Below are 288,358 nucleotides of genomic sequence, written 5' to 3' on the forward strand. Positions count from 1 at the left end.
CTACGGGAACCTCGGTATGGGACTCTATGGACTTTGTGGCCTTGGCTGCCCTTGCTCCGCTCGCACCTCGTGGGCCAGGCTTTCTCCGTGATCCTGTGTCATCTGTGGAATAATAGTAAATAATAATGGTAACAGAGGAATGCAGACCTTGCCAAGCACAGTGCAGGTTAAATACTGTGTCTGAACTGCCCGGGACACAGTGCCGGAGGTAAATGACAGTGGGGCAGCAAATTAGAATCTGTTTAGGATGGCCGCAGCAGGCAAGCAAGATTCTAGAAAGCTTGGGGGTGAGGACAGGAGGCTTGGAAAGTTTCTCCAGAGAGACAAGTTTCATCTGGGCATATTAGGTAACAGTTGGGTGGTTCTACACACATCGTCAGCGAAAAGGCCTGTTCTCAAAGAGCTTACAGTTTCATTTGGAAAAGGACAAGAATCCATGAGGCTGTTAGAAAGGAAAGTTTGTGAGAGAATCGGGGAGGGAGATGGGTCTGTGGATAAAGCTCTCGTATGGCAAGACTGAGTGAGGACTAGAGTTAACATACCCAGAACCTAGAACCCACATGAAAGCCAAGCCACCACAGACACACCGACACCCAGGTGTCCCTGCACGTGTGCCCACATGTTGGAATACACGGACACACAGCACACTCATACACGTGCAAAAAATTAACAAAGGAGGAAATTTCACGAGGCAAATGAACAAAGTAAACAAATAAATTGCATGGAGTTAGTTAATGGGCTCAGAATAAGTAGGGTTCAGCTTGCTGACATTACTCAGCATTGACCTGGGTAAGAGTTACACAAAAGAGTCTACAGAAGACTAGCTAGTCAGAAGAACAGTGAGAAAGCAGGCCTCGAGGAGGCATGAGCGGCTTTCGAGGAATCATACTTACATTGAAATGTTTTAATTATGCCTCTACCAGAGTTGTGGTTTCTTAAGACAAAAACTTCTTTTTATCATACCTGTATCCCCCGCCCCAGCACAGGGCAGGCAACACTCAAAGATCCTTTCTTAACTGAACAGAAATGTATGGAAAGGGATAAAAGATACAAAGGGAAACAATGGTTTCATTCAAGACAGGTAGACAATGCTTGGAAGCCTGGGGCTGAGGAAAGGTCTTCACTCTCGGAAGCCTGGGGCTGAGGAGAGCGTGTGTGCAACTTTACTCCTGCCGGCTGAAAGAAAGGGGTGGCTTGCAGTCCTCCAGGGAAGGCCCCTCTTGGTGTCAAAGGAGGGGAATCTGCTGTCCACAGCTCCTAACCCCAATTACATAAGGACTAGTGACAGAAGCCAGATATCCACCCACTAACCCAGTGCTGGTGGCTCCGAGGGCAGCTCTGAACATGGAAGCTGAGTCATTTTCCAGGCGTGAGAAATGTCGCCTGCGATGGTAGAGCATTGGAGGTCAAACTGCCACCCTTGGTTGACACCATGGACCCATCACCAAGAAGGAAAGAGCGTTTGTTTGGTCTCATCTCCAAAGTGTCACCTCACCCCTACCATAGCGGTGCCCCAGGCACTTTTTGAACCACAGGCACTACCAAAGGATGACTAAAGAGGGTTTTGGAGACAAGAGTCGCCCTGAAATGTGATCACCAGACTGTCACACCCTAGGAGCTCATTTCTGGCTTCTTGCCCCTGTTTCTGTAGCTCTTTTCCTTCAGGCCAGCCAAGCAGCCTGTGGATCTTGACAACAGCTGTACCCGTCTGACTTCTGCCCTCACACGGCTCTCTGGTCTCGCTCCTCTGGCTGCCCAGCACAGCTCACCCAGGACCATCTGCTGACTCATTCTCAGTGACCTGTTCCTTAGCACTGTGATTTCTCTCCCTCTGGTCCACACTGTCCTCTCTCACTGCAGTTCCCTCACCAAGGCTGGGACAGTGATGTCTACAAAGCCACCCGCTCGCTGTGGGCTGGCACGGCAGGCCTTTGCTGCAATCATCTGCGCATAGCAAATCCAGTTAGGGAATACTTTAAGGTAGCTTTATTAAAACCTGACCCCAGGACTAACTGCCCCAGCATTATCTGATAACTTCTCAGAAATGCAAATTCCCAGGCCTTATCCTGGGCACCAATGAAACAGAAGCTCTAGAGCCAGGGCCAGTAATCCGTTTTAGCAAGTCCTCCAGATGGTGCTAATGCGTACTGACACCTGTGAACCAATGGCGAGAGAGGAAGGACAGTGCTCTGTAAAGGGGGGAGGGGCGGGAGACGCTGGAGAGACGGCTCAGCTGTTCTACCAAAGGACCTCGGTTCAGTTCCCAACACCCACAGGGGCAGCTCACAACTGTTGGTACTCCAGTTCTAGGAGATCTGATGCCCAAGGGCGCCAGGCACTGATGTACCCGTGCATACAAGCAGGCAAAAGACACATATAAAATAGTAATAGAAAGTGTTAGAAGTAAAACGGCTGGTACGATAGCTTAACTGGTAAAACGCTTGCCACCCAAGCATGAGGGAAGAGCAGGGAGTGGTGGCATGTCGGTAATCCCAGCTCTGGGGAGGTAGAGATAAGAGGGTACCAGGGACCAGCCAGCCAGGCAGCCAGCCTAGCTTAATCAGCGAGCTGCAGAGTCGGGAACCGAAGGGCAACTGAGCAACCTGATATCAACCTTTGATGTCCGCATGCATGTGTACGCAAACGCCCATTTTCCTGTACATGCATGTTGCGCATGAACATGACACGCACACATAAAAAAGGTATAGCAATATAGATTGTGTTGGGGGATATTATTTTAAGGTGCGTGACTTTCATTTATGCTGCATTTGCGTAACTCTGTGAAGCTGTGTTACTGTGCCCGTCTAAAACACCTGGTGGTCTTCCTAATAAAGAGCTGAACGGCCAATAGTGAGGCAGGAGCCAGGATAGGTGGGGCTAGCAGGCAGGGAGGATAAATAGAAGGAAAACCAAGGAAGAGGAGCAATAAGAGAACAGAGAGAGGAGGACTTCAGGGGCCAGCCACCCAGCCACGGATTAAGAAGGAGAGTATGATATGCAGAAGTAAGAAAGACACAAGCCCAGAGGGGAAAAGCGAACGGGTTAATTTAAGAAACAAGCCAAGCTAGTGCCGGGCACTCCAAAGAAGAATAAGCCTCAATGTATAATTTATTTGGGAGCTGGGTGGTGGGCCCCCCAAAAAGCCAAGAGAGTAAAACATCAGAGCAAAAAAATATTGTCTCCAAACTTGAGTTTGTGGTGCTGACAGATGCTGATCTGTCTAGTCGTGGTTATTTGATTGACGTTTCTGGCCTTTGCTGACCTGCTTGCTTTTTGATGAAACCCCAAGTCAGGATCACCTCAGGGTTGACATTGTAATGTCTAGCAAAACTGTCCCACTCCAAACTAGGGTCTCTGTCCGCTCCATGAGATGCTAGGCATCCCCGTAGACCCGAGCTTCCTCATGAGTTCTGGGGGAGAAAATGCCTTTATTCCCTTGGCTCTAATTTCTCCTCATTTCCGTGGCTCATCCCTTTGGGGATCCGTCTAGCTGCCACAGGGAATGGCTGATAGCCCGGCTTTCTGTCCACAGTATCTTGCTACCCTCTTAAGGCCTGTGCTAAAGTCAAAGGGTTCAACAATATACGCTTATATGGATGATTTCATTTTGGGACACCGGGATCCAGCATATCAGCTTTGTAACACAGGTGCTCCAATTGCTTAAAAAAGGGGGCTCTACTATTGCCCCAGAAAAGGAAATGAGGCGCATCCCTTCAGAGTACTTGGGTTGCACCTCATGCTGACACAGGCAAGCCCACTTAAGCCTGTCCTGGAGGTGCCTGGGTCTATGACCCTGACCCAGCCTCAGAGCGCTTACTGGGGAAGATTAATTGACTGAGACCCTGGGTGTCAATCCCTCAGGGACAAGCAATTGTATAGAGAAACCATCAATGTCCTAAAGAACAACTTTTAAAACAAAAGGGGGAATCAGCCCCCATTTACAACTATGAATGGATTTATTTACTATTAATATTTTGAAGCTTTCTAAGGGAGCAACCCAATCTAATTTTCAAAAGCATTGGGGTCACTAAACCCCAAGCCCCACATTAAGGTCAAATGGAAAGACCCTCTAACATCCCAATGGAGGGCCCAGACCCGTTAATTACAATGGGAAGAGGATTTGGATGTGTCTTCACCACAGGGGAGGAAGCAGCTATCTGGCTTCCAGCCAGAAATCTAAAATTCCTGCCTGTTCCCACAATGCATGAAGATGACCAAGAACGAACAGGTTGATAACAAGGAGAGGAAGCAGCAATGGTGGTCAAGACTTGTCTCCCAAAATAAGAGGGCCAACACAATGATACCTAACCATGTCCAAAGGCGCCAGACCCTTGAGAAGCTCTTGTCTTCTCTAAAAATTACAGATGACGTCCTGCTTCCTGACTGCTCTGATGCTCCCGCTGCGGATGCAGACTTCTCCAGTGACCACCCCGCAGAACCCTCAAAAGTCTCCAAAAGTTGACATGGATGGTGATCAATGCTGCTGATGGAGATGTCCTCAACAGCGCCACAAATGAGGCAGTCCCCCAGACCTGGTGGCCCAGGCTCTTTCTTCAACCTCTGTGACCTGGCCCGAGGATCTTGGGACGTGGGAGACTGGACTCCTCTTCATCAAGGATGATGTGAATGTGGAGGGCTGTAGGATGCCACCTGTCCCACGTATCAGACCCCCAATCCCCGGGCTGCTCAATAGGGCAGCTTTATGGGACACTGACTTTTACATATGCCCGGGGAGCAATCAAACAGCAGCAGACATATCCAAATGTGGTGGGGTGGACGCCTTCTACTGTGTACAATGGGGTGTGAGAAAAACGGGGAAGGACTCCTGGATAAGGCAGAACAGGCCCAGCAAGGTTGAGAGGGTGAACCTTCCCAAGCTCTCCCGGAATCCTCTGTATGGGAAACGTACATCATATAATAACCCTAATTTGTGTCTTTGGGCCTTGTCTTTTCAATAGGCTGGTCAGACTAATCAGAACAAAGACTCAAGAGACCCAACTGATGATTCCTCGCATATATAGGCTCAGCCTCAGGTTCCCTTTTGAGTGAACCTTGACAAAAGGTGCTATTAGAGGTGAACCTCTGCAGAGGTGCCAAGAGGCCTGTACTTCAAAATGAGGTGGGCCATAGCCTAAAACAAAAAGCGAGAATCTGCAGGGCACACAAGCCAGTCAAAGATGGCACGGAGGGGGAGTCAGATGGGCAAGTCCTGAGGTGTTTACAAAAAGCGATGATTGGTTGCCTAGATCGAACCAGATGAGGTCACTGCATGAACGGATCGTGTTCACTAGGAAAAGCATAGGGCACCTTGGGCGCCATAGGCTGACTTTTAAAACCACTAGCTGGCTGTTCCCCCCTCCCCCACTCTGTGGTTTTTTTTTTTTTTTTTTTTGCTTTAAAAGATGCTTGCTGTGGAACAATAAATGAGTTCCTGCTTGACTAGACTCCCTGCTGTGTCTGATTGTCTTCTGGATTCTGGGAGGCTGGGGAACAGGTGAGCAGCACACTTACTCTTCCTGGGATCCAGCTCAGCCTTCTGTGGTTGGGCTAAGACCCTGTATAAAAGCTGGAGGGTGTTGTCTTCTGGATGCAACATGGCCGCTGCCCTCATGACCTCACAGCACTAGCTATCTGCACAGACCAAGCCAGTCAATGACTGCAGCGTGAAACGAGGCTCCACTCCTAGCTGAGGGGCTTCTGCGAGCTGGGTATGGGGAGAGGAGGAGCCACGTATTTTTAGGGGAGTGGCCTCTAGTAGGAGGGGCCACGTTTCTTCAGGGGAGTGGCTTCTGGTAGGAGGGGCCACATTCTTCAGGGGGAGTGGCCTCTAGTAGGAGGGGCCACGTTTCTTCAGGGGTGTGGCCTCTGGCAGGAGGGGCCACGTTTTTTCAGGGGAGTGGCTTCTGGTAGGTTGTCTTGTGCATGCAGACATTAATAACTGGACTTGGGGATTATTTTTAAACACACACACACACACGTACACACACACACACACACACAAGAAGATGGGAAAGGTAAGTGTGGAGGGTTCCTAGAAAAATAGGAAGGGGATTTGGAGAGCAGATACTCAATATATTTTATAAATGTATAAAATTATAAAATAAAATAAATAAAAGAATCACAGAAATCTGGTATAGACTGTTTGGTACGGACATTCTCACCAGTAGCCAGGCAGTGGTGGCACAAGTCTTTAGTCCCAGCATTTGGGAGGCAGAGGTAGGTGAATTTCTGTGAGTTCGAGACCAGCCTGGTCTACAAAGCAAGTTCCAGGACAGCCTCCAAAGCTACGCAGAGAAACCCTGTCTTAAAAAACAAAACAAAACAAAAAAACCCAAAACACAGAGTCCCAACAGTGCCAATATCCAGGCAGATGCTTGGTCTTTGCTGAGCAGAGCTCTCATGGGGGAATCTGGGTGCTGAAATTTGCCTGGTAGAGATAGCATTGCTGAGAACTCTGAGTCCTATCATTCTGCAAAACTACATGTCAGTAACAATTAATTCATCCCCTCTCTGACTCAATTCTGTAATTGTACTTATCTCTAAAAAGTTCTCTGGATTTCTTCTCCTTAGCCCACCCCACGCCCATGTAGTCCACTGCAAGAGACCCTGCTACCTCCTTGAAGAGAGATTGCTTGCTTAAAGACTCCTTGTGCACTGGTCTGTTTTACACTAGGCCCTGGGGATGAATCTTGGAAAGTACATGTGTTTTCTGTGCACCCTGGCCTGGCCCTGGACACATTTCTGGACTCCTGCTCAGGGAATGACTATGACCAAAGTCAATTATCTCCCCACCCATCACTTCTTGAAAGGAAATTTCTTCGGGTTGCTGGCGCCCAGCCAGTTCTCTCCAGCACCAAGGGAAGGCTCATTGCTGTCAGTAACAGCATTGCTCAGCTCCCCCTCCCTCTGAAGATATTCTGAAATGGCATGAGCCAGGTAGAGCCTAGGGACATGAAATCCACCATGCATTGCTGATTGTACTTATTGGTTAAACACAATGCCCCACTATCTGAAACAAAACCCACCTTGCAAGCACTAACTGTGTGGCCAGGACAGTTTTGTATCCTCTGTGTACCCCCACTTTCTCATTTGTAGGGTGAATGTATTAACAGCATCTCCTTGATAGGTAAGGCATTAAGACTGATGCTTAACACATAGAAAATACATAATTCAGGTCACCTACATAGTATTATTTCCTAAAAGAAACCATTTTCCTAAGTACCACCCCAGAGAATGGTGTCTGAGTCCTTTGGTACTGCAGGGTTATGGTTGTCAGGTTAGGAAGATACTGGGTCACCCCTTCCTGGGAAAATACCCTCTTGCGATGCCTTCCTCATTCTGAAAGTCAATATGCACTTTTCCATGGCAGAATGAATAAATGAATCAGGAAGAAAGAGAGCTTGAAAGGTGGGACGTGCGGCAGGGAGGAATAATCTCTGATTGGAAAATCAAGTGCATAGGGCGGTGGTGGCCCAAGCCTTTGATCCCAGCACTTGGGAGGAAGAGGCAGAGGCAGGTGGATCTTGATGAGTTCGAGGCCAACCTGGTCTACAAAGTGAGTTCCAGGACAGCCAGGGCTGTTACACAGAGAAACTTTGTCTCCAAAAACAAAAAAAGAGAGGAAAAGAAAGGAAGGAAGGAGGAAAGAAAGAAGGAAGGAAAGAAAGGAAAGGAAGAAAGAAAGAAAGAAAGAAAGAAAGAAAGAAAGAAAGAAAGAAAGAGAAGTCTAGTGGAATTTTCCATTGCATAGGCTACACTGTGACCTACCAGCAGGGAAGTCAGGATCCTGACTATGCTAGGGACACAGCCTGAGCACAGTAGGAAATGATGGAAAGAACAATTCCAAGAAAAAGCTGTAGGACACGAGAACCATGGACTGGGGAGAGGACCCTTTAATGCCCTAACACTGGGGAAAGGCTGGGAGAAATTAAGAACGTACAGGGGATGGAATACTCTGCAGCCACAAAAAGTTACCTCTGTGAAAACCACACGCCCATGTGAAAGAAAGCTTGTATGGTACAATTTTAAAGTAGACTGTTTTCCAAACCAACTGAGTAACATCTGTGAAAAAGTAATTAATACTATAAAAGCAAGCCTGTTAGGAAATGTAACACTGTCACAGGCTGGATACTTATATATCTGCCTCAGAGCCGTTTGCTACAAATTCTGCTCCCCACAGGGATGAGCGACGAGGGAGACGAGAGAGAGAGAGAGAGAGAGAGAGAGAGAGAGAGAGAGAGAGAGAGAGAGAGAGAGAGAGAGAGAGAGAGAGAGAGAAGCCCCAGAGAGTCTCTTTGTCCTTTATAATATGTGAGGACACATGGAAAGTTGGCTGTCTATGAACCAGAAAACAGTTCTCCACCAGACACTGAAGCTACTCTTGTATTTCCTAGTGTTACAAGCTGGGAAAACTGGTTCTCTTGCTTATAAGCTTCCCAGTCTGGTGTTTTGTTACAGTAGCCTGAACAGACATACCTACAAGTATTCTGCATTTCCTTTTCTGCTTCCGTGAACATGAATCAAAGACAAATAGATTAGCTTTGAAATATTCATTCAAATGTAGAAGGGTTTCCTCGTGGTTTAAAAACAAAAGGAGATGGGGAGAGAGATTGCCAGAGATGCGACAGTCTCGGTCTCTGAATTCCAAGTGAAGGTGCTGGGACTGGAGTGTGTTATATAGGGGGCACCACGTGCAAGGGGGGACCTCCGTTAGCAAGGATAGGAAGGTCAGGAGTGGGAGGGTTCTCCCCCTGCTTATCTTCGATAGCTGCATCTTGACAGCCCCACAATCCCTGCCCATCACTGCCTTACCTACCACACACCATCATTAGAACACGGTGATTTTACAGGCGTTATCTAGCCTGAATATTTCAGTTGAGGAAAAATACGATAATAAACCGGCCTTCATGAAAACTGTGGGCTTCCTTCCAAAGTCGTCTAAGCTAGGGGGTCACAAACTTTCCTGGGAGGACCATATTGTCAATATTTTGGGCACTGAGGATCATAGTGTCTTTGATGCAGTTATGTAACTCTGCCATTACAGAAAGAAAGGAGTCATAGACAACATAGAAAGGATGTGGTTGTGTTCCCATAAAATTTTATTTACAAAAATAGGTGGGGGCGGGCAGGTTTGACCCATAGGCCATAAAAGAACAGTGTTATTTTGCTTAGAAAATAAATCTGTGATGCTCCTGTGCTTCTAAAACTCTCCCCCAAGACACTTCCCATGCACATACACCATCATCCTCACCCCAATTCGAGACCAGGTATGATGCTTCATAAGTTATCTCCGTAGCAATAATGAGCAGAGCATAGTGTAATGGAGGGACTCCGGCGTTGGAATACTGATCTATCAACTGTGTGATCTTACACACACACAGCACATGATCTCTCTGTTATCTCATTTCCACATGATCAAAATGTCAACAATGCGTACAAACCTACAGGGCTTCGTGAGGATTCAGTATCACGTAGGCCACCCTCCTAACACTTGGCATGCAGCAGGCCCCCAGTAATAGCAGTTATTAGCCCACATCCACTCCATAAATAGCAGAGTCAGAGAGGACAAAGCCAGGACGAAGGCAGAGAATTCCCGTGTGAGTCCTGACTTCAGCACTCATTAGATGAGAAGCAAACATTACAAGGCCAGAAGGAAAAAGCAATATGAAGTTTGAAGATGTGGCTGCAAGGCAGATCACTATCAAATGCTTCTGATTAATCATTAATTAGCCACCCCCACTGTGGCAAATCCGTTCGGCTGTTCATGGATGGAGAACCTTCTTGATGGCTGCTGTTGAAGTAATGAGATCCTGTCTCCCTGGCAGGCTCAACAGCTGCTGAGTGGGAGATCCTCACACCGTCAACAGCCCCCTCTGAGTCCATGCTTCCAGTCTCCAGAGACGCGTCACCTTTTCCTCAGCTGAAAAGTCAACACATCAGGAGAATGAGTGTCTCTCTACTCGGAGAAGGAAACACAAGCAGAAGTAATCAATAGCCAGGGCTAAATAATGTGGGATAATCCTTAGGTGCTACGAAACATTAATTAATGAGGCTGAAAAACACAGGAGACAATAAATAAAAAACGTCTGCAGCAGCCTGGATTCAAATTCTAATCGTACCCCTTCATCAGCTGCGATTTAGGAGCGAGCTCCTTAACTTCTGTGCCTACATTTTCCTAAGGAAAATAAGGCAACAGTGAGGCCTTGGGTTAGCTGTCCGCTTGACAGGTTCGGAGGTCACCAGGGAGACAAGTCTCCAGGTACACCTGTGAGGGATTATTTAGCTCCTGGTCATGCCTCACAATGTGAGGAAGTATGCAGGTTAGATTAGAATAAGTTAATTGAGGAGGAAAGACCCACACTAAAGGTGGGTGGTATTGTTCCTTCCACGAGGGGCCTGCCCCTGTTTAAAAAAAAGGAGAACGCTAACTGGGCATGAGCATTCATTACTCTTTCCTTCCTGACTGTATGACTAATGTGACCAACCACGATGGCCTAGACCCTGTACTGTGAGCCCCCCTCCTCCCCCAAAAGCTTTCTTCTTCCTTAAGTCATTTTTTGGGTATTGTATCACAGCAACAGAAATGTCACTGACACTGATGCTGCTGGTGTGAGGGTTAACCGCATGAATATACACATGCTGAGACCAGCCCCTGATACATAGTGGGGGTGCTGGACTCATCTTTCCCGTTGCTGAAATGACCACTATTCTTTGACAAGGAGGTTTTCGAAGCCCAACTGAGACGAAACCCATGAGTCAAATTCAAAGCTAAACCGACAAACCTGGTTTTATGGCGCCCTCAAAGACCCAGACCCGAAACTCAAATAAAAATGTGGCTAGTTCAAGCCTGTAATTCAGCTGCGGGAGGGACAGACCAGATAACGAGTGCTGCCACCGCTCAGGGAATGCTTGAGACAGTGAACGAGTAAATGAGCTGAAAGGAACATCATCGTGGTGCTGAAAAGGGTGACCTCATCCTTAGGAGACACACTTGGAAGGAGGGAGGATGGGAGGGCCTGGAGCGGTTGTTCTCAGCCCGAGGGGCTCGATTCCTTTTATAGGGGTCGCCTATGGCAATGAGAAAGCGCAGATATTTACAATTCATCAAAGTAGGAGAAAAAAAACTGGATTACTACAACTCGAGGAACTGTATTGAAGGGTCGCAGCATCAGGAAGGTTGAGGACCACTGACCTAGAGGTATGCACAAGTTGTGAAGAAAACGGAGGCTTGAAGTGGTGTCTGTGTGTGTCTGTGTGTGTATGGTGGTGTGTTTGTGTTGTGGTGTGTGTGAAGTGTGGGTGTGTGTAAAGGAGTATATTGCTGTGGTGTGTGTTGTCTGTGCGATGTGTGTGAATGTGGTGTGTGTATGTGTGTGTGTGAGAGAGAGAGAGAGAGAGAGAGAGAGAGAGAGAGAGAGAGAGAGAGAGAGAGAGAGAGACAGTATACACAAAAAAGGATGGACAGTGACCCTGCAGGTGGAGTAACTGTTCACAGCAGGCACGGAAGTTTAACGATGTGGAACCTGATATATTGTGTAAACAGCATTCTCATTCTTACAGTCTCCCTGTAAATTTGAAATCATTTCCTGGGGAATTTAGGGTTCTGCATGTAACTCTGGTAGAGTGCTTGCCTAGAATATTCGAGAAATGGGGTTCTATCCACAGTGCTGGGAAAAGTCTTAAAAATCCATTAGGATAAATCAATGAAAGAGAGCTACTTGAGAACTGTGGACTCAGCTTGACTCTTAAGCAAACACAGAGCTAACTCAGGACAAGCAGAAATTAGAAGCTGACCACAAGATGTGTGTGTGTGGGGGGGGGGTGGCCGGGGCGCTGGAACAAGGAGACAGAAAGAGGCTGGGTAAGATGGCCTCTACCCTGGGCTCTGCTTCTCACCTGGTCCTAAATCAGGAGCGGGAGGCATGGAGAACAGCATCACTTTTACTTTAGAATTTCAGTCTTGAGATTTTTAGCTTCACATTCCAGTTACTGCCTCTTCGCTAATGTGCCTGTCTCAGATTTCTTCCCAATTTCAACGTACTTGGCAAGTGAAAAGTCGAGCGGTGCTGCTATAACCCCATTTCCTCTCTCAAGAAACAGCAAGGCTGCGTGGGTCCTCCAGCGAGCGCCTCCGCGCCTCCTCTAAGCTTCGCCATTCATCAGTCCCGCGCCTGTGGTCTTATATGTTGGGGCACGGATCCTTAACTCTCGTGGTCTTTCCCCTACTGCTGAAAGTAAGGCTTCCTATAATCAGACTGACACCCAATACTGCTGATGACCAGTTAAGGTCACACAGCACAGACTGTTAGGCTTCGCCAAACCTGTGATTTGTCTGAGATTGAGAGAAAACTATTTCACTGCTATTGTTAATTGAGACTTCTACTTTCAGAACAGTTTGAAATATTTTTGAAAAGCTACAGAAGTGACATGGAGAGTTTTCATTGCCCCTCACCTAGCTTCTCCCTTTGTCACATCTCAGAACTCTGGGGCACATTTGCCACAACTCCTGACCCAGCGTTGGTACATAGCTACTAACCGCACATCAGACTTTATTGAGATTCGTTCATTTTCATAATGTCCTATTCTGTCCCAAGTGTCTGTCCGGGAAACTGTATTACACGTAGCTTCTCTTCTTAAAATTTAAAATCCTTAAAAAGCCAAATGGCACCTCTAAAAATACTGCATAATCTAGTCATGATTATATGACACTTTTCCCACTACTCTTGAACGTGAAAAAATTCCTAATACAATATAGTTGATCCCAAGATGAATGAGAATAGCCTTCCTGAGGTACCAGTCCCACTGGACGGCAGAAAAACATTTTTAGACTCAAAGTTCAAGGCCCAATCTAATAGGCTGCCTATGAGAAAGTTTTGCTTCCTATATAGTTTAAAGAATGAGTCTATCTTATCCTATCTATCTATCTATCTATCTATCTATCTATCTATCTATCTATCCATCCATCCATCCATCCATCCATCCATCCATCCATCTATCGATCGCTCTATCTATCCATATTTTGAGATAGGGATTTGCTGGGTAGCTCAGGATGATCTTCAACTCACTATGTATCCCAGGGAGGTCTCTAACTCTTGCTCTTTCCTGGAATCGCTTTTAAAACTGGGAATTTGAAAGAGAACAAGGGGAGGAGGGTATATGGGAGACTTTAGATACAGGGAAATGGCATAATTTATAATCTCAAAATAATCTGGGCACAGTGGTGTTTGCCTTTAACTTCAACACTTGAGAAACATAAAGATCAAGAAAGGGGGTCCTGTGGACACTACAGGCTATTGACAAGGATGTTGGTTCCTCAGAAAAAAACAAAACCAACAGATGGCAAGGCCCTATGGCTGAAGACGACACTCACTTATGTCATCAAATATGGGAAGGCAAGCTGGTTCCCAACTAGAAACCTCACCCCTGCTGTACATGGTCATGGAAGGTTCTCTGCATGATACCTGTGAGACAGGTACTATTCAGTATCACTCAGCTACAAATGGTGCAGCCTACAAGAGTTTCCTGCCTAGAAGACATACTGGCATAATAGCGGCACAAGCGTTATAGAAGCAGCCAACCACCCTTTTAACCTTGGATTTAAGACCCACTCCATGAGCTCAAACCCACACCTGACACCGTTAAAGTGCCCAAGAACCTGAGACTAGATAGCCCATAGGCCCAGGGGAAAGACCCAAAACTGTCATTCAGCTCAAACAACGTAGGCACTAAGTGACTCCTCATGACACATGCTGTCCCTGTAGACCAGTGTTTCATTCAGCTCTCATCAGATAAGCTTCTTGAGGGGGAAGTTGGGAATTAACAGAAACCGACAGCTAGTGAGGTCTTCATCAAACCCTTCCCCTCAGGGCTCAGGGACCTATGCAGAAGAGGAAGGGGTAAGATTATAAAAACCAGAGGGGGATAAATGACTCCCAGGAAGTGGTGTCCTCCAGACACAGCTGAACTGACGCACATACGACGTCACAGAGACTGCAGCAGCGCACACAAGGTCTGCACGGGTTAAAGCCAGGTGTGGTCCCAGCACCGAGAGGGGGAAGAAGACGTGGGGTCCCCACCCCTAAGCAAGAAGCTGTTGGCAATGACACACGCTGGTAAGGGGAAAAACAGTCTTCCTCAAGGAGTGCCACCGGCTGTATCAATGACACCCCAGGACAAGCCCTATGCCCAGGAGTGGTTGGCCATCACAGAATGAACTCTGTGTGTGTGCGGGTGGGGGGGGCGCGTTCATTTGGCATTTTTTTGTCTTATTGGTTTCTTGTTTATTTTTATTTTCATTTTGTGTTTTTGTGAATTTTCTTTTAAGAAGGAAAACATAAAAGTTGGGTGGGAAGGGAGGTGGGGAAGATCTGGAGAAGGTGGGAAACATGATTAGAGTACATTGCATAAAACTGTTTAATTTAAAAACAGAGAGAGGAAAAAATAATTGGAGACTAAGTAAGGCTTGGCGCCACATGCAGAGAGGCTGATGTCTGTTGTGGAGGCTAGTCTGTGCTACATAGTGTGTTCCAAGCCAGCCAGAGACACATAGTGAGAGGGATTCTACAAACAAAAACAAAGAAAGAAAGAAAAAAAAAAGGAGGCCAACTTGGGCTATGTAATAGTAAGTTCAAGGTTAGTCTAGGCTACATAGAAATCACCAAAAATGCCGGGCAGTGGTGGCGCACACCTTTAATCCCAGCACTCGGGAGGCAGAGGCAGGCGGATGGATCTCTGTGAGTTCGAGGCTGGGCTGGACCGATAGCCTCCAAAACAATACAGAGAAACCCTGTCTCGTAAAAACCAGAAAAAAAAAAAAAAAGAAATCACCAAAAATGAATTTTCACCAACATACAGGAAAAAACTCTTCATCTGCTTTTAATTTATTTTTGGTTGATGTGCTTTCATATATTTTATTGTTGGCAATTTAAAATTTTTTTATTTCAGAAACACTCTTATTTTACATATCAATACCCCCATTCCCTCTCCCTCCCATCCTCCCATGGCCTCCACCGACCCCCCAAAGTCCCCCTTCCATGTATCTGGGCTGCAATAGTATCCCTCCATAGGGAATGGGCTCCCAAAGTCCATTTGTGCCCTAGGGATAAATACTGGCTCCACTTTTAGAGGTCCCCCCTTCTCTTTTAAAACCATGATGTCAATACATATGACTTTCATCTGGCCTAGTCATGGGCAGGTAGTCTATACCCTGCGTAGAGGCTCATCGGGGAACAGGCAAGGCTTATGGTGCATCATGCTAACTCGAGGTGTAACTGTCTGAAATGTGAGTTCCTGGCATTTCCGGATGAGCAGATCTGCATCTCTCCTCATCTCTCCCGACTGTCCGGAATGGAAGGAACAAGTCCCTCACCCAAAGACTGGTTTCTCTTTTTCTTTTAGGTCAGAAGTGGGTAATATTTTATTCTCTGTCTCTCTAAAAAAAATCAATATTGTCTGTTTATAAGAACTTGAGTTTATAACCAATGGACCAGGCTCCTGGAGTACAATCAAAGTGAGGGAGGAGCGATAATATGAACAAAGGAGTCAAGACCATGATGGGGAAACCCACAGAATCAGCTGACCCGAGCTAGTGAGAGATCACTGACTCCGGTCTGACAAATGGGGAGTCTGCATAAGACTGAACTAGACTCCCCTAATATAGGTGACAGTGGTGTGACTGGGACAATCTATGAGGCCACTGGTAGTGGGTCCAAGACCTAACTCTAATGCACAGACTGACTTAGTGGAGCCCATTACCCAGATTCTGAGGCTACAGGCCCGGGGCCGCTCTGGCTGCCTGGAGCATTAGTTCTTCCAACTCTTTTTGCCTCAGAGTGTATTACAGACTATGTCTACTGTTCAGCGGGGTTTTAACCATGATGTGTTGACGAAGCAGCCGTGGAACCCTTACTTAGGCATTTCTCTGACATGTTGCATGAAGGCAGAGACGCGTGTCTCTTTTGTTTACCACTGTACCTCCAGAGCTTGTAACAGCAGCAAAAGGCACACACTCCGAGTGCATTTGTTGGGTGAAAAACAAGTAATTTAAATGGATCCAAGTTCTCACTCTCCTTTATTGTTGTCGTTGTTTCTATTATTATATCCTAATTCTTTGTCTTAAGTTTTTTCAAAGTCCTCACTCTGTGGTTTAGGCTGGTCTTGAACTTGTGTCCCTCCTGCTTCCAAGTGCTAAGATTATAAGCTTGCATACTACATCACTCTTAGGTAGTTATATAAAGGTTCTTATGCAACCACCTTTATATAAAAGCCTTTATGATTACTTTTGAACAAACAGGAAATGGCGAGAAGATCTTTCTCTGATTCTGACCTTGGTGTGACTGGTGTGGTGGCATCAAAATCCCTTGCGTGTCTGAAATGGCTTTGTCTTTCCCAAAATAGAATATTCCATCCTAATTCTAAACTCACTCCCTCCCTTCCTCCCTCCCTCCCTCCCTCCCTCCCTCTCTCCCTCCCTGTCTCCTTTCTCCTCTCTCTCTCTCTCTCTCTCTCTCTCTCTCTCTCTCTCTCTCTCTCTCTCTCTCTCTCTCTCTCTCTCTCCCTCCCTCCCTTTCTCCCTCCCCCATCCACATGTCATCTCACCACCCACATTGTGTATTGTTTGGGTGTTGAAGGTCTTGGAAACACCTATTTTTTTTCTAGTCTGTCTCCTAGTTTCTGTCTTGCTTTCTGAAAGACATCCTTAAATTTGTCACAATGCACACCAATTTCTGGGCTTTGCATTCTTCTTCTATTTTTCCCATTTCTAAAGTTTGTCCTAGAGAATAACCACCCAGATTCCCATTTGGTGGGTGAAGACCTGCCTGCTCTAGAATCTTGTCTGAGGTCTGCTGTAGCTCACTCTGCCCTTACTTCTAACAGGCTACAATGAGACAACACAGCACGATTAACCCAACTGTTTCAGACACCTGAGTTGTTCCAACTGGAGGGTGCTCCTGTGACCATGGTGGGCAGGAGGCTCGTTTTATTTGTTTTACTTTTCAGTGTCTCACTATGTCCCCTCAGACCCACGATCCTTCTACGCCCGTCTCCACAGTGCTGGGATCACAAGGCTTTCAGCATCACTCCTGGACTCCAGGAGCTTTCCTGAACAAGTTATTTGGTGAACAGGTGCCTGTGCCATTCAGTTCCCAGAAGGGGTACTCTTGGATTTACATTTATTTTCGACTTTAATCAATGAAAATGAAACAGGTTTCCAGTATACTTCTGTTGGCTTACTTCCCCCATGAGCTATAGACGAGAGCTCTAGTTCCTTCAAAACCAAGCCAGCATTCTAATTTTCTTTTCAACGTTCTGATGAGTGGATAGCATACCTCACGTGGCGTTAGCAGGTGTGTCTCCTGTTGTCACCAGCAAGATGGCGGACGGTTCTGTCGGCTTGACTGGGTGGAAATCACGGGGAGACAGAGGTGTGCACTGCGGTCTCTAATGGTTCCTGTTTCCCTCCGTGTTCCGTGGTCCCAGCAGCCGGCAGGTGTACAGAGCCACCTTTGGCAATCTGTTTCACCCCAGCGAGGGCCTTAGACAAGGGGGCACTGGGCCCCTTGTCAGTAGCCTGTGTTCTGCCTCTCAGCCTGGAGCCAAGTCTCCTGGGCTGAGGCACAGCTCTGGAGATGGGGGAGGGACGGGGGACTGCAGGTTCTCTCCTCAGGCTCCTCACAACCTTTTATCAGCCTTCTTCCCTCTTGCCTCACTCCCTACCTCGGCTGCTCTCTGCTCCTCCTTCAGTTGTCAATGGCCCCTGCCAAACAGCTGGCCAAGGTCTCTGCCTTGTGGCCTCCTCCACAGTCAAGCAAGTGGTTGGAAGCTGGGAGCCGGACACTGGTCGCAAGCAGAGTCATTTAGGACCCTGTGTTGAGCGCTGGAAGCTGGGTGTGTCAGTTGCTGGGGTGGTCTGAGAGGCCAACGATCAAGTAGTTGTAGCCAACAGCACAACCCCACCGTCGGGGGGCAGTGCCAGGTTCCCTCAGCTCTCTGGGGACATTTGGCCGTCCAGCTGCTGCAGCTCGGTACACAGGGCACCCGTCTGATCGGGATGGGCAGCCTCCGGGTGCAGATTCATGATCCAGAAGGGAGCACACCGCCTCTGCGGGGTAGTGCCGCCACCTGAGCCGCGCACTTGGTCGTGTCAGGCGCTGCGCACAAGCACCCGTGGGGTTGGTTGGAGCCTGTGAGGTCAAGAAGCCGTACCCTCCAGCCCAGGGCCAGCCAGCCTGTACCGTGATGTCTTCAGTGCAGCCTGCACTTCTGAATGCAGGCAAGGGAAGACCATGGGAGAGCAGACGCCACCGCACCTCATGGCACGTTAGAAGAGGCATCGGAGTACCGGGTCCCCCAAGCCCCGCTTCCCGAGTGAACCTCAGCCGCCTGCTCGTGTAGCCACAGAAGGGAGGGTGGGCTGGGCGCCCATCACAGCCACTTTGTCCGATTACAGCTTCGCCGTTACCAACGACAGTCACTGAGGCTTGGGTTCTGGACCTCTGACAGCCTTGTCAGCAGTCATCGTGATTACTCTACGGGGAAATGCTTCCCCTCTGGCACTGAGGCACTGTCATCGCAGAGTGCACGGCACAAACTGTCAAACGGCCCTGGCTGGGGTGGGGTCTCCAGGAGCCAGGGTGGCCTGCTGCTGTTCTCTATGTGGGTATCTCCAGACTTGTGTGGAGGCTCAGCGTGGCCGGTGCAAGGGCGACAGAGGTCTGGTCGGTTGCTTTTGACTAAAGCATATCAGGCACGTGTGAGCAACAACAGATGACTATTATGGAGTCGAGTCGCCCTTTCAGTATCTTTGCTTATTTTTATATACAGAAACAAACACCTGAGTTGCATTCATTACAACTTGGAAGGTGCGTATCCCTTAGAGTGGCCTTGGCTTTTAACATATGTTAGCCATGCTGTAAGGTATTTTCTTTTTAGATAAGGATCATATTTACCAGGTCATCATGTGTCCTCACACCCAGTTCACTGAGGACAGACTCAGGGCTTTGTGCCTGGTAGACAAACACTCTCCTGACTGAGTCACATCTCCAGTGACCGATGTAAAGCTTCCTAACACTATCCAGTGCCCAGAGCAAAGCAGATCGCCCTGCCTGGTCTGGTTTGACTGAAGCAATTAAGATTACTTGATACACTTATTGGACATTGGTTTCCCTCTGTGAAATGCCTGTTCAAATCTTGTCATCAGTTTGGGTTCTCTGCCCTTTTCTTGTCCAACCCTACATTTTGTCTTTACACTTTCAATGAGTCTTTTTTTTTAACCAAAGATACACTTTTCTAAGTATTTTCCCCGTACCTTAAAAGTTTTTTTTAAATATCATTAGAGATTTTAGTTTTAATGGTATCATATGGAAGTCTCAACTTAGAGCAATTTCAAGAGAAATTGATCTAGAAGCCTACCTTTCTGCTCTGGCTGTGACTGACTGTATAGGTCAGTGAACATCTGCTGCAGAGTTCAGGGCTGGGCCTCAGGTGCCAGCTGTCCTCACTGAGCATTGGCAGACACAAAGGCACCAGGAAACAGGAAGAGATGAGAGAGAGATCAACCTTAGGTGTTGGGGCAGATCACATCACAACAAGCTTTAGTCTCAGAAGACTATAGGAGAGTTTCTCAGCCACACAATCACTGTTCTTATGCCCCCTCGTCAGAGCCTGTGTGTCAATAATCCAATGTCACTGGGGAGTGAGATCCTATCATCCTACAGATGTCACCCTTCAACAAAGCAGATCAGAAATGCAGAACATGTTGTTGTACTCAAAGGTTTATCTCCTGTAACGAGGAGTGGCCCAAAGAGGTAATTGATCTACAAACTAATTATTTACCAAGAACTGTTCAAAAACTAGAGCCACCATTCAACTGGTTTTTTTTTCACTAGCTAATAATTCTACATAGTTACCTTGCTGTAATTTTGCCATGATTTTGTTAGATGTGTACTAGGAAGTAAAAAACAAAATCATTTAATTCAAGCTGCTTACTGTGCGCACCAGAGCAGGGCTTGATAAACACAGTTCAGATGCATTTGGAGGTGCTGAGATGGATGTACAGGGTGACATCCACCTTGAAGTCACTGGGATTTACATTCTTTCAGCTGAGCTAAGCATTTGGGCCTTATTTGTCCCGCTGTCTCCTGGATCCTGTTGGAGGTGATCAAGACTCTACTCCTTGTCATGTGAACACCTTTCTTGTGACCCTCACATCTCAGCAGAGGGTGTGGGTCACCTACTCATGCCAGGATCAAGACACTGCTCTACTGCAGGTACTTGCTGGAGGACAAAACCTACTCACTCCACGGCATCGTACTGGAAGAGCAGCCCAGAGACAGAAAGCAGTGGAAGACAGTTGTGAGTCTAGAAATACAGCCATAAGGTTCATTCTCTCTGACTCTGAGAGCGTGCCAAGACCATTCACTGAAGAAAAGAAGAGTCTTTCAAGAGAGACTGACGGAACATCCGGATCTCTACATGGAAACGAAGGCCGCTGGGCACCTCCTCCTGTGCACCAGCAGAAGCTAACCCAGACAGATCAAAGACGTCGGGAAACCTGTGAGTAAAACTGAATTCTCAGATGAAAAAGAAGGGCTGACTCGGCATGGCTTGATTGGGCAAACTATTTATTTCTTTATATAGCAATAAAAGCATAAAAAAACCAAGGGAAGGATATGTTACTTGATTTAATCAAAATTAAAAATGTGTACTCTTCATAAGACATTATACAAAGGCAAAAATGTGACCCAGTGATTGAGAGGGTCATGTGTCTGAAAAGGGTCTCCGTGTTCAAAAATATCTAAATAGTAAACGAACAAACAACTGCCCCACAGTCAGCAGGGAGACAACAGTACTCGTGACTTTGTGCCAACTTAACCCAAACTCGGGCCACCTGGGAAGAGGGACGCTCAGCAGAGGAGGAGCTGCTTCCATCGGATTGGCCTGGGGCACGTGGTGTGGCAATTGTTGGTTAGTGACTGATGTGGCAAGGCCCAGGGTCTGGGATTAAACGCCATCCTCAAAAGGAGAACAAATGACCTAAAGAGTTTTCATCATTAAAGATACTCAGCATCCTTAGACACTGTGGCAATGAAAACTCAAACTGCTTTAAGGTTTTATGCTCCCGCAGTCAGAAGGACAGAGATACAAGTGCGGGCATGGATGTGGAGAAAGGGGAGCACTTATTTACTGTTGGTGAAACGCAAACAGGTGTAGCTACTACGGGAATCTGCATGGCATATTCCTAAAAAAGCTAAATCTAGATCTGCCATATGACCCGCCCACTCCCGGGCATATTCCTAAAGGGCTCCCCATTCTGCTTCAGAGACACCCGCTCATCTGTGTCTTTGCTGCCCCGTTCACAATAGCCAGGGAATGGGAACAGTGTAAGCGTCCATCCATCAGTGGATGCATGGTCATGGCTATGTGGTCCATACACACACTGGAATGGCATTCCGCTGTAAATGGAATTTTCAGATAAGTAGATGGAGCAGGAAACACTCATTGAGCGGCACTTTTTAACTATTGTTGTAATTGTTATGTTTAATATGTAAATGAACAAAAACGATTTCTTTAACCCATTCATCTACTTACGTATAGTTGTTTATTCGGACCCCAATTTACCCACTTAGTAATTCGTGGAGAGAGGGTGGATTTGAATGCGGGTCCGTTTGCCTTGTTTCTGTGTCCTCATTTATAAAGTGGGAAGAATGCCAGCCCCCCAAGAGTAAGCGGGTGACATATATGAAGATGCAGGAGTTTAACTGACCTGAAATGTGCTCAAGAAACAGCACTCAGTGTCATTTGATTGTGGTTATTTTGTTTTTAAGGTGGAAAATGACTTAGGAACAAGCACAGAACTGAAAATGTCCAGGCAGAAAACTTCCCGTTATCCCAGTCAGGGGAATTATTTAAATACAATATTCAAAAGAAGCTATTAAACACACCGCGTTCTTTGCAATTAGAGTGACTGTCGATGCCATTGTAGGTCAAAACAAAGCACGAATATGTAAATGTTGATTATGAATAACACACTGCAGCAAATGCAGGAATTGCACAATGCTGTTCAACAGCTCTGACACTGCCACCTTGAGGGATTAGTGGTGCATTGCACATGTCATGGAAGAGGACGTTTGGTTTTGAGTTTAAATTTCAAACCTGTGAGAAGATAGGTTCACTGGGCATGGGTGCCTGTGGCCAAGGCCGGAAACTTGAGCTCGATCCCCAGAACCTACATGGTAAGACAAAGTTAGAACTGACACCCACAAGTTATTCTCTGACCATCTGACCAGCATCTCTCTAGTGCCGGGGCACGCCCATAAATAAATGCAATCTTAAATTAAGAATATATTTGCGAGTAATGGAGTGAGATAAGAGGATTCGCTTTTCTATCATTCTTCCTCTTTCTTTCTTTTTTGAGACAGGCTTTCTGTGTGTAACAGCTCTAGCTGTCCTGGAACTTGCTCTGCGGGTCAGGCTGGCCCTGATCTCACAGAGATCCGCCTGCCTCTGCCTTCTGAGTGCCCGCATTAAAGGCGTGCACACCCCCGTCACTCACCCAACTATGTGTGGATTTCTTAATCATATGCCTATTTTTAAAATGGTCTGGGGTTTATTTATTTCACGTAAAACTGCGTGTCCATGTGTGCCTGGTGCCCACGGAGGACAAGAGCAGTCATGGGATCTCCTGAGACTGGAGTTATGGATGGCTGCAAACCAACACGTGGGTGCTGGGAACAGAACCCGGATCCTCTGCAAGAGCAGCCAGTGCTCTTGACCGCTGAGCTGTCTCTCTAGTTCCCACACACCGATTTTAAAATAAAGTATTTCAACATACACACAGTGACATCATTAAAAGCATAACCAAAAAAAAGAGAAAGAAAATGTCTATCATTCTGTCATCACTATTCGATGACACTGTTCTTAAGCGATTTTTTTTATTTCTCCCTGCTTCCTCTTTGTTGATACCACTACAGTGCTTCTCGTGCTGTCCCATCATTCACAACGGTTTTTAGTGGCTCCATGACATCACATTGAGTAGCTGTGCCCTAGCCCGACCCCACCACCTCTCAATGCTGAACAGCCAGGCTGCTTCCAGGAACGCTATCAACATGTGTGCCGAGAAACTTTCTGTTTAGGTGTGTACTTGTGTAGGTATCAGTTAATTAATGCACACGTGTGCTGGTCTCTCACACAGCGCTTAGCCTGTGTGTACAGTTTTGGACACAGTGCTTGCAACTGAGCAGCAGAGGAAACACACTAAGCAAACAGAATGGGATCACATGAGCATAACTTATGACGAGCTGCCAGGAAGGAGACCACGCCGGGGCAAAATGGCGGGGCCAACGACTTGCCTGCAGAGGCATGTCTGGGGTGGGGTTGAACACAAAGGCTGGGGGAGACGGCTCAGCCATTAAGAGCACTTGCTTGTCTTCCAGAGGACCCGGGTTCTTTTCCCTGCACCTGCACCTGGTGGCTCACAACTGTTTGGAACTCCAGCTCCTGGAGTATCCGACACGCCACCCCACCCCCAATTTCCACGGGTACCTACATTCACACGCACACCCCCCCAAACAGACTCAAACACCCACATGTAATTAAAACTAATAAAAAGAAACATTTTTTTAAAAAGTTTAAACAAGAAGACTGAGGGATTGGACTGGACATTTGGAAAGCCGAGGAAGAACATTCCAGCAAGAGGGTGCAGCGTGTTTGATAATCTTCAGACAGGGAATTCGTGAGTGCTGCACAGGAAACCACGCTTCTCGTTTGGCGATGAAGCACGCTTTCCCACGACATTCTAAGGTGCGTTGCATTCCCAGTCTGTGAGAGTAACGTAGCCGATACCTTAGTAAGCTCCTGTTGGGGCCGGAGAGATGGCTCAGTGGTTAAGAGCACCCCCTGCTCCTACAGAGGACCCCAGTTCAGTGGCCGGCATCCATGCTGGACGGCTCACAACTGCCTGTAATCTCAACTTCAGGGTATCCAACACCTTCTGCTGGCCTCTGTGAGCATCCCCACACATGCATTACACACATTCACACACACATTTACACACACACACACACTCACACAAAAATCTTAGAGAGCCCTCTTTGTGTTGGCGAATGGATTGGGAGCAAGCGTGTGAGGAACCAGTTGGAAAAGGATCTTCAACATTCTAAAGATGAGACGGAGGATGGGCAAGGCTAGGTCTAAGGGCTGGGTTTAGATGGAAAGCAGTCACCCTGTGTGGGAGCAAATCAGTGGTTAGTCCTGACGGCAAGAGCTGCTGACGTGTGAGGCCTGTAGCAGGATGGCAAACATAAGACCTTGTCCCCATCGTCTTCCCATCTGGGTTTCCAGCTTAAGCAGCTGTTTTGCACAGTCTGCCGAGGCAGGGAAGGCTGGAGAAAGAATAGGTGTTCACTGCACTATGACTCCTGGGCCGTATTCTCCGTCTAGACCTAGGTTAGCCCAGATTTAGTGAAGCCGCATGGCACTCAATAGCCTACCCATAAACTTGGCTAGCATCAGACACCAGGCCAGGTAACTTAGAATTCCTCCTTTATTTCAGTTGGTGATGCTACTTAGAATTCCTCCTTTATTTCAGTTGGTGATGCTACTCTTGAGAATGGACCAACAAATCAAAGAAGATGAAGAAGAAAAAACCTCTTAACTTTATGAAGCCAACAGGCAGGACAGGAGAGATCAAACATTGCCTCGGGCAAAGGGCAGCATTTCACAATGGAGTCCTCAAATAGTCCTCCTTTAGGCAATGGCCGTATTAACCCTCTGATCCATGAGAGAGAACTTTTTTTTTAATCTAGGGGGTTGTCCCAAAGGTTCTTGATTTTTAAAATAGTGTTGGAGCCTCACAACAACACCAGAGTCCCATCAGACTCAACAGGGACAGTTCCTACCTCTCGATTTGACAGTACATTTTACATGACTAAGTTGGCAGCGGTAACACTAACCTCCGGGAAACTAACTCTAACTCAGTCAAGTCCAACCTAACAGCAACCTGCTCTCAACGCCACCTACTGGAAGACTTGAGCCCGCAGGGGGATGGCAAGGCAGGAAAGTGGTGATCATGTGCCTCGGACCCGAAAGTATTGAGGCCAATTCCTGGGGTGTTGTGAACCCAAAGAAAGGCTTGATTATCCATGATGTTGCCTTCTTCTCTGAACACTGGCAAAGAATGTTCCACAAAGTCCTGGTAATCTAGAACTCGATGGCCAGGTCTCTAATGCTTTCTTAAGTAATTTCGTGGTCCTGGGGCACCACATATTCAGCTTTGCAAAGGAGCAAACTGCCTTGTGACTCATAAGGATCTAAAGACATAACACACATAAAGTACTCATCACAGCAGCTTTGGCCAAGAAGGCACGGCTCAGCGACTACTGGTAGATTCTAGAGGAATGTGCATCAGTCTCACAAAGCTAGTTCATAAAATATGCATAGGTCTCACTTAACAGAATGCCTGTTTGAAACACAGGGAACCATTTCTAGGTGGTGTTTCATAACGGTGAACAATAAGAGATTTAAGGTGAAATTACTTTTAAAGGCCCGACGTCTCTGACTCCGTATAAAGCACAGGATGAGCACCGACTCTGCAAAGCCAGACTATGAAATAGTCTAAAATCCGAAATTCTGGAGGTATCGACACAGTGCCACAAAGTGGGAAATTTCTCACTTGGTCTGATACGATGGGTCATAAACTCAAGGCACATTAAAAATGTTATATAAAACTTGGGGGTAGGTGGCACATCTTATAAGGAGTACATGGGACAGAAATGAATTCTGAGTTTAGATTTTGGCCTTCTTTCCAAGACATTTCATTACATATAGGCAAATATTACAGCATCAAATGGGCTGTAGAGCTGGCCCAGTGGTTAAGAGCGTGTATTGATTTTTGCAGAGGACCTGTGTTTGGATCCCAGGACAACTGCCAAAATACTCATGGTCCTGAACATTTCAGATAAGGGATACCCAACCCAGAGACCATGTGGTTAAACCTTTGACACTTCAGGGACCTGGTTTCTCTATGCCTATGTCCTTCCTAAGAGATGCTGGTCATGCTTTCCTCCTAATAGATGCTGGCCATGCTTTCCTCGGCAGCATATCCCTGTCATTGACCAGACCATTCCAGGGCGAGCACCTGTTGACTCCATTCACCCAGCTCCCTGACAGTTTGCAGACTTCCTTGGGAAAGGGAACGTGACGTGCGAGGAAGGGATGTGCGAACCCTAGTGAAAGAAAGACGCTTTTTTTTTTTAGCTCGCCTCACGCTCCACCACATCTCTGGGACCAAGCAGATGCAGGAGGCCAGCCTTTCACAAATAGCACAAGATACCGATGTTCTTGACTTTTATTTAATCAGTTGTTTCAACTTCCTTTCTCTTCCTGAAGTCTAATAAAAAGTAAAATAGAACATTTGATTCTTCTCCTTTCTTCTTACACGACCCCTGGCATCCCGCAGAACAAGAGGGTACATCTGGGGATCATGGATGGGGAGGGCTGGAGACCACGCATTTGTTCTCCATGATAGCAGACAGAAGAGTCCTCCAAACCAATGTGTGAAGGGCCGAGGGAGGGAATTCTAGGTTGGGGAGACAACAAGGTTCAAAGTATCAGCCTCCAGCAATACAAGAGGACCTCCAAGAAGGCAGGAACCACGGAATTAATCGTTATTAATAATTAACTCATCGCTATGTGCACAGCTAGACCTCTAAGAAAACAAGGAGCTTCCTGGAACACACAGGGTGTTCAAACTTTCTAAATCGCAACTGGGACAGGTGACTTATCCAAAAGCACCTTCTCCTTGATGTGTGTATTCCCTGGAAGGCTCTCTTTAGACGACAATGAGGAAGATACACCTCTCATTCCAAGCCTGTGAAGCTTATTAAACCCTGAACATACTTTAAAATCCTTCAAGCACAAACAAATCAGGGAGCTATCCCAGGCCCATCATCACCCACACATGCCAGGGCCTGTCTTGCTCCTCCCTTGGGCAGGAGCTTCTGCTGTGTTGTTCAGCGGTGTGAGCTTGGTGTGAGCTTTCCAGACCAGCACGCTGGCCATCCCGTGCCTTTAGGCTAATACGAGAGTTCCTCACCTGCCGTTCCCTTTTGTGTCTTTTGTTTCTCGGTTCTATTTTCATTGTCACATTCACTGCCGAAAAATGTGCTTAGTCACAATTTGCCAAGATCTTGGCATTTGCTAGAAAATAAGGGTAGATAAGCGTAACAGAAGAGGTACTATGTGGGATGTACACCCGAATGTGGTCCCATTAGTAAAAGATTAACTTTGAACCAAATATCTCCTAGTGATATACAGCTGGCGGTCGACTCGGCCAGTCTGTTAGGCAGTGTCGGCCAATAAGAAGGTCACGCTTGGGCGGGAGAGACTGAGACCCTCTCCTGGTTTGGGACTGGGCCAGACAGACACAAGCTGCTTATCAGTGTCGCTGGAACAGCCTGGACCATAGGCCGGACATGCTAGCTTTGGGGACTCCCATTAGAGCTGGGGCCCAGGTTGGGCTTGGAGTAAATAATGATAGACTGGAGTCCTCGTGGGTGTGCAGCAGGGCTGGTCAGTGACTGTCAGACTCCATTCCCGAAAGACCTCGACATCCTTACAGAGTGGTTAGGACAGAACGTCTGTCCCAAGCAGGCTGCTGTTACATAACGAATCTGTCCCAGAGGTGAACCCCGCAGAACAGCAGAGAGCAGCATGGACTATGGAGACAGTTGCTGCTCTTGTAGGTCCAAGGCTGTGCACTGAAGGCCTTTTGATGACTCATTGCGTCAGGGCAGGGGAGAAGAGGGGAGACGCACTACCTAAGCTTGGCTGGCAAGGACTTGCCAAAGCGATGGGGTTGCCAAGATCCAAATTCGCATTTGTCGGATTCCTGTGATGCTCTGCCCAGCCATGGCAGGTGAAAGACATGGATGACATTGCTGAAGACCAAGTGGGAAGGAGAGAAAAACGACAGCTTGTCCATCCCCCCAAAGGAGGATTGATCGATGTGAGCAACTCACCCTGTTGTGGAAACACACTCATAATCACCTACTATTCTTTTATTTATCTTTTTGTTTGTTTGTTTATGAGTGCTCTGCCTACATGTATATCTGTGCTCCATATATATGGCTGGTGACCAAAGAGGCCAAAAGAGGGACTTGGATCCTCTGAGACAGAAGTTATAGATGGTTATTAGCCAACATGTGGGTGCTGGAAATTGAACCTGGAGCCTCTAGATGAGCTTCCAGAGTTCTTAACCACTGAGCTATCTCTCCAGCCCCCTTATTGTCTGTAAAGGTATAAGATTAGGCACAAAAATCATGAGCTGAGTCATTCCATGCCTTGGATTCTGATGGGTCTCAGTGGGGACAGCTGTGAGGTTTCCTGGCATTTGATGGGGGCGTGCAATGCTAGGGATGGAGGCCTGCTGGGACAGGGAGAAGAGAAATGACAGAAACTCCACAAAGCAAAAGCTATGGACATCCATTTCTGTTAGACACTCACGTCAAAGAGCTCCCTGTCCCAGCACACAGGCTATATATCTAAATACCCAAAAGCAAGAGACTTGCTGAATGGCCTGGGGATTTTCACGTTGAATCTGCATGAAATTCTCAACTACCGACTCTCAGATACAATCTTAACAAGAGTTCATTTTAACCAGCTCTGCTGGATTCAATCACTGTGGAATGAGCAGGAGGGGCTGCGTTTCAAGCTGATATTCAAAAGGAATAAACATTGCAGTTAGAAAGCATGCCAGCTTTGCAAACTGACTGTGGTGGCCATCGGATGCCTACAGGGTGAAGCGTACGCGGAAGGTGTTGCCTGGCCTGACTTGGGGCTTTATCTCTCATGACTTTTCGGGAGGATGTTGTCCATAGGTTTCTTGTCTCGCACCGGCATCCCTCAGGGCACTCCTAATCTGGATGTCTGTGTGGAATCCGAAAGAACAAAACCTTCCCAGGCTACACCTCATCAGGTCCCTTTTGCCTTGGAGAGAGAGAGAGGTGACTTGAATTAATCCCACCTTCCCAGGCTACACCTCATCAGGTCCCTTTTGCCTTGGAAAGAGAGAGGTGACTTGAATTCATCCCATTGTTTCCCAAAGGGAGGCTGTCCGCACCCCCACTCATATTTCTATCTCTAAGAATTCAAAGGGCTCTTTTTCCCTTTTCTTTATCTCATTAGGAATCTTGAATGAGAGATAAAGACTGTCTTATTATTTCCCTAAAACAACCACTGTAGTAAATCCCCTAGTGAAAACCCCCAAACGTTGATAAGGAGCACAGAATACGAGTATGTAATGTAAGCAAACAAACAAACTAAAACAGGTAACTAACTGAAGGATAATACCCCTCCCAGGTATGTACTAATGAACTCTATTCACAAGTTAGCAAAGAGAAATCTGAAACCTAGCATTCTGGGACACACAGGGCTTCAGGGAAATTTAGCTGTCACTGTTAGCTAAAGAGGAAGGATGTGTAATTTCAGTCTGTTTGTCAATTTGTCACCCTCGACCAGCAGGTGTCGCCAGAGAAAAGCGCATTTGCTAAAGGAAGGACCAAAGATCCTGCTCTTGTTGCCACTCCAGCCTCATCTTAAGGTCATTGATGCCCATAGTTCCAGTTTACTATGCCCAGGCCTCTGGGCTGGAAGGGTTGTTAAGATGTAGATTTGATTCTGATTCAGCAGGTCAGAGATCTACAAGGATGACACCAACTGGCATTGAGGCTACCTTAAATGCCCTCCCTGATAATGATACTGATGACTACCTTATATGCCATCCTAGAGCCTTTATCCAGTGACTGATGGAAGCAGAGACAGACACCCACAGCTAAACCCTGAGCCGAACTCCTGGAAACCAGCTGCAGAGAGGGAGGAGTGATGAGCAAAGGGGTCAAGACTGTGCTGGTGAAACCCGCAGAGACAGCTGACCTAAACAAGGGGGAGCTCATGGACCCCAGACTGATAGCTGAGAGGCCAGCATGGGACTGATCCAGACCCCCTGAATGTGGGTGTCAGAGAGGAGGCCTCGGCTATCTATGGGGCCTTGGCACTAGATCAGTATTTATCCCTGGTGTACAAATGGACCTTGGGAGCCCATTCCACATGGAGGGAGGCTCTCTCGGCCTGGACACATGGGGGAGGACCTAGGCCTTGCCCGGCATGATATGACAGACTTTGAAGATCCCCCATGGAAGGCCTCACTCTCCCTGGGGAGCAGAGGGGGGATGGGGTGGGGGGTAGTCACACTTGTAACCCCAGCACCGGGGAAGCAGAGACAGGCAGTCTCCCACCAGCCTGTCTGCTTCAGTTGACAAGTTCCAAACCAGTGAAGTCTCTCTCAAAACACAAGATGGAAGGCATTCCTGAGAAAAACATCTGAAGTTGACTTCTGGCACACACACACACACACACACACACACACACACACACGGGATAAGTTACACTGCTACAAATGAAATACAAACAAAAATTCCATTGGGAACTTAAAATTTCCATTATATGGCTACCCGGGGAGGATAAAAGAGAATCCAGTGTTAGAAACTTTAATAAAAAGCATGCATCTGAATGCCAACCCTGGGTAAAAAACAAAACACTATACAGTGAACCAAACTCAGTATGCCCTGTGTCCACCTACTTTTTAAAAAAAATTCCTCACCATTAGAACAGTTCTTACACTAGAATGGAGTTTGCGGTCACTGAAGTAAACTTTCACTCTCTGCTCAATACTGCAACTTCCCAGCTGCAGCCAGAGCCACGGCTTGTGTAGCAAGAGCCACAGTTTGAGTAGCGCTCCCAGGGCCGTTGGAGGCCTCACTTCCTCGGCAGAGCTACGTCAGTCTGGGGACTGCTTCAGTTTTGAGCTTTCCTCATATCCTGTTTGATAAATGGGAATTGCCTGAGGCTCCAACAGAAAGCCCTTTGCCCCTCAGGACTGAGCAGTGTCTCGGTTAGGACACTGTGTCAGCAGCACTAAGCAGAGTCCTGTCATGGTCCCTCAAAGAGGAAAAGGGATCAACGCTCCTGGAGCTGGGATCTGGACAGTTCTATGCAGCTGGCTGTTATTGTCGGTGTCTGGCTTGTAAGATTTCTGCTGTCCCGACAGCCACACACACACACACACACACACACACACACACACACACACACACACACACACACACACAGGAAACAGGAAGCACCTATGTGAGGAAGGCAAAACTTGCCTCTTATTAGTCAGATGGCCACCTCAGGCCTCAGGGAACTATGATACAGTGTTGCTTCTGACCCACTGGCCTGACATCTGGGTTATATTCATGAGGACGAAGGGCATGACCTACATTGGGTAAGACAATTAGCTGTCGCCACCACAGCCAGATAGAAGCAGATGATCTACTCGTTAACTGACAGGTGAAACAGAAATATGTCTCTGCGATCACTAAACTCTTTGGGGTGAGATTACAGAAACTTCCTTTTGCCATATCGTCCCATCAGACCTATTTTCTCCTCTCTAGCACGTCTCCTCTTCAAGCAGATGTCTTTTGTGGGCATGCTCTGAAAGCATCTCACTTGTTTATGCCCAGGTACAGGCTGACCTACAAAAGCACTGCACAGTCACCTCCCTCCGATTGTTGTCCAATGCGCTGCTAACAGAGCCTCAAAATCACCCAAGCTCAAACACCCAGTGTCCGTGCCTACCAAGGACGCCTTGAATTCAGATGTGCGATGGAACACACAGGGAACACAGGGGACACATGGCCTAGAGTCTTCACCCTGTGATGGAACTCTGCCACCTCCTCAATAAAACTGCTGCCATTCGGGAGATCTCTGGGGCATACCAGCCTCATTTGCCCGTTGTAAGCTGGCGTCATGGACCCACGGAAGCACAAACCTTACCACCATCAGACTCCAGGCTGCTGGAGCTAGTCCACTGCACCTGTGCTCTGTTACTGAATGAACTATGTCATCAGCCTGTACACTGCTAAAACACCTTAAAATTAGGTTGTATTTGGGATGTCGGTGAGGGCTGTGTTCAGCTGCAATGGAAATCCCCCCAAATAATCATTGGTTCCCACAGACAGAGGTCAGCAGACCACAGCTGAAACTGCAAGCCGGCACCCAGGTCCTTTCTTCCCATTTCAGCCTGTGTCCTTTCTAGTTTCAGGTTGTCTTGTCATCCAGGGAGGCGGTGAAGCTTGTAGCCACCATGTCTGAATTCAAGCCATCTGGAAAGCAGAAGCCAGGCAAAGGGCAGGGGTCTTTACAAAGGCATTTCCTAGCAGTTACCTGTCACTGCCACTCACTTCTCACTAGAACTGAGTCGCACGGTCACAGTTTACCTGCAAAGCAGGCTGAGAAAGGCAGTCCTTGTTCGGAGTGACGGTGTTCTTCTAGAATGTTCCCCTCAAAGACCGGGGGAAAGGATACTCGGAGATTAAATGTAGCCTTGGCAGCTCCGATTCCTTATTCGCGCCAGCACTATAAATATTAAAGTCTCCAAAGCCAAGGTCAAGAGTCTGAGTCCACGCTGGCTGTGCATTATCACTGTTCGTGCTTACTATGCACCATCCTAGACCCTTACACACAACGATGCAGTTAACACAAAACTCTCTGAAGATGTTATCATCCCGTTACACACCTCAGAAAACAAAGCCCAGGGGCCAAGGTCATGAGAGACACAGCCACACCTGGAAGAGAAGTTCCTAGTTAACTGCGCCGTGATCTGCCTTTGGACAAAGTGGGGGACGTCTAGTCTTGTTTCGGCAGCTGTGACTCGGGAATCTCTATCACACGTATCCACTGAAGCTCCTTACGGCTGGGTCCTTGAACGGACAACCATCTCGCCCACATTTTCCCTCAAGTCTCTTTTGGAGTCTTGTCCTTTATAGTTAGGACGGAAGGGGTCAGGCCCCAGAACGAGGCTTACTTTGCAGAAGAATGGGAAATGTGTGCCAGTATGACAGCCCAGTCACAGCAACGTAGAGCACTGTAGCAGGGGACAGGTTCCAAAGCTCTGCAGGAAGGAAGAGGAGGGGAGTGGGAGTGGGAGGGGTGGGGAACGGGGAAAGGGACCTGGAGGGGAGGATGGGGGAGGCTTCAGCTAGGATGTAAAACAAATAGATGAATTTAAAAAAAAGAAAGAAAGGCAACAGGCTGGGTTCTAGATGCCACAGGACAACATCCTTTACCTCCTGTTTTGCTCAGCCAAGATTTTGTTTGTTTTTAGGATGCAAAGGTGAGATTGCATACACACACACACACACACACACACACACACACACACACACACACACACACACATACCACGCAGCACGGAGCCTGGCATCTGACAGGCAGATGTAGTTTTATTGTTTTGCTGATGGTCCATGGAATTTCAGTTCACTATTGGAGTTCCAGCTATCATCAGAGGAGAAAGAAATGTGAAGGCTTAGAAGTAGGAAAAATGGTGCGGGGGGGGGGGTCTAAAAATATATTATTTTCTCACTTTCTGGAACGTAGCTGAGTGAAGGAATTCAACTGAAAAGGTAACATTGATGCCAGTATTTTAGGGCTGTTCCAGCAGGTAAAGCCTTACGATCTGGCCGTGCCCATTAGTTTTAACTGTGAAATTCACACAATCTGGGATCACTAGGGAAAAAAGTTTAATGAGAAATTATCTAGAGCAGATTGGAATGTGGGTGTGTCTGTGGGGGACTGCCTAGCCTGTTGAGTGACATAAGAAGACAGACTCATCCCATTGCGGGTGGCACTATCCCCTAGTCCTGAACAATGTAAGAAGAGAAAAACAGCTAAAAGCAAACTATCACGCATTAGTTCTCTTTGCTCTTAGCTATAGACGTGATGTGACTAGCTGCTTGGGCTCCTGCCTTGATTTCTCCTCAGTGACGGACTATAACTTGAAACTGTAAGCGAAACCAAATAAACTTTTCCTTCCGTAAGTTGCTTTCGTCAGGAGTGAAACAATAAACACCCATCTCCTGCATGTATGGAGAAGGAAGTGGGACTTGGTGCATGGGGCTCAGAAGCTCGGGGAGATGCCAGTCAGTCCTGAGGAGGAGACAAGGGAGCTCTCACAACAGCATGAAGAAACAACCAGGATTTAGCACTGGTGTCAAAAGGAAGACGTAAGTGATACACTGTATGTTTGCAATTACTATACTTGTTTGTTCCTATGTAGGACTAGAAGAAGGTTTAATGTGCGCCCCAAAATGTGCTGGAAACTTAACGCTCACTGCAATAGTGATAAGAGGAGGGACTGCTAAGAGGTTATCAGGCCACAGATAGATCAATTGCATTATTGTGGGAGTGAGGTCATTTACTTTGAGAATAAAAAAAAAAGGATGAGTTTGTGGCTGACCGGTGGTGGCACACACCTTTAATTCCAGCACTCAGGAGACAGAGGCAATAAGATCTCTGAGTTCGAGGCCAGCCTGGTCTACGGAGCTAGTTCCAGTACAGTCAGGGCTACACAGAGAAACCCTCTCTTGGAAAATCAAACAAACAGAAAACAGATGAGTTCATTCTTGCTCTCTTGCCATCTCCCTCCAGCCATCAGACGAGACAGGGTGAAGGCCATCACCAGATGCTGAGTCCTGACATTGTACTGTTCCGCCTCTAGAACTATTAGGACTTTAGAAGCCTCAGGCATCTATTAAAGTGATGCAAAGCGGACTAGGATAAGAAGCGCAAAAGTATTCACACTGATTTGGCACAAGGAAACAGGAAGAGGCGTCCTTTCTCTCTAGTGTTTCTATGAAGTGTCTATCTAGTTAAAGGGGTGGGCGGTCCAACTCGACGGTAGAGCACTCACTTTTGTATGGAGGGGCCTGAGTCCCATCCATAGGACCAAACAAACAAACAAACAAGCAAAGAACAACAACAACAAAATAAGCAAAGGGTTCTAATGGGAGATCTCAAAGTTTCCGTAAGGCAGAAACTCAGCATTTCTGATCCCTCAATAAGAGCTACAACAGTAACCAGAAATTTGGGTCTCTAAATATTGGTTTCTGCTGAAGAGAACGTAGACTTGAAGACATGGGTGGTGACAGAGCTAAGACAGGGGATGCACAGCGGAGTGGGACATCTGGCAGTTAACCAACAACAGAAGAAGAACTTGAGTGACAGGAGAGGTCAAAAGGACAGGTGCCAGCACAAAGCAGCTCTTACTAGTCACATTTCAGGTGATCTGGGCATCGAGATAAATGACAGTAATGAAAGCAATCCAAGATTTTACATTTATTCATCCAGTCACAAAACTGTGCAATACCAACGCGCTTACTGCCTTTGTGTGACGAATAAACCGACCTCACAGGGAAGCAGGAGAAGCTCCTCCTTTCAGCAGGGCACCACAGAAACAGTGCAGGGAAAACAAGGGGACTGGAGAATTCCCGTCTGGCGAGAGCCACCGCAACCTATTTTTTTTTTCTTTAAGAACTACATGAATAGACGCTGATGGTCGTAGGCAACAGGATGACTAGTGTCATAGTGTTTGTCAGCTTGACGCGAACCTAGACCTAGCTGGGAAGAGGGGATCTCCATTGAGGAATTATCTCCAACAGATGTCTGTGGGGCATTTTCTCCATCGCTAACTTGATGTGGGAGGACCCGGTCCACCATGGGCAGCGCGGTCCCTAGGCAGGTGAGCCTGGGCTGCATCAGAAAGGTAGCTGAGCATGCCAGAGGAAGGGTGCCAGGAATCAGCATTCCTTTGTGGCTTCTGCGCGAGCTTCTTGGAATTCTTGCCTTGACTTCTCCGCATGATGGACTGTAACCTGAGATAAATCTAAGTACAACCTGAGAGCTGAATAAACCTAAGTTGTTTCTGATCATGGTGTCTGTCACAGCAACAGAGAGCCTAACTACGACCATGAAAAATGGGACTTGGGGGATGTGGAGAGAGAGGAACACTCCTCCACTGCTGGTGGGAATGCCAACTCATACAGCCTCTTTGGAAATCAGTATGGAGATTCCTCAGGAAAATGGGAATTAATCTACCACTAGACCCAGCAATTCCACTCTTAGGCATTTATCCAAATGAGGCAGGTTCATACAACAAGGGCATCTGCTCCACTATGTTCATAGCAGCATTGTTTGTAATAGCCAGAACCTGGAAGCAACCTAGATGTCCCTCAACTGAAGAGTGGATAGAAAAAATGTGGTACATTTACACAATGGAGTATTACTCAGCAGAAAAAAACAATGGAATCTTGAAATTCGCAGGGAAATGGATAGCACTGGAAGAAACCATCCTGAGTGAGGTAACCCAGTCGCAAAAAGACAAACATGGTATGTACTCACTCATATATGGATTTTAGATATGGATCAAGATAGGGCCAGTCTGCACTTCCACAGATAGAGAGTCTGGGAAACAGGAAAGAACCTAAAAGATATGCATATATACATAGTACCCAAGAGAAGAGGATGGAGACAAGATCCTCTGAATGGATGGGGAACAGGGCGAGGGGGGGGTATTGGGACCTGGGAAGAATAGAGGGGGTAAAGAGGAAGGGAGTTGGTCATGGGGGAACAGGAAGTTGAGGGGGTGGGGGTAGAATAGGGGGAAGAGGGAATCATAGGATCGAAGACAGATCAGGCACCAGAGTGACCTCGAGTGATCTAAAGGTATAACATCAATTGGCAAGCTAAGCAATAGTGGAAGGACCACCTCGAATGCCCATTCCTGATAATGAACTTGATGTCTATAACTATCCGGGAGCCTTCATCCTGGGACTGATGGAAGCAGAGGCAAACACACATCTAAGCACTGAACTGAACCCAAGGAACCCAGTGACAGAGAGAGAGGAATGATGAGCAAATTGGCAAAGAATGGGCTGGCAAAACCAGCAGAGACAGCTGATCTGAACAGGGGAGTGCTCTTGGACCCCAGACCGACAGTGGGGAGGCCAGAATGGGACTGATCTGGACCCCCCAAATGTGAGTGTCAGTGAGAAGGCCTGGACAACCTATGGGGCTCTGAGCTGTGGATCAGTGTCTATTCCTGGTATACAATCTGTCTTCATGTGCCTATAGCACAAAGAGAGATGCTCTCTCAGCCTGGACTCTTAGGGGAGTGCCTTGACCCTACCAAGAGTAAAATGATAGACTCTAGACATCCCCTATGTGGAAGTATGTGGCAATAGGGTGGGAGGGAGGGTGGAAGGGGAGTGCGGGAGGAGGGGAGGGAGAGGGAACTGGGATTGACATGTAAAACAAGCTATTTAAAATAAAAAAAAAACTAAAAAAAAAAAGAAAAAGAAAAATGGGACTTGGACACAGGTTCAAAACATCTCCCTCTAAGTTCCCCCTGAACTACAAAGGGTACAGTATATTTGGGGCACAGGGGCCAAGACCACCCACCTAGTAACACGGAGGCGGGACAGGCAAGCCTCCTGACTTGCAGCCCTGAGGACACAGGACATGACACAGCTGTCGGGGTTGCTTTGCCTCAGGATCTAACTACATGCAAACTTAAGGCAACTCAAATAAAGAACAATCTATAAAACGAATGGCCGGGTCCTTCAAGGAACGTCTCTGTGAGTGACAGAGACCAGTCCAAATGAAAGGACATGAACGGGATATCAAAGTTAAATTCCGTGTGTGTCATCCCAGACCGGAGCACTGACTAGAACATTCTTTTTTTTTCTCACCCTAAAAAGGCATCAGTGAGAAAATTATAAAAACTAAAAGAAGCCCAATGAACGAAGGGAGACAGGTAATGAGGGAAATAGGGGAAAGCAATAAAGCAAATGAAGTAAAACACAATTCAGGGAACCTGAAGAAGAGAAAATAACTTTTTATATTCCCATCCTAATTTTCGGCAACTCCAGTTATTTCAAAACAAGCTGAAAAATCACAGCTAGCAGTGCCATTGGCTTATGTTTTCTGGGAAAACGTATATGACATGAAATGTTGCCATTTTAAAGTGTGCCATTTGGTGACATTCAACACATTTATATAACTATGCAATGAACAGTACTATCTCATTCCAGAATATTTTATTCACCCCATAGGAAACCCTATACCTATCATGTAGTAGACCCCTAGTTCCTCCTTCAAAGATCATGGCAAGTGCTGACACCGTTTCTCACTCTATAAACTTTGTATGTTTTTGGACTCTTACTGTACATGGTATCATACAATGTAGCTCAAGTGGTGGCTGGTTTCTTTAGCGTGTCAATAATGAATTCCCTTTAAAACTTCACTGGTTGCTATTGTGTGTGTTTATAATGGATAGGGCTGCACACACATGTCACAGTGTTTGTGCAGAGGTTGGAGAAAGGACCACTCTCAGGAGACCAGTCTTCCCACCATGAATTCCTGGGACTGAATCCAGGCCATCAACATTGCACAGCTGGCGCTGCTACCTGCTGAGTCTACTCACTGCCCCGGTTCCTCTCTAAGGTTGAAGTTTTCACCGTGGTAACTTCATCTTGTCACTTGTCAGCTGGAGGCCAATGAGACGTTGCACTTTTTGGTGACTGTGAATGGTGTTGCCCTGAAGGCTTCTTTCTGTACAGCTTTTCAAAAAAAAAAAAAACCCCACATTTTCAATTACTCTGGGTATATATCTAGGTATAATTGCTGGGTCGTAAGTAATTCTGGGTTTAACTGGATGAGAACAGCCAAAGCATCAGTGTTGCAGGACGGTCCTCATTGCTCCTTGACCTTGCCAGCATTTGTCAGCATCTAGGAGATTGTTGCCATCAAATAAGAAGTTGTATCTCATTGCTGTTTTGATGGTAATGAAGGTCAGCACTTTTATTGTTCTTCATGACATTAAAAACAATCTTTGGGGCTGGGGAAATGGCTCAGAGGTTAAGAACACTGACTTCTCTTCCAGAGGACCCGAGTTCAATTCCCAGCAACCACATGGTGGCTCACAACCATCTGTAATGAGATCTGGTGCCCTCTTCTGGCCTGTGGACATACATGCAGGCAGAACACTGTATACATAATAAATAGATAAATCTTTTAAAAATCTTTGGAGAAATGTTTATTCAAGTCCTTTGCTCATCCTGGGTGGCCTTTCTGTCGTTAATTGTAGGAGTCTTTATATATGTGGCCTTTAGAGTCTGGTGATATATACGATGAGCTAACACCTTTCTACCATTTGGTGGGGTTGTGCTTTTATACTTTGCTCGTGTGTGTGTGTGTGTGTGTGTGTGTGTGTGTGTGTTGTATGTACTTGATAGTGTCGAAGCGTGCACACAAGTATATGGGTGCTTGTGCGCATGGAGACTACAGGGAAATTTTGGGTGTCACACTCCATAGTTTCACACACACACACACACACTTTGAGACAGGGTCTCTCTTTGGATCTGAAGCTAATCAATATAATCAATGCTGGCCAGCCAATGGGCTTCAGGCACCCATCTGTCTCAGAGCAGAAGGTACTGGCATGTGTCACTATGCCCAGCTTTTTACCTGGATTCTGGGGAATCTGAACTTAGGTCCGAATGGTTATACAGCAGGGAATTCAGTAACTGAGCCAAAGATCAGCCCCATTGGTTATCTTTTGAATCAGAAACTTTTTGGTTTTGATAAAGTCTTAATTGACCTGTTTTCATTTGTTACTTTGTTTCTGGTTTCATAGCCAAGAAACCAAGGTCAAACCAATGTCAGGAGGACTTAGGCTTATTTTTATTCTATAGTCATTAGTTTTAGCTCTTAGATTTGGGTATCTGTTCCATTTGTAGTTAATTTATGTATATCACTTAAGGTGGGGAGCCAACCTAAAGGTTTTATCTTTGGCTATATACTTGTAAAAGTGATAGTTATTGGCATCAGTGACAATTCTCTCATCCACTGTGCCTTACTAAAATCAGCTGACTACAAACACAATTTTAGTCCACGCTTTAACTCACTCCTTCAATCTCTAGCCCGTGTCAGTACCTCATTGTCTTATTTTAGCCTGCCAATGAGTTTCGACTTTAGAAAGCAATTCTTTTCCAAACTCACTACTGGGACTGAAGACGGTTCAAACTATTTGGGTTTCTTTGTAGTTCCCAATGAATTTTCAAATCAGCAACTTTCATTTCTGAAAGAGTAAGGGGAAACTGTAGTTTATTGTAGGTAGCACTGCCATGTTAATTTTTCTAAATGATAAGCACAGATATCTTGTTTACTAGAATCTTCTTTCAGTGGTAATCTGTTTCTGGACTTCTGTGTTAACGTCTTGCACTAACTTGGCTAAATTTATCTGTCACTGTTATTTCTTTTGATGTTATTGTGAGTGAAACTATTTTAATTTTATTTTCAGATTGGTCACTGCTAGTGTGTAGAAGCAAAGACAACTTATACATGTGCTGGCCCTGCGTCTTCCAGTAATGTTTAATCCATCAATTTTAAGTTGTGTATGAATTCTTTTTCTTTTTAAAGATCTATTTATTTATTTATTATGCACAGCATTCTGCCTGTGTGTATGTCTACAGTCTAGAAGAGGGCACCAGATCTCATTATAGATGGTTGTGAGTCACCATGTGGCTGCTGGGAATTGAACTCAGGACCTTTGGAAGGGCAGTCAGTGCTCTTAACCTCTGAGCTATCTCTCCAGCCCATGTATGAATTCTTTAGGACTTATTTTCCTTATCCAATTTTCCTGTAAAGAATCCTCAGTTGTACAATACTGAATAGAAATGGCATTCCTTTGTCTTCTTGATCTGGAGGGATCATTTAGACTTTCATCATTAGCTATGATGTTTTCTTTTATCTGTTTTTTTTTGTTTGTTTGTTTTCATAAATATCCTGCAACAGGCTGAGGAAGTCCCCTTCCATTCCCAGTTTGTTGAAGGTTTCTTTTTCAGTCATGGGAGAGGCTGTAAACTCCATCAATGGCCTTCTCTGCACCCACAGAGGTGGCCGTGGTGTGTAATCTTCTGCCTTACGAGTCTGCATTGCTCACCGATGCATTTTCCTGGATGAATCTTATTGGCTTACTTAGCCCAGAGGTCTTTGCGTCTGCCAGTGGACTTCATTTGCTTATTACTGGGAATGTCTCTGTCTACATTCGCAAGGGATAATGATCTATAGATTTTTTTTTCTTGCAGTGTCTTTGACTTTCTTATCAAAGCATGTGTTCCTCTTCTGTACTTTGAAAGAGTTGAAAAACTACCAATGTTAATTCTTCCTGGTCAATCCATTTAAAAGTCTGTTAGGCAACTTTGTTTTAGTCTTTTCAAGAGAGCTGCCATTTTGTTCTTTGGTTTGCTTAGTTCCTTTCATTGATTTCCACTCTAACCTTTATTTATTTTCTTTCTTTGTCTGCTTTGGATTTACTTTGTTCATAGAAGGTGGCAATTAAGATTGATGTTTCGACATCTTTTCTTCAATGTAGCTTTATGTTCCCTGCATGTACTGACTTAGGGGTCCTTTCATTAGTTTAAGCGCATTGTATCACTTTCTTTATCTCTGAACATTTTCTCATTTCCCTTGTGTTTTAAATGGACATTCAGGAGTGTGTGGTTCATTTGTAATCACTTATAATGATTTCAAATTTCATTCCTTTTGAGCATACGTTATATAATGAAATCTTTTGCAGTTTACTGTTACCTTTTATGACTATTTTATGGTTTTAGAGAGTGTGCCTGGTCCTGCTGAGAACAGCACGGTGCACTGGGACATGGTACAGACACACACGTTAGCTGGTTGTTTTATGCTACTAACGCCTCCATTTCCTTGCTGGTCTAGTGTTTGTCCACACTGAAAATGGAGGAATGAAGTCCCACCTGCTTGTGTTGACTCTCCGGCTTCTTCCTTTACCTCTGCCAGTTTCTGTTTCTTGAACTGTGTATGTGTATGTGTGCATGCGTGCATTTGCATACACACGCGTGCGCACAGTTATATATGTGCACATGTATGTGGAGACCAGATGTCAACCTTGAAAGTGTTCCTCTGGCACTTTCCACCTTGTTTCTTGAGACAGATTCTCTCACTGACTTGTAACTGCCTCTGCCTCCCCAGTACTGGTAGCATAAGTACATGCTATCACATCTGGCTTGTTGTGTGGAAATTGGGGATTGAACTCGGGTCCTTCTGTTTGTACAGCAAGTACTTTACTGAATGAGCTATCTCCCTAGTCTTGCTGCATGGATTTGGGGTTCTCTTATCAAGTGTATGCATTTATCACTGTTGCATGTTATCAAGAGCTCATACATTTTATCATTAAGTACTCTTCTCTAATAACATCTATTTTTGTCTTAATACTTGCTTGCCTAGTGTTGCTATACCCAGCTTGCCTTTGGTTGTAGTTTTTCAGCCTTCTGCTTTCAATCAAATTAACGCACCCTGGATATAAACTGAGCCCTTTGGAGATGTCATGTAGTGATGTCATGCTCTTTTTAACACATCTCTCTAACTCTGACTTTTAACTAGAAAGTTCTATCCATTCGCATTCAGAATAATCACTCATGAGTAAGGGCATTTTTCATACATACATACATACATACATATATACATACATATTTTTATGTGTCTCTCAATCCCCCAGTACTGCATTCTTTCATGTGTATTCAAAGAGAAAATTATTTTATCTGTGTGTTTGTTTGAACCCACGGATTAGTGCCGCTCTCAGCCTGGGTCAGACAAGCTTCCGTCTGCAGTGGTTAGTGGTTAATGCAGACTCATAACTAGTAAAAGGGATGAAAATAAGTGGCTGTTAAGTGTTTGGCTCTAAATGGGATCTCTATATCACAAACACACACACACACACACAGACAGAGAGAGACAGAGACAGAGATAGAGACAGAGACAGAGAGAGACAGAGACAGAGAGTGAGTGCAGGGAACATTGTGTGAGAGAAGATGGAAAGACTCTAAGTACCAGAGGATGAGGAAGTGCGTTGTGGTGAAATGTTTTCTGGGCGATATGACCATTGCACTCATGACTTCACAGGAACTATAGTGACCTGTGCAAAACCAGTACAAGACCGAGCTTGCCCACATTTCATCATGGACTGGGGAAGGGCTCATGAGACTCCAACGCTCCCTAGGAGGTGCTGGCAACTGATGGTTACTGGGGAGAGGGATAGCATCTCTTTAGTGGTATAACCACTGGTAAGTTGCCACTGGTCCAGGAAATAACCCCGTGCTAATGTTCAACTTTAACTAAGCTCAGTGGGTCATTAAAAAAGGGAGAGATATAGCAGTAGGAGTATTTTAATGAGGCGAGGGAGGAGAAAGAGAAGGTAAGGGGGAGTGAAAAATGATTCTCCAGATTTCATTCCCACCCCTTCCCTGAGTTCTGGTATTAATGGCCAGTATAACCAACCTGTTTTTATGCAGTATTGGATATCACCCCCAGGGTTTCTTCTAACTGAGCTGTGTTTCCAGTTCTCCACAGGTTTATTTACTACTATTTTTCAATTGTTGCTTGTTGCGGGGTGCAATTATTTATTTAATGACGTCTCTAAACTATTTTTTTGTTGGTAAAGGTGGTATTCAACCTAAAATTTGGTCTGTGGTTACTGAAATCCCTACTCGGCTGTCGTTGTGATAGATTCTTTCAATCCTCGACCTCTTACACCTCCTGAAACATTTCCTTGCCTGCAGACCCATTTCCTAAGGCTCAGCAGGGCTGTTTCCTGCTCGTTTTAGCGTCCACTTCCTGCTTGCACCCTGAAAGTCACCCAGAGGTAGCTACTCAAGGGCTTCTCAGGTTTTTCCTTCTCTTTCGTTCCCCCTCCCCTTGTGTTTTCTGTACCTATACCAGCGGTTCTCAAATTATGAGACATGACCCCTTTGGGGGCCAAATGACCCTTTCACAGGGGTCACCTAAGACCACCAGAAAACCCAAATGTTTATATTGCAACTCCTAACAGTGGCAACATTACAGCTGTGAAGTAGCAATGATAATAATTTTATGCTTCGGGGTTACCACAACATGAGGAACTGCATTAAAAAGTCCACCGCATCAGGAAGGCTGAGAACCATTGACCTAGACCAAGGCATCTGTGTAAAATTTTCTTCTCCAGTCCACGCCCAGCTCTAGACTCTTCTTTCCAGGTTTCCCAGCTGGCTCTTTCTTGCCCGTGTGTGTTACCAGACCCCCAAGTAGACTTTCACACACTTCTTTGGGAACATCCGCTCTACGTGCCTTTGGCAGAGATCACTGCAGCCGCGTTACCTCAGACTTGAGAAGTGTGTAAGGAAGGTGAAACAGAGGCCTTGGAGCTGCTCCCTCAGACAGCCTCCACACCACTCAAAGCAATGCTTTTGAGAACAAGAGCCACACTGGTCACTGTTACCCCGGCAGGCCACTCTGGGCACCCAGGCCACACCCTCAGCTGCCACCGAGCTAGTGAGTGGTAAGCTAGGCTGGTAAGCTAAAATGTCTCAGTGTGTTTTTATTAAAATTTAATTAAATTTATTTTATTGAAATTTCTTCACTTAGCATTCTCCTGCTTCTAAGTTATGATTTATTATTGCTACTATCGTTAAGTTTCCGGAATCTGGCAAAAGTTGATTTAAGAGTTCTTGCCAACCTATTCATTCCTTCGGAAGCAGGGAGGCTTTGAATTTCCTACTTTGCCATTTCAGTGACCTCGCACCATTAGCTTTTCTATACAGATTGTCTAGCTTGCTTTGTTCAGCTCTGTTTTCTGTTCATAATAGACAGTAGAGATGCTGAATATGTGTTAGGTAATGATCGAGAGAATGAAAAAAATGCCACCAAACTTTATAAAGATCCCTGTAAGACATTATTCTCATTTTACAAAGGAAGACACAGGACCTCTGAAAGACTTCCTAGCTTCCATAGATTACACAGCTTATATAAGCAGCAGAAAGAAATTCAATCCCACACCTATGACCCCCAAACCCTTTCTCTCTCCTTTATACCACACTGACTCTTCAGTATCAGGAGATACCAATTCTGTTGTAACTGGTTTTGAAGTGTATTCCTGTCCACAGCTACATTTGCTGTTAAAATAATCCTACCACCTGGGCTGAACATATTTCCTAGTATAGGCATAGAAACTAAGGCACAGGAAGAAAGAGTAACCTGTAATTGGATTGGAAGACTGAAGATGAATCCAGATGTTTCAATTGCAGTATTTCATCTTGTCTCTAACTAATGCAAACATCTTACCACGGCCCTTTCTCTTCCATGGAAATCAGGATCTAGAGATTCATTCCTGACTCCCACCATGGACCCTTTTTGAACACCCAGTTCCACTGACTTCACATTTCATTCATCCTAAACATATCCTGGTACCCTCCTTCTGTTGCTGGGATCCAAGCTAGAGATTTCATCTTTGCTCACTTGACATATTACAAAGAGGCTCTTCACTGGTTTTCCTAACTGGGAAGATCATCACACTCTATACTCCCTACAGAGAGAGATTCCCCCACACCCAAATTCAAGTGCCGGGCACCCCCTTGCTCACAGAGTCCCCACTTTCTTCATCATAAAATCAAGTCTCTTGGAACTGTCCACCAGACCTTTGACACCCGCCCTCTTTTGACTCCTCCAGTCTCATGACAAGAGAGCCCCAGACATATTACCTCTTACACACACACACACACACACACACACACACACACACCATATATGTATGCATGCATGTATGCATGTATGTATGTATGTACGTATGTATGTACATGAGGGATTGATACAGTACACATCTAATCAGTCACCATGTTACTCTTCTGCCACAAAACATTCTACAATAGTAGTGTGTTCCTTTTCTTTTTACATTGCTAGGAAGTTCAATGCATTTACCGTCTCAGTGTACTGTGACATATTCACTCCAGGGTTTGGGGTATTTGTTACTCCTGACTGCCTTTTGCTTTTATTTATTTATTTTATTTTAATAATCTTCCTTTAAGGATTCCTTCTTGGAAAAAAAGCATAAGTATGTAAATATGTATGCACTAAAAGTTAATTATTCCCAGTTAACCTAGAAATAATCAGACATTTAAGGGGACAAGCAGGAGAACAAAGCAGGCGTGTCTCTCTGCAGCCACCTAAATCAGGGTAGCTTGGGAACTCCCAGCTGAAAACCAGAGATTAAAGAGGTTCGTCCAAGGCCAGGCATTGGTGGCGCATGCCTTTAATCCCAGCACTCGGGAGGCAGAGGCAGGCGGATCTCTGTGAGTTCAAGACCAGCCTGGACTACCAAGTGAGTTCCAGGACAGCCTCCGAAGCCACAGAGAAACCCTGTCTCAAAAAAACAAAACAAAAAAACAAAAACAAACAAACAAACAAAAAAACGAGGTTCGGCCATCAGCCAATGGGAAAAACCCTTCCCAGCTTAAAGACCTGCAACTTTTCTCTAACTTGCTCTTTCTGTATGTTACAAAGGTTTTACAACAGGGCCTTGAGCAGAAGAGGCAGACATTTCCAATAGCCAGTGAATTAGAAAACCAGAGCTTGAATGAATTTAGTTATCTGTCACCAGCTCCCCCACAAAAGAAGTGGCACACATCACCCTGAGGGTAGGCCTCCATGTTAAGAGCCCCTGTCCCAAAAATATGGAGAGGAGGAATGTATGGTGTGGATTCTAGTCTACATATGCATACACCCATCATATGTATGTATGTATGTTTGTACGTATGTATGTAAATGAGGGATGGATAAAGTTCACATCAGCCACCATGCCTTCTGGATTTCCCAGTGTTGTCCTCTGCTTGCCCCAAGCTCCTGAGGACCTTGCTCTGGCTCCTTCAAATCCTTGTCTGCTCCTACATTTGTCCTCTTTCCAGGCTCCACACACATGGGCCATTCGAACCTGTCATAGGCTCCCTACAACTCAGCTCAGGCTGGAGCACACAAGTGATCTTAGTCACGTATCTGCAAATTCTTTGATCTGGACATCCCCAGAAAGACCTTTCCTCCTCCTGTTGCCATGGTTGTCTAGGTGACTGCTTTCTCCATCCCAGGTCATACTAGGCTAGTTTTATTGGTCCTTCCCTCCCATCATTTGGGTAATTCCTACTCACCCTGATGGCTCAGCACTTTTCCTGGTACTTCCTACCCCTACTTCTCATTGTAACTCCTTTGCTGGCTTCAGCCCCCACTGGGCTGAGACCCCTCTGCCTCTGCCTGGCCTCAGAAGTGGTTACCACACTGGACAAACTCAGGTAGACATGTTCCGGAGAGTATCTAGAATGGGCCTTACTACCATGTTTTCCACCAATGGGATATGAATCTCACAGCTTATCTTTTTTATAATTTTTCTAAGCCTTCTAACTTTATTAAATCCTCCCGACTAGTGTTCTTGACTCTGCCCTTGCCTAATTACCAAAAGGTCTATGAGTTGACTAAGATTTGTTTTCAAACTGAGAGCCAATGGTCCTTAATGTCATTTATTTAAAATCCCCTCCTCCATTTAAATAGTGTATATGTTTATCTTCTATTAAAGTCTTACCAGTCCTAGGATTTGTTTGGGAAAGTTCTCTTCTAGTCCACTAGATTAGTTACTATTATTCTATTAGCTTTACCTGGCCTTTTATTTTTTAATATAACATGATTTCTTCATATTAAAAAAACAGGAATATTTTATGTACACAGATAAACAAAGAAAACAAAAAGCAACCAAATGGAAATTACGCATAAGCTCCTAACACAGAGCTTAATTATCATTTTAACACAAGAATAATTATCATTTTAATGCAATGACTTCCATTTATCCATCTTGCCAGATCACCTGACATTATCTGGCCTTTTGTAGAATAGTCTGGCTAATAATTACAGGATGCTCCAAGTTCCTGGAGACAGAGTCAGGTTATAGCAGTAGTGGGCGGGGCTTGGCAGAAGTCAGGAATGTTTGTTGATTTATGTGATGCCAGGTGAGGAAGTTGCTCTATTGAGAACCAACAAAAGCATGGCAAAAGCTGTTTTATGACAACTGATGCTTTGAAAAACTAAATGCCTGGGAAAGAGTCAATAAAGGTAAATCGCTGAAAATAATATTCATGGATATGAGATATACGAACCCTGGAAGTAAACTATAAAAACATTTGCAACCATAGTTGGTAAACTCTTGATCCTTTTTAAAGCTCAGCATTTCACGTTTACTCTTTGGGGGTGACACTATCCACTACTGTTAATTAATCCCAAATCGGCCAGCAGACAACTTTAGAGGAATTCAAGAATCACAAAATTAATAGACCTTGGTCAAAGATTAGTCAATAACCATGTGTCACATCTGTAATTTCATCACTTAGGTTTGAGGCCAGTCGATACTACATAATGAGACCTTGTCTAAGAAAAAATAAAAAACACCAAACATTGGCTATGACTATTTATGTATCAAAAATTTTAAAAATCATTGGAACAATGTTTTATCTTAACAAGTTTCAATTAACCTATCAACTATCAATGTCAACACAATCAATAAAACATCTACTATACCTTTAAAATGCATAAATATTTATTTGAATCAAGTTGAGTGATACTGTAAAGATTCCTTCCCCTTTTGCTTTTTTCTGACTACACTGTGAATGTTATTCTAATCTACTATTTTTTCCATGACACTGACAGCCTGTTCTGCCCAGTCTTAACTATTCACCTTCTAGGTAACTGTAACTTTCACTTAACATTTAGAAATATATGTCCCTGTATTGACTTTTTCTATTTGCTGGGAATGAAAAAAAATAGCAAGAAAAGAAAAAAAATGAGTTTAGTCTTATGCCCAGCCCTAAGTTTCTTAACAATTTTCCTTTATGTTTCACTTGTCCCTGGTTGGTTTTTTTTTGGGGGGGGGAGGATTTTGGTTAAAATTACTTTGTTGTAAGCTGCAAGAATCTTTCATGGGCCATGGAGAAGGTAACAGACTGCATAGCCCGAGCATCCTGTCTCCCAGAGTGAGGTCACGGAACCAGAAGCCCCCATTTCTCTGAGCTGTCACTGCTCTGGGCTGACAGGCCTGGCTGAGGGTCTTGACAGGATCTCAAGAACTTTAAGATCTCTATTAAATATTTGGTGATGTAACATGATGCTTTGACAACCAGAACCTCTTTTTTCCAGGATCCTAAATTCAACGTAGTATGTGAAACCCTAAAATTATGTTTCTTAGAATCCGGACAACAAATGAAGCATGGCGTCAAATAAAAGGCCCTCACTGCCATGTGTGTCACCTCTAGAATAATAGCACGAAGAGGGGCAGTCCTGTGCAAGGGTTACTCCCACAGCACCCAACAAAAGGCACCTGCCAAGGAGTCGCATAGGACACTGGCTTCCTTTGAACTGCTCAGCCTCAGCGAGAGCTCAGAGCTGTACATGTAGCTCATCAGCTCAGAGTTCAATCACTACGTGTGCACGAAGCCGGGCTGTGTGAGTACAGTCATGATATTCTGGCCAGTGATTGGCTGCATTTATGAAGGCGGTCTCCTCTAAGACCATTTTACCCAGGGAGGCTGTATCCATCTAAGTTTGCACAGACACATTCTAAGATGTTTACACTACAATGACATTGCCTAAAGGTGCATTGTTTTTTCCAGAATGGATTCCTGTCATTAAGCGACATGTGCCAAAGAGCTTGAATTTCCCTGTGTTTTCTGAAGTTTGGGGTTCTATTACTGGGAGTACTTTCCATGACCATCAGTACAGAGAGCAGTAAAAGCTCCTTAATCATTAGGAGGATTATATAGGAGAAGGGATGTAATTCTGCATCAGAACCAGGCCAAAGCCCCTAGAGTCTAGACTGGTAAGTTCTTCAGCCTCTCAACCACCTGCAGTATCTGAAGACGCTTCACAAATGCTGTTAGCAGCTCCTTTTAGCAGCCTGGTACACTCAGCAGTGCTATCTAGGCATCACTCTGAATGAAACTCAGGCCTCAGGAAAAAAATCCCAACTTATGAAACAAGGAGAGACTTACTGGTCTTGCCACAGATCCTCCACTTAGGAAACCTATCCCTTCCTGAGTCCCTAGCATCACTAAAAATGGTTGGTTTGAACAAACTTGATCTTTTACCATTTATAAGGGGCACAGCTGCTTCTTCAAGGGGGGCCGGCCTCAATTGCTCACGCCTGCTAACTCTCTGCACATGGAGGCTCTGGGCACCTGCACCCCTGCCCCTGGGAAACCAATACTTTCCATGGTGAAGGTCCCACTCGGGGGCCTCTCTCTTCCACACGGACTGAACTCGGTTGTAACCATCAGTTTCGGAGCCACATGGCCACTCAGATGCCAGCAACGAAGCCTGGCTGGGCAGTAGATGAACTCTGAGCTCTAGAAACACATCTGAGTACGTTTAATACTTCACAGTCCAAGACCCTGGGATCGAGCCCAGACAGCGAGGAGCCGCAGGGAAGTTCTCTGCCACTCTCAAAGCCAGAACCTGACCTCAAGCGAGGACTACTCTTCCTATCAGCTACTACGCCATGGGAGTGGAGAAAGGGTTAGGACACAGTAGACAGTGACATTCTTTCCTATAAAACTTTATTTGTTACATAAAAAATTCTATACATTTGTTAGACTAAAATACAGTTTTCATTATAATTCTGGCAACTGAAACCATACAGAGAAAACAGCATTAGACCAGCACTTTTTTTTTCTAGTTCGTATTTCTGCACAAGTAAAACATTTCAAAGCTCCATTTCAAATAAGCTCATTAACTCTGAAGCCAGATGGAATGTCATCCCGTTCAGAGCTCTAGGCAGTTCCTCTGCCTACAAGAGTGGATTGCTCCAGAAAGTGAATTGCTTAATATACATAGTTCTTAAAAGAGACCTGGGAGAGCATGGCGCTCCCTCCGTGTGGAAAGTCTGCGCTGTGTGAGTCAGGACAGCCCAAAATACCAGGCCACGAGTGCATCTGTGGGACACATTTAAGCACCTACATGTTTGTTTCCTCACATGCATAGAGTAGCAATGCCATAGTAAGAACCCAGGGTAGCACAAAGGTGGGTGACCCCAAACTACAGAGTCCGTGGAAGGCTTGACTGTGTTCTTCTATTTTTAATGAAAAGACTCAAGATGTGACACAAAAACTGATTTCATCACTCTGAAAATAAATACAAATGGCAAAAAAAAAAGGACAAAAATGCATTAAGACTGTAGTTTTATGTTCTCACCACCCAGGACAATGGCTAGGCCTGACACTGGATGTAAGACTGCTTGAGGGGACAATAGCAGGACCCTATTGTACTGTCCGGACCTCAAAACCTGGTTGTCTTTTTATTCTAGGAGCTCTAGCCTAAACTCAAGCTCAGGAAGGCGGGGCCAGAGAGTGCAGATAGTCTGACCGTTAGGTCCGCAAAAGGCGGGCTTTGTCTTTGGTTGTTTCCTCCAGAGCCACAGTCATTTTGTTAAGACGCACGCCTTCATGGCCCCCTGCTCTTGCCCGCCAGTCAGCTGTGTTCTCCCCCATGCCCTGTAGTCTAGCCAGCTAACAGCCTACCCGAACGGACTTAATTAGACGGAAGATCTAGAGGAAGCACACCAAGTGCTCAGAAATACAGAGACCGTCACACTGATGCGTCTCCTCGTCGGGAGGTCAGTGCTCACACAGGGGCACTCCCCTCAGAAGGCATCCATCAAGGGCAGTGACAGGGCAACACAGAGAGAGCTGACTTTGTCCTGCGATCGTCCTCGGAGATTAAAACTTAGGAAATTCAAGAAGGAGTGCGGAGCGGAGTACCAGAACCCAGAGGCCAGGGAGACTGGTAGTTCATAGTCCCTGGCTCCAAACCTCCAGCCTCCACATTGCTATGTATTATATACTTCCAATACAATTTCTGGGGCAAGGAGGCCTGACCTGATAACCACATGGTAAACGAAGAGGGTCGTCACAATTTTTAGAGGCTGATGGAGTCGTCCGTGGAATGAACCCCTTCTAACTCTGCACGTGTTCCCCAAATCTTCCCTCAGTTTATTTCTATTTATAGATATAAAATCTATTTCTCCAGCAACAACTAGCACAGATGAGGTTCCTAACCAGCAGGACGCGTGGGTAAATTCAAAGAAAAAGGTCAGGAGGTTCCCTTTAAGTCAAATTCTTCTATGACAAATAAATGAACCGAGAAAGCTCCTAAAGTCGGGGCTTTCCCACTCACTATACAAATTTACAGCAGCGGAAGGTTCATGCCAGCCTTAAGGATTTGGGGGCAGAGCTGACGCTTGCTATTTCTTCACTGGACTGCCAGTTATGTCACTATTGTACATAGTGGCTTAACATCTGACTGGGGACTGGGATCCACGCGGGTCAAACCTCTAATAAACATCTGCCCGCTTTTTAAGGGCCTAACGTGCCCTCCTGGAGAGGAAGCAAAGGACTCCTCAGGCTTCCTGAAAGCATGAAGCAGTGGGCATGCAAAATGGAGGCAGGACCCAGCAGCAGAGTGGTCAAGACAGACAACACCTCCCTGGTGTGTGTGTGTGTGTGTGTGTGTGTGTGTGTGTGTGTGTGTGTGTGTGTGTGTGTGTTGGGTGGACTGAGGGTGGGGTTGAACTTCTACTCCCAGCATCATGGTTAAATCAATTTCAGTTAGCTCATTATCATCATCATGTTTTTCTTGCTGTTGGCAGATGTATTTTAATATATATATTCACACCAGGCGGCATGATGACCCATCTGAGTTACATCACAATAGGTAAGTGTTTAGGTAGAGGGGTAATTACAAGGATTCTCTTTTCATCTGTTTGAGGGTGCACCCTACCCCACTGGAAATTTGGTTCATTGCCAAAAATTCCCCCAGGACATACCCCACCTCATACTCCCAAGGTGGAAAATTTTGGTGGTGTGATGATTTAATGTTGCCCATTCAGACTTGTGTGGTTTCATTTTCCAAACTTGGAAGTAAAGCATATACTGTTTTCAGTTATAAAACTGATTCAGCTCAGAGGCTGTTAGCATCATTCCCATGGATAGGCAGTGGGAGCTCTAACCACTTGTAGGAACATTTTAGATGAGCAGTGGGGTATATCTGGGAGGCAGTTCATAGCTTCCACAAGTACAAAGGGACCCTATGGTCACTCAAATCTGCTTTTGAATTTCAAATACTAAATTTAGAGACCAGCAAATAAAATGAGAAACATCTGGAACATGCATAAATGAACCAGTGTCTTCATAATCAACTAGATCTCGATTAGATTATGAATAAATGCTTGATTTTTTTCTGAGCTTTCTGATCTGGAAAAGAAATCATTTAAGCTGTAAACTGAGTATAAAAACTGAAGAGCAGTGTAATATTTGGGTCACTAACCATTTTCTAACTTTTGAATAAATTCATGTCCCCCTAGAAAACATCAAACTTAAATCCTATATTTGCAATTTACAAAAGCAGCAATTGTTCATGCAATAAAGAAACTCAATGGTTGGTCTATTGTTACACATAAGGAATCAAAATGAGGAGGAAGAAAGAACACAGCAGTTCTATGGAAAAGAAAAGAAAGGGTTTCCACAGAAAGTCACACATTTCAAAGTTGCGCATTGAGGTTTTCTGTAAGAAAGATATTTTCAAAGTTTCAGATTTTGAATTGAAATTGTCCTCTTAAAATATGGAATGTAAGATTTGGCTAAGTTTATGAAATTCCAAAGGGAAAAGTGTGTTATCTCAACTTTTCACTATATATAAAATATAGTGAAGTTTCATTTTGTTTTTAAGTTGGCTAACTTTAGACTTTTCTTTTTCTTGACATACTCAAAGATCCTGTTTTTTTTTGTTTTGTTTTGTTTTTTTGCAAAAACTGGGCCATATGGCACTAAATGAAGCAAGTTAATTCTGCAAGCAGCCACTGTATATGAACAATGCCTACTTTTCAAAAGGGCTAACATGAATTCCAGAATATACACAGCTACATGAATATGCATTTAAAGCAAAAGGCATTCTATGCCATGAATATAGAACACACAACCCTCTGCTTCGTGCATTAACTTAGGATCCCATAATTCTCTGATATATATTCACAGAGCACATTCTAACTGTAGCAAGCACTCCTGTCTGTCAGACGGGATGCATGAAAGGAATTCAGATTAACTGCATTGGGGGCACTGATGAGCCTCCAGGTGTCTGTCTGCCTTCCAAGCAGCCGTAGCAAAGCAATATTGAGGTGACTTATTGATATTTTAGGGGAGAAGGGTGCAGCAGGGCCTCGTGAGTTCTAAACAACCGCTCTGGTCACTGAACCATACCCTGAACCTAGAACCTACTTATTAAAAGATGAAAGCTCCTAAGACCCTTTGGAAGGAAACCTCTCAGAAATTGCAACAAGGCTACCCGAAACCCCAGTTCAAACAAGAAGCCAAAAATAAACAGTAAAAGAAAATGTTCAAGTTGCCAGCAGCTCTGGGCTTGGAGCTGGTTTCACAGCGATGCCCTGAATGTCAAGGGAGTCCTGAAAGAGCACTGAGTAGCAGTGACTGTGCATGGTTGGGACATCTGAGGCCCGGAGGTGGCATGGGGTGGGGTGGTGGCACTTGCGGATACCTGGAGTACACATTGCCTGTACTGTTGTAAGAGCGAGAGGTTATTTACGATTCACACTTAGATTAGCCCAGGACTATGACCAGAGTGGAATCTTCAGAATGCATTCAGAAGGCAGATATCATGGTTCATGGGATTGGGCAGAGGTTATAATTAGAAGCTTAATGCCTTTCACTGAAAGAAGAAGAAGTAAAAAAAATAAAGGAAAGAAGGAAAAACTAAGAGTAAAATGGCATCTCTATTAAAGAAAAAAAACAATTTCAAGCGTAATTTTTAAATACACTCATTAAGTACCTCCACTAGGGAAGACTGAGAACCGATCCAGGTGAGCTACTTAAGTGGCATGGAGCTAGAACTTTATTATCTGAGGCTAGGATGAAAACTTGAATCCTAAACACTAACCACTGCATCAAATGGTTTCCAGGAACAGTGTGTGTTGAGCTCTGCTCATCCATGCAGGGATTATACAATCTCAGTGCCCTTGCTCAGTGTTAGTGACTTATTACTATTGCACTAGTAAGCCTCTTGTGGAAGATGGGGCTCGTGGATTCACACTGAAATAAACTCAACCCCTTTCCTCCCTCATTACGTGACAGACAACTCACTCTAAAGGCAGGAGTCCAGAAAGCTCTAAGCCATGCATCAGGTCCTTGAGTACCTGGTGGCAGAGATCATTTGGCACTGGGGACGCCGCTACCATTTTTAAAAGAAGACACCCCCCCCCAGTGTAACTCCAGAGACAGGACTCCAAGATGTGGCACTGAAAAACCATCACAGGAAAAGGAGGAAGTCACAACACAGAACAAAATGGTTTGTAAAGTTATCCAGGTGTCCACACTTCACCGGTCATTTTTGCTCTTGGTCTATTCTTCTCACTTGGGCAGAGCATGGAAGCGGTGAGGGAATGGTGATAAGGCAGCCCATAGCCGGGAGAATGGCTTGCAGGTGAATGAAAGAGGCAGCAGGGGTGGGGGGTGAGGGGTGGGGGTGGGGTGAGGGGTGGGGGGTGGGGTGAGGGGGGTGCACCCAAGCAGAACACTTCAGTATTGCTAAAAAGCCTCTGCCAGGCTTTCTAAAATTAATCAAAGGATGGGGCTCAAGGCAGAGTGATATTCCATACATCGAATATCTCTCTGTGTGCACCCGTGTAACAGATACGCATATTTGCACATAACTACATGGCACACAAATGTACTTGGGGGAAGCAGCCTGGAAATTAATTGAACTCAAAATGACATGGTTACACATAGATCATAATTTCTAAACACAATGTTAGTAAAACAAAATTTATTTGTAAAACAGGACCTGTTATATAAAATGGCACACGACCAAGTTATACAAAAATACAAATTTTCTTTCCGATTACAGTTCTAGTTGCAAATGACAATTAGAAAGCATTCTTGGTGGTTTCCAGTAGCTGGAATTGCGAGCGCATGGAACAGGGGCGGCAAGGGTCCATGATGCAGGGATGTCCAAGTGAGTAGAACCTGATTCCCAAGTTCAAGTCCATCATCATGTCACTCTGGAGGGACACCTCCTAAAACGGCTAGCTCCTGGCATGTCTTCCGGTGTGAGACCCATCTTCCAGGCTTCTGCCCATTCTAAGTTTAGTTCCCAATGTTTCTGAATGTTCCGAAATCTGGGTGGCTACAAGTCACATGGTATTCTTATTTTTCTCTCTCACCCAGTAGGACAGTTGTTAGTTACATAATTAAATTCCGTTTCAAATGCTATCAAAGTACAGCGACACTAGTTGGCAACACTAGATGTTAGATGGTAATTTCTGGCCAATTATTATTTCACAACGGCTATGCTCTCAACACTGGTTTCCCGGATCCTGCCTAGACATGAACTCTTGTGTGTATGTGTGGTTTGTTGTCATTTGAATCTAGACTCTTATTGCAAATACTCTGAAGGTTCAGAAATATTCATGAGCTTTGAAAAGAAACCAAGGCATGTAGCAAAATTTAGCCTAGTTAGATTAAAGAACACCAGTACTTTTAAAAAGAAAATGCAATTTACCTTTTGCAGCAATTTAAAGGTCCAACCCTTTAGAAGGAAGCACATTAGCAGGCAGCTGCTTATGGGGCCCTTGGGACACTGTATGCAATTCCTAATACCACTCTGACTCACTGTCTAGTTCCGACAGACAACGCCTTCTTTCAAAAGATTTTTCTTCCATGGAATGATAAATGCTGAGGCTTTTTTTTTTACAGAGCCTGTATTTAGTGCAATAAGTTTAAAAAATTTGCTCTGAAATATTTACTTTACATTAACAAAAATAGCTTTTTTTAAAAAAATTGTAACAAAAAGGAGTTATCGCATAAACAGATCATGAATTATTCTTAGCAAATTACACTTTTTTTCTTAAAGCATTCACCATTACAATAAGCAGAACAATGGAATATTAGCCATTCATATCTGGTAAGCTTTAGGAATGAAAAAAAAATCCAGCAAAACAAAAAACCCCAAACGTTCCCCCCAAACATAAAGAACATTCACACTTGAGGATGAACACGAACCAATTCTTCAGTTATACATTGTAGGACTCTGGACACTCACTGGATGGCCCAGGAGTGGAGCACCTCCCAGTGAGCCCAGATTTTACAGTGAGCATGTGGACAGACAGCCGTCGAACCCTAAGCTCCTCTGAAGCAAGAGCAAAGCACTGGGTTTCTCAGGGCTTCGTGCTTTGTGTTTCCCTCTTTTCTGCCTCCTAGAATTACCTATGCTGAAATCAATACACAGAAATGTAAAGGCTAAACTTGCTGGGTGCCCCAGCTCCCTTTAAAACCAGGCACATGGATGTGTGGTGGATGCTACTAAAAGTCAAACAGGAAAGAGACAAAAACACCAGAAGAAAGTTTGCATAATAAAGATTATCTACCCCTTCCTTTCCCTAGTTTCCTACGTTCTTCTATAGAAGCATTAGGGTAAACTACAAATACCTGAGGAGTTGGTTACTTTTGAATGTCGGCTGACAAATGTATGAGCTGTTATGAAATTTCCCATAAGTGGGCCCACTTGTATGCTTCTGAAAGTAAAATGACATGGCTTCTTTGATTGGGGGAAACAGATTGGAGAAATCTCTTATTTATCTGAACGCACACGCCTAGTCTGGCACACCAGGACCTATGCATCAGTAAAATAAGACACTGATTTTAAAACATACACCAGGGAAATCATCCCTGCAAAAACTTACACAAGAATTTGGTACAATAATTTTACCTAGATTAAGTAACTAAAGTTAAAATTTCCCCTAGTTATTAAAAATGTTAATCAGATATGAATCTAACATTTCCATTAAGACAATTACAATTGAAAACATTAAGTGACGGAAGTTGCCTTGTAAAAGCCACCCGTATGAAAGGAGTACATGTTTGACAAAAATAAGCATAAAAAAGGTATTAAATCCCTGTTCCTTTTCTCTGATTTTGGCTGATTATGTGTGTGTGTGTATATATACATATACATATATATACACACATACATATACATATATACACACACCCACACACACAAATACATAGTTATGTGTATATATTGTTTTGGAATGTCAGTGGGGTCCATAACCGTCGGCTACGTTCAAGCAGAACTTGTTCCCGAAGCCTAGAAAACAAAGCCATACAAAGTATAATCTTAGAAAATTACCAACGAAAGCAGATATGAATGATGTTAGCATACACACATGGTCACAACAGCAACAGGGAAAAAAGGTGGAGGCTCCTCTCTTGAACCTAAGGTGGAGGGATACTGCAGGTCATACTTCCTTAGGGTCACCAGTGAGACACACGTAGTCTACTGCTCTACTACCCCAGCCCACACCCCCAGAGAGCTCGGGTTTCCCCTCTGAAATCTTACCCTTGTACGAAAGTAAACAGCCAGCCAGATCTCCGAACACTTCGTTACATGCAGCTAATACTTCTAAGAATCGGAGAGAGACCTCATGAATCTTAAAAAGTTTTTAAAACTAGCGAGGCTCTCTTAAATAGTTCAAGAAGAAAAGTGGCAGTTTCTTATTTAGTCCTCTATCAAGCGGATAATCTGAAAACCTCATTTTCCTAAATATTTTTACAGGATTAAAAAAAAATCTAAATGAGGAAGGCCCACACGGAGGGAGCCAAGCAGCAGCGGTTGCTGCTATGCACATTACAAAACAGACGGGAGGGAGGCTACAGTAGAGTTTCACCTGAAGACTCACACAGCAAACCAGAACGGGGCGGTTCACTTTCTATGGTTCCCTTGCTTCAGTGGTGAAGGCGGCAGATAGTTCGTGATGACACGGGGACTGGGGGACAGCAGGAGCCAACCCTGACCATGTTTACTGGGCATGAGAAGAGTTGTTTAATGGCCTGCTTAAGAGGCAGGGCTAGCCTCTCACGTTCTCCGCTGCTTCGGGGCTGGAGGGACTTCCTAACCACGTGCAGTGGTACTCTGGGGGGAGGGGGCCAAATGCTGCAGTGACCAACATGCCAGAAGGACAATGCACACAAGGGATGTGTTTGGGACAGGGTTTGTAGGAAATGAACCAACGAACAGCATAAAGCAAAGGCGGAGCCTGAATGAGGGTCTTCGTACACTGCTTGGGGCACGGGCCACAGCTGAAAACTGGAGATACCGAGAAACAGAAAAGGGGCTTCTAACAGCATGCGATGTGACTCCGGCAGCTCTCTTAGGATGAGTGTCTATAAATTAGGGTTTCTGGTAGGGAAGGGATACTTGTATTCTGGTCTACCACAATTCATTTACTACTTACTAAGAATCGTAATGGAAAGACATGCCAAGTCCATGGCCAAATTGGCTGGTCTTCAACTTCAAATATTTCTACCTTTCTTAAAATGATTACTACTGAAGATTTATTTAATGGATATTTCAACTACCACAAAGGAGGGAGAAGCAAGCTAGCATCTTTACAGTTTTCTTATATGTATTCCTTTAAAGTTTTAGGTTTGGATTCTTTATTTCCTAAACAATGAGTACAACCAGGCAGTATAAGTGACATTTCTTCATGTCACTATTGGGTTGGTGGCATCATTCTAATCAGACTAGTGTAGCATAGGTTTGAGACATGCGCTACTACATTACAGGAGAACATCTACAAAGAAACAACTCAGGGGATGCTAAACTGATTTAGTCACCTTTCTCCCCCAAATAAAAGCCCATTTTTCTGTGTATTGATCTATCATCTCATCTATGTATCCATCCATTCATCCATACATCAATCTGCACCATTTGTCTGTCGTCTGTCTGTCTGTCTAGCTACCTAAGTATTAGTCATCTACCTAAATCTATCACCTGCGACTGACTGGAGCAACTGATTCCTTTTACAAAGAGAAGAGTAGTCTGTCTTACCAACATGAAATGTGGCTATTATTGATGGAAATCGTCTTGGTTGCGGGCAAAAATAACTCAAAACCAAACCAAATAAACAAACAAGTAGAAACAACAGCAAAGAAAGTACAATCTGAGCAACAGAAAAGTCGGCAAAGAGGTAAAGACAGCAATGTAAACAGAACAACGTTGTTTTTTTGTTTTTGTTTTTAAAGGAGGGGTATGAACTTTAGCAAGCTGAAAGGAACTGTCACGGTCACCTTGCAAAACGATAAACATGAGCTGCTCCTTCAGACACACCCCCAGTGTCCAGTGGGAAGAAAGCTGCCCTTGCACAGCAGGAAAACTAGAGAAGCCACTGTGACTTGGAGGCGGGGCGCTCCCCCAGCTCTCCGAGCCTGGCAGGGGGCGCTGTTCCTTTCAGCTCACTTTTCACAGATGGCAGTCTCAGCTGTGACAGGAGCTCTGCCATCCAAGTGATGGGTAAGCAGACAAAGAGAAAGAGCAGCACGTCCTGCGTGACACAGACAACAAACGCTTCTCCAGAGGACGTGCAGTCAGTGAGGACAGAGAGAGGGAAGAAGTGAAAGGGGAACTCGTGGAGGGCGGCTGCCTCCTCGTCTCCACCTACCATCGGCTTTAGCTCTCTGGCATCCGCGGCGCCTCCCTTACCGGCTTCTTTCATTGCTTTCCTACTGTTTTCCACAAACTCCTGCAAGATATGGACCACGCAGCGTTAACTTGGAGATCTTTTCGGTTTCAGTCAGTGGGTGACTTTTACTGACACAACCTTAGTGTGGTAAACAGTACGTTTGAGTTAACAAGCAAGTTGCTAGATTTGTCAGGACAGACTGCGACACCCAGATGTAAAAGTCCCATTCTGACATTCCCACTATGGCTCCAAGAGATAATGTTAGTTCTAACCAATGGTTTCAAGAGCTTGTCTCTCCACACTTAGAATATCTTTTCTTTTTCTCCTTTTTCCCAATATGAAGGTTAAATGAGCCAAAACCAGTTGGTCTCAAAAGCTTCTGGAGTGTGTGTATGTGTGTGATTTTTAGACAACGTTTCACACTATGTAGCCCTGGCAGGCCTGCCACTCACTATATTGGCCCAGGCTGGCTTTATAAACTCATGGTCAGTCTCCTGCAGCAGCCTGGGATTACAGACATGCACCAACCCACACCCTACTCATCAGCTTCTACAAGTAACAAAGTCCTAGAAGGTAGCTCTAGTAAGGATGAAATACTTTAAAAGGTAGCACCCCCCCCACACACACACCAAAGCACAGGAAAGCTCCTATCACAGGCATCCTGCTATTTCCGGCTCTGGATATTCCTCCATTAGGCAGAGAGATGGACATCATCAACCAGAACCGTGGTCAGAGTAGGAACATTCCCCGTGGGCTGCCCTATCAAAGCCTGGAGACCACTTTTCCTCTCGTACAGAGGAAAACAGAGGAAGAAAACTATTTCTGTGAGAGCATGGCCTCCACCTCCAGTCCCAACACCAGGGAGACTGGGGGGCGAGACAAAAAACTTCACCAGCAGAGGCCTCCCCCTGGACGGCTCTAGTCACAAGAGACTGAAATACAGACACAGTTCTGTTGGGGAAGTCCTGTGCATTTGTCAATAAAGCACTGTCTGGCCAATAGGGAATCTAGATAGGGGGGACTAGGAGTCCAGGAGGACTCTGGGAAGGAGAAACACAGAGAGTCAAGATGTGACGCCATGGGGTAGGAAGTCCGGAACTATTCTCCAGTAAGAGAAATACTTAGATTAACAATTATGGGGTAATTACTTAAGTCAGAGCTAGCCAGTAAGAAACAAGCAAGGCCAACAGCTTCATAATTAATATAGCCTCCTGTGTGTTTATTTGGGACTGATGCGGCTCTAGAACCAGGCTGGCAGGAAGGCTTCTCTCACAAGGAAAAAGCCTCTTTTTACACAGTTCTACATGGAAACAACCAGACAAAATTCACTCAGGACTCAGGAAAGCATTCAGGATTTAGTTGACAGTGCTGTCGGTCAGAGACAATCGGTATCAGCCAGGTCAGTTCAAGTTTTCACTACTGAAGGAAAGAAAGGTATCTCTTTCCATCAGTGGTTGCCTTACCCACAAAATGGCTCACTGCTACAGTGTGTCGCTGTATCTTCAGTTTGATATAATTTAACAATGATAAAACTGTATTTAAAGCAATGTTTAAGTTATTTGCATTTTGAAAAGTTGCATGTGTTTGGGTGAGTGCCAGTACACATGCGCACTGTATGTGTGCAGTGTCCAAGGAAGCCAGAAGGGGGTGTGGGATCCCCTGGAACACAAGTGACAGAAGGTCAGGTCATGCAGGTTGGGAACTGACCCCTGACCTGCCTGAGCAAGTGCTCAGAGCCACTCTCCAATCCCTTAAAGCCTTTTGAGAGCATTTTCAAACTGCTTCAAAGCTCAGTTGAATTTCTGATATGGAGGAACTTCAGGGGATGTATGGACGAATCTGGGCCCAACATGCTTATGAAAAGAGTCAGCACAAAACACTCTGACAGCTTTAGTATGAATGCCTTCAATCTGGCCTGTGGGATGTAGCATGACGGGCTTTAGCTAGGGCCAATGGTAACACCCCTGCATAAGTGCTTACTGGAGAAAGGCAAGCCGGATCTGAAAACGCTACTCCAGGAGAGGACACTCGGATTAAAAGTCCTTTCAAATCTGTAGCGCAGAGAGTGGCAGACAGGATGGGACTGTGGATGTCTAGAACTCTTAATGAGTTCTCTTCCAATAGCTGGATCTGAATGGCCTCTTCTGTACCAGGGAGACCCAACCCCAACTGTTCCAAGACAAACTCCACTTGTGACTGAGTTCTACAACTTTCATACTGAATTACTCTGCGGGAGTCAACCACACTGTGTTCCGCAAACACAGTTACCGCTTGTTTTTGTTTGATCCCCGAAGCCTCGGAGGGCATTGAAGTCCTTACCATCAGTACTTTATCCATATAGAACTCGCGGCCAGGGCTCCCGTCATTGTATTTCGTATCAATGGCAAAACACAAGAATAATACGTCCACTACCATTTCGTAAATGGACAGGAAGCAGTGAGCGACTAGGAAAGCGAAGAGGCAGACGATGATCAGAGGCAGCACCCACACTGTGTAATCCTGCTGGTAGTTGAGCAGCATGATCCCAGCCAAGCCCGTGCTGCAGACTATCAGCACCTGCGGCAGAGAGAGCAGAAACCACACTTAGTACCCACGGCCGGCCGGCGGCACGCGTCTTCATCGCTGCAGACTGAAAAATAAATCTTCACCAGTGATGGCTGTATCTCAGATTAAAGCCTACACCCTACGTGTACCCACACGGAAAGTCACCAATGGCATCATACACATCTGAGAGCACACGCTAGATGATTCGGGCTTACATTAAAGGTAACTTAGTTTTCCGAATGTCATGTGGTACCTGAAAAACCTCGCCCACTGAGAAGCTGGTAATAAATTTTAAGATAAGTAACAGTTCCTCTCAAGAGACAAATGTAATTATGCGAAAATATAACTAAAGAATGCCACATATTTCTTTTAAAAAGTTATTTTAATGGCAAACTTAAAGAAACGGCGCAGAAGACAGACAATTATTAAAAACATGGACTTCCAAGTGGGACCACTCAGAAAAGTACAGTGAAGAGATGATTTAGTGGCTCTCAAACTGTAGAGAGGTGTAGAGAGACAAGGAATGCAGGTTCCCGGGCTTTGGTCCCAAAGAGCCTACTGACTGAGTCAAAGGCAAATCCAGGAACGCACATCTCAATAATAGCCCAGGTACTGATGAATACCCAGCCTCCATCTCGGGAAGCACAGCCTGAGTACTGAATACTGAGTATCAGTCATCTCAGGCTTTAGAGAACATTCGACTTCTATTTATATGTCCCACACACTTACATTTTCTTTTTAAAACATTCCGCATAATACTTGCTAGTAAAATATGTACACATATCGTTAATAAATGAAGGTAAATGCAGGGCTTGGGATATATCAAGAGATTGTTTGTATAGCACATGCTAAAGGCTCTAGGTTCAATCCCCAGAAAAAATAAACAACAGAGTATGCTCGCTTACCTATGTATGTATGTATGTATGTATGTATGTATGTATGTATGTACGTATGCATGCTTGCATGTATTTTCTGATTGACTTCCACTCCAGAGGATAAGATATTTGAGCACAGAGAAAGATACTCAAGCACTGGGCAAGAGTGTAAGACAGCAGGAGTAAGGAATGCCAGTTTTAGAGTCAGATAAAGCTGGAAATGTGAATGACAGCTAGACCTTGGCTTTTGTGCCCTAAGTGAGTTCACTTAACCTTTGAAAGAATCCTAACAGTACACACAGTCCATGACAGCAAAACTCGCGATCTGAAAACATCAGATGCAAAGCCTGCCCAGTGTTCCTCCCTTGCCCACCGCTACCCCAAATCTAAATCCTGTACTCATCATACCCCTTTCCTGGGAAACTGTATTTTGAGAGACTTTTGTTTGCCAATAAGATAGCATTTCTAGTGAAGCATCTCCTTACCTGAACTGTCAGCTACAAGACACGACCAATGTGGGAAAGGGATTATACAATAAAGGGAAAATCATTTCATACAGGAGCAATCAAAACACTTTTTTTTTTTTTGGATAGGACATAGTGTTCTTGGGGGAAATACCTTTCTTTTACAGATAAAACTTTAGACTTGCGGCTTATTGTTAGGACATAATCTGCCAATGATCACGGGCTACAGTGTACTAGCTAGGAGAGCTGCAGCCTCTGCCAAATGTACCTCACCATCATGTACAGAACACTGGAGCTCTGTAGAAATGGGACCTGTTATGTTATACTTTTGCTTGTTTTAAAACTTTTCCATTGAATTTTAAACTTGGGGAAATGACGCACACACAAGTATGAGAAATTACTCAGAGTGCATCCATGTACCCCTTACCTAGCTCTGAGGGACCGTCTTATGCCACTATAGTCCGTTACCACAAGGGACACAGACGCTGACACAGAGCAGACAAAGAACACGCCCACCACCGCCAAGTCCCTCACGTGACCGTCCTATAGCTGTCCTCATTTCCCACTCTGCCGTCTTTTGCCAGATGCCCACAAACCCGTTGCTTTATGGAAATCTCCAATTCTGCAACGTTCCCTGTCAACAACTTTATGGAAATCTCCAATTCTGCAACGTTCCCTGTCAACAACTTTATGGAAATCTCCAATTCTACAACGTTCCCTGTCAACAACTTACCAGCAAAGGCATAGCATCTTTTGAGAGTAGATGTTCTCCCCACTCAGTAATTCCTTCAAGTTTTATTCAAATTACTGCGTCTATCAATCCTTGAGGTCATCTGTCATGATGCTTACCATGATCTACTTAAGCTACTCTCCTCAGAAACTATTTCTATACAACAGCAACCATTTAAAAGTTCTTTTCTGGCCGGGCGTTGGTGGCGCACGCCTTTAATCCCAGCACTCGGGAGGCAGAGGCAGGCGGATCTCTGTGAGTTCGAGGCCAGCCTGGTCTACAAAGTGAGTTCCAGGACAGCCTCCAAAAACACAGAGAAACCCTGTCTCGAAAAACCAAAAATAAATAAATAAATAAAAGTTCTTTTCTGATATATGCATCAGATATACATGAAATGAAAGGTATATTTGTGTATCTCTGTCTATCCACCTACCTATCGATAGTGCCGGTCAACTTCACGCATTAGAGAATAGCCAACTTCTTTGTCCCACACACTTAAAAATTTCTTTTTTAATATTCCTCATAATACTTGTTAGTAAAACAGGTACACATATTAATAAATGAAGATATCATTAATAAACGAAGATATGTAGTTTGCGCGTGTGTGTGTACATATGTGCGTGTGTGTGCGTGATATGTACAGGATTGAATTTTCTACTGCTGAGCTACTCTCCCAGCTCATAATTATATTTTCAAGAGATAAAAATAAGAATTTTATCTTGTGTTAGGAAGCCATATTTTTCTTCTTTTGTAAATCATTGGAGTTAATTTTTAAAATGTACATTTATAGTTTTTTGTTTGGTTGGTTTCTCTGTGTAGCTCTGACAGTCCTGGAGCTCACTCTGTAGACCAGGATAGGCTCGAACCCACCAAGAGCCACCTGTCTTTGCCTCCTGAGTGCTGGGATTAAAGGCGTGTGCCACCACTGACAGGCTTATCTCATAGTTTTAAAAATAACCCTCAATGTTATAATGTTATTACTAAAGATTTTGTTGATTTTATGGGTATGACTGCTTGCCAACAGAGTACTCTGTGCTGGTCCCCCCGGCACTGGAGTTTGTGAACCACTGGTGGATGCTGGGAACCAAACCTGGGTCCTGTGAAAGAGCAGTGAATGCTCTTAACCCCAAAGCTATCTCTCCAGTCTCCATAGATTTTATTATTAAAATTTTAATTTAGTAAATCACATTAAGAACTCTAATCGATCCTACTTCTAGGTGTCAAGGACTGAATTAAGCCAGCAATAATTAGCATAGGAGCATCTGAGCAAGAAATTTCATTGCAACATAACTTAATTAGAAAAAGAAACTTGAGAATAGTTTGACTGCTTGAAAAAAAGAACACACCAGGGGAAGAGTCAAAAATGCATAAAGTGCATAACCATATTTAAAAAAATGTTTTACCGAAACTAGGGATGCTTATACTATCAAGTGGAAAGAGGGATTCAGATTTATCCTTCCCCCACAGTCTAGGTTGTGTTAATCACAGACAGCATCCAGGACAGTCTGGAGTGCATCAGAGGTAAACAGTCTGTATTTGTGGAGTGAATAAAAGGATCTCATAAATCTAAAGAAAAACCTTTCGGTCAGATTACTAGCATGTTAAAAGCAAAGCCCACAGAGCCAGTTTAAATTCACCGCATTTCACTGCTTACGTGTCCTCCCTTACAGAAGGGCTGCACGCTGAACGGAGAGAGAACGGTCATCCCAGGGAAACTAGCGGGGAGGAGCACAGGGTACCCTGGAAGGGCTGCACGCTGAACGGAGAGAGAACGGTCTTCCCAGGGAAACTAGCGGGGAGGAGAGCACGGGGTGCCCACCGTGAGCACTCTGAGATGTTAGCTTTCTTTCTTCTAATGCATACTTTAGTTGACTTACTACTTTTCTGTTTGGTAGTGGTGCTGAGACTATGCCTACGGCCTCGAGCATGCTCAGTACATGTCTGTCACCAAGCTTCAGTCCTAGTCCTTGACACACATTGTGAAACACTATTGTGACAGCCCACTAGGTTTACTCAGCCTTTTTTTTTTTTTTTTTTACTGACTGCATTATGTACATTTCTTCATCATATTTGAAACTCACAGTAAGATCATGGCTTATTAGGCTGGCTTGCAAATCTAGCCATTTCACTAGTGCTTAGCATTGCATTGTTTACAAAGGGTCCCTATTATAACTAAAGCTACATTTATTGTGTATTTAGGACTGGTTTGGGGGGAGGGGATCTGTAATAATGACTGTACATGGTTGGATCTGACAGGTCTGGATGTGAATGCTAGCCTTGCCATGTCCTAGTCCTCACGATGTGGCCATTTAATGACCTCTCTGCTCTTTGGTTCCCTCTGCTGTGAAATTCAAAGGCAGCAGTAACGGGTCACCTTTCACGGCGTGATCAGGCACTGCACCCCCATATGTGTTCGTTCCATTTTAGCTCTAGGGATAATTTAATAAATTTGTAAACAAAAATAGCCCAGACGAAACAAAGAATCTAAGTCCTTGCTGAAACAACATGCATCATATTCAGCTAACGCGTTAAAATCCTGTTCTTGGCCCTTAAGGAACACTGAAGCATTTTACCTTTACTATAAAACTGTCCTCTCATATGAAAACATGACACAGGCCAATCTGTTACAATGTAAACCTAATTACAGATATTCAAAGTAACTATCCCTAACTGTTTTCAGATGACAGCTCCCCCATGAAGCTACACACTTCACACAGCACCAAGCTATGCTTCCCTGAGACCAAACAACTTTTTTTTTCCAAAGACACTCTGAAGGCATAGTGGCCGCCCCTCCCCCGTGTTTAAGAATGGGATATTGACCGTCGTGCCCGTGAGTAATTATGAAGGTCATCAAGACGAGACAGGAAGTCCATGAGTACAAGGCACAGAGACAACAGGAATGAATACTGCAGCTGCTCCGCTCTAGAGACACCAACCTATGAGATTTCACTGGAGGGACAAAGGCAGGATAGATACTCCAGTGATGCCACAACTACATAATCCTTTCCTCATTCTTCAGTTTCCTAAATATCTTCTGGCTTTAAATGCAGGCACAATGAAATCTAAGTATAATGCTATTTATGATTTAACAGATTTTGATAGCGTGGAACAAACTCTCTTTTCAGCTCTAAAGAAAGTAGGTCTTGTTCCCTAACAGCTCTATTTTAAAAGGGTTTTTATATAATAACATCTAACATTCACCTAAAACTGCTAACATTCACCAAAAACTAACACTGTGTCAAGCACTTGTCCTAGATACCCTGCATGTACTAAGCAGTTTAAGCCCCACGACACTAAAAATATGTCCCTATTATTATCTCAACTGTACAAACAGTCACACAACCAGTGGAAGACAGCAGCGAGATTTTAACCCAGGAAGCTAGACTCCAGGCTCCAGGGGCAATACTGCCCCGGCCTTAGTTACTTTTCTATCGCTAAGATGGCAGCAGCACGGAAAGGAGAGCATTTATTTCATCCTGCACTTCCATCACTGAAGGAAGTCAGGGCAGGGACTGACGGAACCTGGAAGCAGGACTTAAAGCCATGGAAGGTGATGTCTACTGGCTTGCTCAAGCTGCTTTTTTATACAGCGCAGAACCACCTGCCCGGCTGGGGTGGGCCTTCCCACATCAATCATTAGTGAAGAAGATGCTTGCGCACGGCTTACCTACAAGCCAATGCCACGGAGGCATTTTCTCAGTTAAGATTCCCTCCTCACAGACACGTCCAGGTTTGTGACAAGAACCAGTGAAGACAACCCTCATCAAGACACAGACTGTTTCCTGATTCTTTTATTGTGTGTGTAGTTGAGGATTGAGCTTGTAGCTCTGCATGTGGTAGCCGGTATTTTACTAAGCTAGAGCCCTCCCGATTTCTTAGTAAAACAAAAGCAAAACCAAAACCAAAAACCATATACCTTCAATCATCCTAGCAGACAGAGGTAGGTGGTTTTCCATGAGTTCAAGGTCAACCTAACCTACAAAGTGAGTTCCTGACTGCCAAGACTACGCAGTAGAGAGAACACACCCATCTCTCTCTCTATATGTATATAGATCTCTGTGTGTGTGTGTGGTGTGTGTATGTAGAGACAGACAGACAGACGGACAGATGCGATAGATGCAGTGAGACTGTGCACACGCATCATCGTGGGGAAGCAGTGGCCACCATGACACACACATGTGGAACTCTTTCTTAAATGAACTCAGCTCGCCAGACTTGTGCAGCAAGCAGGTGCCTTTACCCACAGAGGCATCTCATCATCTCTGCTAATCTGTTATAGCCCACAGTGTGTACAGAGAAACAGAACGGTAACTCAGTCCTGCTGTGCCAGTTCTCCTGTTGACTGAGAAGAACAGAGCTTAACTCATAATTCATCATGAAGATTCAATGAAAATAATACATATGAAGTAAGTTAAGAAGTATCTAATGCATATTTAAGGTGTTATGTTTGCCACGTAGTAAATGACTTCTACTTTGTGCGAGGCTAGGTAGCTTTTTAATTAAAGAGCAAAATTTCATACACTTACTCAGACATTACATGTGTCTCTGATAGCGTGGTTGGCCTTACCTTGCCTAGGAACAGCATGAAGTCCCCCACTGTGTTGATGGCAGCCACTCGCAAAGCATTCTCCACCAGAATGACAAAGGCATCCTTTGCTGAAGTGCAGAAGTTGGTGCTATTGATAGCTGTGGCTGTGTACGCATTCTAGACAAAGGGAAAGGTTTTTTTTAATCAGTCACCAGAAGTGTACTTTTGAAAGACATAAACCATGCATGCATATTTACAACGCAGCCTGTGAAAAGACTTCAGTCAAAACCACAGCTTTCATGACATGTAAAGTAAGACTGGGCACAGAACATATGAGGCATAAGTGGACAGGTGGGTGGATGATGGATGGATGGATGGATGATAGATGGATGATGGATGGATGGATGGATGGATGATGGATGGATGATGGATGAATGGATGATGGATGGATGGATGATGGATGATGGATGGATGATGGATGAATGGATGATGGATGGATGGATGATGGATGATGGATAGATGGATGATGGATGGATGGATGATGGATGGATGGATGATGGATGATGGATAGATGGAGATGGATGGATGATGGATGAATGGATGATGGATGAATGGATGATGGATGAATGGATGATGGATGGATGATGGATGATGGATGATGATGGATGATAGATGATGGATGGACGGTGGATGGAGAGGCAGATGACCAGACAAACGGACGGACGGAAACTGCTATGGTAAAAGGAGCCCCTTTCCAGTCCTCTTAGTTTAGCCCTGTAAAAACACTAACACACACGTTCTGACATCTGTTAGTTTCCTGTCTTTCAAAAATCACACAAAATTTAAACTTTCCTGGATGTCTCAGATTTGTGACTAGAAGGATCAGGGGTGTACTACGAACCATTTCTTTGTTGGGTAATAATGCAGACTATGCCACAGCTGAGGGAAAAGGACTGCAACTGAGTAGGCCGCTGCCTGTGGTGCCAGTTACGAGGTCATAGCCACTCTGAGCAACTCTGCATGACTCTGAGACAGAGATCCTCATCATAGAAACTAGGATAATTTACTTCCCGAATATGTTTATTTCAGAAGTTAAAAGATACAGTATTTATTTTAAATCACACCATTGCTTTTCTGTTAGCATTCATTCATTCATTCACTCACTCACTCATTCATTCATTCATTCATTTATTTCTTGCTTCCTCGAGCTGCCATCTGCCCACATGTTTTAGCAGTTAGAAGACAGCAGGAACCAAGGAATTAACTACTTAACTGCAGTGCTCCATTTTTTTTCTATACCCCACAAGAACTCCTTTGAAACATCCTGCAAAATGCGCCAGCGAAGTAAAAATAAACCACCCTTTGAACTCGTGTTACAGAAACCCTGCTGGAAAACCATGGAAAGCAACTGTTCGGCCAGACCTATTCTCAAAGAACACAGAATGGTCCCCAGTGCTCACTGGCTCCCCAAGCACTCATAAAATACCATGTAGACATCTATTCCAGTGCAGAGATGGTCAAGCCACCACCTAAGGGCTCTTGGCCATGCTTGGCCTGTTGGCTGCCTTTGTAAATAAGCTTTTACTGGGACAATGTCCTATTCAGTTTGGCAAAAAAAACCAAGCACTTATGACTAACATCACATGGCCCTCGAGGCCCAGATGCTTTCGGGTTCTCTCCAGAAAAGAAATGGCTGGTCTTTGTTCTTTAGTACTGCTGAAGATCCACATTAGGCTAGGCATAGTTCACGGGACCTCCTTCCTCACCCTTTTAGAAACACAAGCCTGAAATGCTCACTTCGAGCTTGAACAGCTTCCCACCTTTTGGCGTGTGTTATTATAATTTTTTTTAACTTCCCACCTAGGTGGGGAGAACCAGACCTAGGCTTCAAATGTGCCAAGAAGATGGTCTAATAAGCTACAGCCACAGTCCTTTGTAAATCTCTGATTGATTGATATACTTTACTGTGGAGACAAGAGTTGGTGTTGTCTAGACTGGTCTCAGACTTGCTATCCAGCCAAGAATGGTCCTGAACTCCTAATCCTCCTGCCTGTGCCTCCACAGTGCTTGGATTATAGGCATGCTCAACCATGCCTGGCCAATTCTTAAGCTCAAGAGGTCTTCAGCGACCTGGGATGTTACTTCCTTCAGTCATCTTATTATTTTCCCCTACAGGTCTTTCTAGGCACTAAGCACACATATATGCAGGCAAAACATTCAAGCACATAAAACCAAATAAAAAAATCTAACAAAAATGCATCCTGATTTAAAAATCATTATAATGTTCAAAATTAAGATTTTTAAGAGCTTAAAGCACGCAGTGTTAAATAACTGGTCCTACACGGTGCCAAAGGAGAACAAGACCATCGTGATCCCAGGCCCAAAGAAAAACACGACCCGCTGGTGGCAACCTCTGCACCACGTGTGAGCTCACACAGGCAAGGTGTGCAGTCACCTTTGTGTCACCCGGGCAGTGCTGAGGAACAGGCTTAGTTCACAGGTTGCTGCCTGCACAATCCTAGCGCCTCCTCCATAAATAACAAACGGTTGCTCAGTCAGTGCTCCTCTGCGGAGAGCTTCAGGACAAGCCACGCCCACGGAAAAGCGGCCCCGCAGCCCCGCAGCCCCGAGAATATGCCAATAGCCCCTGAGAAGACAGACAAGGTTTCAGCCCTCCAGTAGCTGTCAGTCCACAGGTGAGGACACAGCAGTGACGGAGTCACTCCCTTCGTGCTCTCAGAGGCATGGCTTGCTGCTATAAAGCTCAGCAGAGGGCTGCGCGATGAGAGATGTCTCAGCCGTGTGTGGGCAGAATCATGGAGGCTCAGGGAGGGCCAGCTGAGCGTTAGAAGGGAGGGAGTCATTGCAGGGACAACCTGGAAACGGAGCTGTCAAAGGATCCTGGAGCAGGTGCTGGGACCCGAGACTAGAGAGACAGTCCAGGCATATCTCCTTGAAGATACGCTACTTGTGTTAAGTATACAATTTAAGGACAATGACCTTTTGTATCAGCTGGTCCCAGGCCAAATTTTAAAGTAGGTTGTTTTGGGTGTTCTTATTTTTAAATGAGTTTCTAAACACATATACATCTATGGATAATAATGCGATCTGCAAAAAATATTTTGAATATTCTTATTGACTATAATGAACCATTATACCCACTCTCGCATATTAGCTACAGAGCTCAGTAAAACAAAGTCCAAGTATGCTCGATAGCATGGCCACGAACTACCACCGTCTGTCTGATATGCAGTCAATGGGAAGCACAGTGTTAGAGGTAAGTGAAGGAAAAGTCAATCACTTAGAGGTGAATGGTAGGAAAGTCAATATCGCTTTGGCCTGTTGGATGAGGGCATCGATACATTAAAATTGATTTTTAGGGAATGGAAACGTGGAGAGAGAGGGAAAAAGGATGATGAGAGGAGCTGGCAAGATGGGGGGGGGGTGGGGGGCAAACGTGCTTACTAAGCAGGAAAACAACCCGAGGAGTTTGATCCTGGGAGCCCAGGTACAGGTGGAAGGAGAGGGTCAACTCCACAAAATTGTCCTCTGCTTTCCACGTGTGCATGATGATGACATGGACACACACACACACCATACACACATGCACACCCACATACACACATATGCACAGACACACACACACACACAGCATACACATATGTGCACACACACACAAATAATAAACAACAACAAAAAACTAAATGATGAAAAGAGACCTCTACAGCAAGTCCTACTTGTTTAGATATAGAAAGAGATAGATATAGGCGACCTATCCTGTTTCCCTAAGTGTTAACTCCTTCGGTCAACCTTAGGAGTTATATCTCCTAGGGCTTGGGCGATGGCTCATCCCTAAAGAGCTTGCCACACCTGAGGACTTGAGTTCCATCCTTAGACTCATGTAAAAATCTGGGCACAGTGGCATGTACCTTTAATCCCACAACTGGGGAGACAGGAGACTCCCTGAGGCTTGCTGGCCAGCCAGGTCAACTGAATCAGCAAGCTGCAGGTTCAGTAAGAGACCCTGTTTCAAACAGCCCGTAGCCAGTGGTAGAGGAGATCAGGGACAGTGACCTCTGGGGTCCAAACATGCGAATGCACACAGAGATAGCACTTCCTCTGATAATATTCCTCAGGCCAATACTGTAGGCATCTAACAGTTTGGCCAAAAAAACAAAAACAAAAACCACAAACAAAAAAAATCCCAAAAGACCATCTCTATCAAGAGCAGTGATTTCAAAGAGGAGTCAAAGTCTGAAAAGGTAAGTACTCACAACAGATTTCCACTAAAGGAAAGCTTCAAACAGTATTTAAATAATGCAAGAACTAAAACTTAAAAAAAAAAGATGTGAATTAAGAGAACAGAGACTATCTTTGAAGAAAGATGAACCCAATGGCATGTTTATCCATGCACTGGAACTAAGATTAATATAATAATGATGTCACTGAGCACATACATTAGTTTAAAAACAGGAACAGGATTGAAGCAGACTCGGTCAAGGAACAAGGTAAAATACCAGAGGAAAAACACAATTTCTTTCAATTAGGCTCAATCATTTTACCTTGGAAGAATGACAAATCTCTATTTGAAAATGAGAGTCACGTAGAGTATCTTTTACCTGATTTAAGTAATTTAGGCACTTTTCAAGACACCAAAGGCAACAGATGCAAGATTTCAGCATACATCGTGCACAGGCATTTTCCTGGACAGAAGAAAAAAGCACAACAATTAACAAACACACAAGTAGAAATCCAATCAACTTCAAGTGCTAGAAAGAGAGAAATTTAAAAACCACAAATCTACGCTTCAAAGCCTCCATGCCCATTTCTTTCCTCTTTCAGGACAACGGCTGAATCATTTAAAAGCCAGTTCAAATAAATCAGTGTTATGTATTTACTAATGATTGCATATATGGTAGAGCAAGGTACATAGAACCAGCAAGGAATTTAAAAGCTAGAAAGACAAAATAATTGCTGAGCACCAAAAGGCTAGGATGAGAATTCGGCTGATGACAACGTGCTGTGGGAATGGGAAACAGAAAGAGGCCGCTGCTTGGGAAAGGGAATCAGGAGCGGTTTCCAGGGAGAGGTGGACTTTGAGCTGAACTCCACTGGAATCCATGCTACTTCCAAAGTCAGGCAGAGAACTCCTGTATTCTGGATAGGAACCCTTTGTGAGCCACAAGGACTATGTACATTTTCTTGACTCTCTGGTTGTTCAAATGTTTCCTTGGCCATAGAGAAACCTTTTGGTTTGGTGTCATCTCATTTACAGTTCTCACTTTTCTGTTAAAAAAAAATCCTTTCCTAGATCGACGTCAAAGGCTAGCACTGCCCTGTTTCTTTCGGTCAGCAGTCAGAGCCTTACTGTCACACTCTGGGGCACTGTCACATGGTGGGGACAGCTGGCTAACGGTACCGTCCTAGACATGAGGGCTTGAATGTTCTCACCACAGGGCTGTGATCATGGTGTGATGCCATGGGGTTCGGATGTCCTAAAGGGCCTGACTTGATCATCCGGCAGTTAACACGTGTATCAGAACATGCTATACCCCATATGCACGCGCAGTTATCATGGGTTCATTAAAAACAATCTCCAGAAAGGGGCAGAAACGAGTTTCTAACTCAATACACCTGGTGACCAGTGACTAGCCAGATCTCCCAGGGCGTGTGGAATGTACAGGTGGGAGACCAGGGGGAGACCAGGACCCCACTTTGTTCAGACTCCGAAGAAAACATTCGGAGGTTGATACCCTGCTATGTGCAGAAATGAAGTCTGGCGTTGGCTCCTATGAAAGCCAGGCTAAGCACCCCTCTGTCCCCCTTCCCCCCCCACCCTCTCCCCCACCCTCTCCCCCTCACCTTCCCTTTCAGCTGGCTGTGGATGTACATGAGGATCATCCTCGGTATTTTCACTAGGGTGATGATGAAGGATCCTTTTGCCACAGTACCAAGGTGGTAACGGATAAGGCGGTTCACGGACGCCAGAATAGGTGTGAATGGCAAATTCCTTTTATCCCTATTTTAAAAACGATCAGAAAGATTAACTAAAACAAAGCCTAGAACCTGGAGGAAACACGAATATATGTGATCTGGGCTCTATAGCAGTGGAAAACAAAATCACTGCGGTATTATCTAGGACAAACGACAAAGTAACCACTAAAAATGCTGGGTTTTTTGAAGTTCTTACTAATGAATATTTGAGGAATAAATCGTATCACCAGAAAACAGAATTTAAAAAACAATCTACAGATGGCCAGGTGTGGTGGTAGCACTCAGGATGCTGAGGCAGGAGGATCTCTGTGAGTTTGAGGCTGGCCTGGTCTACAGAGCGAGTTCCAGGACAGCCAGGACTACAGAGAAAAGACCCTGTTTCAAAAACAAACAACAAAATCTACCACTGCTAGCCCATTAAAACAGACCACCGTGGGCTTATTCTGTTAGGTCTCAGTCCTGAAGTCAGCCAGGGGTCTCACGACAGTTCGTATGAGGCTTGCCCTCCAAGGGCTTTTTACATCAGACGCTCAACAGGGCTTTCTTCCTTGCAGACGGCGGTTTAGGTGACACCACAGTCTGCTGCCCTGAAACGGGCTTTGAGGCAGTTACAGGAAGGCATGAGGGACTTGGACAACCCATCCCCGGAATTATCAACTGTACCATTTTGTCACATTCCTTCCCACCCTGCCCCCGCCACCCTCTTTTCTTTTTTCTTTTCTTTTCTCTTCTTTTCTTTTCCTTTCTTTTCTTTCCAGAAGTGAGATAGCTATAGCCCCGGCTCCACTTTGCTCCCCTGCAGACACGGTCCCTCAAATGAACCGGGGCTTTCTCACAGGTAAGGCGTCTCACCTGGTAAAATAGTACGTCACCACAGCTCCGGCCACCGTCATCTGCTGGCACGCCAGGATGAACTCACTGATCCAAATCAGGCCAACCACGTGGTACCACCACATGTACTGCAACGGTCCAGAAATCTTGTACTCCACAAAACCTTGCTCGTTCTGGACAGCACTGCCTAGGGAAATGTCAAGGAGGCATCACGTAACGTGGAAGCTAAGACACTCGGATACGGAATGTCAGACATCAGCAAGATTGCCCCGACAGACGCCTCTGCCAGGCACAGGTGCTACCACATAAGCCACCGTGGAACTAAACATTACACAATTACACACTAGGCACTGCAGAACGGGCTCTACTTAAACACACACAGCTCCACTATCAGGCATGGATTTTCAGGCACTTCAGTGCTTTCCCCTTATTGCAGGGTTTGGCTATCCGGTAATTATAGACCTAAACTGTTAAGGAAACATGGAAGCGTGGGGGGGGGGGGACCAACAGGCCCTCACTCACAGGTCAGCCCTTGACCACACCTCCCACCTTCTCTGAGGACTTCAAACACCTGAGTTCAGGTTAGATCCACGGGGAGGTGGACGAAGCCGCGTTTCGTCTTACCGGTAGTGCCGAGGAAAAGAAGTGTCATTATCCAGTATGCCCAGAATAAGACAAGAGCAAAGAAGGTCCAGAAGGGCTGGAAGACTAGCAGCGGCAGGTGTATGAAGACCTTGCCAGCCACGTGGAACAAGGCGATGGTGAGAGCGACGCGTTTGCGCATGACCAGCATTATCAGGAACAAAATGACCTGAGACCGGGGACGAAAGGAGACGGTCATTTCCCTGAGCGCCGAAAACAGAAGCTGCGAAGCAGGAGGAACCCTAACTCAACACTCTCACTGTAGCAAGACAGGAATTTTCAAACTTTTCCTTTCCCCACTAATTACCAGTCGAAACGTGTCGTCAGGATCGGGAGGGGGCGGGGCTTAGCTCAGTGGTAGAGCAGTTGCCTAGCAAGTGCATAGGCCCCTGGGATTGGTCCTCAGTTTGGGGTGGGGGTGGGGGGTGGGGTAACAAATGTTGTCAGTTGGGACAGGACTCTTCATTTCATAGCTACCTGCCTAATCCTTCTGAGAGTGGTGGGAGAGCCATGGGCCATCACCTCAAAGCAAGGGAAGTACCTATTTCGTACTTTGTCTCCTGTGTTGACTGAAACTCCTTAAGTGGGATCTGTGGCAGAATTACCATTTGTCTATTTGCAATCTCTACCCTTCCCTACAGGAGCTGGCATAGAGAACTTATAAAGAAGCATGATAACAAATATCTTGAAGCCAATAGTTTTAGTGGCCATTATTGTTATTACTAGTCTTATTGATGCTCAAAAATAAGATGCTTTCCATCACCTCTCATCTAACTATAGGCTAGACAGTTAAGATTTTTACCGTGTAACAAATGTCTAAGGAGAGTGCACCTAGCCTACATTTTCAGTACAAAATACATTGTTAAAACAGTAAGTTTTAAATAAATGAAATGGAAAATAATGAATGAACAAGTAAGAGAAACAATAATATTCTATTTCTTAATATACTATTCAAAAGTATGGGGAATTGTTTGATGGGAGAGTCCTGCGTATATGTCAATAAAGCACTGTTAGCCAATAGGGAAGCAAGATAGGTGGGACTAGGAGTCCAGGAGGACTCTGGGAAATGTAGTGAAGAAGCTGGTCACCACATAATTCCCGGGAAGAGGGGACACAAGTCTGCGTTCTCAGAAAGATAAGTCCTTATAAAAATATAGGGCCCAGGTGGGTGGCGGGGAAAACTACGAGTTACAATTGTTTTGTTTTTTAGGTTTATTTAGTTATGTATATAGTGTTCTGTCTGCATGTGTGTCTGCACTCCAGAAGAAGGCACTACATCTCATTACAGATGGTTGTGAGCCACCATGTGGTTGCTGGGAATTGAACTCAGGACCTCTGGAAGAACAGCCAGTGCTTTTAACCTCTGAGTCATCTTTCTGGTCCAGGAATTGTTTCTTACAATGTAGGCATATCATGACAATAACAAATATGTCATTACAAATGACAACATAAATATCCCAGGTGAAAATTATCTCAAAAAGCAGACAGGGTAGAATGAACTGTTTCATGAGAAGAACACTCATCAACTAGAGAAGACTCTGCCAGACTTAGAACAGGAAGGAAACGATGGGGCAGCGGTACAAAGGCCAGAGTGCGTCTGTGTTTCTTTCAGGAACACCCGCTAACATGCACGCAACACTGGGCGCTAACCCTTGCAACCCCCAACTCACAGTGAACACTGTAGCTGAAATGGCATAGATGAGGAGGGCCCGCAGATTGTCTTCAGCTATCTGAAGCTGCTCAGGGATAACGGTCTCTTTGGGAGACCGTCTTTGCTTTGCATACAGCCACCATAGTACACCTGTGCCACCTGGAGACAAATAACAATCGGTTTTGCAGAAATCAATACAAGGAAATATGTAAGATGTGTGCTCAGCTTTCCGGACCTATACTTTTTAGCGCCATGAATGGGACTCGGTGGCAGTCCACTTAATAGAAAGCATGCAGGTACAACTCTTTGGAAGCATGAGAAAGAAGGCAGCTTCCATATTAAGCACTGACAAATCCTGCAGACTTTCTTCCAATGCAATCATCACTGGCTATGAAGCTGAGGACACAGCCAGAAACAACAGGTAACCTCCAAAGGAAATTTGGAACTCCGATACTTAGTGCTCACAAGACATGCAAATGATTAAATATTTGTATGGTGATCAAACAAACAAGCAAGCAAACAAACAAATAAAGTGTACGAAAGAGTAGTTCTTGGGAACAAAGAGATGCATGGGCACGAAGGAACATATGTGCCTGTGCACAGTTCTCTTCAAAGGGTCCCGAGCATTCTGTGCCTTAAGTTCTAGCCAACAAGTCCAGCGGTAAAGGCAATACTTGATAACCAAGAACTAGGAAAACACAGAATCCATCAAGTCCCTCGTGAATCAACCCTCTGAATTCAGTTATTACAAAGGTTAATCAAATTATGAACTCAGGAAGGCTATAGATGCCGGATCAGTGGTTCCAACTAAGACTAACCCAAGACACCCAACCTGAAAAGCAACTGTAAGTCAGGGCCCTTTCAAGGCAAAAGCAAATAAATTCTTAAGGCACAATATGTAGAAATAGTATTTTAAATTTAATAGTACCTTGAATGTAAAAGCTGGGATTATTTAACAAGGTTTCAAGCACAGATGAGCAGAAAGTAGGTGGCCCAGCAAGTTAGGGAAATGTTATACTTAAGTCAAGGGAAAAGCAACACGTATCATTTCTGCCTTTAACATTCACAGGGTTAAGCAGCATTTTACAAATACACATAGGTTACCAACTGCGGAAGTAGAAATACATTAGATATGGAAGCAATGAGGAAGACTGTCAGAGAAAATGGTGTATAGAGAAAGGCTAGAGAAAAGGAAATACAAGAGCAGGTGTCAGCAGCAGAAACAAATGCAGCACTCAGATTATAGAGAGAAGCAGAGAGACACAGTCAGCTGAGCTCAAAATGTTAACTAAATGCAGTGTCTTCATACACACACACACACACACACACAGAGAGAGAGAAAGAGAGAGAGAGAGAGAGAGAGAGAGAGAGAGAGAGAAGGGTATGTGCTTCAAGTGCTAACCAGAGCAAATGAGGAAATGAGAATATAATTATGACACCCTCAAGGCAAAAATAAACACTCACTCTGGAGAAGAAATAGCACAGAAAAAGAAAAATTGCATTTTCTTCTTTTTATTTCTATTTACCACCATGGAATTAGCAAGGCACAATAAAAATGAAGGAGGGAAAAAAAATCACTTACCAAGTGAACCCAGTATGACCAGAATTGTTAAGATCCACACAAGCACTCTTGATATATACCTGATAATCACCATCAGAATCATGGACAGAACTACAGGGAAGACAGAGAACACAAAGAATGCCATTTAAAAAAACACAGGGGAATATAAAGAGAAAGACGACTATTGCTTTTTCCTACAGGGATAGTTTGATGCTATTAGTTCATGACCACGAAAGCAAAGGGAAAAGGCTGCTTTTGAAACTGTGACTCACACACTTAAGCAGCATCTCTGCAAGCCAATGGTCCTCACCGTGCGGGCTACAAACCACAGAAAACAACACACGCAGATGCACACGGTGACGCCACAATAACAGAGGCTTCCATGGAGTCCCCAGCGGGAAGACATCAGACATGCAAACAGTACAGGAGGTGTAGACAATGGCATGTCATGAGGTGAACAAAATGAAAGACAGTAACAAAAATTGTAACGTGCAGCTGGAAATCAGCTAAAGTAACCTGCATCGTCTCGGGACAAATGTCTCTGACTCAACAGACTAGATGGGATTTTAACATTGTCTAATATTTTACATTTGACTCTGTAACGCCAAGAGAGGGTCTGAGCCTATATGGTATAATATCCTTAAACCTGCTAAAGCCAAATGCTCTGACCTCATTCCTCAACCGAATGCAAAGCTTTTCCTTAGGAAAGAGCAAAGATTAGGATGAGTCACTTAGCCAACTCCCTTTTCTATCCCAAACTAAACTCTAATGTGCTGAAATTATAATTAAAATGCTTGATTAAGAGGGCGGTTAACTATTGTGTGAGAAAAATAATTCTGAAATAATACTTTATAAATATTTAATGATCTAAAGGCCCATTCTCCAAACAAATGAACAAAGATATCTTGAATTTATATCATATTCTTATGCCTTAAAAGAAAGATATTCTTTAAAAAAGTGGAATTCTAATGAATTCACATTAGTGTTATTAATCTTAAAGTTTGTATGTAGTTTTTGGTTAAAGCATTTAACTATTTCAGAAAACAGTGATTATTATAAAAATCATCATATTTTTTCAGGCCATTTGCAAAGCTAAATAAATGGTTAGGTCTTGGTCTAGGAATTTTAAGATACTACTTTAGAAATAAATGTATAAGAGTGAAAATAAAAAACAGATGGGAGCCCTTCCAACATCCCAGAGCTAGAATTTTATAAGGACATCATTACTAATTGAGTTAAGTACCAGCTATGTAAAAGAGGAAACACTCTCTCATGATAGGAAAGGTGGAAATACAGTCTGCAGCTTCCCAATGAATACAACTGCTATTAAGCATACATAAATATTAACTTTATTTATGCAATGAAATAGTTTGGTTGCTACTAACTTGTGTATCCCCATTAAGGTATGCAAACTCTGACATGCCCTTAAACAGTTTTAGAATAATACAGGTAGCTTTTTTTTTTCATCGTGAAAATAGAATTGATTTTATCATCTAATTATTGACTAAATTATTCTGTGGCTAACAAGTGGAGATTTCTTATTTTTCCCAGCAAGGCAGCAGTACTATGAACTATAGCAATCGAAATAAAATTACACACTTCAAAAGTAACCTGTGTTCTTAGAATATATAAGAAAGCATGTAGCCTCTTTTATACATAAATATACTTTTGGAATCACATCTAAATCATTAGAAGGAGCCTTATGCTAACGTTAAAGTTAATCAATGACTTATTTAGTAACCAAAGTTTGGGGAAACAAGTCTTTAATGAAAGGAAAAAAAGTGACATGAGTTTCAGATATATACATATACATACTTTTATGTATATATTTATAACTATATGTAATCTGAAACAGTTATCTTGGCCATGGGTAGTCAAACACTTTACACGTATCCCCAGATGTATGCATATTTTGGCTAAAGACAGCAGCCTTCTGCAGTACTATGAAACAGCTAGTAATGAGAGAAAACGATTACCTAGTGATAACAAGCAAAGTCCCAATATAATTTCTTTGCTGGTCATTACTCCACTAATCAGCCTGTGTAAGACACTATTGTCACTGACAAAGGTGATCAGGGCCTCTGCAAACTTGGCATAGCAGGAAATGTTCACAGGAGCACAGCGATGGAAGAATGGAATAGGTGCACTGGTGACACAGGAAAAAAAAATCAGAAAAAAAATTACTCCTACTCAGTATAAACGCCACATCAAACACACAGATGGAAGGTGAGCATGGCTGCCATACACTCCACCCTCCACGCCGCGGGAGCTACGTGCTGTGCGTGACGGAGACAGCTTCTGCATGTGCTGACGCCGTCTTACCAGGGCTTATCAAAGAGGGTGGAGTGCATGTTCCAACGGAAGACATTACCCCCCCTCCTGACAACACACACACACACACACTCACGCACTCACATGGAGAACTGACCAGAAGCAAAACCAAACACTCGAGACGTCTCGACTCTGCACATCTGCCAGAGGCCGATGGCAAAGCTTACATGCATGTGCTTCATTGAAATGGAAAACAAACTTCTGCCGGAAGCAACTTAAAAGTAAACACACACACACACACACACACACACATGCATGCTTTTACATGAAACGGGCCACCATTAATAGAACGTTTCCTCTTTCAAAACATCATAGGAAACCTCATATTAATAAAGGTGTTTAGGGCACAAGCTTATATACCCTCGTATAAACAAAAGCATGCCAAGACATTAACAAACAGCAAATTAAAACAGCCATGAGAACTAATCTATAGAAATGTTTATAATACAGAAATACATGGGGAAAGTATAAATAATGTAATGGCGACATCTCTGTATAAAAGATTACACACAAATACGGGAACAACAAAACACTCCATTAGAAGGTGAGAAGTACATGCCTTGTTAGGGTCATGGAATTCTGGACCCCTTTCTTTCCCTTTTCAGTGCTTGAAATTGAACCCAGGACCTCAGGCAGGCTAGATAATTGCTCTACTCCTTAACTATTATTCCAGCAAATTTCTCTACTCTGCACATGCTATGTGTATGATATAATATGTCTATATCATATGCAAATGATAGTGTGTGTCAGAAAAAAGGGAAAAGAGCCAACGAGTTCATCATTTAACCCAAGCTTCCATGTACCACAGCTGTGACTTGTGAGAGAACATAGGGGTGTGAGTATGTGACCCATAATTTTAATTAGCTTAATAACATGGGTCTGTTTTAATGTCTGAGAGGATAATATGTACACACACATCTAACCAGTGACAACACTGTGAACCAGAGAACTTCAAAATTTCAGGACAGCCCATACATATAAATACATATATATAAATACACATGGGTAAATTAAAATTAGGCCATCTTAACACAAACCTCACACCATTGAAGCTGAAGATCAGACAGGTGGCAGGTCTAATATAACGAGCCTGTTAGAGAGCTGTAAGTTTGTTCTCATTCTTAAATATTCATCTACCTAGTGGGTAAGATTATATGTAAAAGCTCAAATTGTAAAGCTCCTAGTCTTAGGAAAATGTACCTGACCTGAAGCAAAATACTGTCTTTGTTTCCTTCCTCAAAAATTTTTTCCTCTTGAAATCAGAATGAATAGGCTATTTTTTACTAATTGTTAAGACAATGAAAATAAATGGCAATAAGAAACATCATCCATACTACTTAACTTTTTGAAACAAAATAATTTTAAAGATGAAGCCTTACCTTAGTGACAGTTCAGTAACATATATTCAAAAATGATGTAACAATATAACAGGAATATTCATCTTTTTAAAAACCCACCTCAATGGACCTGTATTGTACTGGTATATACTTCTAAAATGGCATTAAATGAGCTCCCTAGAATGAATTCCAAAGACCTAATACTTTTTTTTTAATTGCAGGAGGCTAGGACATTTTGAACAATTGTTTCTTGAACAAACACTATGTCACTAAAGATGAGACAAGGTATCAAATTACAGAACACTTTTAAGTGAAATGGATCTAGTTAGAAACACTGTAAGAATTTAAATGGATTAGCTATAAATCTCAAAGTCAATGGAGGCTGATTGGGGACAGAAGTCTCTAAACTGGTAACTGTTATAAACTGACAGGCTTTCTTGTTCCCAATGTCTAGAGAGATGCTCTATCTAAGCAGACTTTCAACTATACATACATACATATATATATATATATATGATCTCAAGGCTGGCTCTGCGTCTTTTTCTTTTTTGGTTTTACGAGACAGGGTTTCTCTGTATTGTTTTGGAGGCTGTTGGTCCAGCCCAGCCTTGAACTCACAGAGATCCGCCTGCCTCTGCCTCCCAAGTGCTGGGATTAAAGGCGTGCACCACCACCGCCCGACTTGGCTCTGCATCTTTAAAACCCCAGTGCTCTCTGTTCTTAGCCATCTACATCTCTACCCTCCATGTGAACCGGCCCATCCCCTCTCACTCAGCCTTTGCCCCCACCCTTGCCCCGAAAGGGACCTACCTGTCAGGTCCTTTTCCTTGTTGACGCTATCCACTAGCTTCCTCGGCCCTGTGTACTTCTTTTTCCCCCTATCGGATATTAATTTAAGGCCCAGTTCTCCCGACACGGCAGGTGCAGACCGCCGTCTTTCTGGTTCTGTCCTGCTCCCTGAAAGGGTGGCCATGTTCTGCAAGTCACTCCAGGTCACCGCTGCCATCGCCACTGTCACCCGTGACACAGGACTCCAACTCTGAGGAGCAGCACTGCCAGCATGGTCTGTGCTGATTTCCTCGTGAGGTTAGGACTAAGAGAGCAGCTTGGAAAGGGAAGAGCTGGGCTTTTAAAACCTCGACCCTTCTCTTAAGGAAGGAATGTCAAGTGGGGTCTGCGCTGAGCTTTTCCTTTCAAGTCACCGGGCCAACAACTCCAAACAGTACTTTTGTAAGAAACCCTCATAGAACTGGGGCAAAATAACAGTGACCTTTTACCCTATAATTTACCGTACATTAATGAAAAACATACCTGGTAGCTTTAAATTTAAAACTATAAAAAAATACCAGAAACTGGCTAACCGCATTGTCTAGTTAATAGTAAATAACCTGCTTTTAATTAAAACAAATAAAAGATGAACAGGAAAGAATTTATGGATCCATTATTCAAAACTGAAGTTGAATACTTAGCTGTGAAGTAAAAAGCATGGGGATTGCTTGCCTGCCTTCCCTTCCTTCCTATGGAACTCTGGGCCACATGCTGCAGACTCTACCACTGAACTAGATTCCTGGCCTCTGGAATTATTTTGTTGCTGTTATTTGGTTTCTGATACAATCTCATTCTGCAGTCCAGGCTAGCCTCAAACTCATAGCAATCTTGCAGTCTCAACTTCTCCAGTGCCTGGAAATTATTTATAAGCCACTACATCAGTTTTGGATTCTTTTCTTTTTTTAAAAGCTTAGTTTATTTAAATTTTTTATTGATTAAATTTGTTCTTTGACAATTTCACCCTTGAATAAGCCTCCTTCATTTTACTCTCACAGAATCCTTTTGAGCATTCCTGACATCAAAATGCTTCTATTACATTTTGCCATTTTAACATAATGAACCCAAAATGCATGATCTCATTTCACATACCTCTGAGAAAACACTTCTGAGAACATGGCATATGAGATCATGTCTGTACTACTGCCTAACCTATACGACATAGTCTGCTTCTTAACGAAGAGGCCCACGCAAAGGATTTTGTCTTCAAGACTGATGCATCTTGAAGAGGTCAGTGTGCCTCCTATAGGTCCTAGCACTTCACATTACTGAAACATTAGTCAACGAGAACAAAATATATCTGTAAATTAGCTACTGATAGGTAAACACTGGCAAACCTACTGCGCATTTCCCTTGAGTCCTGACTCTCACAGCGAATGAGGTTCCTAAAGCATGACAAACAGGACCCAGTAACCTGGTCCCTGTCCTTCATGAGAGGAGGCAGGGATCAGCATCTCAGTAACTATTTTAGAACCCCAAGCTAAAAACAACCCCACATGATTTCTAGCTGTATGTTTTGAGAAAAGAATAGCATTAAAGGATTCTAGAAAGATCCCCGATAGCATATAAAGAGCAAGACATAAGTCAAGAATCTCGCAGTCATATAAAGTACTCTTTGTACATTCCATTTTATTTTATTTTCTTCTTCCACTTTTATATACTGTAGAAACAACAATGGTCATAGAGATCTGATGGGGAAGTCCTTCTGTGTATATGTTTGTCTTATTGGTTGATAAATAAAGCACTGTTGGGCCAATAGAGAAGCAAGAATCGAGGAGGATTCTGGGAAATGTAGTCAAGAGTAGAGAGTCGCCATGTGATCCTGGGAAGAGAGGATGCATGAGGCTGGTGTCCTCAGTAAGATACGACCTTATAGAAACATTTTATATATATAATATATATATATAGCCATAACCCACTAATATATATATTAGTGTTATGGGTTAATATTTAAGACAGAACTAGTCAATGAGAAGCCCTGGACATTGGCTGACAGCATTGTAATTTATAGAGTCTCTGTGTGATATTTGGGTTGATGCGGCTCTGGGATCAAGTTGGCGGGAAGAATGCTTGCTACAGAGATCCTGTAAGATCTAGACTCAACTTCTGACTCAGTAGTTACTGTGTGGCCTTGGGTAACTTATGTTCTCTCATCTTCCATTTTCCTCATTTACGAGTTAGGGGCAAAACCTGCACAGTTTTGTGAGGGTTTGATGATCCTGTCCAGCACCTAGCAACCTTTCTGGTATCAAAAGGTAACCAAAATAAGTGAACCAACTGAGAAAGTGTTTCCGGACTGTCGTTTTCCCTACACATATGTAATGCCACTGCAAGCAGACAGGGTGCCTCTCCCCATATCACCACTCCACTTTGCAATTCACCAACAGAGGTGTGAATCTAGATAAACTGTTGTCTTTTTTAGCTATTTGCTTTTAAAGCACCAAAGCTCTGGGGTCTTCTGACTTTTAATGTGCTCTTAGTGTTTTATTGCAAATTATTTTATGGTTGCTCTTGCTAAGGCAGGGCATCTCTGGGCATCCAGGAAGGTTTGGGCAAAGGGGAGGGATCGAGAAGTAGGGAGAGACAATACTTCCCAAGCTGGGTCCCAAGAACAAAAGTGGACATTTAACATCTATTATCTTAAGCCTTGAAACAATTTTGTGAATATTCCCACTTATTCACAGATAAACTGGATTTATACCTAGAGACTTACTCCAGCTGTTAAATAGAACAATGGGACAAAGTCGCCCACAGACCAATAAATCCTGGTCTTTCTTACTGAATATCTTTACTTTGAGGTCTACAGATGTTCAGTTTTGGTTTGCAATAGCAACTTGACAAGATGGAAAGAGCTGGAAATCCATTTGACTGATGTGTCCTCTTTCCCAACAGAATATTTCAAGTTCGAGTTCAGGAGTCATGACTTGTTTGAATCCAAGTTCATGCGGCTCTGCCCTGGAAGGATGCTACGTCCCCAGGAGGAGGGGGGAGGAGATGTAAAAGGAGACGGGAGAAGTATCAGCAACTAAGAGAATTTCCTGCCTTCCCATGAGTTCAGTCTCCCACACTCACATCAGCACTGGCTCCAGCACCAGGGGATCTGATGCGGTTTTCTGGCCTCCATAGGCACACACCCACACCTACGTGTGTATTTAGACGGGGCTACTGATTGTGGGGCACACTTTTAATCCAAGAACTTACAACGCAGAGGCAGGGGAATCTCTCTAAGATCCAGGCCAGCCTGGTCTACATAGTGAGTTTCAAGCTAGCCAGAGCTATATAGTGAGACTCTAGATAGATAGATAGATAGATAGATAGATAGATAGATAGATAGATAGGTAGATAGGCGGATGGATGGATGATGGATAGATTATTGACAGATAGGTAGATGGAAGGAAGGAAGGGAGGAAGGAAGGAAGGAAGGAAGGAAGGAAGGAAGGAAGGAAGGAAGGAAGGAAGGAAGAGACCAAGCCAGCCAGCCAACCAGAATAGATGTTGCCCAATATGGCAGGATTAGAGGTTGGGGGTAGGGTTGTGATATGAGCTACACCACCACCCACCCACAATTATGTAGGAGCAAAGTAACTTCATTCCAAGAACTTTCTAATTCATTTTTTAAAAAATAATACATCTTAACCTAGAAAGAAATGATTCTATACTCAAAATATATATTCAAAATGGATTTTAGCAGTTGGGTAGCTACCCATATTAAATTCTTTCTCTTCTCCACTGAATTATAGAGCTATCTCTCCAAGACAGGGTTGACTACACCATCCAGGTTAGCCTCAAACTTGCTACTTGGCTCAGGCCTTGAACTTGAGATTCTCCTGGCTTAGCCTCTCGTCTTGGATTACAGGCTATACCGGCAGGCCCAGCTCTGCTTGCTTTTACATTACTGAATTTTCTGCAATGACTGGATCCTAAGCACCTCCTTGGCTTCACTGCTGCGGCCTCCCTGACAGCCTTCACCTCCACCCTATGAATGGAATCTCCTGAGTGACCGGCTTAAGGCTGTAAGTTTTAAATCCTTCCCAAGTTTCTTCTAAAACAGTCCCTTTTTAGTTTTAGGCCTACAGGCTTTAAATTTTGATTTTTCAATTGCGACTTGACAAGGCTAAGAGAGCTAGAAATCAATCTGACTGCTGTGTCCTATTTGTACTTTGCAAAGACAATTTAAAATTCAAGTTAGTAAAGCACAGGTTACCGTATGAGTCATTCTTAAGTCAGCATGATCTGCTTTCATGTTCTTCAGTCTCTAATTTTTCACTTGCTAGTCCAGTATAATACACTGAGATGTAAAAGTGATTTCTAGTCAGTTTTCTAGAGGTTTCCTAGGTCACACTGTAAGATAAGTATCTTATCTTTCTAACATATGCAGGTCTAAACATATACACACACATTCATAATTTTGAGAATCTACTATACAATGCTTGAGTGTGTGTATCTTAAAAAAAAAACTATGCATCATGTTAATGATTGCTTTACTTGTAAATACTGTGAGCCACTGCCAAAGAACATTTCTTCATTTTTCATCTATTACATGCAGTTAGTATTTAGTAATAAATGTTTGCTAAATAAGATTTTAGATAAACCTGGAGAATGCCCTAACACTGAGGACGCTCCTGAAGAATAATCACTTGTGTAATTCTAAAATACAAAGCCGTAAGTAATTTCAGTGAGTATTATTAGGATCAACTTCAAAGTATCTACAGGGACAGTGACAATTGGTTTCTAAATTTGTTGCAGAATTAACAATGATTCGGCAGTTTTGCATACTTAAAAAAATCATGGACTGAAAATAAAAATATCAAAAAGCTCCTGAAAGAAATTCAAAATACCTGAGAACAAGAGAAGTGGTTTGTGAGTACTTTCTTTGAAGATTAAAATATAAAAGTTGTCAATGTTTATTCCTACTTTTAAAATCTTGTTATCATAGTAATGGCCCCAGGAACAGGCATCATCAAAATGACAGTTTTCTTAGAACAACACAGTGCTGAGCTTACCTATGAAAACAAAGGCTGTAAGTTAACAACTATGCAATTAATTTACCTTGCTGGGACTGGTAGTTTGGGGCAAAGCCCAGCAGATTTTGAAGACTGAGTGTATTCGGAAGGCTTTATGTTGTAGGTACACAGTGCTGAGCCTGTTGAAAGAAAGTGACATGTTAGCTAGTGGAATTGTCTGAATAAAGTCTTAGTTGTTTTCCCTTGGCTTTAAATGTTAATGCTAACATACACCACTTCAGCCATTATAAACACTGCAAAAACCACTTCATTTAAGATAGTTTTCTCTGAAATGACCGATAATTTAATGTATTTTAGGCACAAATTTTAATTACTAGCACCTTTACTGACTGTCATGTCATGTTCTCTGACAGATGACAAAGACACACACATCACTTGCTGCATGCCTATAAAATGGGCACGAGAACACTCACGAACCAGGAGATACAGAAGCTAGAATAAGAGGTCACTGCTAAAGGGGCTGGTCTGAATTAGGCCCCCAACTCTGACCACAAGGCATGCACTCCACTGTATGACTGCCTCCTATTCACATACTTCCCCTTACTTAAGACGGAAAACACTGCACATGGAACTGCACACAGGTGGGAATATCACTCTTTTCTTATTTAAAAGGCATGAACCGTTCCCAACTATACACCACTGAACAAACTGATCAACTGGTAAGTGATCTCCAGGTTCCAGGCAGTTTATAGTAGCTCAGAGTCAAATCTGATCGGCGACAGAAAGAGCTTTCTGATTATGTGACTAATACTTATCTAAATAACCGTGAAAGTTCAGAATGAACCCAATGAATTTTGTGTGTGCTATCTTAGTGAGCTGCAACTGTTTTTGATACATAAGTGACTTCAATACAGGAAGGCTCATTGTACACCGACAACAGATGCTAGTGTGTGTGTGTGTGTGTGTGTCTGTGAGGAGCAGGCTGCTGCTTTGCTTTTGCAGAGCACCTACTGCATTATACATAAACTATGTGATTAACTGAAATCCCTACCAGATTTCTACGTTAGCAAAATATCATTAATATGAACAGAAAAGCTTTCATTGGTATAATGAATGACAATGAGATCTTAAATTGTACTACTATGGGAAAAGAAGTTCAAAATATACTGTGAGGCCAGAGAGGCCAACTAAACACCGGGTTAATTTTGGAAAAGGCACTTGATCATATCTCAAGGAAATGGAGAGGATTATTGAAAAACACATCCTGGTTTGCTTGGAACAAAATTGAGAGTGAGTTTATTTAACTTTTATCTTGTTTGATCAATCAAACAAATTGCTGGAAATTTCCAGAAAGCAACAAATCAGAAGCAGTGCTGTCTGAAACCAGCAAACTATGTGGTAAATGTTTAAACATGATGGTCGCAATACCATGCTCACCAAAATATAAATAGTATAAAAGGTAAGCAATTGGGCAGTGCAAAACTACTTTTAAAGATACTTTAATGCTATGCATCTCTCTTCTCCCAAGGGTTTCCTACTTTTGGTTTTTAACTATTCTTTTTCTTTCTGATGAAATTTTCTTTAGAAGTTAAGCTCATTGACTGAAGATATGCTGGGTGGTAAAGTGTTCACCTTGCATGATTCTAGGTTTGATCCTGAATATTTGGGGTGGGGAGGAAAGTAAAAAACGAACATTAAGTATATAACTTCCCTGAAAGTATTGTCTGTCATGTCTCAAGTTAATGCCACCACGTTCTATTCATAGTAACTTTGGAGGAAACACAACAGCAACCAAATGCTTCAGACCCACCCTATAAGAACTAGAAGTTCCTCTACTGAGAAATTTTCATTAAAAAAAAAAAACAACTGTGCCAACAAGTGCCGGGCACCCAACATGACGGTGGACTTCTTGAGCTTACCCGCCAGCACTCCTTTCAGAGGTCAAGATGGAGTCAGCATGCAAAACCATCAAGGCACTCAGTAAAGTACTGTGTGCCTTGTCCCTGTTGCTAAACACACCACACCCTTGCATCTAAATTCAGTGTCTCCACCCATTCGGTGCCTTCCTCTTTAGAGGGGGAGGTCGCCAGGCCCTACAAGGCTCAATTTGATAAATACTTTCTCAGAATAATGTTCAGCGGAAGGCTAACAGCTTTATTTCCAATTGTCTACTGGGACTTAGGCCAACACTAAGTGGATCCTGTATGAACACACTAAAGGAAAAGAGACCTTCATAACAGAGAAGTGGAAACAATCAGTCCTAGGAAACTTTCCTCGGCCCCCTGCTCAAAGCTGGTAGACGGAGAAGGCTTGGTAAAACCTTGCGATGCAAACATTTTACAGTTGTTTTCCTGCTCACGTTATTCATGAATACACTTGCAGTGGACATTTTAAAAGTGGTACCTGACTTTATTTTCCTTACAGCAGAATTATAAACAATGCCCACCACAAGAGCTTTACACCTAAGGAGTCAAGCGTACAGGGCTTTATAAATGCAAGAACAGGTTTTTAAAAAAAACCCACACTTGAATAATGAAAAGTCAAAAACTAAAAACAAAAGCTAATCTAAAGCACACAGAGGCAATCCATTTAACTCAGCCAAGTGTTATTCAAAAGCAGCTTTCCAAATGAGCGATTTTAGGAGCCCAACTTGGTAATACAAACATTTATCATGGTAAATGCTTACTATCACCCGCCCGCAAGAATGTTTAACTACTATGATATCTCAAATGTCTTAAAATATTCAATTATTTATTCTTTGGTTCGCTTTTGGTTCTATCAACCCTATGAGGTCTGTTCTATGACTATACTCCAGAAGTTATAGATGAGAGAGAGGGAGAGGAAGATAGAGAATCGGTGAGCTGCTTATTAATACAATCCTCTTTTCTTAAGGCATTCTGTTTCTGTTATTTATGGCAATCATAACCAAACAAATATCCTCTAAGGTTCCATGCCAAAATATACCTCCACCCATCATCATCCATCATCCATCCATCCATCCATCATCCATTCAACCATCCATCCATCATCCATCTATCCAACCATCCATCTTCCACAGATATCTAAAAACCATTTGTTTGAAGAAAATTTATTTCCAATACCCATTCTTCTGTGTACTTTAATCCCGGTTAAATTCCACCAACCATGAAGACTCCAGAGTGAAATACATCTTTATCTGATTGTTTTCCTTTCAGAGAACTGCAGTTGGTGAAGACATGAAACACTGTCAGTAGGACCTTCCCATGGTATCTCCTATTTTCATGATCTTCTTGGGTAACTTTCAATTTCTTCTAAAAGGCTTTTCTCCATCTGCCACATGACCCCCAGGGGGGTCTTTGGAAAATGCAAGTTCCATGTTTTATACTCTCATCCTCAGGATAAACCCCACACTCCATGGACTCAAGGTCTTTCTAAATAAAGCAGGAATGTGCCTCTAAGTGCAGCCTCCTTTGAACCCTTGCTATTCAACAACTCCGGGTCTATTGTGTGCATACTCTTCTCCTGCCTGGGCTGTCCTTTGCAGACTAGTATCTGATTAAGGTTCTGCTTAAATTTGAGCAGAACTACTCAAACTACTCAAACACCAACTCCTGTCAACTCTTCTCTGACCCACCCAGGAAAGAGATATGTCACTTAGCTCCATTATAGAACACAGCATCTTATTTTTGTAATCTTTCAACCTATCATCTCCACTTTCAATATATGAGCTCTTTGAGAATTCTGACCTGTTTCCTAGTGGATAGATAAAACTGGAAACCATGTTCTAGTGCATCATATTACAATGTTCATATGCTTTTCACTACACACTGTAAAACTAGTTCTCAGGCTGTGTGGTGGTGGTGCATGCCTTTAATCCCAGCACTTGGGAGGCAGAGACAGGAGGATTTCTGTGAGTTGGTGGCCAATCTGGTATACAGAGTGAGTTCCAGGACAGCCAGCGCTGTTACACTGAGAAACCCTGAGAAACCAAAAATAAGTACATAAATAAATACCAGTTTCTCAGCCATGGCATCACAGCATGCTGTGGCAGACACCACTGGTTATGGAGGATGGTCCTACACAATGCGGGGGTTACCAGCACCCTCAGCCTCCCCCTACTAGATTCCAGCAGTTTCCTTCTAAGCCCTTACTCAAGCAACAACCAAAATGTGTCCAAATGCTACCAAACCTTGCCAGTCAGCACCATTATGGTGTGAACAATGGACCCAAACCCCAAATTACTTGAATTAAAGATAAAGGTAATACTTTTGAGCTGGTATTTTTTTAACCTTAAATTGTATTTAGCATCAAAGCAATCTTTATAAGCATTAAAATACAAAAAGTAGACCCCTCATAATGATTTAAAAATTTGTACTGAATAGAAAAAATTTATATGTGGATCTGTTTTCATTATAGAAATCAAATTCTATTGCCCCGTGAAGTTTCATGAATTTAACTTTCATTTTTCTAATTAGAAAAATATTGTGCATTTATACTCTGGCAAAATAGAAATTGCTTTTCAGATTTCAATCTCTAGTAATCCATGAAATGTGGGACATATTTACAGTTCTCAAGCAGCACCATCCACAGAAATGAGCCATTGGTACCACCCTGTCAACCATGTAAATACTTGCTAAGTGAATTTGTAACATCTATACGAGACTTCTAAGAGCTGCGAGGACAAGTCTGGCCCTGCTGGACTACAAGCTGGACTATAATGTGTATCTCTGGTACATACCTAATGGATATTCATTATTTGATTTAAGGAATTAGTTTAAATTTTATTATCAACTGTAAACATTTTTTCCCTTTCTAAATGATCAAGCATCCCACTCTCTGAGCAAGTAAGTCATTTGCTAGAGAAGATCACTGTGTTCATTCATATACATTATCAAGTCCAACCTTCTGCATCAGTCTGTGAAAAACAATCTATACTAACTGTGTGCTTTAAATTATGTTGTTACTGGCTGAAGGGAAAACACAACGATCTGATGCTAACTATAAACTTAACAGCCAATGACAATCAAAAGGCTTATTAGTATTCACGAGCAGTAAATTTTATCCAAATGTCATACAATTTGTTAAATCTTTTAATGGCAAAACAATAACCATTCTGAAAGCCACTCAACACTGCTGTAGTCAAAGACGTGTCTATGATCCAAACAGCAGGTCATAACATCCTCAGAATTATATGAAATACTGTACATCAGAGAAGCACTTTTAAATTGTAGTGCTCTTCATATAATATAAATGAGATGCAAACAAGGAAAAAGATCTCTGCCATAGTTTGCTATCATAACATCCTCAGAATTATATGAAATATTGTACATCAGGGAAGCACTTTTAGTAGATTTTAGTCCTTACTATAAGTGAGATGCAAATGGGGGGAGGGAAACCTCTGCCATAGCTTGCTATTATGTTAGGCAAAACAAGAATATGTATTATAAAGAGTAATAAGAATGATAATAAACATCCCACGTGAAATATTCCTAACAACTGAGGATGCGTGGTCCACCTGTCAGAGATGTTCATCTTGAAGCCACTTGCTAAAATTGAGCTAGAAAACTATGTAAAGCCTCTGGTACAGCACAGAGCATATAGCAGGGATAAATAATTGGTACGTTGAAGCAAACTGCATGGCTTCAATCACTCACTAAGACCCAGATGCTCGAACTGAGCAATGGGGCTAGAGGTGGCGGGCCAGAATTGGGGGAGGGGAGAGGAAGGAGAATTGCAGGGGCAAGCACTGAGGACTGACTTCCTTGTCCCCTGTCATAGTCTGCCTGTGCTCAGCTGGAAGTCTCTTAGGGAACCACAGCTGGCATCAGAAGGAGTGTAATTAATAATGATGTGTATGCTGTTTGTGCTTTCAAAAATCATAGCAAGGACGAGAAGAAGCCTGTCCATCAGAAACTAGAAGGGAAATGGGGGTAAGATGGGATTCACACGCTAGACATAAGGCCTAGATGGGAACTCCCACCAGGCAGTTTCAGTTTTCTCTGGAGAGCACAAGGTTGGGAAAGAGAAGGAACCCAGGGGGCTCAAGAGAAGAAAAGGGACGGGCAATCACTTGGAGAGGGTGTAGAAGAGAGATAAAATGAATGGAATGAATTATTTAGATGAATTTTTCTTTAAAAGCTGATTTCACAGCAATTCTGGTTAGACAGGAACTAAGCAATTTACCTGCTGTTGGCAATACACACGGATTCAGAATTGAGGATAAAGAAAGGGAGAGGATGAGAAATTATTAAGTGGCAATAGAGATGGGTAGGGAAACCGGGTCGTGTTCTTTGAGAAAACATTATGGGTATCTACTGTGTGAGCACAAGCAATGGGGCCTGGGTATTCAGAGATAAACACAGCATGATCCTGCTCCCAGGAGATTCACACAGAACCACAGGGACATGAGACAAACTGATAGACGTTTAATTCATAATTCTTACTGTTTCTGGTAACTGCAATTTTTATTTAAAAGGCCATTTTAAAATTGTTTTCTTTGCTAGCATCATGTATTTGTGATATGTTTGAAACCATAAGAAATTGACATTTATATATTTATCACCCAATTCACATATTAGAGTATACTTTACAGTTACCTAGCTGCCCCTGTATGCTTTGAAAGCTCATGATCAAACGGCAGCACCTCCACAGAACCTTTCTAGTTCCAGATATGTCTTCTAATCTCTCCACTCTAGTCGGGCGCATTTAACCAAAGCTTCCCACAAACATCCAGGAACCAACCCCTCTTTCTTATCTAAAAGAAACAAAGACTTGAGAGAACACCATTTCCCTAATAAATGTGTTTATTAGAAACACTGCTACAGGACCAAAGAGCTTCCTCTTTAAAAAATTTAATATCTAAAGATAATAAAGTTCTTGTGAATGAGTGCTTTTTAGTACTGAGTACTTTCAAATGTTGTCATGAAAACTTAGGTCTTTGAACAGGATTTATATTATGCTTTCCTTCAGGTCAGAACCATATTGTTGTACCCAGTGCATTTTAAAATGAGGCTTAGACTTAGTATCCTAAGAGTACCTCACATATGGTCTTTTTCTTTCAAGAACATTTTTCTAATTACGATAAAATACACACAGCATGAAAGTTAGCAATGCCAAAACTCTCTGTGGGTACACAGTCAGTGACATCAACATAGTCACAGTGTTTTCGACCAGCACCATGATCCATGCCTAGAACTCTCTTCTTGAAAAGCTGTAACTCTTCAGGTGTTAAATAGTAACTGCCTAATTTATCCCCATTACAGGCCCTGCCATCTGCCATTCTCTTTCCTGTCTTGACCAACTTGACTACCACAGGAACTTCAAATATGTGGATTTTCCAACAGTGTTTGTCCTGTGGAGGGCTTATTTCTCTTAGCATACCATCTTTACTCCAACCATGTACAACTGGATTTACTTCTTCCTTCAAGCTAAATAATTTCATCATATGTATATTAACACATTTCCTTTCTTCATTTGTCTCTTGAGATATGAGCGCCATGTTCAGTTTGAAAATTTTCTTAATTTATTAACCTATCTCCACGGACAATTCCATTGTCTCTGCCTCTTGACCATCAAGAATGTCGCAATAAACACGGGTGTGTGACTATTTCTTCAGACTTTGTTTTTCAATACTTCCAAGTAAATACCGAGAAGGGACACTGCTGATTTGGGGACACAGCGGCCAAACTACTTTGTGAACCCACCACTAGTGACAACGGTTCCGAGTTTTCTAGAACTCCATCATACGGTGATTTTCTTTTTAATGGTGCATCTTAAGGGCGCAAGCACTCACATCCAGTATGTCTGGGAGGACAGTTGAAAGGCAGTCCAACACGAGACTACAACTCTGAGTGCCTGACAGGACACACAGGGTTTCTGAGACCAGAAACGGCTGTGATATGGTCTGGATAGTAATCACTAACCAGGTATAAGGCTTACAAATATTTTCTCCTGTTTTACGAGCTGACTCAACTCTGCTGATTTTGTCCTTTCTTGCATAAAAGTTTATTCTTTTCTTATTTTTCCTGAGACAAGGTTTTCCCATGCAGCCAGTGCTACACCTGGGCTTGTGAAATATCCTCCTTCCTCAGCATCCTAAGTGACAAGGTGACAGGCACCAGGCCTGCTTGTAAGCATCTTTCACTTCCGATATAATCCAATTCTACTTCCTTCCTTTGTTTCTTAGGCTTCTGGCGTTATTCAGAGCCCTTCAAGAAAGCGCTGCCAACCTGAATGCCCTGAGGCCTCTGCCTATGCTTTGTTCTGATAGTGTTACCAGCTAAGCCTTTTCATGGACTTATAATAGTTCTCTCCTTGAGATTTGAAGACGCCTCACATACACCTGGCACCAGCTCTTGCAGAAAGCTCCCCTCTGAAAGAAATAACTGAGGCCTACAAATGTGAGCTCGAAGGGCCTTTATTTCCTAACAGAGACTCAACTGTGTACAGAGGCACAAACATCAACAGCAACAAAAGTTAACAAGGTTGGGAACTGCTTCTCTAGGGAACTGGTGGAGAGACTGGACACGGGAAGTGCAGAGAACAATGGTAAGCGCGGCGGCTAACACCAACTTTTTCTGCCAGCTACACTTCTAACTGTTTTTCGTGTACTGATTCGTCATAAAGACCCGAATGAGGCATGCTATGCCCTATAAGACAGCTGAGGCATAGACAGGTCAAACAACTTGCTCAGAGTCTCAAAGCTACTACGTTAAGGAAGCAACCATTGGATCCAAACGATTTACCTCAGAGCCTGTACTGTTAGCCAGTGAATGACACCACCGATTCCATACATGTGTCTGAGGAACCATACCCCACCCACCTAAGATGGAGTATGATAAGTTACAAGGCTGATGACTGCCACATAGGGCTTAGCAAGGCAAACACGGGGCAGTACTCAGGCACAGAAAATGAGCTCTTGAGAAGTACCTGGGTCTCTTTCATTCAGGGCCCATCACACACTTGGTATTCTTCACATATCCTCCCATTTGTTTGTACGAGGACATCTGGGCTCAAAAAGCTCCTCTATTTTGTTTGTTTTGTTTTTTTTCGAGACAGGGTTTCTCTGTATTGTCTTGGAGGCTGTCCTGGAACTCACTCTTATAGACCAGGCTGGCCTCGAACTCACAGAGATCCGCCTGCTTTTGCCTCCCGGGTGCTGGGATTAAAGGCGTGCACCACCATCGCCCAGCTCCTCTATCTCTTACTACAAAGCCAGTGACCAAGTCCGCATGAGAACCAGATCCCTGGCAGTCCATGTCTTTCCTACAAGAAGGTGTGAGGTCAGGGACGTCATCCCTTCCTCCCCTTGGAGGGCCAGCAGCCCATATGGAACAATCGGAAGGCATGCAGGAACAGGCATGGTTATGACTCCAGGCATTTTTATTCTAGCAAGCTACATGTTACTTGTGGTTACTTGGAATCAACAGATGTTCAAAGGACCTAGCACTGGCCGTGGATTCAGACAGGCAGGAAGACCTGAGCAGCCCTACACACATTACACAGACATGGAACCTCAGGGAAGATGAAAAACATGAACCGGAGGGGCCATTAGTACGCAGTTCTCCACAAAGAGCACTTTAAAAATACGCTCAGGAGAACCGCGGCGCCGGAAGTAGGGGTTCCCAAAGAGCAGAGACGACTGCAGTAAACTGGCCCTGCTGCCATTCTCTGCTAACCCCGAACTTTTAACCGCAAAGCTCCTCAAAGCTATTCTAGGAAAAGGCCATGATGCAACATTAAACTTAAGAGCAGAACATAAAACTATATGTACACTAGCACTCTAGAAAGGAACCGACAGCAGAGATTTGATTATAGTTCTCTGCATTCGTTCCTGTAACCTTCGCCATGTGCTGCTACACTGTTAACCACAGATTAAACACAGACTGAGGGAGAAGGAGGGAGGGGAGTCAGACTGAGAGATTTAAACAGGACTTGGAGAGAGAGGAAAACCTGAACCTTGCGTAGAGTATACTCATAATTCAAATGGTTGTCACCTCATGGTAGCAGCATTCGCCTGTGGTTCCAGCACGTGCTTGTAGGAGCCAAGGCAAGGGGATGATCAGTTCATGCAACCAGCTCGGGAAAGATCCGATTTCAAAACAGCAAAACAAAAATATCCAACAGGTTTGGGCACCCAAAATATTCAAAAGCACCAAAGCATTTATTTAAAAACTACAAACTTCCACATCAAAAGAACCTACCCAGAATTTCCCTGGAAAACACCCCCAAATTCTACTGTTTTCTTTTTTAGTGAAGGTGTGAGATGATCCATTTCTGTTTTGGTTTGAGAAAGGAGATCTTGCTGTACCATGTAAGCTGGTCTTGCACTTAGGATACGTAGCATTTCTCCCTCGACGTGCTGAGTGGCTGGGATCACAGTCACACAGCACTGCCCCCAGCAAATCTAGAGCTGTAACAATCTCCCCGAGTTGATTCTAGTATTTTTAACTAGGAAATCTAAAATCACTTCTGGGTTTTTCCTCTTTAAGATTTTTTAATGGCATTTATTTACTATGAGGACAAATGTATACTGAAATGCAAGCATATAGGGTTGAACAGTGAGACAGATGACCAGAGTGTCAACTTGGACAGCCTAACATCTCACCGTTGATCTCTGCAAACTTCTGGACATCACTCAAGGTTTTCAACTCTTCTCTTGGACATGCTGCTACACACAGTGCTATAGACTTGATCTTCCTGTTTATCAAGTCCAGATTGCATGGATCCAAAAAGAACACATACCTAAAACATGGAGAAAAGAACGGAGATATTATTTTGCAAAGCACATTTGGTTCATTGCATACTCAGCTAAGCCCCAAAGCAAAGGACAGACTCCACTGAGCGTCACAATCCCCATTCCTCCAAAACAGAACCATCAGTGAGAGCTTTAAAAACAATGACTTATAATGCTAACACAGAGAATGGAGTAATTGAAGGACTTAATAGTTTTCATGATTTCTTTTCCTAATATTTACATTTTATAATACACAGATTTTATTGCCAGAAATCATGTTTCTTGCTTTGTTAAACTTACACCAAACACAATTAGAATATCTCAATGTTGTGATTAACATATATTGCAGTTGCCATGGAAACTACAAACTTTGGTTAATGAATATTATTATGAAAATGGAAATATGTATATTAATGAAAATAAACCGACATGAATAGAAGGTTGAATGAAAACTGGAAAATTATACAGCAACATTACAGCCACCTATATATGGGGAGTTTTTAATTTTACTTTTTAGGGTTCTTACTTTCCAAAAACAATACAGATTACATTTTAATTGGAATACCACAGTAAGTACTTATTATTTTTTAAAAATTCATAGCAATTACATAAAAATAATACACATATCCTACATATGCCCTCTGTATTTCTGCCTCATTACCTCTTTTAAAGGGGTGGCTTAGTTGGAAATCACATACTTCAACAGACATTATCGTCTCTCCCCGAGAAAGCGACGCCCAAACAGCCTCCAACAATCGTGTGGTGTTGCAGACCCAGGATGAAGCTTAACAAGGAATGTCTTATTGAGTGTGAAGTAAAGACCACCAACCTGGTACAGTGTTTTCCTGAGTCCATGGCAGATTTTACAAAGTCAATGCCTTTCCCACAAACCATTCAAATCTACACTACAAATACAACTAAACATAAGAATTAGGTAATTACTTTTCTCAGCCTTTGGCTATAACCAAGTGAAGAAGTAGGATTGGGCACAAAATTTAAAAAGCAAAAAGAACAAAACCAAGGCACACATGACATGGGTACTATCAAACAATACCATAAAAAATGTGCAGAAGGCACCAGGGAAGCCTCCACAGCTCGGTGCAGCCAGGAGACCATCCCGGAACCCAGCAGGGAGGTGAAGGGTAAGCTACAGTACAAATCAGCAATGCTCTGAGAGACTCGAAAACCACTAATGTTCCAAAAAGACAAAAGGAACGCAAGGGAGCCAGATGTGATTGGAAGTAGGCTTTACGGACAGCTTCCAGGGTCGAGAACAAGGAGGTAGCCAGTACAGGCAGGCACCGAGGGAACAGTTTCCAGGAAACCCTGGTAGAAACAAGCAGGTCTCTCATGGCTTCTCCCACCATCTGGCCCATGCATCTGACCCAGTGTGTCTGTCCCTAGGACCCCAGATGAATGAACTACACAAAGCCAGATTCTGGGCAGGGAACCCTCGGGTCCTGGAAGAGGGTACAGCAACTAGCCCTGCCACCACCAATAACAAGTACTGTCTGTGACAGCGGTAATGAATGGGGTCAAGGCATAGCGAACACTCGCATGCCAGACGCTAGAAAACCCTGTGTGCGTATACATTAGTCGCACACAATAGTGTGGTGTGCTTCTGTGAAGGGGGGGGGAGTAACTGAGTACGTAGTTCTTCATGATAAAGATGCCTTGAAAAGTATCCAGAGAAATCACATGGCAGCTGAAAACGACCAGGAAAGAAAGCCAGAGGCTACCAGGCCTCACAGCCGGGACTGGGCTAGGTCAGGCACAACCTCCGAAGAATAGAAATTATGCCTGGTTGTGCTGCATCTGCCCCTTCCAATGCTAAAACTGCCCCGGCGATATTTAGTTTATACCCTGAAACACTGCAGTAGTTTGTACTTGTGGGCTCGGAGGTTTAAAGGTAGCTTAAAGCTCTATCTTGCTTTTACCATCTTCACCAAGGGCAGGAGAAGGTAAAGAAGATGAGATTTACCAAGAGGTTATCGCATGTCACAATGCCTCTGAGGTCGTGCCCCCATAATCCACAATTCAACAGCCAAGGGAAAGATCTAGAAGGCAAGTGACAACTGGGGGTCACATGGGCTTAAAGTCTGACCCACAAGTACCATTCTGGCGATGCCAATGGGAGAGAGGGGACAGGGACAGTCAGTGAGAGGCCAGTGACTGGCTGGTCAGATCAGGTCGGTAGCAGAAGGAAGCTTACCTCGTGGGGAGCAGCACTCCAAGGGTAAGCATCAAACAGGACTTAATTCACAGAAGGGCATCCCATTACTCCTGCAAACACTGCTAAGTATCTACTCCCAGGAGAGACTTCTCAATACAAAAGCCACAAAGCACAAATTTTTGATTGCAAATAACTTACAGACTGCAGAAAAAAGGAGGCAGGAATACAACTAGTCATTTCAAAACCACATGACGTGTGTGTGAGGTTGAAAGGGCAGTAGAAACCTTAGAGTTCTGCATGGAGGAAAGGGGGTGAGAGAAAGCACGGGAGGGGGGGCCGGGGGGAGCTAAGCCACGTACTGAAACGGAGTAGGAATTTTCCAGACAGATGGGGAAAGGAGCACTCCCCGGGCAGAGGAAACCGCACGCCTAAAGGCACAGAAGCATGAAAGTGCATATTTAAGGAACTGCGGATTGCCGGATTGGGCTGACTACAGGGTTGGGACATCAAAGCGGCGTGTGCCAAGGAGAAGCGGGGACAGAGGTGGCTGTCCTCAGAACCCCAGAAATCTGCACTCTGCTCAGTAAGGCTACGTGGAGCCACGTGGCCGCCTCGCGGTAAGGCCCTGGTGTGAGCAGCAATCAGGCTGCAGGCCACAGGGAAAGTCTGGGGCACAGCAGCGCGGTTCCAGAGATGAGCCCTCGCCATTAAACTGCCTCCTGCTGCCATGGCAACCCTGTGGCAAGGCTTTTTGGAGCACGAGGTGGCAAGCAGATCCCAGGTCTGCTGGCCGCCTCCTGCCGAATTTGGCTTCTCTCCTCTCTAATCAAGCATGGCGGCTCTAAAGCCCGGAAGCTGGCAGAGAAGCCCCTCAGATGCCTTCTGCTTTAGTGATTCCTGACACGTGTCTTCCCTAGAGGGGAATAAAAACGGAGTCTGATCATTTGTCCAATTATTACCTGCAACCAGTCTATAATTTATAGCCCCTTTCTGCGGACTGGATCTTTCTGAGCCACCAAAAGGAAAAACACATCGGCAATGCAGGCCTTCTGGTAAATGCTAAATAACAGCCGCGCAGGCCTCCTGCTAGCGCTAAATACAGGCTGCACAGAGCTTGGGGATCTACCCTCCACCCATGGTGGAGTTCTGCCCAGAGAGACCTCCTACTTCCTGTGCGGAAGGAGGAAGGGCAGCAGCAAGGCAAGACAGGGCATCTCGCCAGGCTAGGAACCAAGTGTCCCAAAGAGGGCCATCTCACATAGCTCACAGAACTATGGGAGCAGAGCCTCCAAAGTAAGCTAACCCAGCTTAACTACAACACATGTTTAACTGAAACATGCTCGCCCCCCCCAACAAAGGAATTAAGAGAGACATGTCAAGAACAGTGATGAACTACATTAGATAGTGACCCAGGAGGTTGTATGATGTTTGCAGCCCCGTAAGCACTTATAGTGCTTTAGTTTGAACACCTGTCCCTCGAAATTCCATGTCCAAAGGCACAAACGTAGCTCCGCAGTATAGCATTCGCTTAGCGCGTATGTGAAGGTCCAATCCCCCGCCCAGGCAAGAAACAATGTCACTGTGTTAGGAAGATGGAGTTTTAAGTGGGTGACCAGGATGACCATGCACTGCTGTCATAAATGGATTAGTGCCAGCGTCAGGAGATGAAGGATAGAGGCAGGAAGGTGCCAAACTGAGGTCAAGCTGAACCAGGCAGTGAGACCCTGCCCCCCATAAACACACCAGAAGGGGGAGCAGCTTTACTCACTCCTCAACACTTTCCTTCAGCCTTGCATGTCTTAGTCACTGGTCTGCTTTAATCTCTCTCTCTACTGCTAGAAATCAACTCTAGGAGAGCAGGGTTGGTTGACGACTGAATCCATTTCTATATCCTCGGTGCTTAGACAATGCCTGCAATGAGGAAGGAACTCCATAATCATGTACCGAATCACTAAATTGATGGTAATCGTATGAATTCTGCCAGGTAGAGATGAGGTGGAGAGGAAGTAGGGAAGAAGACATTTAAGGCTGAAACACTCGGGGGTATTAAGCATAGAAATTGTAAACACCTTCTCTACAAGATACAGGTTCAGGTTAAAAGACATAATTACAAATATGCCAACACTAGCCAGGCAGGCATGTGCTCACGCCTCTAATCCCAGTGCTTGGGAAGGCTGAGGCAGCAAGTTTCAAGTTCAAGGCCAGCCTAGGCTATCTACAGAATTCAAAGCCAGCCAGGACAAGATCTATCTCAGAAACCAACCGAAACAACAAAAGAGATTACAAAGTCTCCCTTCCCAGCCGTCCTGGTTCAGAGTTGCAAGCGGTGTAAAAGCTTCGCCTGGGTAAAGAGGCAGGAACAGGAGGGATCGAAGAGTCTCTTGAGAGGCGCAGGAGGTAGCTGGAGAACTAAAGGAACTAGGAAGGAGTTAGGGTCAGCCAGGAGGCGGGTGGGGCAGAGCAGGCCCAGCCACAGAGGAGACCACATGGAAGAGGCTGACAGGGAGGGTGCAGCGGCTCAGCAGGGAGACTGGACTGCAGTTAGGCCACGACCTTAGAGACAGTGGGACAGCGGCTCAGCAGGGAGACTGGACTGCAGTTAGGCCACGACCTTAGAGACAGTGGGACAGCGGAGAGTCCACCCTAAGGCTGGGAAACTGCAGGGAGCCCACCTGCTGCACTGTGGAAAATGAACAATGGTGACTTAGGTGGGAGGGAGGCTGTGGGATTTGCACCAAGAAACAATGGTTTTTGACGAGGGTGATAATTTCAAAAGAACTCAGGGACAAGTAAGAAAATGGGATGGCCTGATAAGGAAGGGAAGAGCATCCATTCTTACCAGGGTTGTAAACCCGTTCCAAAAAACAAACAAACAAACAAAAAAGCTGACAGCTGGGCACTGGCCAATGCCAGTGATCCTAGAACTCAGGAGAACAGGAGCACACCAAGACAGTCTCAAAACACACAGACAAGGGGGAAGCTCAGGAAGACACAGAGCACAGAAGGACAAATGCCGTGTCCACCTTTAGAAGCCCAGGCTGACGTCCTGGACTTATTTACATCACGAAGGCATGTACCTGGATAAGCCAGAGACAAGGATCAATTCCCCTAAGTAGCTAGACAGAGTGTCTGCCTCCTCCTTACACAGGTACCAGAAAGGGAGACAATGTGCTGGAGGGGTGGTTTAGTCCTCATGAGCTCCAGAGAACCGGGGTTCAGTTCCTAGCACCACACGGTGGTTCACCACAATCCTTAACTCCAGTCCAGGGCATCTAATGACCTCTTCTCGCCTCCACTGGCTATGCAGGCAACACACACACATGTACACACACACATACACACACTGCACACAAACACTCTTACACACACACATATACACATACACACACACACTCTTACACACACACACACACCCTAAGGAAATCTTTTTCAAAGGGAGGGGAAACAAACATTAGAATAAAGCCAAGAGCCACTGATTATATCTTGTGCAAAACTGAGATAAGAAAATAAACAGTTTACAAAAGCATTTCATGAGAGCTACCCAAAAAAGAAAATCAGTTTTCTACTTAGCAAAGGTTAACTATAACACTACAAAAGCCAAGTTCCTTTGTTGTGCCAGGTTGGAAGAACCCAGAGACTGACCCAAGGAGTCAACACTTTGATGCAAAAGCAAAAGGTTTCTTTTATTGTTCAAGCTGGCCAGCTTGGATCTCTTTCCATGGCAGAGGAAATGAGATGCCAACCAGCCAAAAAGAGAAGCTTTTAAAGGGGCAGACCATAAGGTTGAAGGCCACAAATTTCAGTTTCCATGGTTACTCAAGGTCATACAAAATACAGAGTCAAGCAGTAACTATATATTTTAAGCAAGATACATTTGAGTAGGATAAGACAGGGCATGAGGTTGCAGGGTTAGGGGTCACAGGGTCTGTCAGCTATCCAAATAGCAAAGGAATGTTAACAGAAGTGGTGGGCAGTTACCTCCCCTTCTTTGAGAGCAGGGGCTCAGGCGCCAGGCATGGCACTCCTGACTTAAGGAGTTAAAATTTCCTTTACAATTAGAAGTTCCCTTTCTCTGTATAGATTTAGTTTTTAAACTTTTATTAATTTTTGGTCCCTCACTCTGTCAATACCAAATCAGAAGAATTAGTCTCAAATTCAACTTTTCAAGCAATTACACAGAAAAATACCATATAGTATGAGGCAATGGCAAAAGATTTTGTTTTTTCTTGGTTTGAAAAGTTTATTGGGCAGGCTGAGCTCTGTGAGTTTGAGGCCAGCCTGGTCTACAATGCTAGTTCCAGGACTGCTAGGGCTCTTTCACAGAGAAAACTCGTCTTGGGAGGGGGAAGGAAGAACTCAAAATAAGAAGCTTTATTGAGACATAAATAACATGTCATGAAGTTCACCTCTGAAAACTGTGGTTCACTTCCCTTTAAGACAGGGTCTCACTAAGTTGCCCTGACTGGTCTCAAATTCCTTAACTCAAAGGATCCTCTGTGTCACTTAAGCTTTCTCAGGGACCGTGACTATAGGGAAGCCCAGGGACTATTACATGTACCACTGTGCCCAGCCAGTTCAACGTTTTAAAGAATATATTACTGAATTTTTATCATGAAAAGCTAATTCTGAAATTGTTTTCAATCCCCATATCTATTAGCAGTCATTGCTCAATTCTCTACATTCCCTACCCCTATTCAGCATGAGTTCAAAGTTCAGCATACTAGTGTGTGTATAATCCATTGTATGGATATACCACAATTTTGTTAACCATTCATCCGATTATGCAAACTTGTGTCATTTCTCCCCCTTTGGGAACTATTATCTATCATACCAATAACATTCATATGTATGTCTGTGTGTACGTGGGCTTTTATTTCTTTTGGGCAGGTTTTGAGTAGACTTACTATAGGTCATACAGTAACTGTGTTTGGCATTTTGAACAACAGTCAGTGTTGACCAAGGCAGCTGTTCCATTTCGAACACCTATTGCAAAATATGGGTCTCCAATTTCTGCAAACCCTGTCCACATTTAGAAATGTGTATCAACGGATGAATGCACAAACAAATGGTATAGCCATACAGTGGAATGATTTTAAATGATCACTCTTGTAGTGGATGAAAAAAAAGGAATCTTCTGGTTCCACTTTGTATTTCACTGGTAAGCTAATGGTGCTCAGCGTCTTTCACAAGCCCACGTATGCATATCATCTTTCAGTTCCTTTGGAGAAACGTCTCCTTGACACTTGCCCACCACAGATTTCTATCCACTTGTATGAAAGACAGAATGATGGGGCAGACCCAGGTACTAGATACTGTCGCGACATTAAGAAAAAAAAATATTACAAGAAAAAGTTGACTAACAAGGGTGAAAGCGGACAAAGGATCATTCAGGAGACAATATAGGAGAGAAGCTTGTAGGAGCTTAAGGACAGATGAAGTGATGACCAAACAAACCCCACCCCACCCCCTGCACACTGGGAAGACAAGCCTGCGGCCAGAACTTCTCAGCTCAGCCGGGTTGATTTTACAGGTAGAGTAACTACAGGCTGTGACAAAGACCAAGCTGTGGGCGTGGGCTCACGGAAGAGGGAACCCCGAAGGCATCCGCCGAGGGGAAATGCAAACATTTCCCAGGGCTAGAGTGAGAATCAGTGGGGCAGGCTAGGGCAAAGAACTCTGTAAGCCACATGCATGCAGCATGGGCTAAAGCAGCCATGCCTTCCCATCCGGATTAAAAGCAGAAGCACGGACGACTTCCAAACCTCTCTTGGAAGATGATGAGGATGGAGATCACAAATGGCGATTAGCATCTACAGTTCCAGATATTGTGCTAAGGCTCATATGTCACTACTACGCTTATTCATCCAAAAGACCACTGCGTGTCCTCACTACCAACAAAGCTCCCTGGGCCAAATGCTACTGCTGCTATTTCCTACCACACTGTTCCTTAGTTGCCTCACCAATGGATCAACCTGCAAAGATATCCCCAATTGCATAAACAATCCAATTCATCATATAAAAACTGAAAATGCTCTTTCCATTGTATTGCTTTTATCTTTTTATTAGAGAATCAAAATTTTCATAATCAAACATGTCAATCTTGATATTATTTAATTTCTTTATTGCTTCAACAATGTATAAATTATCCCCTCTTCAATGACGTACAATATTCACTTCAAGATGTTTAATTCATCTGGGATTTAGTTTGTATGATACGAGATTAAAATAGGTCCATCCTTAACTATCCAAGCCAGTATTTTCGTTTTGATTATTTTTTGTTAAATGCTGGCTGATTGCAGAAGCTCTACTTCTTGAATTCTCATGTATTACGTCCATCTGTTTCCATGACTACTGTACCTACATTTAGACAGTTCTTATACCTTGGAACATAATTTAGTCTAGAACAGCAAACCACCTCCCCTTGCTTCCCTAGAAAGAATATAACAATGGCAATTACAGATACATAATCTTAATCAGAAATCCTTAATCCCGGGTCTTGTCTGGCCAGCACATCAATTTCCAGCAGTTTGTTGTTTTGCAGGGTGGAGATGAACTTAGAGCCTTGGACCTGCTAGGTAAGTGTTCTACTACTGCGTCACACTCCCACCCATCCAAGTGCCAACATTTAAAAAATCAGAGCTGGAGAGATGGCTCAGAGGTTAAGAGCACTTGTTCTTGCTGAAGACCTGGGTTTAACTGACTGTATCCCCATGGCAATCCACAATCATTGTAACTCTAGCTCCAGGAGATCTAGCACCTTCCTCTGACTTCTGTGGGTACTAGACGCACATGTATTACACAGAGGTACATGCAGGCAAACATTTATACACATAAGATAAGATATATCTAAAAAAATATGAACTAAAAATCAGGAGACTGGCAAGTCTTATGTGCTCCCCTCATTCCTCCTTAACCTGTCAACAACAGGCTGGGAAGATGACTCAGCAGTTAGAGCCTTGCTGTCCAAGCAAGAGGACCAGAATTGAGTGTTCAGATGTCCAGAACCCATGTAAATGCCGGGTGGGCATGCTGGGCTGCTTGTAATTCCACCCTTGGATAGCACAAGGGTATTCCCAGAGTAAGATGGCTAATGTGAGTTTGAGTTCAATGGAGAACCTGTCTCAAAGAGTAAGATTGAAGAAGACTCCTAACAACAACCTTGGACCTCCATGTAAAATACATGTACACACACACACACACCTAATATCATAATCTCCTATACCTACATTCCAAATCTCAGCCAGAATCACATAAAACCGAAGTGTGTGGAGTTCAAAGTACCCAATATCTCTTATGGTCTTATACCTGGTCTATTTTGGTGACCTACAGTGTTTTCCTGGTGGTTTTTGGGTTTTCAACCTCTGAGGAAGCCTACAGGTTTCTCTTTCTGTTTCAAAGCCAGAAAGTTCATAACTCACTGGGTATTCAACTTCAGTAACTACACTTAGCCTAAACATCTGGTCTGACCTCTTAGACACATCCACTGTGTGGTTCAGTCTCTCCCTCTCATGGACCAGTCCACTGTCTTACAATATACAGGCTCCTTTTAATCCTCTGAAATTATTTTGTTAACAAGAATAATTTTTAAAAGCATTCCCCACTTGAGAAAAAATTTATATCTGCTTTTTATTTTATGATTCACACCAACCAGGATTAATTCACTATCCTGTTGGGGTCTTAACTGGTACTGTATTAAGCCTATAAATTAATGTTGGTTGTATTATTGTATTTACTGCATTAAGACTACCCACTAGAAGGAGATTTTGTCTTTATTACTGTTCTGCTTTCCTCCTATTAAAATATTATAATTCTCTGCACTTGGCAATTTATAAATATGCATGTGTCTATGCAGGTACAGAAAGATAGACTGAAAACACAAGTATTTTCTTTTTCATTATATTTTCAGCATAATAAAATAAATGACTGAATTCATTTAGGCATATGCTTTGTATATTTTGTAACCTGCAATTTAAGCATCTCCTTTATGCCATGCTTTGTTGCAGCTCCTCAACAGCCCATGCTGTAGCCCCTTGTCATTGGCAAACTATCATTTTTCTCTCTAATGGCATACAAACATTCAATTTATCTCTTGTATGATTTGCTACAACTAGTTATTTAAAACAATGGAAGGCAAAGACAGCATCCTTGTTTGAGGTAAATTATTTCTATCTTCACATAACCTTATAGCTGTCCCTACTAGACTCCTTTTATGACTTCAAGCTTAAAGTGAATTGTGAACAAAACGTGCCAAGGCAATGAATGGGAAAGACAGGTCTTTTTATAAGTGCTGCTAAGACACGCGCATCTTCCTTTAGGGCAGCGGATCAATCTTGACTATTTCTTCACACGATCTACATTGTTTAAAATTATACAGCTGGTGGTGGTGCACACCCTTAATCTCAGTACTGGGGAGGCAGAAGCAGGGAGACCTCTATGAGTTCAAGGCCACCCTGGCCTACTAAGCCAGGGTCAGTTTGAGGACAACCAAGGCTACACAGAGAAACTCTGTCTCAAAAAAACAAAAACCAAACTAACAAACAAAACGAACAATAACAACAAAATCCCACAGAAATAAGAACTTTAAATAAAAAAGCTCTTAAAAAAGCATATTAAAAAATCTTTGTGACTCTGAGGTAAAGTCATAAATTCTTAAAACAGAAAATAGCACAAGCCATGATGAAAAGAGCTTCAAAACTAAAAGGTTTCATCCTTGGGGTACCATTAGGAGAGCTGGGGAGACAGCAGAGGGGAAGTGCACGCCACACAAGCCTGAAGATCCTAGGTAAGCACCGCGCTAACAGCTCAGTGTGGTAAGACTCTCTAAATCTCAGCCCTGGAAGGAGACAGCAGGATCTCCGGAACACCGTAGCTTAATGGTCCTAGCAAAAGACCATGTCTACACATGCAAAAAAAAAAAAAAAAAAAAAGAAAAGAAAAGAAGAAGAAGCTGGAGGGCTTGTGAGAAACACTGCCTAAGACTGACCAGTACACACACACACACACACACACACACACACACACACACACACACACACTCTCTCTCTCTCTCTCTCTCTCTCTCTCTCTCTCTCTCTCTCTCTCTCACACACACACATGCACGGGCACAGATTCCGCTGAGAAAAAGACAGCACCGCAAAGAGATGGTCAGTGGTGAAGAGCACTCGCCACTCTTGCAGACGATCCCAGCGCCTATGCCTAGTGACTCACAGCTGCAGCTCCAGCTGTGAAAGACTCCATGCTTTCTTCTGGTCAACTCGGGCATGAGCACTGGATCTGCCTGTGCACGTACACACACTCACACATACACACACACACTCACACACACACACACACACACACACACACTCACATTAAAATTTTTTTCAAAATGCAGAAGGATGAAACATAGACTACAGAAAATATCACCAAAACATATGCCCAACAAAAGTCTTCTATCCAGATCATAAGGACTTGTATTAAGACCATAAACCATTCTTGAAATTCTTTTATAAAAACAAAATAGCTTTTTTAAAAAAACATGAAAGAGGGCTGGAGAGCTGGCTGACTCAACAGTTCAGAACACTGGCTGCTCTTGCAGGACCTGGCTCCATTTCCCAGCATCCACACAGCAGCTCACACCTGTCTGTAACGTTAGTTTCAGGGGACCCAACACACTCACAAGGACACACATGCAGGCAAAACACCAATGCTCATAAAAAAAATGTGAAAGGTGTAAGTACCTCACGAAAGATAAGTGAACAGCCTGTCACCACTTAAAGAGATGTCTGGTATCACTGGTCATTAGGAAGATGGGACTAAGAACAAGTAAAAAGATTGAAAAGTGAAATGTGAATATGTGAATTACAGCCATAAGACAATGAATGAGGCACCACTATATGCCCACTAAAACAGCTAAAAATAGACAATACAAAACGCCACGAGGAGACAGAGCAATTAGAACCCTCATACTTTTTCTAACAGAGATGCAAATGGTGCAACCACTTTGAAACAAAGTGTGAGAGCATCCAAATCCTAGTATCCACCCAAGAATACTGAAATACATGTCCTTACAAAAATCATGTCCACAAGCTTCTAAACCAGTGCTACTCATAAGAAAACATTTTTTATTAAAAATAAAAAATTGAATAAGTAAAATATAATACAGTCACACAATGAAATATTACTCAGCAATTCTAAAAAGAATGAAACTACTGGTATATTTATAAAATATTAATGTATACTACATTAATAACATTTTTATGCTGTTTAAAGAATATAGTAAAAAAACAATCCAGGCATGGTGATGCATGTATTTCAAAAAAACCTAAGAAGGAAAAAAATAGAAGATGCAGACAAAACACTACACATCACCTTTTCATAAGTAGGAATCCTAAGAAAAGGTAAAATTACATTGACTAAAAGCAGATTGGCGGCTGCCTGGGTTCCCCAGGATGGAGAGATGGCTTACTACAAAGGTGCGTAAGTTATTTTCTAGCAACAAAAGGTATGGATCCTTGTAGACAGTTCTTAACTGTACATATTTACCAAAACTCTAAATGGGTATATTATTTTATTACATGTATACCTCAATAAAATCATAATATAAACTATTTAAAGTTTCTTCTTGAAAATTTCCATTGCAAAATCCAACTTAAGCTAGACCACCAGTATGCAGATAAGAATTTAATTTTATTCAGAGAGAGCTCAACTTTGCTCTTGATTCCTGGGAGTTAGCATCTAAGAGGTATGTCTTTAACCGGGCCTTGGGTCATGGCACATGGCCTTACAACGTGACCTACAATGAGGGAAGATATTGTAGGGATAGTTTAGAGGCTGATTATTCTAGGAAGACCAATATCATCATGTTGACTAGGAGTTTGGGATCACGTGCTGTCCATGTGACTTGCGAGGCAGAGAGCTAAAGACTAAATCATCTATACAATGAAGACACAATGAAATGTGCCAGGGTTCAAGTGAGCTTCCTAGCTGCCCATCCCTGCTACGATGAGTTCAACTCTTCCTACAAATAAGAGCAACATGCTCCTTTTGTTGACTAACCCAACCCATATCCTTCATGTGGAACACACTAAATGAATTACAACTGTGAAAGCCTTCAGCGATTTTTGTTGAGTTCTTCTGGCAAATGCTAAGCCCAGGAGTAATTACTAAGTTCTGAAGCTACAACTGGCATCAAGTAAAGGTGGCCATAGGAAGCTGCAAGCCACTTAGCACCCCAGGTGTCCTCAGCACAGACCCAGATACACTCACAGCCATGGGACAGGCACAAAACCATGTCTATGAAACTCCTAATTGAAGTGGTTAATGATTATCTCAAGTGTGTTACAAAGGTCTCTAAAAAGCTTTTTAAAAACCTTTACGGTGCCAGGTTAGCATGGAACCAACGCACACAGAAAGGCTTTGGAACAGGCACGTGCACCAGCTGCCTAGCTCAGATATGGCAAGTGTGTCCCCTAGTCCTGCATTAATGGAAACCAATTGCCCTGCCTTGCTGAGCTGTACTCATGCGAGCTAATTCTGTTAAGTAGCTTTCCACTTCCCTATTTAGAATCTGGAAGCCACTCGACTTCCATTCCCTAAAGATGAAGTAGATAGCGGATGTCCTCTGCAGACTGCTAGCAGTATTAGTCACAGCAAGTACTATGCTACCGCAGAATCCCACTAGAAATTGCTTTCTTTAAAAATTCAAATTAAAGCTAAGAAGTAACGAGATCACAAAATATAACAAGAATTATTTCCCAATGATGCCTTTAGCAACTTGCTGCTTGAATATTTAAATTTTACAACTTTTAATGCTTTCTATGAGAGAAAACAAGTTTGGAAAAATTGCATACATGATACAGCAAGTTTCAATTTTATCATGAGTTGTTCCCTTTTCTGAATGCTGATGATGCTTGTGGGATACGAAGTCTACAAATGCAGGTTCATTTGAGGTCTTTATCTAGGGTATTGTTTCTCATTTTATGCTAAACTAGAAGAGGCAGCAATCTAATGTTGGCATCTGAAAGTATTTGATGGGTGTGTGGGGTTGGTGGTTTCTTTTAAAGCAAAGTAAAAATGCTACAGACTGAGAACACACCACAGACTGAGAACACACCACAGACTGAGAACACACCACAGACTGAGAACACACCACAGACTGAGAACACACCACAGACTGAGAACACACCACAGACTGAGAACACACCCACCTATTTAAACTAACTGTGGAAATAGGCAGGTGAGCTTCTGGTTGCTCTGAAGAGCACTGTAAAACTCAGGCTTTATACTACATCTCATCTGCAACCTGCTTCGATTCCATGGGACAGTTGGAAGTTCTTCTTGTGCATACCAGTTAGCTTGGCCTGCAAGAACCCCAAATCGACAGACTGAGAACATCACCTACCAATTTGGGGCTCTACATCTGACTAACTTACCTTGTTCCTAAGCCCTCCATTGCCTCCTAGAACTAAGAAGCGGGCCCTGGGGGAAGACTCATAACAGGAAGGCTGTCACCCAGTGTCACTGGAGGCATCATGAGCCACACACACAGGCATGGAATACTTAGGTTGATGTCAGGCATTGAAAACAACTCTTTGAATAATAAGCAAGGAAACGGGACCTCAGTCCCAAAGCCACAGGGAACACGAAGATAAGGTGAGAAGATGACTCATTGCCCGGATGGACAAGAGAGCACTGTAGCACTGCCAGTGCTCTGATGCCAGCCTTCGGAAGACCTGGGACAGAGAACCAGCTAAGGCCCTGTTCACCGCATTTGCTGCAGTAACAATAAACCCACTGACACACGGCGCTTCTAGCCCTTCCATCCAATCGCCCTACTTTTCTTCCTCTCTTTGCCAGGACAGCAGGGTCGCAAGGGGTCCGTGGACGGAGCCACTGCTGCTGCTTACCTCTGCATTTGTCTTCCTCGCCAGAACACGAGCTCCTCAAGGACCAGGACCATGAACGTCTCTATTTGTTAATTTAATGAACGCAATACACATCATGTGCACAAAGTAACTCAGAGAAAATAGAATCTATCCATTGACCAACAACAGTATCAATATTTATGCTTCAAATCTATAGCTGATTTTTGCATTCGTCATCTCCATAAAATTGGCCTCTACACGCTGTTCCGTAACTTATTTTCCCCTTACTGATGAACACAGCCATCCATGTCAACAGGCATGCTTCTACAACATCGCTCCTCTTGGATCTCCTGGGTCTCAGACCTGTTCTCCCATTTGCAAACTCCTGAGCCTGAAAACTGCTCGCTGGTAACACTTCCTCCAGCTACAGTAGCGGTGACTGTGATTTTTATGAAGTTCTACTTTTTCCACCAGATTATGATTTCCATGAGACAAAAAAATTATGTCTACGTAGCTCAAGAGTATATGTAAAGTTTAGACACCAGAATTAGACTTTAAACCAAAGAATGACCAAGAAAAAGAGTGCACCAGTAAAAAACTTTATCTAAGTCAAAAGGATTTCTTCAGACATTTAGGCTACTTTCTATTTTATTATCACTAGAAGTGGCCTATAACAATTGGTTTCCAGTGAATGCATGCTAAGGACCAAATAAAATAACTAGAATTTTCTTTTTAAAAAATTTTGTTAATGATTTATTTATTTACATATTTTATGTATATGAATGTTTTGTCTGTGTACATCTGCACATTAGAAGAAGGCACTGGATCCCAGGGGACTACAGATACAGACAGTTGTGAGCTGCCATGTGGGTGCCGGAAATTGAACTCAGGACCTCTGGGAAAGCAATCGGTGTGCTTAGCTGCTGAGCCATCTCTCTAGCCCCAAAGAAAAAGTTATACTTTTAGCGGGGGAGGTTAGGAGGTGAGAGCGATAGGGTCTCTCTACATTGCCATGACTGGCCTGGAAATCACCATGTAGACCAGGCTGGTCTGGAACTCACAAAGATCCTCCTGCCTCTGCCTCCCATGTGTGGGCATTAAGGGCATGCACAACCACTGCCCAGCCAGAATTTTCAAGAAAGGTGATTGATAGCCCTTGAGCACACAACAGTAAGAGAAGTTTGGTCACAGCATGAAGAGCTGCGCTTAGCCACAGGAGCCTCCAAGCAAGCATTTTAGCAAACTTTACCTGCATTTTTTTTTCTTTTTCAAACAGGGTCAAGGGTTTTTAGTCAAGAAGATTTGAAAACACTCTTCAATATTTCCCAAAGAGATGTGAAGTTACACCAGGCAAAACAGCACACAACTGCAATCCCAGCAATCAAGGGGCTGAGGCATTACCACCATATGAGGCCAACTGGCCTGTCGAGCAAGACTTGGTCTCAAAAACAAAACAATAGCAACAACCAAAACATTGACTTACTAAACAAAAACACTGTCTGGAAAACAGAAGGCTATATGACAAGGTATAGGCCCAGAAACCTTGGCAGACATTTAAAGAGTGAACATACTGTGCTCAACATACTAACTCTCTTTATGCGCCTTTATACAAGTTCATGCTTCGTCTGGGTAGGAATGTGGGTAGATGAGATCTAACCTTTAAGGACAACCAGTGGCCATTAAAGTCCTAAAAACGAGAAACTCAATGTTTTCTCCAAAATTAAGACCAGTTCTCATGAAAAGATGGTCTTACTTAAGAACTACATGGTAGGTGTGTTTCCATAAATATTTTTAAAAACATAACAAACAGCAAAACAAAAATCTAACTATGAAATGAGAACAACGTAGCTCATCGTCACAGTTCACATTCTGCCACTAACAGGAAAAGACATTTGTGATGGCTCTCAAATTCTTTAAAACCTCCTAGCTTTGGTCTCTTTCAAGGACTCTGTGGTAGATTTTATATAACCTGCTTCCTTCCATGTTCCCCAGCAACAGTTCTCAGTCTAAACGTTGAGAGAGATTTCCAGGATGAAAAAGGTACAAACCAGAATCACCGGATGGAACACAGGAGCCAGTGCACACGGAAGAGACGGGGCGGTGGGAGGGGGTAGGCTGAGGTTGAGCTAAGCATTAGCCTGCTGTTAGAGTCGGGACTCAGAGCCTCCGCATCTATCTGTTTAACAAAACACAGAACACAGACCAAAAAAAAAAAAAAAAAAAGAGGAAAAATGCACCTGTACTGTCATGTTAGAAGTATTTTTCTTAATATCCTTAAACAACATAGTGTAACAGCTCCATACTCAGTATTAGGTATTATAAACAATTTAGAGATGGTTAAGTATACAGAGGACAGACTTCCATAGGTTATAAACCAATACTCTGCCATTTATAAGAGAAATGTTAAGTCACAACTGATTTTGGTATTTGCAAGTTGTGTATTTACTGGATCAATTCCATGGGGATTTAGAGGAGTATTTTTACACGCCTCCATCAAGTCACTCAACATTTCTTAGATGCCTGGTTGTAAATAATAAAGGGACACAATGATCTCGAGGTCTCTTCTAGCACAGATGTGGCGAGATGTTAGCTTACAGTGAGAATAAGCACAATTAAGAGAAGGTAGATTCACTGCATTCTGGCTGCTTTCACTCCATTTCCTAGGAGATCATGCAGAAACTTCAAAGAAGACACCAAATAAGATGATCCCCATGGACTACTCACACACAGACACTAGCCTCTTCCTCAGACCTCTAATTCTGTGCACCCTATAAACACAGATAATCTCAAATCTGAGAGGCATTTTAAGACATGAGACTGTGACTTTAAACAGCTTCTTCAGAGGGACAGCTGAAAGATGAAGAAAATCAGATTTATGGGCAAACACATCTTCGGAACCTATAAAGGAAATCAATAAGACCTATAAGACACACTGGGGAAATTCTTCGCATGACAAAGAAAGTTGGCACGAGGCAAGATCACGGGCAGGAAGGAGGGCAAGATTCTCATGACAGACTACCTCAGTCAGAGCAACTAAAAACTTGCCCTCCCTGCCCTACACTGCGTCCTTGTCATACTCTCTCCTGTGGGCACCCAGGAAGTGAGGACATTTGTTGTGGAAACACCAGGACCTCCCCACTACCTCAAGCCTCCTCTCAGAGGTCAATAAAGTGAGCCCCCTTGTCTCAGCACATTTCCCTGAACTAATTCAGGCATCTGCACACAAAGCTGGTGCATTTCTGCTCTGCCCACACTAACAAACACAACAAGGGGTGCCCTCACACCAGCACTCCTGTTTCCAGATGTTACTGTTCCCAGCACTCATCCCTCCAACATGCAATGACACTGACCTCTTGGCCAACACCAGCCTAAGCAACAGAGCAGCCTGTGAGACTAATAAACCCTTTCCTTTATGATAATAACCATAGTAATACCTTTCCTATACATTCTAAGGATGCTCATACATTGTAGATCCAAAAATTATGGGCCAAAATCGAATGTCAGGAGAGAATGATTTTTGGAGCTGCCAATCAGCTTTTACCACCCACTCCTACAATCAAAAGTCTGGCTCTGAGCCCAACCCATGATATGTGGCTTCATCACCATAGCTCAGCGACAAGGTGAGTCACTCTCCCTTCACAAGTGTTTGGCAGGTTGTTGTTAGATAAATGATCTCACATATTTTAGAACTCTCTGACTCTGTAACAAATGAGCTTATCTGAGTGGGCCCAGACTTAGACCCTGATTTTGCTTCTATGCAGGAGAGTCTTACGTTTCTCCAGCAGTCAACTCAGAAATCAATTTAATTCTATCTAAAGTTCAGGCTTTCCTGTGCTGCATAAACACTGAGGGACAGTTGCCTGTGCAACATTGTTACTCCAACAAATACATTATCACACGCAAAGTGTTACTGGAAAGGAGAAAAAAATACACTACAATTTAGAAGGGTCAATAAACAAGATTTTTCTTTTCTAGTAAGAACATTCTCATAGCCATCGTGGCATCTTAAACATGTGGTTAAAATGACACAGAACTGATCCCTTCTCCCATCTCTCTCCCGACTTTCCACCTGTGATAAATACAATTAAATAAATTATAAATCATGAGGATCAAGGAACAGTAGTACTCAGATCTGAGAATTACAAAACAAACAAACAAAAAACACACACAAAAAATGTTGCTTTTGGGAAGACAGAGTATGGCAGTTCCAGATAGAGTTCCAGAGACCTCCCTCATCCCTGACTCATGTTCTTATACAATTCTTTCTTCTTGAGTTTGAGTGAGACCTGAAATTTGTGCCTCACCAGCAAAAGTATGGCAAAGATGACATACATCTCTTTCACAATCACAGCAGATACAGGTGTAATTTCCTGTATTTGGCTAGCAGACTTTCTTCTACAATATTACTTCCATGACTATACTACAGAAAGGTATAACTTCCATTGTTCTAGGAGATTCTCTAGATGCTTTTCTGTTATGACTAGTCTCCTGAACCAACAGACACTGACATGACAAATGTGTCTTGCTTTAGGCCACTAAGTTTACAATAATATTGTTACTAAGCAACCAATAATTAACAGACGCATGAGAAACACAATGTAATTAGGAAGCAAACTGAAGGCAACAGAATAACGAGTTATGAGACAGGGAAGTTCAGGCAATCACAGTAAAGGGACACTTACTACTTACTAGGGACAGGGTTATTTTGAAACACTTCATAAAAAAGGTCAGTTGTGGGACCTGGGATAAGTGTTTCAAAGATTCAGATAAGCAGACAGGCAGAAGAAACTGAACAAAAGTGGAATCAATCAAATGCCACAGACAGTATCACACCACATTGAGGAGCAGTGGGAGGGGACTGGGTGGGTGAAATGGGTCCAGATCTCAAAAGCCGGCAAGGGCAGGGGCTGAGTGGGCTCATCTTTGACACTGTAGACCACAGCAGGAGAGCAAAGGCTCTTGAGGAGGAAAATGGCAAAATAAAAGCCCTGTTTTCAAGAACTTAATCCTATCACAGCATAAAGGATGGAGCTGATTACAGATAAGAAGGCCAAGAATAGATATGCTAAGTGCAACAGTCTTCAGGAGAGGCCAACAAGCAGGGGGAGGGGCTTCGCTCACACTAATAGCCAAAGGATACAAATTAAAGCTATAAAGCACTATTCTGTCATTTATCAAATTAGTAAAGAAGAAAAACTAGTAATACTAACAAAGATAAAGCAATCTTAGACACTGTTGGTGGGAATGTAGAAGCAACAGTCTTTATGGAAAGCCATTCAGCAATATGCATTAATAATCTTAAAATATTCAGACTCTCAAACTCAGTAATTCACTCCTTAGAGTGAATTCATTCACTCATGCAGCAAGCATTGAATGGATTGCCTACTTCATTCCTAACACTGGGCTGGGATCTAAGGATTCAGTGCTGGAAAAGGAAGAGCAGGCCTTGCTGCCTTCGCCACATTTAGGAGAGGCACCCTTTAACAAATTACCAAAAACAAACAAACAAACAAACAAACAAAAACACGTGTAATTATTTAGATTACAGGCCACAAGAAGAGTGTGCTTTCAAGTGGTTATTTAAAATTGTGATGAGGCATTTTTCGTTCGGTAGGCAGAATGTCAGCCTCACAGTTTAACTTGTGAAGCCAACGACAACTTCTCTGGAAGTGACCTTTCTGCTGAGAGAGAGGAGGAGAAGGATTGGCTGCATGGAAAATGGGGAGGAAAAAAATCTGTAACAGAAGAGACGATACTCAGGAAAGGATTTTAGAGGATTTGTTGTTGCATTGGACAGATATGATGGAGGCTGGGAGGAAGCAGTCGTGGTGTCCGTGTACACGGCGGGTGTGAGGGTACCAGTAACGACGGAAGGACCGAGATGACGACAGATGTCGGCAGTCGATACAGGTGGCAGGAAGAGAGTGGACTATTACAAAGAATGCTGCCTGCTTGTCACAAGTTCAAATACATAGACTTACCTGAAAATAGAGTTCCAAGATTCTAGCAGCCGTGAAAGCCGTTACCATTTACAGACAGAGATATTTGGCTGGACCACACGGAAAAGGTGCAGAGGAGATGAAGCAGGGATTAAAAACGCGTTGAGTGGGCACATCTTCAAACCCCAGCATGGGGAGGGGAGGAGAGGGCTGGTGGTCTCTGTGATTTCAAGGCCAGCCTGGTCTACATAGAGAGTTTCAGGCCAGCCAGGGCTATGTGAGCCCCCGTCTCAGAAAAAAAAAAAAAAAAGAGGGCACAAAAAGCATGCTAAATATATGTAGATGACTCAAGAAGAAACTACTTGGAAAACCATTTTCCCTGCAGTCAAACATGAATGGCTTTTGACGACAGGCAAATACTCAGAGAAAAGTGACTCTTCTCAGAATAACATACGATTTCTATTGACAGAGGCTAAAGTATAAATAAAAAAGGGAGAAGGATTGGAACCTGCCCCACGCCCACACTCCCCAAGCCTGGTGAACACCACAGGGCTGGTGGTGGAGAGTGGCACCCGCATGTCTTAGAGTAGGAACATGGCCAGAGTCACTGGCATTCATGAGGGAGCCATGAGGACAGTGGACTTAAGTAAGAGACCCTCTGCTTTCAATGTCCCCAGTTTATAGCATCATATACTTTGTCCATTTTAACAGCACTGGGGATTTTAAGGACATCTTATGACCCGGGTGCCATCTTAGATACAAAACAAATTCATGCTTTTCAACTTCTACATGTCCAAGATTATTTCAAAATAAAAAGTCAACAAAAAAGATAAAGGTACGCTCAGTATAAAAACTGACCCAAGGCCTGAAATGTGTACTAATTTCATAAGGCAATTATAAAAAAAGCGCAAATGAAGCCGGTTTTCGCAACTGCTAAGACTCAGTTCCCACTCCTCTGAAGGGATGCAGGATGCAGGACGCAGCTGGACTTCAGGAAAGATGCTCTGGAGCCTCTGCGATCCACCAACCAGCCACTTGGCCTCACTGGAGCCTGTCTAAGCGTTTGTTACTCTGGCTTCACAGAGTAGTAGTTGCTAGTCAACTGTGAGATGGTATAAATATGTTCACTGTTTTTACTTAATATTTTGTTTATTTGACTTAAGTGATCTCTTCCTCATTAGAGGGAGGACTTCTCTCAGAAAAGATAACTATCCAAAGTTCTTCAAGACTGTGAAATCATCAAGTTGACCTTATACAGAGGGGGCAGGATTAAGCCAATTGATCCACATAATAATAATGAGTTACAAATTGTCTTCATGGAAGATGCTTGCTACAATCTCAATGTGTTTTGATCTGAGCGTTTCTATAAAGTATAATAGACTAATTAGCCTTGTTATCTTGCAATTAATTTTATTAATTCTGAAGACCTGGTTCATAACATAATGAAGTTTGATGGTATATATATATTCACAGCCTGAAAAAAAAAAAAAAAACACCACACAGCAATCATAGAATGTGCTTACTGGATGAAATGTATTTTCCTTGTTGACATTAGAAATGAAACAATAGCTGTTGAAGAAAAAGGACAATTAAAGTCAGGAGTTTCAGGAAATCCTAAAGATGCATAGTGAGAACCCAAAGCAAATTTTACAGTCTGTCAAAGAAGACGTAGCTTTTATGGAACCGGAAAGCCTTATGTACTTATAAATGATGCATCACAAAATGTTACTTTATAATTTTAAGGCTTTAATATCCATTATGATCCGCCTGTCTCCTTAATAAGGAAAACATTACCTTATTCTCTGGCTTTAGGGATAGAACATTATCTAAAGGCTAACAGGGAGACAGTACAACAGGGACACTTTCAAATTGAGGATTTCTTTATCCACTAAAACTTCAAAGTGGCCCATTAGCAAGGCATTTAATTTTGTTTCCTGGAGAATGTATTTGTTAAATGGTAGCAGAAGTGATTAAATACTCGTGAAAACAACAACAAAGAAACCTCTCACAGAAAGGTTACAAAACATCCCATAGATATCGCCCCTGAGGTAGGAAGAAAGTCAAGCCTTCCTTTGCTTCCCTCCACGCTTTCAGGCCATTCATCAGGCAAGGGTCTACTCACTTCCGGTTGGTGTGGTCCAGGCCACTGTTGGGTATTGCTTCCAGCTTTGCATTTCTCTGCCCACAGATATTTCCATAGCTGTCATACCCGGACACTAGTCTGGCTGCTGCACCTGTTGCTACTGAAAAGCCACAAATAAATCCCTAGGAGAGAAACAGAGAAAAAAAAACACACACACAAATAAACCATTTCAATAGCAACAGTCACCACTTGATATGATAATGAGTTTCTTTTGTCTGCTGAAGGGAACAAAGAGCTATATTTTCTTACAGAAAACACTATTACACTGTCTTCCCCGGTCTGCATAGGAACAGCATGAAGAAGTCCGCAGGGGAATTACCATTTGCTACTGGAACAAAGCAAACCCCAACCTTCCACATCTTAGCATCGCCTTTGCATTTTGTGACATTCACGGCAGGGCCTCCACAGTGAGCAGCACCTGCCCTGAGCCAGGCTGCACACAGGGTGCTTATCAAATATTCTCTTTCTCCTGAGGAGGAAACTGAGGCCTGGGGAGGTCAAGTAAGTTCCCCAAGGCCACAGACACTAGTAAAGATCAGAATGTAGAGTCAGAGCCAGCTGTCGTCAAATCCCGAGTTTTTCTCGGTCATAATGGAGCTCTGTTAAACGAACAGCAATGGACACAAAGGGGGTTAAAATCCAGACTACGTGAGCTCTGAATCACCACTTCATACAACCTTCCTGTGGCACAGCTGCACAAGAGCCAAGACTTACACCATGACGCTCCCTCTTGACACTGGACAGTGGAGGGAGGCAGTGGCTGTGTAAACTGCAAAGGCCCTGGAATACGCTGCCTCCTGGTCCCAAAAGCAAACGGGGGACACTGGGGCCCGCACCCCACCACAGCACAATAGGCGTAAGAACAGCAGGTAAGAACAGTGATGGCTGACGCCCTGCTGTACTCTGGGGGGCACGGTGAGGGCACAACGGGAGGGGGATGTGGCCTGGTCATTGGGAGGACTCGTTCTGCTATCTTTAGTCAGGCTGTGGAGGTAGAGACAGTCACCAGCCATTCTTATCTCAACGACTCTGCTGGATCCCAGGCTGCAGAGGTCCATACTCTAGTCTCAAGCAATTCCTCAGAGAAAAGCATTCTCTGTTTACACACACTTACCTAAAGGTCCCCAAAATCTAAAAACTCTCTAGATAGCTCTTCTGCCTCTCACTGTTCAGATAATGAGAGATGAGAGCATGGCTCTATTCAGTCGAAACTTCTAACAGCACACTCCAAGCGCACTGAACAGAAACCATGCCCGGTTTTCTAGTCTCTGACTCTGATCAACTTTCTACCTCAATTTACTCACCTGACAAATGGACACAGAATGTATTCAGTTCCTCAAGCTGGGTAAGGATTAAATGGCATGACAGTGAGAGCTTGATAATGAGTTTATGTGTGGATATTAGAAACTAGGGCATGCACGAGAGGAAGATTGTGAGCTTTGGGATTACATAAATGTGTATTATCAATAGGACACTGATGGCTCCATTTTCTGCTCGGATGACTTTGGTCAAACTTCCTCGCTCCTCCGAGCCTCAGTTTACCCATCTCCTAACTGGGATTAAAATCACTTTACCAAAGGCTGCCGGAAGCTACTGGAGACAACACATTGTAAGTGCACGTCTTGGTAACTGCTAGCACCTTACTCCCTCAAACCAACAGCTGAGCGGCCAGCAGCTGCTCACCTTCACTCCCCTGTTGCCCGGCTCCCTCTCCCCTCCTCCAACACGGAAGAGTGCTAAGTCGCCCACTGGACTTAACCAATCCTAAGACACGAAAGAACTACCCTTGTATACACATACACATGCTCAAATGACTGCAACCTCTTAATCCTTTGCTTCAATCCCAATAGGAAACCATGTGCTGAGCAAAACCCAGAAGAAAGGGTAAATACGGAGGCTACAATGGAGAACTTTTCTACCATTAGGATCCACACGGTCTCCCCGAAACAGTCGTGTTAAAAGCTTTGGACGTGACTGGGTGCTGATGGATCTGGGACAAGTGAGCCTGGCGTGCTTCAGGTCACACAACGCCTTTGCGGGAACTGGGGACCACGGCTGATGCCTCATAAGCTCTTTCACTGTCAGGGCGTGGAGCGAGTGACTTTGCTCTACTCCATGTTCCTGCCACAAAGGCTCCAACCGCAGGCCCCAAAGCAGCAGGACTGACCAATCATGGACTCTAAAGTTAAAATAAACCTTTACACTCTATAAAGGGACTGTCTCAAGTACTTGTTATAGCAACAGAAGGGTACCAAGACAGATCAGGGAGGAACAAGGGGAATAACTGAGCTTAGTAGCTGGACTCGCCCCTGCGTCGACTACCTGGGTGCCGCTGACCTAATTACCAGCCTACACCCTGCTCTCTTCATCTCTAACGCCGAGCGAGCGCTGTCTATCCCTCAGCATAATGATGAGATCCAAACGAGACAGCACAGACCCAACCCCGGGCTAAGTGTCTGCCACCCGGCAGGTGATCAATACACAGGAGCCCTAGCAGCAAATCTGAACGGTGAAGCCAGCCTGCAGAGCCTGGCATCGGCACCAAGAAGTGACAAAGCCCCCTGTGTTCCCTACGTCGGAACAAACAAAATTGTGTGGGGTGTGGGGCAATGAGAAATAATGCTGGTGATTTTTGCTATTAGGCAAAATGCTTTGGGATCACAGTTAAACTTCTTCACTAGTCCGGAGCAGCAAGATGGTTAGTTTGAAGGCTGTGTTCTTCTTTCTCTATTTCTAGGAGTCTTGTTGTTGTTGTTTTCTAGGAACGTTGTTACAGATTCCTTTCAATGTTTCTGATTTCCCTGGTGGTTTTCTAACAGTATGTTTGTTCCACAGGATGGGTTAGCTAGCTCCTCCTTTCACCGTACGCCGCCTCACATTCCTTGGAGACGTGGCAGGGCATAAATTACAAGTGTTACATACACATGCCAAAACGGGACACTGCCATGCTTTCACGTAGGCCACTCAAAGTTCTTAGAAGCTTCCAGAAGCACCAGAGCAGAGAGCATGAGAAGCTGCGTGGGTGGAGTTGGGTGGATAGCCAGTTACGAAGGGGTAAGAGACCAAGACTGTTATCCTAGGGACTTCCCCCTTGGTACAAGTCCTGGTGATGCAGAACAAGGCCACATGTAATTAAAATTCCAATCTCTTTAAAGAGAAAAACACTAAACTCCAAATGCAGGTGACAATATAATTTCAGAAAAGGAAAAACAAACCACAGTGCATGACACTAAAACAGGGTGGGAGAGACTTTCCAAGAGTACACTCAATGCCTCAACGGCTCTCCACAAAGAGGGCAAAGGCGCCTGGCAGAAGGAAATCACGCCACAGAAGTGAGCGTTTAGGCCAAGGAAAGCCTTGGTCGATGCGGAACAAGACACAAGCACTATTACTCATTATTACTAAGTAAGGGAACTAAAGGGAAAATATTAAAAGGGCGACTGAGCTGCTGAATGTTTTTGGGGATCCCTACTTAGTGAAAAGGAGCAGGCGCAGACAGACCACCCCCAAAACCAGGAGACGAAAAGCAGAAAAAGGTACAGAGCTGGGGGGGGGGTCACTGACAAGACCTGGCTACCAAATACCCATCACCGAAACCAGAGGGACGACTTGTAAATGAGACACTATGCTGCTCCCCCCAGTTATAAGGGGTGGGGGTGGGGACGCTAACGTTACTTAAGTAAGAATTTTGGCTCAGTCTCGGGCACCATCCGGCTGCGCTTTTCTGTCATGTGAGTGTGTGTGAGTTTTCACACCTAAATTTTAACTAGGCAACTGTGCAGAGCAGATGGTTCTCACTAGGTGTGGGGGAGGGGGCTCAGCAGGAACCCGAGGTGAGTGGGAGGAGGGCATGGATATGCCAAAAAATGCGGCAAAAACAGCAAGCAAGCAGGGGAAACGAGCGAGCGAGCCAGAGACCGAGCGGCTGCGTCTAGGCCGTTCATGACAACACACTGGTACAATCAACGCCCTGGTCAGTCTCCCCAGTAACACGTCTAAAGCAGCGGGGCAGTATTGGGGGCGGTATTGGCTCTGTTGCTCCTCTTCTGAGAACCCTAGACTTGGAAGGGATGCTTGGGATCTAGCAGGGAAATCAGAGAAGAAGGCCTCGCACAAGGGCACACTTCTGCAGACAAGGCTTTTGTCGGTGCACCAAATCTGCGGCTTCCTTAAAAGTTTAATAGGATGTACTGCTATAAAAGGAAGGAAAAAAATGTTTGACAAATCTAGGAATCTTCTACTCAATAAGCCTGGGGGGGGGGCGTGTGTGTGTGTGTGTGTGTGTGTGTGTGTGTGTGTGTGTGTAAAAGACAAAGCTTTGCATAAAAGAGCTAGATTATTCTTAAAGGAAAAAAACAAAAACAATGGGGCATTAGGGAGCAAAATCCAAATCCGAGACTCAGTTTCACAGACAATTAGAGACAGAAAGAAAGAAAAGAAAAGAAAAACAAACAGCAACAAAACCAGACATGGAATCCAGAGAACGGATCCTGGCTTTGGCACTAATAAGCCTTAGAACGGAACTCTCTGGCCTGGGTCCTTGTTAGTGTAAAGACTGAACTAAAAATAATCTCCAAACTCTCTCACATCCCAAACCCTACAGAGAAGCAGGGAGAGAGAACAGCAACTACCACGAAACAAACAAACCTCCAAACGGCAGGGAGAATATAATTTATTTAAATACAGTGATGGGGGCAAAGGAGATTTAAAAACAAATGTAGCCTTTAATCCCAGCACTTGGGAGACAGAGGCAGGCAGATCTCTGTAAGTTCCAGATCAGCCTGGTCTACAAAGCGAGTTCCAGGACAGCCAAGGATACACAGAGAAACTCTGTCTTGAAAAAACAAACCCAAACAAACCAAAAACAAAACTCAAATGTGCTTAACTTTGAAACTGCTAAGGTGGTATTGGGCATGGTAGCACAGGCCTGGAGTCTCAGGTCTCAGCACTCAGGAAGCTGAGGCAGGAGGATTGAAAGATCATGGTCAGCCTAAACTGGAAGTGAGGAGCACAAATATACATGGGAGCCAAACACTCATACAAACAAAGTAAAATAATAAATATTATAAAGCTAATGAACAACATGGCTGAAGAGTTTGCTGTTGTTTTTTGTGTTTTGTTTTGTGTTGTGTTGGTGGTTTTGTTGTTGTTGTTGTTGTTGTTTGTTTTTGTTGGTTTTGAGACAAGGTTTCTCTGCAGCTTTGGAGCCTGTCCTGGCTGGCCTCAAACACAGAGATCTGCCTGTCTCTGCCTCCCAAGTGCTGGGGTTAAAGAGTTTTTAAAGAATAAAACTGAATCCAGATTGCATGTTCCTAATCTGAAAACCCAAAGTCTAAAATGCCTCAAGATTTGGAGCTTTCTGAGGACCGGCATGAGCCACGAGCGGAAAATTCAATGTATGACCTCTTGTGATTAACTGTAGCCAAAAACTATATAAAATCACCTGCAGGGTATGGATATAAGGCACATGTGAAACATGAAGAGATTCTGTTCAGGCTTGGGTTCCATCCCCAAAATACTTCATCTCAGCATATATACGCACCAATATTCCTATTTTAAATGTTTATACTTGTGTGTGTGTGTGTGTGTGTGTGTGTGTGTGTGTGTGTGTGTACACGCGCACGGAGGTCACAGGACAGCTCGAGAGAATCGGTTCTCTCCTTCCACCATGCTGAGTCCCACAGTTCAAACTCAGACGTCAGGCTGGGCAGGAGGCCACTGAGCCACCTCAACTGCCATGCAAAATAGGTTTCTTAGATTTTGAAATGGGTAACACTTCGAACCCTGAGCATTTGGGATGCAGTTTACTACAGAATGAGATATTTAAAGGGAGTGAATGGAAAGCCATATAAAACAAAAACCTAGAAGCCAAAAGCAAAACGATGGACCTCGGCTATGCGTGCAAGACCAGCAGCAGAAGTTCTAGATTACTTCCATCTCCTCATGGCAAGATCTGACATCAGCTCAGTTCCATCGGAAAGCAAGCTATTTAAAGGCTCGCCCCAAAGCAAAGAACGCTGTGCCTGTATTTAAAAGCACACACAGTGGGTCTTAATTACAAGTGCGATGAAATCGACATTATATTAATTACCACCGCATTAAAACATTTCAGTAAACAACTCTTTACGATCAAGGCCCTCCCAAATCAGTCCATTAACATTAATGATTGCACTTTCCGGGGCTAGTTGAGCACAGAAAATCAAAAGCACCTTGGGTGGCATGGCACATGCTTCCACAAGCATAATTTTGAAGGTCGGTTGCTGTTTGTCATGGGGTTACAATGGGTGTGGAAAAGCTGTGGACTGACTTTATTAGGAAGTCTTTCCACGCTCTTCACAGACATTCACTCATGCTCAACTTCTGATGCCTTTCCACTAAGCTAAGCAAACTCCTGAACAGTATCTCAGAAGGCCTGAGTGAAGAAATTAGTATTTCGACTTTTCCCATGTGTCCTAAATTTGTACTTTTATCTTTAAAACAAATACCCCTTATTTTCCTAAGTGTATAATATCTCACTCAAACGTGCTGTTTTCTTTTCCTCTGCTGAGGGCCAGAACCGTAACTACAGCTGTGGCTACTGTGCCCTGTGGGTCTCAGATAATGCCTGTGGTGTGCAGGGAGACAAGGAATCCTGAAGGCTTTTATTACAGACAGACTAAAGGCAGCACTTCCCAAAAGAACCTCTAGAGAAAGCGTGGGAAGATGGAGCAAAAAAAATTAAAAAGTAAAAAAAACACAGATCCTGAAACCAGGGCTGCTCGGGCCAGCGGGGCTGAGAGACGGAGAACGGAGCTGCTGTGCAGAGTTCCCTTGATGAAGAGGGAAAGGTACTAGAAAACGCTGGCCCAGTGCAGAACTAGGCCAGCAACTCTTCCAGCAGTGTGGCCTGAGGGTCGTCCTCTTCCTCGTCAGGTTTGATGTTTAAGCTATACACTGAGGGTGACGGGCCAGATGAGGGTTCCTAAGGCCTCCCAGGTTCCCACCACCAGTTAGTGCTAAAGCAGCTGTCTATTCTTCTGGAGCTGAGCACGCCAGCTCTATGAATCCCTACATCCAGAACTCTGGCCAGCAGAGTGGGTGTGCACACACCCAGCACCTTGCACCAAGACTCTGCTCCTCGTGCTCTCCACCGACATCTTGATCTCCACTGGAGAGTTGGCATGCATTGCAGCGGATGGCAGGCTGGGGCCCAGGGCTGAGGGAAAAGCACTGGGGAGCATCTTCCCCTGCAGGAAGAACTCAAACTGTGAGGACTCCAAGCGTGGTGGATACTGGATACCTAAACACTTTCTCTCCAGAAATGCCGAGTCTCTGGGGAGAGAAGGAGCGGGCCCAAAGATAACCCTGAGGCCTGTGTGACTGGAGGAGTCGGCACTCAGGGTTCTCAACTAACCTTTCAAGATCAGATATCGGAGAAACTTGTGTGGTGAAATAGTCTTGTACACTGTGGGGATGTGTCACTCGGATTGGTTTAATAAAAGCTGAAGGGGGGGGGCCTGGAGAGATGTCTCAGTGGTTAAGAGCATGGGCTGCTCTTCCAGAGGTCCTGAGTTCAATTCTCAGCAACCACATGGTGGTTTACAATCATCCGCAATAAGACCTGGTGCCCTCCTCTGGCATTCAGGCAGACATGCAGGCAGAATACTGTATACATAACAAATAAATAAATCTTTAAAAAGAAAGTTGAATGGCTAATAGCTAGGCAGGGTTTTCAGGGCAGAGAGGACGCTGGGAAGAAGAAGAAGAAGGGCGGAGACTTGGAAAGCCCCAGGCAGACAGACAGGAGGCAGCATGGGCGATACAGAGTAAAGGTAATAAAGCTTCAGACAAAGATCAGATCGATAAGAGTGGGTTAATTTAAGTTGCGAGACCTAGTCAGCGACAGCCTAAGCTAACAGCCGAGCTCTCATAACTAATAATACGTCTCCACACCACGATGTGGGAGCTGGCAGGAGGCACAGGAAAAATCCGCCTACGAACTTGCATCGAATGAGCTGGCTTTCTCACGTGACTGGGTCGAAAGGGCTAAGACTCCCAAAGGCTCCTTCATTTTTATCTCCGTCCTCAAGCCACAAAACAAAACATAAAAACAAAAGAAAGCAAAACAGCAAGGGAGAACCCAACACTACTGAACTGTATTGAAGGGGGAAAGGATCCCCCTTGATGGCATCTTAGACCCTCCCGTTATCCCAGCTGTAACCGGTAGGGAAGATGGAAGTAAGATCCACACACACAGATAAGATGGAAGGCCCCACTCCCTCCCAACTCCCGCCGCCCGTCCCCTGGCTTCCAGAGCTGAAGCTGGTTGGCCCGAGTGTCCTTACCATCCCAACGCAGAAGAGGATGAAGAGAAGTAGCCATGGTATGTCTGTGCAGCTACGGTCCTCCAAGGGCTTCCATTCTCGCTTGGAGCTCTAATTCAAAACACAAAGTAAGAGATCATGGTAAGAGCCGATTTTACGTAAAACTAAAAAGGTATAAACACACTGTTTTTACCCACATCCTTTTTTTTTTTTTTTTGCTGGACAATATTTATAGAACCTTTGGAATGAAACTCGCAGACCTGTCGTGTCTTTGTAAAGCGGCCCCTGGCTTCCGTGGCCAGCACTGCAGTGGCTCTGGCCCCCTTTCTCTCCCGGGCCTCTGTGGTGCCCCACTGAGACATACAGCACGCTCAGCTGCTATTCTTTTCTATTCCTCTTTTGAGACAGCGTCTAATGTAGCCCAGATTGGTCTTGAACTCCTGATGTAGCCAAGGATGACCTTGGATGCCTGGTCCTCCTGCTTCTACCTCTTGAGTATTGGAATCAGAGGTGCAAGCCACCGCGCCTGACTTACGTGATGCTAGGGATCAAACCCAAGGCATTGTGTATACCTGGGCAAGCGCCAACCAAGGCACTGGACATACTGGACAAGCATCTACCAACAGAGCTGCATTCCCAACCCTGAACTGTTACTCCTAAAGCCTATATCTGCAGCAGACTGTGACCAGGCCAGTCCCATTTTCCATCATGAGAGATGATGCCTAAACCTTTATTACATGTTCTCAATAAAGGCTTCCTAAATGAACAACAAGCTCTTCCACTTGCCTGAGGGAAGATTTATCTAAGTTAATACAATTCAAGAAGGAAATACTCATTTTTTTTTCTAGACAGACCTGAGCATCTCCTAACCCACCATGCTTGGATTATCAGTGTGTTCCTAGGAAATCAATTTGCAAGGCACTGACTGGATTTCTAATTCAGTTATGGTTTTTTTTAGTGCAACAGTCTTGGGTTCTTTAGGTCAGCTCACACACCCTTTTCAATCACTCTTCTGAAATCTCTGACTCTCACATCCTGCCCTGAAAATGGTGCAGGGAAGGGAAAGAGACGGCAGCCTCAAAAGCGCCGGGAGACCTCAGCCCCACACAAGGAACTACAGGCAACTGTGAAAGCTGAGAGGGAGAAACGGCCTTCCCCACGGAACAGCACAGCCACTGGTCACCTGGCGTCAAAGAGTCTTCCCTGAAGACACACACAAGCAACATCATGTGGCCTAGGAAGGTTATACTTAGGAATATATGTATGGACACATGTATGTGTGGTAACAAAGAAAAAAAAGGCCTTGGACTTGAAGGAGGATAGGAAGGGGATATGGGAGGGCTTAGAGGGAGAAAAGGGAAATGGTGTGATAACATTATAACCTCAAAAATAAAGAAGGCAAGGAAAGTGTCCTGCGAGAGAAAGGCTGAGGCCTCCAGTGGTTCCGTTTGAGCAACCCAGAAGCCTCTGGAAGACTTGTCAGTCAGGAAGGGACCCGAGCAGAAGGCAATGGAGATAAGAGAGTCCTCAAGTATAATTAGTACTTAGAGTGTAACCAGGCTTAGTTCTCATTATAATCGAGGGTTTTAGACAATGTATATCCCTGGATGAAAGATACAGATTCTTCACTCAAAATATAAACACATACTCTCATTAAGAACCCAGACATCTATCCCTGGCATACAAATGGACTTTGGGTGCCCAGCCCACAATGAGAGATGCTCTCTCACCCTGGACTCTTAGGGGAGGGTCTAAGCCCTGCCCTGGGTGAAACGACAGACTATGGACACCCCCCCATGGAGGGCCTCACCCTCCCTGGGGAAATGAGGGGGTACTGGGGGATTGGTGGGAGGGAAAGGGAGGAGGGGAGGGAAAGGGAGAGGGACCTGGGATTGACATGTGAAGCAACCTTGCTTCTAATTTAAATTAAAATTTTTAAAAAATTTTAAAAAAGAAGAGTAGAGTATATGTACAGTATGTGAGAGGTTTTGGAGGGAGGAAAGGGAAAGGGGAAGTGATGTAATTATATTATAATATCAAAAAGTAAAATGCTGTATGATACACTGTAAAAAAAAAAAAAAAACAAAGAAGAAGAACCCAGACATCAAGGTTAAGAAACTCAACATTCAAATAGCTGCCTATGAGGGCTTGAGTTCAATCCAGGCACCTACACAATAGCTCACAACCATCAGTAATTCCAGTTCCAGGAGTCAACTTCTGACTTCCATGGGCACATGGTACATATACACACAAAATAAATAAATCTTAAAAAAAATGACTGCCACTGGGCGGTGGTGGCACATGCCTTTAATTCCAGCACTTGGGAGGCAGAGGCAGGTGGATTTCTGTGAGTTAGAGACCAACCTGGTCTACAAGAGCGAGTTCCAGGACAGCCTCCAAAGCCACAGAGAAACCCTGTCTCGAAAAATAAAACAAACAAACAAAAAGACTGCCTATGGATGGGGACATGGATCGGTTGGTAGGTGCCTGTGTGCAAACGTGAAAAGGCCAGGAGTCCCGGTGTGTGCCCGTAACCCTCGCACTGGGCAGACTGAGGCAGGAGGATCTGCGGAACTTGCTGTCAGCAAGTCTTGCTGGATTGGTGGACTCCAGATTCAATGGGAGACCATATCTCAAAAAAGAAAAAAGATGGAGGGCCCAGGGGACAGCCACTTGTCCCCAAGTGTGGTGAACTGAACTCAACCCCTAGGACCTACGCGGGAGAAGATTAGTGACTCCCTCGAGTTGTTCTCTGGCCTCTCCCTGCGTAACTGTGGCCCATGCACTCCCCTACACACATGCACAGTGGCATGAATAACAGGTATTTACAATTATATACAATGATGTCAAGAGTGGCTGAGGAAGACATCAGATGTTGACCTCTGGCGCTCACACGCACATGCATGTGTATGTACTTGTACCCATGTACACACACACACAAATGCCGCACACATTCTAACCCACAGACAACAAATAAACAAACAGCTGCCTATCAACGCAGAAGCCAGAGAACTTGAGCTAAGGCTGTTTCTTTCTCACTCCTAAAAGCGCTAAAGACAAATGCCCCATTATGCCTTACACTGTCCAATTGTTACGATGAAAACAACACCCCTCGCTTGTTCCCAGACACCCACACAAGAAAATAAGACTAGTTAGTCATGCAAAAAAACCAAAAAGCAAAAACCCCTCACCCCAAGACTGACTAGCACTGGAACCCAGGAATGAGTAGGCAGTTTCCTCCAGAGAAGAGCAGCACTGGGGCGTTAACAGATGAGCACCCCTCTCCCTGGCTCTGTGATTAGTTAGCAGACGTCACATATACTGCTTTGTCTCCCTGGGTGGCAGGAAATGAGAGAGAGTGGATCTCCCGGGTTTCTTCCAACTCTCCGAATCTATGACCAGGACTGTACTTTCTTGGAATGACAGGAAAAACAACTACAAAAGAAACAACATCATTCCCTGTGTTATTCAAATGCCTGTATTGTGGTCTGTACTTTGGAAGACAGCTGCCCATGATGTGAAGAATGTTTCTTTGTATTAAATAATTTCAGTCTCAAGTAATGCCCACTGTGGTAAAATTACTCATGGACACGGAATTTGAAGACATCTGAAATCCATTATTATATTTACTCTGTGGTTAATTTATAAAGTGATAGCTCTACTAGAAAACACTATTATTTGTTTGTCTTAAATCTGAATGCATAGGAGGGACAGGAGCCTCACTCTGGAGTAGTTCCTTTATCTGCAATCATTTTCAGACCAACACTGAGTTGGCTAATGCTTAAACTTCCTTCTATAACATAAAGCCAGAGGGATATCACTTTGACAAGACAAACATGAAGACCCAATGCTACAACAGCTCACATTGTTGTGAGCCACTGCTATGTCAAACGCATAGAGAATCTCTGTTGAGAACAGGAGTAAGGACGGGAGTCACAGAGACAAAAGTGGTGAGAGATCCCGGGGAGAGTGGAAAATTAAAGTGCAGGGTAACAGAGGAGACCTCTACAAGAGGACACCAGGCTTCCCAGTGCCGTTGTCACTCAGAAGCACTGGGCTCTTGGTCATTTTTATTACACATCAATATTCATTCTTTAGTTTAACTCCCTCCTGTTAAAAATCTCTCTTTACAGTGTGACCTTTTCCACAAAAGGTGTAAAAAATACTAAACTCTCTTTTCCCTTTAGTTATATTAAAATATTGATCTGATGGTAGTATATTTCATTCTGGCTGCCATTTTTCATGCAGTCAATGAGACTGATTTCTACTAGCCAGGAATTCTTATACCTAAAGCTTTACAAACACACTGTCTCCACTCTTCCATGCAGCTCACTGACGTTGGCATCACCCTTGCTCCAAAGATGAACAAACGCGGGATCTGAAATTAAACAGGCAGCCCGGGGGTTCGGAGTGAATTTAAATCCAAGTCCATGACTCCAAAGTCAACTCCAGTAAGACTGCTGAACCGTATTAGCAGTCAGTACGCTGCATTAGCAATTCTTCATATGTCAAACACTCAGAAACCAGGCTGATGGTGTAACATCCTCTAAGTGCAGAGAGACGGGGTGAGACACGTTATGAGCCATGCAATTCCTTAAGTAAGCCAAGAAGTCCAGCAGTTGAAATTTTTTAATGATTCTTTTTTTAACAGACGTAGCCGACTGACAACTGGATTTAATGCTGTTTCTTCCAATTAACATCCCATATAAACCCAGCAAAGGGAGAATGTGCTGCAGGAGCACTTTTAAAATGTGATTTGTATTCTTTCCCCAGATTCTGCGATTAACAGACTGTCAGTAAGCGTTAGGTCTTTCTCCTCTCACAAAACCTTACCTTCTAGGAACTAATAGAACCCAGTGACCGTGTAGCGCCACCCCCAGGAAGAGACAGGGCCTGGGAGGAAGAGGAAAGGTCTTAGTGAAGGTGCCCACTTCATCCATGAGTCCTCTACAGTTCTCCAAACTTCCTGGCGGGATTGTACGGTCTCCGCCTTTCCATTTGTTAGAAAAGGAAACCAAGGCTCAGGGGAACGCTCCGCTGAAACAGGAGTTCTCAAACTCCAGCAGAGTGATAAACACACAAAGAAATAATCCCGGAAATGCTGGACATTTAAGAAATCGAAAACAGGCACAGTCAGGCTTGTCAGGATTTAAATATAGTCACGAAAGCGATCAGCAACCTCAAGGTACCCAATATAAATAAAACAGAGTTTAAGCTTAGAAACCAGAATACTCTTCAAAGTGGAGGACAAAAAAGGCACGATTTGACAAACACACAAGAGGGACCAAAGAGGAAGATGTGATGGAAATAGTTGAAGACATAACAACTGAGAAGTTTCCAGAAAAAATAAGACAACCAAATAAGACAACAAAATAAAAACAACCAAAGATCTAAGGAATCAGAAGTTCATCCTAAACAAAACAAACACAGCATGTATGTGTGGACATACATGTCTGCACACGCACACATGTAAACCTGACTACAGGCACTCAAAAAAAAAAAAGACTTCTTGAAATGAGTAAAATAAAAGGAAGATTTGAAATTCCCCATAACAAAATGTTTCTGATTGTTTAAAGAGGTTGAATACGCATGTATAAAAGTACCTATACTGCCAGGCGGTGGTGACGCACATCTTTAATTCCAATACTCGGGAGGCAGAGGCAGGTGGGTCTCTGTGAGTTCGAGGACAGCCTGGTCTACAGAGCGAATTTCAGGACAGCCAGGGCTACACAGAGAAACCCTGCCTGCATAAAACAAACAAACAAAAAACCTGTATCTATGTTCTATGTCAGACCACAGGTGTCATTCATCATATTAGTCATGCTCTCATATCCTTATTGGCAGGCAAGGACAAGACTTGGCATTTTTACATTCCTATACTTTATATTGCACGGTATCAAACTTTGCAGCTTCTGCAATACCTCTTGCAATCATCAACGTTATTAACATCTGCGTGACTGACCCTACATTCACCCAGTCCCTAACAGCTGAACCAATAGCTTCCTAAGGAACCCAATGTGCTCTTTAAAGGGTAGAAATCTTCTTAGGAAATCAACTCGTACAAAGTTCTAACTCAACTTTCAATATTATTTCATAGAGAACTGTATTTAGTAAGCATATTTGTAGCTAACACCAACCTACAGAGCTTTTGGCAATGGCTGTGCTGTAACTGGTTAGCTCGAGTCAGAGGTGCCTGGAGAGCAACAGCTGCAACGGGAGGGGGGGCGGGGGGGGGCGCCCGCACAGCCAAGGGAGGGGGCTGGTGGATAAGAGTCTACTCCATTGAAGTACGAAGACATAAAAAGATCAGACTGGCAAAAGCAACAGACTGGATTCAAGATTAAAAGAGCCAGCTAGGTCTCAAATAAGGAGGAAGAAAAAGGGTAAACCCCTCCAAGTCGAAGAGGCCAGATAATAGCTGAAGGCAATGAGTGAATGTGCCTGCCCCCTTTTTGTATTGAGCCTCCTAGGTGCAAACTTCAATTAAGACAGATGTGACATTCCCACAAAGATCCCCTCAGCAATATAACAGCATCCTGTCAGGCTCTGAATCTTCCCTCTACAGGCCATGCTTCCATAAGCAAGGCTGCAAAAATGACAGAAAATAAAGGTCAGTTAAACTGGTGGTGTTTGACTGTGTGTGACAACGTGCCCGGCATCTCGATGGTTCTTCAGACAAGCCCTGAGCACCACACAAAGCGCTTGTGATCGGGAGAGGCAGGTGAGACAGCTCCTGCCCGGATACAAACCAAGTGCCGTGACACTTTACACAGGGCCTGCATGGGGGCCACCCACTAGAGGGACGGAAGGGACACAGACCGGAGCCGCAGGGAAGGGGATTTCTGAGGTCTGCTGGAGATCACCTTGTAAACACCTGTAGCTTACACCCTGATGCAAACCCTGAAATGACCCTCCACTGTCTACACCAGAGTGTGTCGTGTGCACATGGCAAACTCTTGGGAGCAGCGACAGAGAACCACCCACTGCCAAGTGTGAGTTTTATTTCCACTCAGACAGGTTTAGTAGAAAACAAACAGAAACACTAGGTTGGCCCTTCTCAGGTTTCTTTATATGCTTACAGATCTCGTCTTCATTTAGCAAGAGACACTGGAAAGGAGGGAACACAGCTTCCCTTGTTTCTGCAACCCTTAGCAAAGGGCTGTATTTGCCGCGCTCCTTGAACAGTATTTTCATGTACGTGTCATTGGTAAGATACCTACTAGCCCCAAGTCAAGAACTGGCTGGCCACATATAGCAAGGATGGCTACAAACTGGAACTAAGCCAGAGAGCTATTTTCTTCAGCTGGGAAGGCAACCAGCCCAGAGATGAGAAGAGGTGTGCTAGCAGAGATTAAGCCTGCAGACAAATACAAGACAAACCAGCCCTGATCTCAACCCCACCTGATCAGAACTATATTACCCACAATCCCGTGTTTTCATTTGCTGGGAGGTGTCCAAACATCCATCACCGATAACGAAGTACCAAAACTTTGGAGTTGAGCAGAATCTGAGTTATCCATGTGGTAGTCATCAACTTGGTCAGCAATAAGGAGCACAAAGCTGACAGGCTAGCATTGCACAGAACCTCAAGCCGGTACGTAATAGCACACATGTCATAGGTCCTGTCTGCGCCTGTACCTTTACAGCACAGATCCGTAGTTGCTGTCTTTCCTGGATTATGACGAAAAGCCAATAATGCCTGTAAAGGGCAAAGCCAGCTTTGGTACGGCCTTTCACCCAGGACCGATTCCCCTAAGTGTTCTGGGCTAGCGTTGAGTAATTTGCAACTCTTCTCCTCTCTGAAATGCCACCATGAGCATCAGCCCCTATTTCCTGGTTTAAATAGGAAACCATTTAAGCCATTTCCAAGATGGCCTGATAGTTCCACAGCTCTGCTCTGGTTCCCACTGTCCCAACTACCCACTGGCACATCCCCAAAACAGACGGAAAGCACCCGTCTCTAAGGTCACTGCTGCACGGGAACTTTGTGTGACTCAGTACCTATGATAGGCATCACACAGTCATACAAAATACTAGTCCACCAGTGAGGGCTTAGTTTGGTTCTTGTCAGTATGCTCCACACAAAAGCCTCCAGCACTAAAGACAGAATTGTGTACTCAGATTCCCCCAAGCTCCCTCCAAGGACGCACTGCTTCATTAAATCCCCAAGATGCTTTCATTTGCACAGGGTAGTAACAAAAGTATCAAAGAACTGATGTGTATCGTTTTGCCAGTTTTCAACAGAGTGAGCAGGCATGATGAAGTTGGGAGGCAATAAAACACGGAGGCTTTCAGCCTTGTGTTCACTGCACCTGCAAATAAAATCTTATAATAGGATTTTTCAAAGACGTAGCTTGTCCTCTGGGAAAGCTCGGTCAAGGACCTGGAGTGCATAACTACCTACATTTACCGTAAGTAAATCTGTTTCATTTGCTAAGCCTGGTGACGGCAATTTATATTGTGAAGGTGAAAAATCAAGGCATGGTTTTTTAACAGGCAGTTAAAGGTAATGAGAACGCTGAGTGGAAAGATACGGACATCTGTGTCTAACTGCCTTTCTTAGTTCATGAACTTTACGCTAAGTCAAAAGGCACTCAACTGTCTCAGGAAAAGGCAACTTAAAAGTTGCTCTTCGAGGTGTGTGTCATAATGGAAAGATCCCAGGGAGATATGTTACAAACGACTTAATTATAGCTCTAGCTCCTCCTAAAGAAGTAACTGTGGGTCTGTTACTCGGCTTGCTGGTGACCATCCTCCTCGCACGGAAATGTCAGTCGGGCAGACGCCAGGTTAACCCTTTTCTGCGACATTGCTAATCATACCTCCTCCCTCTGCCATCAACTGAGGACAGCTACAGTACCACCAACCTTCATTCTTTTGCATCGCTCTGAAGCAATCTTTCAAAAGTAAATTATTAATTTTCTAAAATTATATTATGGGAGCCATTTGATTCCTCATACCCTACAGACGTCAAGACTTTAAGAGCTGACGATGCGCAGGACAGACATACAGAACCGAATGTCTGTCTTACACCTCCTGCCTGCCACACGACAGTCCAGTGGCTCCCAGCCTTCCCAATGCCTTATAACACAGTTCCTCATGTTACTGTGACCCCCAAATGCAAAATTATTCTTGTTGCTGCTTCAAAACTGTAATTTGCTACTGTTGTAAATTGCAATGTATATATCTATGCTTCCTGATGTCTTAGGCAACGCCTATGAAACCAAAGGAGTTGTGGCCCACAGACTGAGAACTACTGCTGTAACCTGTCTCCAGGCTTCTCGTTGATTTCCTGGGTTTTCATGCCATCCTGATCATTTTTAAAAGTTTTCAAAGACATACAATAAGATTCTTTTTTTTCTTTTTTTCTGGTTTTACGAGACAGGGTTTCTCTGTATTGTTTTGGAGGCTGTCAATCCAGCCCAGCCTTGAACTCACAGAGATCCGCCTGCCTCTGCCTCCCGAGTGCTGGGATTAAAGGCACAATGAGATTCTTACTCCAACTGTGTTTCCCATCCACAAAAGAAGTGTTTTGTGAAGTTCCAGTACCTATGACAGGAATCACATAGTCATACAAAAGCATGTAGGTGACTATGAGTAAATTTGTGGTGTAAATTAAGATGAGGCATTTAATCCATGAAGACATTTTCATTCCACAATTTTCAATCCACAGTAGCCATGGTCAGCAATGTAATTCAGTTCCATAATGATAGCTTAAACATGCATGATATCCCCCAAATAAGGATTAGTAAGGATTAGGCTTCTTTCCTTTATCTCTCTTTGACAATACTCTGTGTGTGTGTGTGTGTGTGTGTGTGTGTGTGTGTGTGTGTGTGTGTGTGTGTCCATCACAGCAATTACCATTCTTTATAATTGTTTCCCCCTGTACATTACAATTTCCTTGAGGTTACGGACAAGGTATCAGTTTAAATCAGAAGTCCCCTGTTTAGACTCTAGCACATTCCCCCCAAAATGCAAGTCTAAACATCGTGAACAGAATCTTCCCTTAGAGGACAAATCTGTATTGATTTTTTTCCTGTCTCACAGTCTATTTGGGGGCCAGCATTTCTTGGTTTTGTTGACTGCTATGCGTTGAGAAAGCCTGGCATGTTGTAGGCTCTGGGTAATTACTTAATGAATGAATCAACGAGGCTAGGTCTCTTAACTACATGGATGAAGTGTTATGACGCAAGCATCGTCCCTGCCTCTCCAGCAGTAGATAATTTCCACTGTACCAAAGGTTGGCTCCCTTTCCTACTGATGCATTTCTCAAAGATGTTTGTTAATGGTTATATCAGAAAATAAATTCTGTACTTTTTAGAAATAGTGCTTAAATGAAGTCTATATTTTTTAGATTTGTTTTTTTTTTATTTGGTAAGCATGGGTGTTTTGCCTGCATTCATGTCTATACACCATGTATGTGCCTGGTACTCAGAGACCAGAAAAGGGTGATGGATCTCCTAGACTGGAGTTTCAGACAGTTACGAGACACCACGTAGGTGCTGGGGATCAATTCCATGTCCTTTGGTTGTGAGCCTAGTTTTTAATGGCTGCACCGCGTCTTCTGCCCCGAGCCCAGGTTCTTCGGAAGAGTGGCCAGCATTTTTCTTTTTTCTTAACTGCTGAGCCACCTCTTTAGTCCCCCAAAGTCTAGTTTTTGGGGACAACTTCTTTGAGCCTTTTTAGTGAGGCTCTCCAAAAATTATTGAGTCACACACTCTCTGGGAAATTGGGATGAAAACAACATAACCTCATCTACTATGTTTCTATTTTTAAAACAGATTTATTTACTATTATTTGTGTGCATGTATGTGTGTGTGTACCACAGGCCAAATGAGAGCATCAGATCCCCTGGTGCTGGAGTTACAGGTAGTTATAAGTGACCCAGTGTGGGTTCTGGGGACTAAACTTGGGCCCTGTCTCACTAAATTTCTAAAAACCATAGCTACAAAGGCTGTGGTTAGGTAGATACTCCTACTGAAAAACCTTCACACCAAAGGCTGGTACCATTGGTTAATGGTATATTGAAACAGTAATATCAATTGGTTAGTCACTTTCAGAAAGTAATTTGGCAATATACTTCAAGAACCCAAGGAAATAATGTGCATCAGTATTATGCCTGCACATAATATGCTCAATGCAGTGTTATTATGAGAAATAATTAGAAATTAGCTCGACAATAGAAACTGTTAAATATGAAAATGGTATATTAAGCAATCATAAAAATAACTAAGAAAACTGTATAGTAACATAAAGCTGATTATCATAAAGACTGTTAAAAAACACATGGGATGAAGTTCCATCTGTACTCTGGTTTGATAACTGAATAAAACAGTATATGCAAATATGACAGCTCTGGAAGGGGATGGAAATAAGCCTGACTTATTATGTATTTTACACTTTGATTTTCATTAATGCTATTAAATTATGGAAGAAATAAAAGAGAATATTGGCTCCCCCTTCTCTGGGTTAGTCTTCTCCTACCTTCTCAGTATAAAAGTCAACTACAAAGAGACACAGCATCAAACCCACTGGAAAGAAACATTTAAGTCAATCCACCTGACACTGAGGACAGATCAGAACACTTCAAAGTTCATTAGAAAGCCTCATGCTAAGAAGCAAAGCTTTCGCTGGGGAGTAAAGGGCAGGAGTGTTGGAGGAAAGCAGGAACCTCGAGACACAGGCAGGAGTGTTGGAGGAAAGCAGGGACCGTGAGACACAGGAGCCGGCCGCAGGGCTCGAACCCCAGCCCCTCTTCCCCAAGAGTGTGGTGAAGTAGCCTGGTCTCCCTATTCCTCAGATAAAGGAAGCCACCCTCCGGTGGCAACTTAAAGTTTCTAGCAAAACTAAGCTCCACATACCCCTGAAGCCCTTTCTCAGTGGAGTATGGGGAATCCCGCTAAGTCATCCAAGGAAGGGCACTTGTGGAAATTCTGTAAATGCAAACACCTGTGAGTCATTCCCTCGGGCAGCATCACGAAAAACACATGCTTGCAAACAGTAAGTGAATGAGTGTACAACTGTTCATACTACTGCGGTCAAGAGGCAAGAAAGCATTAACTCCCAAATGATATACAGTGCAGGGAACTGAACCCTTTCTTCATCCTAACCCCATCCCATCTTTACTGAGTGGTTAAGGAGCAATGAAGGAAACACATTTGACGGTATTTATGCGATGCTTTGATAGATGCATATGTTGGAAGACCTTAAATTCTTAGTGAAAGTCAAAGACAACTCCAGTTCTGAAACCTGCAATGAGCATAATGATTTTAAGAATCCATTCCTTTGGTCAATAGTCATCGCCACAGGAAAGGAACCATGTTGGAGCACATGAGAATCCACCACCCTACTCCCACCTTTGGCCATTCTCCTCTGGCTAAGTAACCATTTCTGGAGCCTACCTCTCCCTCTCTTGCCTTTTAGAGCACAATTCATTTGAGTTCACACGGGAGAGTTGCTGACAGACAAAAATGCACTACCGTTTTTTTGTGGTACTAAGGACTGAACGTACACAACTATTCAAGGTGAGAAAAGTCACACATCAAACATAATCAGACACAGTAGCAAAATAATCTGCTTTAATACATGTATTAGCATGCCTGTATATTCCCACGCGAACGGACACATCACAGCTAGTGCTGACGTACACACTCCATACGCCAAGGTACTTTGTTTATATTAACTTATGTAATCTTCACAACCAACCCTCAAAGTTGGTAATCCCCTATTTTACTGACGAGGACATGAGGAAGGACAGGCGTGTACAGGGACACGCCTATGTGACACGGTAAAGCTTCACAGAAGTGACTACCTGAGTGGGCTTCAGACTCACAGCCACTCTGTCCAGCTGGGTAAACAAGCCAGGGCCGGTCTATCCAAAACTGTGGAACAGCCTATGCGGCAATGAGCGGGAAAAACCAGAAAGTGCAAAAAAGTCACAGGGGAAACTATTTATATACAATTAACATTTTCTTTATAAGAAAACTATCTATTCTAACCAAGAATAGCATGCTAGAACATTTTGTGTTTTGATTTCATAGGTAATTCCCAAATGTCCAAATAATTACCCTAGCCATTTGAAGGAAACATTGCAGTGATGTTTACCAGGTGGAAACAAACTGTTGTTTCCTCCCGGCCACGTGGACCGTCTATCTGTAAAGTGTTTGTCTACACTTCAGAAAGCGCTTCTCTGGCATAAACCAGAGACATCCCAGTGGTTAAGAGCACTGCTCTTACAGAGGCCCTGGGTTCTATTCCCAGCATCTACGTGGTGGCTCACAGCCATCTCCAACTGCAGCGCTCAGGGATCCAACAGCTTCCACTGGCTTCTGCCCTCTTCTGGCTTCCATGGGCACCTGGCATGCATAGGGAACACAGACTTACATGCAGACCAGACACTAATACACAGGAGATAAATTAACTAGTTAAATTTCAAAAAAGCAATTCCATACGAACGTATGATGGAGGCTTACAAACAGGTGAGTCCACCCCAGCTGTGGAATAGTTTATCCAGTCGGAAGGAACGAAGTTGTTACACAGGGGCAAGTCTTGAAAACATCCTGTCGAGGAATCCAGACAGCTATGTGACGTGTGAACATCGTAAACCTCTAGATATAAAGCAGAACGGTGCTTGCCCAGGGCTAAGTGGGGTTTCGGGAAATGGGGACAAGAGCTAACTGGGGTTTTGTTAGTGGGAGAACGAGTTTGTGAAAGCGTTTTAAACTGATGAACGTGACGATTCACACAACTATCAGGAAGTAATAAAAATTACCGAGCAGTAGACTTTAAATGGAAAACTGTACAGCACGCGGATTATGTTTCAATAACGTGCTACCTGTATAAAAGAATGTCCCAAAGCCCAAATGTGAAGCCCTGGTTTCGTGCGAACCTCAGGGAGCATCATTCAAGTAGCTATCACATCAGCTAGATAAAAGCAAAAGTGGCTCACTGAAGAGCTAATGAAATCTGACAAATGGCCCTTTCCTTTAAAGGTTTATTTTCATCTTCGAGTTTGGGTCTTTGTGTGCGTGCGTGCACATGCTGGTGCCCACGGAGGCCCAGAGACATCAGAGTCTAACTCTGGAACTGTGGTGAGCCACTGGACACTGGGTGCTGCGAATTGAAGTTGGGTCCACTGCAAAAGCAATGCTTTTAACCACTGAGCAGTCCTTACAGCTCCTAAGTTGTTAGGCTAGTTGATTTAGTTTGGGTTTTTTTTTTTTAAATCCTAAATTACTAGAATGACTACATAGAGTGCTGATTTTCTTAGAATATCCAATCTCTTTGTAGGTAATACAAAGGGGAAAAATAAGGCTACAAAGAACTAACTTATAAGATAGATCCAAAATGCCGGGCGTTGGTGGCGCACGCCTTTAATCCCAGCACTCGGGAGGCAGAGGCAGGCGGATCTCTGTGAGTTTGAGGCCAGCCTGGTCTACAGAGTGAGTTCCAGGACAGCCTCTGAAACAATACAGAGAAACCCTGTCTCGAAAAACCAAAATAAATAAATAAATAAATAAAAGATAGATCCAAATAGAGTTAGGAAAGTCATCTTAGAATGGCAGAAAAAAAACAAACAAACACACTCAGTGTGCCACAGTAAGCCAGACTGCAGCATAAACAGCCATAGAAACCATGGACTGGTCAGAAGAGAAGGTCTGGGCAGGATGGAACATCACAATTTACAGAGAACCTAGGAGGCGCCAGACCTGCGTTTGCTCCGATATACCGAACAGTAAACCTTGGTGCTGCCCTTCCACACTGTCTCGGGCAGGGGTGCCAGGGCGGAGACTCTCTGCGGCCAGGGAACTGCCCCTGCACAGTGAGTCATCCAGCCTACTCCCTCTTACTGAATTCCTGCAGTCACACAGCTTTCCGCCTGCCCTCTGCCTTCCCCTAAACTGACAAGCAGTGTGCATGACAAAACCTGAAGGCCACCGAAAAACAAAAGCCAGGGGACAGTTACTGCTGAGTGCTGCAACCCTGGAGGAGAGAAAGGGTTAAGCTGTTAACCTCATTATCTCACGAGGTGGGATCCCAAAGGACTTCATTTGATCCGATTTTGTTTCAAACCATCATTTACCTATTAAAAGTAAACAATTCTTGTAGTAATTTGGCTTTGTCTTCACATCAGCCAAACAGACATGATTTTCCTAGTCTATAGTCAGTCAAGTCTCTAATAAATTAACATTCAGAATGGACGCACGGCTTTTATGACACTGTTGGCATATGTTGACAAACAGATGCATACTTAGCGTAGTAATAAAATCATGACTCTCCCAAAGCCCAGGGCTTGATGAATGGCAAAGTCAGTGATACTTGGTAAAGCCTATTGACTGCTTTGGTTGCTATCCATGGTAAAACCTGGGACCTCATCAAATATTCATGGTTCAAACTCTATGTGTGGCCCAGGAAGCTCATGTCTCAGGACAGCGATCAATGAAGCACAACACAAAACTGTAAACTTGCTTAAGACACTATGAGAACTCTATGTGTGTCGTTACTGTGTTGTAACTTGAGTGTGCAGTTCTCAAATGTGACCAGTGTGGTTGACAATGTGTTCAGTGTCAAAAGGCTGGACACACGTGCCTGAGAGCTGAAGTTATTATAGAACCCTAATGTGGGATGGCTAGGGAACGCGGCATCTGCACACAGGCAGCTTCTCCATCCACAGGCAGCTTCTCCATCCACAGACTGCCTCTCCATCCACAGGCAGCTTCTTGCCTCTCCATCCACAGGTAGCTTCTCCATCCACAGGCAGCTTCTCCATCTACAGGCTGCCTCTCCATCCACGGGTAGCTTCTCCATCCACTGGTAGCTTCTCCATTCAGAGGCAGTTTCTCTTTCAACAGGCAGCTTCTCCATCAACAGGCAGCCTTTCCATCCACAGGCAGCCTCTCCCTGTTACCAACACCCAACACACACCCTTGCCCTTAAAGACAGAAAGCTCCAAGAATGAAAGAGTGTGGAGTTCAGCCTGACCCTAAAATTTGAACCCCAAATCTAACTACACTGCTACCCTTTCCCCTGAGGTGCTCAAAGTCAGGGAGCCCTTAACAGATGTGCAATACTTCAGCACTAGACAAACAACTTCCCCAAAAGGTGACTAACTGGTCAAGTGACTGTGAGGGTGTCAAATTACTGCAAAACCTCCAAATCCCCTTCACTGCTAAAAATCCAACTATAAAAACTCAAGACCCAACAGATTATTTAACTCTAAAAAGGTGATGAAAATAATACAAGAAAACTCTAAGATCAAATGTCAAAGTATGAAAAGAAAACTTAATCCTTCCCAGACCTGAAAGTCAACGTTTCCAGAACCAGTGATGGTTTCCGGAAGAACATCACAAGCTCCATTAACACAAACCAGCTAAAGATCTATCAAGTGATTAAAACCATATACCCAGAAGAAAAATCTAGAAACTCCCAAGTAAGTAAGGGGGAACCCTGAATCATCAAATTAATAGCCCTGCAAATGATAGACACTAAGCTTGTTATTGGGGAGAGGTGGGCTGGGAGAAGTGAATGTTAGCAGATCAAACTAGGTAAATAAGTGCTTTAAACACACAAACACCTGTAAGTCTCCACACCCAATGAGTCACTAAAATGCCCCACTCCTAAGAAGCCATTTTGAACACTAACCAAAGCTAGTAAGTCTCAGGCCCTGACAGACCCAGACTGGCTCATACCCAATTCTGGAAACCCCTGCGCCTCCCCGCTGCCGTGCCCCACCCACATGGCATAACTCTGGGTAGTCACAGTGCTTTTCTGTTAAAGCACCGAGCTTCATTAGTCCCTTAGAAGGAACTGCTTTTCCTCTCCTTCCTCGCTACGTATCTATGCCACTACCCAAAGTAATAATACCCAGTGAAGCCAGCCAGCAACTACCTGGCTTCTAACAGTGCCATGCCCCACTTGCAAATAAATTCTCCAGAAACCCAGCTTCCCTCCAAACGGACATAAGGATACACTAATCTCATAGAATGGAAGACAAACTCAAGGGGGCGGCCAGAAACAGGATGGAGCCACCAAATAACAAGATTAAAATAAATTGTGGCGGCAAAATAATTTTTATCAGAGAAGACAGAAAACACTTTTTTTTAATTTTTTTTTTTTTTTTTAGAGCCAGGGTTTCGTGTAGTGTAGGCTGGCCTAACACTCAGTATGTACTTGAGTGGGATTTGAACTTCTGGTCTTCTTGCCTCCACAATCCAAGTGCTGGAGTAACAGGCATGGGATACCACTTAAATTTTTTTTTACTTCCTTTGGACGATTGGTTGACAAACCCCAACAGATCCTGTGACTCAGTTTACCATCCAAATTTGTGCCTTTTTCCTATGCAGAGATACAGTTCTGCAGTCAGAACTATAGGTTCCTTGGGTGCTTGGTCTCACTGCCCGTTTGCTTATTTCACAGGATGTATTCTGATACACAGTATGAGTTGTCCAAAGGCCTGTAACTAAACCTAGTAACTAATAAACGATTTACTGATACGGAATGGCTCCTTTAATGAATAGCAAGTTCTTACTTAACTACTCATATAGACTATCTTCCATGGAGCCTCTTAATAACTAGTTGATTTCGTTAGCTAATTCATCTCTTGCTGTCATCCCTTTAGGGTTTTTTTTTTCTTTATGGTTCACTACACTAATCCTCTAGAACACTGTTAATGGTGATAATAAACTCAGTTTAAATGTCTAATGTAAACTAAGACCTTATTGTCAAATACATTAACGTGCCTAACAAGTGGGTCTCCTTAGAGATGTAACAATCATTTTTCATTCAAATGTTTTTAAAATTGTTGGATGTTTTATTCAATGAGTGTCTGTGAGAATGTATGTCTGTACACTGAGTGTGTAAGTGCCTACAGAGACCAGTAGAGGGCACTGGATCCCTAGGGCTTGTCACAGACAGTCACGAGCTGTCCCGTGGGCGCTGGGAATCGACCCGCGCTCCTCTGACGGAACCGCGAGTGCTAACTGCTGAGCCATTTCCCCAGCCCCAACACAACACTGCTTTTTGTGTAAGTGATTTTAAAAACAGCTTTTTAAATAGATGTTGATTTTTTTCACGTTTATTTTATTTCGTTTCTTGAGATGTCAAGTCATTAAATGACCCAGAAAAACCCTTGAACTTGAAAAATAGCCCAGGCTGGGTTAGACTTAGAGTTCTTCTGCCTCAGCCCACCAAGCACTAGAATTATGGATGTACACAAATATCTGTCTTCACATTTTTGTTTGCCTGCTTGTTGTTTGACACAGGGCTTCTCTGCGTAACCGTAGCTGTCCTGGAACTTACTCTGTAGACCAGGCTGGCCTCGAACTCAGAGGTTCATCCACCTCTGCCTCCCGAGTGCTGGGATTAAAGGTGTGCACCACCACCATCCAGCCATCTTCACATTTGTAAAGCATGCTGTAATGTATGGTTTTTCCCCACCAGCCACTTGGGCTCTGCCACAGTTGCAGGCCCCAAATAACACACAGGAGGCTATATTAATTATGAAGCTGTTGGCCGTTTGCTTGTTTCTTACTGGCTAGCTCTGACTTAAGTATTTAATCTCATAATTGTTAATCAAAGTATTTCTCTTACCAGAGAAAGGGTCTAGACCTGTTACTTCTATGGCGGCTACATGATGTCTCTCTGTGTTTCTCTTTCCCAGAATCCTCCTCGACTACTAGTCCCACCTATCTTGCTTCCCTATTGGCCAACAGTGCTTTATTGACATATACACAGGACTTCCCCATCAGCATACTATTAGACCAATGTTACGGTATTTCTTTCTGAACATCCACATGTCTTCACGTGCAGTGTTAGGGATAAATCTAGGGGCTTCACATTTTCTAGACCTGCATCTTACAATTGGAGTATATCTGCAGTCTCTGCGTATCCACCTTAACAACAACAAAAGAGCAGCGAGAGGATCCTAGCTGCAAGCCACGTCCAAGAAATGGCAGGGGCAGCCGTGCAGCATGCTCTGCCCGTGTTCCCAGCCTCATTCATGGTTAGCATCAGCATGTTGTAAGGTCACACTGGCTCCCATGAGACCTTTCTCAGCATGCTAAGGTTTTCAAGCAGAGGTAAGTTCTTTCAATGTTTTCAAGCAGAGGTAAGTTCTTTAAGCAGGAAGCCTTGGCAACAGAAAACAACTTGGTGGGGTGTGAGGACGTGTCCTACAGAAGTGACTTATTGTAGCCTAAGTGGTGACCAACTTGGTGGCTTTAGACCATTGATTTCTTTTCATTATGGGACGCAGATGAAGATGCACAGATCTTCCTCCAACAGGTTGTGTACTAGATCAACCTCTCATGAAAATAGTATGCACTGGAAGCAAGACTTCCTTCTCAAAGAACACAGGACCCCAGTGTGTGAGATGACAGAGAACTCCCCAAGTGTGATCCTAAAGTTAGCACCAACAGGTGTAATTAATGGTGCAGGGCCATCTTGTCTTTTAGCATTTACTGAACTATTTGTTTAAGCTTTCTCAGTTTTTAGTGTTCTATCCTAACCCTATTTTCCAATCAACCCTACTGTTTCCAGTGTCTGATTCTGCCCATGTAGAGTTATTCCAGGTCTGTACACATAGTACAGCAGCAGAAACATTTGTATCCCTCATAGAACCAATCTGGACTAATACCAGTTCCTGCTTATTACAGGGTAGTCTGTTTGATATCAGAGAGGCAGGTAGGTAAGTAGATAGATAGAAAGAAGACAGATGACAGATGACAGGTAGAGATACATGATGGATGGATAGACAGATGATGGTTAGATGGTGGGGAATATATTTGTATTGATCTATGTATGTACATTTTTTATATTTTTTATTTTTGGTTTTACGAGACAGGGTTTCTCTGTATTGTTTTGGAGGCGGTCGGTCCAGCCTGGTCTCGAACTCACAGGGATCCGCCTGCCTCTGCCTCCCGAGTGCTGGGATTAAAGGTGTGCGCCACCACCGCCTGGCTTATTTTTTAAATATTATATAGGTTTTCTAATTCAGTTAGATGACAGATCCACCAACAAACACTTGACTCAAACACTGGGAAGGTTACGTCACCAAGCAGAGCAGCTGGAGTAAAGGGATGAGGAGTGTAAAAGACTGAAGTGCACTGGGCAGCTGAAGACAGCCTCGCCCAGCCTCTACGGTCTAGCCTGGGACGCCTCCTGCACAGTACACTCACAAGCTCCCCCACCAGGCAGACAGCAGTCCCCCCTCCTCAGGGGTCAGCTTCCCCACTGCATCATACATCCACCAGGAAGTGCTGGTGGTGCCGTCTTCTACCTGTGATGAGAGCCGACCATTCCCCTCAGCTGGCCACTGTGGCCACCCTGGTACAGCCAGCAACCCCTGGCCTGGATCTCTTAACACTTGATCCGGATACTTCCACCCTTGAGCCTTCGGTGCTAGTTTCCAGATCGAGAGCATGCTGTCCCTGTGGACACCCCCTGCCTTACGTGGAAGAAAGGACGACGCTGCTGTGGTCTTGAGATTCACTTGCACACGCACGTGTGCCAGGTGCACGCAGATGCCGGTGGAAACCAGAAGACAAACCCAGACTCCCTGGAGCTGGAGCTAAAGCGTGACTGTGAGATGCCCAGTGTGGGTGCTGGGAACCGAACCCGAGTCTTCTGAAAGGGCAGCCACAGCTCTCCACCAGCTGGGACATCGCTCCAGCAGTGAAAAGATGTTTTCATACCGATGTACAGCATCCTGGATCCTTGGCACTCGCTGCCTCTGACCGACTCCCTTCCCTCCAGCTGTCCAGCCTCTCTGGCTTTCTTGGTGCCCTCTCTCCCTCTCAAATGTAGTTCTACCGCCACACACACGCACACGCACGCACGCACGCACACACGCACACCTCTTCCCTACCTCACTTTTCTCCACACCGGCACAGATCTTCATCAACTAACCTAAACTTACCTAGTCAGAGATCTAGGCTAGTCTGGGAAATCAGCTTGGTATTCCGTGCTGCCTCCCAGCATGTGAAACTGTTTTGAGCACACAAACAGGCTCAGTTTCTCCCCACTGCACGAATGGTCAGACTCCTTGTAGATGATGACAGAGCCGACAGCCCAGGACTGCGACTCTTGAGTCTATCGCCTCCACCACCACAAACACAGCCAGAGTCTGGGAGAAGAGGGAGCGCAGACACTGCCTTTATTAGGTTGTGGAAACTTGTTCAAGAGATTTATGGGGTTGCTTCTGCAGATCAAGGACACTCGGAAGCAAAAGGCTTTGAGTGGCTCGACTTCTCAGTCAGACCCCCCTGGTGACTTCCACGATATGACAAGACATCTGAACACACCACGCTGAAGCCTGGGGGGGGGGGGGGGGAAGGGCCTCTCTGGACAGGGAGAGAGCAGAGCCCAGATTCACACTGGACGTGCGAACACGGAGCAGGACACTGTGCTTCCCACAGTTAACCGCCCCCAGTCTTAATGGATCCCCAGAACTGAGAACCCACAGCTTTCCCAGAAGTCAGTTTCTAAATGTCACTAATTCTTATAAGAACTGTCACACTTCTACTGTCTGTGTTGGCCTCTGAGGCACAGTCCTCAGGAACGGGCCTGAATTATCAAGCGCTTTTCACACTGGCATTGCTCACATTTCCATGAACAAAATGCTAGAGCTGACAGCAAACTGCCCAACACAAAGTCAATGCCCATGACACTCTGGAGATGAATCACAAGCTTAGCGCTACCCTAAAATGCCTGACATATACTCAACTCTGCAAAGTGTTTATAATCCCAGACACCACCCAACACTCCTTTCCCAACAGAGCTAAAACCAGAAGGCAACACCACCTCCGAGGTAAGGCCGGAGTTACAACAAAAGAAGGTATGCCCAGTAACCCACCTTCGGGTTGCAGACAATGGCATTCCTTCAAATGTCACTTTGTTTCCATTTAGTCAAATGTGCTATGACTAGACCGAGGTCTTTAACTCCGCATGGGGGTGTGGGCAGCTTAACTTTGTGCTTTAGAAGAAAACAAGCTTGTTAAATTTATTTTCTAAATTGATTTCTTGTTAATTTTGAGATTGTAATACCACAAGTCTGTTTGGGTCATTCTTGAGGAATCAGACATCTGCAGGGTGGCACACTCTTGTCATGCTAGCTTGCAGGAAGCCAGGACCATCAGGATCCTCAATAAGGTCCGCCCGGGCTCTACTGCAAATTCCAAGCCAGTCCTGTGAGCGCTGGTGTGCCAATGTCGATGTCTTAGTCTTGGTAAACACACTGCAGCCGTAGGAGATGCAATGATAGTAAGAAGCCGGCTGGAGGATGGAGCTTCTCTCTAGCCAGGTCCTGCTGCCACTCTGCCCAGTCCCAGATGAACACTCAGAGACTTGTAGTAATCATAATCCTGGTGGCCAATAGCTAGGGCTTCTTACTGGCTAGCTCTGTCTCAATTATTAACCCATTTCTGTGAATCTATGTATTTCCACGTGGTCTTATCTTACCAGAGAAGGGTCCTTCCTTGGCTACATGGTGTCCTCTTTGTGCTCTCACTCTGCCTACCTTTCCCAGAATTCTCCTTGTCTCCCAGTCCCTCCTATCTTCCTGCCTCCATTGGCCAAACAGTGTTTAATTCATCAACCCATAAGAGAAACATATATACACAAATAAAGGAAAATTGCCTTAAAATTACAACTATATATGCATGGCCCCTGAGTCAAAATGAGCCATATTTAAACTAAATACTGGGTGTGGAGGACATTCTAAATTTGGAAGACTCTTTTAAATTAGAACATTTTTAATGAATTATTACTATTGGAGGGGAGCACCTGCGCTTTGGTATGGAAGTCAGGAGACAGTGTTCAGAAGACACCGGGATCCTGGGATCCAACTCAGGAGCTGTGCCCAGCAAGTGACCTTACCTACAGAGTCACTTCACCGGCACTGCTTTGAATTATGTTTTGAGACAGGGACTCATTCTATCCAACTCACAGTGACTTGGAACTCACTATGTAGCCAAACCTGACCTCAAATTCTGGGTAATCCTCCTGCCTCAGCCTTTCAAGCACTAGAAGCCACCATACTGGGTTCTGAAAGGGAGTTAAAGTGTGTAGTAATTATCTCTCTCTGCTCAAACAATGAGTAACTATTTTGGTTTTCAAACTTAATAAAGAGGATGTAAAGGTTTTACGACCTGATGAAATAAATTCATTGGGGTATTGACGAGTATAGAGTTGAAACAATGGTAGGCTACTTCTGCTCCTGTCAGCTGTTACACTCTTGTTCAGAGCCCACCCCACCTCCTGCTCCTGTATGGACCCTGAATAGTTCTCCCCATCAAGTGCATCGCCAGCCAGAGCTCCTGGCCCCTTCCATTCATCTCTACTCCATTTTTCCCTGTTATTTAATTTTCCTGAGATTGGCCTAGAACACATCACTTCTGCTGAAATCAAATTAAACCTAGACAAGAAGACTAACGGCTTCCCCACTGCTTGAACAAAACAACACCTTGCGGATGAAGGGATGTACTGAAGGCACTAATTCTCGTCTATAAGGAAGAGCCCATTTTGGACAACACGGTTAGTGCCAAAAGCACTAAATCTCCCACAAATTCAACAACTACTCGCAAGCTTCCTCAGGCTTCTTCCTCATTAATGAAATTATTTTGGCTCACGCTCCCTGGGTGTTTAATGAACGCTAAAGGACTCACATGCAGCTGTTTTGTTTTGCTCTGTCTTGCTTTGAAGCCTTCTAACCAACCCTTAGGATTACGTGATCCTAATGAGGAGACTTCAGAAACATTACTAATTCCCAGGCTTTCTTGACTAGAGAGTAATCATAAGAACTTTTACCCCAATCTGCAAAGCCCAAACTCTGAATATAATCCTCCTTCCAACATCAATCCCTTTGTCACTTCCCAGGAAGACGGTGACTCCTCCTACCACCCCAGTTCCTCCCCCTGGAGATGATCGTCTCTTCCATGAACCACACGACTCTAATTTCCTTCTGTTGATCCTGTTTATCCTCCCTCGTATACAAATGACAAAGGTATACATCTGTGATGCTACTCTGTTCAAGCACTTTAAGAACAACTGAAGTTATTAGCATACACAGCCTGGACCTATCATGGCGTTGTGATGGGTAGGAAGTGGCCATCTCTCAGAAAGACCTCATGCTCAGAGGAAAGCAGACTGATTCTTTATTCTCCTGATTGTTAGAAAAAAGTTTGAGGTAGGCATGCAGGGAATTTTGTGCATGTGCTATGGCATGGTCCAAAGAGCACAGCTTGAAGCTTGGCGACCTGTTAGTCAATCCTAGCTCTATCACAGGACCTCAGGACAACTCGTTCAGCCTGTGTGTGCCTTGATGTCCTTAGCTGTAACACATGTGAGAGGAGCCACCACATACACAGAATGCACACAGGAAAGAGAAGTGTGTCCATACTGTCCATTACGGGAGCACCCAGAGTACACTGACTTGTGTCCTACAGAACCAAGCTGCCATTACTACATTCTAGGCATGAGAACCTGCTTTATGATCGGTGTGGACTACAGATGAAGGTTCCCTGAGAGGGAAGGATAGGAGCTGACTCATCAGAAGACTGTCTGGAGAGAATGAAGAAAACGTGCCAATAAGGACATCGTAATTGAAAGCAGTGAGGACAGAGGCAGATGCTTCTTCCAAAGAGGCCGCCATGCCCCCAGAACACTTCTTGCTTAGCAAAAAACGACCTGGTGAGTCAAATGAGAGCAAAGTCTAGAGGGGCTGTTAAATACAATGCTGAAAGGAAAGGTAAATGGGGAAACAAAATGGAAGGAGAAAGGGGGAGCTTGCACGGCTTAAGAGAGGGCCCAGCGAAATGGAAGTGGCTTCATCTAAGGAAGGCTGAAGAATTTGCCGAAGCTGAGGCCCAGCCTTGGCTGGCATTCCTCCTGCACTGCGGCTTTAAGCATAATGACACGCATCCAAATGGGAACCAGCCATTGTCACGCGTCTACACAGACATGGGCAGAAAGCTGGACACTAAGGACTGGGGTTTCCATACAACTTGGAAAAGCTGTCTGATCCCTAGGGAGCTTCCAAAGCCAAAAACGGGGAGGGGGTGGTATTACATTTCTCAGAACAACCACCACCAAATAGCCACACACGCCCGAAGAGAAAAACAAAAGCGGTAATACAGAGCAACCACCCAAAGCAGGAAGCAGACAACGGAGACCCACGGCTGTGAGGCTCTCCAGCTCTGTGGCGGCAGGTCAAGATCCTGCCGTCTGTTTGCTAATAGTAGATTCTGAGCCCCAAGACTCCTGTTCAAATGAATGTATCACCCAGACGCAGTCTTACACAAACCATCTTCCATGAAATGGCATATGAGCCCATTTTTCCAAACAACAAGGCACCTGTTCAATCAGAACCAGGAAAAGAGGAAAGGAAAAACACAGCACACACATTGGTAAGAGCAAAACAAAGCCCATCCACGCTCAGATTCCACATTAACTGTATTAAACAGCAAGCAGCGATACCCAGCCTCCACTAACATACATCCCAGGAAGGTGTTTCAGTAACTCTTACCTTACACGCAATCACCAGCCAACAGTAAGTTTATGCCAAACACGCGATCCCCTTTGAGAACAGTAATGTCACTGCTGGTTTGAAAGAAGCCCTATGCTTAAATCCCAGAACCTCAAAGCACAATATGAAGCAGGAACTTTGCCATACCACCGCTGAAAACATAAGAAACGTAAAGCGTCTTGAGCTCACTCTAATGCAGGAAAGCAGTATACAACTCAGTCTTACAGGTGTAGCCCACCAGGAACCCCAGAGGCTCTGCATTCGTTTTCCTCTCTGAGCAGATGCCAGCAGGCCACTCACCAGTCTTAAGTGGAATTCATGGCCTTTGAAAAATAATGAAATAACAAAAATTTGCACCATAATTCCAGCTCATTTGTTTACAAGGAATCTTGGTGTCATAACCGCTGAATAAATGAAAAAAAAAAACATAAAATACTGAGCAAAAGGCTGGCATGTAGATCAGCGTTATGGTTCCTGCCTTGCAGGTGTAAGGCCCTGGGTAGGAATTCCCCAAGCCACAATTTTTTTTTAAATATAAGAAAATAACTTCCAACCTAGAATTTTACATCCACTCAAATATTAGGGATACCTAAGAATAAAACAAGAGCTAGGAACCTAGTTGTGCAGTTAAGAGCAGTCATTGCTCCTTCAGAGGACCTGGGTTCAGTTCTCAGCACCAGTGTCAGACAGCTCAGTCACCCGTAACTCCAGCTCCAGAAAATCTAAAACCCTTAGGACAACTGCATGATGTAGTACAAATAAACACACAAACACACCCACACAGACAAACAGACAGACACACATACACATAGTTTTAAAAAGAGAGACCTTATATCAAAAAAGAAGAAAAAATGCAAGTTATTAAAATTTTTGCTTAATAAGAATAAATCTAAGTAAAAGAATGGATAAACAAATAATTAGGAAAGAATCCAATATTATCAACTCAGTAAACCAGTATTTAAGATAAATAAGGGACAAATTAGTATATGTCCTCCAATAATAGCTCTAAATGTAAATACGCATAACTTCCCGATTAAATGATACATGTGGGCTGAATGAATTAAGAAACTCATGTTACTGGAAAACACATACACACACACACACACACACACACACACACACACACACACACACACACTCCATCAGAGAAAGGCTATGAATGGGAAATGATATTCCATGCAAACATGTAGTAATTATCTGAGAAAACATGAAGTACAAATATCTTCCTATTCTGCAGACTTCAAGCCAGACTTAGGCAGAAGAGATAAGGGTCACACAGTGACACAGGGAATAGTCCATACAGGCATGGTGGCACATGCCTGTAACCCCAGCTACTCTGGAGGCTGGTTTGGACTGTGAGCGGTTCTAAACACATACACACCAAATGTTAACACTCACTGCACATAAACAGACAGAGGGGCGTGGAAGCAGTAGTGGGTGGCGTCAATAGTTTCAACGTGTCACTTTAAACGGAAACGCTGCAAAGGAACTCTTAACAGAAAGAGCCTCCAACCCGGAGCTTAGACAACGCAGGGTCAGCCAAGGAGGTGAACATTTAGAAACTGATCAATCCTAAGTGCAAAGAGAACCAAGCAAACAGCAGAGCAAGAGCAGAGCAAAACTTCACCCTCGAGGAAAGCAAGCCGTAAAGCACCCCGTGATTCATCTGAGCACCTTCACTTAGTCACGGTGTCCAAAGTCCCACGCTCTGTAGCAGAACCAGGGTGCCCACAGGAAGAGTGTGGGCAGGTAGAAGCTCGGATAGGGTTGGGAGAGCTCGACCCTCCTCTCCCTGAGCAGGAACGGATGCTGAAAACTGAAGGAAGAGGTGGCAGGCGTACATGTGTGCTAGAAGAGGAACACCGCCCAAAGGAGGCCTCAGGCCACCGAGCGGAACACGGGAGGGAGGCGGCACTTCTCGTTTAAATGGCAAGCACTTAGAGACTCAGCACTCGAGAGCACATACTGATCTTGCAGAGGACCCCAGGTCTGTTCCCAGCACCCGCGTTGGGCGGCTGACAAATGCCTGTGACTCCAGCTTCCAAAAACTTTTACCCATCTAGCCCCTGGGCACCGGGACCCACATGCGCATACCTACTCACAGAAACACACACACGCATACCTACTCACAGGAACACACACACGCATACCTACTCACAGGAACACACACACGCATACCTACTCACAGGAACACACACACGCATACCTACTCACAGGAACACACACATGCATACCTACTCACAGGAACACACACACGCATACCTACTCACAGGAACACACATATGCGCACATAATTAAAAACAATTAAAAATAAATGACAGGCACTAGAAATGTTTAGTGCTTTAAAACATATGCATATATAGCTTTTAAAAATACATATATATAACATACATATAAAATAATACATATCAATATACAATAATCTTTTAAACAGAGCATAAAGAAAAATGAGCCCCGAATAAAAAAGGCTCTAGAAGCATGACTTTTCTTTTTTTTTCTCTTTTAGTATGACAGCTTTTTACATTTAAGATGTAGACAGAGAAGCACACACATAAAATTTGGCAAACATTAAAGGCTGGTTTCAGCATTTCATTTTATGTGACTAGTGGGTACAAAGTCAGGGCCAACAATAAAGTTACAAGGACATAAGCTAAGCCATGAAACAAGAGTCTCTAATAGCCGGAAAGGGGCTGACTACTGAGACAAGAAACTGCCAGTTCTCAGTTGTTAGAAGAACTTACGAGAACATGACATGGGGCCACTCGGTGCTGACTTTGCCAGCCCCAGGCACTGTTTGATTTCTGTAGGAAAAAATCCATGCGTGGCCAGGTGTTTGGTTATACATTCCTTTAATTCCAGAACTCATAAGGCAGAGGCAGGAGGATCTCTGTGAGTTCCAGGGCAGCCAGGGCTACAAAGAGAAACCCTGTCTTGGAAGGGGAAAAAAAATCCATGGGATAACTTCCTTTGAGTTAGCACCATGTGCAGACAGAGGTAGACACTGTCAGAGACAGGAGACGCTTGACTACCAGGTATACTTCTATTTATGCCACGCCTATCAATGGCTGTGTCTTAAAAATGTTTACACTTGATTACCAATCATCTAACATATCCATGGGAATAGATGAGGTACAAACACAAGCAGAAGAGAGAATTCATGTTAGGGGGTGGGCAGCTGGAACATAAACAAGATGGTCTCGTACAGTGTAAGAAATTATATAAAAACCTGGGCCCCTGGATTCTGTGGTTGCATGGCTAGGGATCATCAAGCAGGTACCATACCCAGTAAGCATGAGACTTAGGGACCGTGACGTGAGCAGCTGAGCTCTTGGTAGTTGAGGAGTCAGAGATCTGTGATGTAGCCACGTGGGTAAAAGCAGCAAAGGTGACCAGACTGATCAACAAATTTTCCCTTCTCTTTTTGAGGCAAGGCCCCATGTACCCACCACCCACCCCTCCACAAACACTTGACTACATTAAGCAAGCCATTCAGCTCAGGCACATCGACAATGGCCCATGTCCCTCTACTGTGTCTCCTTTAATGACATTTGGGGATGGTTGCGTGCACGGAGATACACTAAGGGTTTTTAATTTCCAAACACCTGCACACACTTGCACCTTTGGCCCACCTGTAGGCTGATTATTTCTGCCTTCCACTCTATCTGGCTACTGGGTTCAGCAGAATCAGGGCCAGCAGCCAAGTCACACGGACACAGCACTGTCTACTTTGGGAGGGAAGTCATCCTTTAGTTGTACCTGCCAAGCAGACAAGTCAACACACGCTCAACAGAGCCTGCACAGGGACCAGCTCACACTCCCCTCTTAATTTTGCGGCATTTTCCGATGCTCTGGCTTTTTCTCTTCCGCACCATCTCTCTACTCTGGGAAATTTCTCACTCCTAACCACATCAGAGACATGCCATGTTTGCAACTCCACTGCTGTCCACCCTGCTGGTGGCACTCGGGACCAAAAAAAACCAAAAAAACAAAATTTAGGATCTGTAGCTGTCCTCCTGTTGTCCTGGACATCCAAGACAGGCACTGAAAGCATGGCTTCCCTCATGTTCTCCTGCATGGTGGGCCAGTGACAGGGATGTGTTGATGGAGACAGGAAAGGAAGGAGAGCCACGTTCTTATAAAGGCAGGACATGGGCCAATCTGCCTGCTGCCCTGCGGTCCTGATGTGGTCCACACGGTTCTACCACATGCTGGCCCTTCCCAAGATCTGCTGGCCGTAATTACTACCTTCATGAAGGCTTCCTTATAATGGAGGGACACATGCTTAGATTAGGTTCAAAAGCAAACCACAAGTAGCAGGAACCTTTTTTTAAAACAATTATTTATTTATTTATTTAATACGAATACAACACCCTGCCTCCATGTACACATCAGAAGAGGGCACCAGATCTCATTACAGATGGTTGTGAGCCACCATGTGGTTGCTGGGAATTGAACTCAGGACCTCTGGAAGAGCAGTCTGTGCTCTTAACATCTGAGCCATCTCTCCAGCCCAAAAGGAACCTTTTCAAACTCAGAACTGTTTTAATTTTCAGATCCCACTCCATTTTCCTCAGTTGACAAGGAATATTTAATATTAGTCTTGGTGAGTGTTGTAAAGTAAGGTTTTAGTCTTCTAACGCCCTCCACATGCGCTGGAATTCACTACCGGCTTGTGTCTACCTAACACCAAGTCCGCCCTCCACTCATTACTGCATGAAAAGCTTCCATCGTGAGGTCCCATCCAGATGGTATTGGCAGTTAAGCGATCCATTTAACTGCCACTAGTGTCTTGGTGGCAAACCTGAAGAAGAACCCCCCCCAAGACAGACAGCTGTTTCCCCTCTTGCTCTTGGCAGAGATGGTCCCACAGTGGTTCAAACTCTGGGGTTTTGCAACTAAAGTTTCCTTTGTAAGCCTCTTGCCCGTCCCTAATTTCCTCCTCCGTGTGATGGTTAATCTTCGTTGCAAACTTCAGAGCTCAGAATCACCGGGGACTTTGGTAAGGCACACCTCTGTGTACATTTGTGAGTTTGCGGAGGTCAGTTGAAGAGAAAGGGCCCGGTGTGAACATGGGCAGCACCTCCCATGTGGGGGGGGGGGCACATGCAATGCATGGGAGAGGCAGAAAGCTGGCTGACTGCTTGCATTCTCCTTCCTCCGCCTCCTGGCCTGCCATGATGAGGGCTGCCCGGCTCACTTTGCCCTGCCAGCTACGGTGACTGACCCTCTACCATAAGCTCTTGGTCGGTAGCTGCCACCCCTCCCTGGCTTACTTTTCCCATAAAAGATGTTTTGGTCATGAGGTACACTGAACTCAGTGTTGGAGACCTCAGACCACCCACTTAAGAAACATTGAGGGCACGGTCATGCTTTTCTGGACCTATCACTCCAACTCACAAGGGTGTGGTGAGTTCAAGGCCAGGGTGAGTGCACAGTGAGATACTGCATAAAAAGCAGAAGAGGCCAGTGAGCGCTAAAAACGCCCGCCACGCAAGCTTGACGACTCCTGTGAGCGGCCCTCTGCCCCCATGTTCAAAAATTTTAAAAAGGGAAATGAAGAAAGGAGAAAACGGAATGGAGGGACTTGAATGACTAAGTCTAATGTGTTCAGATTTAAAAATCTGTGTTAGGGGAGGGGACCCAATGAACTTCTGCTTTTGTTAAGGGTTTTTGTTTGTTTGTTTTTTATATATGCGGGGTTTTGCTTGCATGTATGTCTGTACACCACATGCAAACAGTGCTCTTGGCGTGAGAACCAGAGTTATTTTCAGATGGTTGTGAGCAGCCGTGTGAGTGGGGGGACTCAAAGCCCTGTCCTCTGAAAGACTAACCGGTGCCTTAGGCACTGAGCCATCACTCCAGTCCCTCCAACAACTCTCTTACTGTCTGTCACTCGGGATCATGGGACTGATCATGAAAGTAACACCTCAATCAGGTTTTCCCAAGCGAACTCTGCAGGGTGTAAATGAACGGGAAAGACACAGAACGGATGATGTGCTCAGAAAGACTTTTCCAGGATGGGGAAGCCAGTGAAGGCCAGGCAAGCACACTTTCTTCTGGGTGTGGGAGTGAGGGTGAGGAAATGACCTTTTAATATGTCACCATGTATGATGACTTCTCAAGGTAGGGCAAGGAGAAGGCGGAAGGGGTACAGAGTTCTCAGCTTTTCTGATTGCGGCACTTCTGGTGGAGGAACACCACACAGACCTCTGATCAGGAGCACATGCCTCAGGTAGTGATCAAGGTATTTTTGCAGAAATAATCTGTATCTTTAAGTGAGACAGACAGAACATGGAACCACCCCAACCAGGCAGGAGTCAACCATCAAGCAGCAGCACCGCCGGCGGGCAAGTCTCACTCTCTCTTGCTTGTTAGCAACTCAAAAGAAACAAATGTTTCCACTTGGTGGTGGTTTACTTTCTCAATTTAAACTGTATTCTTAAAAGGTTTAAAGTACCACCAAACTAGACTCATGCTCCCTACCAAAATCTGCTTGCAGTCGGTAACTGTCTCAAAACACCAACAAGCCAATAAGGCAAAAAATATACATAGTGTGTGTGTGTGTGTGTGTGTGTGTGTGTGTGTGTGTGTGTGTGTGTGTGTAAGGTGTAAGAACCAGTGAGTTCTGAGGGAAAGACAAGACCACAGCCACATTAACAAACGGACTTCCATGATAAACTTCTAAACTTTCCCAGACCTAAGTTCTCAGAGGCAATACAGGAATGCCCAGGAGGAAATACAGCCATTGAGTCTCAAGTATTATAAGAAGCACTTACAGCCGGGTGGTGGTGGCGCACATCTTTAATCCCAGCACTCGGGAGGCAGAGGCAGGAGGATCTCTATGAGTTCGAGGCCAGCATGGGTCTACAGAGTGAGTTCCGGGACAGCTAGGGCTACACAGAGAAACCCTGTCTCAAAAAAACAAAAACAAAACAACAAAAGCACTTACACGAACCCTGCTCCAAGTTTTCACACACTAACCAACATACACTTTTAAAAGTGATTCTACATATGGGGAGCCCACGGCACAGCAGAACTGGAGCTCAGAAAGCAGTCCACAGCAGTCAGTTCTCCCCCCGCACCACAAGGGTTTCGGGTGTCCCTCATACAATCAGTGCCCTCTCCCCACATTTTACAAAGCACATGTATAATATCTGAGCTCACGTAACAAAAGTGACGTACGTAAGGTACGGCCATCTCACCACCTTCATGTAGTGGTTCTTAATAAAATTCAAGAGGCAAGACAAAAGCAACAGGAATACCCTCGGAACTAATTTGGTTTTACACTCCTAGGCGTCACTGGAGTAGCTAGCTACCTAGTATTTTTGAGTCTGTTTCATCTATAAATGGAAGTTAACTCCGGTGGTCACCTTAGATCTGAGAACACAACAGGAAATGTGCAGCCTCGGCTCTCCAATCGACACCCAGCAGTAACTGGCAATCTGCCCCCATTTAGTGCCTATTACGGTGTCAGTCTGTAATGGTTCCCACAGGCTAAAGGTTCTGAATCCCTGGTCCCCACCTGGTGGTGCTACTGTGAAAGGCTGTGGAACCTGTCTTGACAGCCACTGGTCTTTGGGGGTGAGCCACCAGCGTAAACCTTTGAGGGTTGTAGATGGCCTTGCTATTCAACTGACATGTCTAACTTCTGGATCTGTCAAGATGTGAGCAGGCAGTGTCTCGTGTTCCTGGCAAGAGACCTGCCCCAGGCTTTCCGTCTCCCAAAACATCCTTCAAAAGGAAGCTCTTCCTCTCCAAGTCACTACTGCAGTGCCTTCCCCTGCCCCCCGGAAACTGCTTGAAGCGCCTCCCTGCTCATGATGCCAAGCATGTTCCCAAACCTATCTGTGATCTTCAGGTGACTGGGGGACTCACTAGCTGGAGGCACCAAGATCACCTCTACTGAGCCCATTCAAAATGCGAGTCTCCTGCCTCTCCCACTTACTAGCCCCCATCCATTCCCAAGTCCACCAACGTCAGCAGCCTCCTCCCACTGCAGAGGAAGTCTGAACGCCGTTCAGACCATCTGTCCTGTCCCTCTGCTTACCCTTCATGCCCACGTGCAGGCAGGAAAGCCTTTCTTACTCCAGCTTCACAAAGCCTCTTCTGTTTCCTCGGGGGCCTCCGCATCATCCCCCCATAAGCACAGGCACGTGGTTAGGCTGGTCTTCCTCAAATGCCCCATGGTTGCCCATTTCCCATCCATTCACGCATGAACTCCCTCTCTCGGCGTCTCTTCCAGCCTCCCCGCTCAGATCGCCTTCCCATACTGAAATGCAGCAGCTCATGTCTCTCTCCTTGCTGGTCCATGCTATCCTTTCCAATGCTGGTCTCCCTTCCTTCCTTCCTCCCTTCCTTCATTCCTTCCTTCCTCCCTCCCTCCCTCCCTCCCTCCCTTCTCCCTTCTCCCTTCTCTAACCTCACTCTTCCTAAGTGCAGGTGAGGTGAAGAGTCACATTCAGGAAGCCGACACCTGCACCCCCGCTTCCTCACTCCCTAAGCTCCCAGACCCAACTTGGCTACTGCCTATTTCATTCTCAACACTCATCCCCCTAACATAAAGAATATTTTTGGATTCAGGGTCAATATTCCAAAGTTCAAATCCAAGACTGCCTTTTTAGCGGGAGCATGGGTGATAGAACTTTTCAGTTTACATTAATACGGAAGCTTCTGAGATATTCTTAGCATTTGTATAATTTGATACAAGCCCATGAAGTTTCCACTTTCTTCTGGTGAAACCAAGGTACCAATGACCTAAGACGTCAGCCCACATAAGTGCTGGGACTGAAACCCAAACTCGCAGTCTGGCAGCTCTCATGCGCCTTCTGGTAAATAATGGCACTCAATCCTCTGGTCCCATCAGCCTCTCAGAGAAGGGATGACACCCTTGGCAGCAGGCCAACCACCACTTAACCACTAAGGGAGGACTTAGGGGCAGTGGCCAAGTCCAGCACACTAAATGCAAATGGATTTTATATTTAAAAAATGAAGCTTTTTTAATAAAAAAAATATATAGTAGTTAAAGCTGAACTCCTTTGCTATTATAAATAACACAACAGGGCCCACAAGACAGCCCAGTGGTTACAGGTACCTGCCACCAAGCCTAGCGGCAAACTGACTTCAAGTCCGGAAGCCCTCCTGGGAAGGAGTGCTGGCTTCCGCATTCACGCACCTGCCCACAATAAATAAACAGCATATGCAAATAAGGCCACAGCAGGAGCATTCCTGCACATCATATGACTGTACTTTACATTACTAGAGGAGGTCAACACTTTTTTAAATGGCTTTCAGCATAGGTTGTCAAGCAGTACCCCAAGAGGGTTACTCCAATTTATTCAGCAAATCGATAAAGTCTATTTGAGTCAAAACCACAGAGGCAATTAATATTATTCTGCTAACTTATATCAAGGTCACTGGCATAAAGGGGTGCCCCGCCTTTAGCCTGAGTAGCAACGAAATTGAACATTTTTACACATTCGCTATTTACTTCCACTTCCAAAATCCATTTATTTAGGAGGTGTATTTGGCATGTTGGGAGACCACTTTATTTTATTTATCAGGGGTATTCGTTTTTGTGTGTGTTTGTTTTGTTTTGTTTTTGTTTTTCATGACAGGGTTTCTCTGTGGCTCCTGGAACTCACAGAGATCCGCCTGCCCCTGCCTCCCGAGTGCTGGGATCAAAGGTGTGCGCCACCACTGCCCGGCTATCGGGGGTATTCTAAACAGTGTGAATCTGTTTAGAAAAAAAGGAAAGCAGAATTAAGCAGGTGAATCAAAAACGGAAAGAGCCGCTAACTGCTTTCTCTCCCTGACCTCACCTTCTATCAGCCGCGGCTGCAAAGTGTAGAGCCAGGGAGAAGCAGGACAGTGGCAGTGTGGGGCAAAGGCAGAGGGGAGCGCCAGCAGACAGCAGCCTTCGGAAGGGTAGGGTAGGAAAGGCAGGGTGAGGGGGCTGGAAAGGAAGAGGCTCTCTGAACCCTCAGGCTCTCCTGGGACCACTCTTGGAGGAATGTTAATTAACTACTTAACCATACTCCAACCTCAGAGTTCTTTATTGGAAGCTGTCCTTTTGTCAGCCAGAGAAAGGGGCAGGGGGCGTGGTAAAGGAGGGAGGAAGCCCTTCAGTAGGGGCTACAGCCCTGGGGGGGGTCGTTTTGTGTGTGACTCACAGCTAGGGATTGTGAAAGGTTTACCTGGGAGACCCATGAAAATGTTAGGAAACACTAAGGAGCCCGATTTCACAGAAGGAAACCACTGAGCTACAAGCTGCAGACTCCTGAGGCAGCTGCCCTTACCCGGTCCTCTCTGCACCACAGGGCCCTCCCACCTGTAGCTGTCTGTCTGTCCTGTCTGCCTGCCCTACTTTCTTCCTGGTGTGGCTTTGCCCCCACCCGACCCAGAGGGAAATCCTGGTTAGTCTACCAGGCGTGCCAGCCTTCTGACACGGCAACACATTGTTGCCATCTACAGAGTTCCCACTGAAGAAACCCCACAACTGTCACAGCAAATAAATAACAAAAGTTACAAGTTCTCATGGCGAATTCTGTAAGTTTATCCCTTTGTGTTGGGCCCCATTCACAGCTGTGCTGGGGCTCGTGAGCTGCAGGCTAGACCCTGCGCAGGGATGAGGGTTACTACAGCCTTCCTTAATTCCCATCCAAGGAGAATCGGCAGAGAGCCTTAGAAAAGCCCATCAGGGAAGACACGGTCATCTTAGGGTGGGGGGGAGGGCTGAGTGAGGAAAGGCTACTTCACTGAAGAGTGAAGAAAGAGCAGGGCGTGATACTGCTCACCGGTAATCTCCAAACCCAGAAGGCTGAGGCAGAATCTGAAACCAGCCTGAACTATTGGGGGTGGGGGACGAGAAACAAAAAAAAAACCAAAAAAAAAAAAGAGTTCTCTTCACCACTTGCTTTTATGAGTCATCATGGAATCACCGAACAAACTCCCTGGGACCCCACCCCCACCCCAGGACTGAACAGGAAAGAATACGTTTTGTTTAGTGTTTCCAGTATTTGGATTCAAGGGTGATTTGCTGCTTCCTTCTTTTGGCTGCAACACCCTAAGTGACTTATGAGGGACCTTGCCCATGTCACCACAGCACTATAAAGTAAAGCGTGCAACCCCATCCCTGGTACTCAAACATCTCGAGGCAGTCGCCTCTTTGCAGTTATTTCTTTTCCCTGACATTATACAAATGTATCCAGAAATAACATCTGCGCTTATCATTTTTTAGGGTATCTCACAACCTTAAAAATAAGACTATGGAACGGGGAGACAGCTCAGTCAGTAAAGTGCGTCCCTGTCAGCACGAAGAGCGGAAGGAGTTCAACCCCTCCAGCCCAGTGGAAAAGTCGAGTGTGCACTACACCCAGCGAGACAGAGAGGACAATGCCATGGGCTGGCTCCCCAGACAGCCTTGCCCCTTAGGGAGTCCAGGCCAGTGAGAGACCATGTCAAACACAAAGACAGACGGAGTAAGGAAGAACACCAGACTGTCCGCTGGCCTCCACTCATGTCTAAACATCCATGTGTACTCCCACAGGCATGAACACATACACGGATGAGACTAAGTACCATTTTTTAAGAACTTCACTACAAAATAACCGCCTACTTGGTTGTGGTGAGCACCTAACAGTAGTAACACTGCAGACTTGAAAATTAAATTCCGGCAGTTCACCAAATGTTTGTAAAGTCTTAATGCAAACCACTGTTTATGCTGAAAACACATTGGAGCACTGATACGTTTATATAGCACGAAAGTTGAAATTCCCTAATTAAGTATAATAAAATATACTAAAAAAATGCCACTCTCAAAAAAAAAGCATGCCCCACTTCAAATAAATAAGAAACCAAAAATCAATAAAAGAGAAGGCAAAAACAACCATGAGTCACAGTCCACCAGAGGCCTCTAAGGATACAGCTGAATTGTGCTGGGACTTAATCTAAAAAAGAATTTGTCCTTAAGAAAAAAGTCCACATTGGACTTGAAAGCGGTAGAGTTGGGAAAGTAGCTTACCTCCACCATGGGTAGGAAGAACACAGGTTTAACTTGTTCAGATACTTCCCTGAGTACCTGTGTGAATCAGTGTCAGCTAAGAAGAGTCCAGCAGGAGAGAAGATCATCCCCCTCCCCAGCCCAGGGCAGAACAAGGGTCAGCAAGCCCTCTATGTAGACGACCAGACTGAACCCTGGTGCTTGTGCTGGCTAAGGTCTCCAAGAACACTCTCCTCCCTCCTGCACAGGGAAGCAGCTGCACGTGGGTCGGGGCACAACAGAACCTTACTCTGAAGCCAAGACATCCGAATGTCATACACTTCTCAGGGAACAACACTCTTTTCTGTTTGTCTCGGGCACATTCATCTCGATCATCTCATCAAAAGTGTAAACACCATTCTCAGCTTGCACGCCATATATAAAAGCAGGTTAGGGGGACAGACTCTATCCATAGGCTATGGCAGGCAGACTCATGGTCTAGACATCAATAGTAACTATAATTACATGCTTATGCTACTACTATGTGTCTGAAGAGAAAACCCAAGGCAATGAATGGGCAAGTTTAATGAGGAGACATGGCCTAGTTTGAAGGTTCAGAAAAATCTCCCAAGAAGTGAATCATAGGATGCAACTGAATTAGCCAGTCAAAGGACAGACAGAGGAAGGACAGACAGAGGGAAAAGTGGGGGGCCTTCTCAATATGGGGGAGGAGTACCTCAGGGTACTGCCTGAAGAACCTGTGAAGCTGAAACCCTGAGGGAAGGGAGGATGGACGGACGGAGGTGCAGAGGGTACCAGCTCGTCTTGCGGAATGCTAGAAGAATCTAGTCTTTGTCCCCAGAGTAATCAGAACCACTGACTGATTTTAAGCAGGAGAGGAGCACAGCCAGTCAGTTTGGACTTTTCGGAGACCATTAAGGCTGCACTAGGGAGGAAGATGAGGTGGGACTCCGAAAGGACATAGAGATCACGCTTAGCTGGGAGGCTGGCAAGACACGGTGACAGGCTTGGAAGAACAGGAGACAAGTCTTCAGGACTCTGGCCTCCTAGTCCCGCAACCACTGGCCATCACTCAGAGAACCAGATACACTGAGACAATCACTGAGGACCATTTGGAGGCCAACCTGGATTTCAGACATGTGAGCTGAGTACCCACACAAGGTTCCAGTGTCAGTCGGCTGCTGGGACCCACCGGGCAGAAGGGGCTTGCTTCAGGTTAGTGGTTCAGTCTGGGAACTGTCCTCACAGGCTGTAATTGAAACCACTGGAGACAGAACTGCCCGGACAAAGGTGGTTGTCTCAGTTGCCAGTGGTCTCTTCAAAACGTTGATGCCCAGGCAGTACCACTGAACCAGTTAAACCAGAATCCCCAGGAGTGAGCCCCAGGAGAGGCATCGGCTTTTTTTAAACTTCCCCAGTGACCCTAATGAGTAGTCAAGGTTGGGAACAATTAAGATACTAAGAATTAACAGCAAGGGTTCCAGCCACCCCCCATAAACTAGCTGTTATATCCAACAGCTTCCTGATTCTGAGCTGTAGTTTAGATCAACACAACAGGAACATGGTGGGGTGACGCTGCTTGGTGTCTAGTATCTCTTACAGTCTACAAAACGAAGTCCAAACCCACAAAACTGGAAGATCCCCCTAGTATTCTGTGGGAAGGGAGCATGGGAGGGGTGTGCAGAAGAAATGACCGGTAGCAAGATACATTTGCACTGATAGTACCCTCCCCATGTCGGTAGCACGTTAAATGGCAATGCTAACATGTCAAAAAGTATGGACACAGAGCCCCTGCTAAATCTGGAAGCATTCCCACTGAAGAAGCCCTGCTTTGTCACACCATGGTCCTTGACGGTTCCCTAAATTGACCTTTATATACAGATCTTTAAAAAACGCACGGCAGCTTTAGATTTAGTCAAGATGCCTTAGCCAGCAAGTGGGTTCCTCTGTGACTCCAGCCACCTTCCTGACCTCCAAGTCTCAATTTCTTCGGTTATAACATGGAAGTAAGATCAACCCGAATTACTACAGATGTAAACACAAGAAAATGGCTCTGAATATAGATGAAACGACTTACCATTTCTATATTATATCCCAGCCAATTCTAACATTCATTAACTTTTTAACACACTGGGTGTTTGCTGGCTTGCTATGCAGCCCTGACTGGCCTGGGAACTAACTCTTCCCACTGCTATAAACTTGCAGCAATCCTCCAGCCTTCTTAGGACTGCCTGAGTTACAGGCCTGGCCACCAAGCTAGTTGTCTTACATATTTTTATTTTTGTATTTTTTGGCATGACCATTTTCGAGCCTCGATGAAGTTTGCTTCCCAGATCACGTTTTTAATTGAACAACTTTGTCTCTGTCAGTGATTCCACTAATCCTCCAATTTCATTTTTTATCATCTGACTTCAAATTCTACAAAGCTGGAGTGAACACAGCATTAGAAAATTGTTGTAAGTTATTCAAATGGTAATGGGTAAACTCGTCCTGTTTTTCATCATTCTCCAAATACATTAGCATGGCTAAGAAATGGCAGTTAAGTATGTCACCCTCAATTGAAAGGGTTCGGGACAAGACAGTGCTCGAGTCTTCTAAAGTGAAGCCCATGAAGGGTAGTCTCTTCAAATGGAAACATTCTTCCCTCTTTCTTTCCAATTCTGAGGTTAGAACTAAAGGACTTGGAATTTCAGAAGCTTGAGAAATCTCCTGCCCTTAAAGCACTGCTGTAAGAAACGATCTAGTCATTAAGGACAAAGACTTAAAAGTTGTTAAGTAAGGAGGTTCACAAACCTCCTTCATTTACACTGGTTTGTCAGTGGGAAAGAACATTTAATAAATTTGGAGATAGCTGGGCGGTGGTGGCGAACACCTTTAATCCCAGTACTTGGGAGGCAGAAGCAGGTGGATCTCTGAGTTTGAGACCAGCCTGGTCTACACGGTGAGTTCCAGGACAGGCTCCAAAGCAATACAGAGAAACCCTGTCTTGAAAAACCAAAGGGGAAAAAAAGGAAACAAAACTATCCAGTGCACCCCCCCAATAAAAAGATTGGAGATTTACAAATGAACTTTGAAGTGTAACATTACAAGAAGAAATTATGTCAGGTTATAGCAAAAGAAACAAATTATGGTGAGATGGGAATAAATTGTAAAAGTCTTAGGGAGGATTAGTGTTGTAGAAAGAAACTCCAAGCCATCTCATGTTACTTTGATACTTCCTTCAAATCCATTTGTAGAGTAAGGGTATCATGTGCTGGCTTGTTTAGAGCAATTTCCAACAACATGTAATGGTTACTAATTAAGGGGGAGAGAAATCACCCTAAGAGTTTTCCGGCAAGACACATGTTACTATGTATCAATACTGTATAGGATACTTTGTAAATAGTTTGCTACCATAGCAGTGACATACCAGCATATGACATTTGAAATTTAATTCTTAAAGCAGGATGATTATTTTGATGGGAAATTATGATTCCCAGATATAGTGAAGGGAAAAAATAGTGTCAGAACTACAGAGGATCAAAGTTCAGAAGACCATAAACTGTTTTATGAGCATCTACAACATAGTAAGAAACGTGGAGGGGAATTAAATTATACTTCAACACCCAACCCAAGCAAGAAAATAAAATGTACTTTACATACACTGATAAAGCCTAGCTTCAAAATGACTGGTGAGACCCCCGAGTATGATATTTTGATAGGTTATGCAGGGCATCATCACTGTTACAGTCACAGTACCAACTAAAATAAATACACACTATGCAAGGTGTCAGGAGAAAAGGGAAGAACTTGCTCCATTTTACGAGTGGTGCTCTTGACAGAACAGGAATAAATGTGGGAGAAAGGTGAATTTTAACTTAACAAAGTTGGGGTTTCAGTTCAGGAGCAGATAGTCTGGTGCGATTAGACCACCAGACCACAGAAATCACACAGGTCAGGGCTGGGGGTTCATAATCAGTGACTTGTTAGCCAGATGTTCAAATGTAAGTACGCACTCCATTCAATAGCCACAGCTGAACCGCTCTGTAAGACACAGTGAGGCACTGTAGTAAGTGGAAAGCTAGGAAAACAAAAGAAGTTAATACACTCAAGAAATTCCCAATCCAGTAGAAAGCAAAATCAAACATATATTCATGACCCCTAAGATTAGCTCACTAATTTGCAGTTTTGCATCTAGAGTACATTTAAAGTTGTATCCCTGTTTAATTTCAACACCACACACTACATACAAGAGCATTCTAAGTGCTTGATGTGTTCAAATCTGAGTGTTACAAAGTCAGGAGACTGAGAACACTTCATAAATGAAGAATGGTGCCCAAAATTCTAAAATAAGAAAAAAAATGATGTCCAGCCCTGTACATAAAACCTGCCTCAATGCTCCACTGAGCACTTTAAGTCCCTAACCCTGAAGTCAAAAGCTTGTAAACAACTGTTGACTGGTTACAGAAATCCTCAAAGTGGTTAAAAAAAAATTCACCCCTCCAGGTGCAAGACAGGAATCTTGTCTGTAGAACATGGCATGCAGAAAGCAGGGGCGGAGGAGGAAAAGGAGTGTGCATTCTGCAACACTACAACGTGCAGCAAGGCAGTCACATGACCCACCAACCGCCCATTTAAAGAGTTCTGGTGCAGAACCCATCCCTTCCAAACCATCGTTCACGCACTGAACAAGCCACTCACTAACTATGGATACTTTCCAGTCTTAAAGGTATTTCACCACCAAATGAGCATGCGCCCGGAGCCCAATTCCGAAAAGGCAATGTGAAAGACACCTTTCTGCAGAAAACTGTACCTAAATAAATATTAGATGAACAACGCCCAACTATTAATAGATGCGCCCCCTGCCCCTAAATTCCCAACCAGCTGAAAGACATGTGTTTTTCCACACCTCTATGTGCTAATACGAAAGCCCTGACCAGCCTGCCTTAACACCAGCCACATGGTTTTTCTTTGCTATCGTAAATGAATAGGAAGGTTTAACTAACTAATTAAACCACCCAAACTAAGAACTGGGCAAACAGGATGAACGCCCAGTAAGCTATAAATGTCCTCCACTCAATTTCAGTCGTTTCTGTGACAGATCTCAGATTTTTCAGAACAAGTATGCAGGTTATTTAAAACTGAGTTATATATAGTCACTTAGCAGCAAACACTTGTGTCACAGATGCTACATCTCTAGAGGAATTTTCCCCCAAAACTAGCATTTTTCTTCACCAAGAAACCAGCCAGCCTTTATTTCTAGAGGCAAGCGCATATCCCCCCGCCCCCGCCCCCACCCCAAAATCACAGACTACTGTTAAATTCTACGCTAATGAAACTGTAGAGAAACATTCCAGGCGTTGTCAGAGCCTATTTTTCATACACCACCACCAGACAGTTTGATGCAGTATTCCTGATTGCTTTTTATCGTATTTGTAAATACACTCACTAATCCACTAAATTAGGTAATTTACAAACAGGTCCTCTCAGTTATTAGTGGCCAGCAGTCAAGTTCTATTACAGCTGATCCTTACACAGTTGTCCAAACATTTCCACCCAGGTTGGAGGCTCTGATCTGGAAAGGGAGAAGGCAGCTAGCGAAATTTGGATGGGGGCAGGGTGGCAGCTGAGAGAAAATCTCTGCATCTCAGCCCTCGGCGACAACATCCAGCCAGTGCCCACAGAAAAACTAAATTCGGCACCTCTTCCTCCTGTTACACTGGCAACAAAGAGGGAGTTTCCGCAACGCTCCCGTCACCCACCAGGTGCCCAATCTCCTTCCCAGCCCAGTCCCCGCGCTCCCGCAGGGGCCTCGGGGCGACGAGAGGCCGCGGTGCCCGGGGTCAAGGCACAGAGGGGGGATGGGGTGGGGAACCAGGGGGTGAGAATCTGTGAAATGGGCCCTGGAAGGGCACGGGGACCCCCACAACCCCCGAGGCACCTGATCCCGGCCCGAGAGGACCGCAGGCCAGGGGGAAACGGGCAGCTCCTTAAATGGAGCGGAAACTGGGATAAGGTGGCGGAGAGGTGAAGAGCCCGAGCCGGGGCGCACCTTCTGGGGACACGGGAAACAGTGTCGGGGTGGCGGGGGGCTCCGCGGAGGTGGGGAGCAGGCAGGCGGGCCCCGAGGCGAGGGAAGGGGATGCCTCCTGGGGCAGAGCGGGCGGGCGCCCCGGGCGCCTCTACCTGCGGGCGAGCGGCTCAGGTGCGAAAGCGGGGGAGGGAGGGAGGGAGGAAGGGAGCGCGGCGGGGACACAGGGGGTCGGCGGGGACCCGGGGGGCGCAGGGCACCGCAGGGGCGCCCCGGGCGGGCGCGCACCGGCGCGGGGTGGCATCCGGGCGGGCGGGCGGGCGGCCGGGAGGCGGGAGCCCCTCACCTGCGCGGCGGAGGCGGAGCTGCAGCAGCCCATGGCGGGGCCGGAGGAGCCCGGAGGCGGCGCCGGGCGGGCGCGCAGCTACGCCCCGGAGCCCCTCGGCATGCGAGCCGGCGGGCGCCCGGGGAGGGCGCGGCCTGGCCCCGCACCACTCGGCGGCGACGGCGGCGGCGACGGTGGCGGAGGCGAGAAGTCAGGAGGCGGCGCGGCTCGGGGCAGACGCCGGCCACATCCCCCCGGCGGCGGCGGCGGCGGCGGCGGCTGCGCGGCTCGGGCTCCGCTCCTCCCGCTGCTGCGGCTGCAGCTGCTCCCAGCGGAAAGGGGCGGGCGGCGGCGGCGGCACCTCCCCCTGGCCCCCGCCTCCCACCACCCGCGCCCAGTCCCGCTCCCGCTCCCTCTCCCTCTCCCGGGCTGCGGCCGCCTCCTCCCCGGCGCCGCCGCCGCGCGCGTCCCCCATCAGACTCCCCGCCCCTCCTCCCCCGCCCCCGCCCCCGCCCCCGCCAGCGAGCGCCGCGCGGACGCCCGGGCCACGGCAGCCGGAACGAGGCCGGGCCCTTGGGCGCGCGCCGGAGCCTGCGCGGCGCCGGGCCCATTTCGCGGTGGCACCGAGGCCCCGCGTTCCGCCGCCCCCCACCCTCCCAGGGCGTCCGAGGCCGCGGCTCCCGCGCACCCGGCGGGGCTCGGCGTCCGGACCCACGAGGCGCCGGGAGGGCCCCCCGGGGCTTGGCTCCCTCTCCGGGGCGGGCACCCCACCCGGGGCACTGGCCCGAAGCGTTCTAGGGCTCTGGAGGACGCCTGCTGCACCCGGAGAAAGCGTGCGAGCCCGGCCCCGTGGAGGAGGAGTGGGCGGCGGGGGACGCGGAGGGAGAAACTCATCTGTTGCTCCCGTCCCCCGTTTTGCCGATGCGGACGCTGAGCCTCGAAGCGAGAGGCCTACAGACAACCACGGCAGCCAAGTGCGAACCGCAGTCACAGAGGCAGGAATGGAAGGCGCGCAGGCGGTGCTCCGGGCCTGCACGTCGAAGACGGTTCTGATCCCCACTAAACTTTGCTGCCCACCGAAGAGAGCGCGCGCCCGCGCGCACCAGTTCATACCCGAAATTTACCGGGACGCTACGGTATATCCCAGAAATGTATTGACACCAAGGTTAAACAGGCGATTTAAAAAAAAAAAAGCAAAGCTGCTATTATTCTCTTACCAAAATAATAATAATAATACACCCGTATAAGCTCAGGTAGCAACAAGTTAGACTAGGCATATACAACCTGTAAGACATTCCCAACGCTTAAAAAGCCTTTAGAGACAGAGTGAAGCGAGAGCCGCTCAAGAATGGCGAGAATACACACAGTCATGGTCAAGGGTCACAGCACCGGGCATGTGTCCATCACTCGCATGAACCTTCGTGTCTCATTTCGTGATTGTCAGAAGTGTCTCAGACTGAAGCGAAAGGCCTGCTTGGAAAGGGGACAGGGGAGTGAGACGCTAGACTACCGCCTTGCCATACAAAGGACAGATTTCAAGGTGAACCAAAGTCAAAGGGGAGGGAAATGAACCCTGGAGTTGACTGTTCATGGAAAGGAGAAATCTAAGGAGGCGGGCGGGGGAGGGTATCATAAAAGGACAAAGAGACTAAAGAGGAGAATTCCCTAGTTGGTGTGTTGCATTACCGTTTCCTGGGTCTGTGGGTATAGATGACTCGTTCCTCTGAACCTCATGTCCTCTGTGAAGCCCTGATAGCAGACAGGGATGCCTGCAAAGTGTTTTGAAGATTAAATAATGCGGACGGCAAGGCAGCTGATAGGTCAGCGATTGAGCACTCAGCAAGCAAACTACTTTAGGTCCTTGAATTTTCTGCCGTTTGACCTGAGGCTCCTCCATAGGCACAGGATGGGTAAATACTAAGTGTTCCCTAATGGTAACCATTGGGCCATTAGCTACAAGTGAAGAAATAAAACTGTTAATTGCTGTGGTCCCCATTCTGTTCGTAAACTCCACAGAAAGACTGTAAACTCCCTGAGAACAAGGGGAAGTATTTTCTTCTTTGTATCTCCCTGCACTCTCTGGGGTATTTGTTGAATTATTCAATACAGCCAGGAATAAAAATCCCTCCCTTGAGATTTTCCCTCAAAGCCAGAAAAGGACATCTTGTTTTTAACTGAGGGAGGATGCTGAAAGTAAAATTACAGTCTTAAACAAGAAGCCATCTGTCTCCCTTCTTTATAATCAAGGAAAGAGGAGTTGTTTCTCTTAGCAAGTCAAGATGGGAGCTTTTCTCTCGGATTATAAAAATCTTTCTGGCTAGCACACTTGTTCCATGTAGTATCTAGTGCTTATTTTATCGTTAGAGCTGTAGAAGTGGTTGGATATGTAGCTGGCTGTGTCAGAGTTTCATAAAAACGTGTTGGATTTTGTTGGAGATCTCATTGCTGCAGCAGATGATGGGTGAATAGCCCAGTCCAAGAACATTCCATCGTCCCTGCTCTTCACTGGAGTTTTCCCTTTAAGAGTTAATAGAACTGGGTGTTCTGAGGTTCTGCAGGGTGTTTCATAAACACACTAATTATGTATGATGCCACACACATGCATACAAATGTGGTGCTGTAAAATTACACCCTATGATCAGCAGGAGAGACACTGAAGGCTCCTCAATTGACACTCAGTACCTTCGAAGAACAAGTCTCATTCCCATCCCCATCGTGCCCGGAGAAGCTTCCTGAATGAGTGCTTTAGGTGTGTAGAGTGAAACTCAAGGTTGGCAGAGCTGAGTTCAAACTCCAAAACCACAAAAATAAAAACAAAAACAAGTCATTCAAGGGAGACTTTACTGTTCCATTCTTTTTGCTCTTTCTCATAAGCAATCGCACACAGCATTCAGTGGAATTAAATTACAGCAAATTCAGAAATGAGGAAACATTTTTTTTTTATTTTTACCCTAGCCAGAGCTCAGGGCACTGATCTCACTACCTTGAGATGTCATCCTGGAAAATCTCCTTACAAAGGTTTAGGGGTTTGTTTTCAAAAACAGGGAGGTTTGAATTTTTTCCCTGAGTTACATAAGAACAACGTCTGCAGTACCCAGGATAAATTTATAAGGCCTATCAATCTGGATGCTGCAGGGTAAAATCAGATCACCAGCTGAGCCAGCCGGAAATGCTTCCCAGTAGTCTAGTATTGCATAATTGGCCGTGTGAATTCAGGGTTTCCAGCCGCAGAAGGGAGGATTGGTACTGGTCACTCACTGAGGGAAAAGATGAAACTAATGGCCTTACCAATGATTTTAATAAAGCCTGACTCATTGTTCACATGAGTTCAGGCTTGAGGTGGAGGAGGGGAGAAGGTCATAAATATAAACGGATTTGTAAGTGAGTGGTGCGAGCGTGTGTGTGTGTGTGTGTGTGTGTGTGTGTGTGTGTGTGTGTGTGTGCACTCAGAAAAACCCTCTAATTTAAAAAGTGTGGCATTTGGTGTGTTGGCTGTGTTACGTTCTAGCACATGCTGTGTTCATATCTCATAGGAGCACAATTCCTTCAGCTGAGCCCCCGCTTCCAGATCTGCCTCACCAACCTCCCCAAGAGCATCCACAGATCACCCCTGGGAAATGCTCCAGAAGCGAAAACTAATTGTAACCGAAGGCAGTAGCTGTTCATTCATTACCAGAGAACCAAGAGCAGATTCTATTTGAGACTTAGAAATGTGTCTCAGGTTCCCAGGTAAATTCAGGAGTGAAAGACTGTCTCTTCTAGGCAAGATCTTTCCTGAATTCAGACACATCCACAGAAAAAGGTAACATTGTTACTTGCAAGTCATCCACAGAAAAAGGTAACATTGTTACTTGCAAGTCTAGGGATTCTAATTCCTTTGTAACTGTCTCTGCCTACATTTGTTAAGTTTGCATTTTTTCCAGTGTTACTTTATAATTCTGACTTTCATTCATTATCTCACTTGGATTTTTGTTGCAAGATCAGATACATAAATAGATTCCCTATAAATTGTTGGCTGTGAATTTGTGTGTTAGAGGATGTGGTACTTTGAATGTAATTGGCCCCCATAATCCCAAAATTGCATAGGGAGTGGCATTGTTAGGAGGTGTAGCTTTGCTGGAGTGGGTGTGGCCCTATTGGAGGAGGTGTGTCACTGTGGGGGCAGGCTTTTAGGTTTCATATGCTCAGTATGTCAGTCAACTTCCTGTTGCCTGGAAGACGTAGCACTATCAGCTTCAGCCCCAGCACCAGGTCTTCCAGCATGCTGCCTTGCCCCTGCTAAGATGGGCAGAATGCAAGCTCCCTCCTTCAAATGTTTTCTTACAATGGTTGCCATGACCATGGCGTCTCCTCACGGCAGCAGTGACCACTAACTAGGATACAGGGGTAAAAATGTTTCCTGTTACTTTTCTTAAGGACTTAAATTCTTTGGTAGTCATTCAATTCACTATGTAATTTTGAAGATTGACTTCTTAGCTAACTATAAGTGATTTTGATGATGTGACATGGGCTGAAATATCAGTCCTCAGAGATTAATGCTATTGTCAACCTAACACTAGTGATTTTTTGAGGGGGTAGTGAGATGAGAAAGTAGAAGAAATAAAGGCAAGGTTGTGCGTACTAAATTAAGAAGGAGGGAGACAACTTACAGAGTAGGGAAATACACTTATTTAGCTATACGTTTCTTGAGCCAATATAACAAATTCCTAGCTAGAGGCAAGAAAGGCCCTTGCTTTAAAGCCACTTACATCCTAGTGAAGGGCAGGGGGTTAAGCCAAGAATTAGACAAGTGCAATTTAAATGTTACAAGAGGACTCAGAGAAGGCCCATCACTAAATGTACCACAGTCTGTCCCATTCTTGGTTGCCCTGTGGTCTTATGTCTCCACCTGGCTGGGAATTCTAACATACGCTAAACACAGGTGAAACCTGAGAACACTGTGCCAAGTGAAGTATGTCGGTCATATAAGGACAAATATCACCCAAGTACACTTATATAGAAGGCACTTATAGGTCAGAAAAATCAATGGTGGGATGGGGGAACTGTAGTAGGTGCAGAATTCCACTTGGACAAGATAAAAGGAGGTGACGATGATTGAATACGATTGCAGTTCACTCCCAACTACATACTCCAGGTGGTAAAGGCAGTAAGATGTTTATGTAAAATGCAATTTATCATAGTGAAAAAAGTGTAATGTGGACATTGACACAGGACAGGTAAGGAATAAGGAACTCAAGTTAGGATGAGATGGTGTTCTTCACTGTAGAAATGTGCCCGCAGGTACAATTCTTTCTTTTGTTGGTTAATATAGATTGTCAACTTAATGGGACTTACAATCAATCAAACCCTTAGGCATATTTATGAGGGAGTTTCTATATTTGGCTAATTAAAGAGAGAAAATTCACCTCAACTGCAGGCAGCATTATGTTTTGGGTGGGCCCCCGACTCAATAGAAAGGAGAAGGTGAAAGGAATACCAGAAATCATCACTCTGCTTTGTGTTTATGGATTCCAGTGCAACGTGAGCAGTCACCTCAAGCTTCTTGACATTCCTCCATGATGGACTGTCCCTTGGAACTATGAGCCAAACTAAGTCCTTATGAAAGATGGGGGGAGGCAATAGAAATTGATTTATTTTGTCAACTAAAAAAGTTACATTTTTTTTCCTGAGCCAGGCATGGTAGTATACACTTTTAATCCCAACACTCAGCACTTGGGAGACTGAGACAGGTGGATCCCTGTGTGTTCAAGGCCAGTGTTGTCTACAAAGTTAGTCCCTGGACAGCCAGGGCTGTTACATAGAGAAACCCTGTCTCAATGCCCCAACAAAGTTTCCTGATTATTCTTATATTCTTACCTTCACCATACAAGTTCCCACTGTGTGCCAGAAAACAAAAACTAATTTGATACCCCAAAATACTTATAAGTAAATATATTTTGTCATTGAGTCTCTCAGAATTTAGATTTTTAAAAATATCTTAAGTTCTTCAAAAGAAAACTCTTCTCAAATTGTAAATGTTTCATTTGCTTGTTTGTTTACAGGGTTTCTCTGTATAACAGCCCTGGCCATCCTGGAACTCACTCTGAAGACCAGGCTGGCTTGAAATAACAGAGATCTGCATTCCGGTTTCTTTTTCTTTCCTGTAGTTTCTGAAATGTGTTCTTTTGACTTTAAAAATTGCATTCATCTAGAGAGCGTGCAGGCATGTAATTCAGCCTCAGGGTGCGCATGGAAATCAGATGATGGCTCTCACCATCAGTGTTCTCCTTCCAGCACACAGGTTCCAGGGATCAAACTCAGGTCCTTAGGCAACTCAAGCCCAATATGGCTGTGTTTAAAGAGAGGACCTTTCTCTAGGAAACAGTGTAGCCTGGTATGCTATCAAAAGAAAGATTAAGAATTAACTGCATAAACATTCTTCTAAAACCCCTTGATGCAAAAGGTACCACAAGTGAATACAAACAGCAAACGTAAATAATTCCAGCAAAGTCTGCATGAGAGGTTTGTGTAATTCATATGAAATTCCCATTTAAAAAAAAAGGCAGCCAAAGCCTGCCACAGTGAAAGAAATACAAGAACTAATAAAACTTGAAGTGCTGCTTGGTCTCCCTGATCATAAAACTGTATGTTAAAAAAAATAGGGAATATCATTCCTCACCTAACAAATTGGCAACGATTTAAAAGCTTAATAATAACCAGCATCAGGGAAGATGATAGCACCCTGTCCACGATTGATGGGAATAGAAATATGACCCTCTTCCTGGAGAAGAAGTTAAGAATCTGCGTAAAATTTAAAAGCTCCATTTCTTCTAACTAAGCAGTTCTTCCCTTGGGGACGTCCAATCACAATCCAGTATTTTCAATAAAGAAAAATTAAGGAAAACCTACACTTCCATAGTATAGGAAACTGGTTAAATAATTGCCAAAAATAATAGGAAATACTATATAACTAAAAAAAAGTAAATATGCTGTAACCTATATTCACCAACATGGACCAGGTATAGTATACCTACCACACGATTATGATACACTATCGTCTTAGTTACTGTAACTTCAAAGAGATGCCATGACCAAGCCAACTTATTTTTTAAAGCCTTTAACTAGGGGCTTGCTTACAGTTTCGGAGGGTGAGTCCATGACCATCCTCGAAACAGACAGGCAAAGCCTAGCTCCTGAGCAGCAACAAGGGATTTACAGCTGACCCCTGGTCAACAACTTGTAAGCAAAGAGAGAGAGAAACTGGGTCTGGTGTGGCCTTTTGAAATCTCAGAGCACACCCGCAGTGACACATCTCCTGGAACAAGCCTACACTTCCTAATTCTTCCCCAAAAAATAGTTCCACCGACCAGGGACCAAATGTTGAAATAACATATGCCTATGAGAGCCATTCTCCTTCAAACCACAGCAATCATCAATCTAAGTTAAAAATCAGTATCATGAGAGATACTGTCACATAAGCAGCATGCATATAGAAGAGGCCATCAGGAATTTTTACTATTCTGTTTATTGTAAATGCCTTTGGATTGCCTTGCTATCGCAAACCACTGGAGACTAACTTGTAAAGAGCAGAAATGAACTGTTCACAGTTTTCAGAGACCGGGAAGTCTGAGATTTCGACCTTGGCATCTGATGGGGATCTCTGCCCCTCTTTACGTAGTTGAAAGCAAAAGGACAGCGGGCAGTGGGTACAACTGCACCCTTGTGTGGTCACAGAGCTGGAGAGTGACCCGGCTCCTACAAAGCCCTGTCTTCAGTGGCATGAATCAGTTCAGAGGACACGGCCCTCGTGACGTAAACAACTCCACAAAGCCTCCATCTTCCAACACTGTCCTCTGGAGACTGCATGTCCAATGCAGGAATTCAGGGGGAGACTCCTTTCAAAGTGCATCAGGGATAAACCAGGACAAGGCAGAACCTCCCAAAAGGAAGGTTGCCCAGAGCCTGTCCAGTTCAACGGCAACATCCCCTTCGCAATGAAATATTTCCTTCAGGAAAGAGAGGGAGGCTCAGAAGCCTCTGATGATAAAGTGAAGTAAAAATAATTAAAAATAATATAAAAATTGTAGGATTTTTTTTTTTGGTTTTTCGAGACAGGGTCTCTCTGTATTGTTTTGGAGGCTATCCTGGAACTCTCTCTGTAGACCAGGCTGGCCTTGAACTCACAGAGATCTGCCTGTGATGGGGAAGTCCTGTGTATATGTCTATTCCCTGTTGGCCAATAGGGAAGCAAGATAGGTGGGACTAGGAGTTGAGGAGGATTCTGGGAAAGAGAGGCAGAGAGAGTCACGATGTAGCCTCCAGAGGAGTAAGAGGTCTGGAGCCCTTTCTCCGGTAAGAGAAATACTTAGATTAACAATTATGGGTTAAATACTTAAGTCAGAGCTAGCCAGTAAGAAACAAGCAAACGGCCAGCAGCTTCATAATTATACAGCGTCTTGTGTGTTATTTTGGGGACTACCACTGGTAGGGCCTAGGCGGCTGGCAAGCAAGACTACACTCTACCGCCTGCCTCTGCCTCCCGAGTGCTGGGATTAAAGGTGTGCTCAACCAACACCCGGCAAAATGTAGAATTCTTAAGGGCCCTTATGGTGGGGATAGAGACACTGACCAGCCAAACTGCTACTCAAAGGAAGAAGGTCAGACTGTGGTGCTGCTCATAAGAGCTCTGGGGATCCAGGCTTAGTATTTTGAGGGGTTCATGACCACATTGGGGTGAGCTTGGTGAAGCTAGTTTTGAACCATAGCTGCTCCTTGAAAGTAACTTCTCACCTGTACCTCTAGTTAGTGTGACCCCAATGAAAGCTCATTGCTTCTCCCCCGGACCCAGGTGCACTTGTTATGCTGGCTTGTCGTGGGTTCCCCGTTCTGGGGTGGGGACATGGGTGTGTAGGGCCTCCCCAGGAGAAGTCTGTAATATAGACCAATGCTTCCTGAGTTACAGACTTCTCTGGAGATGATACTTTTAGCAAAAGCATCAAACGATTTGAAGAGTATTTCAATGATGTGGCTGTGAAATAACACAGATCCCGGGGTGGGAGAAAGCAGGGATTTAACTCTCCCGTAGGCAGAGCAATAAGAGATGACATTAAATCTAATGATCAAGAAAGGCCTTGCGGAAGAAGCTGCCTTTAACCTGAACAAGTAGCTTTGGATAGCTAGAGATATCGGGCAATACAAAAAAAAAAAAAAAAGACTGTTTAGGTGTAAAACAACTTAAGCAAAGATGTAGGCTGAGGAATGGGTAATATCCATTCAAAGTTTCAGTTATACGTCACTGCACCGCCAACTAAAATAGCCACCGGTTGCTTACGCAGCCATAATTTCGTTACTGCCTCTCAGAAGTCTGGGAGCTGAGTAGGCTCAGCTAGGCCAGTCTCTGTCATGTGGCTGCATCAGATAGTGGATGGGGCCTGGTAGCTGGTGCCGTCTGTTGACTGTCAGCCAAAATGCTTACTTGGGGCTTTGCCACATGACCTGGGCTTTCTTGTGGCAAGGTGGCTAGGTTCCAAGAGCAAGCATCCCCAGGAGGACTGAGGTTGGCCTAGCACTACTTCTCGTAACCTGCCCCAGGAAGCATGTAACTTCACTCTTGCTGCAGTCATTGGACGGTGGAAGAAATATCAGAGTCACACTGTCAAAGGAGCACATGGACTGGGAGGTTCTGGTGTGGGTCCTCCTATTTGCAGCTATCAATGCTCTACGGGCTCAGTCAACACCGCTGCCTCTGTACATGAGCTCATGTCTCCCTGGCCATCCTTGAACTCACTAGACAGGAGTGGGGGACGCCAAATGTTCTGTAAAACTGTGATGATTATGAGTGACAATTATTCCCTGAATATTTTGTTTGTAACCAAGCTTCATGTATACTAGGCTGACCTCAAACTTCCTATGTAGATGAGAATGACCTGTTTTGTTTTGTTTTGTTTTCCAAGACAGGGCTTCTCTGTGGCTTTGGAGGCTGTCCTGGAACTAGCTCTTGTAGCCCAGGCTGGTCTCAAACTCACAGAGATTCTCCTGCCTCTGCCTCCCAAGTGCTGGGATTAAAGGTGTGCGTCACCACCGCCTGACTGAGAATGACCTTTAATCTTTGGATCCCCCTGCCTCCACTTGCCAAGTGCTCAGGTTACATGAAGGTATCATGATACCCAGTCTTATGCAATGCTTTGTTCATGCCAGGCAAGCACTCTGTCAGCTGATCCACACCCCGAGTCATACAGAGTGTCCTCACACAGGGTTCAGTGCCATCCATCCATGTGACCCTGTGGCATCCAAAGGCTATGACTTTGACCAGGGTAACACAAGAGTGAGCTTCTTGCTTTAAAATGATCACCTAAAATGACGATCAGAGAGAGGACAAATGGAGAATGAAAATAATAAATGCTGAAACAGTGCCCCTACTCATCAACTCCCTGTGCCAGACAACAAAAAGATGCTTAAGTGTGAGGGATGGTATCCTCCACATTCCTTACCAAAGCGTTCAGTCTTCAGGAAGCTCTCAGTGGCCGCAGTCTCCCAGGAGCAGATGGTCCTGTGCCCAGTAGGAAGCTTCTAGGTCATGGGAAGTAATTAGACTTCCTAAGAACACATAGCAAGGTAGCACTTTGGGGATACTAACTCATATTTCTCCCACGGAGCAAAGGACAAGGCTCCCTGGAAAGCGATCCTGACTTGATCACCGAGTCACTCAGTTCCCAAGGGCTCCAACAGCTGGGGGCCCAGGGCGAGTGTGACATTGCAGAATGGAGTGGGGGGGATCTGGAGGAGGAGGCTTTGTGGTCGGCTGTACCGGCAAATTCTGAAGCTCAGCTAACGACACCCCCAGCTGCCCTCTAGTCCTGTCAGGAGGTTTGTGTCTAGCCTGAGTCTGTCTTTTAAAGTTTCTCTCACTAACTAGCGTTCTTTTATTGGACAAACTGTCAAAATCCAACTGTTCTTTCTGAGTGCCTTTCTCTTTGGTGCCAGACAGTCCTTCCCCTAATGCTATGTAGTTTTAAAGAGGCTGTGTCAATTGCATGAAGTATTCCTAATCTCCATAATTAAGATGCTGCTGGCATGACAGCTTTGCTCCCTCACTCCCCCTCAGCAAGTTGCAGGCATGTAGAAAGACACTCTAAAGAGTACCAAGCGCAATGACACGCCGTTCCCGTCCCAGAGGGCCTGCTCACGACAGTCTGCAGCCTCCCTAGGCTCTCTTCTGGAGAGTTTCATTTGTGGCTTCTTCAGAAGTGCAAAAAAAGGTTCTCATGACCATCATCTCTGGATTTCCAGAAAAAAAAATGTATGCCTGTCTTCAGTTCCCATTAGCCTGCTTCTGGCCTGTCTGCCATCAGCCCAGAAAACATTTGACATGGAGTCACCAGGGTAATGACCAAATCCTGATGTCAGACAGGAATCAAGAATGAGAAATAGCACATTCCTGCAGCTGATAGAGAGGAGTGACATGGTCCACTTTCCTCTTCTTTGAGGAAAAAAAAAGGTAACAATATGCCCAGATTTCTGCATTCACTTCTCCACCCATTCTGTATGTTAAGTGATCTGTTCACTTTTGGGGTACAAAAGTCTCTTTTCATCTTCATGTATATCTATTGAGTAAAAAAATACAAATAATAAGAATCACCATTTTAGCAATTAGCACACTGAAGTATAAAAATAATCTAGGTAGAGTTGATTATCCTGGGATAATGAATTTACCCTCAAAGCCACGTGTTTTAATAAAAAAATCAGGTTTATTTCTCTCTCACAGCATGAGGGACACAGCATGAGAGAGGTAGGGTTGGTAACCCCTGTTCTACATAGCCATCCGACGGTCTGGCTTCGGAGGCTCAGAAGTATTTTATCTGTGCAAATCAAGAAGTTGTCTCTAGAGAGAGAGAGTTAGATAACTGCCTAACACATTGTTTTTTATCACTTTAGCTCCAAAATGACACATATTTCTTTTTGTTGCATTTTAACTAGGTCCAGTTGCATCTTCTAACATAAAGGGGCAGGAGGTAGAAGAAAGACTTAGCAATGTGACCGTCTGTGTCACTCCTCTAAGAGAGGAGAATGTCCCCCATTGTCCAGTACCTAGAAAATGGTAGGACTGTCACCCAAATGCAGGTGGTTGGGCCCCAGGGCCTAACCCCTTAACTAGACATAATCCTGTTTGGGGTGGGGTTGACTATGCTTTGGGGTGACAGCTGCCCTATGGTCCTTTGAGCTCTGCACCTGACCCAGGTAAGTTAGTATATCCATTTTTTCCATGGCCTCAGCTTGTCCCTTAGCTTCTCACTATCCCTTAACTTGTCCGCTAAAAGTCATTGTGAGCAAAGTGTAAGTACCTTCAACATACATTTGTTTAACTATGCAAAGATGTGCTGCTTTATACCTCGTCTGCCTGAGGTACCTGATTGGTCTAATAAAAAGCCGAATAGCCAACAGCTAGGCAGAGAAGGGTAGGTGGGGCTGGTGGGCAGAGAGAAAAGGGGAGTTAGTTGGTCAGCCACCCAGGGGTCAGCCACCCAGGGGTCAGCCAGCCAGACACAGAGAAAGCAGGATGTAGATGAGGTAAGCAAGCCTTGGGCAGCGTATAGAAATGGGTTAATTTAAGTTAAAGAAAAAAAAAGGCTATGCTAAGGCTGCACACACATAATTAATAACACATCTCCGTGTCTTTATTTGGGAGCTGGTTGGTGGCCCAAAGAAAATGTCAACTACAGATCATGAGTTCAGGGATTGTCCTCACCAGCTCTGTCCCCGACACCGCAGCTTTTTTCATGCTGCCCAGCACAGCTCCTCCATGACTTTAGGGGACAGGAAAGGATAATGTCACAGTGAAGCTACAAGCTGTGACTTGAGTGCCACCTCAGATTTAAAAACACTGTAAACACAGGAGCATCACCAGCCGGTAAATGTCAAGGCACACATAATACAACATGAGCGAGGCGCCTGTATGGATCAACCTGTGAGCAGGCCATTTGGTCCTCCGTCAAATCTTCTTCAAAATACTGCCAGTCAGTCCTCAAGAGAGACAGAGAGACAGAGAGAGAGAGAGAGAGAGAGAGACAGAGACAGAGACAGAGACAGAGACAGAGACAGAGAGAGGGAGAGAGAGAGAGACAGAGACAAAGACAGAGACAGAGACAGAGACAGAGAGAGGGAGAGAGAGAGAGACAGAGAGACAGAGACAGAGAGAGGGAGAGAGAGACAGAGGCAGAGACAAAGACAGAGACAGAGAGAGACAGAGAGAGGGAGAGAGAGACAGAGAGACAGAGACAGAGAGAGGGAGAGAGAGAGACAGAGAGACAGAGACAGAGACAGAGAGAGGGAGAGAGAGACAGAGACAGAGACAAAGACAGAGACAGAGAGAGACAGAGAGAGGGAGAGAGAGACAGAGAGACAGAGACAGAGAATGAGAGAGAGAGAGAGAGAGATCTCAGTAGCATCATGGGTTCAATCCCAAAAATAGGGGAAAATGAGAAAAGCCATAGTTTGAAAAACTCCCAAGCGTTCTTTCATTTATTTTCAGAGTGAGGGCCCCATGCACCTCCATGAGCCATCCCCAGCTGGTGTGCAGTTTTCTAAATTGTAAATATCTTCTGAAAACAGGAAAAATACATTAATACATTGATTATTGATACTGATAATTTTGTCACTGGAAGCAGTGGTTTAGAAGTGGTGGATTGCCAGCAGCCCGTGAGCAGGGCGCTCCACTGGAACCTTGGGACGGTTCCCTTTGCTTTGCTTTGCTTTGCTGACACAGCCATGTCTCCAGCCCTATTAGATACTTTCTAATTAATAAAATACACAAATGTATATATTTATTTATTTTTGTTTAAATTAGAAACAAGCTTGCTTCACATGTCAATCCCAGCTCCGTCTCCCTCCCCACCAGTGTCCTCCAATCCCCCCCAATCCCCACTCTACTCCCCAGAGAGGGTGAGGCCCTTCGTGGGTGATCTCCTAAGTCTGCCGTATCAGCCAGCCTGGCAGACATACACACAGGCAAAACACCAATGCACATAAAAAGAAAAGAAAACAAAACAAAACAACAACGAAACAGGTGGTGATGGAGCACGCTTTTAATTCCAGCACTTGGGCAGCAGAGGCAGGAAGAACTCTGTGATTTCAAGGCCAGCCTGGTCTGCAGAGAGGCTTTCAGGACAGCCAGGGTTACACAGAGAAGCTTTGTCTAAAAAACAAACCAGAAACCAAAACCAAAACCAAACCAAAAACAAATCTAACAACAACAAAAAGTACTACTTGGGCCAACAACATGACCAGTGTGGGAAAGTCGTCTCGATACAAGTCTGTTACCTGAGTTTAATCCCTGGAGCCCAGAGAGAACTGATTTACAGAAAATACATGGTCTATGGCATGCATGCACATGCATCAGGATACATGCACTAATAAATAAGATTTAAATTAAATGTTTTCTGTGTGACTCTCTCTCTTTCTCCAGAAAAGTTAGAGAGATTGTTAACAATTTCCAGAAGTTTAGGCAAAAGTAGCTGCTATGGATTAGTCTGGAAAGCCTCCTACAGTTTCCCACAGTTGGGTACTTGGTCCTCATATGGGCGGGGCAGACTTTTGGACCTCAGCTAGCAGCGGTGGTCACAGGGGCAGGCCTCGATGGCCACACCTGCCTGAGGTTCTGATTCTGGCTCTCTGGCTCTTGATTCACCAAGGTGTGCAGGGTTCATGCTCCCTCCCATCTGGGTGGTAGGAGTCTCAACAGCCATCACGCCTCTCTTTCCACGATGGACTTTGAAATCAGAGACCAATTCAGTATCGCTTTCCTTAAGTTGCTTCCCGTACTCCTCCTTAAGATTTTTTGTATAAGTAAATACCAGCGCGCGCTCGCGCACACACACACACACACACACACACACATACACACACTCGCGCACGTGCCCCCCCCACACGCACGCACACACACACACACACACACACACACACACACACTCACACATGTAGTTGAATACGACAACAGGAGAAGTACCTAAAGCAGAGCATTAACTGTTAGCCTCAGCAAGTCCCACTTAGGACCCAGTTTTCCTGTCTGTAAAAGTGACACCTTCAAGTCATGAGCTGTCATCCTTAGGTAAAAAGAGAACAGTGAGGGGCTGGATATCGGTCCTTTCTAGGCCCAATTCTGAAAAAAAAAAGATGTGAAGATATAGATTCTTGGGTCTGGGGAGATGGCTCAGCTCTGAAGAGCTCTTAGCTCTTGCAGAGGACCAGTGTTCAGTTCCCAGAAGCTCACAATCACCTGTAGGTACAGGCTATCAGATCCAATGCCCTCTTCTGGCTTCTGTACACACACACACATACACACACACACATAAGCACACGCACACACCATACCACACACACATTCACACACATATTCACATAAATAAAAATCTTAAAGATACTTTTTTGTTGTTGTTGTTTTGAGACAGGGTTTCTCTCTGTAGTCCTGGCTGTCCTGGAACTAGCTCTGTAGCCCAGCCTGGCCTTGAACTCACAGAGATCTGCCCACCTGCCTCTGTCTCAGGAGTACTGGGATTAAAGGCATGAGCCACCACTTCCGCTGCCACACTTTTTTTAAAAGGTGAAAATTCTCTGAATGGCATCTGCTAAGGAGCTTAGTATAGCACAGGGAAAGGACCCTGGACCTGAAGCTATGTGACCCTGGAAGTGACTCTGTCACCTCTGAGTCTTACGCAAATTAAAAAAAAAAAACCCTGGCTTCTTGGAGAACTGTCCCTCCGTTTTCACAGTTCTTGGATGTGTCTTATTTTCCTGACTCTGACTGGGCGTGGCTGGGGCTTAGGAATTTGTGGATGGTGATGTTTTGTTCATTTTAGAAAAGTTCCAGAGTTTCAGTATTCAAATACTGCCTGTAAGGGCAGCATGATGTGACTTCTGGGAACGGCTTTAAAATGCGTCAACAATGAAAGGAAATGAGCAAGCGAATGTGGCAGAGTTTTTTTTACAGCTGGTGTCTGGGGAGTGGACATGGGGTTTTATAGCATATTCTTTTGTATGTGCTTAAATAACTTTACCATAAAAATAAAGGGACACGAGAGGAAGGGCAGCCACCCTGTCCCTTGTGGGGCTTCCACAGCCCTTGTCTCCAGCCTGCTGCCTCCTAATGATCATAGTTTTGTATTTTTATCTTTTGTGTCACATTCTGGGTAATTTCATCTCACCTATTTTTGCTCCAATTATTCTTCCTTCAATTACATTTAATATGTTATTGAATATTTAATTTCAGCTGCTACAATTTTTATTTATAGAGACATCGATTCTTTTAAAAAATATGTTAGACTTCTTTTTGTAGTTTCTTGTTCCTTATCATTTTTTTTTCTGTAGGTGACTTCTCTATAGGGATCTTTAAGAAACAAAAATGCTTCCTTTCCCAACTATTTGAAAACAACAACAGCAATCTAGTAGGCATAGCTGCTTTCGGAGCAGTGGCTAAGGAACTTTGCCCTGTGAAAATAGATCCTGAAGAACGGAGTCATGAAGCTGTCTCCAAAGCCATCTGTCTCATTTGAAGCAGAGTTTGGGGGAAATTCAAGTGTAAAGAATATCTCAAAAATAATGGAGACTCTGGTGCTAAACAGTTGGGAGAAGGTTGGTGGTTCCATGGGACAAGAAAGAACGACCACAGGCCAGGGGGTTTATGAGAAAGCCAGAGAAAGATGAGCCCTGAAGAACTTTCTTGTGGTGAGAGCAGGCTTTGAACACTGGGCTCAGTGACTTACCAGGAAGGATATTTAATTGGGTTAGATTTTCAGGCAAGTTATTTTCCAGGGCTTTGTCAAAAGCAATAAAGAGCAATAAAGCAATCAGCTGGCAATTAGTGGAGTCTGCAAAGGCGGGCAGCTTAACAGAGAGATGGGGAACCAGACAAAAGCCCATCTGAGACTACTGGCACCCAGAGTAGCCACACATGTCCAAGGCTCTGGCTGTCCTCTGAGGAGTGACGTCAGAGGCGTCACTCAACAAGCAAACTGAACCTCATTAAAATAATCCAGTCAATAAATAAGCAGCAGTAAAAAACAAGTCTTTAGTAGGGAGGAAATAAGTATCCCGATATTTGTGCTGTATTATTAAATCTTCACAAAGACACACAAAGAGAGGGAATGTGTCATCCGACTCGAGGAAACAATGTAGGTAATGGAAACCGCTTTGGGAAGGCTGCTGGTTCAGACTTCATGTTTGATGAACAAACTGGTCAAGTCGTCCATGGTAAATCCAGCCAAAGAAGGGAAGGAAACCGTGCTTGATGGAGATGGTTATTATAATGGTGTTACCAGTGAGTAGACAGAAACTATTTTTAGAAGGAACCGCCAGACGTTGGTGGTGCACACTTTTAATCCCAGCACTCGGGAGGCAGAGACAGGCGGATCTCTGTGAGTTCGAGGCCAGCCTGGTCTACAGAGCAAGTTCCAGGACAGCCTCCAAAACAATACAGAGAAACCCTGTTTTGAAAAACAAAAACAAAAACAAAAAAAAAAGAAGAAGAAGAAGGAACCAAGTGGAGGGTCATAGGTCTGGATTTGGGCAGTACATCGACTGAATTTAGAATTTCACTAGAGGGTTTAATAGCCCATTAGGGGGTAGATGAGGACTGGGATATAAAGGTGGATTAGCAAACACGAAGAAAGTAGCGATTGTGTAACTAAAGAACAGACCGAGGAAACAATGAAGAGTAACCGGAACATCAAAGAAATGTATAGCTCGAGAAATTCAACAGGCTCCTCTTAGGACAGATGCACATTCAGACTCACCAAAGCAAAAAGACGTTTTCAAAGAGAAAAATTTGAAAGCATCAAGGGGGGTTAAAAAAAAAAAAAGACTCTTCACTACATACAAGGGAGCCCTAATAAGATTAAAAGTTGATTTTTCTTTCCCGTCAAAACCAACGGAGACCACAAGGCAATATGATCAAATACTCAAAGTCCTGAAAGAATAAAAGCCAGCGAAGAATGTCATACCCAGAAAAAAAACGCCTCAGATCATTCCTCCGTCTCTTGGCTAGCTCAGTGCTGAGAAACTTCGTGATAACTCTAATTACTTTAGCACAGTGTCAAAATTGCGTATCACGTGGCTGGGTCTGAAGAGCGCCGGCTGCTCACGCAGAGGACTTGGGTTTCATTCTCAGCACCTTCAAGGCAGCGGCTCACAAGCGTCTGTAGCTCCAGTTCCAGGGGAACCAGCGCCCTCCTGCGGCTTCAGTGGGCACTGTACTCACGTTGTGCATAGACGAAACACCACACACGTACAGTAAAACAAATACGTCTTTAAGAGAGATTTTTAAAAAGTACAAATCATAGTCTACACAGGTGTCAACTTCTCTGTCTTCCTAAAATGTGTTTCCCTCTTGAAACTTGATCGTACTGGTGTTTTCTTCTACTTATCCCCTCCTGCCACGGAACCCTCTCAACAGGCTGCTTCCGATGTCTAGAACCATCCTCTCTGCATATATTTAAATCTCGCCGACGGAGCTCAGCTCAAGCTTTGCTGTCTCTGGGAAGCCTTCTCCCATCTTCCTGCCTAGCAAGACGTGCATACTCCCATGCGTTTCTCTTCCAGAGCTGGGATATTACGCATGGGTTGGTGTATTTGATTAAAAGAACGATGTTATGAATTCTACAGGGAGGACTGGGGAGATGGCTCAGAAGCTGAGAGCACTTATAGCTCTTCCAGAAGACCAGAGTTCAGTTCCCGACATCCAAGTCAGGCGACTCATAACAACCTGTAACTTCTAGCCTCAAGGGATCCGATACCACCTTCTGAATTCACACCTACACTTCAGGTGCACATAACCACAGTCAGACATGCTTATAGTTACTGTTTTTAAAAAGGGAGAAGGGAAATTCTTCAAGGGAAGGACGTGTGTGTACGGCTTGGTTTTGCTGCAGTTTAAGAGGACAGAAAGGTTTTATGGGAGGAATAGCGATCATTGCATCGGGCAGCCCCTGTCTGTGGTACAGGGATCGATCAGTAAGGACGCAGTTGGAGGGAATCAGTGTGTTGTGACAAGGTCAGGGGACGAAATGCGAAGCACACGCGTAGCTAGGGGGTGGAGTCAGAGCAGAAGGACCTACCAGAGGATGGGGTGCCCGGTGCCCGGCCAGCACTGTGCAATAATAACATGGCTCCATTGAGACCCAGGCTGTTGAGAGTGGAGATGTGGACAGACTGAGTTTAGTTTGAAACCACTGATTCTGGGGTGTCACAGGGACCTCTGATAGTGATTTTAAGTAAGAAGTTGGGCACAGGATTCTGGAATTCAGAGACACTGGGTGTGCAGATCTGAAGCAACTGTGGTTATCCCCAGGCTCCCCTCCTCCTTCACACCCAGGTGCCATCAGCCCCCAGCTGCTGCTCTGCTCTGTCCCAGCCCTAATAAAGCTTGGAATGTCCTCTCCAAACTCCAGCTGGTCCCTTCTTTCTCTGAACCCCTCCCTGCAGGAGGGGTGTGTCAAGGTTCTTGCGGGGAGGATCCTTTTGCATTAGGCTGGTCCCAAGAAGAAAAACTCCATCTCCAGGTTAATGAAAAGCTCTGTTTGTGTCTCTTTAATATGAGCCTCTCAGCCTAAATCACAGAGGAGGTCTGTGTACCGCATCCTGAGGGGGAAGGCGTGCTTTCTGCTTGTGGGCTAGTTCTCAAAGGTCAGGCAGCAAGCCTTAGTCATGCTGACGGGCTATGGCATTTCACCAAAGGAGATTTTTTCCAGCTCAAGAGAATTTCAGAAGTTCTCCAAATGAGGCCTTTGTCTCCAAATCACTCAGATCTGACAGAGAGCCCATTGCCAGGGCAGGGAGATGACTCGCTTGGACCCAAGTCTGAACCCCCAAACCCACATAAAAAGCCAGTTGTGGTGACGTGGGTCTGTCATCCCAGCTCCTTACTGCAAGATGGTGGGTAGAGGTAGAGATCTCACCTCAAAAACAAGGGGATGAGGGAGAGAACCAAACCAAGAGTTGTTGCCTGGCTTCCGCATCCGTGGTGTGGCGCCTGCAGGCCTGCTCTCCCCGTCCCCTTCTTCCCCCCACGACTTGTCTGTCTCTCATACATGTGCAAACAAACAAACAAATGCATAAGGGTTTTTTTTAAGTGGCCCATTGCTTTTCCTCACCACAGAACCTCTGCACAGTTTTAGCTCCCTGGTGGAGGTTTTTCCATGCTGAGCACCGTTCGTAACACACAGCATAGCTGAATGTGGGGGCTGTGAAACATTTGGCAAGGGTGAAGGGTTTCTGAGTTCAAAACCAAACGTGTGACGAAGCTGAGCTGCTCTTGGCGGCATTCGCCCCTGTTGAGTCCCGAGGCTTCTCTGCTGCCGGCTTGTGAACACACACAACGCGTGAGCTCTGCGTGTGCGTGTGGTCATGCCTCGTGTGCCAACGGGCGCTGCCTGGAGCACCTCAGCTCGAGTTAGAGACGGTTGTACATACGTGTCTTCTGCCTCAGCTGGAGTTAGAGACTACTGTACATACGTGTCTTCTGCCTCAACTCTAGAGATTTCTGTACATACGTGTCTTCTGCCTTCATGGACCACATTGGTTTAGTTACAGAAAAGGAAAAGACCTGTAATAGCTTGCCCTGATCATCTTCAGAACACATCAGATTGGCCTGTATTTAGAGTGTCCTGGGCTGAAATGTTTGATTTTATAAATTGCTATTTAAGTTGCTGACTTGAGTTTGATTTAAAACAAAAAACACCATTTAGTGCATTTTGGCCCCGAAATCGTCCTGAGCACACTTCTGCTGTTCTGCACTACACACACATTTATTTGAAGCAATATTTTCCGTATTGATTATATAATCAATATACGCAATCCACTGATGAACTCTGACAAATGCTGAAGACTCTTTGTGCACTGTGGGATCAAATATTCAGCCACGGCTTAATTCTTTATGAATAAATAGCATGAACGAGAAAAAAGAAGCGAAAGGGAAGGGAAAGGATGGCCGCTAGGTCTGGTGGAGGAGGAAGTTATTGGGGATACGCGGGAGAGCCTAGGCAGAGTTAGGGACATCTGGGAGAGTCCAGAGTGGGCCTGGCCTGAGCCATGGGAGGAGAGGGGGAGGAGAGAGGGAGGAGAGGGGAGAGGGGAGGGGAGGAACCAGGGGCAGCAGCCAGGAGGACCAAAGCGTAGACAAAAGAGCCAGGTAACAAAGATGGTTGGGTTATGGAGGGGAGGGCAGCTGGGGAAAGGGAAGCCCAGCCCCTGCGATAGAGAAATTTAGGATGGGGGTCGGGTTTGCCAGTCAGGAGGGCTCTGTAACAGTGGGAACGGAGGGACTGTAGGGAGAACCTGGTGACCAGGGCCAGCTCTGCTTGACAGGTTCAATAAGTACCTCAGCCATTTATCCCAGGTTCAAAACCTAACATTCCACAACACGGAACTCTGCTTTAACAGTCAAATCACGAGCCGGGCATTGGTGGCACACACCTTTAATCCCAGCACTCGGGAGGCAGAGGCAGGCGGAACTCTGTGAGTTCGAGGAGTTCGAGGCCAGCCTGGTCTACCGAGTGAGTTCCAGGACAGCCTCAATACAATACAGAGAAACCCTGTCTCGAAAAACCAAAAAAACAAAAAACAAAACAAACAAACAAAAACAAACCAGTCAAATCAAATGTACGCCCAAGAGCTGCTCCAAACGAATTCCTTATGATTTAGTAAATGTCTCGTTTTCCTAGCTAGTTTATGCACGTGTATACCTGGATTCATGTAAAGAAAGCAAAGGGGGTTTGCTAGGGAAACATTTTTTTTCCAAGGCAGGGTTTTTCTGCTAGTGGAAAAATTTAAGCAGCTGTGGTATAACTGCTTTTTGCTGAGGAGTTCTGGTTCCTCGTTTGGGCTCACCAGGTAACAAAAAGGTAAAATCCTGGTGTGCCTGCCTTCTTCCTCTTCATGTCAGCCGTCTGTGTTTGTCTTTGCGTGGAGGATTGCTAGTCTCTCAATGAAAATCTATCTAGAAACTGGCGGCACTTAACTTCTCCCAACCCTTTCAAGGCCAAAGTCACAAAGAAGCACCTTCTGTCAGCCACTGTCCTAGACCTGCAGTCACCTGGAGGCAGAAGAACAGGACACACCATTGGCACCGGGCAGACACCTGTTGGCAAGGAGTCAGGCTAAACCTGCCCCCTTCCTCCCCAAGGCTAACTAAAACAGGTCCAGGCACACAAAGGTGAAGGTGGCCTATGACTAATTATCAGACCAAAAACAGCACTGCCCTGGGCAGAGCCTTGAGCTCACCGAGGCCCGCCTGCCTCTGCCTGGAGAGTGTTTGGATTAAAGGTGTGGTGATCATCTCTGTGCGGGAATCAGAGGCACCAGCCGTGTGATGACAGCGACAATGGCTTCTTTGAGCCACCTTAAGGAGCTAGAATGAGGACAACTGTCAGCCAGGCCACACCTGGAATAAGACTGCTGACTACACGTTCCCCATCCCCCATCTCAGTTTTCCCCCTTATTTAAGTCTCGAGCCCAGGCCAGCACATTGGACACTGACTTAGCGTCCCTGAGCCCCTATATCTGTACTTCCCAATGCAGTCACACTGATTGAATCTGCTCTCCCTGGCTTTTAATCAATAATCCGGATGAACTACTGGCCAAGTATAGTCCCTTGCAACTTCTAGCTTTGGAGCTCCTGCCCTAAGACTCTGGTACCAATAGCCGTGTTACAGAGAGTGAAGGAGCAACAAGCTTTCTGTTGCCCAGTCTGTCCTTTCTTTGCTGAGTAGCAGGGGTGGCGCGGGGCACGAAAGGAGGGCCAAGCAGCACAATGTGCCAAGGGTTTTCTAGTGGCGTCATCAGCAAGGGCACGTGACCTTTGCCGCCTCTGTCTGTCTAGTTACCTCATCAAACAGAAACAAGAACTATTATTGCCCGTTCCTAGCACAGATCCTAAAAACCACCTGGTGGAAAATACCAACTCTGGGCTGCTGTATATGAAATATGTTTCACACCTAGGTGTCTGATCTAATTCGAGCTAATTTTAGTAAAAGGCATAAGATCTGGGTCTAGATAATGTTTTTCCATATGGATATCCAATGATTTCAGTATCTCATTGGGAAGACAGTGTTTTCTCCCCTAAAATTCGTATATTCCTTTGTCAAAGGTCTGGTGGCTCTGTTCGTGTGGGTGTATGTCTGGGCTCCCTATCCATCAGAGTACATCTCTACCACCCCCTTGTAAATATGGTACTATGAGGTGGAAAACAGACACAGTTCTACAACGAGGTACCCTTTCACGGCTGCCACAAGCATCTCCTCCGAATTAGAAGCCCCCTGGATGGTCGTGGGGCACATTGGTTGAGATGAGTTGATTTGGATCTATTTCTGCTATGTCTTCTCCCAGTCCAGGCTCTTGTCTTTCACACTAGGAGGCAGGGTGCTGGAGGCCATCTGTGAGTTCATCAATCAGCTCACCTTTCTCTGAGAACTACTCAGCTTTCCCCTGGAGACTCCCCCTTCTCATCCTTAGTCCCCATGCCTCAGCGGAGCCTGAGACAACTCTGGGCAGCAGTGGGGACTTTGGCCTTCAGTAGAGTTAGTTGTTCCAGACAACCTGTGTTTGTTAGACGCCTCCGGACCCTCTAACCTGAAGGTAGGCTGAAGAGTTTAGTGGACTTGGCCTGCTGCTGTCATATCACTTCCTTTTAGAAGTCATGACTGAAACCAGCACTTAAGAAAGTTGTTGGGGAAGTCCTGTGTATATGTCAATAAAGCACTGTTGGCCAATAGGGAAGCAAGGTAGGTGGGGCTAGGAGTCCAGGAGGACTCTGGGAAGGAGAAACACAGAGAGTCAAGATGTAACTGCCATAGGGATAAGAAGTCCGGAAACCTCTCCAGTAAGAGAAATACTTAGATTAATAATAATGGGGTAAATACTTAAGTCAGAGCTAGCCAGTAAGAAACAAGCAAGGCCAACAGCTTCATAATTAATATAGCCTCCTGTGTGTTCATTTGGGACTGATGCGGCTCTGGAACCAGGTGGTGGGAAGGCTTCCCTTTACAGAAAGTAGAGGCAAGAGATCTCAGAAATCCTAAACCAAGATGACTCTTGTGGAAACCTGAATCTACTTTCTTAGAGCAGGCACTAGCTTGGAGTTTTTCTGTTAAGACAAGAACCCATGGGGGCAGAAACATGGCTCAGTAGTAAATTTAAGTGCCACCAAGCCTGAGAATGTGAACTTGTTTTCTGGGACCCACACAATAGAAGGCTGGAATGGACCACATCTGCTGTGGTATGTTCATACATGTGTGTTTGAGTCCCAACACCAACGTGACTCCCACCCATCTGCTGTGGTGTATTCATACATGTGTGTGTTTGAGTCCCAACTCCAATGTGGCCACTCACTACTGTCAGTGACTCTCATCCTGGGGATCTGGTGCTCTCTTCTGGACTCCAAGGGCACCATGGTCATTGTGATGCACAGATATCCATGCTAGGCAAAGCACTCAAAGTAATACAATAGTTTCGTGTAAAAGAAGGAAAGGCAGCTGAATGTGAGTTTGGAAGGAAGCTGCTAAGCTGTATTTCTTTCTCCTGTCTGCTTCAGTTCCTGCATCCAGGTTTCTGCCCTGGGCACCTCCCTCCCTTGGTTACCTTGCTGTGACTATGCACACCCAGGAGGTGGGGAGAACGCTGTCCTCTGCTGTGTTGCTTTTGGTCAGTGTTTCACGAGAGCAACAGAAGGCCAGCCAGAAAATGTAGTCAGGAGGGTACTAATTTACATAAGAACATTTCTCCTCCCACTTCTCTTTTATGAACAATATGTATGTATGTGTATACATATGTATGAATGTATGTATGTATATATATATACATATGTATATATGTATGAATGTTATGTATGTATGTATGTATGGCCCCCAAGGCAAAGTGGTTCCACACTAGCAGATGATCTCTTTGAATATAACATGGACTAGGAAAGACATGTTTTATCCATATCATACATTGTATAGTTAGTAGTTAGAGAAGCTTATTATATATTAAATTGAATGTGTGTGATGTTTTGCTTAAATGTATGCTTATGCCATCTCTTCAACTCCATATATACATATATATATGTATGCCCATGTACATGCAGGTGTATGTGCAGGTGTTGTGTATGTGTGTGTGTGTGTGCGTGTGTGCGTGTGCGTGTGTGCGTGTGCGTGTGCGTGTGTGTATGTGTGTGTGTGTGTGTGTGTGTGTGTGTGTGTGGTGTGGAGGCCAGCCTTGGGTGTTCTTCCTTGAGTGCCATTCACTTATTATTTTTTTAAGAGAGAGTGTCTCACTGGCCTGGACTTGCCAAGTAGGCCAGTCTGGTTGGTCTGTGGGATGAAGCCTGGGAGTGCTTTCGTCTCTTCCCAGCTTTAGGGTTATTCAGATATGCCACCACACCTGGAATTTTTATGTGGGTTCTGGGGAATAAACTCGGGGCCTCATACTCACAAAGTAAACACTCTACTGACTGAGCCCTCTTCCTATCCCCCACATATATTTTACAGCTGCATTATACAATGGGGTGGCTCCTACCCTCATGAACCATTTGAAAATAAAACAGGAAATTCAGCTCTCTTCATGCTAGTCAAATTTCAAGATCATACTAGCTACACATGAATATCAACTGCTGTATTAGACATGGTAGAAACAGATAATTTCCATCATCACTAAACTTATAGACAATATCGCTCTGCAGACCTTTCTTTGTGTGTTCAAAATTAGGGTCAAAAGTTTGATATACTCTTTCCTTTCGACCATGGCAAATGAGATAAAATAGACCAGTGACAATCTGAGCACTGCCAGTCACTCGTGTTAAATTTGCTTTGCCATGGGAAAGCATCCAGGGTGAACAACATGAATGGAAGGTTGCTTATGATTCCAGGGGTTTCTGTCTGTGGGCATTTGTCTTATTGCTTTGACACGAGATAGCAGGATATTATGGCTGGGAGCCACATGACGGCAGAGGTCAGTTTGCTTCATGGTAGCCGGTAAAGAAGAAAGACAGAGACAGAGACAGAGACAGAGACAGAGACAGAGACAGACAGACAGACAGACAGACAGGCAGACAGACACAGAGAGCAGACACACACACACACACACACAGAGTGAGAGAGCAGACACACACACACAGAGACAGAGAGAGAGAGACAGAGAGAGAGAGAGAGAGAGAGAGAGAGAGAGAGAGAGAGAGAGAGAGAGAGAGAGAGAGAGAGAGAGGAGAATGATTATTCATTTGGGTCCCAGTGTACCCTTAAAGGTTCAAGGCCAAGCCCCCAGTAGATTCCATTTTCTCATTATTTTGTATCACCTCCCAAGAGTTCCACCAGTCTGAAAAACAAGCCTTTAACACACTAACACACGTTTCCTGGGAACATCTAAGATCCAAGTCAAGCACCTGTAATCACAGCACCCTAGAGGTAGAGACAATGGGTTCCAGCCTTCAAGGTCTTCTTCAGCTGCTTGGCAAACTCAGTGCCATCCCGGGCAATGAGAGATCCTCTTTTAACTTCCCCCCACCTGTGAACAGAGAGCCACACCTTAAGATCATCTGTTAGTTTCATATTCTCAGCTCTTCGGTGGAACCGATAGCCTAGCTACTCACCTCGGGATGGTAAATCTGAAACACATCTTTGGTAAGGGATGATTCGCTGGTTGCTAGATGAAGTCCCTTGAGCATGTTATATAAGTAAATATGAAATATGCATCTCTCTGCCTACTCTGCTCTACTCTGTGAACACATACATCTTGGGATTTAGCAGAACACGATGATTCATTCTCAGGCTGGTGATTCATTAAGAGTGCATTTCCCAGCGACAGCCTCACAGATCATCAGTCTTCAAGCAGGAACTGTTTTCCTAGGTCTCTGGATCTATTTCCTTTTCAGCTTAAAATGCTCTGAGAAAAGGATCTAAACATTTCAATTCTTTCGGGAAGTAAGCTCTCCGGCTGGAAACCTGTAGCAGATTTTCACACTGGGAAATGATAACTATGGTGTGAAATGAAGCTTTTTTTTATTGGACAGAGCATACAAATGAAAGATTATATTGTCACCTATATACCACAAGTGAGTTGTCGTCCCCCCCAAAAAGCAACAACTTTGCTTTGCTTTGTTGTATGTTAAATGAAAAAGGGAACAACAACAAAACACACAGGCCCCAGAGTGACAATTTCTTTTGGGATTGACATAAATAGCATATATTGCAAACACAGCCCCATTCACTTGCGTGAAATAACTGGGAGGAATAAAACCACAATTTTCACAAATTGGAAAAGGAAAAGGAGGGATTGGCTCTAGTGCTCCCTTGTCAGGTGGGTAATTTTGTATCAGGAGGTAGCCATGACGACCATAAAAGTTACTCACGCGACTAACGACGCCACTAATGATGCCCACAATTACTTAATTGCAGGCATGCTTAACAGCTTTTGCCATTTTTGGAGGGCGCTTGTGGATAATTGTGGCTGTAAGCGGGTAAGTACAGGTGCAGTCAGGTGTGTTCCTAATTTTTACATTTGTGCTGACAGCGGGGGAATAAATGGTCCCCTCGAAAGCAGGGATCTACAGGAGGAAGGCTAAGATTAGTTCCTATATGCCAAGTGATGATGGAACAGTCCCAAACACAGAAGCAAACACAAGTCACTTTGTGTTTAAGCAAAGGTCTTCATCAGCAATGACTTGCCGGGGTCCAGCACCACCCGTGGTCCTCTCCTTTCTGCCTAAGCACCCCCGACTTGAATCCCTGCTCCTCCCACTACCTGTGAAATGGGACTTCTGCTGTTCACAGCACACAAATTCCATTCCACTATGAAGTGGATATAATTTTGAATGTCTAGGTGATACTCTCTGTATTTGGGAATGCTTTTGTTTCGTGTCATAATACATATATGTTCAAGTAAACGTTAATACATACAACAGGACAACTAGGTAGCTTTAGAAATTCTCTCATTGGTAATTAAAACCCCAAAGATGGCTATATAACATTTTAAAACCTTCAGCGCACTCCTATATAAGGGTTTTAAGCCAGTAGAAGAAATGCAAAAGGGGTTGGTTTCAGTTTTAAAACATTTTATTTTGATTGGGCAGTGGTGATTCCAGCACTTGAGAGGCAGAGGCAGGCGGATCTCTGTGAGTTTGAGGCTAGCCTGGTCTACAAAGCTATAAAGAGAAACCCTGTCTTAAACAATAACAACAACAACAAGCATTTTTTTCCATTTTAAAAATTTAAATTAGAAACAACTTCTTTTACATGTGAATCCCTCTCCTTTCCCTCCTCCCCTGCCCCCCACGGACCCCCTAACCCATCCCTTTTCTGTTCCCCAGGGAGGGTGAGGCCTTCCATGGGGGAATCTTCAATGTCTGTCATATCATTTGGAGCAGAGCCTAGACCCTCGCCCATGTGTCTAGGCTTAGAGAGTATCCCTCTGTGTGGAGTGGGCTCCCAAAGTTCATTCCTGCACTAGGGATAAATACTGATCCACTACCAGAGGACCCATAGATTAACCAGACCTCCAAACTGACGTCCTCGTTCGGGGGGGGGGGTCTGGAACAGTCCTATGCTGGTTTCCCAGTTATCAGTCTGGGGTCCCTGAGCTCCCCCTTGCTCAGGTCAGTTGTTTCTGTGGGTTTCTCCAGCCTGGTCTTGACCCCTTTGCTCATCTCTCCTCCCTCTCTGCAGCTGGTTTCCAGGAGTTCAGCTCAGTGTTTAGCTGTGGGTGTCTGCCTCTGCTTCCATCAGCCATTGGGTAAAGGCTCTAGGATGGCATATAAGGTGGTCAAAAATCGACCACATACTTGGAAACAACAAGCATGTTATTTTGTGTGTATGGGTGTATTGTCTGCCTGTATGTCTGTGATCCATGTACACGCAGTGCCTGCAGAGGCCAGCAGTGGGTGTCAGGTTTCCCTGAACTAGAGTTACAGACGGTTGTGAGCTGCCGTGTGAGTGCTGGGGGTTGAACCCAGGCCCTCAAAAGAGCAGTCAGTGCTCTTAACCATGGAGTCACCTCTCCAGCCCTTAGAGAGACTGTTTTTTTGTTTGTTTGTTTTGTTTTGTTTTGTTTTGCTTTTGTTTTTTACAAGACAGGGTTTCTCTGTATTGTTTTGGAGGCTATCAGTCCAGCCGGGCCTCGAACTCACAGAGATCCGCCTGCCTCTGCCTCCCGAGTGCTGGGATTAAAGGCGTGCGCCACCACCGCCCAGCTAGAGAGACTGTTTAACGGCAAAGACTGAGACTGTTTCAGCCTTGGGGGATATTTCTACACTGTGTGAAGATGTATTGCTGTGATTGGCATAATGAAAAGCTGAAAGGCCAATAGAGAGGCGGGAGGCGTTATTGGCAAGACCTCCGGGCAGATAGAGAACTCCGGGAAGAAGAAGGCAGAGTCGCCAGCCCGATGTGGAGGAAGCAGCATGGGTAGTACAGGGAGATGACGGAACGAGTCATGTGACAGAACTTAGATGAAAATAAATGAGTTAACTTAAGTCATAAGAGCTAGTGGGGACAAGCCCAAGCTAAGGCCGAGCTTCCGTAATTAATGATAAGTCTCTGTGTCATTATTTGGGAGCTGGCTAGTGGGACATTTCAAGACACGGTTGACTGGAAAGATTGATTCTCCATTCTCCTTGCATAGCAACCCAACAAGCTCACAGGTCAGCCTTGGTATGAAAGCCATGTGCTCCTCTTGTTCATTAAAGACCATGACTTGACTCTGTAGCAAATGAGCGGATCCTACACTTGTAATGCCCTCGGGCAATCTCTGTAATGCTTTCTCTAACATTCGCAGTGCCCAAGGCAGAGAATGTGTCTTCTCCAAGCCTCAAGAACCAGACGGAGGACTGTTACGGTTCCTGCTGGCCAGGAAACTTTTGTAGCCTTGGCTGAATTTTGTGGAAAATACACCTGATACGGAAGTTATGTGCCACTGTGTGCATTTGGAGGTTAGAGGATGACTTCGGGGAGTCAAGCTCACCTTTCACCTTGCTAAGGCATGCCTCTGTTTCTGCTATACTCAAGACTGACTGGCCTGTAAGCTTCTGGGCAGTTCTCCCACTCTGCCTCCCATCTGTTGTAGCGCTGCTGGGATCTCAGACGCGCACTGCTGGATGCGGCTTTCTTGTCGGTCCCAGGGGCTGCACTCAGGTCCTTAGAGTTGCTCGGTCAATGTTTCTACCCACCGGGGCTCAGCTCCAGTCTCCATCCTGCTTCTCTGTGCGACTACGCCGGGGATCACATTTACATGCATGAACTCTGGCAGGGGACACAAAGCCGGGACTGAAGTAAGTAGAGACAAAGTGGGAAATGTAGCCGCGATGGTCACTTCCTGGAGAGACAGAAGCATTTTCTAGAACAGCAAACCGCCTCCACCAAAGGGACTGTCCACTTATGGCACTTATATTTTGCCTGGCCTCTGGTCCACCAAGCCTTTAGTCCCAAGTGCTGCACGCCACCTTTTTCTTGTCCTGTGAGACAGGCTGACTATGCTCAAGCCATTCCATATTCCACACACAGTAGTTCATCATGCGTGTTGGACACTGTCTGGGCATGGCAGTGATTCTGTGAGTTGAACTGGAGAGCTTGCTCGCCCAAGGAATGATTTCCTCTGAGGAAGCCATATGCTCTAATTGTCCACACTTTTTGTTAGGGGCTTGAGGTACAAGATTTATCTATAGCCAAGTCACAGGACTTGCAAGTGATGAGGTTGAGAAAGTGCTGGTCACCAGACGCCCCTGAGGAGGAGGGCTCATTTGATTAGGTGAAATACTTTAAAATGACACTTGGAGCAGAAGGTGAGGTCCCAAGGGCCTTCTCAGTCATGACAGTGTGTCTGCTAAATTGCCTTGCATGAGAGAGGGGAGGAGCTCGATGGCTCCTAGATAAAGAGGCAGGAAGGCGGAGAGATGGAAAGGGGAAAGGCCTATTCCATATGCTATGGCAGAGTGATGACAGATGCTCAGTGCAACCCTTCGTAGCCGAGCTACATAGCTGATAAGATATGCTGAGCTAATGAAATGTTTACAGCATGTGATTATCTTGTGGATATCAGCGAGGATCGGGTTTCGTATCTGGACTAAAGCTGGACACTTCACTACCTCCCTCTCTCTCTTCCATCTCTTTCTTTCCCTCCCCTGTATTCCTTCGTTTCTGTCCTCCTTTCCTCCTGTCTTCAAGTATCCTACAGAGAGCAACATGGGAGAGCTGGCTGGCTGCAGGTACCAGCGAGCTTGAAGAGTTTGGGTGTGGTACCCAGACATTGCAGCCATGGCTCAGCTCAGAGGGTGGTTAAACAGTGGACTTGAACAGCTTACAAAGGCTGGAAGACAACTCTACCCAGGCAAGTAATCTCCATCCAGACCATTTTCCTGTCTCGTGGGATTTGAGTGCGCAGAAGTGAGAGGTTTGAAAATGTCTTGGAGTCCATAAACGTGCCAGGCCCAGTTCTGGGGATTCCAAGGAGATGAGGATGCTACTGCTCAGCCCGAGACAGAGACTGTTACAGCGTCTGAAGGACATGGTACCTGGTGTATTCAGAAGATACAGGAGTTGCAAGGACGTGTAAATAAGCACTCTGGGCAGAGGAGTAAAGCGGCAGAGGAGGAGGGTTGGGGCGGAGGGGAACTGAAGCAGAGCAGCCGTCCTCAGGGGTTAAGATGGCTTTGTCAGCCACTTGAGGAGTCTGAGCTTTACCTGAGGGGCGGGAAACTGTGGGATAATTGAAAGCTGGTGAAAATTATGAAAATCATTTCCTTAGAAAGACCTCCCTGAGGGTTGGGAAGATGGCCCAGCAGGTAACACTTGCTGTGCAAGCCTGATGACCCCAGTTGGACCTTTATAACTGATGTAAAAACCCATCACTCTTACAGTGAGAGAATAAGCTGGAAACAGTGAGCAGGCCAGCTAGCCTGGAGTGTGCAACATGACAAAACCGAGAGAAACTATGCGTCAATGAGGTGAAGGTCAGAATAGACTCCCCCAAATTGTCTTCTCATCTATACTTGTGCTGTGTGGTACACTTGCAGCACACACTCACACACATGCACACGCACGCATGCACGCACGAGCTCACACACGCACACACGCACACACACACGCACACACACGCGCACACACACACGCAGGCATGCACACACGAGCTCACACACACGCGCACACACACGCACGCACACGCACGCACACACGCACAATGTCAGTTTAAAAAAGACCTCCTGATTTATGTGCCCTCTTTGAGTTCACAAAGTATTCATTTGTCTGTGTCTCAGTTTTCACTACTGCTTTAAAGTCTTCTGGGAAAACCCGGAGTTTTATTTCTGCATGGTCAGCACATTTTGTGTGGTCTGGGAGTCATAGAAGCTATTTGGTGGATTTATAAACTTATTGAGAAATGAACAGTTGGAAGGAGAAAGAGAGCGAGGATGACAGAGAGGGGGAGGAGGAGGAAGGGGAGGACGAGAACGTGGTAGTGAAATTCTGAGGGTGACGGTGACAGCCTGAAGGGGGATAACTGGACCTTAGCTATCGACGCTCGTAAATGAGGTCCCTTGGGCCTTGTGACCGACAAGGTGGCTGAAAAGAGGCCTTAGTGAGGAAGTCCCCTTTGTTTCTTACTTTGGTGATTTGGAGTAGAGAGACATAAAATCAGAGGAGTAGGTTTGATTTGAGAGAATAGGGAGACTACTGTTCCATAAGTTTCTATAGTCTATGCGTCATCTGGAAGCAACATATAGAAGACTCATGTTCTCTGACAGGCGGAACACGGGCTAGATGTAACAAGCACACAGATGGTCTTTGAAGATTTGAGGGTGGACATGTTCTCACAGACAAAGGACAAGAGGGAGGGTGATAAAATCACGGTCAATGTTTAACATTTGGGAGAAGAACGAACAAAGTCGCTTTTGAAGGCAGAGTTGGTGTCATAGGAGGAGAGAAACTGGAAGAGAGAAAATCATTATAGATGTCGTAACGGAACACTCACACTTGGTGTCACGTTTGGATGCTCTTCCGTCTTTCTTAGTCCCTTGTAGTTAGCGGTACATGTGACTGATACTGCCCAACGGCCATGAAGTAGACGCAGAAGGGACAAGTGACAGTGTTCCTTCTGGGCTGAAGCTGTTAGGAGCTGGCAAAGTGAGACTTTAGCTCTGTAACGTGCTATTTGTGCCCGGATGGAGTCAAGATGGAAACAGCCTGGGCGGGAGTCTCGTGGTTACGGGGACCCAGAACAACCAGTTTTGCAGGCGTGAGAAATGAGATTTTGCTGTGTTAAAGCCACTGAAATTTGAGAGTTAATTTGTTTGTGCCCCAAGCCAGCATATCTTGACTACTGTCCCAAGGAGTTGGACTTCAAGAAAAAGTGGGTAGATACAAGGTGAAAATGACCAGGCAGAATTAAGAAAGAAATGACTAGTGGATTTAAAAAAATCAGGAGACAAGTAGCGTATGAGAAGTGGTATTTATTGTGAGCAGTAAAGGCTGCGGGGGGAAGGAACTGGCCATCGTGGATACGGGTGCAGCCTCCAGAGCGTCAGGAAAAGAAGTGAAGAGGAAAACAGAGGCAAGAGAACACGCCATGAAGTTCCTTATGGAAGAGTGTAGACTTGAGCCAGGAGGGCCAAGAACAAGAAGACAACTAAAAACGTAGGAGGCAGAGGCAGGTGAATCTGAGTTGGAAGCCACTTGGTCCACAGAGCGAGTTCCAGGACAGCCAGGGCTACACAGAGAAACCCTGTCTCAAAAAACAAACAAACAAACAAACAAAACCATAGGAAAGGAAGGAGGTAACATGAGGTCTCTAAAAACATCATGACTACGAGCCCATCTGCAGAAAATTCACTTCTCTGTCTCTCATCCCAGCAAGGGTCTTGCTTTTCTCATTCTCCACTAGGATGCTAGGAAACCCCTTAGTTGGACTTCTCACTGGACAGTAAACTGCATGGATGGCCATGCTTGGCAAGTTGCCATGACTCAAAATGCGAATTCAGTGTACCCTGGGTGTACCCCAGGGCACTGTCCCTTTCCTGGTTGACTGCTTAGGGAACTGAGTGAGAGGCATTCTTCTGGAATCAAACTACCAGAGTAAGTCAGACCCAACAGTGTTCTCTCCATATTCACACACTGAAGTCCTAATTTCCAGGATCCTAGAACGCAAACATGTTTGGAGACAGGATCTTAAGAGGGGCCATTGGACGAGCCATGGAGGTAAACTCTACCCATCGTGCCTCATGTTCTCTCTGCCCAGCTTTCTGTGCTCCTTGAATCTCCTGTCTCTTATCAACGTCATCAGCATTCTGACTTTCCTGGGGACATCGTGGTGATGTTCAGGTCCTTCCAGTCTGGCTGGGAGGAAACATGCTGAGAAAACTTTTTGTTCTTCTTGGTCAAGAGTGCCAAGTCAGAGCCCTGCCTGTATTCCTGGTGGCAAAGACGACACAGCTCTCAGGTGGGGGAGGGACAACATCCCCATCTGAAGTGAAAACCAGCTGGACTATTTCCTCTCCGACCTGCCCAGACCCCTGCGATCTGAAGTTCTTTGGAAATTCTGCAGTCTGATTAATTATTTAGAGCTTCCTGATGTGTGGAGTTGGAACATTGTGAGAGAGAGCCAAGAATTATCACGGGCTATCTTTAGTCCCCCTTCTGACCATTTATGACAAGTGTCTGTTGCTGACCTAACATGCTTTTCCATGTTCAGGTAAAACCTTCTCCAGTGTATTGATTTGCATATCCTTGGCTCCCACCAACCTAAAGACTGTCATCAGATGGCATTGGAAGCTGCTGGCAGAGGCCTCTCTGCTTGGCTGTATCCTTCCTGCTGCCCCCAGCACTGACAAGTGCAGTGATTTTACCACTGCCTCTGTTCTGTGACTGCACAAGTCCCCGTCACCACTTCCATGGAGGAACCATGCCCTCCAGAACAACCCGTCTGCATTCCCAGGCCGCGGTCACATGTGTTTGGCCTAGGAAAATTGACCTCTTGTTTCCTCTGCAGTGGAATCAGTGTTTCACACTGACAGAGATGCAATTTCCTCTCCCCTCCCTGCCTTTTGTCTTTAAGGCCAGAGTAGCGGTTAAACCTAGGGCGTCATCATGTATCGGTGGCATGGGCTCCACCACTGGGCTGCATCAGTAGGTCAAGAGGTCTGATTTCCAAATGCAGACTGGGGCCTGGCGATATGAATTACTGGGTGAAGACATCTCCCGCTGCCGAGCCTGATAACCCGAGTTTGATCCCAAGGACCCACAGGGTATGGCACATCCTACTCCCCCTGCAAAGTGTACCAAGTGAATAAATACATTAAAAAATAAGCACCAATAAGTTCTCAAAATTCAATGCTTGAGGCCTGAAGTCCCGTCATCACAAGTAAACAGTGTCCCTTAGACACTGATTAACAAATGGTTTCCATATAAATAATTTGCTTATTTATATGTTACTTACACAAATAAGGAGTCCATGACCTAATTCTGAGCCATTTTTATTGATTGGATGTACAGAAAAGAATGCTACCTGCCACTAAAACCGAATTTTGTCTGTTTGCATTTTATTGATTTATTTTGTTTGTGTGACAGAGACCAGAATGGAAGTCAGAAGACAGTTTGAGGGAGTTGGTGTTCTGGTCCACACCCTCACCTCATTCCCCCTCCCACTCCTCCAAAGATTCAACAATTTACAGGGTGTCTATTTATATTTAAAAATTTTTTTCCACAGGGCAGTGGTGGTGCATGCCTTTAATCCCAGCCCTTGGGAGGCAGAGGCAGGCAGATCTCTTTGAGTTCAAGGCCACCCTGTTTACACAGAGAAAGTCCAGGACAGCCAGAATTTTCAAAACCTTGTATCTAAAATAAATAAGAAAGAAAGAAAACAAACAAACAAACAAATAAACAAACAAAATATTTTCATTAGCTCATTTTGTGTTGTTGAATAAGACTCAGCAATGTTTACAGAGTATCTGTTTAAAAGTCTATTCACTAGCTCATTTTGTGTTGTTGAATAAGACTCAGCAATGTTTACAGAGTATCTGTTTAAAAGTCTATTCACTAGCTCATTTTGTGTTGTTGAATCCCAAAAAGAGCAAATTTCATTGACGGCCTCATGCCATGTCTGTTCGGATCACCTACAAATCATGTACTCACAGCTATGGAAGGCCATCCTATTTCCTACCTGGCAACACCTGTGATTCTCTGCTTCTTTTTTGAGTTTGTTTTTTTGTTTATTGTTTTCCCATTCCAGACGTTATGGAGGTGTTGGAGACTTTAGAAGGAGCAACTGTCAACCACTGAGCAGTGAGAATTACTGGGTAAGCACCACAACTTCCCAAGATTTAGTGGGACAGTTTTAGGGTGTGTTCTACTCTGCCGCTTAGAGGGCTCACTGCAGGACACACCCATGGCGGGCTTTTGTGAGACCAAAACAGGAAAAACCGTATCTTGCAAGATAAGGGTTCTGCCTGCAGTTAAGACAGTTAAGAATAAGTCCCTGTTTGTCCTGCGTTCGTTTGACCCATCTGTACCATAGGTGCTTGATCACACGTGGACGGGATGGATGTACATCGGTGGGAAGTATGTCCGGATGTATGCTTGCCCCTGCTTGGGTCTCACGGGAAATTCAGTGAGTTGTGGGCTTTGCCACTTTAAGTCCCTGCAAACCATGGCTCATGGTCATTTTCTGGGAACTCGGGGTAGACATGGCCAGAGTCCATCTTCCTAGTCAGTATTTAACTAAAGCTTGCTTCAAATTTAGTTTAAGATTGTGGTAGTAGTCTTATCCTTGACTGGTGGGATTAGCACTTTCCTGCCCAGTAATTTGACTAATTTCCTTTCAAGGCGCCCTTGAGCTTCTAGAAATTGTTTCCCAACTAAAGTATCTACAACCAAGAGCTCCTGGGAAGGGGAGGGTGGGCGGACTCTGCCAGGAAATGCATGAATTGGAACAAATGTGCATACATAATTGAATAACTATAACATTAAGTGCTATATGCTGGGCATATCCACATTTTCTATGTCTTCAGTCTTAGCAAGTTATTGATATCCCCATTTTCAGATGAAAAACAGAATAAAACAAAAACAGGAACTGGGAAGGCAAGTTCAATCCCTATCATGCTTGCTAAAGCAAGCATGAGTCCCCTAGTTCAACCTCCATTTCTACACAGCAAGTCATCCACAGGTTATACTTTCAGTACTAGGGAGACAGACACCTGGGACTCACTGGCCAGTTAGCCTAATCAAATCTGTGAGCCCACAACCAACGAGAGACCCCCTTCTCAAAACATTAGGTGATATCCAGATGCAGCTAATGGGCATGGGAAGACCTGCCCACTGTGGGTGATACTATTCCATGGGCTGAGGCAGTAGACTGAATGAACTAAGAGGAGAAATGAGCCTGGCTTCCATTGCTCTCTTCTTCCTGAGCCCAGATGGGACATGATGAGCTGCATGGAGCTTCCCCAGCTTGGTCTTCTCTGACATGATGTACGATACTGTGAGCTGAAATGAACTCTTCCTTCCTTGAGCTGTGTTTGGTCAGGGAAAGAAACTAAGACACACATAGACACACATAGACACACACACACACACACACACACACACACAGACATGCACTTAAAACCCATATATACACACAACGTGCAAAGAATCACCCAAGAGCATATAACTAATAAGAGCTGGCATGCTAATCTGGAGTTGTCATCCATATTATTTTGCCTCTCCTCTGCTTTGTTCAGATAGCTTTTCTTTAGCCGCCAGTGACTTCTTGTCATCCTAGTTTTTCTTTTTAAATCGTTTCATTTGCTTATCTTGAATGGGAGAATTTCCTGCCGGTTGAACTTCAAGTTGTAAGTGGAAAAAAAAAAAGCCCATCTTGGTGTGGCCTCCTAGCAACAATTTATGAAACACTTTCAGGTAATTATTCTTCTCAAGCACGTTTCAGAATGTTGAAGCGTGTTCATTCACTTCCATCATTAGAACTCCCAAGAACACTCGCTGCGTAGCATGGTTCCAGCAATTACAAGCTCGTCAACAGGTTGCTTAGTGAGTGGAGAGCCAGGCGGACCACATTCCCTTCAGGAAGTCAGGCACACTGTTTCCAGCCTAGCAGGGCAGGGTGGGTTCCGCTTCTCTCTGGAGAAGGCTTGATTGGCGGATAGGGAGGGATGGAGGGAAAAGAATATTTAAACCTCAAACGGCCACCTGCAATGTGTGCAGCCCACAGCGATGCGTAACATCCCAGGGAACACTGGGGTATCTAAGGACCGGTCTGCTTTCTGCTCCTCTCCCCCCAGACCTGCCTAGACATGGACAGGCATCCGCAGGCTCAGCATCCTCTCTTAAAGATGGAGCTCGTAAGGATGGATGTTATTACCAAAGGTAGCTTTGAACTGATCCTGCCTCCACCTCCTAGTACCATGGTTACAGGTGTGGGCTCCTTTCATCCCTGCGCTTAGTAAGACTGCCTGCCCCGTGAGCACTCTGTCAGCTGAACCACAACCTTAGGCCCAGCTCTGCTTTGAAGTAGTTATCGCTTTAGGTGTCTTTGCCTTTAATTCTCCTTTTTGTGCTTTGGAATATATGACTGAAAGGGAAAAGCCACTTTGGTCTTAAGAACTGCAATGTGGGCTTTTGTACCCCGATTTCAATTTTTTTGTGTGTGTGAGAAAAATCACAACCGTTTTGGTTCCTCTGGACAAAAGCTAAGGTTCCATGGGAGGTTTTAGAGCTAATACTCAGGGAACCAGGTAACTGTGGAGTTACTGGCTAATATGGACAATGTGTGTATGGATGTATGTATGCATGTACGTATGTATGTATATATAGATGTGTGTATGTGTGTGTGTGTGTGTGTGTGTGTGTGTGTGTACAAGTCAATGGACATGTGGTGGTCGAGCATATTTGTTGGGGAAGTCCTGTGCATTTGTCAATAAAGTACTGTCTGGCCAATGGGGAATCTAGATAGGAGGGACTAGGAGTCCAGGAGGACTCTGGGTAGGAGAAACACAGGAGAGTCGACATGTAACCGCCATGGGGTAGGAAACCTGGAACTATTCTCCGGTAAGAGACATACTTAGATGAACAATTATGGGGTAATTACTTAAAGCAGAGCTAGCCAGTAAGAGACAAGCAAGGCCAACAGCTTCATAATTAATATAGCCTCCTGTGTGTTTATTTGGGACTGATGCGGGTCTAGAACCAGGCGGGCGGAACGGTTTCTCACAAGAAAAAGCTTCTCTTAACACATATTTATGAGGTACAGTGTAACAGAAGACATCACAATACTTTACTGCTGAGGACGCTGCCTCCTCTGGCTACAGCTGCTTCACCGTCACAACCTCAATGCCATTTCTGTGGTTTGAAGGTCCCCATAGGCTCACGCGTTTGCCTCTCTGGTCTCCAGACGGTGGCGCTGCTTTGGGATGTGGAATCTTGACAGGTGAACTTGTTTTGGAGGAAGTGGGTCTCTAAGGGCAGGCCTAGAATTTTCATAGCCTGGCCTCTCTTTCTGTCTGCGCTCTGCTCTCTGACTTTATGCTTATGTTCCCACCCATGAGCATCCCACCTGAGTGTGGGGAGCAGCCCTTGTCGATTTTGACTCCTTAGGCAATCTTTTATATGTCTAAAATAAACATAAGTTATAAGGTGACACACTAGATAAGACCTGTCTTGGCCTGTGATTTTGTAGCTTAGGAAAATTGGATTATTTCTATGAGCACTCGTCTGGTAGTGTACGGGAGGTGTTCAGTAAATATTAGCGCCCTTTCCTCCTGTGTATACGTTCTCTAGGATCTCTCGTAGTTCCAGGAGGAGATGTCTCAGGCACATCTGAAGTTTGCCTTTCCTAAGTAAGACGGCAGCAGCGACTGTGCCATTATTTCTGCCGAGACAGTATCATCATAATGTAATATTAGCTACTGAGGCCTTCTATCGTTTCCTGCCTGGAGAGTTATGGCCCTGGCATGGAGAATTTAAGACATACAGCCTGAACACTACTTACTACAAATCTCTCACAAAGCTGCTGCGATAAATCTCCCGGAGGAAAAGTCAGTGCGTAAAAAAATCCCCAACTCCGGGGAGCTGGCCATTTATTTTCTCAGAAAAGGGGCTGGGGTGAGAGACACTCTCTGAGCCATCGACTTCGCGGTGCAGTATCCACCAAAGCATTCATCAGGGACAGCCAGGTGATGAGCCAATCGGATCGTTTGGGGAAGGAACCTGGAGAGTGGAATGCTCACTGAAGGTGTTTCCCTCCCTCTCCTACCTTCGGCTTTGGATGCCTCTTAACCCGGGGAACAGCTACACCAAGAGCCTGACCTGCAGAGTCTGTGGTTCCTAAAGATGAACTTCCAGCAGTGACGCAAAGCCAGGGGTCTGCAGTCGGGACCCGGCTAGTCCAAGAGACACATTTTTGTTAGTTTCCAATGACAACATTTTAAAAAATTCCAAAGATGAAATCCAGATTTTTGGCTTCCAGAAGCCAGTTGGGCCATCTGGCTGTGATATCCCGACATTTCTGACTCTTTGAGGCGCTATGTTCGTGTGTCGAGTTGTGCTGCGTCCGCTCTACCTTCCTTCACTACGCTATGGGCGGGGCTTGTAATCTCACGCTAACTTGGTCACCCTGGGGTCTACTCCCTCACCCTTTGCCAACTCTGTTCTTGCGTCAGAGGGGTACACGTTGAACTGTAGGATAGACCTACAGCTGATTGGCCCATCTGAACCATGGCCTCTGATGCCTGTAGGGAGGCAGCCCTGATGTAACCCCTCAGCTTGGGTGGTACCTGGAGACAGAGCTCAAATCTCTCTTACTCTGGGATATTTGCCAACTTGCTCAGTCTCTTGAAACCTAGTTTGCTCATGGCAAAATCCATACAATAGAGTCTCCTGCCGGGACATTTGTAAGAACTAAATGTGGTAAAGGCGGTAAAGTGCCTGGCACTTTGGGCATCTCTCTGCTTTTGCGATGCCATGGACTCCATTCTTATCTTCTCATGGATTCTTTGCCTCGCCTTCAATACAACTTACCGGTCCCCCCACCCCAGTAAGTAATACGAGACTTCGTCGTGATACTATTCGGAATAAACACTTAGCGAGATTACAATTTGCTTAATTGTCTCCTTCTTCTTAACTGTGTGTGATGGTTGAGCATGCGTGTATGCATGCGTGTTTTTATGTGTTTGGGTGATCGTGTCTGTGCAAGCATGTGTGCACACAGAGGTGTGTGTGCACGGGGACTTATGGTGAACTTGGAATCTCTCTTGATGGCTGCCCACATTATTCACTGAGTCATGGTCTCTCTCTGGACTGGAGATCACTCATATGGTTAATTTAGGTAGCCTCCTTGCTTCAGGCAGTGTCCTGTCTTCAGCGCTGACTGATGGAGTTAACGGGCAGGCTGCCAAGCTCCCCTGGCATTTGTGTAGGGTCTAGGGATGAGAGCTCTGATCCTCAGTCAGCAAATTGGGCAGATGACAAGCATTGAGCCATGGCTTCACCCCCTAGTTTACTCAATTATTATTCTCACATTGGACATTTAGTTTGTTCTGCTTTGAGACAAGGTCTCATTGTGTATGGATGGCCAGGAGTTCGCTGGCTTTGGAGACCAGGCTGGCCTTGAACTTTTCATGATCCTCCTATCTCAGCTTTCTGAGTGTTGGGATTACAGCTGGACACATAGGTCACTACCCCGGCTCAGCTGTTGCACTTGTGGAAGATAAGAACTTTTGTTTTTGCGCATGTCATTTTCCTAGTTTGTGGTTACTTCTTGGCAAATAGTCTCATTTTTTTCCATTATGCTGCGTCTTCTTTTAGTCCTTTTCTCTTCTCACTCTCTTGCTAAGAACCCAGGACTCTCTTGTGTTCTTTATTACTTGCTTTCAAAAACATGGCCATAGTAAGTGAAATGCAATAAGGCACTAGCAGCTGATACACTGAAGGAACTAAGTCACTGTTTTTATGTGAGGAAACATGCTTTCAAAAGTGCATTGTTTTATTGTGCATGCTTGTGCACATACATGTATGTGTGTCATGAAAAATAACAGAGAGCACTGGGAGAGCAGAGGACGATTTACAGGAATCTGTTCTCTTCTACCGCGTGTGCCCTGGTGACTGAACTCAAGCCATCGGGTCTGACAGCAAGTGCCTTTAACTGCTGAACCATCTAGCCAGTCTGAGACAAGTTGATAATCTAGGATTGTTATTTCCTTATTCCTTTTCTCCAGCCAGAGGTAATCATCTGGTAGCCAGACACATTTTCCATCTCCCCTTGTCCAAAAGGGAAGAGTCTTACTTGATAGAGAAAAGTTACAGCAGGGAGAGTGTTGAAGAAGAAACCAAAGTGTCAGGAACAGTTTGTTGGTTGGTTCTTACGGGGCATGGGCAAGAGGAAGATTCTAGAGAAGCCTGAGGAAGGTGGATAAATGAGGAAATGGAGTTTTAGTAAGAGGAACATATAGACCTTAAACATGGAGATTTACTTGAACCTTTTCAAAATGCCAAGTTAAAAAAATGGAATTATGGGGCTGCAGGCGTGGTTCAGTGGTTGAGAGTGCTTACTGTTCCTGTTCAGGACTGAGTTTGGTTCCAAATCAGGTGCCTCACAGGGGAAATTATACCTCTGGGCCTCTTTGGGCACCTGTGGGCACATCACACACACACACACACACACACACACACACACACTTCATTCGACTTCTCTTTGGATCAGCTGTGCCGATTAAGTCTATAAGCATTTGAGAATACTCTGTGTGTATCCTTGGATTGCCACAGGTGGTCAGTCAGTTATGTCTGCCCTCCTACTCAAAAGTTTTATGGCATCTCACACAAACACAGAAACTATAACAGAGGGGGTACCTGATCAAATAAGGAATCAACAATAGAAAAACAAGCAAAAAGAAAGGCATAATTTCAGTGGGACCAGAAGATCAGGATGTAAAGCTCTGAGTCCTATACATTTGCAGAAGTGAGCCGCTGATTCGACACAGGCGATCGTGCGGAGGTCCCCTTCACAAACTCAGTAGGTCAGACCCAGTACCCAGAACTGGAAGTGGAGAGAAACTTGTCCTGTATGATTCTGAAGAAAACTCTTTGTGAAAACTTTGACTTGTCCCTAAAAGATCTCAAACAACACTCTGACGGCCTTTAAGAAACAATTTCCCTCCTTGTGGGCTAATGTCAAAAACGCCAGATACAACCAGCAAAAGCCAAATCATTTTTTTCCCTGATGGTTTGACTCGATCTGAAGATAACATTTTGACAGCTCAGAGGGATGTGTGGGCTACACCGCCTTTAGGAAAGGCTTCACAAGTCCTAGTTTCTGCAACTGCAGCTTGATAAAGATTGGTTGGACACTAGAAATTTTATATTGTCATCCATATAGAAAATAGCCCCGTCCTCTGACAATCCGCTTGTCAGAAAGGGCTGAAATATTTGTTTGGAATAAAGGGGGCAAGAACTTGCACTCCTAACATTCTCAAAATGGCTTCAGAAAAGCAAATGCATTAAGATCTCTACAGATCTGTGACACCTAAGTGAAACGCTGTCCTTGAAAGCCCTTTGCCTTCTTTGTCCGTGTGACTAGTCTTGGATAGAAAAGAACAGCATCTAGAGAAAATAGCATCTAAATTAAGGAAGGGATGAAAATGGTAATTTGGAAGCAAAGCAGGAAATGTTAGATTCACTTAATGAATTTGAAGTATTTGCTCCGAGCTGCCATGTGGCCTAGATAGTGCTTGGTCCGTGAGTGCTTGGTTGCCAAATGGAAACACTCAGATAGGGACAATACAGAAAAAAAGTCACATCTGGTAGGGAAGTAAGGATGTTGTCACAATCTGTGGAGAGGAAATGATGGCGTAGCCATCAGTAAGTGACTAGCTGGCTGTCCTGGGACCCTACCTTTCCTTATAGAGTCATGTCCCACCTGTGGTCACCAAAGAAATGACATACACTAATTTTACGCTAAGTGGGTCTATTGTCCATGGGAAGCTGGCTGGTAGCACAGAAGCAGGCAATGGAACGTCTCAAAGTTACCCGAAAGGAATAAGTCTTTCTCTGGGAAGTTCCTAATGGGTCAATTTTTGCTTTGCTCACTGTGATGTCTTCTTCACTCTCCACCAGAATTAGTGCCTACTTCCTGTGGCAGACTAACAGCCAGGTTCTGTAAGTAGGGCTGACACCAAGTGGAGAGGAAGGAGTCCATTTCCTCCTTTTCTCTGAGGTGTCCATTTCCAAGCCGCTCTCCGCGCGGCTGCTTGGCACCTTGGATCCCAGGGAGGCAGAAGAGCTCTGTGGACTCTTGTGACACCCGGGAGCCAAGCGTACAGGAAACACAATCCTTCACCAACACTGAGCTTCAGAACCACATGATCTTCAATACCAGGCAAGGGAGGTCGATGGACCGAGTCTCCAGAAACATCCCTCATCAAGGGAGAGCACAGACCTGCCTTCAGCTGCCTCTGTTCTTTAAAACACAGCATGCTGGAGACTACCAAGAGGCGGACGGGCTGCATGCTCCCCGGGTTGCACACTGAAATGTGCCGCTACTTCCAGTTTTAGTTAGGTGAATTGCTTTTGTTGGGAGGTAGAGTGAGGATTTTGGCTGATTTTGACGCTCGGATGTTGTCCTTTTCTACAGGAGTACCTTACATAAGAGAAAGAAGAGTAGCCTTGAGGGGTCCAGACCGGAGAAGAGAAATTCTAGTATCAAGAGGGTTTGGGGGGGTGTTTTTTTATTTATTATCAGGAAAAAATCCAATATGCTGATGAGTCCAACACAGTCTTACAGAGTGTGACAGTACTATTTTGTCACAGAATAAATTGCTTCTCGCTTCCTCCTCTTCCTTTCTTCCCCTCTCCTTCCCTTCTCTTCCCTTCCCTCCCAGTTCTTCCTGTAGTGGGGGCTGAGCCCAGAACCTCACATGTGCTAGGCAAGCGTTCTATGGTTAAGCTGCCCTCCCTAACCACTTGAAATACATTTTTATCTGCGCTCACATTTCTGGAGCACTCAGGGGAGTTTGTAAAACCAGCAAAGTCCCAGTTTAGCTGATCTCCTACACTCTCCAAACGTGCTCTGACCCGGTCCTTTTGTTTTTCTTGACTGAAGTAGCTGGAGCATTGTTGAGTTGGCTAGCCATGTCTATGGTGGTTCCAGTGTGGAGTGCTACAGTTTCCTGGGCGGCTTCCTCTGGGCAACCACACCCATGGATGTTCGCTGCATGCGGTTGTGCAAGCTCGGGACCACTGGCCCACAGAGCTCTGAGCTAGTTGGTGGGGGTTGCTTCAAGCTGTATGGTGCAACAACAGAAAACAGGAGTAACTGGAGAAAACCCATTGCTCAGCTGTAGTGCTAGTGAGCCTTGTCCCAGAAAGGAGCCCTCAGACTGCCCTCTGCTGTTTGTCTTTGATAAAACAGGCACTGGTACGTGAACCACCTGTTCGGAGAGCTCATTACTTTAAGTTTTGCAAATATTGATGGTAGCCTGGTATAGGAGTCTTTTCTCTTTGGAATCAAAGCAAACATTCCTAACAATAGTTCTACATCCCAAGCTCTTATGGGCGTGGAGAAATGAACACAGACAGCAAGGCACACGAATGACAGGAACAGGGACCGCTGGGGAGGGACAGCTCATTAGAGATCTTCCACCGCTCAGTCCATGGTCCACCCCGGCATGCTGGGAGCTCAGAAGCATTGTAGTGAAACCTGCTCCCTGCTAGCCTAGGACCCGCGCCTGGTCATCTCCTCCACCCTAGAAAAGCAGGCCCTGGGGAAGAAAGGGCTTGTCTCAGTTTCCATAGTAAATTATTCTCAAAGCCACCCTCCCCAAGGGTAAGGACAGACCCACATGTACCCCACACATCCTCACAGGCCGCTGTAAGCCGGGCAAACTCAATCACATCTGTAGAGCCCAGCCATCCTCCTTCCCAGGCTGGCCGCCTCAGAGACTAGTAGGGCCAGAAGAGCTGTATTTGGGGGGAATTATTGAGGTTACATCTATTTATCCAGCTTCATTCTTGGCCAGGGCAGGATATGTTCATCCTACAGCTTTTAGTAATTATAAAATCAACCTGTACAGACCAGGCACTTTCAAGCGTCCTCCTCACCACAACCTTGTGAGGAAGACAGCAATGTCACCACATGACAGAGACTAAGAGACAAGACACGGCTGGTCTAATGGCAGAATGGAAGTTTGAGTCAGATTTACAATTCATAAATCTCTGTCTCTCTCTGTGTCTCTGTCTTTCTGTGTGTCTCTGTCTCTCTCTGTGTGTCTCTGTGTCCGTCTCTCTGTCTCTCTCTGTCTCTCTGTCTCTCTGTCTCTCTCTCTCTCTCTCTGCTGGAACTTTGTACACGCTGTACCAGAGCTCGCTGAGCAGCACCCCTGCCCTTCTTCTCTTTGAGACACAATCGGTGAAGCCTGGGTGTCAGTCTGGAAACACAAGAGAGTTGATATTACACACAGTTCAAGGCTGAAGGCCATCTGCTGGCTTTGAAAGGTCAGCGGTTTGTTTTCCTTGACCTTCCCATCTTGGGGGGCAATCTGTTTTACTCAAAGTTCACTGATTCCATTGTTAATCACACTCAGAAAATGCCCTCACTGAAATAGCCAGAATTTTATTTGCCCAAATGTTTGGGCCCAGCAAGTTGATACATTAAAAATTAAAATTTAATTAAAATGAACAGTCACAGATGATGAAACTGACTCTGAGCTCTTTAAGAATGGAGTGTTTGGGGCTGAGATGACACAGTAGCTAAGAGCTCTGGCTGCTCTCCCAGAGGACCTGGGTGTGGGTTCCAGCACCCACACGGCAGCTCCCGGCCGTCTCTAACTCTAATCCCAGGGGATCTGGCACCTTCTTTGGCCTCTGTGGGTACCTGATATGCACGTGTACACAGACATACGTGTAGGTAAAATATCCATTCGCATAAAAATGAATTAAAAACAAAGAGAAGGGACGTTTATAGAGATTTAAAGAAAGGAACCCAGGGGAGGATCGCCGGGTTAAACACATCGCTTGGTTAAATACATAACATACTCCTGCAGAGCAGTCACACCACGACCCATCAAGATAGCGTGCGGTGTCGTCTGTTCTGTGCTTGCAGCTGGAAGAAGGCGCCTTCTCGCCAGGCTTAAATACATCTCAGGAGGGCCTTGCAGACTGCAACCCAGTGTGCCAGTGAGAGGAAAAGTTGCAGTCTCCTTAGCTCGTTTTACATGGTTTCTCTTAACCCCCAGCACCTAGTGCCTCTCCTATGTACAAGAAAGCACTTTGCCACACTGGACAGGCCGAGTGGCCTCTCCCAGGCTCTGCTCTGTTCCATCCTTCCTAGGAGGCGGGTCACCCGGGCCTCTATTACCCAAATGACCAGGGAGAAAGGGCAGACTATGAAGGACATCAGGAAGATGGTATCAGAGAACACTCTGGAACCCCTGTCCCCCCTTCTCACTCAAAACTCTACTTCCCATTACAGTGGTCCAAGTGGTGACATTCAAACTGACCCGTTCATAGCAACACAGCTCTCTGTGATGATGGCGTAGAACGAGGCATGGCAGAGAAGAGAGAGCAAAACAGCCCACCCAGGGCGCGGCCTCCTATAAGAGCGCTCATTTTGTCCGAACAGCCAGGACCAGTCTGTCCCTTGCAAAGCTTTGAGTTTGTCACTACATTTGGCACCGGGCCTTGGTGTATTTGGAACTGGGTAAACTGCAGCTGCATGACTGGAAAGGGATATTATGGGCTGGAGGTTTTGTTAAAAATGAGATCACGCAGGAGAAAACAGTTGGAGATGGTTACACCAATGGCTTCCTATTTCAGAGACCACACTCGGAATCGGTGTCTCGAGGACATTTTTCCCAGGAAGGGGTAGCTCTCAAATGCAGAAGGAGACCTTTTCATTAAAAAAACAAATGTGACCCAGATGGCAATACCAAATAATAACAATTATGTTGATACATACACATTTATAAAGAGCCAAAGCCTGACAACGCCTGGCTTTAGATTATAAATTGGCTCATTATCAGGAAAAAGATATTTATTGAAACACAGGAATGATCAATGGGCTCATTATCCCCTCATGGCAGCCAAGAAGTCTTGAGACACAGCCTGTCGCAAAACAAAACAAAAAACAAAACAAAACAAAAAACCAAAAAACAAGACCAAAAACAAAATACAAACCCAAAAAAACCAAAAAACAAACCCCCAGGCAGATACTGTACCAGCACTATTGGGCACATGACTTCTCCACCGGGGTTGACTTGAGAAGAGGTCCAGGAACAAGAATGGGACTTCAGGGTCTTGAGACCTGATCATCTGGAAAATAGAGCTAATTGAGACGCTCCCCTTGGGGGCTTGCTCCATTAGTGCCTGGCCTGGAGCTGAGCAAGCTTGAGAAGGATGCCTCAGTGTGGCGTGTGTCTTTTTATTTAAATATAAAACCTCACAGTACGTTGCCTCTCATTTCTTTTCTGAAAAAAAAAAGGCTCTTTATTAGCATATTTAAACGCGCATAGCAGTGGGTTTCATTACAACACTTCCATTCATGCGTAGGATGCATTTGGATCCTATCTACACCATTACCCTCGCCTGGTCACCCTCTGTTCTCGCTGCTCTCCTTTCCCCATCTAGTTCCCCTCCTAGTCTCCTGTATGTTTGTCTGTGTGAACAGTGAGTTTTAATTAGGGTTACTTACAGGAGCACGACCCTCTTACCGGTAGCTACAGCACTGGAGGAAACATCTTTTTTTTTATTTTTTATTTTATTTTTACGAGACAGGGTTTCTCTGTATTGTTTTTGAGGCTATCGGTCCAGCCCGGCCTCAAACTCACAGAGATCCGCCTGCCTCTGCCTCCGGAGTGCTGGGATTAAAGGTATGCGCCACCACCGCCCCGCCTGAAGGAAACATCTTTCTCCCTCAGCCTGCTGCACTTCTTTTTAAGTTTCTGACTTTACATTGTTGTTGTTGCACTAAAGCTTTTTAAAGAGAGTATTTGCCTATATCTGTGCCCCTTGAAACATTTTAAATAGTATTTCACATAGAATGCAGAGAAAAGCCCAGATACCCGCAAGGTCGCAAACAATCCAAGAGGATTAACCGGGAGACCAGTGTGAACAATGGTTTATACAGCAAGCAGCCACTGAAGGGGTATCAGGAGCATAAGTGTGGCAGCCTTGGATGGGTTGTTTAGTGTTATAGGATCTCAGTGTGCCTGTTGAGAAGAATGGGAACATCACTTGCTTTGTAGGTTGACCTTGGGAACACAGCAGGTCTTAGGAAATTATGGAAATCTGGGGCAGGAGAATTAGCCCAGTGGTTAAGAGTACTTGACGCTCTTGCAGAGGATTCAGGTTCAGTTTTCAGCACCGACATGAATGGCGCACAACCTTCCAAAGCTCCAGTTCCAGGGGACCCAACCCCATCTTGTGAATTCCAACACCATCAGACATGCACTTGCTATACATACATACGTGTATTCTTATGTACGTGCATGTAGGCAAAACACATAAAATAACTAAGTGAATCTTTAAAAAAATTATACAAATCATTTTCCTTTTCCTAGAAACAACAAAGGTAGCAGGTCTTGTAGGGAGCCGTGGACATTTGGGGACTCTCCTTCTGAACGTCCTGCGTATGGAACATAGACAGTAAGGGCATTTCTGGTCATAGGCATAACGGGGACATTCACAGTCTGCTGTGGACTCGCAGTGAAGTATGCAGGCCTGACATGTTCAAGGCAGAAAAGAATCCAGACAACAGGATGGGTGAGGATTACAGTACTCACTGCCTCATTCCACACGCCAGGAACTGGGCTCACGGACGCAGCAGTGGTTAAGAGCCCAGACACACTAAACATGCTTCCTGGTTTTTTGTTTCTAGACATGAAAACTGGGACTTACCACCCAGGATAACCTAACTTATGCTTTAATAATGAATGACTCCAAACACCTCAACTGCACATGACGAATGTCCTTCATAAGCCATCTGTGGCTTTGCTTCATAGCGTCATTATCCAAGACGCAGGTAATCAGGACAGCACACTGCTGGGGACACTGCCAGTCATCAGTGGAAAGGGGACATGACTGTGCTAGTCAAACTTCTTCAGCTGTGACAGGATCAGCTTAAAGGAGAAAGGGGTTACTCAAACCATGTTTACACAAGTCTTGGTCCATGGTCACTCGGTCCCCTTGCCAGGGGCCTTTAGACCAGACATTACGGTAGGGAGCATGTGGAGGTGGGTGCCAGGGTCTCAGGAGTCCCTTCAAGGGCAAGCCCCCTTCTTTTTATCATGTCCCCTCTTAAAGGTTCTTTCGGCGATCAGCGCCATCAGATGGGGACAGCGCCCTTGACACCGTTGGGAGTCCCTTAAGATCCAAACCATAGCGGTGAGGAAAGCCCATGAGGACTTTGAAACACTGCATTTTGAAATTGTCCCCCAATACTGTCTGGCTTCTGTTGGTTAAAGAGAGCCGCGTGGTCACTACTACTTAGCCCAGCAGGGCGGGGGATGCTGAAACACCCACAGGCAGGATCGCTAAAGGAAGGACCCCAAAATATTTGACAAACAGTAAAGGACTTGATCACAGGTGCTGACAGAGTCCCTCACAGGTTGCCCTGACAACCAAACGGATTATTTTTCTACAGGATGTGTGAGTGACATTCACTGTAATATGTATTTGCTATGAATATGATGATTAAACAGGAAGTTAGTGATGGGGGTTAGTGAAATAGATCTCAGGCACTAACTGAAAGGCAAAACAAAACAAAAAACCCCAAACATTTGTGTGTGATGAGAACTGTGGATTACAGTCAGCTATGGACTAAATACCATAAAACTGAGGGAGGGAGAGAGGCAGGGGGAGAGAGAGAGGGGGAGGGGGAGGGGGAGGGAGAGGGAGAGGGAGAGGGGGAGGGAGAGGAGAGGGCTGAGAACAGACAGAGGGGAGGTGAAGGACAATGAGAAAGAAATGAGTGACAGTGAGGAGGGGTGGGTAGATAGGACAGATAAAGCCCGGACTGTGGAAGAAGGAGTGAAAATAGCCTTCAGGGAGACTGGGGTCTCTGCAGCCTTTGAAGCACCGTGCCACGGAGGCTCGTGTCTTCAGACCCCTCTTCCACCTCAGGTCAAAGTCCCCACTAGTCCATTTGCTGAGTCATCACAAACACCAAGGCTTTCCTCTGGTTAGGGTTAGGGTTAGGATTTAGGGTTTGGGGTTATGGGCTAGGGGCTAGGGTCAGGGTTTAGGGTTTAGGGTTAGGGTTAGGATTTAGGGTTTGGGGTTATGGGCTAGGGGCTAGGGTCAGGGTTTAGGGTTTAGGGTTAGGGTTAGGGTTAGAGTTAGGGTTAAGGTTTAGGGTTAGGGTTAGGGGTTAGGGTTAGGGTTAGGGTTTAGGGTTAGGGTTAGGGTTAGGGTTAAGATTAGGGTTAGGGTTAGGGTTTAGGGTTAGGGTTAGGGTTAGGGTTTAGGGTTAGGGTTTAGGGTTAGGGTTAGGGTTAGGGTTTGGTTACTAGCCTTGAGTTGGTGCTGGGTGGGATGGTCAGAGCCTCTCCTGTGTCTCGGTCACGGATGATGAGAGCATCGTGTCTGTGAGGCTGCTGAATGGGCAGTGATAGTAAGAGCTCACTTTCGAATGCCATCACAGATGTGCCCAGTACTCCAGGAGGTTAAAAACTCATCATGTTTGTGACTCTAGGTTACCTTCTTGGGCCTTTATCTAGATGGGGATACTGAGGACCCCAAGTTAACAGGCTTGTGCCTGCTTGCATGGTAGCAGGTACATCGTCGATCTGAGGGTTACATTCAGACCCGAATCTGTGCCCCTTTTGAGCATAGTGTGACATACATACGTGCTTCGGAAGACCATTTGAGGGAATACAAGTGTTCTGTGCCTTAACAAAGCAGCGGGATTTTGATTTTAGGACCTGTACAAAACTTAAGAGCTTAAGTGGAACTTGGTGGTATTGAATGGGTCTATAACCCTAGTTACTGGGAAGGTGACTAGGTCAAGTCAGGCTATTCAGTGGGACTCCGTTTCAAATAAAAAGTGAAAAGATGTCTGGGGGTGTGGTTTAGGGGTAGAGTTCTTTCCAGGTAGACGCAGAGTCCTGAGTTCAACCCCCAAAGCTGCATTCACAAAATAATAATCTAGCGCTTGCTCTGAGGGGCTCCTTCCTTTCCTCCACACCTAGGAGGAATTCGCTGCGGATAAAACATCAATTGACAAGTTTCCATTGCTGCTGATTCTTTTTACCCCGTTGGGCCGGCCCGGGGAATGTGAGTGGGTCTCACATTTGGGGCAGCGATTCTTCTGAGCCCTGGGTGCAGAGCCATCTCTGTGCTCTCTTCAAGCATCTGTTTCCACGCTGATTGCCCGCTCTCCGCCAGCCTCCCGTGGACCAGCCCTAGCTGTGGCAGCTGGAATTTTATTGCTGAGTCAGACAGTCGGCCCTAATTGCCTGTGTCGACCTCCAGCTGTGCCGCTTCCTTAGTGGGGAAAGCTGTGCTCTCAGGGCTTGGAGCACTGCCTAACTGGATCAGCCGCCCAGGCTGGCAGCACCAGCCTCCTAGAGGGTCTTCTGTAAGGTTTGCACCCATGGGCTGTGCCTAGGGGAGACGGGGGCGGGGCCTCTGTGGCTTTATCTTTTCCAGGTCTCCACCAACACCACTTCCCCGCCCCACACTGCCACACGCCTGCAGATGCTGCCCACTCTTTTGCACGGTGGCTTCTGCTGGGGTTCACTGCTGGTGTGTATCCACGGAGGAGACCCGAGGACAGTGAGGGGGTGCCTTTCTTGGCATATTACTGTGGGATAGCGTCAGTTTTTTTTTTTTTCCAGAGAGAAGGTCAGAGCTTTGCTCAAGGGGCCCAAAGCTTGGAAATCTGAGTTCTGCTAAGCACTCCTCCCCCTTTCTTTGGGGGGGGGTATGCTGTAGACTGAATGGCTGTCTCCAAGTCATTGCTCTTCCTGGTATCCAAGCGCCCTGCCCGGATGTGGCTTTGCAGATGCTCACATAAGAGGCACGGTGCCTGGCCTCTTGCCCTTGACTTGGCTCTGTGACCTGCTTTGTCCAACGGATGTGGGCTGAACTGTCTGTACGCCAGTGCAAGCTGGGGTCCTAGAAAGCGTGTCACGTCTCCATGTGCCTCTGCCATCTCTGGAAGAGTTTCCCCTGCACAACTGGTGCCTCTTCACTGCGGACTTTGGAAAGAACATCTGTGGGACTGACCAAAGGTAAGCCAACTGCAGCGGGAAACCGGCTGCAAGTGGCGTCCTCAGTTAAGACCAGCTACCTCCATTCAACCCACACTCCCAGGGAAAGTAGACGCTCGGGCTGCATCTCCCCAAGAGCACACAATAAAGGGCGGTAGCATCTCTCAGTCTCTCCCAGGAGTTCCTCAGTATCCCTTGTCTCTGTAGTCCCTTCCTACACTGAGAGAACTTCCTCTATGGAACCCTTGAGGAACCATCCTAAGTTGAGCGACATTGAAGTAATGACACAGGCACTGGACCAGTGCCTCCTCCCCACCACACCACCATCAAAGCACAAAACATGACAGCACTCAATATTGGTCACTCAATATTCAATGGAAACTCTTGGCTTTAGAAGCTGATAAGAGCTTATTTTATTCTTTCTGTGCATGGTCTTTTAATTCGGAAATATCTTCAAAAATACACACAGAGACAGTTGACGCTATAATGAACACCCATGGACCCATGTCTGAGCTTCAGTGACTGACATTTTGCAAGGTCTAATTTCATCTGCCCCTCTCTTATTTATTTATTTTCTCTTGAAATCTAAGGGCCTTTGAATTTGAAGGAGAGCAGGGAGTGGTATATGGGAAGGTTTGGAGGGAAGAAAGGAAAGGGAGAAGCATTGTAATTAAACCATAATCTCAAAAATATCAACAACAACAACAACGACAAAAAATGGGGCTGGAGAGATAGCTCAGTAGTTAAGAGCACTGACTGCTCTTCCAGAGGACCTGGGTTCAATTCCCAGCACCCATGTAGCAGCTCACAGCTGTCTGTAACTCCAGTTCCAGGGGATCCAACATCCTCACACAGACACACATGCAGGCAAAATACCAATGGACATGAAAGAAAAATTGCATACATTTAAAAAATGTAAATAGAAAAAAGAAGGAAAGAGGGAGGGAGAGAGAGACAGAGAGAGACAGAAGAGAGAGGGAGAGAGAGAGAGGAGAAATAGATACAGACAGAGAGAGGAGAGAGAGATACAGAGAGAGGAGAGAGAGACAGAGAGAGAGAGAGGAGAGAGAGAGGCAGAGAGAGGAGAGAAAGAGAGGGAGAGAGAGACACACACACAGAGAGACAGAGGGAGAGAGAGACAGAGAGAGAGGGAGAGAGACAGAGAGATACACACACACACACAGAGAGAGAGAGAGAGAGAGAGAGAGAGAGAGAGAGAGAGAGAGAGAGAGAGAGAGAGAGATCCAATGCTTTAGAGTCTCAGGGTGTCTAGAAGTCTCACTGCAGTTGTCATCTGTAGTCATGTGATGTTGCTCACCCCTCCGCCCACCCCCCCTCCTTCCCTGCTTCTGTTTGATCTCTCCTGCCTACAGTCTTTTATGATGGAGGTTTGCTTTTTTTTCTTTCTTTTTAAATTTTTGATGTGTGTGTCTGTGTGTGCATGAGATCAGCAGTTGAACCATGTGTCTTCCTCAGTTACTACCCACCTTATTGTTGAAGACAGGGTCTCTCACTGATCCTGGAGCTGACTGGCTAGACTGGCTGGCCAGCAAACCCCTGGATCCCTCTGTGTCCATCTCCCAAGAACTAGGGTTACATGTGCACTCTATTTCAAGAACTAGGGTTACATGTGCACTCTATTTCAAGAACTAGGGTTACATGTACACGCTATTGTAAGAACTAGGATTACATGTACATGCTATTGTAGGAGCTAGGGTTACGTGTGCACACTATTGCAAGAACTAGGGTTACATGTGCATGCCATTACATTTAGCTTTTTGGATTCTGGGGACCAAACTCAGGTCTTCATTATTGAGTGGCAAACACTTCACCAACAAAGTCATCTTCCCAGGCCCTGTTTCTTGTTTTTAATTCCCAACTTCGCTCTTTGAAGTCAGCGTTCCCAGGCTGGAGAAATGCATCAGCATGTGAAGTCCCTGCAGCCAAGACTAAAGACCTGAGTTCAATCCCTGGGATCCCACTCAGGTGGCGGAAGAAGAGAACCAATTCTTGGGGGGTGGCAGTCCTCGAATACAAATTTCCACAGCTCTTGAATTTCCCCTTGCCATTTAGAGAGTCTTGTAACATTTGCAATTTGTTGTTTCTGCCAAAGGAGATGGTCAACACGCTATGTGATTTTTGTGTGTGTACAATCTCATTAGTGTCTCTCTGTTCAAAAGAGACCCATTTTCCGTGTCGGTGGATATGATCCCCATAGAAATACCAGCAGTGCGAAGGCTCTACTCATCTTCTTATATACTCCGTGTCTGGCACACAGGAAACAACGTTTGTTTGAACTGCTTCTGAATTAGCCCTGGGACCAGAGAATAAGATCCAGACAGGGCACACACATTGCCAGCCAATCACAGGGATAGCTGCCAAACACATCATCTACCAGCTGCAAGGCTGTGGTCACTCATTCCCTGCAGTGAGTGCCTCCAAGTCTGTCAGATGTCAGCTGCACTTGCGGGGCTGGGAGCTCAGTGGAAGGCTGGATTTTTCTTCATTAAACTTGCCACTCCCCAAGGTGGGTCCCTGACGGGGACTCGGTGAGATGTCAGAGAGAGACAGTTATTGCTATTTCTGGTAGAGATGCTTTTCCACAGCTGGGGATACAGCTGCAGCAGGCCAAGACTTCATGTGTGATGCCTTTTCCTTTTCCGCTTACTAGTTGTGTGGCCTTTGGTGAGTTATGTCTCTCCTCTGAGCCTCATATTCCTCACTCATGATATATATATATATATTTTTTTTTTCTTTTGTAAAAAGCAAACGAGATACTGTCCATGGAACTGTTTTATACACTGTAGAGCATGGCTTAAGTATTGGACACAACTGGAATATATTAAAATTGCATTTAGTCATTTCACAATATTTGTTGTGGAGAAGACTGAATGAGATAATATCCTTCAAAATGTTTTGTTCTCTGTGAAGCACTGTTTACATGTTAGCTATAATTAGAATATATTAAAATTGCGTTTAGTCATTGCTACGGTTTGGATATGAAATACCCTGTCCAAACCCATGTATGTGTTCAAGGCTTGGTTACCAGCGGGTGGATCCAGTTATTGAGCCTGAAGGCTCTGACTAAATCAATGGATTAATCCATGGAAGGTTCATAATTTAATGACATGATCAGGGAATGGTTAAAAATGGGTATGGGGCCAGGTTCAAGAAAGTAGGTCATAGACACGTGCCCTCGAAGGAAGTGGTTTTTTTTTTTTTTGTCTTTGGCTTCTTCCTGTCTGTAATGTCTAATTTTCAGCCTCATTTCAGGCCCAAAATGATCTTCTCTGAAATTGGTTTTCTCAAATATTTGTAACAAGAATGAAAACCAACCAGCACAGTCATTATACAATGTAAGTACACACGCACACACACACACACACACACACACACACACACACACTGTGGCTGTAAAGGTATAGGTTTAATTGCCAACTTGACACAACCTAGAATCACCTGGAAAGAGCATCTTAATGAGTTATTGTCTACAATGGGTTGGCTTATGGGCATTTCTGGGTGTAGGTACGTTAATGGTAATTGCTGTGGAAAAATCCAGTCTGCCGTGGGCATCACCATTCCCTAGGAAGGGGAGTGCTAAGCTGTCTAAGAGTGGGGAAACAGAGCAGGGTGCAATCAAGCAAACAAAAGTTCGCCCGTTCATCTCTCTGTCCTTGACTGTGGCTGTGATGTGAATCGCTGCTTGAGGTCCTGCCTTGGCATCCCCACAATAGAATTATAAACTAAAATAAGTCCCTTCCTCCCCCAAGTTCCTTTTTATTGGGATATTTTATCATAACAACAGCAGTGCAACTAGGAGAGTGTCTGTGCGTTCGGTCAAACGCTGTCCTGCTTGTATGTGTGTGTTTGCACGCACACTTCTGGATGAGATCACCACTTGACTGGTATGCTGAACAAAGCAGATTGTATTCCCATAATGTAGGTGGGTCTCCCCCAACCAGCTGGACACCTCAGTGGAACACAAAACCAATAATGGCATTTCTCCTGCCTGATTGTTTGAGCTGGGGCATAGGTCTTTTCTTTCCTAGGTATTTAAGCAACTGGCTCTTGTTGGATATTATGCTTGTTGTCTTTTTGGCCAGACCTTTTGCTATTAACTCTTCTGAGTCCCAGGCAGCTCTTCAGACTTATTACTGAACTCAACATGGGCGCTTCTGGCTAACTACAGCTCTCAAGGCTTCACAACTTCTATAACCGCATGACTCAGTTTCTTATCATCTGTCTGTCTGTCTGCCTGTCTGCCTGCCTGACTGTCTATCTATCTCTATTTCTATCTCCTATCTGTCTGTCTGTCTGCCCATCCGTCTGTCCATCCATCCATTCATCCAACCATCCATCCATCCATCATATACCTATATCTATCTATCTGTCTGTCTGTCTGTCTGCCTATCTATCTGACCATCCATTGCATCTGTTTAATCTGTCTATCTCCTGCCGGGTCTGATTTTTTAGAGAGGTCTTATTAACACAAGTGGTCAAAGTGATCCGTATTACCTCACTACTATATGTTCAGCCTTCTGCTTGGCACTGTGATGATGTGAAAGACTTTATAACTTACAGCTTCCTGGCTTTTACAAGCCAAGTGGGAGATGAGACTAATCTATTTCTTGCACGCCATGTTTCTGCAGCAAAGGAAAAATTCCTGGCGTGAACAGGAACATTTCTTTCTGTTTCCTTTTCCACTCTTTGCAAGAGAAGAGCCACATGACTGGTGGCCTTGGAAAAGGGGGCTGAGCAAGGAGGTCCAGCATCTCTGCCTCCTCTCTTCCTCAACTATGGAGCAGGTGGAATGCATGTTTTCCCTGCTCTGCCACAGAGTAGGCCTATGGTTGGAGTGGATGGGACTCGCAGTGAGAGTCCAGCTCTCAGCAGCGATGGGCAGGCTCCGTGGAAAGATTGTGGGAAACACACTGCACATTGGTAACGTCAGTCTTTACTCTTGATCCTGTTTCCTTCTTTAATCTTCACAGTCTAAATCTTCTAGTGTATGAAACTCACCCGCCAATTTCTAACAAGGTCGACTTACCCTAGAACCCACTTATCCTCCAATCTTAGATTATTTAGACTAGACCAGTGCTTTAGTATTCCACAAGGTCCCCCCAGAGGGGCTGTGATGCTGTGAAGACATTTTACAAATGTAATCAGCATATACAGTCAGTGGTTCTGTACTGGCTAGTTCTATGTCAACTTGACACAAGCTACAGTCATCACAGAAGAAGCAGTCTCAGTTAAGAAAATGCCTTTATAATATCCAGCTGTATGGCATTTTCTTAATTAGCGATTGGTGAGGGAGGGCCCAACACTTTGTGGGTGGGACCATCACTGGGCTGGTGGTCCTGGGTTCTGTAAGAAAGCCGGTTGAGCAAGCTGTGAGGAGAGAGTCAGTAAGCAGCACTCCTCCATGGCCTCTGCATCAGGTGCTCTCCAGGACCCTGCCCTGCTTGAGTTCCTACTCTGACTTCATTCAATGATGCACAGTGCTGTGGAAGTGAATAAACCTGTCCCTCTCCAACTTGATTTTTTTGGTCATGTGATTCATTGCAGCAACAGAAACCTTAACTTTAGACAGGTTCCAAGAAAGGAATATTGTTTTGGAAAATCCTCAGTAGCCTTACCCACTTAATAGAGAAGATTTCAGAGCAGAACTCAGACCTCCCGAGGAAGTAGATGTTACCCCGTAGAGTACAGCAGTGGCCTGCTTCCTAGGCTTCTCCAGCCTACCTTTCCTGGCAGTCTTCTCTGCCAATTTCAGACTTGCCAGGGTAGGCCCACAATGATGTAGGCCAGTTATAGCAAATCCTGTCAGCTGAATATTCTTTCCTGCCAGCCAGTACCCAAATAACCACACAGAGACTTACTAATTATAAATGCTTAGCTTAGGCTTGTTACTAACTTGCTGTTACAGCTTGAATTAACCCACACCTCTTATCTACACATTACAATGTGGCAGCACCTGTTTTCAGCACCTGTGTTCATCTTGCTTCTCCCCTCATCTGCTGGTGATTCTGCCCTTCTTCATCCCCAAGCTCTCCTTTTCTCCGTTTGTAAGCACCGCCTAATCTCTTCCTGCCTAGCTATTGCCCATTAGCTCTTTATTAAGCCAACAAGAGCAACACCTCTTCACAGAGAACAAAAAGACTATTCCATGACGAAATCTTTTGCGTACTAAGAACATATACATTGCACAGGTATCCTATTTCTGCTAGATACAGGGGTGGCAATTAAGAAGATATCAGCCCCAAACTCCCCTCATGTGCTGCTGGATGAAAAACTTATTTTACAGATCTGAGGTCTTTCATAAACCTAGGATGGAAGAAAGGCAAAGAATGACACACATAGCAGTGTTCTACAGGCAGAAGTTAATCACACACAGAGAATATTCTAAACTCTCTTGAGGGACACAGAGTGGCAAGCCCATCTATTTACTCACAATTAGCATTCAGACATTTTCCTCTAGCACTTTGGACAAGTCTAGAACGGCTGCCTTGAATGCTTTTGCTCCTGAAGTTGGGTCTGCTGTAAGTCAGTTTCTGTTTACTTTCCTCCTGCACGTGGTTCATATGCTCTCTGTGCTTTGCCTGCCTCTCTGTTGTTGGCTGAAGACAGGGCACGCTGAGGAGTAAGTGCTTTGTACCCCGCAAATGGGACTGCTTTGCTTTTCCTGGGTTTCAGGCTGTTTTTCTTTATGGACAGGAACTGTGTATTGTCGCTCGGCCGTGGTGGGGCACGCCTTTAAATCCTGGCACTCAGCAGGCAGAGGCAGGTGGATGTCTGAGATTGAGGCCAGCCTGGCCTACAGAGCCAGTTCTGGGACAGCCAGAGCTACACAGAGGAAGCTTGTCTTGAAAAGAACCAAACCAAACAAACGCAACACAAACGTGTGAACTGTCTCCTCTAGAGTGTAAGAGTGTATTTTAAAAGTCTAAAATGCCTGTGTCCCTAATGATCTCCTCACTGTGTAATTTAGCACTTTCAGCCAATGACTTGAACGAAGTTAATTTTCAGATATTTCAAGCCAGTGAAGCTTTGCCCTCCGCTGCCAAAGTTGCATGTTCATTTTTCAAGAGCACAGCGGGTTTACAAGTCCCCTGGACTCAGTGTCTGGTAGACCTCGGGGACCTCCTGTGTGCATGTAACTTAGTCTGGTATATGGGCGCTCACTCCATCAGGTTAAATATTGCTTACATTTGTAGCTACTCTGTCCCATTTTTTTATGTGTGATGGCACCCCTAGCTGTTAAAAGAAGCTTCTGGAAGAGGCCAGTAAAATGAAGTGGAGGGGATGGGAATGCTGGGTCAGAGGGTCATAAACTCATCCTCGCTGCTCTTGTCTCTGTCCTCTGTCCCTCTTTCTCTTCCCCGTCCCTTCCCTCTTCTTCTTTTTTAACTTTTGTTGATTCTTTGTGGGGTTCACATTATGCATCTGATCCCACCCATCTCCCCATCTCCTTGAATCTGCCCTCTGTCCTTGCAGCATCCCCCGTAAAACAAAATTTAAAAGAAAAACCAAAAACCACACAAAACTAAAAATCAGGAGGAGGAGGAGGAGGAGGAGGAGGAGAAGAAGAAGAAGAAGAAGAAGAAGAAGAAGAGGAAGAATCTTGTTGCGGAAGCTGCAGTGTAACCCTTTGAGACACACAGTTTACCCTTTAGTCCATTCATCCTTACTTGCAAGTGTTCATTACCATGAGTCATTGGTCAGGCTTGAGGCCTCTGGCATCTGCTAGTCCACCGACAATGGGCTCTCGCAGGGGCTCCTCTCAGATATCCTATTGCTGTCCTGTGTCATGGGGATCCTGCTGTTTTGGATCTATGGGCTCTTTCCCCTCACCTGCTCCAGCAGTTCATAGATTCGGTGGATGTTGGGGCGGGCAACTCATAGCCCTGGATCTGAGCCTGGGTGGTAGCTGGGTTGGTCAGTCCACCAGTGGTCCCCCGTTGTCACTACCTGGGTGAGCTCTCCAGCACCGCCTGGGCTAGCTCACCCAACACACCTATAGCAAGGAGTAAGTCCAGTTCTTCTGCTCTTGGGCCCCAGATCTGGCTTCCCGTCACACATCACCACGACCAGCTCTACTATTTTGCCCAGGAAGGTGCAGGTCCCTCTCTCCCGATCACTTTAGGGGGCTACAGGTGTGTATGGAGGGCTCAGCTCTCCTGCTCAGTCCTCAGGGCTGACTCACCTGTGCCTCCAACAACAGGCTCCAGTCTAGCGTGCTGTTCAGGCAGGGTGCAGGGCTGCTCTCCGGTGTGCTGTGGCTGCAGCCGGGGAGGGATGGGGCTTTGCTCTCCCTTTTAAGTGAGCTTCTTGCTGTTTACATTATGGCCTGTTGGGTTGTTTTGCCGTCAGTTTTAGTGTTTTGTTCAGTTTTCCAGGAAGGGCAGTCATTTGCCTTCTTTCCCCCCAGAATGCTGAGCTCAGAGGCTCCAGCTTTTCCATACAAATAATGTCTTTGCAATGCCACTTTTATTATCCTCAAATATTATAATGCAGAGGCGATATCACTTTACACACATAATTTCAAAATATCAATATATTTAACATAAAGGAACTATTAGAAAAACTAATTTGGAATGAAATTGCACACATACAGAAGCTAGAAGGTTAAAACTCCATTTCAGATTTCTGAATTCCTCTTTTGAGTGACGCCAAGTCCTCTTGCACACACATACACATGAACACCACACCACACTACACACACACACATACACACCATATACATGAACACCATACACATGAACACCACACTACCCACAACACTACATACCACACACATACAACACATACACACACACCACACTACACACCACACTATACACCACCCCACATACACACACCACACTACATACCACACTTACACACCACACACACATACACACCATATACATGAACACCATACACATGAACAGCACACCACACTACACACACACTCACACACACACACACATACACACCATATACATGAACACCATACACATGAACAGCACACCACACTACACACACACACTCACACACACACATACACACCATATACATGAACACCATACACATGGACACCACACTACCCACAACACTACATACCACACACATACAACACATACACACACACCACACTACACACCACACTATACACCACACCACATACACACACCACACTACATACCACACTTACACATAACACAAACATATGCACATACCACCCCACAAACACATACATACCACACTATACACCACACACAACACCCTACACACCACACACACATAATACTACATAACATAGCACACACAACACCACACACACAAACACACACACCATACTACACACCACAATACACCATACACAAGAACACCACACTACACACCACATATACATACACACATACACACCACACATATACACACACCACACTACACACAACACACACACACACACACACCATGAATATCCTTTTCCCAAAGAGAACATTAATTTCCAGAGAAACGTGTAGTTCAAACCCATGACAGAGCAGTGTCCGTACCAGCCTGCCTCACACTTCGCTAGTTTGCTGTGTCTCACAGGACAACTTCTTTCCCCCGCCCCGCCCTCCCCACAAGCCATGCACGGGTGTTTATAATGTCTTCCATCCTTTCCTGATTTCATGTTTGCATCGTCTCATACTTCCTAGAAATCATAAACCAGGCTCACTAGAAACCACGCCCTTCTGTTTGATGAAAACTATCAAGATGTTCAAAGCCTGGGCTGTAGCCTTTTATTAACGTGTATGGGCCAGGTAAGCATCAAAGGAACTCCACCCCCTCGTTCTGCTATGTTTAGGCTGAAGCAGAGGCGGGAGGTGTGAAAGGCAGTTTAGTTATCTGCTCTTCCAGAATAGCTTTGTATAGATTATTACAGCCTCTAAATTTTAATCTTACCTTTGATTTTAAAATAACGCTTAGGGGTTGGGGAAATGTCTCAGTAGGTCATTGTTGCTGCACAAGGATGAGGACCCTGGTTCAGATCCCGACACCTATGCATGTCTACAACTGGTGCTAAGAAGGAGGAAACAGACCAATCCTTGGGGTTTGCTCGTCAGTCAGTCAGTCTAGGCAAGTTGGCATCACCATGTTCAGTGAGAGGTATCGAGTCAAAATATAGTGTAGAGGATTACGTCAACCTGTCTTCCATACGCATACCCACATGTGTGCACACTTGCATACAACACACACACACACACACATTTAGGTGACAGATGACAGCGGTCCATCTGGCTAGCATGGGATAGCACCTATGAGCAGGAGTCTGGGTCATATTCTCTTCTGCTAGGCTCTTGGATCACTTCCGGCTCTTGCTATGGCCAGAGCTTGGGATTTGTATATTGGGTTTTTTTGTATCTTTAAATCAAGCTGACACATAGGGACAGCCCATGGGACATTTTCTTAACCAATTATTAATGTGGTAAGGCCCATCCCATTGTGGGTAGTGACACCCCTGAGCACTGAGGGGTGTATTAAACAGCAGGCCGAGCAAGCTGGCAAACAGCACTCCTCCATGGCCTCTGCTTTAGCTCCCACCTCCAAGTTCCTGTCCCGACTCCCTTTGATGATGGACTGTTCCATGAGACCTTAAACCAAATAGACTCTTCCCTCCTCAAGTTACTTCTGGCCATGGTGTTGGCCAGATAGAGAGAAAGCCTAATGAGAATAGCACCCAGCCAAGGAAGGCAAGGAAAGATTCTCAAAGTTCTCACAGGATTTCAGCTCCTTAAGTAGCACCTGATGTTTACTTTAGGGCGAAGGGGATGACTTTGTGGAGTCAGTGTTTCCTGTGCAAACATGAGACCCAGAATTTAGATCTGCAGCACCTTCATGAAAGTTGGGTGGGTGTGAGGGCCTGCCTATAATCCCAGAGCCCAGGAGGTAACACACAAACCCCCTAAAGCAAGCTGGCTAGCTAGACGCTGCCAGTGGGCAAGCTCCAGGTTCAGCAAGAGTCCCTGCCCCAGTAAGTAGAGACTGATCAAGGATGGCACCAGGCACTGATGCCTGGTTTCTGTATGTGCTTTTTTCCTTATTTTTGGTCTTTAGAGACAGGATCTGATGTAAATCCAGGCTTGGCTTGAAGTCACCATGCAGCAGAGACTGGCTTTGAACTCCTGATCCTCCTGCCTGCACCTTCCAAATGCTGGCATGACAGCTGCATGCTACCTTCAACTTTGTTTGCAAGGCTTTACTTTTGAAAAATGATGTCAAGCAACTGAGCCAAAATGTTTAAGAGCTAATGAGATGCTGAATATACTGTTCACAGAGGCAAAAAGGTAAAGATGGCATGAATGGCTAGCTGACCGGATTCAATTCTGGCTTACTCATTCTTGACTGTGGAAACCACAGTAGTGTCTTGGTGTCTCAGTTTTCAAGTCTGTAAAATGGTGAACATAATACTACCCCATAGAATTATTGATAAGATTGCATTGATTAGTTCATAGACACTGGAATAATATTTGGTTTGGATAAAGACTTGAAATTTGGTCATTGGTAACAAAATTTTAGATATTTTGTGAAGTTGTCTTAAGAAATTGAAAGATTTCCCTAAAGTTCCCCCAACTCTTGGGGCTTAGATATGTTTCACAATTAGAATCTTTGGTTGTCAATTATACAATATAATTAGTGGCATCTAGAGTAAAAAAAATAACCTTAATGAAACGTGGTATAATTTTTCACTGAAAATTAGCAATATTCACTAAGAGGGATAGATAAAAATTTTTAGAAGTTTCAGGTCAAGTCAGGTTTTATTGCCAAATAAATAAGCTGCAAACTTTCCTGAAGTTTTTTTAGAGTATTTTGGGTCATGAAACTGCATGTAAGTTTCACTGGAAAACATGTAATTCACAAATTTCGCTTTGTTTTTAAAAACAGTATATACATATTTGTGGTTGTTTGAAGGAGAATGACTCACATGTCTGAATACTCGGTCCCCAGTTAGTGAAACTGTTTGGAAGGGATTAGGAGGTGTGGCCTTGTTGGAGGAGGTCACCGGAGGTTGGCTTTGAGGTTTCAAAGGCCACATGCCATCCTCACCGTGTTCTCGGCTTCTTCTTGCGGTTTAGAGACGTAAGCTGTTCTAACAGCACGCCTTTACTCTGCCATCGTGGACCCTAATCCACTGGAACCACAAGCCCAACTAAATGGTTTTTAAAATGGGTTTCTATGATTGCGATATTTTACCACAGCACTATGGAAATGCAACTAATACAATATAGAAAGGACAGTTTAAGCCATTGTAGTGACTTGAATGAGACGCTTCCCACAGGCAGGAGGAGGAGGCATGACCTGGCTGGTGACGCATGTCATGAGGGTTAGGCTTTGAGAGTAGAGACCCTGCCTGTATCTAGTTTGCTCTTTCTGCCTTGTGTTTGCCCTTCAGATGTAAACCCCCAGCTTCCTGCTCCTGCTGCCAGACTGATGCTTGTAGCCTCACAGCCGTGATGGACCGAATAAACTCTTTCCTCCGTAAGTTCTTTTTTTTTTGGTCATGTGTTTGATTACATCCACAGAAAGTTAGCAATGCAGGCATGTTGTTGAATAGCCAAGAGTTACTTACATGTTAGAGTCTTGAGAGCTCATTGAATGATATGGTTTATATGATTTCTTTACACCTACCAGAAAGAGACACCCGTGTTTTCATACACACATGTCCAACTGCAAGTGGTCTGGAAAGAGACATGATAGAGCGTTGACAGTTGTCAATTCTGGAGAAGAGGATACGGTAGGCTGAAAGGGACCAGCCACTATTGCTCTGGATACTCTTGAAGTCTAAATTCAGTCTTCTGTAGAAATATGATCACACATATTTGAGTAATCAAATTAGCAAAGAAAAACTGTTTGGAAAAGTCAGTCAAAATAGAACTGGGATACAGGTCTGTTGACATCCACAGGCCTGCCACCCCAACTACTTAGGGGGCTGAGGCAGGAAGGTACTAAGTTCATGTCTTGTCTGGCTAAATAGTGAGTTCAATGCCACCTAAGGGGACTCAGTGACCTTCTGGCTCAAAGTGAGAAATGGCTCAGAATGAGGCTGGAGATGTTGCTCCGTGGTAGAGCGCATGCCTATCATGTTCTAGGTCCAGGGTTTGCTTCCATAACAATGGAAGAGTGATCAAGAGGGAGCAGGAAGGACAGGGTAGGGGGGCATGGAAAACCAGCTTTGTCTGAGCCCTGCTGTAATAGAAAGCTCAGGAGAAAGTATGAAGAAACAGCACAGTTTGGGTTTACATAACCAAGAACAGTGTGGGCAAATTTTCTGCTAGAGTTCCAGACTCAGCAGAACAGCTTGGGGATTTCTGTCCCAAAGCGGGTAGCCCATGAAGTATCCAAGACATGTTTTCTGATGGCAACAGAAATAGCATAAGGGCTTCTTGATCTTAGCCTCTCCAGACATCAGTAATGCTACTGTCTCACAAAGGCAATGGAGTTGCCCGTACAAATGGAGTCAGAGAGGATCTGGCCAGCAGGGACAACGGCAGATTCCAATTTTGCCTCTGTGCAATCTGTTCTCCAGGTGGGCATCCAGAAGAACCCTTTCAAGTCACGAGGTCAGGCACTTGGGATGCAGCTCAGTGCCACATTGCGAACTTAACACAAATCAGGCTGTGGTTGTGACCCCCAGCACCGCAGAAGGAAGTCAAACGATAAACAGACACATGCTTCGTGGTGTCATTGCATCAGCGGCCTCCTTGGGATTTATCCAAGTGTAACTCTCCGGAGAGGAAAACCCCAGTTCTCTCTGGTTATAAGCCTAAGGCTCCTTAGGGCCCCATATTCTCTTCTTCTCCCTTCTGGAAGAAGCTGGCTTGAGAGAGTGATGCTGACAAACCCAAAAACCAGTGGAGATGAATACAAAGAGGGAGATTTGACAAAAGAAAGACACTATACTTATTCATTTAATTTTTTTATTATTCTCGCATATATTACATCCTGACAGCAGTTTCCCCTCCCTCCCCTCCCCCACTCTGCCCCCACTCACCTCCCCTTTCGCCCTGTTCCACTCCACTCCACCTCCCCTCAGAAAAGAACAGGCCTCCTAGGAACATCCAACAAACATGGAATAATAAGCCACAATAAAACCAGGTACACACACCATCATATCAAGGCTCGACTAGTCAACCCAGTAGGATTAAAAGGGTCCTACAAGCATATATATATATATATATATATATATATATGTGTGTGTGTGTGTGTGTGTGTGTGTGTGTGTGTGTGTGTGTGTGTGTGTGTGTCAGACTCCTACAGGCTCCCTGATCTCTTTGAACCCCCTTGAGTCCTGATGAGTTAATTCTGTGGGCTGTGTTTTCATGGTGTCCCTAACCCCTCTGGTTCTGCTGGTCCTCCCTTCCCCTCCTCCCCAGATCTTCACGAGCTCCTCCTAATGTTTGACTGTAGACTCTGCATCAGCTTCCATCAGTTTCTGGATGAAGTCTCTCTGGTCTCTGATGACAATTCTGCTAGACTCTGGTCCCAGAAAACTCTGCAGGCAGGACAGACTGTAGTAGGTTGAAGATTTGGCAGCTGGGTTGGTGATCCAATCCCTCCACTTAAAGCCTAGCCTGGTTACAGAAGGCTGCTGACTCAGGCTCTGCATGCCCCATTACCCGGAGTTGAAGGGGAAATCCTGTGTATATATAAATAAAACACTGTTGGCCAATAGGGATGCAAGATAGGTGGGACTAGGAGTCCAGGAGGATTCTGGGAAAGGTAGTGAGAAGAGCTTTTGCCATGTGATCTTCCAGGAACAATGGGTGCTCAGGAGTGTGTCCTTAAAAAGATAAGCGCTAATAAAATATGTATCAGTAATTATGGGTAATAATCAAATCAAAACTAGCCGATAAAAAACCAAACAAACAGCCAACAGCTTTATAACTTGGTATTGGTATGGTATTTCATTTATTGATACAAATTCAAGGTAATTTTGTGATGTGTATATTTTAAGTATTGTGTTTATATTGATCTTTTAAAATGTAATGTATAATTAAATACATATTATAGATAGTTATAGTTAGGTAAGTTAGGTTTTCTAGATATACAGTGATATATTTGAGATAAGTAAATAGTCTTCAAAACGTTCAAAGACCTTCAAAAAATGACATTTAAAATGGTTTAGGGCTTTTCTTGACAATGAGAAATGTCTGCTCCTGACACACCAATTACTTCTGAGAGGAAGATAGACATCAAAGAAACTCGTTATGGAGTTTGCTTTCAACATGGCAAGATTAGCCATTTGGGCAAAAAACTGTTCCTGTCTAGACTGTTTGACTGTTGCTGTATAATCTGGACATGTAGGACCCATAGAAAAATGGCTGCTAAACTCAAACAGTCCTTCAGGGTTCCTGATTCATGGAAGAGTCTACGAGACTTTCTACAGGACACAAAAAAATAACTAACAGACTGCCAATACAGATGGACAGCTTGAAATTTCCTGCTTTGCTGAGAAGTATTCCAGACCTATGGGCTGATGATGGATGCCCCAACATTACAGAGGAACTTCGGGTGACTGTCCAGACAGCCAGATAGATGTCTCTGTCAATTCTAGTGTTTATATATTATCCTTCTGTGGTCTTTGATGGAGTTGATGGAGATAGTTGTAGTTACAGTTTTCCTTAGTTATGTTAAAAGGTAAGTTACATATAAGACTTTAGACTCACAAAGATAGGATAGATGATATCTTCTTTAAATCTTACTAAATGTTAATGAACTAAATATTGTAAGTTCTTACTTGATAACTGTTCTGTTATGTATAATTTGACTATGTCAAAGTTAAGACCTTTCTTTTTATTTAGACAGAAAAGAGAAGTTGATTGGGAAGTCCTGTGTACATGTCAATAAAGCACTGTTGGCCAATAGAGAAGCAAGTTGGTGGGAGTAGGAGTCGAGGAGGCTTCTGGGAAAGGTAGGGAGAAGAGTTCTCGCCATGTGATCTCCCAGGAACAATGGGCGCTCAGGAGTGAGTCCTCAAAAAGATAAATTCTTAAAAAATATATTAGTAACTATGGGTTAATAAATCAAAACTAGCCGATAAAAAACAAACAAGCAGCTAACAGCTTCATACTTAATACAGCCTCCTGTGTGTTCATTTGTGACTAACACAGCTCTAAAACCAGGCTGGCAAAAAGGCTACAGGTTACAGAGAGTCTTTGCTAGGGTTAGCCTCTAGATTGCAATGCCTCTTAATTCCAGTGGTTTCTCACAGTCTTTTCTCCCTCCCCACTTGATCCCTCCTGTTCCCAACCCCACCCAACCCAATCTATTCTATTACCCCTTACCAAGGAGATGCTTACAATCCCTCCTTGTTACATTAAGTGTATTTAAGTCCCTAAGTCCAGTCTCTCTTTGTGTCTTGGTCTGCCACAGCTCCTTCTTAATTCTGTCCCAGTGAGTCTTTCTTTCTTTGTATTTCTGTTTCTTTCCCCCCTCTCTCTTTCCTTTCTTTCTTCTTTTCATGTTAGGTGGAGCTAAATTTCTCTCATTTGATACACTAAGAATCCTGAATAAGAACCTTCCCCTCTGTGTTGGATCCTCTGGGACCTCTAATTGGCACACAGATTTTCTGTGTGGATAGCACACTTTAGTTGCTATAATGGTGGGGTTTATTTGATTTTATGGGATCAAAACTTGGTGGTCTCTGGTTCAGAGAAGCGAAGAATCCTCTGTAATTGATATAGCAGGAAGGACACAACTGCAAAAAAGGCTTACAGGACTTCGAAACTGCAATAACGAATGCCCTGTATCTGTAAGACTTACATGATGACAAGCAAATGCGTCGAAGTGTGAAGAGCTAACTGAGTGTTGGACATATTGCTCCCAGAGGAGCAAAGGCAAACATACATGACGGGCTTCGTGGCCAGGTCCAATCTCTCTTGTGAATTAGGAGCTGTGGGTATGAGATGGCTCATGATGTCACCACTTAGAGTCTTCATGTCTTGGTGTCACCGCGGTGGGCGTTAGAGCCTCTTCCCATCATTCTAGTCTTCCTTTCAGTCTGCTTCCCTGATGCTGGTCATAGCCATGCCATTTACTCTGACAAAGAGAATGCAAGTGGAGATAGAGTGTGCTACTTCTGGAAAGAACCTTCTAGAGCTGATGTGCGTTTGTGTGCTCTCTTCTTGCTGCCCTGGATATGGTGAGAACCCTGAAGTGAAGCCTCCACCTCTGCAATGATTGGGAGCAGGGGAGGGGTGCTGAGAATCCCTGCCAAGCTGCTTTTGTCATATGGGAGAAAAATAAACATTTGCTAAACATCCTGATTGCATGTCTGTCTTACCCAGACTGATGCAATTATCTAGGAAAATAGAGTACCATAAACCGTGGGAGCCTTTGCCTTTGGGCTTGAGATTCTATGATAAGTATAATCAGGGAGGATGGAAGCAAAGACTTGATTGCTTTCTAGAAGCAGTATTTTCCCCAACTCCCCCAGATTGTGTAGCCCCTATAGTGCCTTATTGACAGGGTCTGGTAACACTCCTTCAAAATCCATCCTGTAAGATATCCTCTTGCTTTACTGTCAAAATCTACTAGTGCTGATGACAGTTTTAAACTTCCATTCTTTACCAATTCCTCAAGCACAATCCAATTTAGTTACAATCAAAACATGGGCCATTCAGTTTTTATAAAGAGAAATGTCCGTTTCTCAAAATGACTACTTTTTGAAGTTTACTGTATTTTTCTTCAATCTTTGTGCCAGTGTTAGTCCTAAGAAAACTGCCTCGCTGGGCATAGTGGTGCACGCCTTCAATCCCAACACTCTGGAAACAGAGGCAGGAGGATCTCTGTGAGTTTGAGATTAGTCTACACAGTGAGTTCCAGGACAGCCAGAGTTAGGTACACAATGAGACCCTGTCTCAATAAAAAAAAATGAAACAACCTCAACAAACAAACAGGAAGAGGAGGAGGAATGGGAGCAGCAGCAGGAGTAGAACCGCTTGTACTGATTTTTAGGATAGAATTTTACTTGTGGAAGAAATAGGCTCTAGTTATGTTTACTACATTACTTGTGGAAGCTGAACTAGGCAGGTAAGATCTTCAAAGAGTTTAGTGTGACTGGTATTCATCTAGCTTGAAAGACAGAGATTTGCAGTGACACCCTAATTTAAAGTACACTTACAACTTTTCTTAATTTTTTCCAATATATATTTTTATTTAAATTAGAGACAAGCTTGCTTCACGTGTCAATCCTGGCTCCCTCTCCTACCCCTTCTCCCCTGCCCCTCCCCCAGCTCCCCCAGCCCCCCCCACCCAATCCCCACACCATTCCCCAGGGAGGGTGAGGCCCTCCATGGGGGATCTCCAGAGTCTGTCATTTCATCCAGGGCAGGACCTAGGCCCTTCCCCATGTGTCCAGGCTGAGAGAGCATCCCTCCATGTGGAATGGGCTCCCAAAGTTCATTTGTACACCATGGTAAACCCTGATCTACTACCCAAGGCCCCAGAGATTGCCGAGGCTCCTCACTGACACTACATTCAGGGGGTCTGGGTCAGTCCCCTGATGGTCTCTCAGGCATCAGTCTGGGGTCCAAGAGCTCCCCCCCTTGTCAGGTCAGCTCTCTTTGTGGGTTTCACCAGCACAGTCTTGACCCCTTTGCTTCAGATAGTATAAATCGTTTGCCTTTCACTTACAGCTTTTATGTTCTATTTGTTTGTATGTAAAATCACTACATGAAACCCCTTACACTGTATCTACCTTCTGTAGTTGCATTATCTGAGTAACTCAAGCCTATGCACGGTGGTTCATAGGCTCATGTGCATTGTACATTCAGTCCTCAGTCAGAGGCACTGTGTGGAGAGGTTATGTGGAACCTTGCTGGGGAAGTACGCCACTGGGGGCGGGCTTTGAGGAGTTAGAGCCCTGACCCACTTCCTGTTGTTTTTTCCCCTTCCCATACGCTGATGAGAATGTGATCAGCCGGCTTCCTGACCCCGCTACCATGCTTTCCCTAACTGTTGCCACAGTGGACTTCACCCTTCTGGTGCCATAAGCCAGGACAAACCTTTCCTAAGTCCGTGCTTTATTATAACAACAAAAAGGCAACTACAACAACTGATAGTCTTTATTCCATCCCCAAATACAACCTTCAGATTGGAGTATTCATTTTATTGGTTGCTGCTCGCTGTGTGGGAGGACCTGTGTATTCACACATTTCTTTCTTCTTACTTATTGTGGTGGTGGGTATTCAACCCAGGCCCTTGCATGTGATAAACATCTGACACTGGGCTGTGTCTTCAGCTACCGCATATTTTAGTACGTCTTGAGGCCACAGTGTTGGGAACACCTCTGTCCATGCAGGTCCCTTTGCAATGCTTGTTGATTGTTGAGTAGATATTAAAAACATTTTACAAGACGCCCAGATCCCACAAGAAGGCGAGATAGTCAAATGAGATCCTTGAGAATGAGTGACTCTCACCTGTGTGTGCCGGCGTGCGTGCGTGCGTGCGTGTGTATCTGTGTGTGTGTGTGTGTGTAGATGGAAGTTTCTGTCCAGCCCAGTCCTGTGGCCATTTAGTCCCAAATAAACACACAGAGGCTTATAATAATTATAAACTGTTTGGCAGATGACTCAGGCTTCTTATTGTCTAGCTGTCTCTTAACTATCAACGCATTTATATTAATCTGTGCAACCCCATGTTGTCTTGGCTTACCAGTGATGCCCTAGTCTCTTTCTTCCTCCATAGCTACATGGCATCTCCTGGGCGATTCCCCCTCTGAGTTCCTCTTCTCAGAATTCTCCTAGTCTGGTAGTCCTGCCTACACTTCCTGCCTGGCTACATCCTGCCTGTCTGTTGACCGAAATAGCTTTATTCATCAACCAAGAAGAGAAACATATATTCACTGCTTACAGAATGATATCCCCCATTTTGTGTGTGTGTGTGTGTGTTAAGAGCTTAATTTTAGAAGTTGCTTGTAATTACATGGTAGCAGAGGCTATCACAAAATTGGCATACTGTTTTTTCTTACCTTCACTCAAATGAGGCCCCTACTTCACCCCACTAATATCTGGGGCTATAGCACATAGAACTGTGTTTCATCATTGATAAAATTCTTAGGATTCTGAATCCAACTGTCTTTGATCTCATTATCCAGGGAGACCAGGATGTCACAACTAGGAAATCCTGGACGTGTTAATACCATCGATCACTGTGCAGAATAATCTTGTGCAGAAGTAAAGGACTGTAACTTTTATTGGCCTTCCATTGGCCTGTGACTTCGAGCAGCATGAACTCAATATAAATACTCCATTATTGATGTTCCTACAAAACCTGCATTTTAATACCCCTCATGAACTCAGGATTGATAGAAATAGTCTTGTATCCTAATGATCCGAAACTGAAGATAAAAATAGATGTCTTACCTCCTGGAACAAGAGGGTAAATGTCCTCCTGGGTGCTGAAGAAATGTCTTTAATGTCATGGTCAGAGAATGGCCTTGGTAATTGGTTCTGAGTAATTAACCATGGCCAGTGTTCTTAATGCAAATTATTCCAATGCTAATGTAACGATGTCTGTGACAAATACCCTCCCCCCAAATTCAACTGATTTAAATAAACACAAAGCACAACCAACAACCACATTAAATGTGTACAAAATCCATATAACTGCCACAGCCATTCAGCTTTTGTGGGGACCAATTCATCCTGTCAAATCCACTGAAAAGTCACATGGTTCACCAATATGTACTGAACATATATTGTGTGTGCCTGTGTTTCTATATATGGTGTGTGTGTGTGTGTGTGTGTGTGTGTGTGTGTGTTGTAGGCACGCTCAGACCACAGTATATACAGGGAGGTCAGAGGACAATCTAGTCAGTCAGTTCTCATCCACCTTGTTTGAAACAGTCTCTTGCTGTTTTCCTGATGTGTGCACAGAGCTAGCTGGCCCTGGAACTTGCCAAGCTTCTCTTCTCTGCTTCCCGCATTCCTGTAGGATCACTGGGATTCGGATGAGTGCTATTGTGCCCAGTTTCACCTAGGTTCTGGGGATCCAAGCACAGGTCTTCACACTTGCTCAGCAGGTGTTTTATCCACTAAGTGATCTCCCCAGACCTTGACTGTTTTCAATAACCATGGAAATTGATGTTACCTTCTACTTTGAATATTGCCTGTCAGCCATACTTCTGTAAGTTTGTGTAGAAGCTGGTGAGGTGCATTTCAGTCTTTAACATAGGGCAATGTCGTCACCACCCAGGTAAGCGTGTTCTCACACAGCAGTGTGCTGGAGATGGTTCTCCCTGGCTTGGGAAATACCTGTTTCCCCACAAGCAGCCATGTTCAGTGTTGTTGAGATAGTAGCTTGAAATTGATCATGGAGGGAGTACTTAAACCTGATGGAGTTTTTCATTGTTGTTTCAGACAGGGTCTCACTATGTAACCTTTGTTAGCCTGGAACTCACTGTGTTGACCAGACTGGTCTCGAACTCAGGGAGACCCACTTGTCTCTGCTTCCTGAGTGCTGGGGTATAAATGAATAATAGTAAGAGACTCCACAAGCGGTCGACATAGGGAATAACAAGTTTTTTGTTTTTGAGGAACTCTCAAGAATAACAATAAGGTAGAGAACTGTCTCAGTCTTTTGCCCAGGGGCACTGGAAGCTTCGATCAGAACTCTGACCACCACACAAGAGACAATGAGACTGCTCTTCTCTTACTTTTTTTTCTTTAGAAATAATCATTATACGTATCAATCACCCCCATTCCCTCTCACACCCATGCCCCCCACCAACCTCCAATCCACCCCCCGCCTGCTCCCCAAGGGCCTCGAGGCTTTCCATGGGGGATCATCAAAGTCTGTCACGTCATTTGCAGGTGGGCCTAGACCCTCTTCCGTGTATCTGGGCTGTAATAGTATCCCTCCATAGGGAATGGGTTCCAAAGTCCATTTGTGCAATAGGGATAAACACTGGCTCCACTGTCAGAGGTCCCATAGACTGCCCAGGCCTCCTAACTGGCACCCACATTCAGAGGGCTTGGTTTGGTCCAATGCTGGTTCCCCAGCTTTATGACTGGGGTCGCAGTGCCCTCATTAGATCAGGCCAGCTGGTTCTGTGGGTTTCTCCAGCATCGTCTTGACCCCTGTGCTCATCCCTCCTCCCTCTCTAAAACTGGATTCCAGGAGTTTGGCTCAGTGCCTAGCTATGGGTCTCTGCTTCTGCTTCCATCAGCTACTGGATGAAGGCTCTAGGATGGCAATTAAGGTAGTCATTAATCTCATTATAGGGGAAGGGCACCAAAGGTGGTCTCTCCACCACTGCCTAGATTCTTAGTTGGGCTCATCCTTGAGCATCTCTGAACATTTCCCTAGTGCCAGATTTCTCTTTAAACCTGTACTGGCTCCCTCTATTAAGGTATCTCCTTTCTTGCTCTCCTCTATTCCGCCCCTTATTCAGTCTTCCTGGTCCCTCTTGTTCTCCTCCCCCCTTCTCTTCTCCTCTTCTCTTTTTCCTACCCCCCCCCCCCCAATGATCTCAGTTTGCTCAGGAGTTCTTGCCCTTTTCCTCTTCCTCAGGTTTTTCTCTTAGGGTCCTCCTTGTTTCCTAGTTTCTCTGGTGGTATGGATTGTAGATTGGTAGTCCTTTGCTTTGTGTCTAATATCCATATATGAGTGAGTACATACCATGCTTGTCTTTCTGTGCCTGGGTTACCTCACTTGGGATGGTTTCTTCCAGTTCCATCCATTTGCCTATGAATTTCAAGATGTCATTGTTTTTTTTTCACTGAGTAATACTCCATTGTGTAAATGTACCATATTTTCTTCATTCATTCTTCAGTTGGGGGGCATCTAGGTTGCTTCCAGGTTCTGACTATTACAAATAATGCTGCTATGAGCATTGCTGAACAGATGTTATTGTTGTATGAATGTGCATCCTTTGGGTATATGCTCAAGAGTGGAATTGCTGGATCATGACGTGGACTGATTCCCATTTTCCTGAGAAACCGCCATAGTGATTTCCAAAGTGGTTGTATGAGTTGGCATTCTCACCACAGTGAAGGAGTGTTTCCCTTTCTCCACATCCTCTCCATCATAAACTGTCTTTGGTGTTTTTTATTTTAGCCATTCTGACAGGAGTAAGATGGTATCTCAGTGTGTTTTGATTTGCATTTCCCCGATTGCTACAGATGTTGAGCACTTTCTTGTGTGTCTTTCAGTCATTTTTAGATTCCTCTATTGAGAATTCTCTATTTAGTTCTGAACCCAGTTTTTAATTGAATACTGTGGTGTTTTGATGACTAGCTTTCTTGAGTTCTTTGTATATTTTGTAAATCAGCCCTCTGTCAGATGTGGGGTTGGTGAAGATCTTTTCCTGTTTTGTGGGCTGCCGTTTTGTCTTGTTGAATGTGTCATTTGCCTTACAGAAGCTTCTCAGTTTCAGGAGGTCCCATTTATTAATTGTCAATTTCGGTGTCTGTGCTACTGGTGGTATGTTCATGAAGTGATTTCCTGTATCAATTCGTTCAAGGGTACCTCCCACTTTTTTCTAAGAAGTTCAGTGTGACTGGATTTATGTTGAGGTCTTGGATCCATTTGGACTGAAGTTTTGGGCATGGCAATAGATATGGATATATATGGACATATTGCATCCAGTTATGCCAGCACCATTTATTGAAAATGCTTTCTTTTTTCCATGGTATAGTTTTAGGTTCTTTGTCAAAAATCAGGTGTTCATAAGTGTGTTGGTTAATATCAGGATTTTCAATTCAGTTCCATTGGTCTACATGTCTATTTTTGTGCCAATACCAAGCTGTTCTCAGGACTATGGCTCTATAAAAGAGCTTGGAGTCAGGGATGGTGATGCCTCCAGAAGTTCCTTTATTGTACAGGCTTGTTGTGGCTATCCTGCGATTTTTATTTTTCCATATTGTTAAGAGAAGCTTTTTCCTTGAGAGGAGCCTTCCCGCCTGCCTAGTTCCAGAGCGGCATCAGTCCCAAATAAACACACAGGAGGCTATATTAATTATGAAGCTGTTGGCCTTGCTTGTCTCTTACTGGCTAGCTCTGCTTTAAGTAATTACCCCATAATTGTTAATCTAAGTATGTCTCTTACCAGAGAATAGTTCTGGGCTCCTACCCCCATGGCGGTTACATGTTGACTCTCTTGTGTTTCTCCTTCCCAGAATCCTCCTGGATTCCTAGCCCCACCTATCTAGATTCCTATTGGCCAGACAGTCTTTATTGACAAATGCACAGGACTTCCCCAACATCTCCTCTTTTCTGTTTAAACAAAAAGAAAAGTCTTAACTTTAACATAGTCAAATCATATATAACAGAACAGTTACCAAGTAAGAATACAGAATATTTTAGCAAGATTTAAAGAAAATATCATCCATCTCATCCTTGTGAGTCCAAAGTTCTTTATGTAGTTTATCTCTTACCATAACTAAGGAAAACTATAACTATAACTATCTGTCTTCAACTCTGTCAAAGACCACAGAAGGATAATATATAAACACTAGGATTGACAGAGATATCTCACTGCTTGGACAGTCACCTGAAGTTCCTCTGTAACGTTGGGGCATCCATCTTCAGCCCATAGGCCACAATGTGTCTGGAACACTTCTCAGCAAAGCAGGAAATTTCAAACTGTCCATCTGCATTGGCAGTCTGTCAGTCATTTTTCTGTGTCCTGCAGAAAGTCTGGTAGACTCTTCCATGAATCAGGAACACTGTAAGACTGAGTTCAGCTGTCACTTTCCTGTGGGTCCTGCATGTACAGATTATACAACAACAGTCAAGTAGTACAGGCAAGAGCAGTTTCTTGGCCAAATGGCTAATCTTGCCATGTTGAAAGCAAACTCCATAATAAGTTTCTTCAATGCACATCTTCCTCTCATACGTAATTGGTGCTGCCAGGAGCAGACATTTCTCATTGTCAAGAAAAACCCTAAACCATTTTAAATGCCATTTTTCTGAAGGTCTTTGAAAGGTTTGAAGACTATTTATCTATCTCAAATATATTTCTGTATATCTAGAAAACCTAACTTACCTAACTATAAATTCTGACTATTATAAGTAACTATCTATAGTCTGTATTCAATTATGCATTACGTTTTAAAAGATCAGTATAAGCACAATACTTAATCAAGAGGAGAAATATACATATCACAAAATTGACCTTGAATTTGTGTCAATAAATGAAAAACAATACCCATACCATAATCCCCTTTTTACCATTAAAAGGAGATTGGTTGTGATCATTAACCAATTATAAACAATCCCATTTAAATGAAAACAAAGATTTATAAACAAGATGGGAATTAGGACGTCGTTCATTCCAAACTGCTTCCTGCTGGAAGGGGGCACTGTTCATACCATGGGGATCATGACAAAACTCAGAAACCTGTATAAGTCCGTATTTTCGGGGTCTATAAAGCTCCATCATCTTAGCTGTCTCAATAGTTGGAACAACTGGTCCACTGCTTCCAGGGGTCTTGGTTCGTCAAACCACAGAAGTCTGGAAGGAATCCTCAGCTTTTCATTTTCTGTGGAAACATAAGCAAAATCTCCTTTCCCAAGTAACATATCCTTATACTTAAATCTTGAAGTCAAGGCATTTTTAAAAGATAGAAGTTGGATTAATTTAGCAGCATTTATAATCAAGTGTACTTCAGCAGCTTTTCCTTCCTGAGCAATCAAAAAACTGAAAAACACAATAGCATACAGTATCCAGACTCTCTGTGTATTTTCCATCTTTACGTGGCTTATTTATTTATGTATTATTACTTTATTTATTTTACTTTTATTTATTTTTCTTTGAGACAGGATTTCTCTTTGGAATTCCGCCTGCCTCTGCCTCTGGAGTAAATCTTACCGGCGTGCGCCACCACAACGCCGGCTTTTGTATTTATTTACCACTTTGCCGTTTCATTTTCTCTCTCAATCTCACGTATATTTTTAAACACACTGTAAACCTTTAGAGATTTTCTTCATCCAAGTCTGACTTTTCTGTAAATCTTTATGTTTTTCTGGCCACGTGTCTTATCTGTAAAACCGCGGCTGTTTTAAACTGCCGTTTCAAGATGGCAGGCATAAGCGTGACTCCAGCTTACCGCCTCAGTCCACGCTGACATCCAGCAAATGCTGCCACTTCCAGCTGTATGTACACACCTATCAATCGTTAGCAGAGTCTCTTAAAACAACCTTGTTGTTTTTTTTTTCTTTTTATGCCCAGTCAGGAAGACTCTGGTAAGCGAGCCACGTGAATCTCGGCTTGTGGCTCGCAAAACAGAGCACACCTGAGAAAATGCTGCTACCAAAAATCTGTGCTCTAAAATTCCTTTAAAGCTTTTGTCATTCTACGTGGAAATTCATCATCTCACTCCTGATCACCATTTTGTTAAGAGAAGCTTTTTTCTTGAGAGAAGACTTCCCACCCGCCTAGTTCCAGAGCGGCATCAGTCCCAAATAAACACACAGGAGGCTATATTAATTATGAAGCTGTTGGCCTTGCTTGTCTCTTACTGGCTAGCTCTGCTTTAAGTAATTACCCCATAATTGTTAATCTAAGTATGTCTCTTACCAGAGAATAGTTCTGGGCTCCTACCCCCATGGTGGTTACATGTTGACTCTCTTGTGTTTCTCCTTCCCAGAATCCTCCTGGATTCCTAGCCCTACCTATCTAGATTCCTATTGGCCAGACAGTCTTTATTGACAAATGCACAGGACTTCCCCAACACCATATAAAGTTGAGGATTGTTCTTTCAAGGTCTGTGAAGAATTGTGCTGGGATTTTGATGGGGATTACATTGAATCTGTAGATTGTTTTTGGCAAGATTGCCATTTTTACTATGTTGATCCTATCTATCCAAGAGTTTGGGAGATTTTTCCATTTTCTGGTATCATCTTTAATTTTTTTCTTTAAAGACTCAAAGTTTTTGTGATACAGGTCTTTCACTTGTTTGGTTAGCATTACTTCAAGATATTTTATGTTCTTTGTGGCTATTGTAAAGGGTGATATTTCTCTGATTTCTTTCTCAGTCCATTTATCATCTGTATATAGTAGGGCTACTGATTTTTTTAGTTAATTTTGTATCTTGCCACTTTGCTAGAGGCATTTATCAGCTGTAGGAGTTCTCTGGTAGAATTTTCCGGGTCACTTATATAAGCTCTCATATTTTCTGCAAATAGTGAAAGTTTGACTTCTCCTTTTCCAGTTTTTATTCCCTTGATATCCTCTTGTTGTCTTATTGCTCTAGCTAAACTTCAAGTACAATATTGAAGCTCTATGGAGAGAGGGGACAGCCTTGTCTCATTTCTGATTTTAGAGGAATTGCCTTGAGTTTCTCTTCATTCAGTTTGATGTTGGCTGTTGATTTGCTGTATATAGCTTTTATTATGATTGGGTATGTTCCTGTTATCCCTGATCTCTCCAAGACCTTTATCATGAAGGGGTGTTGGATTTTGTCAAAGGCTTTTTCAGCATCTAGTGAGATGGTCATGTTTTTCTTTTGCAGTTTGTTTATATGGTGGATTACATTGATAGATTTTCATATGTTGAACCATCCTTGCATCTCTGGGATGAAGCCTACTTGATCATGGTAGATGCTTTCTGATGTGTTCTTGAATATGATTTGTCAGTAATTTATTGAGTATTTTTGCATGAATGTTCATGAGGGATATTGGTCTGTAGTTCTTTTTCTTAGTTGTGTCTTGTGGTTATTTCTATTTTTTTATTTTTATTTTTACTAGGTGATGTAGCCTCGTAAAAACAGTTTGACAATGACCCTTTGCTTCTGTTTTGTGGAACACTTTGAGGAGTTTTGGTATTAATTGTTCTTTGAATTTCTTGTAGAATTCTGCACTGAAACCATCTAGCCCTAGACTTTTTTTGGTTGGGAGACTTTTGATGACTGCCTCTATTTCATTAGTGGTTATAGGTCTATTTAAATTGCTTGTCTGTTCTTGATTTAATTTTGGCAAGTGATATCTATCCTGAATATTGTCCATTTCCTTTAGATTTTCTAATTTTGTGGAGTATAAATTTCACAAGTATGACCTGGTGATTCTCTGGATTTCCTCAGTGTCTGTTGTTATGTCTTCCTTGTCATTTCTGATTTTGTTAATTTGCATATCCTCTCTCTTTCTTTTGGTTAGTTTGGGTAAAGATTTGTCTATCTTCTTGGTTTTCTTGAAGAAGCAACTCTTTGTTTCATTGATTCTTTGTACTGTTTTCTTTGTTTCTATTTTATTGATTTCATCCCTCAATTTTATTATTTCCTGGTGTCTACTCCTCTTGGGTGAATTTGCTTCTTTTTGTTCTACAGCTTTCAGTTGTGATGTTAATTCTCTAGTGTGACTATTCTCCAGTTTCTTCATGTGGGCACTTAGTGCTTTGAACTTTCCTTTTAGCACTGCTTTCAAAGTATCCTATAAGTTAAGGTATGTTGTGTCTTCATTCTCATTGAATTCTATGAAGTCTTTAATTTCTTTTTTATTTCTTCCTTGACCTAGGAATGGTGCAATTGTGCATTGTTCAATTTTGCAATTTGTGCTGTTGTTGAATTCTAACTTTAAAGCATGGTGGTCTGATAAAATACAGGGGGTTATTTCTATTTTTTTATTTTTATTTTTTGAGGTTTGCTATGCTACCAAGTGTGTAGTTTTATAGAAGGAGCCATGTGGCGCTGAGAAGAAGGTATATTCTTTTGTGTTTGGATGGAATGTTCTATAAATGTCTGTTAAATCCAATTGGGTAATAACTTCTGTTAGTTCCTTTGTTTCTTTGTTAAGTTCTGTCTGGTGGTCCTGTCTAGTGATGAGTGTGGGGTGTTAAAGTCTCCCACTGTAAGTGTGTAGGGTTTTATGTATGATTTATGTTTCAGTAATGTTTCTTTTACAAATGTGGGTGCCTTTGTATTTGGGGTGTAGATACTCAGAATTGAGACTTCATCCTGTGATGAATATGAAATGACCTTCATCTCTTTTGACTGATTTTAATTTGAAGTCTAATTTGTTAGATATTAGGATTGCTATACCAGCTTGTTTCATGGGTTCATTTGATTGAAAAAAATCTTTTCCCAACTCTTTACTCTGAGGTAATGTCTGTCTTTGAAGCTGAGGTTTCTTGTATGCAGCAGAAGGATGGATTCTGTCTTTGTATTCATTCTGTTAGCCTAGGTCTTTTTATAGGCGAGTTAAGACAATTGATATTGAAGGATATTAATGACCATTGATTAATTCTTGTTTGTTTTGGATTTGTTGTTGTTGTTGGTATTGTTTATGGATTCCTCCCACCCTTTTTTCTTTTGGTGTTTGGTAAGGTGGGATTACCTATCGCCTATTTTTTTGAGTGTAGTTAACTCTCTTGGCTTGGAGTTTTCCTTCCAATACTTTCTGTAGGACTGGATTAGTGGATATGTATTGTTTAAATCTGGTTTTGTAATGTAATATCTTGTTTTCTCCATCTATACTGATTGGAAGCTCTGTTGGGTATAGTAGTCTGGGCTGGCATCTGTGGTCTTTTAGTGTTGGTAGAATATCTGTCCAGGACCTTCTGGCTTTCAGAGTTTCCATGGAGAATTTAGTTGTGATTCTGATTGGTCTTCCTTTATATGTTACTTGGCCTTTTTCCTTTGCTGCTCTTAATATTTTTTCTTTATTCTGTAAGTTTGGTATTTTGATTGCTATGTGGTGAGGGAACTGTTTTTGTATGTGGTCCAGTCTATTTGGTGTTCTGTAAACTTCTTGTACTTTCATGGGCATGCCCTTCTTTAGGTTGGGGAAGTTTTCTTCTATGATTTTGTTGAATATGTTTTCTGTACCCTTGAGCTGTATTTCGTCGCATTCCTCTATACCTCTTATTCTTATGTTAGTCTTTTCACAGTGTCCCATGTTTCCTGGATATTTTGTGTTAGGGATTTGTTGGATTTAAAATTTTCTTTGGTTCATGATGCTATTTCTTCTAGTGAATCTTCAACACCGGAGACTCTCTCCTCCATCTCTTGTATTCAATTGGGTATACTTACATCTGTAGTTCCTGATCATTTACCCAGCTTTTCTATTTGAAGCATCCCCTCATTCTGTGTTTTCTTTATTGTTTCTATTTCAGTTTTCCAGCCTTGAACTGTTTGAATTGTTTTCTTCACTTGTTTGGTTGCTTTTTTCTTGGCTTTCCTTGCTTTCTTTAAGAGATATGTTTATTTCTTGAATTTTTGGATTGCATTTTCCTCCATTTCCTGTAAATTTTTGTTTTTTTTCTTCCATTTCTTTAAGGGATTTTCTTGTTTCCTCTTTGACAGTCTCTAACATTCTTCGTAAAGCTGTTTTTAAGGTCTTTCTCTTCTGCTTCATCTGCATTGGGATATTTGGGTCTTGCTGGTGTAGAGCCCTAGATTCTGGTGGTGTCATATTGGCCTTTCTGTTGTTGAATGTGTTTTTATACTGTGGTCTTTCCATCCCTTCTTTGAGCGGGTGCAGGTGGGGTTTCTCCCTCTCCTCTGGTCTCCTGGTGAGTGTAGGTAGGTCAAGACTTCAATATTGGCTGACTCCACAGAGTCTAGGCTGTAGGGGCAAGGTTTACTACAAGCTGAGCAGACCCAGGAAGTTCAGGAAAGGGGATGGAGGGAGTTGGTCCTGAGCGGATCCCAGACTCATGTGAAGCAGAGTCTGTGATGGAGGCAGACTCCAGATAGTTTGGGCTGCCAAGTGTGGTCCACTACACGAGGAGCTGACCCAGGAAGTTCCAAGGAGGGGATGGGGGGAGTTGGGCTTAGGTGGAACCCAGACTCACCTCAACCAGAGGGCGTAGGGGGACCAAGACCTCCCCTCTTACTTTCAAAGAAGGTATGACAGCAAAGAAGGAGCCCCACCTTATCAGGCCAGGTAGCCCAAGGTCACGGGCTAGTCGAGTACCCACTACACCACAATTAAAGGCACGCACCTGAACTCTTAATGGAGGACATTTTACCTCCCTCGAGCACATTTGGCAATCTTTGTCACAACTTTGGGGTTGCTGCTGACATGTAGCAGGTAGGAGCCAGACATACCACTTAGCATCCCTGCCACACAGAGGCCAGATCCCCATCTTCTAGCAATAATTATCTGGCCCCAAATGTCCTTAGTGTTGAGGCTGATTTTGAATTACACCACAGAAGTTGGCAAACATAACCCTGGACGACCTATTCTCTAGCTCTGCCCTCCCTCTTCTTCTCTCCCTGCTTTTGAGGCCCAGTTATCAGCTCCTAACCCAGAAAGTGATTCCTTGTATTCTCACCCAAGTAAAATCCCTAATTCTTCTGTACTATTTAGAAGAATAAATGTTTTTTGGAAGACTGAAAGAAAATTCTCCCCCGAGTAACTCATTCAGATGATGGGTTGGCAGACTTTCTGCACAGGGCAGGAGAATAAATATTTTAAGCTTGGTAGACCACCTGGTCTCTGTTAGAATTACCCATGTAGTGGGATACATCTTAATTTTTAAAAGAAGGACCATATCTGTGCGCCAGTAAAACTTTACTTCCAAAGTGGGGGGATAGTTTGTAGACTTTGGCTAACAGTCCCCCCCACCCCCGTGACAATGTCTCAACCAGGGTTTGATTCTGATGCCATAAACCTTCACTTTATGTTCAAAAGGCTCCTGTCTGGTGTTGTTGGTGTCAGGGTCGGCACCACAGCCCTCCAGACACTGGTGTTTAGATGTGTGCTCTGTGAGCCTGTCTACGTGTCCTGCATGGAGTGGAGATCCTTTAAATCCCACGGCTGCAATGCAATGTCTGTCTGTCCATCAGTCAGTGGGTAAAGGAGGCTGAGCACTGACAGGGGAGAAAGACTCTTAAGAGCTTTGGAAGAAGCATGAAACCGTATGGGTCAACCCTAGAAATAGGTCCAAGCCATCCCTTTGGGCCATGGCACCACTCCTTCTACCTACAGACCTTTGCAATGCATTATGGTCCTCATTTTCACAGGGGTCAGCACTCACTGCAGCAGGAGTCATGTTGGGTGCCAGAGGACATGACTTCAAAGAGTGCACATGGGCCACGGGGGAAGATTCATGCCAGTTCCCGTGCCCGTCCTTGTGAGAGCTCAAGGACTTGCAAGCAAACTTTGGCCCATCGTATTGGACGCGGTCACTATATTTACCTTGGGATCATGGAACTTTGGGATTAAAGATGCCCGATGGAAGTCAGTGCAGTTTGTTACACCTGGAAGCCTGCGGGAGCCGTGGGCTGGGGAGCGGCGCTGAGATGGAGAGAGGAGAACGTCTAGTTCCTTGGACCATCGGCGAGCAGTAGAACAGCCTTTGTGGCTTTGGCTATGTTTGCAGGTTTCCTGTTGTTTTAGCAGGCAGATGAGGCACAACAAATGCTGATGGATTCAGCTTCCCCCTCCCCTCAGCCCAGCCCTCTGCCCTGCCCTGGAGTGGTCAGGCCAGTGGTCTTGAGACCGGGTGGCCCTCAGTGCACTTGGAGCCTGGCTAAGCTAGTATGCTAATCTCCCTTGGTCACTAGGTGGCAGACTATAATTAAGATGTCAGGGAGTCTCCTGAAACATTGGAGATGTTTTTCGTTCCTACTTTAATGACCTTCTTCATTACTTTTCAGTATTTACTAGTGACATTCAGGGCTGAGGTAATGGCATAAACATTTCGCTCTGCAAACATGTCCGCCCTGCGTTTACCCAGGTTTTGACGTTTTTCATTTAGCTGGCTTACCTCTTGGAAGAAGCATCTTTAACTCAGAGTCCATTCCATTCCCATGACCATTCTGTGGACCTTCCAGACTTTATGTTTTACCTTTCATTATGTCACTTATTTGGGGACAGAAATAAATACCTTCCTGACAGCTATAAAATTTCAGGTAATTTTAACATACACATATAATGAGATAAATCCATTTTATAGATGAAAAATCCATGAGTTCATATTGATAATAAATAAATTGTTGATTTTCCTAACAATAAAGAAAATAGTCACTCATGTGAAAAATTCTGAGAATCCAGAAAGGAAAAGATAGACAGTAATCCTATTATTCAGAGAGACCAATTAAAAAGAGGTTATGGTGCCCCAAATAATTAATCTTACTAAGCTGATGATGGAAAAAAACACTCAAAAACATATTCATAATAAATGTTAGCCCATTAAGATTTGACCCTTGGTTACCTAAAATTCTAGGTCAGCACTTAAAACAGAACATGCTGTTTTTATTGCAGATTTTATGGCAGGTTTTAAGCACGTGAAAAACAACACAGAGAAGATGATAAGCCCATGTGTGCAATCCACACCTATCTTAAAAACTGACACCACAGAGCCCAACTGATTCATGAATACATGCCGAAACTTATTTCCTCTAAGATTTTGAAGCAAGCCCCTGATTTATTTTTGCCTCATTTTTACCTAGGCTAGTGTTAATCTTTAAAATATAATCTATTGTGCAGTTTTGTTGACCAACACAGCAAAGCCAGGAAATCGAATCTTAAGAGTCACCATAAAGGCACGCACAGTCACTCACAGAGGCATAGCGTTGCTAAGGTTGGGAGTGGTCGGGTCCCAGTGGGCCAGACTCCCTGCTCAGAGACTCTGGAATGAATTCTGCTGGTGAAAATACAGCCTGAGCCTAGTGTGAGTCTGTCCTCCCCGTGGACAGTGCAAAGGCAGCACCGTAGAGCAGAAAGCAACAGGTCAAGCATGTGAGTGGCTTCTAACGAGCCAGGGTCTCCCCGCGCTGGCCTGCTGCTCTTAGTCACTGGGCTCTAGATCTGAGTCTGCAGTGCCGGGAGCCCCTGTTTTTATGGAGGTCTTAAGTTTCATGTTCAACTTTTACTGTTTCTCCAGCTGGGTGTTTGCCTTCCACATGCTCTCCTGACCAACACTGGCCCCAGGGAGCCTTTTTACCCCGTCCTCCCTGGGTGAGGTGCGTCTTTTCTGCAACTCCTACCGTATTTTCTTCCTCCTCGCTTCCTCTTTATACTCCCCGGGGTTACAGGAAAGCTCCAGTCAATTCCTCTTTCCAGAGTGCTGATACCAAACATTGTGTGTGTGTGTGTGTGGGGGGTGACCTCACTCCTCCCTACTTCTATTTTTCACGCACTGGGCCCTGGCTACATGTCTGACACTGCATGGTGTGCTGGGTAGACAAGAATGAAGGCAATAGAGGCCTGCCTTTGAAGAGCTCGAAGGTTCGCTGGTGCCCAGGTGAGTTGGGGTGTGGAAGATGAGTGCACACTGTGCAATGCGTGAGCAAGGAAACTGTAGACACAGCCATCACGGGCACATCAGAAAGGGTGGCCAGGAAAGCGTGCCCAGGAGGAGCATTGGCTCTCCGCACTGGAGTTCATTTCATGTTGGGGTCCAGTTGTGCAAACATACAGTTCAAAACATAACCCTCATTACTATTTTCCTGTCCTACTGTTCTCCAAAACTGGTAACTGTCTTGTTTTTTGTTTTCTTTTGTGTCTTTCTAGAAGTTCTGTATGAATACGTATGCAAACGCACACACACCCACACCCACACCTACCCACACCCACACACACACACACACACACACTGTTTTCTTTCCCTGCAAGGGTGATGGCTAAGGTGGTGTGCAGTTGGTGTTTCTTGAAAAACATGATGCTATTTAGTAATAAGGGACTTTAGAATCAGCGTATCTGCATTCAAATACCAATTCTGTAATTCACTAGCTGTTTAAACTTGGCAAGTCACTCAATTCTCTCTGGCTGGTTTCAATATTTTTATCTTATGCTTTCCAATTCTTGCAGTTTGTTTCCTGCTAAACTAATTGTATATGATATGCACACAAATATACAACATTATTAGATATTGGGGTCACTTTTAGACAGTCTCTTCTGTTTTGTTGGTCTGTTTGTATGCTTGCATTGTTTAATTTTTGAGGTTTTGCATTATGCTTACTCTATGATAGGGCTGGTCTCCAGTTGGTGACTTCAAAGATGTTTGTGCTTGCAGTATCCAAACACAGAAGAACATGCAAATGGTTACCATGGCTTATTTAATAAGGACATTAAAAATCTACCCCTCATGGCTTTGCCCTCAATACCAACTCATTTTTCAAACAGCTTATCTCCTGATACGAACACACTGATGAGTATATTTAATCATAGGAATTTAGGGGTGGCATAAAAATTCAACCCGTGACCCAGTCCTAGTATTCTTCTAGAAACACCAAAGTGTGGAGAGGTGAAGTCATTTCCTTAGGGCTCTACAGCAAATAAGTATAAAGTGAGATTTAAGCTGAGGATACAGTGACAAATGGGATCTGGTGGCCAGCACTATCTCCTCCTTTGGAATTTAGGTAGGAGGTGTTTCTGGTCTGAACCCACTTCATTTGTTGCTTCCTGAAGAATATCTAGTCTATTCATCCATGCGGGAGTATGCCAGCATGTTTTGTTTAAAAACCAACAATGCATCAGTATTGGCTTGTTGGAGTGTGGAGTGGAGTGTGTGTGTGTGTGTGTGTGTGTGTGTGTGTGTGTGATTGGCAAAGAGTGCAGTGACATCTTCTCTGGAGGAAGGAGGGAGACATGAAGGCAAGCATACATGAACTAGCTGTTCGGCACAACCAGCTTCTTTCTGCAGGCACAAGCAGTATCAAACGTATTTGCTGGTCTTACTTGCTATTCTTCAAGTTGCTGTGGAGGTCCTGGAGTAAGAAATCCTTTGAACTTGGCTGGATCACTGTTTTCCAAGCACATTGTTTTTCTGTCTGAGGAACCTTGACTTTCATAGAAAATTGCACAAGTCTTGTCAATGCCAGAGACACTGCCCTCCTTCAGTTCCATAAAAACAGCCACTGTCATTGCTTACAAGCACCCTTCATTTCCCAGTGTGGTAGTGGCTTGAAAATTGCTTTCAGAAAGAGAGAGTCCTGCGCTGAACGCCATAGTCTGTTGTATGAAGGTCCTTTAATCATCCACTCCCATATCTCGCCCTCTGAGAGTTTCTCTTGGAATTGCAAGTAGAGCTAAGAAGTACAAAGGTTACGGCTTGCTCTCTGGAGTCACACTATTGGACTCTGTCAAGGCCACATGAGCACAGGTTCTCGCATCTCTTGGTGTGTACAAAAGATAGCATTCCGCATCCTGTTTGTTGGCTAAATGCCATGCTCATTAATGAAATGCTCCCTGTAGAAGTCTATCCTCAGATGTGGCTGCCTCCTGGGACAAGCGTTTAGATTGCTGAACTCATTCCTCTCTTGTCACTGTGGTTCAGTACCACCAGGTTTGGAGGATGATGGAGGTTGGCCTTCAGCTTACTGTAGGCATGGAAAGATTATGGCAATGGAAGTCACTATCTCCGGAGCATGCTCGTTGAGTTTCCCACTAGCTGTGGCACCTCAAGCCAGTCACTTACATGCTCTGTACTTTGATTGACTCAAGTGTTCCATGAACACTGCAAGAATTCTATCCTCCCCACTCCAAGGACTTGTTGAGAGGACTAAGTGAGACGAAACATGAAGAGCATACTGTAAAGGGAAGCCTTTTTCTTTGAGAGAAGCCTTCCTGCCAGCCTGGTTCCAGAGCCGCATCAGTCCCAAATAAACACACAGGAGGCAATATTAATTATGAAGCTGTTGGCCTTGCTTGTTTCTTACTGGCTAGCTCTGACTTAAGTAATTACCCCATAATTGTTAATCTAAGTATTTCTCTTACCGGAGAATAGTTCCGGGTTTCCTACCCCATGACATTACATCTCAACTCCTGTGTTCCTCCTTCCCAGAGTCCTCCTGGACTCCTAGTCCCACCTATCTAGATTCCTATTGGACCAACAGTGCTTTATTGACACAAGACTTCCCCAACAGCGTACTTTCACAAGGGAAGTGCTACTAGATGTCTGGATTTGTAGTTTCCTTGCTGGTTTTCCTATTGCAGTTGTCTTCACTGGCTGCAGTGTGTGAAATGCAGTCTCCTTGCAGCGTCCAGATCCAACTTTTGTGAAAAGCTAGTAGATGAAGCACCTGAATCTGAATCAGATTGGTTTCCATGGTAACTCTTCTTTCCCCTTCACCATTCTTTTTGTTTAGCATATAAATTTTACAATATATTAAAATTTAGCATATCATTTTAAAATATTTTTCTTTTTCTACTCTTGAATTTATTTTTATTGGCGTGTGTGTCTGTCTGCCTGTCTCTCTGTCTGTGGGTATGTACTTGTATATGAAGTTGATCACAGAGGCCAGAAGGAGGTACCAGATCTCCTGGAGCTGGAATTACAAACAGTTGTGAACTGTCTGATATGGAGACTGGGAGCCAGCCCGAGCTTGCTCTCCTCTGCCAGAGCGTGCATACTCTTAACTGCTGTGCCATCTGTCCTTCCAATCTTTCTTCTTTTTTAATAAAATCACTTTAACTTCCTCACAAACGAAAACACCACACAGCTCGTTTGAGGAAGTCACTAAAGCATCTACTCTGCATCTCAGTCAACGTCTATGTAGGTAGAAGAGACATTATGAAGAAATGGCACTCAGAGCCCCCTCTCTGTCTCTCTCCCTCATGCTTTATGGTGCTTTCTACTTCAATATCCACTAAGCTGCATTCACACTTATGTGCCATGAAAAAAGAAAAAAATCTATGGTGGGGTTGAAACTGTTAAAAACACAAGTGTTCTAAAGTCTTTACAGCGTCTTCTGGCCTTGGCCTGTGTCCCATCCTTCGTCATCAGCCTCTTTCTTTCCCTTTGGCGTTTGTCCTCACCCACACCTGCACCTGTTTGCACGTATACCTTACAGGCTAGGATCTCCTGTGAGGGAGAACTTGTGGTTGTTTTCTTCTGAGTTCGGGCTGCCTCTTAACATTATACTTTCCATGTCTACCCACTTTTCTATAAATTTCATTTTTCTTTATGGACAATTTCCCACTTGTGTAAGCACCACATTTTCATTATCCATTCACCTGTTGATGGATGTGTATGTCTTGATTATAGTGTCTTTTAACATTTTACGAATTTAACAACATAATGAGTTTTGTTATGACGTTCTCATAGCTACGCTTGGTAGTTCAGTCGTACTGACTCCCATCACCACCCTTTCCTCTCCTCTTTTGTCATAGTTACTTTTTGTTGCTGTGATAAGACACCATAAGCCAAGGTCAACTAAAGCCTCTACTTTGGTTTCCACTTCCAGAGGGTGGAGTCCATGATGGCAGAGTGAAGGGGCAGCTGAGACCTCACATCGTAGTCTACAACAGCAAGGCAGAGAGAGCTAACTCAGAATGCTGTGAGCCTTTTGAAACCTCAAATCCTGCGTCCTGTGATGCACTTCCTCCAATAAGGCCACATCCCTTAACCATCTCCAAACAGCCACCAACTGGAGACCAAGTATTTAAACATATGAGCCCAAGGGGGGACATTATTATTCCAACCACCAAACCTTCCTTCCTTCCCTGCCTCCCAACAGTCCTCTCTTCTCTTCTCTTCTCTTCCCTTCCCTTCCCTTCCCTTCCCTTCCCTTCCCTCCCCTCCCCTTCTCTCCCCTCCCCTCCCCTCCTCTCCCCTCCCCTCCCCTCCTCTCCCCTCCCCTCCCCTCCTCTCCCCTCCCCTCCCCTCCCCTCCCCTCCTCTCCCCTCCCCTCCTCTCCCCTCCCCTCCTCTCCTCTCCTCTCCTCTCCTCTCCTCTTCTCTTCTCCTCTCCCTTCTCTTCCCTTCCCTCCCCTCCCCTTCCCTTCTCTTTTCATCTAGACTGCACAGATGAGAAAAAAAGGTGTGATATCAGTTCTTTCTTCACTTGGCTTCCTTTATTTAACCGGCTGATCTTCAGTTTCATTGATTTTCCTGCGAATGACCCGACTTTGTTCTTCGTGAGTATCGAGTCTATACACTGCCTGCTCTGTATCCATTGTCTGCTGGTGACACCTAGACTGACTGCATAACCTGGCTATCCCAAACAGTGCTGACATGAACACAGGCAAGCAGTGCTGACATGAACACAGGCAAGCAGGCATTTCTGTACTATGTTCACTTTAGCTCTTTTGGGATCACACAAGAGCAGTACAGCTGGGTCATAGCTTTAATTGGAGTGTTTTGAGGACCCTCGACACTGGTTTCCAAAGTGGCTATGGCAGTTTACCCTGCTTTCAGCTGTGTAATGTGTTCCCCTTTCCCCACATTAAGCATTAGTTGTCATTTGTTTTCTTCATGATAACATTCTGACTGGGATGTGATGGAATCTCAGTGTAGTTTTGATTTCTGTTTCCTTGATGGCTAAGGATGCTGAACATTTGTTTCTCATTCACATATTAGATAGGCAGAGTATTGACTTCATTCCTAAATCACACCTTTGGGATTGGAGAGATTGCTCAGTGGTTAAGATTGTTACCATGGTCCAGGGAAGTGGCGGTTCTTCCAGCAGCATCAGGTAAACAGGCCGGCTTCCCGGCCTGTGCTCCAGTGCCTGCAGATCGCCTGGGACCTGCACAGAGCTCCCAATCCCGGCGGGAGCCAAGCACCCCAGACTCCGGATCTTCGCTCCCACCAAGGAGACCAGGAAAGGAGAGGAGGCTGGGAGTCCAGGGAAGCGGCGGTTCTTCCAGCAGCATCAGGTAAACAGGCCGGCTTCCCGGCCTGTGCTCCAGTGCCTGCAGATCGCCTGGGACCTGCACAGAGCTCCCAATCCCGGCGGGAGCCAAGCACCCAGACCCCAGGTCTTCTCTCCCACCAACGAGACCAGGAAACCAGAGGACCCAGGGAGACCAGGGGAGTAGCTGTTCTGGATCAAGTACAACAGGACCCAGCATAGGGTCCAGGGGACCAGGTAAGAGGATAAGCGCCCCAGATTCCTGTTCTTCTTCTCCACCCACGGGACCAGCATTCGGACAAGGAATAGAAGAACCACCAGATTATTGGACTTGCTAGCACCCACCAAAAGGGAACTCTGGTCCCCAGACCAGTAAGGAGCTCTTTCTGCACCCACTAGAAGAAGAGATGGGAAAGAAACAATACAAAAACACAGTCAGCAACAGAAAAACAAATATGACACCGCCAGATTCTAGAGACTCCACACCAGCAAGACCCCAACATTCCAATGCGGACGAAGCAGAAGAGAACGACCTTAAAAGCACTTTCATGAAAATGATAGAGGCCCTAAAAGAGGATATTGGAAAATCCCTCAAAGAAATGGAAGAAAAAACAAACCAAAAAATGCAAGAATTGGAAGAAAAAACAAACCAAAAAAGGCAGAAAATGGAAGAAGAGATGAAGCAAAAAATGCAAGAAATGGAAGAAAAAACAAAGCAAAAAATGCAAGAATTGGAAGAAGAATCATACCAAAAAAGGCAGGAAATGGAAGAAGAAACAAAGCAAAAAATGCAAGAAATGGTAGAAAAAACAAAGCAAAAAATGAAAAAAATGGAAGAAGAAACAAACCAAAAGAGGCAGGAAATGGAAGAAGAAACAAAGCACAAAATGCGAGAAATGGAACAAAAAACAAACCAAAAAATGCAAGAAATGGAAGAAAGAACAAACCAAAAAATTCATAAAAGGCAACAAACGGACGAACAGATAAACAGAAAATTGCAAGAAGCAATGCAAACACTGCAAGGGTTGAAAACTGAAATAGAGTCATTAAAAAAACACAATCTGAAGAAAGGCAGAAAATAGAAAAGCTGGACAAACAGACAGGCACTACCAATACAAGCATTACCAACAGAATAGAAGAGATGGAAGAGAGAATCTCAAGTGTTGAAGATACGCTAGGAGAAATGGATTTATCAACCAAAGAAAACCTTAAATCCAACAAATCCTTAACACAAAACATCCAGGAAATATGGGACACCATGAAAAGACCAAACCTAAGAATAATAGGTATAGAAGAAGGAGAAGAAATCCAGCTCAAAGGGGCAGAAGGCATATTCAACAAAATCATAGAAGAAAACTTTCCCAACCTTAAGAAAGACATGCCAATGAAGGTACAAGAAGCCTACAGAACACCAAATAGAGTGGACCACAAAAAAATCCCCTCGCCACATAATAATCAAGACCCCAAACATACAGAATAAAGAAAGAATATTAAGAGCAGCTAAGGAAAAAGGTCAAGTAACATATAAAGGCAGACCTATCAGAATTACACCTGATTTCTCCATGGAAACGCTGAAAGCCAGAAGGTCCTGGATAGATATTCTACCTACACTAAGAGACTACGGATGCCAGCCCAGACTACTATACCCGGCAAAGCTCTCAATCACTATAGACGGAGAAAACAAGATATTCCATGACAAAACTAGATTCAAGCAATATGTGTCCACTAACCCAGCCCTACAGAAAATTTTGGAAGGAAAACTCCAACCCAAGGAAGCTAACTACAACCAGAAAAACATAAGCATTAGAGAATCTCTCTCTACCAACAGCCAAAAGAACAAAGGGGTGAAACTCCACACATAATTCCACCAACAACAACCATCGCAAATCGAAGAAGGATGAGCAATCATTGGTCATTAATATCCCTCAATATTAATGGCCTTAACTCACCCATAAAAAGACACAGACTAGCAGATTGGATTCGAAGACAGAACCCTTCCTTCTGCTGCATACAGGAAACACACCTCACCCTTAAAGACAGACATTACCTGAGAATTAAAGGTTGGGAAAAAATTTTTCAATCGAATGGACCCAAGAAACAAGCCGGGGTAGCAATCCTAATATCTAACAAACTAGACTTTAAAATAAAATCAATCAAAAGAGATGAAGGAGGTCATTACATACTCATCACAGGTGAAACCCACCAAGATGAAGTGTCTATCCTGAACATCTATGCCCCAAATACAAAGGCATCCACATTCGTTAAAGAAACATTATTAGAACTTAAATCTCATCTAAAGCCCCACACAGTTATAGTGGGAGATTTCAACACACCACTCTCACCACTAGACAGGAATACCAAACAGAAACTCAACAAAGAAGCAAAAGGGCTAATAGAAGTAATGACCCAACTGGGATTAACAGATATCTATAGAACATTTCATCCACATAAAAAAGAATATACCTTCTTCTCACCACCACATGGAACCTTCTCAAAAATCGACCACATACTTGGCAACATATCAAACCTCAGCAGCTACAAAAAAATTGGAATAACTCCATGCATCTTATCAGACCACCATGCTTTAAAATTAGAATTCAACAACAACACAAATTGCAGAAAACCTACAAACTCATGGAAATTGAATAATGCTCAACTGCACCATCCCTGGGTCAAAGAGGAAATAAAAAAAGAAATTAAAGACTTCCTCGAATTCAATGAGAATGAAGACACAACATACCCAAACCTATGGGACACTTTGAAAGCAGTGCTACGGGGAAGTTCATAGCGCTAAATGCTCACATGAAGAAACAGGAGAACAGTTATACCAGAGAATTAACATCACAGCTGAAAGCTCTAGAACACAAAGAAGCACACTCCCCAGGAGGAGTAGACGCCAGGAAATAATCAAATTGAGGGCTGAAATCAATAAAGTAGAAACCAGGAAAACAATACAAAGAATCAATGCAACGAAGAGTTGGTTCTTTGAGAAAATCAACAAGATAGACAAACCTTTGTCCAAACTTACCAAACAGCAGAGAGTGAACACGCAAATTAACAAAATTAGAAATGAAAAGGGGGACATAACAACAGACTCTGAGGAAATCCAGAGAATCATTAGGTCATACTTTGAAAACCTGTACTCCACAAAATTCGAAAATTTAAAGGAAATGGATGACTTCCTGGACAGCTATCAATTGCCAAAACTAAATCAAGAACAGATAAGCAATTTAAATAGACCTATAACCCCTATGGAAATAGAAGCTGTCATCAAAAGTCTCCCAACCAAAAAAAGCCCAGGTCCAGATGGCCTCAGTGCAGAATTCTACCAGAAATTCAAAGAACAGCTTATACCAATTCTTCTCAAAGTGTTCCACACAATAGAAGCAGAAGGGTCTTTGCCAAACTCTTTCTATGAGGCTTCAATAACCTTGATCCCCAAGCCACACAAAGATACAACTAAGAAAGAGAACTTCAGACCAATATCCCTCATGAACATTGATGCAAAAATACTCAATAAAATACTGGCAAATCGGATCCAAGAACACATCAAAACAATCATTCACCACGATCAAGTAGGTTTCATCCCAGGAATGCAGGGATGGTTCAACATACGAAAATCCATCAACGTAATCCACCATATAAACAAGCTGAAAAACAAAAATCACATGATCATCTCACTAGATGCTGAAAAAGCCTTTGACAAAATCCAACACCCCTTCATGATAAAGGTCTTGGAGAGATCTGGGATAACAGGGACATACTTAAACATAATAAAAGCTATATACAGTAAACCAACAGCCAACATCAAACTAAATGGACAGAAACTCAACGCAATTCCTCTAAAATCAGGAACAAAACAAGGCTGTCCACTCTCTCCATACCTTTTCAACATGGTACTTGAAGTTCTAGCTATTGCCATACGACAACAAAGGGGGATTAAGGGGATACAAATTGGGAAGGAAGAGGTCAAACTTTCACTGTTTGCAGACGATATGATAGTTTACATCAATGACCCAAAGAACTCTACCAGGGAACTCTTACAGCTGATTAACACCTTCAGCAAAGTGGCAGGCTACAAGATCAACTCAAGAAAATCAGTAGCCCTACTATATACAGATGATAAAAGGGCTTAAAGAGAAATCAGAGAAACATCACCCTTTACAATTGCCACAAACAACATAAAATACCTTGGGGTAACGCTAACCAAACAAGTGAAAGACCTGTATTGTAAGAACTTTGAATCTTTAAAGAAAGAAATTAAAGAAGCTCTCAGAAAATGGAAAGACCTCCCATGCTCTTGGATAGGTAGGATCAATGTAGTAAAAATGGCAATCCTGCCAAAAGCAATCTACAGATTCAATGCAATCCCCATTAAAATCCCAGCACAGTTCTTCACAGACCTTGAAAGAACAATAATCAATTTTGTATGGAAAAACAAAAGACCCAGGATAGCCAAAACAACCCTGTTCAACAAGGCAACGTCCGGAGGCATCACCATCCCTGACCTCAAGCTCTATTATAGAGCTATAGTCCTGAAAACAGCTTGGTATTGGCACAAAAATAGACAGGTAGACCAATGGAATCGAATTGAAAACCCGGGTATTAACCCACACACGTACGAACATCTGATCTTTGACAAAGAAGCTAAAAATATACAATGGAATAAAGAAAGCATCTTCAACAAATGGTGCTGGCATAATTGGAGACTGGCATGTAGAAGAATGCAGATCGACCCATGTCTATCGCCATGCACAAAATTTATGTCCAAATGGATCAAAGACCTCAACATAAATCCAGCCACACTGAACCTCTAAGAAGAGAAAGTGGGTGGTACCCTTGAACGAATTGGTACAGGAGACAGCTTCCTGAACATAACACCAGTAGCACAGGCAGTAAGATCGACAATTAACAAATGGGACCTACTGAAACTGAGAAGCTTCTGTAAGGCAAAGGACACAGTCAGCAAGACAAAAAGGCAGCCCACAGAATGGGAAAAAATATTCACTAATGTTAAGGGAAGCTTTTTCCTTTGCTAGCCACTTTGGTTTATCCCCCACCAGTCGCCTGGGCTCTGTCGCGCCAGCCTGGTTCTAGAGCCGCTTCAATCCCAAATAAACACACAAGAGGCTATATTCATTATGAAGCTGTTGGCCTTGCTTGTCTCTTACTGGCTAGCTCTGCTTTAAGTAATTACCCCATAATTGTTAATCTAAGTATGTCTCTTACCAGAGAATAGTTCTGGGCTCCTACCCCCATGGCGGTTACATGTTGACTCTCCTGTGTTTCTCCTACCCAGAATCCTCCTGGATTCCTAGCCCCACCTATCTAGATTCCTATTGGCCAGACAGTGCTTTATTAGCATAAGACTTCCCCAACACACTAATTCCACATCTGACAGAGGGTTGATCTCCAAAATTTACAAAGAACTCAAGAAGCAAGTCTCCAAAACACCAAAGGACCCTATTAAAAAGTGGGCTGCAGAACTAAATAGAGAGTTTTCAATAGAGGAGTCTAAAATGGCTGAGAGGCACTTGAGAAAGTGCTCCACATCCTTAGCCATCCGGGAAATGCAAATCAAAACAACTCTCAGATACCATCTCACCCCTGTCAGAATGGCTAAAATCAAAAACACCAATGACAATTTATGCTGGAGAGGATGTGGTGAAAGGGGGACACTCCTCCATTGCTGGTGGGAGTGCCAACTGGTTCAGCCACTTTGGAAATCAGTGTGGAGATTCCTCAGAAAAATGGGAATAAACCTACCACAAGACCCAGCAACTCCACTCTTAGGCATATATCCAAAAGATGCCCATTCATACAACAAAGATGTCTGTTCCACTATGTTCATAGCAGCTTTATTTGTAATTGCCAGAACGTGGAAGCAACCTAGATGTCCCTCACCTGAAGAGTGGATAGAGAAAATGTGGTACATCTACACAATGGAGTACTATTCAGCAGAAAAAAATAATGGAATCATGAGATTCGCAGGCAAATGGATGACACTAGAAGAAACCATCCTGAGTGAGGTAACCCAGTCACAAAAAGAGAAACATGGCATGTACTCTCTCATATATGGATTTTAGACATAGATCTGGGGAGTGCCAGCCTACAATCCTATGGCCAGAGAGTCTGGGAAACAGAAACTTTATTTAGTGGCTGATCGAAGAAGAGGCAGACTCCCTTGGTTAAGTACTGAGCTGAACTCAAGAAAGCCAGTAACAGAGAGGGAGGACTGATGATCAAAGGGATTAAGACTGGGCTGGTTTAACCCCCAGAAACAGCTGACCAGACAAAGGTTAACTCTTGAATCCCAGGCATTAGCCTGGGAAGCCAGCATGGGACTGATCAAGACCCCCTGAATCTGGGTGTCAGTGAGGAGGCCTAGGTAATCTATTGAGCCTTGGGCAGCAGATCAGTACCCATCCCAAGTATACACACGGACTTTGGACTCCCATAGAACAATGTGAGGTGCACTCTCACCCTGAACTCTTGGGGAAGGGTCTAGGCCCTGCCCTATATGAAATGACACACTATGCACACCCCCATGGAGGGCCTCACCCTCCCTGGAGAAATGAGGGGATAACGGGGGGGGGGAGGACACGGGAGGAAGGGAGGGAATGGGAGAGGGACCTGGAACTGACTTGTGAAGCAACCTTGTTTCTTATCTAAATTTAAACTGGAAAATAAAATTAAAAAAAAAAAGATTGTTACCATACTGTTCTTCCAGATGAGTTGGATCCCCAAGTACCCATGGCTGGTGGCTAACAGTCTCCTGTAACTCTGTCCACACCCAATTAAAAATAAAAATAATGATTATACCTCAATGTTAATGTCTTAATAAGGAGAAAGAAGAATGTTTCTCCTTTTGAATGAAACGTGAATTTATTTTGTTATTAAATAAATGTTCCAGGAGAAACAAGGTCCCAAGAGAAAGAAGTAGGTAAAATTTTGGAATAAGATTGCTTATTTTTTTAAAATGCTGGAATATCTATGTACACATTGCATCTTACTGGGAGGAAGAAAAGTTCTGAGGTGTGATCCTGCTGCTTGTGGAGTCTTCTTGCTTTGCCTTCCCTCTGAAACAATTGTCAAATTCTTCCCTAGTGGTCTAGACTCTCCTCTAAGAAGGACTTGATGCCTGTGTGTGTGTGTGTGTGTGTGTGTGTGTGTGTGTGTGTGTGCGTGTGTGCTCAGCATGAAGGGGGGTCATTGCTCAGCTGAGAAATTCCACCTATTAGTCTCTCCAGGGTCTGATACGCATCACCCAAGCCTCCTCCTTCCCGTGGAGGTGCTCCTCTGGTGACTGGGGGGTGGGGAGGGCATATAAAGGCTTGTCCATTTCAGTCAGATGTGATGCCCTCAGATGTGTAGCACCTGTAGCTCCCTGCATTACAGAGCAAGCCTCTTCCCCTGTGCACGCCTGTCTCTTATTCCTTTCTTTCACAGATATTGATACCTAAAAAGCATTTTCAGAAATGCTAAGCAAAAGAGCAAGTTGTTGGGATCTGTATACTGCAAAGTCTGTTCTTTAAGAATACACCGCTAGTGGTTTTAGTATGCACCTTAGTCATTATTTGAAGGGACACCGTGAAGAAGGAAGCTCATGAAAAGAGAGCATCTGGCTGGGCTTTGCTTACACTTTCAGGGGTTTAGTCCATCATCATGGGGGGCGGGGCCTGGGAGCACACAGGCAGAAGTGCGTGGTGCTGGAGAGGTGGCTGAGAGCTCTACATCCAGATGCAGAGGCAGCAGGAAGAGAGAGAGAGAGACACTGTGACTGACTGGCTTGGGTTTTTGGGTCCCCAAAAGCACACCCGCAGCGACACCCTTCCTCACTTCCGCCAACAAGGTCTCTCATCCTAGTCCCTCTTAAGTAGTGCCGCGTCCCAATGACAGAGCATTCAAACACTGGAGCTCAGAGGGGCCGTTCCTGTCAACCCACCACAGTGTGTTTGCAAGGCTGTGCGACTGTCCTACTATTTAATTCCCAGATGTTTTTCAAGGCTTTCAAAAGGACCTCTGTAGCCTCTCTCTCGCCACCGCTCCCCTTTCTCCCTCCTTCAGCCTCTGGCACCAATTATTTTGTTTTCTGACCCAGTATTTGTTTATTCAGAATGTTCCATTTACACGGAATCATTAAATATGTGGCCTTCTGCAATTGTCTTACTTTATTTAGTATTGTGGCTTCAAGGTTTTCTTTATCTTATGGAACATTACAGTATTGCATTAAAAAAAAAAAAACATGAACAGGATTCACAAATTCGATACCCATTTAGATTCCAATCTTGTGTATTCATTAATCTGCTAACATACACCTGGGTTAATAATAACAGTCTTGCCAACTCCATCCCTAATATATATAATTTTTGAGCATATGCTCTGAAAACTATCTATACTTGGGACTACTAGGGCTTTTACTTCTGTACCAACGAGAATTTACAAGAAATTTCCCTCTGTGTTGTACAAACTAGTATCACCTCAGAAAAGGGAACTTCAGTTGAGAAAACTCCCCTGTCATAACGGCCTGGAGGCAAGCCTGTGGGACATTTTGTTTTTACATAAATGATTGATGTGGAAGGGCCCACTCCACCGAGGGCAGTGTCATCCCTAGGCAGATAGTCCTATAAGAAACCAAACTGAGCAAGCCATGGGGAGCAATCCGGTGTGAGGCATTCCTCCACATTTTCTACTTCAGTCCCTGCCTTAACTTCCCTCCAGGATGGACTATAAACTGTAAGCTGAAATAAACCCTTCCCGAGTTGGTTTTGGTCAGGGTGTTTCATCACTGCTGTAGAAACCTAACCAATGTACCCACCATCATCCCCCAACCCCCAAAAGAAACCTAACCAATGTACCCACCATCATCCCCCAACCCCCAAAGAAAGCTAACCAATGTACCACCATCATCCCCCAACCCCCAAAAGAAACCTAACCAATGTACCACCATCATCCCCCAACCCCCAAAAGAAAGCTAACCAATGTACCCACCATCATCCCCCAACCCCCAAAAGAAACTCTAGCATCAGATAACAAGGTAACGAAAGTCTCCCCGTTGCAGTAACGACTGTAGGCCAGTTTGTTGGGTACTTGTTCCTGCAGAAGCTTGCTCCAGGAGGAGACTAAGCATTAGTGAAACCTAGCGAAGGAAGAATATATAAGGCAAAGTGAGGCAGAAACGCCCGGAGGAGAGAGCGTAGACCGCCCCCTCCGCCCCCCCATGGTCTACTGAGGTATTTGGACTTTTTCCTAGACCGGTGGAGGCTGGAGGTGAGGCATCACCAGGAGCTCCCTCCCTCTCTTCTTTGTGGACCAGAATACCAGGCAGCCCTTTGCCCTAGAATATCTTTTGGTAGAGTCTTGGACTGCTGGAGGTAAAAGGATGTGAGTTATGGGTTGAGGAGGGAGACAGAAAGAATAACAGGACTGTGAGATTTGCAAATAAGTCAGGAGAAGGCAGGAAGTGAGTCGGGACGCAGCATGGCGTGCTAACTTGCAGAGCGTCCTGCGCCTGGGTTTCGGTTCCTCGAGCATGCTTCAGCAGGCATGTGACTTGGGGCAGGGGCCCCGCCTCTCTGAGCTGCCCTTAGCCCTTTCCTCTCAGCACACGGGTATGAGGTGGAAGCAGAAGCAAGGCAGGCTGAATAAAGCAGCCAGCTCGCTATGCTTATCTTCCCCGTCCCATTTTGGTGGGTAGGTCTGAGCTATAGGGCCAAGAGTGGGCGGGCCTCCTAGAGCTGGGTCATCAGGAATGTTGCGGAGAGGGCAGGGGTGGTGCGTTAATTAAGATTGTTGTCGCTGCGAGGAGACATATGACCATGCCAACTCTTAGACGGAAAAGCACTTAGTTGAGGGCGGCTCGCAGTTTCAGAGGTCCAGTCCATTATCCTCACGGCGGGGAGCATGATGGCGGCGAGCAGGCAGATGTGGGGCTGAGACTGAGTGTACTCTACCTTTTGATCGGAAGGCAACGACAGGGCGTGGACAGAGACACCGGGAGGTGCCCTGAGCGTAGGACGTCTCAAAGCCCACCCCCACTGTGACACACTTCTTCCAGCGAGGCCAGGTGGTCGGATGACAGGTTGGAGGCCATGGCCACGGCCACCTCTTTGTAAAATCCAGGTGAAGGAGTTCTGTATGTCCTTTCCTTGGTCTGGTGTATCCCATGAGGTCTTGGGCCTGGCTTTCCTGACATGACTTTAGTGTACTCTGTCTGAACTCGCACCAATAAATTCATTCATCGACACCCTTTTCAGTACCAGGAAGAAGCCATTTTTAAGTCTGTGCTACTTGTGGTATTCTTCACCTGTCTATCTAGGAGCACAGCCATCCTGTACCTCCAAAATGGAGTCCAAAGCTGCTTGTAAATCGGAATCTATTAGGGCAAGGCAACGGTCTGAAAAAAATCAGCATGCGGATTATGGGATAAATAATATGCATTGATGTAGAGCAGGGCACATATTCACTGGCCCCCGATGAAACCCTCTGCATGGGGGCAGCATTGCTTGCAGCTTAAACTCTTCCTAGCTCTGTCGTTCTGACTCTGGCCCTGCCGGTGGTGCCTCTGGAACAACGCTGGGCATGTTTTGGTCTGCGTTATTCCCCTTCACCAAGGTGGGGCACACATGTCGCTAACCCTGGGTGATTTAAATCTTTTTTTTTTTTTTTTTTTTGGTTTTTCGAGACAGGGTTTCTCTGTGGCTTTGGAGGCTGTCCTGGAACTCGCTCGGTAGACCAGGCTGGTCTCGAACACACAGTGATCCACCTGCCTCTGCCTCCCGAGTGCTGGGATTAAAGGCGTGCGCCACCAACGCCCAGCGTGATTTAAATCTTTATTCCTGCATAACAACTGACCTCCGAAGTAAGCAGCATAAAACAAGAGTTTATTTTCCCATGTGTTTGCTCTAGGCAGGGTGTCTGGGAAAGCCGTACTTGGCCTTCTCGGGCTCAGGGAGGCTCATGAGTTTGCTGGGAAGCTGTTGGCAGAGGCTGCGGTGATTTCAGAGCTGGACTTGGGAATCGAGCTTACTTACTTCTGAAGTCCCTCCCTTTGCGCGTGGTGACCCCAGGTCCTCACCATACAAGCCAGGCAAAGCTGTTTCCACCTTAGCAGCTAGCTTCCTCGGGCTCGCTGTGACCTCACCTCAGGAGCAATGTCTTATCACCGTAGCTGCGAGCATACAGGTGAAGCCAGTGGGAGGGGATTTCACAAGAGTGAATACCAGGACGTGGGAATAACCGTGGAGCCTGGCTTGGAGGCTGGGTGCCACACCCCAGGCCCACACACAGCCAGCCAAGCCTCCAACTCCTGCATTATAGCGCAGGCTATTGTTTAATTCTGGGAAGCAACAGTTAGGCCACTCTGGGGAGGGTGGGGGCATTGCTCTGAAAGCCTTTTGTTCCTTTCGGGGAATCTACACTCTATACTAGAGAGTCTAGAAGGTTGGTGAGGGTGTTCCCTTATTCTGATTTAGAAATCCACAGAATACTTAATGACTGATATCTCACATTGTCCTTAGAGCAAGAGATTTCATTGGCGACTCCTTGTTGTTTTCATTTTATTATCTTTTCATTTCGGTCTGCAGTCATTAGACTTCCAGCAGTCGCCCGTGCTGTTCGTTCCTGACCAGAGGCAGTTCCTAGGGAACTCAGGGCTCTGGATTCCTGCCCTCGCTGGCCTCATCTGCTGGTACTTTGGAGATCCCCATGCTGCTGGGCCAGCCCAGGCCAGGCCAGGAGAACGGATGGGTTTCAGCTCTCAGAACAAAACAGGAGACCAGCAGGCAGAGGCTTGGGAGAGAGGGGAGAGCAGGGAAGACACAGAGCTAACCCAAGCAGGGCCAACCCACACAGGGCTGCCGAAGCAGGGTTAGTCAGTCTCCCCTTCCTGTCTCCCAAGGTCACTGTCCGTCTCTCCTTCCCAGAAACAGCTAATGACTCACACTAATTAATGCACCACCATCCTAGACTTTGCGTCCTTGTCCTTGTTTTCCCCGAGCTCCCTCTGCTTCCTCCCACCCCTCTCCACCCAGCTGCCGATTACCCTCTGGCCTTCCGCCTTAGAGTTTCAGGAACTCGGAGCCCTTGTTCGAGGACTCACTTCAAGGCCCTTTAGGCTGGAGATTTTCAGTCACTAGGTCAGAGCTGGGCTGAGGTTCTCCACCGTTGAGAATCTCCTGGGTGCCGTTGTGTGGCCCCCACTCTCAGCAGACAAGGTTCTGGGTTTCACTTCCCCTTTGGTCCTTGTTTGGGATAGGCAGGCATCAGCTCTGTGTTCTTCTCAGACTTGGTTTAGTCCCGGATTGGTTGGTCTTTGTGATACTTGTGTTTGTGCGTGAGTGTGCACGTATGTACACGCATGCACAATCCTGTAGAGGACAGAATTAGATGTAGAGTGTCGTTCCTTAATGGTTCTCCACCTTCGGTTTCCTGGCCAGCTAGCCCCAGGGTTCTTCCTGACACTTGTTCCCCAAGCTATGGGTTATAGGTGCGTCACTAAACCCAGTTTTGACATGCAGGTTGGGGGATCAAAGTCAATTTTGACATCTCTTCAGCTCTTTGCTGATAGCTTGCTAGGAGGATGGGCAGGAGGTCAGTCACTTGAGGAGGGGACCACAACTCAAGGGTATATTGTTCCTGGTTAAGAAGTATTCCAGATAAAATAAATTGTGTTTAGCTTCCCAGCGTTGTTATTTAACAACCAGAAAGTGGGACATGCAGTTAGTTCTTTTTGAACTTGGAAGAAAGGAATAAGATTCCTCTCAGGATCAAGGACAAAGTATGTGGGGCCTGAGGCTGAACTGGAATACTTGAAGGGACTTTTTTTTCTTATGGAGGAAGGGCCTCTTTCTCACTGAAACCTTTTGTTTGTTTGTTTTATTTTGGGGGGATTAAACCATATTTGTTTTCCTAAAGAAATCAAGCATGGACATAGCCACCCAAACTCAGACTTCCTTTGCTTTAGGTCTCCAGAGGACGCCAGCTGGGGAGGTGGCGCCCGCCCCAGGTGCTCTATGTGAGGAGACTTTCCTTTTTTTCCCCTTTTTTTCAGAGCAAGAGAGATCATTAGTGGAGCTCTGGTCTCCCCTGTGGATTTGTAAGCCAACCTCTGGCACCGGTTCATCAAAACAACAATCCCCTTTCACCCACTTTCTTTGTTTCCCAGCTGTTCTGTGCATGACCTGCGTGCACATGTGCGCGACTCCTGAAGATGGTGTTTGCTTACACCGCTGCATCCTCAACACAGAGAAAGAACAGAGACTCTATGAGCTGTGGACCTGGGAGCCACGGGGGTGTGGGAATGCCATTTTAGGAAGGAACAGAGAGTGTGACCTAGTGTCAGGTGATCCTAATCATAGATGAAGACTCTTTATTTTATGCAAAGAAGCGGCAAGCTAGAGAAGGACACATGGCTTGCTTGAGGCAGGCAAATGGCGACTAATTCATAGAGGGGATACACATGTGTACAGATGTATACACACATGTTCTCAGTTAAAATCCAGGTTTTAAGGTTGAGAGGTTAATAATCACATCCTGATGCTTAGACTCTGGGCTCTTGTATCACACACACTGGCCACATGGCCAAAGCCCATCTCATGGAATAATGGGGAGAACATTACTGTTGTAACAAACGGGGTTTCCTTTGATGTTTCCTAAGGGTGTAGGATGTTATTATACTAGCAGGGAGCTTTGAACACCCTGCTTTGGAATGCATCTGCTGTGTGTCATGAACACGTGTGTGTGTGTGTGTGTGTGTAAAAGGTGAGACAACCTCTAGTGTTAGGTTTCAGGAGTTTTCCACTTGGTGTTTTGAGTCTTCTTTCAGTGGCTTGGAGCTTGCTGAGTGGTCCAGCCTCAAGGATCCACCTGCTTCTGCCTCCCTTACCAAGCCATGATGTCCAGCTTTTCAGTGTGGGTCCTGGGAATTGGATTCAGGTCCCCATACTTGTGTGGAAAGTGCTTTGCCAGCTAAACTGTCCCTCCAGTCCTTCAGACAATCGGAACTACAAAGAGCTAATACATTGTCATTAAAAAGGTATTTCTTGGAGCAAAGTTCATTTAGTCTTGATTGATTTGTTGTAGAACACCTAGAAACCTTTAATTTTTATAAAGAATATGATTTTTTTCCTAAACATAAGTATTTGGGACTAAATATCTGATCCATAGGATGATGTAGGAAGGTGCTTATTTGACCTACAGGATAAAAGTTTAAGAAAGATACATTTAAATTTAATTTTCAGTGAATGAAATAATACTTTAAATGTCATAGGAGGAGTTTACCACTCAAAAAACATATGAGAAATATGTTGATAAAAACAAAGGACAGCATTTTTGTAATATAAATATTTTTGGTGTTTGTATGTTATAAGTTATTTTGAAATGATGCATACAAATATCTTACTACTTACTTTGATTCAAGATTGGAAGGAACTTTTATTTTTCTATTTGTCTGTATTTTCAAACTTTCTTTACTAAACACAATTAACTTTTAAAATAACACTGTCAATGGCAAAAGGACTCCAGACGACAATAGCATAGTCATTATGAAGTAGAGGATATTTTTTGCCAGAGATAGTAAGGGCCACCTTTTCTTTAATTTTTCGTGTAAAACAGGGATAAATTACTCTCTTTCCTGTTCTCTGTGAGAAACACATAGCTAAAATATAATTTTCCTCGTGACTTTCCTCCAGTCAAGAACCTACCAAGATATTTGCCTTCGTGTCAATACTAGCGAACTCTGACAGTGCAAACCCATGTACCCCGATTCCATTTTCTCTCTCAGGGTTTTCTAGTACTGATAGTTCAGCCCTTGAGCCAGGCCTCTTTCTTGTCTCTGGCATTATTTTCTGTCACAGTAACCTCGTCTTGTTGTTTTGTTTTGTTTTTTCCCAGGCCAGAATGCCTTTTTCTCTTTGTCTAAACTCAAGGCTGTTCTTTTTCTCCATCGGCGTTCCCTGTTTCTGATCTCTTACGGGGGGCTCCAGTCAGTCCCTTTTCTGAGGCCCATGGCGACTCCAGTCTACACTACAAACATTCATCGGTCCATTGTGCTAACCTGGGTTTGAGTCTTCGTGCTGCCTGACCGAGGCGAGCTGAGGTTGTGGAGGACTGGTGGGTTTGAATTCCTGGAGGTTAGAGATGAGTAGACCAGCGCAGGGAAGGACGGACAGATGGTGATGGGATTTGGACTTGGTGTAGTTTTGTGTCGGACTTAGGACTGCTTTTTAGGTCAACACCTGCCAGGAGCAACGCAAGAGAGGAGGGCATTGGTCGGGCTCGTGCTTGGTGGTGACTTTAGTCTACCCGGCAGTGGAAGCAAGGCGGGCAACGGGAACACGGGGCAGTGGCTGCTTGCTCATACCCTAGCAAAGAAACAGAGAAGTGAACTGGAATGACGCCCGAAGGCCCGTTCCTAGTGCGATACTTCTGTCAGCCTTGCCACAGCTTCCAAAGGTGCCACAGCCTTCAACATAGCACTGCCAACTGGGGACCAATCACTGAATTCATAAGTCCATGGTGGACATGCAGATCTAAACCATGACAGATCATGTGGAGTCTGTCTGGGCTGACGGGCCAATCGGGGCATTTTCTTTAAGCGTATCCTGCGCGTGACAGCAAAGTCAGAAGTTCTCTTGGGTGGTTTCGAAGAACTCTGTTTTATTAAGTATCAGCGGTGGAGAAATTAAAAATGGAGGCCAGTTAGAGAGAAAAAGAAAAGTAAGTAAGCAAAACAAGAAGCGAACCCTCGAATTCACCAAGAAATGATTGAATAAGCAGATTGGAAGACGGAACACGGCTGCAGCTTGACCTCCACCGTCAGCCTTTCCCTCATCACTTACCTCCGCCTGGTTTCTGCACATTTACCTTCTCTGACTGCAGACAACTTTCCTCCACATGGCTGTGTATCAGCTACTTTAAAAAATCCCGAAGTTTGCATCTTTCAACCTCCATCCCCTGAAAGATACTTAGTCTTATTCCACCTTGAGTCTGGTGCCTAACCTTCTCTATTCAAATACAGGGCGGGGGGGGGGCTGGGCCACAAAAATCATGCTGTGCGGATGGGGTGAGAGGTTTCTATCCAGAGGGGATTCAGGACAAACAATCCCATGGGGGGTCCGATAGCACTATGGCCTGGGCAAGGGGAGATGCCCACTGCTAGCGTTTGGAAGCAGGATGACCCATGGCGGAGGTCATCACCCTCTCTGTGGCACAGCATGGAGTCTGTATTGAGATTATCTCTACGGGGAAGGAGCTGATGATTGTTGGACTAACACACGACACAGAAAACTGTCACGTGTTCCTGCTCTGTTGACCCTGGTGCTCTCAGCTCTGTCCTGACACCAGGCAACCTTTACATCTCTCTCCTCTGCCGAAAACTGCTGATGACTCCAGCTCTCGTCTTGGCCTCAAGGGACTGCTGAGTCACTTCGTTTCCCAGAGGGAGAACAGTGAAGTCACTGAGGTCGTCAGGTCCCCAGCAACCTAAAGCTGTAGATGGGAGCAGAAGCCTGTGACTCTGCTTCTTTGAGAGGAAGCTGTGAACTCACCTCTAGGTCAGTGGCTTGGTGGGGGAGCCTTAGCCTAAAATGCTCAGCTCTGGAGAGGCTCCCCACTTGCACCAAGGGGACCAAGTCAGGTGGGGAGAGGAGGTAGAGGGCTGGGGGGGTCAGGGAAGGTGGTGGCCCAGCAAACACCTCCCCCCTGTTGTGTTTCTGCTGGCTCCCCCGCCCGCCCGTGTGCAGGTCGCTCTGAGCTCCCCATCTGCTTACCTTCACTCCCAGTAGCTGGCATTTCATTTAGGATTTCTGCTCCCCACTCCCTTCTCTTCTCCAGGAACCCAGTGGGCTTTCCTTGGATCAGTTACTCTCCAGAGAGTGATCTGTCTCAGGGAGGCCAGTCTAAGTCCCTTCCTGGCACCTGGTTCCACACGCAACAAGTCAGCCCCTTTCTGGGTAGAGCTGTTTTCTTCACTGACCCCTGACCCGAGTTCTGTAGGTCTTAATGCAGACACGGGCCTGTTTACTCCCCACACAGGGTATGAGTCATCTTAGTGCCTGTAGCATCGGGCAGAGGCAGCTCAGAGGCCTTTGTCTTGTGACTGGGAGAGGACCCACTCACATGCCTGTCTGGGGGAGCACTCACATGCCTGTCTGGGGGAGCACCCACTCACATGCCTGTCTGGGGGAGCACCCACTCACATGCCTGGCTGGGGGAGCACTCACTCACATGCCTGTCTGAGGGAGCACCCACTCACATGCCTGGCTGGGGGAGCACCCACTCACATGCCTGTCTGGGGGAGTACTCACTCACATGCCTGTCTGGGGGAGTACTCACTCACATGCCTGTCTGGGGGAGCACCCACTCACATGCCTGTCTGGGGGAGCACCCACTCACATGCCTGGCTGGGGGAGCACTCACATGCCTGTCTGGGGGAGCACCCACTCACATGCCTGGCTGGGGGAGCACCCACTCACATGCCTGTCTGGGGGAGTACTCACTCACATGCCTGTCTGGGGGAGTACTCACTCACATGCCTGTCTGGGGGAGCACCCACTCACATGCCTGGCTGGGGGAGCACCCACTCACATGCCTGGCTGGGGGAGCACCCACTCACATGCCTGGCTGGGGGAGCACCCACTCACATGCCTGGCTGGGGGAGCACCCACTCACATGCCTGGCTGGGGGAGCACCCACTCACATGCCTGGCTGGGGGAGCACCCACTCACATGCCTGGCTGGGGGAGCACCCACTCACATGCCTGGCTGGGGGAGCACTCACATGCCTGGCTGGGGGAGCACTCACATGCCTGTCTGGGGAGCACCCACTCACATGTCTGGCTGGGAGAGCACTCACATGCCTGTCTGGGGAGTACTCACTCACATGCCTGGCTGGCTTCTCTTTGTCCCTCCTTAGCACTCAGACACAGAGACACCACACCTGTTGTTTTCTCTCATCTGTTTCCCTGGTCATCTAGAGAGGAGGGAGAGTGGGGATAGGAAGGGGGGGCATAGAGAGAGAGGCAGAGAGAGACAGGCACACAGAGAGAACCTGAGAATTCTGTAGTTAAGAACATGGCTCCTAAACTCAGACTGTTTTGTCTGTTTTAGTTGCTTATCTTCCGAGACAGGTTGTTGCCCCCTAGCCCAGGCTGGCCTTATGCTCATGGTAATCTCCAGCCTCACCCTTTTGAGCTCTAGGATTGCAAAACCGAAGCATCGTGTCTAGCTGGCTGCTCTGAAGTCCTGGCACCCTGCATCCCCTAACTGTGTGGCTGTAGCAGTTAATTTCACTGCTCTGTCTCCTTTACCCTTCAAGGGGGAATGCGGACAGGGCCGTGCCTCCGAGGCTGGAAGAGGAAGTGTGCTGGGCGTGTGCCCTCCAGGGCTTTGAGCAGAGTGGGATAGAACAGACGCTCTACAAGTGCTTGCTCTTGTTACTGGTCTCTACCCTCTGACTGGGCCGGTCCTTCTGTGTATATGTGCTTGTCTTATTGGTTGATAAATAGTGCACTGTTGGCCAATAGGGAAGCAAGATAGGTGAGCCGAGGAGGATTCTGGGAAATGTAGTCAAGAGTAGGGAGTCGCCATGTGATCCCAGGAGGAGAGGAGGCAAGTCTGGCGTTCTCTGTAAGGTAAGATCTTATAAAAAGTATATATTAGTAATGATGGGTTAATGCCATTAAGAAACCATAGCAAACGGCCAAAAGCCTTATAATTAATATAGTGTCTCCTGTGTTATTTGGGGGCTAAAGTGGTGACGGGACTCAGGCAGGAATCCCACAATGACCCTCAGACTGAGTCCAGGAAGCACCTTTTGACTATGTTGTCTTCTGTGTTTCTGGTTCAAAATCTGACTCACGTAGGTGTCAGTTTCGTCATGACCCGCGGTCAAATGTTGCCAATGTACCCTCCTAATTGCTAACCCTGAGCTACACCCTAGAAACTTGCACTCTTGCTCCTTGGCAAGTTCTAGAATCCCCTTGCCTGATCCCCAGTCTTCCTGTAGTCTGGAGAAACCTTTCCCTTTCCTCCCTTGGTATGGCTGTGAAAGAGTAGGAGCCAGACATGTTAGAAAACATCTTATGCAAGTATGAAAAATGCCAAAGAAATTAAGAATTATTTAAAAAATATGAAAATCTATCCTTAGCTTGAGGATTTACTAAAGTGGCCGCAAGGTCTGTCTGGCCCTCGGGCTGTAGTTTGTTGGACTCCTGTAAACAACAGTAAACTCTTCTAGACAAGAAGTCTGTCTTGTCATCTCTGTGGTCGAGCTGCCAGCCCAGCACACGACAGAGACATCCTCTTCTTAGTAAATGGAGTAATGGGTCTCTGGCCCAGAGTTTGAAAGACAGATGTCTGTGTAAAAGCAGAAGGTCCCCAGTGCTTAATAAGTTTATCTTTTGCTCCGTCTTTGGTTAACTTGGGCCACAGGCATTTTCCCATGAACTTGCCTCAGCCTGAATACCTATTTGCAATCCCCGCCCCTTTCCTCAATGGAGAACATAGTCTTCCCATAGCTTTAGTTTCTCGGTCAGCGCTGCAAGAGGTGTGCTGCTAGATATTTAACAACCAGATGCTCAGCCAACTTAGCAAGCGGTCCCCGGTTCATAGCCAGTCCCAGTTTCCACGGTGTGAGCACGCTTGCCCTGGCCTGTTTCAAGCTGTGAAGCTGAAACTGGCAAGAGACACGTGTGAGGATATCTTCCCAGCTGTAGAGTAGCCGTCAGCTGTCACCTCTGTCCTACTCACTCCCATAGCCCTAATGACTGGCCGCAGACCTCTCCCAGCAGGACCCCCCCCCCTGAGAATCATCAAAGAGCTCTTACTTCCCGCCACCCGCTACCCCAGGACCAGGCACTTCTCTGTGGTGGGGAGGGTGGGGGGCATATCTTACTCTCTCAGGCTTCCTGGATGTTAGCTTTTGCTTGCTTTGATCCTCAACCCCCGACTCCCATGTGACCCAGGTTCCCTGGACGTCTTGCAGAACAGACAGCCGTAGGCTTCCTGACCCACCCTGGAGTCCTGGCTCCTAGATATTCTGAGCTCAGAGAAGAATAGACACACTACCCCCTGAGGGGGGAGGCTTCTGTTTCCTAGGCTTGACCCGAATCTGTCAGTGTGCTTCTCTAACACCTGTCCT

The 288,358-nt window shown here is 44.8% G+C and overlaps 1 protein-coding gene and 4 long non-coding RNA genes across 8 annotated transcripts; 3 read left to right on the forward strand and 2 right to left on the reverse strand.

The window, feature by feature from the left end:
* Positions 1-9,075: 9,075 nt before the first annotated feature.
* Slc44a1 (solute carrier family 44 member 1) lies at positions 9,076-176,954 on the reverse strand. Of its 4 annotated transcripts, none has more exons than XM_040738298.1 (16): positions 175,590-175,733; positions 131,738-131,827; positions 123,393-123,535; positions 100,185-100,321; positions 89,685-89,778; positions 82,119-82,288; positions 80,164-80,253; positions 78,601-78,740; positions 76,913-77,099; positions 76,310-76,475; positions 75,326-75,482; positions 74,083-74,166; positions 69,503-69,640; positions 62,642-62,878; positions 60,302-60,382; positions 9,076-9,919 (listed from the first exon to the last, which is right to left on the reverse strand). In XM_040738298.1, exons 1-16 carry the CDS (start codon positions 175,620-175,622, stop codon positions 9,905-9,907), a joined length of 1,962 nt encoding a protein of 653 aa, XP_040594232.1. In that variant the 5' UTR covers positions 175,623-175,733; the 3' UTR covers positions 9,076-9,904. The 4 variants fall into 4 exon arrangements, with proteins under 4 accessions (XP_040594232.1, XP_040594243.1, XP_040594228.1 ...); XM_040738309.1 differs by lacking the exons at positions 9,076-9,919; positions 175,590-175,733 and adding exons at positions 55,612-57,948; positions 176,934-176,954; XM_040738294.1 differs by lacking the exon at positions 9,076-9,919 and adding an exon at positions 55,612-57,948.
* LOC121136861 lies at positions 88,149-97,177 on the forward strand. The gene is made up of 3 exons (XR_005874034.1): positions 88,149-88,648; positions 89,382-89,495; positions 96,841-97,177. It is a non-coding gene; the product is annotated as an uncharacterized LOC121136861 (long non-coding RNA).
* On the forward strand, positions 123,705-125,621 carry LOC121136863. The gene is made up of 3 exons (XR_005874035.1): positions 123,705-124,282; positions 124,884-125,022; positions 125,264-125,621. It is a non-coding gene; the product is annotated as an uncharacterized LOC121136863 (long non-coding RNA).
* Positions 176,955-201,907: 24,953 nt separating the features above from the next.
* Positions 201,908-202,219, reverse strand: LOC121138929. Its single transcript, XR_005875786.1, has 2 exons — positions 202,153-202,219; positions 201,908-202,067 (listed from the first exon to the last, which is right to left on the reverse strand). It is a non-coding gene; the product is annotated as an uncharacterized LOC121138929 (long non-coding RNA).
* Positions 202,220-228,006: 25,787 nt separating this feature from the next.
* On the forward strand, positions 228,007-242,742 carry LOC110342104. The gene is made up of 3 exons (XR_002384101.2): positions 228,007-228,750; positions 241,151-241,236; positions 242,285-242,742. It is a non-coding gene; the product is annotated as an uncharacterized LOC110342104 (long non-coding RNA).
* The last annotated feature ends 45,616 nt before the right edge of the window (positions 242,743-288,358 follow it).

This window comes from Mesocricetus auratus, unplaced genomic scaffold, assembly GCF_017639785.1.
Source record: "Mesocricetus auratus isolate SY011 unplaced genomic scaffold, BCM_Maur_2.0 Super-Scaffold_6730, whole genome shotgun sequence".
NCBI classification, from domain to species: Eukaryota; Metazoa; Chordata; class Mammalia; order Rodentia; family Cricetidae; genus Mesocricetus; species Mesocricetus auratus.

Bases quoted from the DNA above. Each gene is read 5' to 3' on its own strand.
- Slc44a1 (XM_040738294.1), bottom strand. From the start codon at position 175,622: ATGGGCTGCTGCAGCTCCGCCTCCGCCGCGCAG. The intron at 62,879-69,502 runs GTAAGGCCAACC...TCTCTGCCGCAG, and splicing joins TCATGCTGTTCCTAGGCAAG to GTGCTGATAGTCTGCAGCAC. The intron at 60,383-62,641 runs GTAAGGACTTCA...CATATCTTGCAG, and splicing joins ATATGGATAAAGTACTGATG to GAGTTTGTGGAAAACAGTAG.